This window comes from Bufo gargarizans, chromosome 4, assembly GCF_014858855.1.
Source record: "Bufo gargarizans isolate SCDJY-AF-19 chromosome 4, ASM1485885v1, whole genome shotgun sequence".
Classification (NCBI taxonomy): Eukaryota; Metazoa; Chordata; class Amphibia; order Anura; family Bufonidae; genus Bufo; species Bufo gargarizans.
This window is the reverse complement of record NC_058083.1, coordinates 2,041,506-2,329,863: the sequence shown is the minus strand read 5'-3', so window position 1 is coordinate 2,329,863 and position 288,358 is coordinate 2,041,506. Positions and strand designations below refer to the sequence as shown.

Below are 288,358 nucleotides of genomic sequence, written 5' to 3'. Positions count from 1 at the left end.
CTCAAAAACTAAAGATGCGTGCCTATCATACTAGCACCTCTTGAGCAAAGATTTCACACTGGAGATATCCTCGCAGCTACCACCAGTCGAGACCAGATGCTCGAGTTTCCTCCTCAGACCCTGATACAGGCGGTACCTGTCCAGGGACCTGAGGCTCGAGAGCCGGCGGAAGAACTTTGCAGCCCGATCTTTGAATATCTCCCACCACTCTGACTTAGTATCACAGAGATCCAGTAAAGGTACCTGACTCTGAAGGAAGTCCTCAAAGGATTGTCTCACCTCTGCTTCCTCCAAGACACCCGAATTCAGCTTCCAATAACCTCTTCCCATTTGGGGGGATTCTGAAATATTCAGAGAAAACATAATCAAACAGTGATCGGAGAATTCCACCTCCACAACCCTTAAGGGCGAAAAGGTAGCCTCCTCCTTCAAATAAAACCTATCTATTCTAGACCTGATCTGACTACCTCTATAGAAAGTGAAACCCCCGTGGCCTGGGGTATGCCTAATGTGGACATCCTCCAGACGAGCCTCACTAGCTACTCTATTCAGAAAAATACTATCATAAGTCAGCCGGTTTCTGGTGCCTCCCCTGTCTTGGGGCCTTGTGACAGTATTAAAGTCCCCACCAAAAACCACCTGCCGGCTTGTAAAAAGGAAAGGCTTAATCCTCATAAAGAGACATTTCCTGTCCCACCTGGACTGGGGCCCGTAGATATTAATCAGGCGCAGTTCCTGTCCCTTCATGAGGATATCCAAGATCAAACACCTCCCCATTTCTAATTCAATTACTCGTCGGCATTCTACCGATGCGGTAAAAAGGACCGCCACTCCGCTATACGGCTCAGCCGCAAGAGACCAGTAGGAGGGCCCTGGTCTCCACTCCCTCTTGGCTTTATAAATCGCTGCCAAATCTGGCAGCCTGGTCTCTTGCAAAAACAAAATGTCAGCTTCAACACGGCTGAGAAAATCGAAGGCTGTGAAACGAGCCGCATCCAACTTAATGCTGGCGACATTAATGGTCGCCAGAGTCAGCAGAGCGGGTACCGCCATAAAGAGTAGTTAAATTAGACGGCCTTCTTCCCATCCTTCTCCCCCCTCCCGGGGCTGCCTTCTAGAGCAGCACGACCTCTCTTGAGGGAGATAGTGGTATCCATCTCTGCCACCACCACCTCCCTCTGCGCACCACTCCTGGCTTTCTCAGTCTTAGGGCCCGGTTTTGCCACCCCTCCTGAGGACCTTGCATCCCCACCAGAGGGGGGCGTGGGGCCCCCTGAAGGCCCTCCCTCCTTCGCCCCCGGCCCCTCACCTTCAACCCCCTCCTCAGCAGAGGAGGCAGAGGTCTCATCCAAGATGAGGTACCGGTTGGAGAGCTCCAGAGGGGAGCCGGTTACACCTTCCTTGGCAACTTTGGTCGGGCTAGATCTTTTTTTAGTACGCAGTTTCCGTCTACTTTGGGACTCTGCCCCACTACCCTCTGCAGAACTTTCGTAGTGCGAGGACAGAGTCTCTTCGGCCCGATCCAGTCTCTCAATCTCCTCCTCCAGCTCGCTGCCCCCTAGGGTCTCGGATTCAGGAGGGGCAGTCGTTTGGTTCCTCCCCCTCCCTCTCCGCCTGACGCCTCTCTCTCCGCCTCTGCCGGGACGGGTTGTTCCGGTTCCTCACTGACCCCTTAACTCCACTGCCTTTGCCAGTACCCGCCTCAGCCGAAGGGACCTCCCGGCCCGCTCCTGCATGAGCTCGGGCCGCATTGGCCTCAGAGAGAGGACAGCGACTGAAGGGGTGCCCGAGCTCCCCACACAGGTTGCATCTAATCTCCTCACAAGATGCAGCAAGATGACCTGTCCCCCCACACAACGCACACTTCTGCACTTGGCAGCTGGCGCTGAAGTGTGTGGGGCTGCCGCACTTGTGACAGAGCTTAGGCTGCCCCCTGTAGAAAACCAAGATCCTGTCTCGGCCCGATAAAGGCAGATGATGGAATGTGGGAAACTGTACTACCCAGACGCTTAAGCTTGATATTAAACGTCCAGGCACCCGACCAAATGCCAAACTCGTCCAGGTTTTTAGCTGGTATTCCCTGGACCTCTCCGTACCTTCCCAGCCAGGTCATGATGTCAATACAAGAGAGCGACTCGTTACGGGTCAGCACGGTCACTCTCTTGACCTCACTCTGGCGGGTTATCGCTTTTGCAACGAAACCACGCCAGTCCGGCATGTTCTTCACCAGCTCATATCCGGACCAGAAGAGCTCAAGCCCCTCCGGCCGGACAAAGCTGATGTCAAACTCCTTGGAGCCAAAAGGATGGATCAAGGCAAAGATGTCAGTAGCCTTGAAACCCATCCCAAGCAGGAGCTCCACCACCCTCTTTCTAGTAGGGCAAGCTTCATCGCTACTCCACTTGAGACAGACCACATTCCGTCTGGCTCCAGGGCCGGTTGTGGGTGAAAACCAGGTGGTCTCGCCCCCGTTCCTGTTCTCGGAAGGTCCGAACGCCATGTCTGTTGAACCAGAATGAACATTCCACCTTCTTCCCTCTACGGAAAAGGAGCTCTCCCCCTTTTTGAGGGCCTCCAGCAGTCACCGCTGCAAGTCACCATTACCAGACCCTGAGAGCGAGGAAGCCAAAGAAGTCAGCCCCTCCCCACCCACAGCCGCAGCCACACTGGCATAACTTCTGCCAGGTGTTACGTCGCAGGAGGGGCAACCGAACCGCCCCCCCCCCCACTACACTAGTACCGGATGCCACGTCGGATCCCTCCGGAAGGTGAACACCAGGAGCCGCAGCCGCCACTTTTTCAGCGACAGCCCGCCGACTCCCAGCATCCACCCCACCTTTGGGACCCAACGCAGCACCCTCACCAACACCCCTACCAACACCCTGCTCACATACACCCTCTCCCCCTGCTGGGACAGCTGGTGCAGCATATGTCATCACATTTCCTTTATTATCTTTATTACCTTTGTATTTATTTCCCTTAACTTTATTATTAATTACTTTATTATTATACACAGACACTTTCATCGCCACCGGCCAAGCCCCCGCCCTCCCCTACTGCCCTTAAGACCTGGGCACTGATGACCATGCTCCTCCCCTCCCCAGCACTTAATTCAGCGCTGGAGGAGGAGGCAGAGACAGAGGGGGCGTGTCCAGTGGCGATGTACATCCCACATGTTCCGGCGCAATAACGCCTTTCTTAGTAGAGGACCGGAGCACCGCAGACTTGCCTTTTCCGGCAGCTCCGGCTCCTGGTTCTTCAACGTGCAGGCGCTTGTTTACTGCGCCTGCGAACTCTTTCTCCACTCCGGGAGTGCGTCCAGAGGCACGGCCGGGCACCCCCCCCAGCCACGCCAACATGCGCGCCGATAGGAGGATGCCCGGACACACCCCCAGACACACCCCCGGCCGCGCTCCCAACCCCGCCCACCTCCACCTCCCCTGATCCCCGCCGCACACTCATGGCTGCAGACAGAGACTCAGGTCCATCACCGCCTTTTGTGGTAGGGACGGCGACCCCACTACACCGCCCCAGCACCACCCTACACGCCGGAATGGCAGGCAGAGCAGCGGCCAGAGCGGTGGATGAAGCGGCAGGTGAAGTGGCAGGGAGGGGCCTCCCGATGCTCCTGCCCGCCCCCTCCACTTTCAATAGGTAATCGCTGGCTCCTTCTCCCTGCCGGCACCTCCTCCCCGCCTCCGCAAGCAGGGATGGCGTCCGGCGCCATATTGGATCCCTTCATCTCCCTGCTCCTCCGCTCAGACACCACCACAGATGCCGAGTCGGGGAGTTTAGCGGGATACACGCCTGGTGTGGACTTTTCAGCCCCCACCAAGCGTGTATTGGACACATAGACATAACAAATTTCCACTCTATCTGTGCTTTTCTCTTTTTTCTCTTTTTTCTTGCCGCAACTTTCGTCCAGCAGATCGTCTCCAAAAGCAAAGTTTTGAAAGTCCACTTTAGGTGATTCCAGCATCCTGATCTCCTTCAGTAGCCCACCGTCGTCCTCCTCACTGCCCTCCTCCTCTATGGCTGAGGCCTCATCTGGTAAAGGCAAGCACACCTGCTCTGATGGGATGTCACTGTATGCTTCCTGCACCGGGGTCACAGGTGGGGGGGGGGGCATTTCATGCTGTAAGGCTTGGGGACCTGCCAGGGGTGTTTGAGACTCGGAGCCCTCCAACTCCTCACTCTCACTCTCCACACCCCCGCATGGCTCCCCTCTCCTCACGGCCTCCATTTCCCTGAATCGGTCCCCATTTTCCAGTTTCTCCCTGAAGGGGCCACTGCCTTCCAGCAGCTGCTGATGCCGCCTCTGGGAGACCTCCAACTCCTCCTTCAACCCCCTAATTTTTTCATTTAGGGGGGGCCTCTTTTTCTTTGCAGAAATAGTAGCTTTAGCCCTTGTTTCTTTTAGCTCCTTCCTCAGGGCTCTGAGGTGCCGTCCCAGCTCATCATATTCACGCAGGTGGGCGGCCAAGCGAGAGCTGTAAGCGGAGGTATTTTCTCCCTCCCGCCGAGACCCCCAACCTACCTGGGACGACACCTCCCGGCCCTCCGCAGGCTGACTCCTTCCTCCTGGTGTCTTTGGGTCCTCAGGGGGGACTCGGCTGCCACTACTGCGTCCTGGTGTAGTTGCCCCCTCGCCGCCATCCTTCAGGGTCGGTCGCTGAGACCCCTTACTCCCCACCAACCCAAGCCGGGGAGCAGGGGTGTCCCTCCGTGAGGTCATGGCCACAGGACCCCACCAGCTCCCTAGGGAGAGGCAGGGCCTGGGCTGGGGGAAAAGGTGTCACACTCCCCCACAAGCCTGGAGCTCCTCCTGGGGAGCAGATGGCAGTAAACTCCCTGGAGAAGCCTGTGCTGTGGAGGTTCAGGAGCTGCTGCTGACACACCCTTCCACTTCAGCTGCAGACACCAGACACACCCAAGCCTCAATCTCTGCTATGGGACCTCTCTCCTCTGTCTGGGTGACGGGGCCTAAAAATATCTGATAGTGGCCTGTTCCAGTGTTGGGTGACATGAAGCCTGGTATGACATGAAGGCTGATTCTCTGCTATGGGACCTCTCTCATATGTCTGGGTGCCGGGGCCTAAATATCTGACAATGGCCTGTTCCAGTGGTGGGTGACGTGAAGCCTGATTCTCTGCTATGACATGAAGCCTGATTCTCTGCTATGACATAAAGCCTGAATCTCTGCTATGGGACCTCTCTCCTCTGTCTGTGTGCCGGGGCCTAAAAATATCTGACAGTGGCCTGTTCCAGTGGTGGGTGACGTGAAGCCTGATTCTCTGCTATGACATGAAGCCTGAATCTCTGCAATGGGACCTCTCTCCTCTGTCTGGGTGCCGGGGCTAAAATATCTGACAGTGGCCTGTTCCAGTGGTGGGTGACATGAAGCCTGATTCTCTGCCATGAGACCTCTCTCCAATTGATATTGGTTAATTTTAACTTATTTTATTTTTATTTTAATACATTTCCCTATCCACATTTGTTTGCAGGGGATTTACCTACATTTTGCAGCCCTCTAGCCCTTTCCTGGGCTATTTTACAGCCTTTTTAGTGCCGAAAAGTTTGGGTCCCCATTGACTTCAATGGGGTTCGGGTTCGTGGCGAAGTTCGGGTCGAGTTCGGATCCCGAACCCGAACATTTCCGGGAAGTTCGACCGAACTTCTCGAACCCGAACATCCAGGTGTTCGCTCAACTCTATTTATGACCTTTTAGTAATTTACAGTTAAGGTTTATTAGATAACTGGCAAAAGGATAGTGAAAGTAGGTTTCACACAGCTAGATAAAACTGTTAACCCTTTGTGAAAGAACGGCTCAATATTTTTATTAAATACTGATTGAAAAAAATATTTTAGCCCAAAATGAGTAACGTGCAATAAAAAATAAAAGATAAATCCTCCAGTCTACATAGGTCTACATAGCCTGTAAGTGGCCAGTAATGCTCTCATGGACCTGTAGTGACAGAATGAGCCTAAAGGGATTTTGTCACCAGGATTTACCCTACAGAAAAATTCATATGTGCCCATCAGTCTCCTTATTTTGTATTAAATGATCCCACTCTTACTGCTCTGTGTGTCTTTTATTCGTCAAAAAAAAACAATTTTATTGCTATGTAAATTACCTTGATAAGGAGCCCAAGGGGTTGTCCCACGATCCGTTGGAGCCTGGCCGCGCCCATCGATCCGGAGCCCAGCACTGCCTACCAGACTACTGTGTACACTGCACCTGTGCGAGATTACGGCACTTGGAAGGAATGATGTCAATGCAAGTGCAGTGAATAAATGAACTGGTAGGCGGTGCTGGGCTCCGGAACGATGGGCGCGGCCGGGCACCAACGGATTGTGGGACAACCCCTTGGGCTCTTTATCAAGGTCATTTACATAGCAATAAAATCAGTAAGAGTGGGATCATTTAATACAAATCAAGGAGACTGATGGGCACATAGGAATATCTCTGTAGGGTAAATCCTGGTGACAGAATCCCTTTAATATGTGATGGTCGAGCTCGCTGGAATTCCATTTTACCCATGCTAGAGAATCTGTATGAGCAGCATAAAGCCATGAATGAGTTTGTCATGCATCAGACCGTGTGTTGTTAGGCAGTGGCAGCTGACTCGAGACTCCTGTCTAGTCCTGAATCCCAATGAAGAGGCCGAAAAGTTTGTAGCAGTCACAACTGATTCATAAACAATCTTACCCCCCTCATATTTACATATATACTTGATTCTGGTCCTGTATTTATGTAATGATATTGGTTATGCTGCTTCATGTACTGTATGTGCTATAATTGGTCCTGTTCCTGCATGTTTATACTGTGCTTGTTTCTGGTCCTGTATTTGTGTAATTAGTTTGGTTGTGGTGCTGTACATATGTAGAATGCTTTGTTACCGAGTCATATTTTTGTATGACCTTGGTGTATACACATGACATGCCATTAGAGATGAGCGAATCAAAGTTCTCAAAGTGAAATTCAAACCGAATTTGCATATTCGCAATTATTTTCTTGATTGAGAAAATTAGTGCGTAATGCGCCTGCAATACAGGCGTGGGTCACTATAGCTACATTTTTCAAGCTACTAGAAGTTTCCTGAGACTGGAGAAAATGGTTGGCAGGGCAGAACATTACATTAGCTTCATATGCAGATAGAGTGCTCCAATATATTCACGATTGCGAAATCAGCACTAATGATGTGAATATTTTTGTGCAATACGGGCAACTTCACATTTTAACAGGTCTGACTACTAAGTATTGCTGTGAACTTGTGACATCACAGCACTATGTATGTATGTATGTATGGACAGTAGAACCTATCAGGTACACTATATAATATCACTATTTAACCTACACTGACTATCTCACACTAACTTTCTGTGAGATATATATATATATATATATATATATATATATAAACTAACTAACTATCTAATGTTATGACACAGGAACACAGGAAAGCAGAGATCACAACAATAACACTGCTGAGATCAACAGTGGATCTGCTCCCAGGTTGTCCAGCAAGCAACGTACAGTGATGTTCCTCGAACACCTTGTGACTTAATTCGGAGGGAACAAACTATTTTCCCCAGAGGACAAGAGTCCGGAGCATCCTCCTGGGCCTCTAACACCTTTGCCTCAAGATCAGGATTTACAGTAATCGCAGATATGACTACCCCTTCAGACAAAATAGGACTAGGATCTTTAGAATCAACCCCCCCAGGAAATCTGCTTGACAAAGCATCCTCATTGATGTTCTTAACCCCAGGGCGACAGGTAACAATGAAGTTAAATCTGGTGAAAAACGACGAGCATCTGCCCTGCATCTGTTCAGTCGTTTAGCCGACGCCAGATGTGATTAGTGTGATCAGTAATCAGCGTAATAGGATGACCAATGATGCCATTCCTCAAAATCCAACTTAATCGCCAGCAATTCTCTATTACCCACATCACAATTGCTTTCAGCAGTCAAGAGTTTTTGGGAGAAAAAAGCACATGGGCGCAATTTACTAGGTAAGGGACCCTGCGACAAAACTGCCCCCATCACTACCTCGGATGCGTCAATCTTTACATTGAATGGCTGTGACAAGTCCGGTTGAACCAGAATAGGGGCTGAAGCAAAACATTCCCTCACTGCAGAAAAAGCTTGTAATGCTTCATCAGACCAAACAGCGATATCTGCACCTTTCCTAGTCATGTATGTTAAAGGTTTAACCACATTCGAATAATTTAAGATGAATTTATGGTAATAGTTGATGAACCCCAAAAACTGCATATGTTCTTTCAGATTTTCGGGTTGATCCCAGTCCAACACAGCATGGACTTTCTCGAGATCCAAACGAAAACCTGAGGATGAAAGTAAATAACCCAGGAATTGCACCTCCTGAACAACAAATACACTTTTCCATCTTAGCATACAATTTATTCTATCTTAGGATCTGTAACACCTGTCCCACGTGATCCCGATGAGTCTCCATGTCAGGAGAAAAAAATTGTATGTCATCCAGATATACAACAACAAATCTGCTCACCAGATGATGAAAGATGTCATTGACAAAGTGTTGAAAAACCACTGGAGCAGTGGTTGGTTAATCCAAAAGGCATGACCAGAATCTCAAAATGACCCTTAGGGGTATTAAAAGCCATCTTCCATTTGTCCCCCTCCTTGATCATTACCAGATTATATGCCCCCCTCAGATCCAATTTAGAGAATACCTTGGCACCGACAATCTGATTAAACAAATCCGGAATTAAAGGAAGGGGGTAAGGATCATGGATGGCAATACGGTTATGCTCACGGATGTCCAGGTATGGCCTAAGTGTACCATCCTTTTTTTTTTTTTACAAAGTAAAACCCAGAAACCACTAGGGATTTGGATGGTCTGATATGTCCCTTCCGCAAACTCTCGATGATATACTCTCACATGGCCTTTTTTTCGGGTTCCGAAAGATTATACGACCCAGATTAGGGCAGTTTAGATCCAGGAATAAGATTGACGAAACAATCATACTCTTGATGCGGAGGTAACTCCTGGTTGCCACTCTCAGAAAATACATCAGAAAATTCAGAAATGAAAGAGGGTCCAGTTTTAATGGTAACCACAGAGAAGAATGTATTAAGACAGTTGTTTATGCAAAATTCACTTCAATCGAAAATCTGTCTCGCTTGCCAGTCAATGGTCGGGTTATGTTTGCTTAACCATGGCAAGCCCAAAACCAACAGAGCAGGCAGACCCTCCAACACAAAACATAAAATGGCTTTCTGATAAAAATCACCTTAAATGGATGTCATTCACCACCTGCAACAAGCATTTCTGGGTAAGAGGTGCTGAATCAATTGCAAAGACAGAAATACTTTTCTCTAATGCACTAGTAGTCAATCCATGAATACAAATGAACTGTCCATCAATAAGGTTAACCCCTCCCCACTGTCGATAAATACCTAGATTTCCACAGTTTTGGACTGTGCGCCACCTCGGCAGACAGAAGAAATAGGATACTACCAGTAAACGACAAAAGTAAGTTTTCTTACTCCCCATCCACACCACCAATAGTAATTTGGGGATTAAATGTTTTTTGTTTTCTTTGTTTTCACCTTGACGCTGAAAGTACAGACAAATATTCACAAAATGTCCCTTCTTTCCACAACAAAAACAGACTCTCTTCATAAGACCAAAGCTCTTGCCAGCAGTATCAGGAGTAGCTCCCCCCAACTGCATAGGCTCATCGCAAGGCTTAACCACAGGTGTCTCTCCACGATAAGAGTCAAAGGAAGCCGCCACATTATTAGACAGTATGTCCTAAGGGTTAGGGACCCTAGATCTCTCTCTCAGTTGTCTATTAAGATGTACAGCAAGGGACATAGCTACTTGCAATGACTCAGGATTTTCATGAAAGGCCAATGCGTCCTTCAGCCTCTCAGATAGACCCTGACAGAATTGGCTACGGAGAGCCGGATCATTCCACTCTGTGTCCTTAGACAATCTCCTAAATTTAGAACAATAGTTATCCGTGGAGCGCCTTTCCTGCCGTAAACCACGTAACTTGGTCTCGGCCTGAAAGATCCGATCCGGGTCATCGTAAATAAGACACAAGGCTGTAAAAAAATAATTTACCTACTGGAGGGACTGTGATCCGGTCGGCAGAGAAAAAGCCCAATAAAATGATCATACCCACACGTTGGCTCACGGTGCTACCCCCGGGATATCTGTCTGGGAGGTCAACCTTATGTTCAGGGCAGGCCTGGTACCCACCACCGGAACCAGCCGTCTGTGGTCTCTTGATCTGCAAGATGGTCGCGCGGTGGTCAGCTACATCCAGAGACAGACCCTGCAGCTGTCCGACTAGTGCAGACATAGGATCCATAGCTGCACTGACCCAAACAAAAATTGGCGGTTTTGGGCAGTAGATAATGTCACGGATAAGCTATACAAGGAAACACCACACTGAGGAGGGAAAGGGAACTCCACTAGGACTCAATGCTAGGGAAAGTAAAAGGTCACCTTCTAGAGAACCCTACTCCTGGCCCTGACTCCTAACCGTATGGGCACCCCCTTGAAGGTATGAATGCCCATACCCTGTAACCTGGGACCCTGGAGACCCTAAAGAACCCTATGGATATTGACAGGGCTGAGACAACATGTTCCTTCCCAGATGAAGAAACAAGCATCTCCCTGAGGCCTAGTAACAACCAACAAGAAAGGTAAAGCAAAACACAAACACGACACTTAACTTCTGTAGTTAGATGGATGAGCAAGAACTCCAGAGAGGACAACACACCAGCTCCTCCAAAACCAAATGAAACTATCTACCACACAGTCAGAAGGGTGGTGTAAGACTAAATAGGGTAGAAGTGATGACTACTAAGCTACACCTCAAACAAGGGATGTGGTCATTAACAATAACAACATTGAATCAAAAATAATCAAAGAGGCTGTTAGATTCCTCCACTCTCCGCCAGTCTCCTTGATCTCCTGTCACAGGAGGGACAGTGACACTTACATTGTGACACCGACATTTTTGTTGTCTATTTATAGTAAATACAAATGCGTATTATTAGCCGTTCTGCAGTGAACTTACATTGTTATACAGCTATTTTTGGACTTTATTTATAGGAAATATAAGTACGTCTTATTAGCCATTCTGCGGTGAATTTAGATTGTGACACAGTATTTTTGGTGAGTTTATTTATAGTAAACACAAGTACGTCTTATTTTTGGAATGTATTTATAGGAAATATAAATACATCTTATTAGCCTTTCTGCAGTGAACGTTCATTGTTATATAGCATTTTTTGAGGTTTATTTCTAATAAATACAAGTACGTTTTATTAGCCATTCTGCGGTGAACTTTCCTTGTGATACAGCCATTTTTGCGGTGTTTGATTTCAATTTAAATTAATGTAATTATTTTTTTTTTTACTGTATGTTAGACAGACAAGTGACAGGCCCTTCAAAGAGAAAGGTCAGTGGGTCATGGGCTTAGCGTGGGGGGGGGGGGGCCATTGTCCCGGGTGCCAAATTGTAGGGGGTGCCAGGCAGAAGGCAGTAAAATGAGGGTGATGGAAGCCTATGGCTCCCATCCCCTCCGTTCCGCCTGGCCTAAAGGTTAAACCACTTAAGGACCACAGGTTTATACCCCCTTAGTGACCAGGCCCTTTTTTACAAATTGGCACTTCACAACTTTAACGGTTTATTGCTCGGTCATGCAACTTGGCACCCAAATGAATTTTACCTCCTTTTCTTCTCACAAATACACAAATACAGATTTCTTTTGGTGGTATTTGATTGCTGCTGAGATTTTTCATTTTTCCGATATTAATCAAAATAGACCGCAATTTTCAAAAAAAAATTGCATTTTAAACTTTTTCTGGTAAAATTGTTCAAATATAATTACATTTCTATACAAGTTTGTGTCAGAATTTATTCTGCTACATGTATTTGATTTAATTTTTTTTCACAAGTTAGCGGAATATGACACTTTCTGAGGAAAAAAATAATAATAATAAAGTTTCCATTTCTGCTAACTTCTGGCAAAAAAAAAAAAAACTCCCACGGGCTCACTATGCCCCTCAGTGAATACCTTGGGGTCTACTTTCCGAAATGGGGTCATTTGTGGGGTGTGTTTACTGTTCTGGCATTTTGGGCGGGGCTAAATTGTAAGCAACCCTATAAAGCCTAAAGGTACTCGTTGGACATTCGGCCCCTTTACGCACCTAGGCTGCAAAAAAGTGTCGCACATGTGGTATCACTGTACTCAGAAGAAGTAGGGCAATGTGTTTTGGGGTGTATTTTTACATATACCCATGCTGGGTGAGAGAAATATCTCTGTAAATTGACAACTTTGTATAAAAAAAATTCTTAAGTTGTCATTTACAGAGATATTTCTCTCACCCAGCATAGGTATATGTATGAGTACGGCGATACCACATGTGTGACACTTTTTTGCAGCCTAGGTGAACAAAGGGGCCCAAATTCCAATGAGTACCTTTAGCATTTCACAGGGCATTTTTACGCAGTTGGATTCCAAACTACTTCTCACGCTTTAGGGCCCCTAAAATGCCAGGGCAGTATAAATACCCCACAAGTGACCCCATTTTGGAAAGAAGACACTCCAAGATATTCTATGAGGGGCATGGCGAGTTCATAGAAGATTTTTATTTTTGGCAAAAGTTAGCGGAAAATGATTTTTTTTTTCTTACAAAGTCTCACATTCCACTAACTTGTGAAAAAAAAAAAATGCTACATGAACTCGCCATGCCCCTCACGGAATACCTTGGGGTGTCTTCTTTCCAAAATGGGGTCACTTGTGGGGTATTTATACTGCCCTGGCATTTTAGGGGCCCTAAAGCGTGAGAAGAAGTTTGGAATCCAAATGCCTAAAAATGCCCTCCTAAAAGGTACGCATTGGCCCCATTGCGCATCTTGGCTCCTGAGTACGGCGATACCACATGAGTGACACATTTTTGCAGCCTAGGTGCGCAAAGGGGCCCAAATTCCAATGAGTACCTTTAGGATTTCAAAGGGCATTTTTACGCATTTGGACTCCAAACTACTTCTCACGCTTTAGGGCCCCTAAAATGCCATGGCAGTATAAATACCCCACAAGTGACCCCATTTTAGAAAGAAGACACTCCAATGTATTCCGTGAGTTCAAATGCGTAAAAATGCCCTGTGAAATCCTAAAGGTACTCATTGGAATTTGGGCCCCTTTGCGCACCTAGGCTGCAAAAATGTGTCACTCATGTGGTATCGCCGTACTCAGGAGCCAAGATGCGCAATGGGGCCAATGCGTACCTTTTAGGAGGGCATTTTTAGGCATTTGGATTCCAAACTTCTTCTCACGCTTTAGGGCCCCTAAAATGCCAGGGCAGTATAAATACCCCACATGTGACCCCATTTTGGAAAGAAGACACCCCAAGGTATTCCGTGAGGGGCATACGGACGTCTGAATGGAGCCTTACAGGGGGGTGATCAATGACAGGGGGGTGATCAGGGAATCTATATGGGATGATCAGGGGTTAATAAGGGGTTAATAAGTGACAGGGGTGTGTGTGTAGTGTAGTGTGGTGCTTGGTGCTACTTACAGAGCTGCCTGTGTCCTCTGGTGGTGGATGCAAGCAAAAGGGACCACCAGAGGACCAGGTAGCAGGTATATCATAATATATACACTCACCTAAAGAATTATTAGGAACACCTGTTCTATATCTCATTTATATAATTATCTAGTCAACCAATCACATGGCAGTTGCTTCAATGCATGTAGGGTTGTGGTCTTGGTCAAGACAATCTCCTGAACTCCAAACTGAATGTCAGAATGGGAAAGAAAGGTGATTTAAGCAATTTTGAGCGTGGCATGGTTGTTGGTGCCAGATGGGCCAGTCTGAGTATTTCACAATCTGCTCAGTTACTGGGATTTTCACGCACAACCATTTCTAGGGTTTACAAAAAATGGTGTGAAAAGGGAAAAACATCCAGTATGCGGCAGTCCTGTGGGCAAAAATGCCTTGTTGATGCTAGAGGACAGAGGAGAATGGGCCGACTGATTCAAGCTGATAGAAGACCAACGTTGACTGAAATAACCACTCGTTACAACCGAGGTATGCATCAAAGCATTTGTGAAGCCAGCACAACCTTGAGGCGGATGGGCTACAACAGCAGAAGACCCCACCGGGTACCACTCATCTCCACTACAAATAGGAAAAAGAGGCTACAATTTTGACGAGCTCACCAAAATTGGACTGTTGAAGACTGGAAAAATGTTGCCTGGTCTGATGAGTCTCGATTTTGGCGTAAACAGAATGAGAACATGTATCCATCATGCCTTGTTACCACTGTGCAGGCTGGTGGTGGTGGTGTAATGGTGTGGGGGATATTTTCTGGGCACACTTTAGGCCCCTTAGTGCCAATTGGCCATAGTTTAAATGCCATGGGCTACCTAAGCAGTTCTGAAGGCAAAAGGGGGTCCAACACCGTATTAGTATGGTGAACCTAATAATTCTTTAGGTGAGTGTATATAATTATACAGGGGGGCCATTATATATAATAATTATACAGGGGGCCATTATATATTAGAATTATACAGAGGGCCCATTATTAATAGCCTCTCTGTATAATTGTAATATATAATGGCCCCTATGTATAATATAGAATGGCCCCTTTGTATAATTATTATTTATTATGGCCCCTCTGTATAGCTATAATATATAATGGCCCCTCTGTATATTATACATAGTGACCCCTCTGTAATATTAGGATATATAATGGCCCCTCTGTATATGATACATAGTGACCCCTCTGTAAAATTACTATATATAATGACCCCACTGTATTATTATAATATATAATGGCCCATTATATATCCTAATATTACAGAGGGGCCATTATATATTATACAGAGGGGGCCATTATATATAATAATAACTAATAATAATAAAACTCTGCATAGATGAGACGCGCCTGAAAGAAGGTGTCATGGCGGTCTTATCTCCGGTATATTTTGTAGTGATGTATGTAATGTCCAAACACATATTTGTTTCACGATAGGGTTGGGGGGTGGATTGAGAATTTGCCCCACCCTGCAGCATCCTGGCCCCAGACTTCAGGTCACACTGTGCGTGATCTGAATTATGGGGCCTTATATCCATCTACTAAATCATCTGTACTTAGAGAGTTAACACCATGTTATCTGTGGTGTTTTATAGGACTGCTACATTATCTGTAAAAGGGGCGTTTCCACAGGTTGGGAGGGGGGGCGCAATACATGGCTCGCCCCGGGTGCTGGCAACCCACGCTACGCCACTGGGTAAAATGTGTCTGGCACAGGCAGAAATGGCAGCAGAAGAAGGGGAGGTGACAGCAGGAGTCACAGCGAGAGGCCTGAGCTCCCGGTGACATCTAGCAATCGTGTCTTGACCAGCAACCCAGCGGTGCTTGAATGGTTGACTCTGTCTTCTACTTTGTCGCAAGTGACATCGGACACCCCCGGCCAAGAGTCAGTGGGTTCCTCTGACACAACGCTTAGTTGGCATGGTCTGAAAGCAGGCCCTATGCCCACACCTGTCCTGAACCTCTGTCATTTTTGGTTCCCTCAGCTCAAGAAGTATTATACGCCGTAGGCACGGCTCCACTTTTCAGCAAAGACAAGCTTCTAGAGGACAGTTAGCAGTTACTGCCCAGCCAAGGTCTGGAGGAGACATCCGCCACTTTCTCCGGTAGGTAGGCAAGTAAAGATGATGAGAGTCGCATAAGAGCTTGTGTTGCGAGCTGTCAGACTCCTGACCCTGAGACCTTTGAGGGGGACATCAGTGACTTGCAGACAGTAGCGAATGATGATGTATCCGATTGCACTTGGGAGTCGGGTGAAGAAGGGGCTTCATCATCATCAAGAGAAGAGGGTGGGAGCGTGCGCTCCTGCTCTGAACAGGAATCCAGCCCGGCATACCACGGACCGCTCTTGGCCGCGGAACACAGACGTGTGCATTCGGCCTAATACTGATCAGGCTCTTGCTGGGAAGAAAGGAGCCTGACCAGGCTAAGTGTGATAGAAAATACCCTGCAGTACACTATACAGTCTATTATAGAGGCATCAGACCCACTGGATCTTCAAGAACCAAGTTGGTCTGAGTAAAAAAAAAATATGAAAAAAGTACTAAAGGGGTATTATCATCTGGGTAATCATGTTTCATCCCCCCCCCCCCCCGAGGTTTTTCCTAAATATAATCCATTTTCTAAATCCTATAGGTTTTGAATAAAATCCTATAGCATTGTTTATAGTCGCTGCCCATGGATACGGCCACCGCTCGACGAGAGACGAGTGCGGACAGCGTGGGAGAGACAGCGGGGTGAGTATTTGTTATATATGTGATTGGGGGCAGATGGAGTCACTTTTGAGGCAGATGGAGGCATATGGGCGGCTATATGAGGCTATATGGGGGGGTTTGGGGGCAGATGGGCGGCTATATAAAGCTAATGGGCAGCTATATGAGGCTAATGGGCGGCTATATGGGGCAGATGGAGGCACTTGGGGGCAGATGGAGGCACTTGGGGGCTGGTGAAAGAGAAACAGATGTAGCAGAGCTGAATATGCGGCTGTTCTGACACAGTGCTGGTTGAAGCTAAAAAATTGGTTTAGCAAAGCTGTATATGTGTCAGGTCAGCATCAATGCTGGTGAAAGAGAAACAGATGTAGCAGAGCTGAATATGCGGCTGTTCTGACACAGTGCTGGTTGAAGATAAAAAGAGATGTAGCAGAGCTGTATATGTGGCAGGTCAGCATTAATGCTGGTGAAAGAGAAACAGATATAGCATAGCTGAATATGCAGCTGTTCTGACAAGGTGCTGGTTGAAGATAAAAACAGATGTAGTAGAGCTGTACATGTGGGAGGTCAGCATTAATGCTGGTGAAAGAGAAACAGATGTAGCAGAGCTGAATATGCGGCTGTTCTGACACAGTGCTGCTTGAAGATAAAAACAGATGTAGCAGAGCTGTATATGTGGAAGGTCAGCATCAATGCTGGTGAAAGAGAAACAGATGTAGCAGAGCTGAATATGTGGAAGGTCAGCATCAATGCTGGTGAAAGAGAGAAACAGATGTAGTAGAGCTGAATATGTGGCTGTTCTGACACAGTACTGGTTGAAGAGATAAACAGACAGATGTAGCAGAGCTGTATATGAAGCTTTTCAGACACAGTGCTAGTGGGGCAGTAGAATAAAGATGTAGCAGGGCTGTATAGGAAGCCATTCAGCCAAAGTGATGTTAGGGGACTGGAGAAAACACATGTAGCTGAGCTGTATATCATCTATAAAGATACATAGTGTGAGGTTTATACACAACTGGAGTACAGCTGTAATGGAAACAAATCTGCATCAGTGGTGGTGGGTGGGGGATGGACAAACTTTTGGGCTAATGTATAATATGGAATTATGGTTTTTGATGCACAGAATGGGTTTGTAAAAGATCAGACAGAGATTTTGTGTGTAAAACTACAGAACAGCCACGTGTTCCTGTGCACTGAGCTCACTTCACGTGGCTCTCTGAGTGACCATTCCCCTCACACACACTGCAGGCTGCCAGGCTGATGAGTCATACTATTCACATGAACGAGCACGCAGGACTCAGCTCTCAGTGTGATGTCATAAGGAGGCGTGGCCGGCCTTCACTCTAGCTGCCTAAGCCCGCCCAGCCTTAGCTGCAGAAAAACCAGGTAGTGAACAGCTAGCTGGCAGCAATTGCGAATCAAGTAGCAAGATGAGAATACCCCTTTAAGTGTAGAGTCTCCGATAAGCAGTTTTATTCACCCACCTAGTGAAGAAACTACTCACCAGCAGCAGCAGCTAGACATGGAGCAGAACCTAAACCAGCAGGTGGTGGCATACTTGAGTGCACCCTGCCACCCCACATCGAAGATCCCCTCGACTACTGATCAGCCAAACTTGATTTGTGGCCGCAACTGGCCAAGTTTGCCATGGACAACCTTTCCTGCCTGGCCAGTAGTGTGGCATCAGAGCGGGTGTTTAGTGCGGTGGGGGCCATAGTTACCCAAAGGAGAACTCGCCATTCCACCCAAAATGTGGAGAAACTGACCTTTGTGAAGAAGAATCAGGTGTGCATCCGCCAGGATTTTCATACACTAGGATTTTCATACACTAGTGCCTGATGCAGCAGACTTGATCAGCCATTGTGCAACACCCAAACTTTATTAAAAGAGACCTATTTCTTCTGGCTACCTGTTTCAGCTACTATTCTGATGCTGCCACCCACCTGATGCCACACACCTGCTGCTAGGTTCTCTTACTGCCAGCCAATATCTTGTGCTGGTACTTCCTAGGCTTCCCCCCCCCCTCCCCACTCTGTCACTGGGCCACTCTGTGGTCTCCTCATGCTGCAGCCACCTTACCACTCTGTGGTCTCCTCATGCTGCTGCCACCTTACCACTCTATGATCTCCTAATGCTGCTGCCACCTCATTACTCTGGGCCACTCTGTGGTCTCCTCATGCTGATGCCACCTCACCAATCTGTGGTCTACTCATGCTGCTGCTACCTCACCACTCTGTGGTCTACCCATGCTGCTGCCAACTCACTATTCTGTCACTGGGCCACTGTGTTGACAACTCATGCTATTCCTCATGTGATTCCTCATGTGATTCCCACCCTAACCACTTTGTGACTAGGCCACTGTGGTGATGACTCATGTGATTCCTCATGTGATTCCTCATGCGACTCCCACCCTCACCACTCTGTGACTGGGCCACTGTGTTGCCATACTCGGAAGTGTGGGGATTTTTCATCAAGCCTCCGGAGGACAATTAGCATGGCCCGCTCTGTAACTGGGCACTGTGTTGACGACTTATGCGATTCTTCATCTGATTCCTTATACGATTTCTCATGCAATTCCTCATGCGATTCCTCTTGCGACTCCCACCCTCACCACTCTGTGACTGAGTCACTGTGTTTCCATACTCGCCGGTCTGGGAATTTTTCATCAAGCTGCCGGAGAACGATCAGCATGGCCCACTCTGTGACTGGGCCACTGTGTTGACGACTAATGCAATTCCTCATGGCATTCCTCATGAGATTCCCACACTCACCACTCTCTGACTGGGTCACTGTGTTGACGACTCATGCGATTCCTTATGCAATTCCCAACCTCACCACTCTGTGAGTGGTCCACTGTGTTGACTCCTCATGCTGTTGCCATCTCACCACTCGGTCAGGGAGGGCACTACTTGTTTCAGCGTGTAACAGAATAGGTACTGTGGCAATCTACGTGAAATCAGCTGACGACGGTGTAACAGGAGGAAACTCTTTTACACTATAGTAGGATCTTGGGCCTCTGCACAGTTCTTTATTCCTGGCGCTAACACTGACTTGTAAGGATAAGTTCACACTTTAGTTATTTGTTCAGTTTTGTCCCCGTAACTGACCAAATAAGTGAAGTGTGCAGTGATTCTAAGAGTGACGCCTGTCATCTGCATGTCATACTGACTCACAGTACTGTTTCACTACCAAAGAGGGCTCCCTATGGGTGTTACTGCAAGGCACAGTGTTCTACATCAATATACATGCTCTATGCAGTCAGAAAATTGCTTTTTTTTTAACGTGATTCGTCATAAATAAATTCTGATCAAATCAAATATTTTTGGAAAAAGTCGACAAACCGACCATATGGAATTTTTGAGACATTCGCTCATCTCTATATGCCATGCTTGGTTCTGGTGCTGTATATATGCACCCTGCCTCATTCTAGAATTACATTTATGTAATGGGCTTAATATGGAGCCATATCTATACTACTGCTGTATCTTAAATAGTAAATTAGTAAGGCCTTTTTATGTAAAAAAAAAGTCACTCCTGTTTTGATGCTCTGTGAATCATTTGGAACAGCCTCTTTAAAGGGGTATTATCATCTTGCTAAATCAGCCAGAGTTGCAGTTACAGCAGAACTCACTTCCTGGTTTGAGGCTTCTAAGGCTGGGCGGGCTTAGAAAGCTAGAATGAAGGCTGGCCACGCCTCCTTATGACATCACACTGAGAGCTAAGTCCTGCGTGCTTGTTCAGGTGGACAGTATGGGTCATCAGTCTGACTGGCACCAGGCAGTGTCTGTGAAGCTCATCTCTCCTGCTGTGGATTCCGATCACTCAGTGATCTTATAGACTACCATTTGGATGTCCTGAATACTAACTACACATAACACTTTTCATATCTATTCCAAACCCTATCTGTGCAGCAGAAACTGTAATTCACTGCAGCCCAAATGCATGTCTGCTAGTATCCATATGATTCGTTTTTTTGACTCCCATAAAACAACCACTGAACAGCACAGATGCAGATTTGAGTGATAACATGCATACCTAACTCTGCTACATATCAGTGTATTCCACTCCTCCACTTGTACTCTCGCCCCACTACTTTATATATAGACATTTCTAGCTAATCCCCACCATTTCCAAAAAACAGCCCCCAATATGCATCAAACAGCACCCCAACAGCCTCATTCAGCCCCCCAACATATATATATATATTTTTTTTCATACAAAGTAAATGCAAGAATTACTACAGCGAATGAAAGACAAAGCAAAGGCATTATATCCGGGATCGATCACTCTTTTCAAACAGACCCTGTTAGGGCCCCTGGTGAAGAGCGTCCTGGACCTGAACCAGACCCCAAAAAAAGGTTCAACAATGTTACTTGGTGTAAATGCCCTAATTGTAGCCCCATGACCTCTCTTATGCAATAAGAGAGTTCAAAGTCTTGGATCATCTTGTGACAGGATATGTCACGTGTGTATCAGAACACGAAAATTTACAATCAAGGTATCTAGATCAAGAAACTCTATGTTCAATAATCAAATCTTTCTGTTGACAAAAATAATACACTAGCGTTAAATAATTTTAATATTTTTATTTTATTTTTTATTTGTATTCGACTCACAGCTTATCGGGTATTTACCATCTGGATTTATGGATACCTAGGAAAACATGTACGTGTACCGATTCCTTACTGTGTTCCAAAAATAAATAAGGGAGAGATTTTCACACCATGAAGGGCGTTGCAATGGTTTTAGATATTATCAGGATGTTCCACTTGCTTCTGATGATTTTGATATAATTTTTTAACATTGAACTGTAGGAGTTTTTGTCTGCTCTGATTTGTTTACTTTTATTTTGCTGATAAAATATGATTTTTCCAATTCTCTTTATATAAAATGTATGTGATTATTTTAAATTTTAACTTTCAATAAATAAATTAAAATATATATATTTTTTTTAATTTTAAATTACTAAAACTTTTCTAATGTACATATAAATCTCTAAATACAGCTGAAACAAAAAGCACTTTTGGCCACTCCAGAACTTTATTAGGTTCAAATGGCTGATTGTTCACGTCTATGAGACCAATCCGCCATCATGGTGATTTATCCTACATATATGACACCAGTGTCATGTAGAGATGTCGCGAACATAAAATTTTCCGTTCGCAAGCGGCGAACGTGAATTTCTGCAAATGTTCGTGAACGGGTGAACCGGGCGAACCGCCATTGACTTCAATGGGCAGGTGAATTTTAAAACCCACAGGGACTCTTTCTAGCCACAGTAGTGATGGAAAAGTTGTTCCAAGGGGACTAACACCTGGACTGTGGCATGCCGGAGGGGGATCCATGGCAAAACTCCCATGGAAAATTATATAGTTGACGCAGAGTTGGATTTTAATCCATAAAGGGCATAAATCACCTAACAATCCAATTTTTTTTTGAACAATGTCGTTTAAAACATCCAGTGTGTGTATACGAACATGTATGATGTTATATCGATCAGGTAGTGGAAGGGTTACGCCCGCTTCATAGACATTGACAGACCAAACTCCCCTTTTATTGCACCGCAAACAACCGCAAACAGTCCATTTGCCCAACCGCAAACTTCCCATTTGCACAAGGTTGGATACCAAGCTAGCCATGTCCCGTTGATGTCATTGAAGGTTTCTTCCTCCACCCAGCCACGTACAACACCAAGGGTCCCCGAAAGGTGAATTGAATTGATTTTTCGAATGGGGAGATGGTTAAAAAAACGCTGGCTCCCTCCCCTATGTTTGAATCCACGCCACGGTCACTGCGTCTGCGCCGTGCAATTTACTGTCACACTCGATATGAGTGGTATTTTCATTTTTTTTTTTATTATTAACAATTTTTATTGTTTTTCAAATAATAATAAAATACAAATGACAATGGCGGGAAGTAGCGCCAATATGAAAGTACAAAAATATAAATATACGGTATTAAGTCATACCAGCACATCATTACACAGCAAGCCAGAAAGCAGTGCCATAGATTAACATAAAAGGGGAAGGGGAAGTGGAGAAAACATCAACAAAACACATGGTATAAATCAGGCAGGATATAAATATAAGTTATAGCTCACTCGGTATAGCAACAGAGTACGGTATTAAGTCAAGTATTTGCCCTATACATTAGAGAAAGGGTGAGATGGAAGCAATAAGAAAAGAAAGTTAGAAAAAATAAGTAAATAAATATCAAGGAAGGCCCCTAAACGTCTTCCAAGGAGCCCACATGTCCAGGAAGGAGCTTCTAGTGCGGGTTTCCCAATGAGAGAGTTCCTCTAATCTATACAGTTGGTCCACCTTTTGTGTCCATTTAGCCTCCTCTGGGGCTTCTGTAGAAAGCCAGGCGGCAGCAACTAAAATTCTAGACGCAGCTAATAGCATAAGTAATAAGGACCTGACCTTTTTGTGGATCTCACCCAGCCCCAGGCCAAGGAGAATCAGTTCAGGAGAACATACCAAAGAAGTGCCACAAATCTTATTACATTTAAGTATTATGGAATGCCACCATGTTTGAATAATTGGGCATTCCCACCAAATATGGTAAAAAGTGCCCTTGGAGGATTTGCATCTCCAACAGGAGTCTGAAACACTGGGAAAGTATTGCGCAATATTTTCTGGAGTTTTGTACCATCGCATCATGATCTTGTATCCATTTTCCTGAACTCGCACGCACCTTGAAATTTTATGTGGAACAGAAAACATATTCTTGATTTCAATGGGGGTTAGGGATCGGTTGAGATCTTTTTCCCAAACTCTCACTATGGCTGGTCTAACGTCAGTCACCTGTGACTTGATCCTTTTGTATATGATTGAAATTAATCTATTAGGCGCTTGTTTAGATCCAATTAGCCCTTCAAACCATGGGAACAAAGGTGTCACCTTAGGAAGGCTCTCCGCCGAAGCCATTTCAGATAGTATATATTTGTGTATAAATGAAAGAGACATAGATTCTTTCAAGCTGGTAAGAAGGAGAGGAAGGGGGGGGAAAGTGCCGTGCTCATTCAGGATATCTGATACGAGTAAGTTAGACTGCCTAATCACTGGGCTACAAGTCACTTTTAAATCTAAGGGTGCTAAATCGATGACATCCCCCAAAGTCAGAAGTGAGGAAGGAGTAGTAAGCATTGTACCTTTAGAGGAGAACCATTCCCAAACTGCCAGTGAGCATCTTATCATGGGATTTTGGATTTGAGTAAGTAGGGGAAAGGATTTCCCAGCAAGCAGAACAGCTCTGGGAGTGGAGAGGAGAAAGCTATTTTCCATCTGGACCCAACATTTATGGGGGGGAGCTCTAATCCAATCTACTACTCTGGCTAGATGTATGGCTTTCATGTATGTTTCAGGATCTGGGAGATTGATCCCACCTAGCTCCTTTGGCTTGGTGAGAGTGTCCAATGCAATTCTCGGTCTGCGCCCCCTCCAAATAAAATGACGTACTGCTTTATTAAATCTATTAAAGAAGGATTTTGGTATTTTAATAGGCAGAACTTGCATGACATATGTCAATTTGGGTAGAATCAATGCCGATACCATATTCTTTCTGCCAAACCAAGACAGGAAAGGAAGGTCCAACGAGTCCATCTGGTCAATAACCGACTTTAAAAGAGGGATAAAGTTTAGTTTGTATAAGTCTTTAGTATTAGGGGATATGTTCACTCCCAGGTACGTCAACATTTGTGTGGACCAGTTAAAGGGAGATTGGAGCTTAAGAATTCTAATTGTTGAGGGAGGGAACCCACTATGAATGAGATGAGATTTAGAAGGGTTTACCTTGAAATTAGAGAGTGACCCAAATAAATCCAACAACGATAAGATAGCAGGAAGAGATTTTTTCGGATTGGTTGAGCAAATCAAAAGGTCATCAGCAAACGCAGTCAATTTGATTTCTTGACTTCCCACTTTAAGTCCTACAATATCTTTTTGCTGTCTCAGGGATTGTAAAAGCGTCTCCATAACCAATACGAAAATGAGCGGGGACAGGGGACATCCCTGTCTTGTGCCATTCCTTATACTGAAGCAGGAGGACAGGGTATCATTAACTAATACCGATGCCGAGGAGGAGTGATACATAGCCCTGATTGCATTTGAGAATTGAGCAGGGATATTAAATTTGGCTAGTGTAAGACTAATATATAGCCAGTCAATTCTGTCAAACGCCTTCTCGGCATCGGTACCTAAGAGAACTATGGGTATTTTTTTAAAAGAGGAGAAGTACAATGCATTTAGAACTTTCATAACATTGTCCTTACCCTCTCTTCCCTTAACAAATCCGACCTGGTCCGGGTGGATCAAAGAGGGGAGTAGTTTTTGCAGTCTAGTAGCCAACATTTTAGCCAGTAGTTTAAGGTCAGTGTTAAGCAAAGATATAGGACGGTAATTTGAGCAAATGGAATGATCTTTACCTGGTTTGGGAATTATTGTTATCGTAGCTCTAGACATATCGGATGACACAGGGGAGTTATGCAAAGCATTATTGCATATTGGAAGTAGGTGGGGAAATAGGACTTCGGAATAAGCTTTATAATAGGACAGAGGTAAACCGTCTGGTCCGGGGCATTTTCCGGCTGGGGATGAATTAAGTGCTTCTTGGATGTCCGCTATAGTAAACGGAGCAGCCAGCTGGTCATGCTGGTCACCTGTAAGAATAGGGAGATGAAGCGAGCTAAGAAAGGAAGAAATATTTTGTTCCTTATCTAGTCCGGGATCAGGAAGATGGGAGGGGGGAAGATTATACAGGGACTCATAATACAACTTAAATTGTTCTGCTATTTCTTCTGTTTTGAGCACAACTGAACCAGTTGGAGAGGTAATTTTATGTATAAAGCCATTCAGTTTTCTACGTTTAATCCGTTGCATCTGAAACTTTGTTGCTTTATCGCCATGAGCAAAAAATTTTTGCTGAGAGCTTAAAAAATATTTCGCAGAGCGCTCATTTAGTAAGTTTTTAAGTTCAGTTTTGAGTAAAATAAGTTCAGATAAGTGAAGTTGCAATAAAGAAATTTTATGAGTCTTCTCTAAGTTATTAATTCTGGAAAGAAGGGAGTCTATTTTTTTGTCAGCCTCTTTCTTCAGATAAGAGCCTCTTTCTTCAGATAGGCTTATCAATTGTCCCCTTATATAGGCTTTATGGGCATCCCATAAGGTATTCAGGGAAGTGTCAGAAGTATGATTAATTTGGAAGTATTCTTTTAGGAGAGATAGTATTTTATTCTTATGTTTGGCATTTTCCAAGATGGACTCGTTGAACCTCCAACCAGATTTCTTACCCATACCTTGTGGAGGGCGGATGGAGCAGAAGACTGGTGAATGGTCTGATAGCGTCATGGACCCTATTTTCGCCGAAGAGCAAAGTTGCAAATGTTCTTTGGAGATGAATACATAATCAATTCTGCTATATGAGTTGTTGGCTGCAGAAAAAAAAGAGTAGTCAATATTATTAGGGTTAAGACATCTCCACACATCAACCAAACCAAGTTTGAACATTCTAGCCAGAGTAGCTTTGATTGCCTTAGAGGGGAGAGCTGATTTTTTTGAAGACGTATCCAAAAGGGGATTAAGAGGCATATTCAAATCTCCTGCTAATATTAATATACCTTCCCTATGTTCCTCAACTAAAGACAGAAGGTTGGCAATCCATCTAGTTTGGTCAGCATTAGGGGCATAGGCATTAACAAAAGTGTACAGGGTTTGACCGATTTTTCCTTTCAATATAATATAACGACCCTCTGGGTCTTGAATATGACTCAGATAGGTGAATGGGGTGTTACGCCTGAAACCAATGCTGACCCCTCTAGATGCCGCCCCATCTGCGCCACAATGATACCAAGTAGGGTATTTAGTGAATGTTAGGTTCGGAAAGTTATCTTGCTTAAAATGAGTTTCTTGTAGGAAAATCACTGCACTTTTTTCCTTCCAGAGGAGAGAAAAGATTTGACTGCGTTTAGAGGGGGATCTTAACCCTTTCACATTATAAGAGACAATTACTAGTTCAGACATTTCTTGACCACAATAACATACGGAGCATAGTTATGCTTAATGAGCACAATAGAATCTATAGGCCCTAAGTTATACCATATTAACATATAAACAGAAACTGAGGACCACACAAAGTGGTATAACAACAACATGTGAAGTCGCACGTACAGCAACTATCAAGTGGGGTAGGGGGAGAGTGAAACAAGTTCACAAGTAACCTGCATCAGGGAGGGAACCGGCCTAAAATAGAAAGCATAAAATCATAAGAGACAAAAATATAGATCAAATCTGTAAAAGGAAGGAGACATTAAAGCTGAATTAAAATAACAGTAAATGAGGACAGTATAGCGGACTACAAATAGAGAGGGACTGACAGGACAATAGGAGAATAAAAAAGAAATAAAAAGAAAAATCACAGACAAATGACACCAAGAGTTCAGGAGCTATCCTGTGAGAAGTGGGTCTTTTTCGGCGTTGAGACATCTCTGGACTTCTTGGACCTCATTTTCTTCGGTGTTGCAGTAGTCTCCCAAAGCTGGGGGACTGGTAAAGTTGGTAGGGCTGAAACATCTTGAACTTTGTCCCAATCTGGAATATTCAAAGGAGGAGAGTCCAAAGCTAAATAAGCTTCCGATAAGTCAGAGTAGGATGATATCATGATCCTTTTTCCATCCGCTAGGAAGGACAGCCCAAACGGAAAGGACCATCTGTAGAGGATCTTCTTTTCCTTAAGCAATGATGTAAGGGGCCTCAAAAATCGCCTTTTTTGCAGGGTAGATGGTGATAAGTCCTGGTATATCTGTATCTGTGACTCCTCCAGGAGAATCGATGGTGCAATTCTGGCAGCTTTCAATATTGCTTCCTTATCTTGGTAGTTCAGGAAACGACATATCACGTCCCTGGGGGGATCAGAGTCCTTAGGACGAGGGCGTAAAGCTCTGTGTGCCCGTTCAATTATCAGCATGGCTGGATCAAATTCTCCCAGCAAGGAAGTGACAATCTTTGTAATGGCGTTTGGAATGTCTGAGGAGGAGATCGTCTCAGGGATCCCTCTAAACCGGAGGTTATTACGCCTTCCTCTATTCTCCTGGTCTTCCAGGGAGGAATATAACTGATTAAAATGAAACTGACAGGCAGATAACGATTTAGTGACTGCAGCGTTGTGATCAAGCGTCGCTGCGTGCGCAGTTTCTAGCGCATCCACTCTGTGGCCTATCTGTTGAATGTCCTGAGCCACCTCCTGTAGTTTCGAAATCACCGGGTGCATTGCTTCCTCTAAAGCTTGCTTAATGAAGCGACGTGAAACCGGGAGGTTGCGGGACTCACCCTCTTCCTCCGCGTCCTCCTCACCTTCAGAGAGGCTTGAAGTGCGGCCTCGTGGAGCGCCGCCGGGAGCCGCGGCCATCTTGGGTTCTTTGGCCGGGCCGGCTGCCTGCTGCTTTTTTAGATACTTTGTCATGTCCGAGACCGCAGACGAAGATTTAGCTTGTGCAGCTTGGTCACACTGCTTCTGGTTACCATATTTGACCATTTTGAGCTCTCTGTGTTAAGGATAGCCGTTCCCTCAGCAGGTTGAAAGAAGGAGCTCTAACCGGATGCTTCCATTCAGTTCAGGCGCTAGCTCCGCCCCCCATGAGTGGTATTTTCTGTAGTACTATTCTCATCAGTTTAATCCCTGTTACGTCCCATATCAGGGATTGCCTTTTGTGAAAAAAAAAAATTTAGGCCGGGTACCTTCGACTGCCTTCACAGTGACAGACCAAACTCTGATACACAAAACTGAATTGATTTTGGGAACCGGGAGATGGAAAAAGAATCTTGGTCGGTCCTTTTACTCCCAAGTTGGGGCACTGCACGTGTACGGAGCAATGTGCTGTGACACCCTATATGAGTGGTGTCTTAACTAGTACTATTCCTATCAGCTTAATCCCTGTTACGTCCCCTATCCGGAGACGTGTGTCAAATTGATCAATCATTGTCGAATTAACGACATCCTGAAATAATTTAGTTCTGAGCTCTGTACTTGATTTGTATTGGAATTGATGGGGATTTTTTTAATTGTCTGCATTATTTCTAATAAACTATTAAGAGACTTTAGTATGATTTTTTTTATTTTATGTATTAAAAACCCATACAACTTAAAAAAAAAAAATAATAATGTTTTTTTCTATGAAAAATTATCCAGCCGATCGCTTTTAGTCTGATCATAATGAAGCAACGGCCTTATCTGGGGTGTGGCAACATTGCCAACACAATCATAGAGGAGATGATCGCTTCATTGTGATACGCAAGCCCCTTCACCACAACAAGGTACCGATCACGAAGGGGAATTGACACATGTATGTGCATTTTTTTTGTTTTGTTTTTGCAGCCACAGTGCAGCATTAGAGGCCAGAAAAATTAGGCATGTGCACATGCCTGAAAAATTTATGTTTTCCAGGCAGAAAGGTGACCAAAACATTGCGGTTTGAGCCCTAGTTGGTGGCGGAGAATTCACGAAAGTCATCCGGTATGCAGACATTAAATACAGCAGCGTGGGGACCATTTTGAGGCCAAGGCATGTCATCAGGCCTTTTGTTAGTCAAACGTATCCACCACTGTCAGACCCTTCGGGATCCATGCCTCATTCATCTTAATGAAGGTGAGGTAATCAACACTTTTTTGACCGAGGCGACTTCTCGTGTCAGTGACAATGCCTCCTGCTGCACTGAACGTCCTTTCTGACAGGACACTTGAAGCGGGGCAGGCCAGAAGTTCTATTGCAAACTGGAAAAGCTCAGGCCATAGGTCAAGCCTGCACACCCAACAGTCAAGGGGTTCATCGCTCCTCAGAGTGTCGATATCTGCAATTAAAGCGAGGTAGTCTGCTACCTGTCGGTCGAGTCGTTCTCTGAGGGTGGACCCCGAAGGGCTGTGGCAATGCGTAGGACTGAAAAAGCTCTGCATGTCCTCCATCAACAACACATCTGTAAAGCGTCCTGTCCTTGCCGCCGTGGTCGTGGTAGGAGGAGGATTACTTTCACCTCTTCCCTAGTTAGATTCTCATTGTGCTGTGACATCCCCCTTATAAGCTGTGTAAAGCATATTTTTTAGTTTGGTTTTGAACTGCTGCATCCTTTCCGACTGTCGGTAATTTGGTAACATTTCCGCGACTTTCTGCTTATACCGGGGGACTAGTAGCGTGGCCACCCAGTACAGTTCGCTCTCCTTCATCCACTTTATACAAGGGTCCCTAAAAAGACATGACAGCATGAAAGACCCCATTTGCACAAGGTTGGATGCCGAGCTACTCATTTCCCGTTCCTCGTCGTCACTGATGTAATTGACGGTCTGTTCTTCCCCCCAGCCACGTACAACACCACGGGTCCCAGATAGGTGACAACAACAAGCACCCTGGTGGGATGCCTGCTGTGGTTGGTCTTTGTCCTCCTCAAAGCCACATTCCTCCTCTGACTCCTCTTCCTCATACTCCTCTTGCAGCGTTGCCGCAGGTCCGACAAGCGAGGATGACAAGGCTGTTTCTGGTGGTGATGGTGATGTTTTCCAGGTCAGATGGACCCTTGCCCGAACACTGTATGCCAGAAATGCCATGACTTCCTTTTCAATCACTGAGTAGAGGTTTGGGATTGCCTTTTTTGAAAAAAAAATTCGTCCAGGTAGCGACAATTTTTTTGAAGGCCTCAGACTCCACCAGCTGGTATGGGAAAAGCTGGCAGGCTAAGAGTTCCGTCAAGCCAGCTGTCAGACGCCGGGCAAGGGGGTGACTCTGTGACATTGGCTTCTTACGCTCAAACATTTCCTTTACAGACACTTGACTGTGGGCAGATGAGATGGAACTGCTGAAGGTGAGAGGCGGAGTGGCGGGTGGTTGAGAGGGGGCAAGGAGGACAGCAGTGGTTGACATGGCTGAAGATGCTGGACCAAGAGGAGGATGGGGGCTTTGAGCTTGTGTGCTGCTTCTACTCGTCATGATGTGTTGATCCCATAGGCGTTTGTGATGTGCGCTCATGTGCCTTCGCAAAGCAGTTGTACCTAGGTGGGTGTTGGATTTCCCACGACTCTGTTTCTTTTGGCACAGGTTGCAAATGGCATTGCTGTTGTCAGAGGCAGACACACAAAAAAAATGCCACACTGCTGAGCTTTGCAATGATGGCATTCTGGTGGTGGCAACAGCATGCGTTGATTGGCATGCTGTCTGGCTGACCCAGGGTGCCGATACATGCTGTCTGACTGTGCCACTAGCTCCTTGCGATGACCTCCCCTTGCTTCCAACTCGTCTCCTCCTTCTCTCTGTCTCCCCTTCTGAACTTTCCCCCTCTTCTTCTTCTCTTCGAGCAGGCACCCACGTGGCATCCACGGACACATCGTCATCATCAACCACTTCACTTGTATCTGACACCTCAGCAAAGGAGGCAGCAGCGGGTACAACATCATCATCATCATCACACTGAACGTCCATGTGTGTAATGCTGCCTGACGGAGACATATCACTGTTATCTACATCCTCTGGCAATAATGGTTGTGCATCACTAATTTCATCCAACTGATGTGTAAATAACTCCTCTAAGGGATCAAGTGAAGTGGTTGTGGTGGCTGTGGTGGTAGTGGTGGTGGTGGCGGGCGGGAGAGTGGTGACTTGAGAGCAGTTGACCAAAGCTGAGCTGGAGGAGGATGGTGCGTCAAGGTTCTTAGCGGAAGCTGTTGAAGATTGGGTGTCCTGTGTAGGCCAGTCAACTATTTTCTCAGAATTTTGGGGGTTCAGGGTATGTGGCCTCTGAACACTGGGCATTATTCCAGGGCCAGTGGAAATCACAGCACCACGACCACGACGGCCCCTGAGGGGTGGCCTGCCTCTGCCTGTCATTTTTTTTTTAGATAAGTGGTACTATGCGTGCAAGGTACTGTGCCACCCTATATAAGTGGTGGGCAGTGGGCACAGTACAGTCTGTGTGGGCCTGACACACATGGGCTTGCAACTGTGATTATATCAGAGAAAAATATTAAATATAATTTTTTTTATTTGCAAGGTATTTGAGTGAATGACACCCTGTAACGGTATGAGTGGAGGCCTAGCCACTAGCCAGTGGCCACAATACAGTCTGTGTGGGCCTGACACACACAGGCTTGCAAATGTGATTATATCACAGAAAAATATTAAATATAATTTTTTTTATCTGCAAGATATTTTCTGTCACACCCTGTATGAATGGTGTGCACACAGAGCTGTCTGTGACTGAGCCTGCAGCCTCTCACACACGGGCAGCCAGGCAACTGCAACATATATATATATATATATATATATATATAGATATATATACATATATATATATATATATATATATATATAAAAAGGGACACTGATGTATGAGCCCTAAAAAGGCCTTTTTGGGGTGCTGTCAGGACGCTGTCCTTATAGCAGATGAGTCTGTGGACACAGAACACTGCCCTAGCTAACACTGTCCCTCCTCTCACTAAGAATGCAGCTTCCGAATGAATCTAAAATGGATGCTGTCCAGGAGGTGGGAGGGTCTGGGAGGGAGGGTCTGCTGCTGATTGGCTGGAATGTGTCTGCTGACTGTGAGGTACAGGGTCAAAGTTTACTCAATGATGATGTATAGGGGGCGGACCGAACATCGCATTTGTTCGCCCGCCGCGGCGAACGCGAACAAGCTATGTTCGCCATGAACTATTCGCTGGCGAATAGTTCGGGCCATCACTAGTGTAATGTAGTGTTAAATTCAGGTATATAAAGTTTGTAGGGTAAAGGGGCTTTCACACTTGCGGTAAATGAATCTGTCAAGCAGTTTTGTTGCCCAAAATGCCTGCCAGATCTACCAATATACAAACCGGATTCCCAAAAAGTTGGGACACTATACAAATCGTGAATAAAAACTGAATGCAATGATGTGGAGGTGCCAATTTCTAATATTTTATTCAGAATAGAACATAAATCACGGAACAAAAGTTTAAACTGAGAAAATGTACCATTTTAAGGGAAAAATATGTTGAATCAGAATTTCATGACGTCAACAAATTCCCAAAAAGTTGGGACAAGGCCATTTTCACCACTGTGTGGCATCTCCCCTTCTTCTTACAACACTCAACAGACGTCTGGGGACCGAGGAGACCAGTTTCTCAAGTTTAAAAATAGGAATGCTCTCCCATTCTTGTCTAATACAGGCCTCTAACTGTTCCATCGTCTTGGGCCTTCTTTGTTGCACCTTCCTCTTTATGATGCGCCAAATGTTCTCTATAGGTGAAAGATCTGGACTGCAGACTGGCCATTTCAGTACCCGGATCCTTCTCCTACGCAGCCATGATGTTGTGATTGATGCAGAATGTGGTCTGACATTATCTTGTTGAAAAATGCAGGGTCTTCCCTGAAAGAGATGACGTCTGGATGGGAGCATATGTTGTTCTAGAACCTGAATATATTATTCTGCATTGATGGTGCCTTTCCACACGCACTCATGCAACCCCATACCATCAGAGATGCAGGCTTCTGAACTGAGCATTGATAACAACTTGGGTTGTCCTTGTCCTCTTTAGTCCGGATGACATGGCGTCCCAGATTTCCAAAAAGAACTTTGAATCATGACTCCTCTGACCACAGAACAGTCTTCCATTTTGCCACACTCCATTTTAAATGATCCCTGGCCCAGTGAAAACGCCTGAGCTTGTGGATCTTGCTTAGAAATGGCTTCTTCTTTGCGCTGTAGAGTTTCAGCTGGCAACGGCGGATGGCACGGTGGCTTGTGTTCACTGACAATGGTTTCTGGAAGTATTCCTGAGCCCATTCTGTGATTTCCTCTACAGTAGCATTCCTGTTTGTGGTGCAGTGTTGTTCAAGGACCCGGAGATCACGGGCATCCAGTATGGTTTTACGGCCTTAACCCTTACGCACAGAGATTGTTCCAGATTCTCAGAATCTTCGGATGATGTTATGCACAGTAGATGCAAAGTCTTTGCAATTTTTCGCTGGGTAACACCTTTCTGATATTGCTCCACTATCTTTCTGCGCAACATTGTGGGAATTGGTGTTCCTCTACCCATCCAGGCTTCTGAGAGACACTGCCACTCTGAGAAGCTCTTTTTATACCCAATCATGTTGCCAATTGACCTAATTAGTGTTAATTGGTCTTCCAGCTCTTCGTTATGCTCACATTTACTTTTTCCAGCCTCTTATTGCTACTTGTCCCAACTTTTTGGGGATTTGTTGACACAGTGAAAATTTTAATCAACGTATTTTTCCTTTAAAATGATAAATTTACTCGGATTAAACGCTTGATCTGTCATCTACGTTCTATTGCAAATAAAATATTGACATTTGCCATCTTCACATCATTGCATTCAGTTTTTATTCACAATTTGTTTAGTGTCCCAACTTTTTTGGAATCCGGTTTGTATATATAGAAAAGGACAGCATTGATATACTAATGGATGTGGATCCATCCCATTATTACATTGCAATAACTGATCAGTCTCTATGTTTGTCAACTGTAAAAAAATATGAGTTATGTAAGTATTACTTTTCAAAGGTCTCAGCATGCCCAGTACTGATCTATCTAAGGCTACTTTCACACTTGCGGCAGAGTGATCTGGCAAGGAGTTTCGTCGCCTGAACTGCCTTCCGGATCCGGCAAAACGTATGCCAACTGATAGCATTTGTAATACTGATCAGGATCTAGATCAGTCTTAAAAATGATTGATCAGTCATAAAAATACATTGAATTGCCGGATCCGTCTTTCCTGTGTCATCTGAAAAAATGGATGTGTAATTTTTTTTACACTTGTTTTCTGTCTGCAGATTAGCAGACTGCAAGGACGTATCCACCGTTCTGTAATTTTTAACTCAGGTTCCGTCAATAAAATATTCCTATGGGAAAAAATGTTGGATCCGGCATTCAAGCAAGCTTTTTTTTTTTTAAATAAAACCACATCATGATACGTTATCTTTTGTCTGATCAGTCAAAATAATTGAACTGAAGACTAATTGAACGGATTTCTCTCCATTCAGACTGCAATAGAATAGAAATTTTATTTATATTTTTTTATGGTATTGATCACCGGCGAAGGAAATCAATGCCAGAAAAATCATACATCTACTTACCACCCAGGACATAGAAATAAATTTGATAAAAAAAACAATAGTTTTTTTAAAGAATTTTTTTATACTTTACAAAATTAACAATCACTTTCAACAATAAACTCAAATTTCACAATCATGGAAACATATTTATTACAATAATTCTATTTTGTAATTTATCTAATTATTTATTTTCTGAACAAATGCCTTCGAACCAAGTCCTCTTTTGGTGACCTTTCAATAGGAGCAATAGTTTTCTGTAAACCAGGCATGGCTGATTGCCAAGTTGAATCCGTTTACCCTTCAGCAAAGTCCAGAATTCTAGAGAGTATTGGCTTTAGGAATTCGTTAGATCGTGGTTCATAGAGGATTTTTTACCACTCAGGCTTTACGTGCCTTACTGTATTCAAGTCTATATCTCTTCTGTGGCTCACCCTACGTGTCAACAAATTATTTTCTAACAGCCTGAACTCTGCCCACATTAGAATTATGATCCAAAACTGCTAGCGTGGTTCTAGCTACCATGGCATCATAATAAAAATGTACCCTTTTTGGTCAATACTTTAGTACACTTGAATGGAAAACTTCCAATTCACCGGTGTGGCAAAAAAAACAAAGATGTTCTATGTCCTTAAGAAGTGACTGATTTATAACAATACTTTTTAATTTTTCATATGCTGCCGAATCGTTGGTGAGCCACTTTGTATCCTCAATACCGGTTGCATGATGGCACCTTAGTTATTGTCAGATTCCCATTCATGAATGTTTTGTACGTGCTGTAAAACTGACTTCCATCGGACTATCAGTTCTGCTGGGTCAGAATCACAATTTCTTGAGCACCACCAAATATGATTTTTAATTGATGGTATCCATGGTGACAGTGAGGAACAATGTTTGCTTTTTGAAGCAGCTAGCAGCTTCTGTCCAACCGACTTTGCAAGGTGCCATACATCGAATTGATGCCTGATCCTGGGATATTCTTCTCGTATTATTTTTTGTATGCCTACATGGTGATCTGTTGCTACTATTCGCACGTTGACATTGCTAGCAATAACACGGTCTATAGTTTCTTGAAATGCTTTCTTCTCAAGGCTTACAGAATTGGCTGGTGGAATAAGTTGTACATTGAAGTCCACAATTTTGCTAAGTTCTCTCTCCATCATTGTATAAATACAATATTTTGCTGAAAATCCGGGGCTGTCGGATTGACCATTCCCTGCCAAGCATACTGGTCTTCTTCCCAGTGTGGATATTATTTTTTCACGTTTGTTTTGCCATTCTTCGCTTATCATTGGAAATATATACTTTGGCTGATTCCTGTAATGTGTCACTTGTGATACTTGTGATGTTAATCAGCTGAAAGAAATTTTTAATTTTATTGAAATGGCTACCACTTAGCACAATTGCACTAGACAATAAAAGGTTGCCAGCCGCAATTCGATTGACTCTCGGCTGACTGGTCCACAGTTGTTGTATGTGTCCTCGTACACATTTCACATCAAGGTTTATCGCCGACCATATCTCTCTGATCTTCATATGGGTTATTTTAGAACCACAGGTTTTTCTATACTGGCATGGTATCATCGAGACCAAACCTTTAAGATAGCCTAGAAACACAATACATTTTTTTTTCCGAAACAGGATCTTTTCTATCACCACCTATAATTTCCATTTCATCAGGATCAGTAGTTATTTACTCCAGTGGTTCAACCTCATCATCCAAGTCATCAATATATGCTGATAAATCTTCATCCTCCTCTTCTTCTGACTCCAACTGTTCACTAGGATAAACTTCTTCTCTTTCAATGGTAACATAACGTGTTTGTGCCAGCTCTATTTTATTACAAACTCTGTTATTGATTTTTTTCAAAGGTGACAAATTAGTGATTTCTAATCTGTTTAAATATTTTGTGGCACTCAATGGGGTAGATGAAAAAATAGCTGGTGATTGGTCTATGGCTTCTATAGCTTCAGGGAGGGATTCATTATTGCTAGTGTCAGATTGGTTTGACTGTTCCACTTCTTCTAATATAGCGAGTTCACTTTAATCATTGTCAGAACTGTCAGTTTCCTCAAAGCATGCTTTATCAATTTCCATTGATTTCAGTTTTCTCTTACTCAATAAAGAAACTGGTGCCTTTCGAATTTTGATTGGGTTGACAAATAAATGGCACTGTGTTCCACGTTGCCTTCGAATAATTTTTTTAGTCTGAATACCGATATTAGTTTTTTTCACAAAACTTGTAATCAAAAACAAATGTGTTATGATCTTTGGACCAATACAAGTCTGTATTGGTCAATTTGTCCTCCTTTGGGGGATTACCGGGAGTAGCAAGCTGTACATCCATATCTGTTACATAAGCAGTCAATGGAAGGTGCAATTGTATTGTGCTTCCCAGCAAATTCATTTCACCCGCAAATATTACCACATCTGACATAACTTGTGTAGTAGGCATATTTGCAACCTTTCTTTTCTTAGGCCTCCTTTTTACAGATGGCATAGTCTGTAACGTGGGCACTGTTACAGCTGCAGCTTGAGTTTCTGCACTGACTGTCTATTCAGAAATGTTAACAGAAGGGGTAGAAGATCGTGAATCTGACCTAAGGAATGATTCCGATGTTGACTGGCTTTCTTCAGCTGTTCCTGCATTTGCATCTGAAGAATCTTGGGTACTGTCAGTTATTGCTGGAAAAATGGTTGAAATAGCGTCTCTATGTAATTTTTTGCACAAACCACCCGCTTCGTAAGCAAAAAAATCTAAGTGCTTAGAGCATAATCGATAATTGTCATTTTTTGGGGGAATCAAAAATTTTTTCTACCCATTCTTCAACATTTGGAAAATGATCCGGTGCCTGCTCGATCCATTTATGGACAATTTCACGATCTTGTGGAAAAACATGCATTATTATATTTTTCTCTTTGTACCTCCATGTGTTTGTACATCCCTTTATTATACACGAAGGCATGGTTTTGATTTTTTACCGAGTTATCTATAAATGAAAAATAGAAGAAAAAAATTGAAGGAAAATGTGACTCCATCTTGTCTTCTCTATGATGTACAGAATTGTTATAATATCTCACCTACGCACTTCACATCCTCCCGCTGTGAGTTAGGTTCACTTATCTGTCTCCGGACAGATTCTGGGAATCTCCCAGAACTAGAACAAATGTTCTATTTCACTCAGGGTCATTCGGCACAACTACGTACATTATTTTATGTGACGTATTGCATACCCATAAAATAATGTTCCGATAATATCTGTATGGGTGTCAATGTTTATCATTTTGTCATTGGTTTAAGGCTGTTGTTGTACAAACTTTTCTGCTGCCTATATGAGGCCAAGCAATAGCATAATAAAATTTGAGTGTTTCTCAGTGACTGCCTGTGTGTGTGTCTGTTACCCTGGTTTCACACCTAGGCGTTTCTCAAACGCGCGTTTCTATGCGCGTTTTTGTTGCGCGTTTCTATGCGCGTTTGTTTTAATAGTGAACGCGCGTTTGACGCGCGTTTGGGTGATTGACAGCAGTGTTGTCCAAAGAGTCTATGGCCCAAACGCGCGTCAAACGCGCCAAAAAAAGCTCCTGTACTTGTTTGAGCGTCGGGCGTTTTACAGCGCGATCGTACGCGCTGTAAAACGCCCAGGTGAGAACCATTCCCATAGGGAATCATTGGTTTCTCTGTGTTGAGCGTTTTACAGCGCGTAGGAACGCGCTGTAAAACGCTCAGGTCTGAACTTAGGGTTATTGCCAACTGAGAAACATCTCTCCTGACGTCAGTGTCTCAAACCAAGGTTGTCGTAGAGGTCCAGAAAGTTCCAAATCCTTTCAGTTTGGGGGCTCTGTCCGGGTTAGAGAAGGCCATCCTCGTGTCCGTGATAGACTTGAAAAATGCTTTCTTCTCTATTCCGGTTGAGAAGGAAACCAGACTCCCTTTTTGCTTTTTTCCTTTGAGGGTCGTCAACTCACCTTGTGCAGGATAATCAGCACAGAAAGAGTCCAGTCTGATTGCGGGCCTGGTCACCCCGCACACTGCAAGAAAGAAATGTTATCTTTCCTTGGTATGATAAACTACTGCAGACAATGGATTCCTGATTGCTCCTACTATGACAATGTAATGAGACAAGCCACTCTGGCAGACATGCCAGATCCCATCAGGTGGTCTGAGGAAATGTTTAATGCATTTGATTATTTGAAATGTTCTTTAATGACAAGTCCAGGTTTGGGCCCCCCTGACTACAAACTCACATTCCACGTATATGCTCGACAAAATTGTAAAACCATGGCGGGTGTGCTGACATAGTATCACGGAGGCAAGTTTTGTCCTTGTGCTTTTTTCTCAAAGGTGGTTCTGGCATCCATCCAAGGAATGCTGGCCTGTCTGAGATCTCTTGCAGCCTGTGCTATGATGGCTGAGCTTGCAACGCCACTCACAATGAGACATGAGACTATCCTGTACACCACACATGATGTAGTGGGCCTTCTCAAAGGCATAAACACACACAGCACATGTCTGCACAAAGACTATCTGGATGGGAGATTCTACTCCTCAGCAATCCCTCCCTCAAAATCAAATATGCAACACACACCATAGGTCCAGCACCTATCTTGAATGTCCTATTAGGACTTAAGGGACCTGAGGATCACTTGACAGAGGCACATGATTGTATACACGCCATACAACATGACACAGATATTGTCCTGGAAGCCAGACCCATCACATACCAATCTGCACAAGCAGCAGTATTAATTGCACTCACGAGAGCATGCATACTACATGAAGGCAAGCTAGTCACCATTTACACTGACAGCAGGTATGCACACAAAGTGGTCTGGGACCACGGGGTCATTTGGCAAAGGAGACGATTCGTTGCAGCTGATGGTAAGCACATCTAACATTCACAACTTGTCATACAACTTTTAGAAGCCATAAGATCTCCCTGACAGATTGCAATTGTCCACTGCAGGGCACATACTGGTGGTAAAAATCATGTGTCCCAAGGCAATGCCCTGGCAGATGTGGAGGCCAAGAAGGCTGCACTGATGGCCCCGGCCACATTGCAGATGGTGAATTAGTACCCCCTTCACTTGAGTTAACTCAGATGCTTGTGGATCTCCAGTCCTCAGCTACTGAAGTGGAAATGGCCGATTGGTGTTATCCAATCTTGCAGAAGAATCCTAGGACAGGAATATTCTGCAAAGAGGGGGAAACATGCATACCACAGCACAGCTCCCCTCTGTTCATTGCACATTTTCATGGAGTAGGACACAACAGCATTCAAACAACACACATGCTGCTAGCACAGAACTTTTATATTACAGGCATTAAACAGTTAGTGTCAGATTATGTGGGAAGGTGTATTACATGTTTGAGGAACAACCCAAACACCAAATGTAACCAGAATGATTAAAGCCCTAAGTGAAATTGAGGAAAAAGTTGCTTGTAAATCTCCTTGTCTTCCACAGGAACCAACTCACCCATTCCAAGTGGGAGATATCGTGCTGATAAAGAAATTAAAGAAAGGAAAATTCGCAGGAGACTTCCCCTACCGACCACCGACTACAGTGGTAGCCGCAACCCGCACAGCAGTACTCACGGAAGAAGCACCTACTTGGATCCACGCCACCAGAGTGAAACTGGTAAAGGAGGCACCACAAAAGGAGGTGATAACGGGGACAGACAGTCCTGACCTCGAAAAAGGACAAAGTAAGGTACTAACGGGAGCAAACAGCTCTGACCTCGAAAAAGGACAAAGTAAGGTACTAACGGGAGCAGACAGCTCTGACCTCAAAAAGGACAAAGTGAGGTACTAACGGGAGCAGACAGCTCTGACATCCACCAGGATGCACTCCCTCAATTCTGGAAGATGGCACAGATGGTCCACTCGGACTGTGGAATTACTGACGATCCTAATGACTCTGCCGGAGGATAACAAAGCTGAAGTTGCTATAACTCAGAAAGGTGGAATCACTACCATCTGGTACAATTCCTCCAGTACTCACGTTGCAACTTACTCCTTCTGTTTATGCAGCATAATGAAGTGCAGTCCTTCCACGAGATGCAGCAACCACTATAAGAATGGACATACCCTCAGAAACTAACAAACCCCCTCAAACCCTGTATCTTAACTTTTAACAATATGAGAACAATATCTGACCCAACATATGAGGAGGCTCTTGCAGCAGAAACTGGGTTCTCTGATGCCAACCTATGGTTAGAATGGATGAAGTACAGTGCAGCTTCAGTAAATAAAAGTAATTGTTATATATGTGGGAACGCTAAGCCTAACCTAGGTACTGTGCCCTTATTATTGCCCTCTAGTGTTGAGGAATGTTTTTTGCAATTATTCTCAAATTCATCTAGTAACCAGTCTGCATGTGAGGAATGGAAGCAAAAATACCCACTCCTCATAAAAACTCCCCGCCCTGGTGCAGGTATACATATCTATCCTGGTAACTATACCTGCCACAGAGGGGGAGATCAAGGAAGATCCCTGGGTCATTTCACTGAAGGATAGTGTGCAACTTACAGTGAAACAGATACCTCCCTCACACAGAATCAAGTATACTCAATTGGAGATGTATATTGGATCTGTGGGGATGGAAAGATAAGATCTAGACTAGAGGGTTCCTGGAAAGGTGAATGTGCCCTTGCTAAAGTCATCATGAACATACACATCTTCACTGAAAATGAAAAAGACTCCAACACACATATACACAACCGTCGTGCCCTCCCAAAAGGTAGCTTCGACCCACACATGTATATTGATGCAATCGGGGTCACAAGAGGGGTCCCCGATGAATTCAAGGCCAGAGGTCAGGTGGCAGCAGGATTTGAATCCATAATTCCCCACATAACAATCAACAAAAATGTAGACTGGATCAACTATATTTACTATAATCAACAAAGGTTTGTAAACTACACCAGGGAACAGTTACAGGCAGATTCCATTATGACATTTCAAAACCGCATGGCACTCGATATGATACTAGCAGAAAGAGGTGGTGTCTGTAAGGTATTGACAGACCCCTCATCCTGCTGCACGTTCATACCCAACAACACCGGCCCTAATGGTAAGCTCAAAAGAAACTCCGGTATCGATAACCCTTGGGATCAGTATTTTGGCTGGTTCACTACCTGGAAACAGGCACTTGTACAGTTGGGAATCATTATCCTGATAATTATTATAGGAATAGCAATAGTTGCAACATGTATCATACCATGTGTACGGAAACTGATAATGAAAGGAGTATCAAATATGTCATTTTATGAGACTCTGCTGCCTAATCCTGAAGACAACTCACATGAAGGATATAGAAAATATCTGGTGGTATACAGGGAAAAGGGCAAGAGTAAGAACCATATTATCTAAGAAATTTGGTTCTAAAGAGGGGATTGAAGGCAAATGTGACTCCATCTTGTCTTCTCTATGATGTACAGAATTGTTATAATATCTCACCTACGCACTTCACATCACCCCCCCCCCCCCCCCCCGCCCTTTTGGAAAAACATGCATTATTATATTTTTCTCTTTGTCCCTCCATGTGTTTGTACATCCCTTTATTATACACAAAGGCATGGTTTTGATTTATTACCAAGTTATCTATAAATGAAAAATAGAAGAAAAAAAATATTTTAAAAATAAGAAAAAAAATGTATACAATTGTTCAAAATATTATTATGTATATCAATTTCAAGTAATGAAGGCATATTGATTGCATATACACCTACTAGACTATGGATGGGAAAAGAGCGGCCATATAGATTTTGCAAAAGTACATATCCCATCATGCCCAACTGTCCGCATACCGTGCACCGTTCCATGTTATAAAATATGACTTATTATTGTCGGCTATGAGGTGGGTAGCTATATCATAATTGAAACGCAAACATACACTTTATTTTGCGTATACGCAATTTGCGCTATCCAAAACAAACCATAGACATTTGTATTTGGCCTAAGGCTACATGCACACGACCATTGTGCAATTTGTGTTCCGTAAAATCTGTATCTGCAAAACACGTCCATGTGTGTTCCTCAATTGGCAGAAAGGCACTGACAACCATAGATAAAACTGTCTATTCATGTCCTTTTTGCGGCCAATAATTGAACATTTTCATTTTTTGGGGGGAATAACACGAAATGGAGCAAAGGATGCGGACAGCATACACAGTGATGTCCACATCTTTTGCGGCCCCATTGAAGTGAATGGGTCCGCCTCCGACATGCTAACACTGGAGCTCGCATGTAGACCAAAGACAACTGTCATGTGCATGAAGCCTATTACCGATTGTCCATATTTATATCCAATATTTGAAAATCCAATAGTATCAATTATGGCTCCTGGACACGACAATATGCGTCCCGTGGCCTTGCTGCAGCTTGCAAATTACGGCCAGTAATGCACGAAAAACTTTGGCAGCTGCAGTAGATCATACACCCATTCACTCTGGGTCCGGTCCACAATCCGCCCGTTACCAAAAATTATTTCAAATGTTATATTTTGCTTTGTGTCCGGAACCGAAGTACGGGACAAAACCACACGGAATCACTCCTAAGTTCTTCCATACGGTTCTGTAAAAGCTTTGGTTCTGCATCTCTGTATTTCCCGAACCATTGAAGTGAATTGGTCCGCATCAATGAGGCTGAATGGCCACGCAAAGAAAACCGTGTATTATTTGAATCCACGATTGAGGCTCGCAATACAGCCACGGAGCGCAGAGGTTCATGTGCAATAAGAATTATAATACATTACCTTTGAAAACAAGCAACCGTAGTAATTATTTTGTCAACCGATGTGAGTTAGTTGATTGGTTTCACGTAACAACTTGATGACACTCGTGACACTAAGTAGGAATCGCTGGTATGTGGTACTGGATTAGAAAAATACAAGAAATAAAAGGGTCACTCTTTAGTTACCAAACAATGTTCATTAGCATACAATACATATAATTGTTTCAAGAGTCCCTCCATACAATTGAATACGCCACAGTATGCTAAATGTTGTCCCCACCCTGCAATTCCCGGCATATTGTTCTTCCCTAAACAACAACATATGGAGGTCGTCTACAACTGTCTATTCCCCTCCTCCACCAGCTCTAGGTTTGAACTGCAATATATATATAGCTCTGCCCCCTGAGTCCATACAATTCATATAGTTGCCCCCTGTGTCCATAGAATTCATAACGTTGCCCCCTGAGTCCATACAATTCATAAAGTTGCCCCCTGTGTCCAAATAATTCATATAGTTGCCCCCTGTGTCCATAGAATTCATACAGTTGCCCCCTGAGTCCATACAATTCATAAAGTTGCCCCCTGAGTCCATACAAGTCATAAAGTTGACCCCTGTGTCCCTACATTCTATATAGTTGCCCCCTGAGTCTATACAATTCATATAGTTGCCCCCTGTGTCCATACAATTCATATAGTTGCCCCCTGTGTCCATAGAATTCATAAAGTTGCCCCCTGAGTCCATACAATTCATAAAGTTTCCCCCTGTGTCCCTACATTCTATATAGTTGCCCCTTGAGTCTATACAATTCATATAGTTGCCCCCTGTGTCCATAGAATTCATAAAGTTGCCCCCTGTGTCCCTATATTCTATATAGTTGCCCCCTGAGTCTATACAATTTATATAGTTGCCCCCTGTGTAAATAGAATTCATAAAGTTGACCCCTGAGTCCATACAATTCATAAAGTTGCCCCCTGTGTCCCTACATTCTATATAGTTGCCCCCTGAGTCTATACTATTTATATAGTTGCCCCCTGTGTCCATAGAGTAATAAAGTTGCCCCCTGAGTCCATACAATTCATAAAGTTGACCCCTGAGTCCATACAATTCATAAAGTTGACCCCTGAGTCCATACAATTCAAACAGTTGCCCCCTGTGTCCCTACATTCTATATAGTTGCCCCCTGTGTCCATACAATTCATAAAGTTGCCCCCAGTGTCCCTACATTACATATAGTTGCCCCCAGTGTCCATACATTACATATAGTTGCCCACAGTGTCTATCTATTTCATAAAGTTGCCCCCTGAGTCAATACAATTCATAAAGTTGCCCCCAGTGTCCATCCATTTCATAAAGTTGCCCCCTGGGTCCCTACATTCTATATAGTTGCCCCCTGAGTCCATACAATTCATAAAAGTTGCCCCCTGAGTCCATACAATTTATAAAGTTGCCCCCTGAGTCCATATAATTCATAAAGTTGCCCCCCGAGTCCATACAATTCATAAAGTTGCCCCCCTGAGTCCATACAATTCATACAGTTGCCCCCTGTGTCCCTACATTCTATATAGTTGCCCCCTGAGTCCATACAATATATATAGTTGCCCCCTGAGTCTATACAATTCATATAGTTGCCCCCTGTGTCCCTACATTCTATATAGTTGCCCCCTGAGTCTATACAATTCATATAGTTGCCCCCTGTGTCCATAGAATTCATAAAGTTGCCCCCTTAGTCCATACAATTCATATAGTTGCCCCCTGAGTCCATACAATTCATACAGTTGCCCCCTGAGTCCATACAATACATAAAGTTGCCCCCTGTGTCCCTACATTCCATATAGTTGCCCCCTGAGTCTATACAATTTATATAGTTGCCCCCTGTGTCCATAGAATTCATAAAGTTGCCCCCTGAGTCCATACAATTTATAAAGTTGCCCCCTGTGTCCCTACATTCTATATAGTTGCCCCCTGTGTCCCTACATTCTATATAGTTGCCCCCTGAGTCCATACAATTCATAAAGTTGCCCCCTGAGTCCATACAATTCATACAGTTGCCCCCTGTGTCCCTACATTCCATATAGTTGCCCCCTGTGTCCATACAATTCATAAAGTTGCCCCCAGTATCCCTACATTACATATAGTTGCCCCCAGTGTCCCTACATTACATATAGTTGCCCGCAGTGTCCATCCATTTCATAACGTTGCCCCCAGTGTCCCTACATTACATATAGTTGCCCCCAGTGTCCCTACTTTACATATAGTTGCCCCCAGTGTCCATCCATTTCATAAAGTTGCCCCCAGTGCCCCTACATTACATATAGTTGCCCCCAGTGTCCCTAAATTACATATCGTTGCCCCCAGTGTCCATCCATTTCATAAAGTTGCCCCCAGTGTCAATCCATTTCATAAAGTTGCCCCCAGTGTCAATCCATTTCATAAAGTTGCCCCCAGTGTCCCTACATTACATATAGTTGCCCACAGTGTCCCTACATTACATATAGTTGCCCCCTGTGTCCCTACATTTCACAAAGTTGCCCCCAGTGCCACTCCTATTCAAATTGTCTGCCCCTCTGTTTCATTGCATTAGATAAATGTGTCCCCTTTGTTCAAAACAATAGTTTTCTGTCCCCTGAACCCCTTTATTGGCACATATACAATAATCGTTGGTGGATTAGTGGGGCAGTAGAAATTATGCTTACCTATTAGGTGATGGTATCCCAGTCCTCAGACATCCGTCCGCTCACTTCGCTGCCTCACCCAAACTGTTCGGAAGGCCGCACATGTGCGGATCTATCTCAGACGCAATGGATATTCTGCGCATGCGTGGCCGCCCAAAAGGGATAAAGACGTGCGCGCTCACGTCTAAATGAACAGGCCGGCCACAGGATCGGAGAGATGAAGTGCGCAGGCGCGGCCCATGGATGCGGCATGCGAGATGTGGCCGTATCCATGGGCAGCGCCAGTAAACAACCCAGATACAAAAATTAAATTTTAAAGAGATAAGTTGCTTATTTTTTATGCAATGTATATAAAAAAAAATTCAGTGGGGGCAAAAGAATCTAATTACAACAGATCAATAAGATGATAATACCCCTTTAAGTGAAACCAAATGGTACTGTTTCTTTAACAGCTCACAGTCAGAGGGAGAGTAAAGGAAGAGTAAAATATGTGTTACCGTAACTAAGCCTGTGCCCTCACTGAGAGACATTAACCAGTGATGGCCAGTTCGTAGTGTTCGCCAGCGAATACATGCGGGCTGCCATCTTGACATCTTGATAATTAGGGCGATGCACATCCGGTCTGAAATCAAATGCGGTCACCGGGAGCAGGCAGTTCGGAGAACAGCCGCCGGGGGGCCTTCATCGGGCTGTTCTCGGAACTGCCTGCTCCTGGTGACCGCATTTGTTTCAGACCGGCTCCTGGCACAGGCACAGTTAAAGGCTTACCTGTGCATCGCCGGACTTGTGAGTAAATATGGCAGCCCGCATGTGTTCACTGGCGAACACTGTGAACTGGCCATCACTGACACTAACCAGTAAGCCTGTTGCCTGTCAATGTCAATGGCTGTTGTAACCATACCCATGTTACTCCATGTGAATCAACTAAAAGCAACCTTACTTACATTACAACTGCATCATCCTGATTCCTTCCACCATTCTAGAATGAGGAGCCACGCATACCTCTCTGGGCAAGAAAGATCCTTATACTTTTCTGTAAGGAAACTCGGCTATGATGATGCACCCTGCACACGCGGCTCTTTCTTCCTTCACTTCTGGGTCAAAGAGGACATATCAATATGATGCAGTAAATCTTAAATAACGGGTGTACAGGGTGCTCAGTTGTCCTGCTATTTGTAATGGGTTATCTTGCAATGACCAATACAAATCGCCCCATATTCCAGTTACCGTATGATACATCGTGAAAATGAAAAATAAGTACCGGTAATGATTTTTTTTAGAGGCGATGTAAATAGCAGAAGCATTGTCCATGAAGATGAGAAATGAGCCGGCTACGTGTGGGTTGTTACTTTTTATTAAGGAAATAAAATTCTGGTTTAATGTTCTATCTCTACAGATCAGCTATGGAGCGATGGATCCTGTCTTCAGTAACAAGCTCCTGTTTCCTTATTTCTATCGCACAGTCCCTGATGGGTCCACTCAGTATGAAGCCATTGTCCTACTACTGAAGCATTTTGGCTGGAGCTGGGTGGGGATGGTGACAGTAGATGATGAGAGCAGCCAACAGGCCAGCGTGGAGCTCTCCAATGTAATAACATTGAGTGGAGTCTGCATAGCTTACAGAGAATCTGTCGGCAATTTATTTTATTTCACACGATCTATGGCCTACAGGAAGGTGTTATATCAAATGCAGAAGATGCCCTGTAACGTGATCATATTTGTTGGTAGCTCATATGGCTTAGACTCACTGAACTTACTACTGTCTGATGACCTCAATCCTAGAAGGGTTATAATCATAATGTCACTTATTTTTCACGAAAAGTTTATTGAATTCAGTACATTGCATACATCTTTTCAGCTCACTCTTCAAAAAGGAAGAATTCCAGGTTTACAAGAATATTTACTCACAGCCGGTCCTCTAAAATATCCAGAGGTTGAGCTGATGTTTGATTTATGGTATGATTATCTTTCCTGCAGCTATGGACAGAATTTCTATAAGAGACCATGTAATGAAAGAGATGTTCTAGGTAATGTGGATCGCTCCCTGTATGATGTAGACAATTTCCGTTACACATTCAGTGTGTACTCTGCAGTGTATATTGTGGCTTATGCCTTACATCATCTGATCTACTCACATAAAAGACAAGAACATCTCCAATTACTTACCATCCAACCTTCAAAGGACGCATGGAAGGTGAGATCTCCAGTGTGGAGACTTTTTCTGACTTATACCACCCAAAAAATGGCAGCTATATCTGCCAAATAATACAGATGACACCATTCAGATATTAGGTAGTGAGGATCAGGCCAGGGCTGTAACAGCAATAGATGCTACATGAGACATTCCCGGTCAACTGCTGCATAGCGGGTGCTGGCATCCTCCCTAGTTCATTTTTGTTAATAATGCTGTCATAGATCTGTTACTTTAAGACCTGGTATTACTAAGATCAAGACATGATGGATCACAGGGTCCTGATGTAAAGACAGGAATGTGCTGCTGGTCCACAGTATAGCAGAATAGGCAGAGAGGGCACGGACACCAGAGCTTGGTGGGAGTATAACAAGAACGTGGCCAGCCACTTGAATACAGTCAAAACAGTTTGGTGACCGAGGTTTACGATGCCTTATTTAGCTCAGCTTTGACCATATACAGCCATTTAAGTACAATAATTAGATGTATTAACAGCACTGGTACCACCTTCATCATCTTCTCATCATCGGCACCATCTGTATCCGCACCTTGGCACTAGCACCACCTACATCAGCTTCTCTCTGTTCTACTGTATATACCCAGCAAAAAAGCTCATTTAGTAGTGATGAGCGGCAGGGGCCATATTAGAATTTGTGATATTTCACAGATATTCGGGCGAATATTCATGATACATTCACAAATTTGCAGATTCTATATGATTTTCTTGATTGCGAAAAATCGGCATTGTAATATTTGCATAATGCGCGCAAAATACACTTTTGCTACATTTTCCAGGCTGCTAGAAGTTTCCTGAGACTGGAGAAAATGGTTGGCACGGCAGAACATTAAAAATGGCTTTATAAGCAGTTAAAGTGCTCCAATATACAGGGAGTGCAGAATTATTAGGCAAGTTGTATTTTTGAGGATTAATTTTATTATTGAACAACAACCATGTTCTCAATGAAGCCAAAAAACTCATTAATATCAAAGCTGAATATTTTTGGAAGTAGTTTTTAGTTTGTTTTTAGTTTTAGCTATTTTAGGGGGATATCTGTGTGTGCAGGTGACTATTACTGTGCATAATTATTAGGCAACTTAACAAAAAACTAATATATACCCATTTCAATTATTTATTTTTACCAGTGAAACCAATATAACATCTCAACATTCACAAATATACATTTCTGACATTCAAAAACAAAACAAAAACAAATCAGTGACCAATATAGCCACCTTTCTTTGCAAGGACACTCAAAAGCCTGCCATCCATGGATTCTGTCAGTGTTTTGATCTGTTCACCATCAACATTGCGTGCAGCAGCAACCACAGCCTCCCAGACACTGTTCAGAGAGGTGTACTGTTTTCCCTCCTTGTAAATCTCACATTTGATGATGGACCACAGGTTCTCAATGGGGTTCAGATCAGGTGAACAAGGAGGCCATGTCATTAGATTTTCTTCTTTTATACCCTTTCTTGCCAGCCACGCTGTGGAGTACTTGGACGCGTGTGATGGAGCATTGTCCTGCATGAAAATCATGTTTTTCTTGAAGGATGCAGACTTCTTCCTGTACCACTGCTTGAAGAAGGTGTCTTCCAGAAACTGGCAGTAGGACTGGGAGTTGAGCTTGACTCCATCCTCAACCCGAAAAGGCCCCACAAGCTCATCGTTGATGATACCAACCCAAACCAGTACTCCACCTCCACCTTGCTGGCGTCTGAGTCGGACTGGAGCTCTCTGCCCTTTACCAATCCAGCCACGGGCCCATCCATCTGGCCCATCAAGACTCACTCTCATTTTATCAGCCCATAAAACCTTAGAAAAATCAGTCTTGAGATATTTCTTGGCCCAGTCTTGACGTTTCAGCTTGTGTGTCTTGTTCAGTGGTGGTCGTCTTTCAGCCTTTCTTACCTTGGCCATGTCTCTGAGTATTGCACACCTTGTGCTTTTGGGCACTCCAGTGATGTTGCAGCTCTGAAATATGGCCAAACTGGTGGCAAGTGGCATCTTGGCAGCTGCACGCATGACTTTTCTCAGTTCATGGGCAGTTATTTTGCGCCTTGGTTTTTCCACACGCTTCTTGCGACCCTGTTGACTATTTTGAATGAAACGCTTGATTGTTCGATGATCACGCTTCAGAAGCTTTGCAATTTCAAGAGTGCTGCATCCCTCTGCAAGATATCTCACTATTTTTTTACTTTTCTGAGCCTGTCAAGTCCTTCTTTTGACCCATTTTGCCAAAGGAATGGAAGTTGCCTAATAATTATGCACACCTGATATAGGGTGTTGATGTCATTAGACCACACCCCTTCTCATAGTCTCCCACTATCTGTATTATATACATAAGCTATCTAACTATCTATCTAATGTAGTGTGGAAAGCACAGAGCACAGCAATGACTGCTGGGGAGGTTCTTATATAGTAAGGGGTAGGCAGCTTTCCTATTGGTTGCTAGGGATGTTGCTAAGCTCAGACAAAGACATTGCAGCCTTCTCATTGGCCCACAAGCAAGAAGGTAGGTCACTGATGAAAAAAAAATATCTACAATATTCGAAATTCCGAATACATATCACTATATTTTACATATTCAAAATTCTCGAAGTGCCGATATTCGCGATTAATATTTGCGCCCAACACTATCATTTAGTAGCTCTGCCTTTTTCTGTTTCTCAGTGACCACTGGGATTATTTCTGTTTCTCAGTGACCATTTAGGATTATTTTTGGGACATACCTTTTATGCATTTGAAGAATGTTGGGGCATTTATTTTGCTCTCTTTGGCCACCTGCAATCATATTCCATTTTAGCAGATTTTATTATTATTATTATTTACACATTTTATTAAGTTCTTTGCAATTTACAATGGCTGCAGATTTTTTTAATGGCCTTTTTACAGAAGCTATAAGCCATCTGGGGTTCATTTTTAGCTGTTCATAATTGTTACCTGTAAGAATACTGTACATTTTGCAGCATAATTACTAGTGATGAGAGAAGTTTGCCAAACTTCAACAAGAAATGTGATTTGTTATGAATTTGTCACGAATCGCAAAAAATTAGGTATACCCAGGCCACTCTGCCTAATCATATGCATCCCACTCGGTGGCCCAATCTCAGTGTGAAGGTTTGGAACTTAAACTACAGGGAGACTGCAGGGGGAGTGTATCGCGGTGTTCATTACGTTCTAGTGCACCCACATTCATAGTAAATCTGTTCTGTAGATACTGTGCCGTCAGTATTACAGGCAGCTGTAAGTTATCATCGTCGACATCACTGTGGAGGACACCAACATTCAAAGCAATCCTTTCTGTTAAAAAGAAAAGCATACAGTACCCTTCAGTAAAGCAAAAAAAATGTGTGCATCACTCCCTACAGTGCAATGGCTCCTTACTGGAACAAAATAAAGAAATGGAGGCAGCGCCAATAAAGTAGAGGAGGAAAAAAGAAATTCTTTTAATTTACTTTTTTTTTTTTTACATAGTTAATACGGTTGAAAAAAGACATCATAACTAAGTCCATCAAGTACAACCATGTGATAGGTGGGGACGCGAATCCCAGAAGGAAGTGGGACACATTTGTACACATTTTCAATGTTGTTTACATTTAAGAATTTGTCTAAACCCTTTCAAAAACCATCCACTGCTCCTGCTGTGACCACTTCCTGAGGAGTCTATTCCACAGATTCACCATTCTTACAGTAAAGAAGCTTTGACCCTTCTGGAGACTGAACTTTTTCTTCTTCAGTCGTAGGCAGTGCCCCCTTGTCTTTTGAGCACATTTTACATGAAACTGTTTTTCACCGCATTTTTTCTATGGCCCATTTATATATTTGTATAGGTTAATCATGTCCCCCCTTAGACGTCTCTTCTCAAGACTAAATAAATTAATTTTGTTTAATCTTTCTTCATAACTAAGACCCTCCAGGCCCCTTATCAGTTTAGTTGCTCTCGTCTGTACTTTTTCCAGCTGCAGTGCATCCTTTCTATGGACTGGTGCCCAGAACTGGACTGCATATTCCAGGTGAGGCCGCACCAACGCTTTGTAAAGTGGTAATATGACATCCCTGCCCTGCGAGTCCATGCCTCGTTTAATGTATGACAATATCATGGTGGTCTTAGAAGCAGCTGATTGACATTGTATGCTGTTACTTGATCTACCATCTACAAGGACACCCAAATCCTTCTCTACAAGTTACCCTCCCAGTGCTACATCACCTAGGACATATGAAGTACAGAGATTATTACTACCAAGATGCAGAACTTTACATTTGTCTACATTGAACCTCATTTGCCAAGTTGATGCCCAATCACTCAGTGTTCAAGTCAGCTTGTAGTTTATGGGCATCTTCCATAGACCGTACAGTTCTACACAGCTTAGTGTCATCTGCAAAAATAGAAATTGTGCTATTAATCTCGTCCTCAATATCATTAATAAATAAATTAAATAATAAAGGGCCCAGCACTGAACCTTGGGGTCACCACTTATAACCTGGGACCATTCTGAATAGGAATCATTGACCACAACTCTCTGGACACGGTCCTTCAGACAGTTTTCAATTCAATTGCAAACTATACTTTCCAAGCCTATAGGTAACCTGTGAAGGACCTAGATCCTATTTTGAATATGGTCACCACATTTGCTTTGCGCCAATCACTTGGCACTGTACCAGTACCCAGAGAATCTTTCAAAATTATAAACAGGTGCACAGCAATGACTGAACTGTGCTCTTTAAGCACTATTGGGTGTGATCCATCTGGACCCGGAGCCTTGTTCACATTTACCCTGTTTAACTTCTCTTGGACCATATCTACAGTTAGCCAATTGAGTATTTTACTGGATGTACTAACAGCCCCAGCACCACAGATATCAGCTCCTTTCTCTTCATTTGTATATACAGAGCTAAAAAAACTATTTTGTAACTCTGACTTTTCAGTGACTGCCCACCCCCCCCCCCCCCCCCCCCCGTTTACCATTATTTAGTGGACCTACCTGCTCAGACCTAGGTTTTTTAGCATTTATATATTTAAAGGGTTTCTGTTATGAGAAATAACGTTATGTAGTCAATGGAAAACATTCAAAACAAGGTCATGTTACCAGTGGGATTCCACAGGGATCTGTACTGGGACCAATTTTGTTTAATATCTTCATAAGTGATATTGCAGAAGGCCTCGATGTTAAGGTTTGTCTTTTTGCTGATGACACAAAGATATGTAACAGGGTTGATGTTCCTGGAGGGAAACGCCAAATGGAAAAGGATTTAGGAAAACTAGAAGAATGGTCAGAACTCTGGCAACTGAAATTTAATGTGGATAAGTGCAAGATAATGCACCTGGGGCGTAAAAACCCAAGGGCAGAATATAGAATATTTGACACAGTCCTGACCTCAGTATCTGAGGAAAGGGATTTAGGGGTAATTATTTCAGAAGACTTAAAGGTGGGAAGACAATGTAATAAAGCAGCAGGAAATGCCAGCAGAATGCTTGGATGTATAGGGAGAGGTATAAGCAGTAGAAAGAGTGAAGTGCTTATGCCGCTGTACAGATCACTAGTGAGACCTCACTTGGAGTATTGTGCGCAGTACTGGAGGCCATATCTCCAGAAGGATATAGATACTCTAGAGAGAGTTCAGAGAAGAGCTACTAAACTAGTACACGGATTGCAGGATAAAACTTACCAGGAAAGGTTAAAGGACCTTAAAATGTATAGCTTGGAAGAAAGACGAGGCAGAGGGGATATGATAGAAACTTTTAAATACATAAAGGGAATCAACTCGGTAAAGGAGGAGAGCATATTTAAAAGAAGAAAAACTACCACAAGAGGACACAGTTTTAAATTAGAGGGGCAAAGATTTAAAAGTAATATAAGGAAGTATTACTTTACTGAGAGAGTAGTGGATGCATGGAATAGCCTTCCTGCAGAAGTGGTAGCTGCAAATACAGTGGAGGAGTTTAAGCATGCATGGGATAGGCATAAGGCCATCCTTCATATAAGATAGGGCCAGGGGCTATCCATAGTATTCAGTATATTGGGCAGACTAGATGGGCCAAATGGTTCTTATCTGCCGACACATTCTATGTTTCTATGTTTCTATGTAGCTGACAGACATTTGTGATGTGCTAATGTCAGCAGTACATAACAGTATGCTTTCTAACTCCCGGCCTGCCGCAGTTCTCTTAAAAGAAAGACTTTTAAAATATGCTAATGAGCCTCTAGGTGCTATTAGGGCGTTGCTTCAGCACCTATAGACTCAGTCTACGCAGACCCGAACCCGAATATTTTCGTAAAAGTCCGGGTTCAGGTTCGATGTTCGGCGCTTTCTTGGCGCTTTTTGAAAGGCTGCAAAACAGCCTTTCAACAAGTGTCATACTACTTGCCCCAAGAGGCCATCACAGCGATGCCTACTATTGGCATGGCTGTGATTGGCCAGTGCAGCATGTGACCCAGCCTCTATTTAAGCTGGAGTCACGTAGCGCCGCACGTCACTCTGCTCTGATCAGTGTAGGGAGAGGATGCAGCTGCTGCTGTTAGGGCGAGATTAGGCACTAGACAGGGATTTACTCAGCAAAAAAACACTTAATGAAGTGATCGATCTACAGCTGTCAATCATTCATCTTTTGCTATTCAATTGCTCACTGTTTTTAGGCTGCCCAGAGCGTTTTTCAGTCACTTTTTTCTGGGGTGATCTGCGGCCATTTTGTGTCTTGTGGTGCGCCAGCAAAAGCTGCCACCAAGTGCACTTAACCATCAATAGTGTGTTGTTGTTTTTTGCTATATCCTACATCAGGGGCTTGGCTGTGCTTGCTATTTTATTGAGAGGTGAAATACAATTGCCAAAACAGCAGTACCCTAAATCTGGTTTTTCAGCTGTGGCTATCCAATTGTAATACTGTCTGCTGTCTGGCAAAGGATATATTTTTTTCTGGGTTGAAATACAATTCCCAACTTAGCAATTCCCTAAATCAGTGGTTTCTGCTGTATCAGGCCAAGTTTAAATCGATCCATAAAAGGGTATATTAGATTGAAGGTGCGGATAGTGTCATCCTCAATAACTTCACACGCTACCGTGCATTTCCAAGTTTAATTCTGTCCACAAGCGTATACCTGTCATCCAGCGCCTAAATACTAGGCCTACAATTTATATTCAGCTAAATCTGTCGTTATTGCTGTGCCTGTATTAGTGTAATACAGTACCTAAATAGATAGCCAGATAGTGTTAGGTGTCTGTAAAAAAAGGCCTGAATTTGAATTCAATACATTGGGCCAAATAATTTTTTTCTTATTGTGGTGAACGGTAACAATGAGGAAAACATCTAGTAAGGGACGCGGACATGGTCGTGGTGGTGTTAGTGGACCCTCTGGTGCTGGGAGAGGACGTGGCCGTTCTGCCACAGCCACACGTCCTAGTGTACCAACTACCTCAGGTCCCAGTAGCCGCCAGAATTTACTGCGATATTTGGTGGGGCCCAATGCCGTTCTAAGAATGGTAAGGCCTGAGCAGGTACAGGCATTAGTCAATTGGGTGGCCGACAGTGGATCCAGCACGTTCACATTATCTCCCACCCAGTCTTCTGCAGAAAGCGCACAGATGGCGCCTGAAAACCAAGCCCATCAGTCTGTCACATCACCCCCATGCATATCAGGGAAACTGTCTGAGCCTCAAGTTATGCAGCAGTCTATTATGCTGTTTGAAGACTCTGCTGGCAGGGTTTCCCAAGGGCATCCACCTAACCCTTCCCCAGCGGTGGAAGACATAGAATGCACTAACGCACAACCACTTATGTTTCCTGATGATGAGGACATGGGAATACCACCTCAGCATGTCTCTGATGATGACGAAACACAGGTGCCAACTGCTGCGTCTTTCTGCAGTGTGCAGACTGAACAGGAGGTTAGGGATCAAGACTGGGTGGAAGACGATGCAGGGGACGATGAGGTCCTAGACCCCACATGGAATGAAGGTCGTGCCACCAACTTTCAAAGTTCGGAGGTAGAGGCAGTGGTGAGACCGAGCCAACAGCGTAGCAAAAGAGGGAGCAGTGGGCAAAAGCAGAACACCCGCCGCCAAAAGACTCCGCCTGCTACTGACCGCCGCCATCTGGGACCGAGCACCCCACAGGCAGCTTCAAGGAGTTCCCTGGCATGGCACTTCTTCAGACAATGTGCTGACGACAAGACCCGAGTGGCTTGCACGCTGTGCCATCAGAGCCTGAAGCGAGGCATTAACGTTCTGAAACCGAGCACAATCTGCATGACCAGGCACCTGCATGCAAAGCATGAACTGCAGTGGAGTAAACACCTTAAAAACAAGGAACTTACTCAGGCTCCCCCTGCTACCTCTTCTTCTGTTGCCGCCTCGGCCTCTTCTGCTGCTGCCACCTTGGCCTCTTCTGCTGCTGCCGCCTTGGCCTCTTCTGCTGCTGCCGCCTCGGCCTCTTCTGCTGCTGCCGCCTCGGCCTCTTCCTCCGCCTCTGGAGGAACGTTGGCACCTGCCACCCAGCAAACAGGGGATGTACCACCAACACCACCACCTCCGTCACCAACCATCTCAGCCATGTCACACGCCAGCGTTCAGCTCTCCATCTCACAATCATTTGAGAGAAAGCGTAAATTCCCACCTAGCCACCCTCGATCCCTGGCCCTGAATGCCAGCATTTCTAAACTACTGGCCTAGGAAATGCTGTCATTCAGGCTGGTGGACACAGACAGCTTCAAACAGCTCATGTCGCTTGCTGTCCCACAGTATGTTGTTCCCAGCCGACACTACTTCTCCAAGAGAGCCGTGCCTTCCCTGCACAACCAAGTATCCGATAAAATCAAGTGTGCACTGCGCAACACCATCTGTGGCAAGGTCCACCTAACCACAGATACGTGGACCAGTAAGCATGGCCAGGGACGCTATATGTCCCTAACTGCACACTGGGTGAATGTAGTGGCGGCTGGGCCCCAGGCGGAGAGCTGTTTGGCGCACGTCCTTCCGCCGCCAAGGATCGCAGGGCAACATTCTTTGCCTCCTGTTGCCTCCTCCTCCTACTCGGCTTCCTCCTCCTCTTCTTTCACCTGCTCATCCAGTCAGCCACACACCTTCACCACCAACTTCAGCACAGCCCGTGTTAAACGTCAGCAGGCTATTCTGAAACTCATATGTTTGGGAGACAGGACCCACACCCTACAGGAGTTGTGGCGGGGTATAGAACAACAGACCGATAAGTGGTTGCTGCCGGTGAGCCTCAAGCCCGGCCTGGTGGTGTGCGATAATGGGCGAAATCTCGTTGCAGCTCTGGGACTAGCCGGTTTGACGCACATCCCTTGCCTGGCGCATGTGCTGAATTTGGTGGTGCAGAAGTTCATTCACAACTACCCCGACATGTCAGAGCTGCTGCATAAAGTGCGGGCCGTCTGTTCGCGCTTCCGGCGTTCACATCCTGCCGCTGCTCGCCTGTCTGCGCTACAGCGTAACTTCGGCCTTCCCACTCACCGCCTCATATGCGACGTGCTCACCAGGTGGAACTCCACCTTGCACATGCTGGACAGACTGTGCGAGCAGCAGCAGGCCATAGTGGAGTTTCAGCTGCAGCACGCACGGGTCAGTCGCACTGCGGAACAGCACCACTTCACCACCAATGACTGGGCCTCCATGCGAGACCTGTGTGCCCTGTTGCGCTGTTTCGAGTACTCCACCAACATGGCCAGTGGCGATGACGCTGTTATCAGCGTTACAATACCACTTCTATGTCTCCTTGAGAAAACACTTAGGGCGATGATGGAAGAGGAGTTGGCCTAGGAGGAGGAGGAGAAGAAGGAAGAGGGGTCATTTTTAGCACTTTCAGGCCAGTCTCTTCGAAGTGACTCAGAGGGAGGTTTTTTGCAACAGCAGAGGCCAGGTACAAATGTGGCCAGCCAGGGCCCACTATTGGAGGACGAGGAGGACGAGGATGAGGAGAAGGTGGAGGAGGATGAGCATGAAGCATGTTCACAGCGGGGTGGCACCCAACGCAGCTCGCGCCCATCACTGGTGCGTGGCTGGGGGGAAACGCAGGACGATGACGATACGCCTCCCACAGAGGACAGTTTGTCCTTACCTCTGGGCAGCCTGGCACACATGAGCGACTACATGCTGCAGTGCCTGCGCAACGACAGCAGAGTTGCCCACATTTTAACGTGTGCAGACTACTGGGTTGCCACCCTGCTGGAACCCCGGTACAAAGACAATGTGCCCACCTTACTTCCTGCACTGGAGCGTGATAGGAAGATGCGCGAGTACAAGCGCACGTTGGTAGACGCGCTACTGAGAGCATTCCCAAATGTCACACAGGGGAACAAGTGGAAGCCCAAGGCGAAGACAGAGGAGGAGCAAGAGGTCGCCAACGCAGCTGTGTCACAGCCAGCTCCTCTGAGGGCAGGGTTAGCATGGCAGAGATGTGGAAAAGTTTTGTCAACACGCCACATCTAACTGCACCACCACCTGATACGGAACGTGTTAGCAGGAGGCAACATTTCACTAACATGGTGTAACAGTACGTGTGCACACCCCTCCACGTACTGACTGATGGTTCGGCCCCATTCAACTTCTGGGTCTAAAATTTGTCCACGTGGCCAGAGCTAGCTTTTTATGCCTTGGAGGTGCTGGCCTGCCCGGCGGCCAGCATTTTGTCTGAACGTGTATTCAGCACGGCAGGGGGCGTCATTACAGACAAACGCAGCCACCTGTCTACAGCCAATGTGGACAAGCTGACGTTCATAAAAATGAACCAGGCATGGATCCCACAGGACCTGTCCATCCCTTGTGCAGATTAGACACTTATAACTACCTCCCCTTAACCATATATTATTGTACTCCAGGGCACTTCCTCATTCAATCCTATTTTTATTTTCATTTTACCATTATATTGCGGGGCAACACAAAGTTGAATGAACCTCTCATCTGTCTGTGTGCCAGGGCCTAAAAATATCTGACAGTGGCCTGTTCCAGTGTTGGGTGACATGAAGCCTGATTCTCTGCTATGACATGAAGCCTGATTCTCTGCTATGGGACCTCTCTCCTCTGTCTGGGTGCCGGGGCCTAAATATCTGACAAAGGCCTGTTCCAGTGGTGGGTGACGTGAAGCCTGATTCTCTGCTATGACGTGAAGCCTGATTCTCTGCTATGACATGAAGCCTGATTCTCTGCTATGGGACCTCTCTTCTCTATCTGGGTGCCAGGGCCTAAATATCTGACAATGGACTGTTCCAGTTTTGGCTGACGTGAAGCCTGATTTTCTGCTATGACATGAAGCCTGATTCTCTGCTATGGGACCTCTCTCCTCTGTCTGGGTGCCGGGGCCTAAAAATATCTGACAGTGGCCTGTTCCAGTGGTGGGTGACGTGAAGCCTGAGTCTCTGCTATGACATGAAGCCTGAATCTCTGCTATGGGACCTCTCTCCTCTGTCTGGGTGCCGGGGCCTAAAAATATCTGACAATGGCCTGTTCCAGTGGTGGGTGACGTGAAGCCTGATTCTCTGCTATAACATGAAGCCTGATTCTCTGCTATGGGACCTGTCACCTCTGTCTGGGTGCCGGGGCCTAAATATCTGACAATGGCCTGTTCCAGTGGTGGGTGACGTGAAGCCTGATTCTCTGCTATGACATGAAGCCTGAATCTCTGGTATGGGACCTCTCTCCTCTGTCTGGGTGCCGGGGCCTAAATATCTGACAATGACCTGTTCCAGTGGTGGGTGACGTGAAGCCCGATTCTCTGCTATGACATGAAGCCTGAATCTCTGCTATGGGACCTCTCTCCTCTGTCTGGGTGCCGGGGCCTAAATATCTGACAATGGCCTGTTCCAGTGGTGGGTGACGTGAAGCCTGATTCTCTGCTATGACATGAAGCCTGATTCTCTGCTATGACATGAAGCATAATTCTCTGCAATGGGACCTCTCTCCTCTGTCTGGGTGCCGGGGTCTGAATATCTGACAATGGACTGTTCCAGTGGTGGGTGACATGAAGCCTGATTCTCTGCTATGGGACCTCTCTCCAATTGATATTGGTTAATTTTTATTTTTTTTATTCTTATTTTTATTCATTTTCCTATCCACATTTGTTTGCAGGGGATTCAACTACATTTTGCTGCCTTTTGCATCCCTCTAGCCCTTTCCTGGGCTGTTTTACAGCCTTTTTAGTGCCGAAAAGTTTGGGTCCCCCTTGACTTCAATGGGGTTCGGGTTCGGGACGAAGTTCGGGTCGGGTTCGGATCCCGAACCCGAACATTTCCGGGAAGTTCGGCCGAACTTCTCGAACCCGAACATCCAGGTGTTCGCTCAACTCTAATAGCAACCCATTCTTTCATAATCACTTCTTGGAGTTTGTCAGAATTAGTGGGTTTTTGTTTGTCCACCCGCCTCTTGAGGATTGACCACAAGTTCTCAATGGGATTAAGATCTGGGGAGTTTCCAGGCCATGGACCCAAAATGACAACGTTTTGGTCCCCGAGCCACTTAGTTATCACTATTGCCTTATGGCACGGTGCTCCATCGTGCTGGAAAATGCATTGTTCTTCTCCAAACTGTTGTTGGATTGTTGGAAGAAGTTGCTGTCGGAGGGTGTCTTGGTACCATTATTTATTAATGGCTGTGTTTTGGGGCAAAATTGTGAGTGAGCCCACTCCCTTGGATGAGAAGCAACCCCACACATGAATGGTCTCAGGATGCTTTACTGTTGGCATGACACAGGACTGATACTAGCGCTCACCTTTTCTTTCTCCGGACAACCTGTTTTTTGCCTCAAACAATCGGAAAGAGGCTTCATCGGAGAATATGACTTTGCCCCAATACTCAGCAGTCCATTCACTATATTTTCTGCAGAAGAACAATCTGTCCCTGATGTTTTTTTGGGAAATAAGTGGCTTCTTTGCTGCCCTTCTTTACACCAGGCCATCTTCCAAAAGACTTCGCCTCACTGTGTGTGCAGATGCGCTCACACCTGCCTGCTGCCATTCCTGAGCAAGCTCTGCACTGGTGGCACTCTGATCCCGCAGCTGAATCCTCTTTAGGAGACGATCCTGGCGCTTGCTGGACTTTCTTGGATGCCCTGAAGCATTGTTTAACAAGAATTGAACCTCTTTCCTTGAAGTTCTTGATGATCCTATAAATTGTTGATTGAGGTGCAATCTTAGTAGCCACAATATCCTTTCCTGTGAAGCCATTTTTATGCAAAGCAATGATGGCTGCACGCGTTTCTTTGCAGGTCACCATGGTCAACAATGGAAGAACAGTGATTTCAAGCATCACCCTCTTTTTAACAGGTCAAGTCTGCCATTTTAACCCAATCAGCCTGACATAATGATCTCCAGGCTTGTACTCGTCAACATTCTCACCTGAGTTAACAAGACGATTACTGAAATGATCTCAGCAGCTCCTTTAATGACAACAATGAAATGCAGTGGAAAGGTATTTTTTGGGGATTAAGTTAATTTTCATGGCAAAGAAGGACTATGCAATTCATCTGATCATTCTTCTTAACATTCTGGAGTATATTCAAATTGCTATTATAAAAACTTTTGGCCACTACTGTACATATTCGAGAATTCTAGCAAGCCAACCCAATAGGAAAGTTGCCTATAACCCTCCCTTACTCGATTAACGCGTATATTACATTGTCGATTAAATAATTAAGAATATTCTAATTCACTACAAACTACAATATTACAGCCTTCTCACATTGGCCCACAAGTAAGAAGCAGGTGGGAAATGGGTAATTCAGATAAAAACAAAAAAACAAATATTTGTTTTTACTAGAGGTGGGACAATGAAACCGTCGAATCCACGAATCCCTCGAATCTTGTTGGAGTCAAGGGATTTATGGACTCGAATCGCGACCTCATTTACTAAATACGAATTTGACGAATCCATGACAGCGGGGATCGGTGCAGTCCCTGTATTCTAATGCACCGGGACTGCTAATGTTCACTGTAGTATAATCTTATGATCTAACCTGCATTGTTAAAATATTATAATCCATCTGGATTACTTACATTACAACATTAAGTACCGTAGGAGGCAGGCAGGGAGGACGGGCGGGCGGCACGTCACTTACTATGTCACGGGACTGGGCCGCCCACTTTATGAATAAAACAGGCGGCACGGGCGATTGACGCATTGAGTAACGCGCCTACTGCCCGTCCTCCCAGCCTGCCTCCTCCCTCCTCTCTGCTACAGAACTTAATGTTGTAATGTAAGTAATACAAATGGATTATTATATCTTAACAATGCAGGTTAGATCATAAGATTATACTACAGTGAGAGGGGCCAGTGCATTTAAATACAGGGACTGCACCAGTTCCCGCTGTCATTCCTAATCCAGATGCCGGCCCCCAGCCCCTGTATTGGGGGTCATTCACACTGCAGAGACACTGTTATGGGGGGGATCTGTGGATGGCACACAGCATAAGATGCTATATACAGTATGCGTCATCCACAGTTCCCCTATCACAGTACCATACAGAGATCCCCCATAACAGTGCCCTCCAGAGATCCCCCATAACAGTGCCATCCAGAGATCCTTCATAACAGTGCCATCCACAAATCCCCCATAACAGTGCCATCCACACATCCCCCATAACAGTGCCATCCACAGATCCCCCCCATAACAGTGCCATCCACAGATCCCCCCATAGCAGTGTCATCCACAGACCCCCCATAACAGTGCCATCTATAGATCCCCCATAACAGTGCCATCTACAGATCCTCCCATAACAGTGCCATCCACAGATCCCCCCATAACAGTGCCATCCACAGATCCCCCCATAACAGTGCCATCCACAGATTCCCCCCATAACAGTGCCATATACAGATCCCCCCATATCAGTGTCATCCACAGACCCCCCCATAAGTGTTTGGATCACTTTGTTTCTTACACCGTTCACACAATTCTTGTGAACAGGATTAATAGTATTCGAGATTCGAAAGATTCAATAGATTCGAGAACCTTTTCGGATTCGGATTTGAAAAAAATTGGATTCGTCCCACCTCTAGTTTTTACAAATATATCTCACTATATTTGAAATATTCGCAAATTCTCGAAGTGCCAATATTCGCGATAAAAATTAGTAATTTGAATATTCGCGCTCAACACTATACAGCTAGATTGTTGTTCAAAACACGCCCACTGGATGACAGTGGCAGCTCTGACCCATCGCTGTGGCTGCTGCTACCATTCCCCTTCTTCTGCTGCTACTTGTGCCAGCTACAGCAACAATTTTTTTGCCACTGCCCTATCCTTTGGAGGGCCCGGGTAACTGTCAGTTGGCCATAGTGTACAGTAACTGTATCGGTAATGTAACACATTTATTATTGTCACGGTGCTGCTCACGGTGACACTTGTGGTGCTGTGTAGGCTGGCTGCATGCTCTCTCATGTACTGGCTGCAGGCTGACCACTGTGTATGCTGGTTGCTTGGGGCTGCTTGCTGGCTGTGGTTTTGTGTGTGAACTGTTGCCTGTGTTTGTGTCTCCCCACGTCAATATCTCTGTGGTTCCTGTCACTGGTGCCATGCAGGCTGGCTGCATACACATTGTGTACTGGCTGTGGGTGTTCCCATGGATGCTGGTTCTGTGATGCGCGCTGGCTGCGGCCTTGTGTGTGAACTGGGTTTGAGTATGGATGCTTTTGTGTTTGTATCATGCGTGTGATTCTGTCACTTCTTGTTGCTGTGTAGGCAATAGTTTATCCTGTGTTTGCTGGTTGTCGTTTGGGGTGGGCTGCAGCATTCTGTGACTGGTGTGAACTGACACTTGTGATTCTGTATCTGTACTTCTGGTTACTCCTGGTTCTGATGGGGTTAACATTCCCTGGTCTGTCCCTGGGTGTGGCTTATCAGGTGCCCTCATTATGTAGTTTCATCTATCTGTAAGCTGTGGGGCTTGTGGTCAGTCTGTCCTTTGCCTTGCTGGGTGTAGCCCCTTGCTGCTGACCCAGGGGTTTTTGCTATCTGCCCTTTTTTGTGGTGTCGCCAGGTAAAGCATTGGTGTTGTCACAGATGTTGTATCGTGTCTGTTCCATGTATAGCCTGGCAGTGCCTACTGCTTCTGATCCTTGTCTGTTCCATATATAGCTTGACATTGCTCCACTGCTTCTGATCCCATCTGTTCCATGTCTAGCCTGGCAGTGCCTACTGCTTCTGATCCTTGTCTGTTCCATGTTTTGCCTGGAAGCATTACTGCTTCTGCTCTTGTATATCCCCTGCCTTCCGGAGGGAGGATACCAGGTCTGTTTTCAGCTCTGACTGTGACTGCCATGCTTCCATTCCGCATGGGGTCCAGGCATCTGCTTGTGTGCTGGTTCACATTTGTCGTCTGATCCAAGTCCTGTGTTTGTATTGGTTCCAGTCCTGTTGTTGTCTGTGGCCAAGTGTACTGGGACCTTCCTGGATGTGCGACCAGTGAGCCCTCGGTCAAGTTTATCCTCACCACCAGGGGCTCTTTGACGAACAGGGCTCACTAGCTCTTCGCCCACTGGGGTTTGCCTCTGGTCTACCGGTGCACTTGGTTCAGGGGTAGTGCTACCACTATTACCTAGCCTGCTTTTCCTTACTGTCATTTCTGTTTATTACAGGTGTAAGAAAGTACTCTGTTGGTCCCTGGTCTGTTTTCTGTCTGTGTCCTGTTTGCATGGCATCCCGGAGGTCTGCCTTGGTCGTCCGGAACGTGACAATTATGAATGTCAAAGCAGTTGGACAAGATAACCGCAGCAATATATTAGACCGTCCTTTAATTCTGAGGCACAGTAATTCTATATATAAATTTACAGATTAAAAAGGATTGTGCCAGCTTTTGAACAAGATGCAGACGGCTATATATTAGACCACCCTTTAATACTGAGGCACAGTAATTCTATATATAAACTAAGAGATTAACTGTGAATGTGACAGCAGTTCAACAAGATGCAGATGGCTATATATATGACCACCTTGTAATACTGAGGCACAGTAATTCTATATCTAAACTTGGAGATTAACTATGAACGTGCCAGCAGATCAAGATGCAGACGGCAATATATTAGAACACCTTTTAATACTGAGGCATAGGTACAGATTAAATGGAATTGTGGCAGCAGTTCACTAAGATTCAAATGGTGCTTACACTTAACCTATACTGTCCCTGCAGTCTCCCTATGCTCTTCCTATGCTCTCCCTACAGTGTCTAAAAACTCTACCTCTCCCTGCACAGTCGTTGCACTGTCCCTGCACTCTTCCTATCCAATATTCTTCTATCAATAGCTAGAGCAAGGGCTTGTCACATCTTTCCCTAAGCTGAGACCACAGTGATATGGCAGAGACTGTGCAGGATGAGGCTTTTTACAGGGGATGGCAGATTGTCTGGATGCACTTCATTATGGGTCATATTGCATTCCCAAGCTTCTTAATTTTAATTTCTAACATGTGCAGCAGCCGTTTTAGAAAATAAATCTGATTTATTACCACGAAGGGCAAGTGTAACACCCCAGAGTTGTGTTACCACTTCTGCCCCTTGCTACTATTTTTTATGGTCTAACCTGTATGTCGCCTATATATTTATTTCTAGGTCCCTCAACACTGTGCGTTTATAATGTTATGTAACTGTTCATATAATGTGTCTGGTTCACCAGCAGGTGGCAGCAAACATGTCAGAGCTATAGTTAGATAGAAAGAAAATTCACCATTTTATTCTCCACTCCGTTGGTCAGAAGTGGACCAGTACTGCTTGCTACCAAAAGGAAGTGGGGCAGTTCTGGTATGTGCTAGTTGAGACTCCATGTTGGAGCTGCCAGGATTCTAACCTATTCCTTGGCTGAAGATAAGTATGACTAAAAAGTGAAGTGCAGCATAAAGAAGAAGCCAAGTTATCCAGTCAGAGTTGAGATTGCCTGCCAGTTTAAAGCTAAATCCTGCTGGAACCAAGACAAAGCCTGTAAGTTGTTTGAAGAAATGTTTATTCAAAGTAAATCTGCCATTGAACTTCATCTCAAGGTCTGGGCTTAAGTTATTCTTTCCAATACCTCAATTATTCCCCCTATTATTTGCTTCAGAGTCAAAGCCTGGGGTCCAGCAGTATCGAAGTAGGAGCACCGTGACACATAAAGAGACATTTGGGCCGCACTACACCACTCGGCATTCCTATTACAGCTGGGACACGTTATAGAGAGGGCCCTGGGCAGAGGCGTCCTATGCAATTTTGGCATCACAAACAGGATCTACTTTTGCGCCTGGAAGGCCCCACTCTATCTGTAAAACCCCCTACAAGAGACTTTATAGCATTTACTTACTTCTGGAGAGTGTGGATCTGCATAAGTTGCAGCAATGTGGCAAAACAGGGGTTAATTGGTCATCTTGGATTTGGACATCCTGGGTTGAGTGGAAGACATCCACCCAGCAGAGGGGAGGGAACCAAACAGCCCTCCTCCACAAAGGAACCATTCTTGCAGCAGAAGGAACTAAAGTGCTCAGTACAAGTTCTCAGGAGGACAAAGAAATTATTTTCCCCCCACGGGAAGTGGAAGCGCCGGCCATCTTGGAAAAGGGAAAATAAAGTTCCTTCTTACCTGGTCCCTGAGAAGTAATGTCCTTTAGAGTTCTGAGTGAGAACTGCTGGAAAAATAACCTTGCTAGAGACTGTTAGGGGCCATAATCTGCCTGCCAGAGTATCATATTGCCCAAAATTGAGCAGTTTCAATGACTCTTAAAGGATCCATGCACCAATTCTGCTGCCGTTGCCCATAGCAACATGTACTTAAATTGCATTTTAGCTTACGCTGACCCCTCTGGTCTGGTACAGGGTATCAAAAGCCATGTCTGATAGCAAAGATAGCACCCACTTAGACTACAGGGATCAATTAGCAGCAGCTGCAGCCACCTGCATCATGCCTCTTGCCATACTATGGGGCACCTTGGCTCCCACTTTATTTAGGAATTCCTCATTCACTCAGGGAATTCTGTGATAAAGTATTGGCCAACTTTAGGCTATATCCAGTATTGCAGGACTAGAAAGTGTAAATCATGATTGACCAGAGACAGTGAGCTGCGCTTCGGGAGGTCAAGTCCTGGCCTCAGTCAGAGTGAAAAACAGCTGAGCAGATCTTAGACCGACTCAGTACCACCTTTGAAACTAGGACCGCCTCCGAGCTTAAAGGTATTCTGTCACCACATTTTACCCCCTACAGTAAAACATACTGTAGCTAATTGTAGGTCTCCCCGAGCTGTATTAAATGATGCACACTTCGCTCGACGATGAAATTATCTGTAGTCCGCACGGGCGCAGACTACAGTGTGTAGTGCGCACGCGCGGGATTTCAAACAGGCTTAGGGATTACGTCAGCGCGCCGGCTCTTGAATATATTATATTAGAGGAGGCACTGGACTCAGGAAGGCGTTGCTGGGCACCGGACCGAGGGGTGCGGCTGGGCACCAAGTTAGGAAAGGACATTCTCTTGGGCACCTTATGTAAGTCATTAGCATATCACTAAAATCGATTTTATAAAGAAATAAATCAAGACAATTAGTTAATTAGGGCATCATTTAATACAGCTCAGGGAGACCTACAAGTAGCTATGTTTGACTGTAAGTGGTAAAATGTGGTGACAGAATCCCTTTAAGATGCGCTTCTTTGGGAAGTGACAGCAGTCAAAGGAGACTTTGAGAGACTTTTCCCTGTCCCTGCATGAAGTTCTGAGGGCTGTTATCCACATAAATCCCTGTGAAGCTGAGGGACAAGATCAAACCCTCAGAGAGCAGTTTATTGAAGGTGTCCTTGACAAACTCCTCAAACATCAGCTGTAGATGTTGTTATCTCAGCATCCAGATACCCCTTTCTTGGATTTTAAGGAACTTGCTATTGGCATCCTAGGGGAAGGTCACCAGTCTGAACCTCCTGAAGACAAGATGGCATGGAACGTCCTATGACCTGCTGCCCACAGCCAGATAGCTGAGCATGGAGCTCAGGCGCCCATCCCAGATGCTGTCGCAGCCCTGACTGCTCAAGTTTCCCTCCTAGTAGAGAATATAGAGAGGATGAGGAAGCAGCTAGAGCAACTGGAAGAGCAGTGTAGTGTGGTCTCTTGGTACAGATCAGCACCTTCCGACCGGTATTTTGTTAGATCCTGGGTATCGAGACACCAGGAAGCACAAGGGACTGCTGGCATTTAAACGGGTATCCCCTGAGGCCAAGGACCACCCCTCAGGAGGAAGAATACTAGGTCCCAATAATCCAGCCTTTATGCCTAGATATGTGAATGCCCGCCCCATGGTTGACGTTAGCATCAATGGAGTAATGTTTTCTGCTTTGATTGATACTGGGTCTCAAGTGACTACCATCTGTCAATTTGCATTCGAAAGATGCTGAAACAGAGCCCATCTGACACAATTCCTGGAATCCAGGCTCCACATCATAGCTTCCAATGGCCAACCAGTGCCTATATTAGGCTATTGGGACCTACCTTCCAGATTGAAGATACCAAACTCCCACACCAAGGGGTAGTCATGATCCAGGTCCCGTAAGATGACAATTGCCCTGAGGTCCTGGGTATGAATGTACTCAGCAACTGTTACACTGAAGTGCTGGAAGCCTTGAAGAAAACCCTACTGACCGCACCCTGTATAACTCAACGTGTCATAAACCAGACCATCCAGGTGCGAGCTACCCAACAAAAATTCAGCAACTGACAGGGTGAAATCTGCCGTGTTCACATCAAGGATGCTCAGCCTATTAGACTCCAGCATGGAGCAGAGACCCTGATATGGTGCAAGGCTTGTATCGGTGTCCGAGGTCAGAATGACCCGTCCCTCGTGGAACCCCTGCAACTACAAGATCATCCTGTTGTCTTAGCTGCTAGGAGCTTGGTCACTGTGTTGCACGGAAATGTACCGAAACGCTTGGTCAATCTAAGTTAGAATCTATAGAATTAAAAAAGTACTATACAGTGGCGAGTCTATATCACGTTCGTCAGCAGGATATCCAGGTTCCCCCAAATGCTACGGCCCAACTTATGCTCCAAACAGCGGATGCAGCCAAAGACCCGCCTCAGCAGCCCTGGTTGGCTGAACTACATATTGGAGGTGCCACAACCTCTGCCAAACAGATCAAAGGCATGCTGTACTTACCCCTTGGACTATGGTCAAACTAGCCTAATACAGCACACTATTCCAACTGGCACTCCTCCTCCAATCAAAGAGAGATACAGGCCAGTGCCTCCCACCCTGTACCAGCAGATGAAGAAGATGGTTTAGGATATGAAGACAGCTAACGTCATCCAGGATAGTCACAGTCCCTGGGCTGCCCCTTTGGTCCTAGTAAAAAAAAAAAAAAAAAGGATGGAACCATCCATTACTGTGTGGATTACCGCAAGATCAACAATGTTAAACACAAGGATGCATACCCCCTGCCACGATTTGAGGAGTCTCTAGCAGCTCTGGGATCTTCTGCTTATTTCTCCACCCTGCATCTAACCAGTGGCTATTGGCAAGTCCCCATGGCACCAGAAGATGAAGAAAAAACAGCTTTCACTACCCCAATGGGTCTGTTCAAGTTCAACTACATGCTATTTGGGCTGTGCAACGCCCCTGGGACATTTCAGAGACTCATGGAGAGACACAAAAACTTTGAAATCGCATTTATGTACTTGGATGATGTGATCGTCTACTTCAAGACCTACGAAGAGCATTTACAGCACTTGGCGGAGGTGCTCCAGACCCTGGCCCAATATGTATTGAAAGTAAAGCCTTTAAAGTGCCACTTACTGGAGCCCCAAGTTAAATATCTGGGACATGTTGTGAGTTAGGAGGGCGTGAAAACGGACCCTGATAAGATAGTTGCAGTACAAAGCTGGCCAGCTACTAAAATAGTCAAAGAAATCAAGAGCTTTCTAGATTTTGCAAGTTACTTCTGGAGATTTATCCCGCACTTCACTCAAATTGCGGAGCCTATCCAGGAGCTTTAAAAAAGGTCATCCTAAAGGCTGTCAGAATGCTAAGATACCAGTAGAGTGGAAATAAGAGAGAGAAGCTGCTTTCCAACTGTTAAAAAAAAAGCTTACAGAGCCACTAGTCTTGGGCTACCCTGACTATAGCCTGCCATTCTGGCTCTATACTGATGCCAGTAAGAAAGATTTAGAAGCCATACTATCTCAGACACAAATAGGAACTGAGAGAGTCATCGCCTATGCCAACAGGTCTTTACGAGAGCTAGAGCGGAATGACCAGAATTATAGCTCTTTCAAACTGGAATTCCTAGCCTTGGTATGGACTGTAACTTAAAAATTTAAGGATTATCTAGCGCCACGTCTTTCACTGTCAACACTGATAATAATCCGCTGGCTCACTTGAACACTGCACGTCTGGGAACTCTGAAGCAAAGATGGGCCTCTAGACTGGCGAACTTCGACTTCACCATTAAGTACCAGACTGGCAAAATGAATGACAATGCTGAAGTCTTGTCCAGGCTACCTGTCCAGAAGGAACTAATTTCTAATGATGATCAGTGGGAAGATGTGGAAATGCCAATGTTATACTCCCGATTTGCCCGGCAGGAAGCTCTACACACTAGACATCAGGTCTCCAAAGATCTGTGGTCCCTTACCTCCAATCAAATTGAGAAAAAGCTCTGGCTCAAACTACAAGCAGAGAGTAGAGTCATCGGAGAACTGTTGGATTATTTTTCCAGTGGGCGTGTACCAGAGAGAATCAGGCAGTGGAGAGCTGATTCGGAGCTGGGTCACCTCTGGCAACACCAGAAACTACTCTTCCTACAAAGAGATCTGCTCCTCAGGAGAACACTTGATCCAGTCACCTGTGAGCACCTCCATTAGATAGTGGTGCCCCGAAGAGATGCTAAGATGGTAGTGGGCTTGTACCATAACAGGTCTGGTCATTTTGGAACCCAAAAAATGGAAGCCACCATCAGGCGGTGTTTCTACTGGATTGGCATGAGAAGTGATATTGAAACCTGGTGCCGGGAGTGTCCCACCTGTGCTGTGGCTAGAGGAGAAGGCCATGACCGCCTTTATCCAACAGTGAGTAGGAGTTATCTGGAAATCATGGCAATCGACCATCTCTGGAACCCAGCAGATCTGGATACACCTATGCTATGACAATCATAGACCACTACACCAAGTTCGTCATGGCTTTACCTGTAAAGGACTTAACTCCTAAAACTACAGCAGCTGCTATGTGGAAGAGCTTCATTCTGCCATATGGGTGTCCTGACAAGATACTCACTGATCAAGGATCCACATTCGAACCACTGCATATCACCCTCAGGGGAATGGGCAGTGCGAGAAGACAAACCAGACACTTATTGATATGCTCAAGGCTGTGCCACCTCAGAAGAGGGCTGAGTGGCCTTTGCTTCTCCCTGAATTAGTGTACCTGTACAATAACACCACTCATTGCTCCACCGGGTACACCCCATACTACCTTATGTTCGGAAGACAGGACAGTTTACGGGCAGACCTTGCCATTGATGTCCCTGTGCCAGACTCTGAAACACTCCTTCCCCAATGTGAGTAGGTCAAAGAGCATCAGAGGTGCCTAAAGGATGCCAGAGAAATAGTGGATTCCAAAATAGAGAAGGCCCAGCAAAAACAAAAACAGGACTTTGATCTAAATGCACATGCTGAGCCCTTACAACCAGGAGACCAGTTCTGGCTCAGAAACCATCACCCAGTGAGCAAGCTGGATAGTCACTGCGACAGCAAGCCACATGCATTAGTGGCTGTCCCCTCATCGGAGGTCTATGAAATCCAGAGAGAAGATAAAGGTACTCAGGGAGTACACCGCAACAGGCTCAAGAAATGCCTGAATGAACCTGTTCAGGAGCAGCCAGAAGCGGATAAGTCACCCAAGCTACCATTGTCTCCAGAAACCGAGACTCCAACAGAGTAGTGATGTCCCAAACTATTCGCCGTCGAACAGTTCACGACGAACATAGCTTGTTTGCGTTCGCCACGGCGGGCGAACATATGCAATGTTCGGTCCACCCCCTATACATCATCATTGAGCAAACTTTGACCCTGTACCTCACAGTCAGCAGACACATTCCAGCCAATCAGCAGCAGACCATCCCTCCCAGACCCTCCCACCTCCTGGACAGCATCCATTTTAGATTCATTCTGAAGCTGCATTCTTAGTGAGAGGAGGGAGAGAGTAGCTGCTGCTGATTCAATAGGGAAAGTGTTATCTAGGGCAGTGTTCTGTGTCCACAGACTCATCTGCTGTAAGGACAGCATCCTGACAGCACCCCAAAAAGCCCTTTTTTGGGCTGGTACATCATTCTGCTTTTTTTTTTATATATATAAATATATATATACAGTGCGGTTGCCTGCCCGTGTGAGAGGCTGCAGGCTCAGTCACAGACAGTACTGTGTGCACACCATCCATACAGGGTGTCACAGACAATACCTTGCAGATAAAAATAATTCAATTTATATTATTTATCTGTGATATAATCACAGTTACAAGCCAGTGAGTGACTGTGTGGCCCACAGACAGTACTGTGTGCGCACCATCCATACAGGGTGTCACAGACAATACCTTGCAGATAAAAAAAATAAAAAATTATATTATTTCTCTGTGATATAATCGCAGTTACAAGCCAGTGAGTGACTGTGTGGCCCACAGACAGTACTACGTGCGCACCATCCATACAGGGTGTCACAGACAATACCTTGCAGATAAAAATAATTCAATTTATATTATTTCTCTGTGATATAATCACATTTGCAAGCCAGTGAGTGGCTGTGTGGCCCACAGACAGTACTGTGTGCAGGCCATCCATACAGGGTGTCACAGACAATACCTTGCAGATAAAAATAATTCAATTTATATTATTTCTCTGTGATATAATCACAGTTACTAGCCAGTGTGTGACTGTGTGGCCCACAGACAGTACTGTGTGCACACCATCCATACAGGGTGTCACAGACAATACCTTGCAGATAAAAATAATTCAATTTATATTATTTCTCTGTGATATAATCACATTTGCAAGCCAGTGAGTGACTGTGTGGACCACAGACAGTACTGTGTGCACCTCATTCATACAGGGTGTCACAGACAATACCTTGCAGATAAAAAAAAAACAATTTATATTATTTATCTGTGATATAATCGCATTTGCAAGCCAGTGAGTGACTGTGTGGCCCACAGAAAGTACTGTGTGCACATCATCCATACAGGGTGTCAAAGACAATACCTTGCAGATAAAAATAATTGAATTTATATTATCTCTCTGTGATATAATCACATTTGCAAGCCAGTGAGTGACTATGTGGCCCACAGACAGTACTGTGTGCACACCATCCATACAGGGTGTCACAGACAATACCTTGTAGATACAAATAATTCAATGTATTTTATTTCTCTATGATACAATTGCATTTGCAAGCCAGTGTGTGTCAGGCCCACACAGACTGTACTGGGCGCACTGCCCACCACTTACATAGGGTGGCACAGTACCTTGCACGCATAGTACCACTAATGTTAAAAAAATGACAGGCATAGGCAGGCCACCCCGCAGGGGCCGTCATGGTCGTGGTGCTGTGAGTTCCACTGGCCCTGGAATAATATCCAGTGTTCAGAGGCCACGTACCCTGAACCCCAAAAATTTGGAGAAAATAGTTGACTAGCTTACACAGGACGCCCAATCTTCAACAGCTTCCGCTACGAACCTTGACGCACCATCCTCCTCCAGCTCAGCTTTGGTCACCTGCTCTCAAGTTACCACTCTCCCGCCCGCCGCCACCAACACCACTACCACCACAGCCACCACAGCTGCTTAACTTGATCACTCACATCAGTTGGATGAAATTAGTGATGTGCAACCATTATTGCCAGAGGATGTAGATAACAGGGATATGTCTCAGTCAGGCAGCATTACACACATGGACGTACAGTGTGATGATGATGATGATGATGTTGTACCCGCTGCTGCTTCCTTTGCTGAGGTGTCAGATACAAGTGAAGCGGTTAATAATGACGATGTGTCTGTGGATGCCACGTGGTTGCCTGCTCGAAGAGAAGAAGAATAGGGGGAAAGTTCTGAAGGGGAGACAGAGAGAAGGAGGAGAGGAGTTGGAAGCAGGGGGAGCTCAGCGCAAGGAGCTAGTGGCACAGTTAGACAGCATGTATCGGCACCCAGGGTCAGCCAGACAGCACGCCAATAAATGCATGCTGTTGCCACCAACAGAATGCCGTCATTGCAAAGCTCAGCAGTGTGGCATTTATTTTGTGTGTCTGCCTCTGATAACAGCAATGCCATTTGCAACCTGTGTCAAAGAAACTGAGTTGTGGGAAATCCAACACCCACATCGGTACAACTGCTTTGCGAAGGCACATGATCTCACATCACAAACGCCAATGGGATCAACACACGAGTACAAGCAGCACACAAACGCAAAGCCACCAACCTCCTCCTGGTCCAGCATCTTCAGCCACGTCAACTACTGCTATTCTCCTTGCCCCCTCTCAACTATCCGCCACTCCGCCTCTCACCTTCAGCAGTTCCATCTCATTTGCCCACAGTCAGGTGTCTGTAAAGGAAATGTTTGAGTGTAAGAAGCCAATGTCACAGAGTCACCCCCTTGCCCAGCATCTGACAGGTGGCTTGACGGAACTCTTAGCTTGCCAGCTTTTACCATACCAGCTGGTGGAGTCTGAGGCCTTCAAAAAATTTGTCGCTATTGGGACACCACAGTGGAAGGTACCCGGACAATTCTTTTTTTCAAAAATGGCAATCCCAAACCTCTACTCAGTGATTGAAAAGGAAGTCATGGCATCTCTGGCATACAATATTGGTCTGATACCTGGTCTGCAAAGCACGGTCAGGGCAGGTATATCACCTACACTGCGTATTGGGTCAACCTGCTGACGGCTGCCAAGCATGGAATGCGTGGCTCTGCAGCGGAGTTGGTGACACCGCCATGACTTGCAGGTAGGCCTACTGCCACCTCATCTACTCCTCGTACTCCATCCTATTCCATAACATCCTCGGCTGAGTCCTCTTCAGCTGTGGCGTCTGGCTGCACATCAACTGAATCCCCCCAGCTCCCCAGGGGTTATTCCACATCTCGGATACGACAGTGTCACGCTGTCTTGGGGTTGACTTGCCTGAAAGCAGAGAGCCACACCGGACCAGCACTCCTGTCCTCCCTGAACGCACAGGTGGTCCTTACCCCGCACTAACTGGAGACCGGCAAAGTGGTGTGTGACAATGGAAGCAATTTGTTGGCGGCATTGAACAACGCTTTGTGTCTAGGTACCCAGGCTTACAGGACGTCCTCAAGCAGGCCAGGAAGGTGTGTGGCCATTTCAGGCGTTCCTACACGGCCATGGCGCACTTTTCAGACATTCAGAGCCGAAACAACATGAGGTGCTTGATTTGCGACAGCCCGCCACGTTGGAATTCAACACTCCTAATGTTCGACCGCCTGCTCCAACAAGAAAAAGCTGTTAATGAGTATTTGTATGACCGGGGTGCTAGGACAGCCTCTGCAGAGCTGGGAATTTTTTTGCCACGTTACTGGACACTCATGCGCAATGCCTCATGCGTCCTTTTGAGGAGGTGACAAACCTAGTCAGTCGCACCGAAGGCACCATCAGCGACATCACCCCATTTGTTTTCTTCCTGGAGCATGCCCTGCGAAGAGTGCTGGATCAGGCTGTAGATGAGCGTGAAGAGGAAGAGTTGTGGTCACCATTACCACCAGAAACAACCTTGTCATCATCGCTTGCCGGACCTGCGGCAACGCTGCAAAAGGAGTATGAGGAAGAGGAGTCAGAGGAGGAATGTGGCTTTGAGGCGGAGGAAGACCAACCAAACAGGCATCCCGGGGTGCTCGTTGTTGTCACCTATCTGGGACCCGTGGTGTTGTACGTGGCTGGGGGGAAGAACAGACCGTCAATGACATCAGTGAGGACGAGGAACGGGAAATGAGTAGCTCGGCATCCAACCTTGTGCAAATTGGGTCTTTCATGCTGTCATGTCTGTTGAGGGACCCTCGTATAAAAAGGATGAAGGAGAACGACCTGTACTGGGTGGCCACGTTACTAGACCCCCGGTATAAGCAGAAAGTGGCGGAAATGTTACCAAATTACCAAAAGTCAGAAAGGATGCAGCAGTTCAAAACCAAACTAAAAAATATGCTTTACACAGCTTATAAGGGGGATGTCACAGCACAATGAGAATCTAACTAGGGAAGAGGTGAAAGTAATCCTCCTCCTACTACGACCACGGCGGCAAGGACAGGATGCTTTACAGATGTGTTGTTAATGGAGGACATGCAGAGCTTTTTCAGTCCTACGCATCGCCGCAGCCCTTCGGGATCCAGCCTTAGAGAATGACTCGACCGACAGATAGCAGACTACCTCGCCTTAACTGCAGATATCGACACTCTGAGGAGCGATGAACCCCTTTACTACTGGGTGTGCAGGCTTGACCTGTGGCCTGAGCTATCCCAGTTTGCGATAGAACTTCTGGCCTGCCCCGCTTCAAGTGTCCTGTCAGAAAGGACCTTCAGTGCAGCAGGAGGCATTGTCACTGACAAAAGAACATGCCTAATTTTTCTGTCCTCTGGTGCTGCACTGTGGCTGCAAAAACAAAACAAAAAAAAGGCACATACATGTGTCCATTCCCCTTCGTGATCGGTATCTTGTTTCATAGAAAAAAACATTTTTTTTTTTTTTTTTTTTTTTAGTTGTATGGGTTTTTAATACATAAAATAAAAAAAATCATAATAAAGTCTCTTAATAGTTTATTAGAAATAATGCAGACAATTTAAAAAATCCCCATCAATTCCAATACAAATCAAGTACAGAGCTCAGAACTAAATTATTTCAGGATGTCGTTAATTAGACAATGGTTAATCAATTTGACACACGTTCCCGGATAGGGGACGTAACTGATAGGAATAGTACTAATTAAGACACCACTCATATAGGGTCAGGGTGTCACAGCACATTGCTCCATGCACGCGCAGTGCCCCAACTTGGGAGTAAGAGGACCGACCAAGCTGCTTTTTACATCTCCCGATTCCTAAAATCAATTCAGTTTGGTGTATCAGAGTTTGGTCTGTCACTGTGAAGACAGTCGAAGGTACCCGGCCTAAATTTTTTTTCACAAAAGGCAATCCCTGATATGGGACGTAACAGGGATTAAACTGATGAGAAGAGAACTACAGAAAATACCACTCATATCGGGTGTGACAGTAAATTGCACGGCGCAGACGCAGTGACCGTGGATTCAAACAAAGGGGAGGGAGCCAGCGTTTTTTTAACCATCTCCCCGTTCGAAAAATCAATTCAATAAATGGACCCCAGATTGGGGACGTAACAGGGATTAAACTGATGAGAATAGTACTACAGAAAATAACACTCATATCGAGTGTGAGAGTAAATTGCACGGCACAGATGCAGTGACCGTGGATTCAAACAAAGGGGAGGGAGCCAGCGTTTTTTTAACCATCTCCCCGTTCGAAAAATCTATTCAATTCACCTTTCAGGGACCCTTGGTGTTGTACGTGGCTGGGTGGAGGAAGAAACCTTCAATGACATCAACGGGACATGGCTAGCTTGGTATCCAACCTTGTGCAAATGGGGAGTTTGCGGATGGGCAAATGGACTGTTTGCGGTTGTTTGCGGTGCATTAAAAGGGGAGTTTGGTCTGTCAATGTCTGTGAAGCGGGCGTCACCTTTACACGACCTGATCGATACAACTTCATAAAGTGTATCACCAATAGATATGAACAATATCATAAAGCAAATCGCTAGTAAAAGTATATATATATATATATATATATATATATATATATATCTGTAAGTATCCACACTTGTATTCAATATAAAATCAACATACTAATAAAATGGTGGTTTAAATGTCAATTCATAAAAATCCTGTTGGAAAAAAAAATTCTGTTGGAAAAAAATCCTAATGAGAAAAGGGGAAGTATTTTACACCTGTTGAAAAAGAGTCTGTGGAAGGAAAGTCCGATCTTATGATGCAATATCCAATGGAAGGAATGAATATACAAATCCTGTTAATAAAAACTAATGGACAATGTCCTAAAATGTCAATTGTATTCAAGTCCTGTTGGAGGAAAAAACATCTGGTGGACCAATAAGATGAGTGTCTCCTTGTGACAAGAATATCACATTAGATTTGGTATAAAATTCCTTTACAGGTCCGATGACATGAGCTGTATATTTGAAAAAACTACTGCTGTATAAGCAGGTACGTTACCCTCCTGTTAGTCGCTGGTGGAATGGTAAGCGGCTCCTGCCTGCAGAGCGGCGTGCACGTGTGCGTTGCCCGCCCGCTGAGTATTCCTCCGAGTCTTGATGCCAGTTGCTGAGATTACTCCGTCTACAGAACCAAGTCTGATTGCTCATTCTCCTTCACAAGTCCCAGACTCTACCTCCGCCCGCGTAGACTCTGAAGCACAAAACATTATAAGGCCTTGGTGCTTGGAAGGGAATACAGGATGACGTCACCTTTCTACACTGAACAAAAATATAAACGCAACACTTTCGGTTTTGCTCCCATTTTGCATGAGCTGAACTCAAAGATCTGAAACATTTCCTACCAACACAAAACACCCTTTACTCTCAAATATTGTTCACAAATCTTTCTAAATCTGTGTTAGTGAGCACTTCTCCTTTGCCGAGATAATCCATCCCACCTCACAGGTGTGGCATACCAAGGTGCTGATTAGACAGCATGAATATTGCACAGGTGTGCCTTAGACTGCCCACAATAAAAGACCACTCTGAAATGTGCACAGGTTTGCCTTACTGGTGCAACACATCTCCATCGCTTAGAATTGATCAGGGTGTTGATCTGTGGAATGTTGGTCCACTCTTCTTCAATAGATGTGCGAAGTTGCAGAATATTGGCAGGAACTGGAACACACTGTGGTATACGCCGATCCAGAGCATCCCAAACATGCTCAATGGGTGACATGTCCGGTGAGTATGCTAGCCATGCAAGAACTGGGATGTTTTCAGCTTCCAGGAATTGTGTACAGATCCTTGCAATATGGGGCTGTGAATTTGCATGCTGCAACATGAGATGGATGAATGACACAACAATGGGCCTCAGGATTTCATCACGGTATCTTTGTGCATTCAAAATGCCATCAATGAAATGCACCTGTGTTTGTTGTCCATAACATATGCCTGACCATACCATAACCCCACCCCACCATGGGCCACTCAATCCTAAACGTTGACGTCAGAAAACCACTCACTCTTACAACGCCACACATGCTGTCTACCATCTGCCCTGAACAGTGAAAAACAGGACTCATCCATGAACAGAACACCTCTCCAATGTGCCAGATGCCATCGAATGTGAGCATTTGCCCACTCAAGTCGATTACAACGACGAACTGGAGTCAGGTCCAGACCCCGATCAGGATGACGAGCATGCAGATGAGCTTCCCTGAGACGGTTTCTGACAGTTTGTGCAGAAATTCTTTGGTTATGCAAACCGATTGTTGCAAACCGATTGTTGCTGCAGCTGTCCGGGTGGCTGGTCTCAGACGATCATGGAGGTGAACATGCTGGATGTGGAGGTCCTGGGCTAGTGTGGTTGCACATGGTCTGCGTTTGTGAGGCATGTTGGATATACTGCCAAATTCGCAGAAACGTCTTTGGAGACAGCTTATGGTAGAGAAATAAACATTAATTGCACAGGCAACAGCTCTGGTAGACATTCCTGCCGTCAGCATGCCAATTGCACGCTCCCTCAAACTTTGCAACATCTGTGACATTGTTCTGTGTGATCAAACTGCACATTTCAGAGTGGCCTTTTATTGTGGGCAGTCTAAAGCACACCTGTGCAATATTCATGCTGTCTAATCAGAACCTTAAAATGCCAAACCTGTGAGGTGGGATGGATTATCTCAGCAAAGGAAAAGTGCTCACTAACACAGATTTAGGCCTCATGCACACGACCGTTTTTTTTTAAGGTCCGCAAAAACGGGGTCCGTAGGTCCGTGATCCGTGACCGTTTTTTCGTCCGTAGGTCTTCCTTGTTTTTTGGAGGATCCACGGACATGAAAAATGAAAAAAAAATCTAAGTCAAGTTTGCCATTGAAATGATAGGAAAAAACGGACACGGATCACGGACACGGATCACGGACACGTATGCCAATCTTGTGTGCATCCGTGATTTTTCACGGACCCATTGACTTGAATGGGTCCGTGAACCGTTGGCCGTGAAAAAAATAGAACAGGTCCTATTTTTTTCATGGCCAGGAAACACGGATTACGGATGCGGCTGCCAAACGGTGCATTTTCAGATTTTTCCACGGACCCATTGAAAGTCAATGGGTCCGTGAAAAAAAACGGAAAACGGCACAACGGCCACGGATGCACACAACGGTCGTGTGCATGAGGCCTTAGACAGATTTGTTAACAATATTTGAGAGTAATGGGTCTTTTGTGTATGTAGAAAATGTTTCAGATCTTTGAGTTCAGCTCATGCAAAATGGGAGCAAAACCAAAAGTGTTGTGTTTATATTTTTGTTCAGTGTGTTTGCGGGCTTTCATTGCATAGTGGTGGTAATACAGAGTGAAAAGCCAAATGCTATCTAATTTCTGTTTCAGGTCATTTTTATAAAATTTAACATTTAATAAACATATACCTATTGAAATTGTCTATTGCCCAAGATACTAACACTAATACAATTTGTAAGTGACCATCTGAGTGTATTTTTTGTCTTTTTCAGGTGTAAGGGATCCACTGGGGTATTAACTTCGTATCCCTTATATTCACTATGTTATGATTATATTCACTTTGTATTGCTTTGTAACCGATAGTATCAAATAGTGTCAATATTAGCTGTTATTATTGCCACCCAATTAGCAGCCTACTATCTAGTAGCCTCTAGCCCTTATGTAGGAGTTGTTAGCACTATACCATCCTGTTAACTAATCTTATAATTGTGACTAACTGTCCCTCATCATTTTGTCCACTTTCTCATTTATTCATTCCTGTAGGTAGTCAGGGTGTCTGCATTACACCCTACCACATATATTCATTCATTTTGTTGCTTAAATTAAAAAGCTAAATACGCAGTTCCCCCAACATGTTTTGCTGCACCAGCGGCATCTTCAGGGGAAAATGAAGCTACAGTCAACAGAAAATGGAGCTACAGTGATGGATGTCTGAACCATAGTCCCTCACCTTACAACAGTGTCTATATACCGTATTGCTGTATGTCACTGATCGCTCTGCTGTCTGGTCACTCTGATGCTTTCTGGAGGCACAATTTGCTGATTTCCCTTGAGTGTTGGTCTCACATGAGAAGAATCTCCTTTCCAGGAGTAGAAGCTCTGGCATGTGCTTTATCTTCTCTCTGTAGCTAGACAGGAACTCCCCCTCCTGGCAGGAAGCAGGACCAGCCCACTGCTTCCTGGTAGCCATGTGCCTACCAACCAATGCCAACCATGCCTCTTCTTACTGGTACACATGGCGACTACAAAGAAAAGACTTTACATTACAAACCATTACAATTATTTACGGCACATTCATTTTGCTCCTCTTCTTTGTAGCTCTAGAATAAAACCTTCTCTTGCATCATCTCTGTCTTCTCTGACCCCTCCTATTGGGCTGCCAAATTTATTTCTATAAAGAAGCAATGTAGCAGAGAACATGGGCCTCTCCTTGTAGTTGTCTCTTTCTAGCAAGGTAAACACTACTATCGACAACTGGAGAAGCTAGACAGTACATGTATTTCACTGTCCACTGGGTCAGTGTTCTTTTCTGCAGCAGCACTGACGCAGCTACTTTGCAACAAGGCCAGGTCCTGTTGACACCTCCATGTTTGTGTCAGTCTGGTACCCACACCAGGTGCGTATCTACCCCCTCCACATCCTTCTTAATGGAAATATCTCCAATAGAAGCAGGGCAGAGTGTTACTTTCACCCCCCTCTATCTATCTTAAACGTAAAGCTGATGAGCCAATTCAAAAGTAGCCACACAGCCAATCAATTTCTAATGTGCATCAAGCAGCAAATCAGCAAGCCCCTGAGGAACAGGAGCAAAGAATAGTCCCTCAGGCCATTGCTCCATGGGGTCATTAAAGTGAAGAAGAGGCACCCTATATTCCCTTGAAGCACTCCCTATAGCTAGGTGCTTCTGCATGAGGGTAGTTTGGGGCTATCCATGGTGTTAATGACCATGTGAGTGATAGCAAGGGCAGGAGCTGGAGATGTAATGGCCAGTATGTGGAGTTAAGAGAGTCCGGGACCAGGCCAGATTGAATATACTGTATCCAACAAATCTTTTTGCACAGTACAAAGTCCTCCCAGATGTCTCAATAAGAGAAAAGCAGATGAGTATGGCATTAGCCCTCAGATCTCTCTGACTAAAATATCTGCTTCAGTGATTTCTGAGTAATAACTGGGTTCTAGCAACTGTGGCTTGTAGTGTCCATTATTCTGGAGTGCATAGGGCAACTTTACTCTTTTCTCCTTTGAAGTAGCAGGGTCTGGAATGCATTAGCTGACTTACATCTCCATGTCTCTCTCTCTCTCTCTCACCATGTGTAATGCCCCCAAGTGGCATTACCACTCCTACACCCTGATTATATCTGTGAATGCTAATATAATGTTATCTTATGCATTTATTTCCCCTAGACACTGTGCATTTATAATAATGTTATGTAATTGTTCATGTAATGTGCCAGCAGGTGGCAGCAACTATGGCAGAGCTACACTTAGGAGAATGGAACTCACCATTCCATTCTCCCCTCCTTTCTTTCTCAGAAGTGTCCTGTTTGTTACCAGTAGGAGGTAGGGAGTTCTGGTATGTTCTGGTTGAGACTCCATGTTGGAGCTGCCAGGATTCTAACCTATTCCTGTCACTACCAGAGCTTTGAGACGTTCTCACAGCTCTGTGTCTCCACCCCTGTGATTATGTCACTTAGAGTTTGGAGGTGTTCTCACTGTTCTGTTTCTCCGCCCCTGTGATGAGGTCATTACTCCCAGCTGTTCCTCCTGCGTTTGATTTCCCTGCCTTTAAATCACCCCTCCTCCTATTCCAGGGCGTGGATTATATTTCTCTTTTCAGTTGTAGCTCTGCCTTGAGTATCTTCACTTGTTAAGCTATTAGTTCTCTGGACCTGTGTTCCGTTGCTGCAAGCTCTCCGGATATTGCCAGCGGCCCTTAGGATCCGTCTTCTCTGCGGTTGCAGCTCCATCAGCTAAGTGTGCAGACATTGTTGTGTACCTGGTGATTTTCTGACTGGATCTGAGGTGGCCACGGTTCCCTCCATATTCTGAGCAGGGCATCGGTGGCCGTGCCCCTTCCACTATTGTAGGGGTTACAGGGCTCATCAGTCTTAGGTACGCGGGCATGCCTCGTTCCACCACTTGGATCCGGGCATGTGCTTTAGCAGCATAGGGAGAGTGTTGAGGGTCTGACAGGGGTCACCCTTTCTCTTCCCTAGTTTGGGTCCAGTCAGTAGCTCTTTTTCTGTGTATGCTCTTGTTACCCTTAAACAGACGTGACATTATAATCCACCAAAACCGTCTTTGTTGACATGGATCCGCTTTCTGGCTTGGTTGACCGCATGCAGGGTCTTTCTTTGGAAGTAGCGGATCTCCGTCAATCTGTGACTCAGCTACAAGCATTGGGCTCTGCTCCGGCTCATGGAGTCTGTTGCGAGCCAAAGGTCTCACTTCCGGAAACGTTCTCCGGGGGCAGTGAGAATTTTGTTCGCTTCAGAGAGGCATGTAAACTCCATTTTTGTTTGTGTCCCCACTCCTCTGGTAATGAGGAACAGAGGGTGAGGATTGTCATCTCCCTGCTCAGGGGTAATGCTCAGACTTGGGCTTTTTCGCTGCCATCAGGGGATCCCTCCCTTCGATCCGTGGAAAGATTTTTTGTGGCCCTGGGACAGATATATGATGACCCGGATTGTGTTGCTCTGGCAGAATCGAACTTACGTGTTTTATGCCAGAACAAACAGTCTGCGGAGCGTTATTGTTCTGAATTTCGGAGATGGGCAGCTGATTCAGGCTTGAATGATGCTGCACTCCGAAGTCAGTTCTGTCATGGTCTCTCAGAGGGTTTGAAAGATGCCTTTGCTTTCCATGAGAGACCAACGTCCTTAGAGTCTGCCATGTCATTGGCGGTACGCCTTGACAGGCGTCTAAGGGAAAGAAACAAGACCTCTCCGTCCAGCCATTGTCAGTCTAGGGGCAATGGTGCGGACTCATTCAGTATGCAGGGGTCTCATCCTGTCTCGCTCCCCTCTGAGGAGGAGCTCATGCAGCTAGGCCGACTTGCCCTGATAAAAGAGGATTTAGTCCTCAGAATATGGTGTGTTTTTGTTGTGGGGGCATAGGTCATTTGGCAAATGTTTGTCCGTCTAGGAGATTCCTGAACTGTACTAAGAGCGATAATAAGAGAAAAACCTCAAGAGGTAGATCATCAAGTTCTGCTTCATCTGCTACTTTGGGCAAAGTTGATGTGGGAATTGATGCTATTCCTCTGACCTGCAGTTCCCGTTTTCTCCTGTCTGCCAGGGTGGCGCTAGAGAGCAAAGTCATTCCTTGTGAGATTTTTGTCGATAGTGGAGCGGCCGTCAATCTTATTGACACTCAATTTGTAGCCTTGCATGGTTTTCAAGTTTGTACATTAGAAAAGGATATACCTGTTTTTGCTATTGACTCAGCCCTACTCTCGCAGAGATCTCTGAAAGGCATTGTTCACAATATCCGGCTAGCTGTAGGTGACACTCATGTGGAGGAGATATCTTGTTTTGTCCTTAACGGATTGCCTTCTCCTCTAGTTTTGGGGCTACCCTGGCTCACTAGACATAACCTCACTATTGATTGGCAAGGAAGGCAAATAAATGAGTGGAGTGACTTTTGTAGAGAGAATTGTCTCACAGCGACTTTTGCAGAGGTGTCTACTAGAGTTGAGCGAACACCTGGATGTTCGGGTTCGAGAAGTTCGGCCGAACATCCCGGAAATGTTCGGGTTCGGGATCCGAACCCGATCCGAACTTCGTCCCGAACCCGAACCCCATTGAAGTCAATGGGGACCCGAACTTTTCGGCACTAAAAAGGCTGTAAAACAGCCCAGGAAAGAGCTAGAGGGCTGCAAAAGGCAGCAACATGTAGGTAAATCCCCTGCAAACAAATGTGGATAGGGAAATGAATTAAAATAAAAATTAAATAAATAAAAATTAACCAAAATCAATTGGAGAGAGGTTCCATAGCAGAGAATCTGGCTTCCCGTCACCCACCACTGGAACAGTCCATTCTCAGATATTTAGGCCCCGGCACCCAGGCAGAGGAGAGAGGTCCCGTAACAGACAATCTGGCTTCATGTCAGCAGAGAATTAGTCTGCATGTCATAGCAGAGAATGAGGCTTCACGTCAGCCACCACTGCAACAGTCCATTGGCATATATTTAGGCCCAGCACACACACAGGCAGAGGAGAGAGGTCCCGTAACAGAGAATCTGGCTTCATGTCAGCAGAGAATCAGTCTGCATGTCATAGCAGAGAATGAGGCTTCACGTCAGCCACCACTGCAACAGTCCATTGGCATATATTTAGGCCCAGCACCCAGGCAGAGGAGGGAGGTCCCGTAACAGAGAATCTGTCTTCATGTCAGCAGAGAATTAGTCTGCATGTCATAGCAGAGAATGAGGCTTCACGTCAGCCACCACTGCAACAGTCCATTGGCATATATTTAGGCCCAGCACACACACAGGCAGAGGAGAGAGGTCCCGTAACAGAGGATCTGGCTTCATGTCAGCAGAGAATCAGTCTGCATGTCATAGCAGAGAATCAGGCTTCACGTCAGCCACCACTGCAACAGTCCATTGTCATAAATTTAGGCCCAGCACCCAGGCAGAGGAGAGAGGTCCCGTAACAGAGAATCTGGCTTCATGTCAGCAGAGAATCAGTCTTCATATCATAGCAGAGAATCAGGCTTCACGTCACCCACCACTGTAAGAGTCAATTTTCATAAATTTAGGCCCAGAACCCAGGCAGAGGAGAAAGGTCCCGTAACAGACAATCTGGCTTCATGTCAGCAGAGAATCAGTCTTCATATCATAGCAGAGAATCAGGCTTCACGTCACCCACCACTGTAAGAGTCAATTTTCATAAATTTAGGCCCAGAACCCAGGCAGAGGAGAAAGGTCCCGTAACAGACAATCTGGCTTCATGTCAGCAGAGAATCAGTCTTCATATCATAGCAGAGAATCAGGCTTCACGTCACCCACCACTGCAACAGTCCATTGGCATATATTTAGGCCTAGCACACAGGCAGAGCAGAGAGGTCCCGTAACAGACAATCTGGCTTCATGACAGCAGAGAATCAGTCTGCATGTCATAGCAGAGAATCAGGCTTCACGTCAGCCACCACTGCAACAGTCCATTGTCATAAATTTAGGCCCAGCACCCAGGCAGAGGAGAGAGGTCCCGTAACAGAGAATCTGGCTTCATGTCAGCAGAGAATCAGTCTTCATATCATAGCAGAGAATCAGGCTTCACGTCACCCACCACTGTAAGAGTCAATTTTCATAAATTTAGGCCCAGAACCCAGGCAGAGGAGAAAGGTCCCGTAACAGACAATCTGGCTTCATGTCAGCAGAGAATCAGTCTTCATATCATAGCAGAGAATCAGGCTTCACGTCACCCACCACTGCAACAGTCCATTGGCATATATTTAGGCCTAGCACACAGGCAGAGCAGAGAGGTCCCGTAACAGACAATCTGGCTTCATGACAGCAGAGAATCAGTCTGCATGTCATAGCAGAGAATCAGGCTTCACGTCAGCCACCACTGCAACAGTCCATTGTCATAAATTTAGGCCCAGCACCCAGGCAGAGGAGAGAGGTCCCGTAAAAGAGGATCTGGCTTCATGTCAGCAGAGAATCAGTCTGCATGTCATAGCAGAGAATGAGGCTTCACGTCACCCACCACTGCAACAGTCCATTGGCATATATTTAGGCCTAGCACACAGGCAGAGCAGAGAGGTCCCGTAACAGACAATCTGGCTTCATGTCAGCAGAGAATCAGTCTGCATGTCATAGCAGAGAATGAGGCTTCACGTCACCCACCACTGCAACAGTCCATTGGCATATATTTAGGCCTAGCACACAGGCAGAGCAGAGAGGTCCCGTAACAGACAATCTGGCTTCATGACAGCAGAGAATCAGTCTGCATGTCATAGCAGAGAATGAGGCTTCACGTCAGCCACCACTGCAACAGTCCATTGGCATATATTTAGGCCTAGCACACAGGCAGAGGAGAGGTTCATTCAACTTTGGGTAGCCTCGCAATATAATGGTAAAATGAAAATAAAAATAGGATTGAATGAGGAAGTGCCCTGGAGTCCAATAATATATGGTTATGGGGAGGTAGTTAATGTCTAATCTGGACAAGGGACGGACAGGTCCTGTGGGATCCATGCCTGGTTCATTTTTATGAACGTCAGCTTGTCCACATTGGCTGTAGACAGGCGGCTGCGTTTGTCTGTAATGACGCCCCCTGCCGTGCTGAATACACGTTCAGACAAAACGCTGGCTGCCGGGCAGGCCAGCACCTCCAAGGCATAAAAGGCTAGCTCTGGCCACGTGGACAATTTAGAGACCCAGAAGTTGAATGGGGCCGAACCATCAGTCAGTACGTGGAGGGGTGTGCACACGTACTGTTCCACCATGTTAGTGAAATGTTGCCTCCTGCTAACACGTTGCGTATCAGGTGGTGGTGCAGTTAGCTGTGGCGTGTTGACAAAAGTTTTCCACATCTCTGCCATGCTAACCCTGCCCTCAGAGGAGCTGGCCGTGACACAGCTGCCTTGGCGACCTCTTGCTCCTCCTCTGCCTTGGCCTTGGGCTTCCACTTGTTCCCCTGTGACATTTGGGAATGCTCTCAGTAGCGCGTCTACCAACGTGCGCTTGTACTCGCGCATCTTCCTATCACGCTCCAGTGCAGGAAGTAAGGTGGGCACATTGTCTTTGTAGCGTGGATCCAGCAGGGTGGCAACCCAGTAGTCCGCACAGGTTAAAATGTGGGCAACTCTGCTGTCGTTGCGCAGGCACTGCAGCATGTAGTCGCTCATGTGTGCCAGGCTGCCCAGGGATAAGGACAAGCTGTCCTCTGTGGGAGGCGTATCGTCATCGTCCTGCCTTTCCCCCCAGCCACGCACCAGTGATGGACCCGAGCTGCGTTGGGTGCCACCCCGCTGTGACCATGCTTCATCCTCATCCTCCTCCACCTCCTCCTCATCCTCGTCCTCCTCGTCCTCCAGTAGTGGGCCCTGGCTGGCCACATTTGTACCTGGCCTCTGCTGTTGCCAAAAACCTCCCTCTGAGTCACTTCGAAGAGACTGGCCTGAAAGTGCTAAAAATGACCCCTCTTCCTCCTCCTCCTCCTCCTCCTCCTGGGCCACCTCCTCTTCCATCATCGCCCTAAGTGTTTTCTCAAGGAGACATAGAAGTGGTATTGTAACGCTGATAACGGTGTCATCGCCACTGGCCATGTTGGTGGAGTACTCGAAACAGCGCAACAGGGCACACAGGTCTCGCATGGAGGCCCAGTCATTGGTGGTGAAGTGGTGCTGTTCTGTAGTGCGACTGACCCGTGCGTGCTGCAGCTGAAACTCCACTATGGCCTGCTGCTGCTCGCACAGTCTGTCCAGCATGTGCAAGGTGGAGTTCCACCTGGTGGGCACGTCGCATATGAGGCGGTGAGCGGGAAGGCCGAAGTTACGCTGTAGCGCAGACAGGCGAGCAGCAGCAGGATGTGAACGCCGGAAGCGCGAACAGACGGCCCGCACTTTATGCAGCAGCTCTGACATGTCGGGGTAGTTGTGAATGAACTTCTGCACCACCAAATTCAGCACATGCGCCAAGCAAGGGATGTGCGTCAAATTGGCTAGTCCCAGAGCTGCAACGAGATTTCGCCCATTATCACACACCACCAGGCCGGGCTTGAGGCTCACCGGCAGCAACCACTCGTCGGTCTGTTGTTCTATACCCCGCCACAACTCCTGTGCGGTGTGGGGCCTGTCCCCCAAACATATGAGTTTCAGAATGGCCTGCTGACGTTTACCCCGGGCTGTGCTGAAGTTGGTGGTGAAGGTGTGTGGCTGACTGGATGAGCAGGTGGAAGAAGAGGAGGAGGAAGCCGAGAAGGAGGAGGTGGCAACAGGAGGCAAAGAATGTTGCCCTGCGATCCTTGGCGGCGGAAGGACGTGCGCCAAACAGCTCTCCGCCTGGGGCCCAGCTGCCACTACATTTACCCAGTGTGCAGTTAGGGAGATATAGCGTCCCTGGCCGTGCTTACTGGTCCACGTATCTGTGGTTAGGTGGACCTTGCCACAGATGGCGTTGCGCAGTGCACACTTGATTTTATCGGATACTTGGTTGTGCAGGGAAGGCACGGCTCTCTTGGAGAAGTAGTGCCGGCTGGGAACAACATACTGTGGGACAGCAAGCGACATGAGCTGTTTGAAGCTGTCTGTGTCCACCAGCCTGAATGACAGCATTTCATAGGCCAGTAGTTTAGAAATGCTGGCATTCAGGGCCAGGGATCGAGGGTGGCTAGGTGGGAATTTACGCTTTCTCTCAAATGTTTGTGAGATGGAGAGCTGAACGCTGGCGTGTGACATGGTTGAGACGCTTGGTGACGGAGGTGGTGGTGGTGGTGTTGGTGGTACATCCCCTGTTTGCTGGGCGGCAGGTGCCAACGTTCCTCCAGAGGCGGAGGAAGAGGCCGAGGCGGCAGCAGCAGAATAGGCCGAGGCGGCAGCAGCAGAAGAGGTAGCAGGGGGAGCCTGAGTGACTTCCTTGGTTTTAAGGTGTTTACTCCACTGCAGTTCATGCTTTGCATGCAGGTGCCTGGTCATGCAGGTTGTGCTCAGGTTCAGAACGTTAATGCCTCGCTTCAGGCTCTGATGGCACAGCGTGCAAACCACTCGGGTCTTGTCGTCAGCACATTGTTTGAAGAAGTGCCATGCCAGGGAACTCCTTGAAGCTGCCTTTGGGGTGCTCGGTCCCAGATGGCGGCGGTCAGTAGCAGGCGGAGTCTCTTGGCGGCGGGTGTTCTGCTTTTGCCCACTGCTCCCTCTTTTGCTACGCTGTTGGCTCGGTCTCACCACTGCCTCTTCCTCCGAACTGTGAAAGTCAGTGGCACGACCTTCATTCCATGTGGGGTCTAGGACCTCATCGTCCCCTGCATCGTCTTCCACCCAGTCTTGATCCCTGACCTCCTGTTCAGTCTGCACACTGCAGAAAGACGCAGCAGTTGGCACCTGTGTTTCGTCATCATCAGAGACATGCTGAGGTGGTATTCCCATGTCCTCATCATCAGGAAACATAAGTGGTTGTGCGTCAGTGCATTCTATGTCTTTCACCGCTGGGGAAGGGCTAGGTGGATGCCCTTGGGAAACCCTGCCAGCGGAGTCTTCAAACAGCATAAGAGACTGCTGCATAACTTGAGGCTGAGACAGTTTCCCTGGTATGCATGGGGGTGATGTGACAGACTGATGGGGTTGGTTTTCAGGCGCCATCTGTGCGCTTTCTGCAGAAGACTGGGTGGGAGATAATGTGAACGTGCTGGATCCACTGTCGGCCACCCAATTGACTAATGCCTGTACCTGCTCAGGCCTTACCATCCTTAGAACGGCATTGGGCCCCACCATATATCGCTGTAAATTCTGGCGGCTACTGGGACCTGAGGTAGTTGGTACACTAGGACGTGTGGATGTGGCAGAACGGCCACGTCCTCTCCCAGCACCAGAGGGTCCACTAACACCACCACGACCATGTCCACGTCCGCGTCCCTTACTAGATGTTTTTCTCATTGTTATGGTTCACCACAACAACAAATATATTATTTGGCCCAATGTATTGTATTCAAATTCAGCGGGATATAAATTTGAGGCCTAGTATTTAGGCGCTGGGTGACAGGTATGGGTTTAGTGACAGAATTAGACTTGGAAATACACAGTAGCGGGTGTGTGTGAAGTTATTCTGAATGACCCAATGTGCACCTTCAATATTATATACCCTTTTTGGGATAGATTTCAAATAGCTCTGATATAGCAGAAACCACTAAATTATGAAATTGCTAAATTGGGAATTGTACTTCAACCCAGAACAAAAAATGTGCTTTGACGGACACTAAATATCTTGCCCAGCAACAACAGTACAGCGGTGGGTAACGAGAGATTTAGAGGGATTTAAATTTGAGGCCTAGTATTTAGGCGCTGGGTCACCGGTATGGATTTAGTGACAGAATTAGACTTGGAAATGCACAGAAGCGTGTGTGTGAAGTTATTCTGAATGACCCTATGTGCACCTTCAATATTATATACCCTTTTAGGGATAGATTTCAAATAGCTCTGATATAGCAGAAACCACTAAATTATGAAATTGCTAAATTGGGAATTGTACTTCAACCCAGAACAAAAAATGTGCTTTGACGGACACTAAATATCTTGCCCAGCAACAACAGTACAGCGGTGGGTAACGAGAGATTTAGAGGGATTTAAATTTGAGGCCTAGTATTTAGGCGCTGGGTCACCGGTATGGATTTAGTGACAGAATTAGACTTGGAAATGCACAGAAGCGTGTGTGTGAAGTTATTCTGAATGACCCTATGTGCACCTTCAATATTATATACCCTTTTAGGGATAGATTTCAAATAGCTCTGATATAGCAGAAACCACTAAATTATGAAATTGCTAAATTGGGAATTGTACTTCAACCCAGAACAAAAAATGTGCTTTGACGGACACTAAATATCTTGCCCAGCAACAACAGTACAGCGGTGGGTAACGAGAGATTTAGAGGGATTTAAATTTGAGGCCTAGTATTTAGGCGCTGGGTCACCGGTATGGATTTAGTGACAGAATTAGACTTGGAAATGCACAGAAGCGTGTGTGTGAAGTTATTCTGAATGACCCTATGTGCACCTTCAATATTATATACCCTTTTAGGGATAGATTTCAAATAGCTCTGATATAGCAGAAACCACTAAATTATGAAATTGCTAAATTGGGAATTGTACTTCAACCCAGAACAAAAAATGTGCTTTGACGGACACTAAATATCTTGCCCAGCAACAACAGTACAGCGGTGGGTAACGAGAGATTTAGAGGGATTTAAATTTGAGGCCTAGTATTTAGGCGCTGGGTCACCGGTATGGATTTAGTGACAGAATTAGACTTGGAAATGCACAGAAGCGTGTGTGTGAAGTTATTCTGAATGACCCTATGTGCACCTTCAATATTATATACCCTTTTAGGGATAGATTTCAAATAGCTCTGATATAGCAGAAACCACTAAATTATGAAATTGCTAAATTGGGAATTGTACTTCAACCCAGAACAAAAAATGTGCTTTGACGGACACTAAATATCTTGCCCAGCAACAACAGTACAGCGGTGGGTAACGAGAGATTTAGAGGGATTTAAATTTGAGGCCTAGTATTTAGGCGCTGGGTCACCGGTATGGGTTTAGTGACAGAATTAGACTTGGAAATGCACAGAAGCGTGTGTGTGAAGTTATTCTGAATGACCCTATGTGCACCTTGAATATTATATACCCTTTTAGGGATAGATTTCAAATAGCTCTGATATAGCAGAAACCACTAAATTATGAAATTGCTAAATTGGGAATTGTACTTCAACCCAGAACAAAAAATGTGCTTTGACGGACACTAAATATCTTGCCCAGCAACAACAGTACAGCGGTAACGAGAGATTTAGAGGGATTTAAATTTGAGGCCTAGTATTTAGGCGCTGGGTGACAGGTATGGGTTTAGTGACAGAATTAGACTTGGAAATACACAGTAGCGGGTGTGTGTGAAGTTATTCTGAATGACCCAATGTGCACCTTCAATATTATATACCCTTTTTGGGATAGATTTCAAATAGCTCTGATATAGCAGGAACCACTAAATTATGAAATTGCTAAATTGGGAATTGTATTTCAACCCAGAACAAGAAATGTGCTTGAACGGACACTAAATAACTCGCCCAGCTACAGCACTAGGGACAGATTTAGCTGGATATAAATTTGAGGCCTAGTATTTAGGCGCTGGGTGACCGGTATGGATTTAGTGACAGAATTAGACTGGGATATGGCCAAAAAATAAACAGACTATTGCTGGTTAAATGCACTTGGTGTGACAGCTTCACCCTGATGTAGGCTTTAGCCAAAAAACAACCACACCATTGAGGGTTAAATGCACTTGGTGACAGGCGCAGCTTGCCCCTGATTTTGTATATGGCCAAAAAATGAACAGACTATTGCTGGTTAAATGCACTTGGTGTGACAGCTTCACCCTGATGTAGGCTTTAGCCAAAAAACAACCACACCATTGAGGGTTAAATGCACTTGGTGACAGGCGCAGCTTGCCCCTGATTTTGTATATGGCCAAAAAATGAACAGACTATTGCTGGTTAAATGCACTTGGTGTGACAGCTTCACCCTGATGTAGGCTTTAGCCAAAAAACAACCACACCATTGAGGGTTAAATGCACTTGGTCGCAGCTTGTGCTGGCGCACCACAAGACACAAAATGGCCGCCGATCACCCCAGAAAAATGAGACTGACAAACGGTCTGTGCAGCCTAAAAACAGTGAGCAATTGAGGATCAGCAGCTCAATGATCCACAGCTGCAGATCGATCAGTTAATCAAGTCCTTTGGAGGAGTTAATCTGCCTAATCTCGCCCTACTGTCGCAGCCGCAACCTCTCCCTACGCTAATCAGAGCAGAGTGACGGGCGGCGCTATGTGACTCCAGCTTAAATAGAGGCTGGGTCACATGGTGCTCTGGCCAATCACAGCCATGCCAATAGTAGGCATGGCTGTGATGGCCTCTTGGGGCAAGTAGTATGACGCTTGTTGATTGGCTGCTTTGCAGCCTTTCAAAAAGCGCCAAGAAAGCGTCACAAAAGCGCGAAGAAAGCGACGAACACCGAACCCGAACCCGGACTTTTACGAAAATGTCCGGGTTCGGGTCCGTGTCACGGACACCCCAAAATTCGGTACGAACCCGAACTATACAGTTCGAGTTCGCTCATCCCTAAATATATGTTTTTTTTTTTTTTTTTACAATGGTAATCTGTCGACAAGAATTTTTATATTGAAAGGTACAATAAAATAAGTTTTTTCGTGCAGTAGTTCATGCTATGATAATTTTTTATTATGTCACGTTGTCGAATTTATAGTTATGCAAAGGAATCTCGAAGGAGGTAAGACTGGCGTTTTCGTCCACCTTTGCAGCCCAATAACTCCCCCCTGCAGTGCCCAGCCGTTCAACCGTGATGTTCACGGATATTTTAAGAAGTGGTCGGGTGCTTTAGCTCGAAATTAATGTGTGCTGGGCACTGCAGGGGCCATAATTTTGATGCAAAGAGGAAAGGTAACACTCCTTTGGCACTTCGGAGGTTCATTTGTATCGCGAAACCAACCTCGCCACTGTGTTTTGGAGGGTGCTGTTTAAAAGCCTCTTGCCTCAGGATTATGGCCCATTCTAACTTTTAAACACCTGAACCTATTGCAGGTAATTTTGGATAGGTTTGTTCACCAAGTTATACTGTTTAAATTGATGTAAGTTTTATGTATGTACAATGTAACCTCGCAAAGTTGTAATAATTTATAATAAGTGTAACTTGTCAGCTTTGGAGGAATATGCTGGGTGTGGTTCTATTGTCCCATTGTGTGTTTAAATGGTGATTTCTGTCCTGTTGTCTCCACATGTGCATTGGCGATCTCCCCTTTGTCCTGAGAGATAATTGGATTGCCCTGTGTTGTCTCTGGGACAGAGAGGAGGAAACTATGATGCATTGTGGGGATGTGTTGTACCTGTCCTGTGTTGCAGTCTGCCTTCTGCTCCTCTGGGAACGTGAACGTTTGGTTGCTGTATTTACATTTTATGTGTTGTAATTAACTGATTGGTTGTATTTCAAAACACTGTGGGCGGACCTGTATTTGCAACAACTGTAATAAAAACCAGGATGGGTGTGCCAGCACATCAGACGACTGCTTGACCCTCAAGACGGAGCCTTGTCTCGTTATTGGGGGGATTCCCTATATGCTGTTAGAGACTGTTTTCCATGAGTGTAAGCGAATTGTATGCTTTTCCTGTTCGTCTGCCGGCATCTATTAGCAAGGTTCCATTTTGGAGCGCTAATTTGTATCCAGTTGGGAGTTTGGTGTTATGCAGTAGCTGGGCCTGTCTCGCAGAAAGGGGCATATCGCCTAAACGGATTTTAACCCCTTGTCTGCTGAAACGGTCCGTTACAGTTTGGATTACTTAAAAAAGGAAATTTTATTATAAAATTCCACCGTGACATAAAAAAAATAATATCACAGCAGGAAAGAAGGTAGTTTATTGTATCTGGCAATGGTGGAAGATTAAGGTAACATTGTAATTACTGACATTGTGGGCATATCGCAAAGATATGCCCCCATTCTCTGATCATTGCGGGTCCCACCGCCAGGACCAGCAATTATATTGAGAACGGGGCCCAAGAAGTGAAGGAGGGTGTACCGCCCATGTGCGACCGCCATCCATTCATTTCTATGGTGCCGCTGACAATAGCCGAGCTGGCTCCGCCATATCAGTGGCCTCTATAGCAGTGAATGGGAGCGCAATGCGCATGCCGGGCCCATGCTCCCATTCACCTCTATGGGGGAGTCTGGGAGAAGTGATGGGTGGTTGAAGGACCACATGAAATATGTGGTCCCCCTAGCCAGAACTCTCCCTGCTCCATTTTCAATATATCTGCTGGTTGCACCTATAAGACAATAGGGACATATCCTAGCGCTATGCACCCATTGTCTGAAATGAGAAAACACCTTTTTTATGTTTAAATCGGATGACAATTTCACTTTCAAATAACTAATTTAATCTAAATAATTCTAATAAATTGAAAACTATATTTGTGAATTATGATATAAATTTATTTTAAATTATTTAACCTTATGAACATGATATTTTTTTACAAATATATTTTATACTTTTTAAAACAGAGTCTATTTGAAGGAGAAGGACAGCTATTAGATCAAATAATCGAAGAATCAAGCGAGGTGGCTATAATTATAAAATCAGAAGAGTCCTCCACATTAAATTCAAGAGACAGTGTGAATACCCCTAACAATGTTGGTAATGCAAAGGGAAACACAGAGGTATATAAATAATAAACATTTTGATAACTTAATTATTTATAATTGAAGACTCAGATATGATGTCACCATGTTTTAGCATATTAAGCTGTCACCGTTGCAGTGTAGATTAAACAACCTTTTTTCCTTTTGCGGTCTTATTTTTTCATGACATGATGTAATTTTTATAAAGCAGCGATTTTAGTGCTGTGCAAATCAACCTGCAAGGTGCACAGAGGGCCGTTACCTTTCTTCTCTGGAACAAGTAACGCCCATCTGCTGTGTTCAGTCGTTCAACTTGGCTATAGGAGGATCTTCCTTGAGAAGAGGTGGGTTGGGAACTGACGGGTGCGTTACTGGTCTCCATAGAAGAAAGGTAACTACCCTCTGGACACCTTACAGGTTGATTAGCATAGCATTAAATGCACTGTTTTATAAAAATTACTTCATGACATGAAAAAATAAGAGCACAGCAGAAAAGAACGTTGTTTAATATACACCGCATTGGTGACTGCTTAACATGCTGAAAGGGGGTGACATATTCCGTATAAAATATTATATACATTGGTAGTTTATATCAATGTTTCTGATATTATATTCATTACTGTATTTTCCTGCGTATAACACGACTGGGCGCATAAGACAACCCACAACTTTTCGATTTGAAATATATGGTTTGGGCTATACTCGCCGTATAAGACTACCACTCTTCCAACGCGCACTAAATAAAAAATTTTAATCACCCAATTTGAATTAAATATGGTAATTTTAATTGAAATGCCCAGCCATCCCTGTCTCAAAAACAATCTTCTCCAGTGTAGGGAATTGACCGTGGCAGCCAGTGTTTTACTAGCATCCTGGCTGCCATGGTAACAGATCGGAGCCCAGCAATTACACTTGGTTAAAAAAGAGTTACCCGGAATCTCGTTGTTGTAAGAAAAAACATACTGTTCTTTTGTTAACCCCACCTGCGGTTTACAGTATTTATTTCCAAAAATCAATTTTATATATATGCAAATTTCCAGTACCGTTGTGCCAAGGGGCGTTTCCTCCGCCGTTTTGTGCCCAGCCGCGCTCCGAATCTTGGATGCCAGCGCTGCCACTATGTTAATTTATTCACTCACTGCACTTTTTTTTCTTTTCTTTGAAAGCTGCTCGTATTGTAGCGCATGTGCAGTTAGTTGGCGCGGTCTCCTCTATTCCCTCTGACCTCACAGCAAGAATGAGCGAGTGATCCAACTAACTTCGCATGCGCGAGATTACGAGCGGCTTCAAAAGATAAAAAACGGAACTGCAGTGAATAAATTAAGAGAGGTGCGGCACTGGGATCCAGTATTCGGTGCGCGGCTGGGCACAAAACGGCAACAGCCCCTTGGGCACATAGGTACCAGTCCTGGTAATTTGTATTTATAGAAAAAAAAAAATTTTTGAAAAAAAAAAAAAAAAAAAAACACATGTCCCTCCTCCGCCCCTCTCTCATCATTGGTGTCAACGGGCAGCACAGGGGGGAGGGAGGTACTGCTTCCTTCTCCCCTGTGCTGCCTAATACCCGGCGTATAAGACAATCCCCGACTTTAAACAATGATTTCCGGTGTTAGAAACTCGTCTTATATCCCTGAAAAGACGGCATTTTAAACTGCCATCTAAACTTAAGTAAACTTTTTAATTAATAACAATGATATATTTATATTTTTATTTAACAGATTACTGCACTTCTTTCGGAATTACGACTAAAATACACTCAACATTCAAACATGGAATGCTTCCCTCACAATCCAACTAGAAGAGGAAACGAACAATTTATAGAGTTTGATGAAGAGCCGGAGGATACCCGAGTTGGAAACACCAATTGGTGTACATGTTCAAAATGTCATATAATGCCAACTTATGTTGAGTCCATCTGTTGCCAAGAAATCCAAAATGCTGAACCGTTCATTTTGGACTGTTCATGTATAACACTTCATGAGTATTTTAATTTATACTGCCAACGAGAAGAGCTTTTGAATATAAATTTACGTGCCCTTGGACAAGTTCGGACACCACCTGCGGATAGAGATCTCAACCGGTAATTTGTTCATCAAATAGAATTATTCTAGTTGTAAATAGTTTGCATTTTTTATCTCTCGGACGCCAGTGCCATTTGAATAAAAACTCTGGGCCACAGGGCGTGGACACAGAGTTTCGAAGCCGCAAGGGAATCTAAGCCCCATTCCGTGATCCCTCCATTTCCCCCCCCCCCCTCCCAATAAAAAATAAGACTGTTTTTTCGTTGAGCAAGTGTGGAACTGAACCTCTGAAAGCAATCTGTATTGACCCCCGCAGAACAGCTGTTTGAAAAGGCAGCGGCGCTGGCAGTAGCACCACAGCCTTCTCTCTGTTTACCGCAGGCCCAGTGACGTCATGACTTGTATCACTGGCCTGTGTGGAGCAAAACTTCATTTCTAGTCAACCGAACTTTACTCCGCCAAGGCCAGTGATACTAGTTGTGACGTCACTGCCCCGGTTGTAAACAGCGAGAGGGCCTCGGCACTACTGCCATTGCGGCTGCCCTATCAAACAGTTGATTGGCGGGGTTCCCTGGTGTCAGACCCCTGCCGATCAGATGCTGATGATCTATCTAGAGGATAGATCATCAGTTTAAATAAGCTGCAGGAGTCCTTTAACTAACGCAAGTTCTCTTTATCCCCCTCTTGTCATTTCCCCCCCCCCTTTTAATTCACTTCACCCAACTTTGTTATTCTCTTTACCTTTTGTGTCACTCTCCCACCCTCCATCCTTGTTATTCTTTTTACTCCCCTTCTTATTTTCTATCCATCTTGTGTCATTCCCCCCTCCCCCGTCATTCTCTTTATCACCCCTGTCATTCTTGTCGACCTTGTCATTCTCAATCCCCACCCCCCACCCCGCTACCTCAATTGTAGCGTGCCCGAGCACTGTATGCTCCACGGGTACTGGAGCTTTAGTTTCCTGTACCCGCGTAGACTGACAGGAAGTGCATACTGTGTGCACACTTGATGTTGGTCCGGCAGGGTACAGGAGACAGATCCTCCCTGTACCCTTGCACCATAAAGGGCTTGGCCACGCTACAATGAGGGACTGACAGGACGGAGCGCCGAGCGCTTTCCTCCTGTCAGTCACTTTCTTCATGCTGTGCCGGGGCGGGGCCCACTCATGGACGCGCCAGACGGGGCAGTGCAGCAGCCGCCGAAGGCTCTATATAGAGCGCTTGGGCGGCTGCAGCATGAGGGGTGCCCAAAGCTCCCAAGGGGCACTCTACGCGGCTGCCTAGTCAGCCTATAGGACGCACTATCCCTGCTTTCAGGGTACTGTAGTCTCCCCATTCCAGTTATTACTGTAGTTGCCCTCCTCTGGACCCTCTCCAGCTCTGCTATGTCTGCCTTGTTCACAGGAGCCCAGAACTGTACACAGTACTCCATGTGTGGTCTGACTATTGATTTGTAAAGTTCTAAGATTATGTTCACATCATTTTATGCTATTAAATATCACTAATAATAATTTTTTGCTAATTTTTTAATAGGATACGGCGTAAGACGGCATATCGTTTTTTCACAACTTGGGTACATGGATACCTTGGTGTTGGAAACCGCAAACCTATACCCTCTTGTGCAGTCTATCTTATCCGAAATACCTTTCCAGATCCAGAGGACCACTACATGGGTTTCAAAGAAAGTTCTAATTACCCTGCTGAGTTTTTAGCTTTGGAATAAATACATTTTTATAGATAGAAATGTGATTTTTCAAAGTCTATTGTGACGGCTTTTATACTTTTTCTGTTTATAAACAGTAAACCTTACTCATAGAATGTTTTATAAGAGTGTTATTTTGTTTTTGCTGTGGCATGCATCACAAATAAATAAAAAAAATCGTTGTTATTGGTGTTAGAGATAATGGGGGTATATTACTAGAATATGCTCCGATTGTCTGTTATGTTAGGGTCCCACCAGTGGTACGCACACCTATATCAAGAACATGGCCACTTTAAGTGAATGAGACCACACTCCGCATGTGCGATCCAGGCTCCAATTCACCTATATGTAGCCAACGGCAGTTGGCCAGTAAACGCACTTGGCTATTGTCTGTTGTCTCCTAGGAAAGTGAAGTAGGGTGTCCGTGCATAAGCAGTACGCCCTCCTTCACTTACGGGGCCATTTTCTCGATATAGGTGTCCGTACAAGCGGTGGTACCTGAAACTAACAGACAATGGGGGCATATCCTAGCAATATGACCCCATTGTCATTAATCGGAATAAACTTGTAATATTTAAATTTTATACACATTTGTTATTCAAAAACTTGTAATTTTTTAATCTTGAATTCTATATTATTAAACAGATGTGTGAACAAACAACAGATAATATTTGTCAAAAGTAAATTGTATTTTATTTTCATATTTTTCAAAAATAAAAATTATTTAACAATGTATTTTTTTGGTAAACAAAATTTAAGACAATAGCGGTAACTTAACAAATAATCACTATACACATTTTATTAAGAATACTTTATATAGAATAGTAAAAGTAATACTAAATAATCAAATTATACTATATTAAAAAATTCCTCTCCTCGAAATACACAGAGAAATCTATAATGAAATTGGAAGATGATGGAATTCTTTTTAAAATTTTTGTACTTGATTATAATTTCTTAAGATTATTTTTTAATTTTTAAACAAACATATATAACATTTGAACTAAACAGTGGTAGAAATTTTCAAAATCTTTTATTTCTTCTTCTTGTAGTCTTTTTTTTTTTTTACTTTTATAATCTGGGATGCGTTGAAATTAGGATTTAAAAATTCCTCTTGTCCAAATGAGTCTTTGTTTTTTTATATCCTCCTTGCTGGGTCTCTCCATGTTACTAATATTAGGAGGAAGTGAAGGAGCTCTTGAAGTCCAGTCTGAATCCAATTCTCCATTAGCAATTTTGAGAACATCATTGCACAATTTCTCCAGATAATTTACGGACATTTTCTCATAAATGTTCCTTGCTATCCAACGGCTATTGCCTTTTGGTAACACAATGTTGGTTCTTCGTGTGCCTAAAGGCTCTGTTTTTTTCTTTTCAACAGTTACAACTGCCTGAGTTCTGCCGACATTGTTATTATGTGTTAAGACGGCCAATTTAGTCCGCGCTTCCATACCGTCAATGGAGAAGTGTATCCTCTTTGTGCGATACTTTAATGCAAGGTTATGGAAATTCTCTAAAGCCCCTGTATGGCAGTTGTGTACCAGATGTTGAAGATCATTCTCTAGTTGCCGGCTATTTACAATCTTTTGAATGTGGAGATAAGGTGGTTTATCTTTTTGTAGCCAAAAAATTTTATCATCATTTTCAACAACAATTTCGCCATGTGAACATTCGGAATACAACTCTCCATCCCACTGGTGTTGATCAATTAGATGGTGTAATAGCGATAGCCATTTTTCTTTCAAAAGGTCATTGTTGTCATCGCAAGTTTGTATGCTCCACCAAAAATGCCGGATTATTTTTGGAATCCAAGGTGTTATCTCCTTACATAATTTTAATCTGCTTGCAGAAGTAAGCTTCTTTTTGAGTGACTTGGCATAATGCCATACATCAAACTGGTGTTTGATATTGCTATATTCCTGTCTCATTTTCTTTCTGATTCCGACATGCCGATCAGATGCAAATATTTTTATGTTGTATTTTTCATTTAGTATTCGATCGAGAACAATCCCGAAGCCATGCTTCTCCATAGCAACAGAAGAAGAACATTGAGTTCTTTGCACGACTTCAAAGTCTAATATTTTCATTGTGACGGTGTCCATCATTGTGTACACGCAATATTTTGCATTATGTCCAGGGCTATCACACTGCCCGTCGCCTGCAATGCACAAATCTTTATGCAGAATTTCTTCTTTGGTAGATTTTTTATCTAGTTGCCAGGCCAAATCAATAGCAGGGAAAAGAAACTTACTTTGGTAACGGTAAAAACTTTTTTCAGAAAAACTCAACAGGCCAAATATATTAAAAAGTTCTTTGACCTTATGAAAATTCAGTCCACTAAACAAGATTGCTGCAGCGAGAAGTAAATTGCCCGCGCCATAATTTTTAATTTTTGGTTGGTTTTCAAAAACTTTAAATTTGTGACCTATACCACATGTTGCATTCACTGACATATAGGTTCCTTCAATATTCTTTTTAAAACTTTTAATAAGAAATGGACAGTCAACATCAAATTGACATTTCACCTTATACAAGAGATTGTCCAGGCATGATTCAAAAACTAGAAGTTTATTTTCCAAAACCAAGTCTTTTTCTTCTGTAAAGTTGACCAATGGTGTTTGTTGTTTTTGGATATTAGAAAATGTATTGAATGAATTTAAGGTTTCGTTATCGTTAGATGTCAAGCTTTGATCATGTGGAATGTAAGTTTCATCCTTTTTCGAATTGTCTAACTCTTCTTCCGTAACACTAATGGATAAATTCATTAAATCGTCTTCTATTGTTTTTTCTTGTGTCTCTTGGAGAAGTATTTCTAAGTCTTCAGTAACTGGATCGATCTCATTAGGAAAAAATTCTTTTTCCAAATTTCGCCTTTTTCTTAAAGGAGATGCAACTTCTTCTGTATGGTATTTTCTTGTTGAATTTATTATGGAATGTGGAGTCGAAGAGGTTATTGGTAACCCGAAAACCCTATTAGTAAAGTTTGGATTGGAGACAGTAGTGCATTCATACTCCTCCTTGAATGTGATGACACAATTACTGAAAGTGTAGTTGGTCTGTGTACTAGCATCTTTAAATTTACTGGACACTTGTGTCTCTTCATTAATTAACTCTTCCACTATTGTACTCGATTCCGAAGGTTCATTCAAAGCTAACATTTGTTTGCAGTCTCTCCTTCTTTTATACTGTTTTTTTTGAAAGGATTCCGATATTATGCTTCCACCATCTTCAATTATTGGAAAAATTGTTGGTAACGCATCTTTTTAAAGATATTTTTGGTGGTTAATCACTTCGTAGCAATCGTGTGTAAAATGACAAGAGCAGATTCTAAATTTGTCCTTTTTCCTACCCTCCAGTATTTTGGTAAACATGCTGTTAATATCGTCGAACTTTTGTCCAGTCTGCTCCAGCCATGTTTTAATTCTTTGAAAATCTGGAGGAAAACGATGAAGGATAATGTTTTCACTTTGTCCTTTGCGACCTGTTTTGCTGAAACATTCATTTACAATGCAGGACGGCATTTTCTTGACTAAACAATTCACACAATCCTAGGATAAAACAAAAATTTTGAATAAAAAATTATTTTATTTTATAGGCTATTGTATAATAACAAAACATAAGTCACATCAATTAGAAGGCATCATTTTACTCATACCTGTTAGTCAATACGCCTCCAATGTTGACCAGGTTTACTATGTTGATTTTTATGAAATGAAAGATCACAGATGTTCAATGAAATCACCAGAATGAGGTACTTTTTTGACGTTGGATAAAAGTTTTTCTGAATATGGATGACCTATACAGAATAAAAAAGATATATAATTGGTATAACTCCTTCATCAGACACTAACATTCACTTCTCTGAATAAACTTACCTGTTACTGTTTCAATTTCATCCACGAATAAAAATGGACTACTAAACTACTAGTAGTTGTTTTCTAAAAACATTATAAAGATAAAAAAAAATTAGTTCTATTTGGTACATACGTAATGTCAAACATATAAGAATGTAATATAATGTACTTTGCTGTAAATCAAAAATTTAATTTGCAGTCTGGAAATTGTATAATTGCTATATAGGTGCACAACTATAAATAATTAACGTTCTTGCCTAACATCTGTGAGTGTCAGCAGTGGTGGTGAAACATCTGACTGATAGCAGTGGTGGCGTAACATCTATGACTGACAGCAGTGGTGTAACATGTGAGTGCAGCAGTAGCTGTGTGTAACATCTGATGACAGCAGTGGTGGCGTAACATCTGACTGACAGCAGTGGTGGTAACATCTGACTGACAGCAGTGGTGGCGTAACATCTGACTGATAGCAGTGGTGGCGTAACATCTGGGTATGACAGCAGTGGTGGCGTAACATCTGACTGACAGCAGTGGTGGCGTAACATGTGACTGACAGCAGTGGTGGCGTAACATCTGACTGACAGCAGTGGTGGCGTAACATCTGACTGACAGCAGTGGTGGCGTAACATCTGACTGACAGCAGTGGTGCGTAACATCTGACTGATAGCAGTGGTGGCGTAACATCTGACTGATAGCAGTGGTGGCGTAACATCTGACTGACAGCAGTGGTGGCGTAACATCTGACTGACAGCAGTGGTGGGTAACATCTGACTGATAGCAGTGGTGGCGTAACATCTGACTGACAGCAGTGGTGGCGTAACATCTGACTGACAGCAGTGGTGGCGTAACATCTGACTGATAGCAGTGGTGGCGTAAACTATGACTGACAGCAGTGGTGGTAACATCTGACTGAAGCAGTGGTGGCGTAACATCTTGACTGACAGCAGTGGTGGTAAATCTGACTGATAGCAGTGGTGGCGTAACATCTGACTGACAGCAGTGGTGGCGTAACATCTGACTGACAGCAGGGTGGCGTAACATCTGACTGACAGCAGTGGTGGCATAACATCTGACTGATAGCAGGGTGGCGTAACATCTGACTGACAGCAGTGGTGGCGTAACATGACTGACAGCAGTGGTGGCGTAACATCTGACTGACAGCAGTGGTGGCGTAACATCTGACTGACAGCAGTGGTGGCGTAACATCTGACTGATAGCAGTGGTGGCGTAACATCTGACTGACAGCAGTGGTGGCGTAACATCTGACTGACAGCAGTGGTGGCGTAACATCTGACTGACAGCAGTGGTGGCGTAACATCTGACTGACAGCAGTGGTGGCGTAACATCTGACTGACAGCAGTGGTGGCGTAACATCTGACTGATAGCAGTGGTGGCGTAACATCTGACTGATAGCAGTGGTGGCGTAACATCTGACTGATAGCAGAGTGGTGGCGTAACATCTACTGACAGCAGTGGTGGCGTAACATCTGACTGATAGCAGTGGTGGCGTAACATCTGACTGATAGCAGTGGTGGCGTAACATCTGACTGACAGCAGTGGGCGTAACATCTGACTGATAGCAGTGGTGGCGTAACATCTGACTGACAGCAGTGGTGGCGTAACATCTGACTGACAGCAGTGGTGGCGTAACATCTGACTGACAGCAGTGGTGGCGTAACATCTGACTGACAGCAGTGGTGGCGTAACATCTGACTGACAGCAGTGGTGGCGTAACATCTGACTGACAGCAGTGGTGGCGTAACATATGACTGACAGCAGTGGTGGCGTAACATCTGACTGACAGCAGTGGTGGCGTAACATCTGACTGACAGCAGTGGTGGCGTAACATCTGACTGATAGCAGTGGTGGCGTAACATCTGACTGACAGCAGTGGTGGCGTAAAATCTGACTGACAGCAGTGGTGGTATAACATCTGACTGATAGCAGGGTGGCGTAACATCTGACTGACAGCAGTGGTGGCGTAACATTTATGACTGACAGCGGTGGTGGCGTAACTTGTATGACTGACAGCAGTGGTGGTATAACATCTGACTGACAGCAGTGGTGGCGTAACATCTATGACTGACAGCAGTGGTGGTATAACATCTGACTGATAGCAGGGGTGGCGTAACATCTGACTGATAGCAGTGGTTGGGCTAACATATGACTGACAGCAGTGGTGGCGTAAACATCTATGAATGACAGCAGTGGTGGTATAACATCTGACTGATAGCAGTGGTGGCGTAACATCTGACAGATGCAGTGGTGGCGTAACATCTGACTGACAGCAGTGGTGGCGTAACATCTGACTGACAGCAGTGGTGGCTTAACATCTGACTGATAGCAGGGGTGGCGTAACATCTGACTGACATGCGTGGTGGGTAACATCTATGACTGACAGCAGTGGTGGTATAACATCTGACTGATAGCAGGGGTGGCGTAACATCTGACTGACAGCAGTGGTGGCGTAACATCTGACTGACAGCAGTGGTGGCGTAACATCTATGACTGACAGCAGTGGTGGTATAACATCTGACTGATAGCAGTGGTGGCGTAACATCTGACTGATAGCAGTGGTGGCGTAACATCTGACTGACAGCAGTGGTGGCGTAACATCTGACTGACAGCAGTGGTGGTATAACATCTGACTGATAGCAGTGGTGGTATAACATCTGACTGATAGCAGGGGTGGCTTAACATCTATGACTGACAGCAGTGGTGGTATAACATCTGACTGATAGCAGGGGTGGCGTAACATCTGACTGACAGCAGTGGTGGTATAACATCTGACTGATAGCAGGGGTGGTGTAACATCTATGACTGACAGCAGTGGTGGTATAACTCTGACTGATAGCAGGGGGTACATCTGACTGATAGCAGTGGTGGCGTAACATCTGACTGATAGCAGTGGTGGCGTAACATCTGACTGATAGCAGTGGTGGCGTAACATCTATGACTGACAGCAGTGGTGGTATAACATCTGACTGATAGCAGGGGTGGCGTAACATCTGACTGATAGCAGTGGTGGCGTAACATCTGACTGATAGCAGTGGTGGTATAACATCTGACTGATAGCAGGGGTGGCGTAACATCTGACTGACAGCAGTGGTGGCGTAACATCTATGACTGACAGCAGTGGTGGTATAACATCTGACTGATAGCAGGGGTGGCGTAACATCTGACTGATAGCAGTGGTGGCGTAACATCTGACTGACAGCAGTGGTGGCGTAACATCTGACTGTTAGCAGTGGTGGCGTAACATCTATGACTGACAGCAGTGGTGGTATAACATCTGACTGACAGCAGTGGTGGCGTAACATTTATGACTGACAGCGGTGGTGGCGTAACTTGTATGACTGACAGCAGTGGTGGCGTAACATCTGACTGACAGCAGTGGTGGTATAACATCTGACTGACAGCAGTGGTGGCGTAACATCTGACTGATAGCAGTGGTGGCGTAACATCTGACTGACAGCAGTGGTGGCGTAACATCTGACTGATAGCAGTGGTGGCGTAATATCTGTGACTGACAGCAGTGGTGGTGACACATAAGGGAGGGGTTGCCTGCATTTGGGGGAGGGGGTGGTGGAGAGGCCAAATGAGGTATGCTGCCTTTGAAAGGGGACACATATGTTGGTTCCAGCATTTGGGGGGGGGGGGGGAATTGTGTGTGTGTTCCTGCCATGGAGGGGGTGACATATTGGGGCAGGAGGTCCTGACTATGATGGGTGTGCAGGCTTTGAGGAGGGCATAGATGGTGGAGGGGATACATACAGATATACTGAGGGTGGCAGACATAGTATTCCTGAGGCTGCAGACCTAGCTGCTCACATAACATTCATTTATCTTTATATCCTACATTTTGCTCAGTGAAAATATATAAATTCAGTAAACCTTAACTTAATATAATAATACCTAATTCGCCCCAACAAATACTTATTTCTTTCCTGAAGGGAGGGTGGGGAGAGAAATCGCTGGCCGTCTTCACTGTGGCAGGCAGACTGGAGAAAGCGCAGGGTGCAGCAGCCGATCGGCAATCCTCTGCGCTTCCCTGCTGACTGAGGGAAGAGCGAACATCGGACGTCACTGGGCTCGGCGCATGCCCAGTGACTAAGATGAAGCTGCCGCCCTCAGTCTCCTGCTGATCGCACAGGCGCAGCCCTCAGTGGGTACTGCGCCTGTGCGAGACTTCGTTCGGCAAGAGGGAGGGGGAGGAGAGGAAGGGGAGGCTGTGGCAGGCTGGAGGCGGCAGTTAGGAAGTAAAAGGAAGGCGGGCTGGGCACTGAAAAAGGGGCGGGACTGGGCTCTCTCAGAAGAAAAAAACGCCCCTCTGGGCACCTTCAGAAAGCATTTCCTGATTGATCAAACTCGTTTTTTGAACTAACTGCTGGACGGATTTCAAGATTGAACAGCACAGCCTAATCCAGGTAAGCTGTGCTGCATGGCTGGTTTTAAATCGTTTTTTGCCTTAGGGGAGGTGACAGAATCCCTTTAAGTAATGTCATAGCCAGACCCTTATTTCTGATATTTGCAGACTCTATACTGACAGGGAATGTCCCACAGGATTGGCGCATGGCAAATGTGGTGCCAATATTCAAGAAGGGTCCAAAAACAGAGCCTGAAAACTATAGGCCGGTAAGTTTAACATCTGTTGTAGGTAAACTGTTTGAAGGTTTTCTGAAAGATGCTATCTTAGAGCATCTCAACGGAAATAAGCAAATAACGCTATATCAGCATGGCTTCATGAGGGATCGGTCATGCCAAACTAATTTAATCAGTTTCTATGAGGAGGTAAGTTCTAGACTTGACAGCAGCGAATCAATGGATGTCGTATATCTGGACTTCTCCAAAGCATTTGACACTGTACCACATAAAGGGTTAGTATATAAAATGAGAATGCTCGGACTGGGAGAAAACGTCTGTAAGTGGGTAAGTAACTGGCTCAATGATAGAAAACAGAGGGTGATTATTAACGGTACACACTCAGATTGGGTCACTGTCACTAGTGGGGTACCTCAGGGGTCAGTATTGGAGGGGTCACTGTCACTAATGGAGTACCTCAGGGGTCAGTATTAGGCCCTACTCTCTTCAATATATTTATTAATGATCTCGTAGAAGGCTTGCAAAGTAAAATATCAATTTTCGTAGATGACACTAAACTGTGTAAAGTAATTAACACTGAAGAGGACAGTATACTGCTACAAAGGGATCTGGATAGATTGGAGGCTTGGGCAGATAAGTGGCAGATAAGGTTTAACACTGACAAATGTAAAGTTATGCACATGGGAAGGAATAATGCAAGTCACCCGTACATACTAAATGGTAAAACTCGGTAACACTGACATGGAAAAGGATCTAGGAATGCAAACTAAGCTGCAAAAAACAGTGTCAGGCAGCTGCTGCCAAGGACAATAAGATAATGGGTTGCATCAAACGGGGCATAGATGCCGTGATAAAAACATAGTCCTACCACTTTACAAATCGCTAGTCAGACCACACATGGAGTACTGTGTACAGTTCTGGACTTCTGTGAATAAGGCAGACATAGCAGAGCTGGAGAGGGTCTGGAGGAGGGCAACTAAAGTAATAACTGGAATGGGGCAACTACAGTACCCTGAAAGATTATCAAAATTAGGGTTATTCACTTTAGAAAAAAGACGACTGAGGGGAGATCTAATTACTATGTATAAATATATCAGGGGTCAGTACAGAGATCTATCCCATCAGCTATTTATCCCCAGGACTGTGGCTGTGACGAGGGGACATCCTCTGTGTCTAAAGGAAAGAAGAGGATTCTTTACGGTAAGAGCAGTGAGACTATGGAACTCTCTGCCTGAGGAGGTGGTGATGGTAAGTACAATAAAGGAATTAAAGAGGGGCCTGAATATATTTTTGGAGTGTAATACTATTACAGGCTATAGCTACTAGAGAGGGGTCGTTGATCCAGGGAGTTATTCTGATTGCCTGATTGGAGTCTGGAAGGAATTTTTAATTCCCCTAAAGTGGGGAAAATTGACTTCTACCTCACAGAGTTTTTTTTTCATTCCTCTGGATCAACTTGCAGGATGACAGGCCGAACTGGATGGACAAATGTATTTTTTTGGCCTTATGTACTATGATAAATGATAAATGTCCGATTTGCTAAAAATAGCCTGGGCAGAAAGGTGAAAAATGGCCCGGTCATTAAGTGGTAAATTTGCATTTGTTATGAGTTCTGAGTTGTTTGTCTACATTCTGAACATAGTGTGATTACAGGGGTTTCACTTCCCTCTGTAGGGCGGAGGACATTTGCAGAGGAGATGGAGTTGGTTGTATTGTCAGCAGAGGAGAGGGACGAGGGAGAGCAGGCAGGACCCTGCCAGCATGTAGATGCTCCACCACCATCTGATGTGTGGGAAAATGTGGAGGTTGATGCCGAAGAGGCTTCTCCCTGTCAGAAGCAGCATTCCCCGTTTCAGCTCCTGATGAGGAAGAAAAGGAGGAGGAAGTTGTCTACTGCCCCCTCTAGGAGGGTAAATATGTGCACACAGAATTATAATTTTGTATCGATAACATGTACAGAAAAAAAAGGGCCAACAATGAAGGCAAAACCACACACTACAGTAATATAAAACAACAACAATAGACACTTACTCTGTAATCTACATAAAAACCATTAAATAACTAACTAAATCACATTATACTCTACATAACTTACAAACAACCAACTAAATATAATTATACTCTACTGAACTAATACTAACTAACCAACTAAGTAACATTATACTATACTGAACTATCATTATCTAACCAACTATATAATCCTCATAAATACCATTAACTAATGAATTGTAATGTAAATAATCAGTGCTTTAACAAATACTTCCCACAATGCACTATTTGGCTCTTAATTGAAAGTAATTTTGTATTTTTTTTTTTAAATCCTAACAGGTCTTGCTAAATAAAAACAATTATAAAAATTTGATCCAGCTGCAGTGGGATGAGCAAGTCGCAATACAGGATATCAAAAACCAGCAAAAAAATAATAATTATGGAGCAGCAAAGGAGGATTCAACAGCAGCATCGGTTTATGGAGAAGGTCAATCAGCTGGAGGAGCAGCACCAAAAGGGGCTCCAGTAGTTGCTGGACCTCCAGAAGCAGCTGAAACAGTTGCCTTAGATGCTTGTTTGTTCCTATACATTGTTGATAAATATTTATTTATGTTCTAACGTGTGCTTTCGTTTTTAGATAGTGTTATGTTTTTGATTAATTTTAACCTATAAGGTTGCAGGGAGGCCCCTTTAGTCCTGGTGTAAACTCAACAGGATCAGGGCAGACAGCAGCAGCAGATAAAGGTAACCTTGGAGTATAAGGCCTACACAGAAGTCAACATGATCAGGACAGACAGCAGCAGCAGTTACATGGTAATGGTCAAGTCTAAGGCCTACACATAGCTCGGCCTCATCAGGAACACACAGCAGCAGGTTCTTTGTTTGAAGCAGGAATGTGTTCCCAGGAATGGACACCCACCAGACCTCAGCAACACCAAAAATAAACTTAAACACCTCTGACTAGTGATGGACGAACATTGGCCCGGGATGATGCGCGAAAGCGATCAAATGTTCGCAAACCGCAAGTTTGCAGCGGGCCTCATTCACTTTAATGGCAAGTGAACCTGAAAAACCTTCAGGTCATATTTGCAGCCACCAAATACTTACAAGAAGTGCACAAATAGTCCCACAACATAGACAGTGACATACCAGAGGAGGATCAATGGCAAAAATTTCCCCCAAAAATATGTATTTTAATCAGGGGCCAGTTTTATGCGTCTTAAAGGGAAATTCTCAGAAATATGCCCAGCTGGAGCCTAGAAAACATTTATATTAGGCCACGGAGTAAAGTCCTTAAAAATTAGGCATTCACCTGACATAAAAGAAATTGTGGATAAAGTAGTAGGGCACACCACCACTTGATACCACAAGGAGAATTGATATAAAGTATTTATTCGTTGTAACATATATTATTATCAAACACACTAAATTATTTAAAATTTTAATAAAATAAATAATCTCTAATAAAATAATTAGAGCTGTTTCGATGTAACAATGATTATAATATCTTTCGTATTTTTTACATATTTATATTTTTATATATTTTTATGTTTTTTTATACTTTTTACATATATGTATGTATTATATAGAATTAACATATAACTATAAAGTCCAAATGAGAGTTGATATATGTCTAGCAGTATCGATATGGACAGAGAAGTGAATTGTAGCGAAAACGCAGCATGAATAAAAAAACGCAGATGCACCGCGCATAACATACATATTCTCAGTCTCTATCGTCTGCTTTACATTATCATCAAAGATGAAATCTATATATTGTATTCTTTGAACCAGTCTATATAGAGGTATTTGGAAACATAGTTAGATGCCGTTCCGACTGATACATTTATGATACGAACTTCAGTTTTATAGCATATAATTGTAATACTTGGTAACATATATATTTAAAGTGATTTAATATATTTTTACTATGAGAAATAAACGCTTTTAAATGAAAAAAAACACAGTTTATTATCCTGAAGTTTAAAAGGAAATTCACGTCACTTCCGACAAACGCCAATGGATAATTGATTTAAACCACACCTGTTCAGGTATATAAAGACAGATCATTCCCATGGGTAATTCAACCACTGAAGAAGGAGTTGTAGTCCACTCCGAAACGCGTCTGGTAATTATTCCCATGAGACCAAAGTACAGGACCTAAGGATATAAAGTGCTTCAAGAAAGGGATCGGTGTTTTTTCGCTCTGTTACGAGGAAAAGCTGGATAACTGCTGTCCTTTGTTGAGATCATTCTCCTGGTGTTAACTAACCTTGCGGAATTGAACCGCACTGAGGACATTTGTTACCAGGTGATCTCCAGGAAAACACAGCGACATACGACCACCGAAGATCCCATTACCGCAGCAAGATAAATCGCATCGCACCGAAGAAAGATAAATCGCATCGCACCGCAGCCTATAAAGATCTCTACTATACGTGGGACGCCACGAGTGAGAAATTAAAACCGGTATCATCTGAAACAGTGAGTAATATCATTCCGGTTCATGTCTACAAATAGGCAGCGGTATTACAGCGGTACTGGTGCGATTCTTTTGGTAAGTGGTAATTAAAACCACACATGACTTAAATGACTATCCTCAAAATAATCTCAATTGAATAATCTCTTTACCCCTGCCAGAGACATTGTTTGGGTCAATTAACCCTTAAGAGAGACTGCTTCTTATACATTTTCACTATTGGATGATATATGTTTTAAGGATGTTATATGTTTTAAGTATTTTATAGTAATAATTTTAAGTAATTTAGTCTGTTTGATAATAATATATGTTGCAACAAATAAATACTTTATATCAATTCTCCTTGTGGTATCAAGTGGTGGTGTGCCCTACTACTTTATCCTCTCATAAATAAAATTGTGATTACTTGGCTCGAGGTACATTATGTGGTTAATGGATAAAAATTTTAATGTAGGCCATTGGAGTGCAGGCCCCAAACATTAGGCATTCACCGGACAGAAAAGAACAAGTAATTATGTTGTGGCTGGAGGTATATTAGACGGTCACTGGATATAAATTTTACTGCAGGCAGTACAAATAGATGTCAAATACATATGTTTAGAAGAACAAAAAATATAAAATTGAATTAAAAACATGGCTAACGAAATCCCTCCTCTTGAAAAAAAAACAACACCAAATGATAATAGTTGAAATTTGATAACACGTGGTCGTCACAGGTGTTGAATTCCTCCGAGGTCCCAAACATTAGGCATTCACCAGACAGGAAAGGCCTTTTATGCCGCTGTATTTACCTAAGACAGGGACCATTATTTGTTCTGGGTGGTGGCTGATATTTGTGCTCTGTCATGAGGAAATTCAATTAAACATGGTCGTCACAGGTGTTGAATTCCTCCGAGATCCATGCCTCATTCATTTATAGAAATGTGAGGTAGTCCGCACTGTCGTGAGCTAGGCGAGTGCACTTATCGGTCACGATCCCCCCTGCTGCGCTGAACATTCTTTCAGACAGGACACTCGACAAGGGGCAAGTCAAAAATTCCATGGAAAATTGTGCCAGCTCTGGCCACAGGTCAAGTCTGCACACATAATAGTCAAGGGGTTCCTCGCTTCTCAGAGCGTCCACATCGGTCGTTAACCCGATGTAGTCAGACACCTGTCGGTCTAGGCGTTCCCGGAGGCTGGATCCGGAGGGCAGCTGTCGATGGGTTGGCTGCAACATTGATCTCATTATACACACAAACTGAAAAAAATGGTGTGATGTTAAACAGGCAGGAAGTGCTCAAACCCATAAGCAATTGCGCATATATATATACACAAGGGAGCAAATCCTGCACTGATGTTTAAATTGAGAGATTAGCCAACATATCATACTGTGCAGGACATGTCTGAGGTGTCTGTGAGTCAGACCCCACGCTCCTGTAATTCGCCCACTGGCCCCTCGTATTGCCCATACGGCTCAGGTAGGTGAGTGTTAGGACCCAAGCTACTTGAAAAACCTTGGCGCGGTGCTCGGGCTCAGACATGTCCTCCACAGTAGGATATGTTGGCTAATGTCTCAAGTTCAACATCAGTTTGAGGGTTTAGGAAGACCGCAGAGTGCACCTGTTTTTGCTACCATTATATTGTTAAGCATGATCTCATATCTGAAGCGACGAACACCTCTTAAAACCGCCCTCTTCTTGCATGCGCTGTAGGATTGGTACTCACAACTGTTTTTCTGTGGGAGGAAATTCCAGCAGAATGCAGCATCTCTCGTAGCAAGGCCTGGAACTGCTGCATTCTGACAGCACTCTGTGTTGCTGGTAACATGTCCATCATTTTGTGTTTGTACCGGGGGTCTAAGGCCTCTTTCACACTTGCGTTGTCCGGATCCGGCATGTACTCCACTTGCCGGAATTACACGCCGGATCCAAAAAAACGCAAGTGTACTGAAAGCATTTGAAGACGGATCCGTCTTCAAAATGCTTTCAGTGTTACTATGGCAGCCAGGACGCTATTAAAGTCCTGGTTGCCATAGTAGGAGCGGGGAGCGGGGTAGCGGTATACTTACAGTCAGCGCGGCTCCCCGGGGTGCTCCAGAGTGACGTCAGAGCGCCCCATGCGCATGGATGACGTGCCATGCGATCACGTCATCCATGCGAGTGGAGCGCCTTGACGTCACTCTGGAGCGCCCCGGGAGCCGCACGGACGGTAAGTATGCTGCTCCCCACTACACTTTACCATGGCTGCCGGGACTTTAGCGTCCCGGCAGCCATGGTAACCACTCTAAAATGGCCAGAGATTTTCCTGGCCTGCAGCAAGACATCCTGGACCACGGGGTATTTGGCAACGAATCGCTGCACGACTAAGTTCACGCGTGTCATTTTGCCCTGTTTCAGAACGCTCATCAGATTGGCACCGTTGTCGCACACCACTTTACCAACTGTCAAATTGAGCGGGGTTAGCCACTGATCGGCCTGTGACCGCAGAGCTGAATGGAGTGCAGGACGGGTGTGGTTCTTGGCACAACAGCCACAGCTCAGCATGGCAAAGTCTCACCTGGCACATCAAATAGGTTCAGGGGAGCTTGGCGGGTGAAGCGGAAGAGGCGGTTGCAGTGGAAAAGGAGGAGTCAGACAAGGAGGAGACAGAGGATGGAGTAGGAGAAGAAGAGGCAGGCCTGCATGCAATCCGTGGCAGTAACACCACATCCACATGAGTGCCATGGGTTACATGCTTGACAGCCATCAGAAGGTTCACCCAGTGGGCAGTAAAAGTTATGTACCTTTACTGCCCGTGTTTGCTAGACCACGTGTCTGTGGTTAGATGTATCTTGGCACCGACACTGTGCCAGAGAAATATTAACTTGCCGCTGAACGTGGCCATATAGTTCAGGGATGCCCTTTTGGGAGAAAAATTTTCTAAAGCCCGCCGAGTCCACAAATTTATATAGCAGTAGTTGGCGGACTAGCAGTTCCAAAAAGCCAGCGATCAGCCATTGGGCAAGAGGATTATCCAGCGTCATAATTTTTTTTACGCTCAAACATTTTGCTATGTGCCAGATGAACGCAACAACGGCACAGTGGAAGGTGGAGGACAAATGGGAGGAGAGAGGAGAAGAGACAGGACATAGAGCGCCGGGAGTGTGGCTTGGTGGGTTCTGACGGCGTTGCTCCCACTGGGCTCGGTGATGGGAGGCCAGGTGCCTTCTTAAGGCTGTCATCCCTAGGTGAGTGTTGGGCTTACTGCGACTTACACGTTGACAGCACAGGCTGCAGATGGCAACACTATTGTTAGCAGCTGGCACGTTATAAAAAGCCCACACTGCGGAGTCATGTGCCGGTGTCCTGGAAGCACAAGATGTAACCGTGCATGGTGGATGGCTCACTACAGATACATTTGCAGTCTGCTTTTTGCCACCTGTGCACTGAGTTCTGCCAGCTTCTCCTCCTTATCTGCTGCTCAGTCTCTCCCTCTGAACTCCCCTCCTCTTCCTCTCTTGTGGGCACCTGCAGTACGCCGCCCTGCAGGGTATTGCGATGTGAGGTCACGGTTAATGGGCAAACGAGGATTACTCACAGTTTGTAGGGAGACCCTGGGCGTACAGCAGTGATGGAGAGGCTGACAAAGGGGTCCTCTGGGGCCCTCTCTGTATTTAGGGACCAGGCCTGATGGTGGATGAGGTGCCCTGGATGTTGCAGGTGTTTAATGTGCATGGGGCAAGGTCCCTTTAAGGTTCGTGACGCCAGTGCCTGTAACGGTGGCACATCGATTTATAGTAATAAGTGAGGAACACGGTGTTGTGGTGAACCAAACTTTCTTTACTGGAAACAGTTCAACTTTATACAGTTTGAGTTCAGTTCCACTTTGCAGCAGCAATCAATAGCAGGCTTTCAAATCAATGGCAGGTAATGTTCTTTGCAAGATACTCAGAGGGTAAAACAACACTCACAGACCAGGCTGCACTATTCCTCAGATATCCTGGCTGTCTGTATCCCAAGGCCCGTATGCCCTAATGCTGGCTTTTATCCTTGGTAACAATCCTCCTCAGGTATACAGACGTGGACAAAATTGTTGGTACCCTTTGGTCAATGAAAGAAAAAGTCACAATGGTCACAGAAATAACTTTAATCTGACAAAAGTAATAATAAATTAAAATTCTATAAATGTTAACCAATGAAAGTCAGACATTGTTTTTCAACCATGCTTCAACAGAATTATGTAAAAAAATAAACTCATGAAACAGGCATGGACAAAAATGATGGTACCCCTAACTTAATATTTTGTTGCGCAACCTTTTGAGGCAATCACTGCAATCAAACGCTTCCTGTAACTGTCAATGAGACATCTGCACCTCTCAGCAGGTATTTTGGCCCACTCCTCAGGAGCAAACTGCTCCAGTTGTGTCCGGTTTGAAGGGTGCCTTTTCCAGACTGCATGTTTCAGCTCCTTCCAAAGATGCTCAATAGGATTGAGGTCAGGGCTCATAGAAGGCCACTTTAGAATAGTCCAATTTTTTCCTCTTAGCCATTCTTGGGTGTTTTTAGCGGTGTGTTTTGGGTCATTGTCCTGTTGCAAGACCCATGACCTGCGACTGAGACCAAGCTTTCTGACACTGGCTAGTACATTTCTCTCTAGAATTCCTTGATAGTCTTGAGATTTCATTGTACCCTGCACAGATTCAAGACACCCTGTGCCAGACGCAGCAAAGCAGCCCCAGAACATAACAGAGCCTCCTCCATGTTTCACAGTAGGGACAGTGTTCTTTTCTTGATATGCTTCATTTTTTCGTCTGTGAACATACAGCTGATGTGCCTTGGCAAAAACTTCGATTTTTGTCTCATCTGTCCACAGGACATTCTCCCAGAAGCTTTGTGGCTTGTCAACATGTAGTTTGGCATATTCCAGTCTTGCTTTTTTATGATTCGTTTTCAACAATGGTGTCCTCCTTGGTCGTCTCCCATGTAGTCCACTTTGGCTCAAACAACGACGGATGGTGCGATCTGACACTGATGTTCCTTGAGCATGAAGTTCACCTTGAATCTCTTTAGAAGTCTTTCTAGGCTCTTTTGTTACCATTCGGATTATCCGTCTCTTAGATTTGTCATCAATTTTCCTCCTGCGGCCACGTCCAGGGAGGTTGGCTACAGTCCCATGGATCTTAAACTTATGAATAATATGTGCAACTGTACTCACAGGAACATCTAGTTGCTTGGAGATGGTCTTATAGCCTTTACCTTTAACATGCTTGTCTATAATTTTCTTTCTGATCTCTTGAGACAGCTCTTTCCTTTGCTTCCTCTGGTCCATGTCGAGTGTGGTACACACCATATCACCAAACAACACAGTGATTACCTGGAGCCATATATATAGGCCCAATGGCTGATTACAAGGTTGTAGACACCTGTGATGCTAATTAGTGGACACACCTTGAATTAACATGTCCCTTTGGTCACATTATGTTCTGTGTTTTCTAGGGGTACCATCATTTTTGTCCATGCCTGTTTCATGAGTTTATTTTTTTACATAATTCTGTTGAAGCATGGTTGAAAAACAATGTCTGACTTTCATTGGTTAACATTTATAGAATTTTAATTTATTATTACTTTTGTCAGATTAAAGTTATTTCTGTGACCATTGTGACTTTTTCTTTCATTGACCAAAGGGTACCAACAATTTTGTCCACGTCTGTATATCCCTTGCTTTGAGTTAATAATGCTTCTGCCCTTCAGCTTACTTGTCTAGCTGGAATACTCTTCTGCTCTGCTCTTTGCTCTGTGGGAACTGCAGGTTTCTCCCAGGAGGTAAACTCTTCTCTTGGGGAGAATCTTCTAAGCCAACTGTGGCTCAAGAACTTCAGGCAGGCTAGACTGCACTTACTAGCCTCCTGGACTACACTGCCCTTCCCTGTCTGGGCCTACCTATATATACTAAGGGCTCTCTAGCTCCCTCTAGTTCCCTCTAGTGTCTAGGAGGCTGAACTACACCCTATTAGGCCTGCTACCCAGATAACTCAGGGAAATGAACATAAAAAACATCACATTAATACAATAGTCATATTAACCCTTGTGCAGTGCCCACATTTACCTAGTGGGACACTACATACACCGTTGCTATGACGTTGCCCGTCCTCGGCGCAACATAAGGGGCCCGCCCAGCTGGAAACTGCAACCTGAAAGACAAAACGGAAAACAGGCATATACAGTAATCACCATTTTAGCATTATAAACATATCAAGCAGCTCCACTGGAAAATGCAGTGAAAAGGGGCCTCGTTCTCTTCTCTCAGGATAGTATAAGGGGGCGCTGACCTGGTGCAGCGTGTCAAGGATAACCAGGATAGTCCATAATGATAGAAAATGTAAATATAACATAAGTTCCTAGAGGGTCAAAGAACAAAATGAGTCCAGTACCCGGGTCTTGTAAATAGTTAAACAGGGGTTTTTCCGGGGAGGGGCTACCTGGTCCCATAATGTAGTCTCCAAATCTCAAAGGTGGGTGCCCCTTAGTAGACCGTGTGGATCTCCTTACTAGCAGAGGTTCTTCCTGCCTTGGTTCCGGAGGGTCAGAGTAGTCCACAGGCTCTGGAGCTCTTTCAGGTACACTCTGGGACAGGTTATCCTGGGGTTGAGGACTAGCAGGAACCGGAGCTGGTATTACCAAGTTAAACCAGGGTGTGAGAAACCAATGAAGTGGCTCTTTGTCATGTATCATGTTCTCAACAGCCTGCATAGGATCAGCAGGTTGGGCTGGCAACTCGGGCTGCAGGAGACTCCGGCTCAATGTCCTCTGCTACAATTTCTCCTTCTATGCAGAGTTTTAATCGATTCCTATGTACAACTTGGGAGCCTTTACCTTCTCTGGAAATTTGATACATGTGGGCCTCAGCATTAGGATAGCAGAAATGACATAGGGAATCCTTTTCCACTTACTGTCCAATTTACTGGTTTGATGGTTATTCTTCAACCACACCATGGCTCCTAGAGCTAGGGGTTCCGCATGAGCAGCCAGGTCATAGTCTCTCTGCTGTTGTTCTCGGGCATTTTCCATGCGCTCCTGAACAATCTCCTTAGCATTGAGGAGACGTCTTTGATGCTCCACCACCCAATCAGTTTTTGGTAGTGGATTGATGACATCAGGCACTTGTACATCCAGAGAATGGTCAGCAGGTAGCCTCCCTTGGCGGCCAAACATCAGATAGAAGGACATGTATCCGGTGGAGCAATGAATTGTGTTTTTATAGGTGTACATGAGTTGTGGCAGCAGAGTAGGCCAATTACCCCTTGTCTCAGGGGGTACTGCTCTCAGCATTTCGATGAGAGTTTGATTCATCTTTTTCACAGAGCCCGTTCCCTTGCAGATGATAGGCGGTGGTCCGGACTTTCTGGCAATTATGCAGCAGGCACATCTCTTAGAACCACTGTGATTCAAACGCAGACCCTTGGTCGGTGAGGATCCTCTCTGGGCAGCCGTAGGGCACGAGTAAATGCTTCCAGAACGCCTCCGCCGCAGTCTTGACTGTCAGGTTCTTCACAGGCACTGCTACGACAAACTTAGTGAAGTGATCAATAATGTTAATGGAACAAGTATACCCTGAGAGACTTGGCTCCAACTTCACATGATCAATGGCAACAAGTTCTAAAGGAGTTTTACTCACGATAGGATGGAGAGGTGCTCTCTGGTCATGGCGTTCACTTCTCCCAACAGCACAGGACAGTACATTCCCGGCACCATTTCTCAATGTCTTCTCTCATCCCGATCCAATAGAATCTCCTGCGAATGGTGGCCTCAGTTTTCTGCACACCGAAGTGTCCGGATTGGTCATGATACATCTCTAACACCAGACTGGCATCTCGAACGTGGTATGAGGATCTGGTACACCCTATCGCAGGACACTGGATCCAGGCTCCTCCTAGCAACAGGCCCTTTTGGAGGAAGAGTTGGTGGCGATGTCTCCACAGTCTCATTAGTTCTGGGTCTGCACTCTTCCTGCGGACTCTCTCAGGAGTTCTCCCACTGGTAAGGAAGTCGAGCAGTTCACAGAGGACTCTACTTTCTGACTGGAGCTTGATCCACCTTTCTTGTTCGCCCCTGGACTCAGGAATATTTGATGAAGAGGGATCAGCAGCTGAGTGATTTTCAGTGCGAATATTATCTTGCTGAGCAAATTTGTTGTAGAACGCCGGCATCTCCACTTCTTCCCAGGCATCCTTTGGTTCATCTGGTGCTTCTGTAGTGGGGAGCCGAGGACAGGGCATCAGCATTATCATTGGAGCGGCCTGCCCGGTATTTCACAGTGAAGTCATAGTTGGCAAGGCGGGAGGCCCATCTTTGCTCCAGCGCCCCTAACTTGGCTGTATTCAGATGCGCCAGAGGGTTGTTGTCCGTGAAGGCGACAAACGGGGTGGCAGCAAGATAATCTTTGAATTTTTCGGTCACAGCCCACACTAAGGCAAGGAACTCCAGCTTGAAGGAACTATAATTCTGATAGTTTTTCTCAGCCCCTCTCAGGGATCTGCTGGCGTAGGCAATCACCCTCTCTTTGTTGTCTTGCACTTGGGCCAACACGGCTCCCAGGCCTCTTTTACTGGCATCCGTGTAGAGGTGGAACGGCTTCTGATAATCCGGGTAACCCAGGACAGGGGGTTTGGTCAGCTTCTTCTTCAGGAGCTGGAAGGCAATCTCCCATTCTTCATTCCATTCAACAGGGATAGGAGTCTTTGGACTCTTCTTGGGATGCCCCCTTAGGAGTTCCTGGATCGGATCGGCAATTTGTGCAAAATGCAGGATGAAGCGTCTATAATATCCTGCAAAGCTGAGGAAGCTTCTCACCTCTTTCACGGTGGTGGGAGTAGGCCAATTACGGAGAGCAGCAAGTTTATCTGGATCGAGCTGGACCCCTTTGGCACTAACAATGTGCCCTAGATACTTTACTGCTGGTTTCAGCTGATGGCACTTGGATGGTTTAATTTTAAGGCCATATTTAACAAGAACTTGAAACACTTCAGCCAGGTGTTTTAAATGGTCCTCATACGTCTTGGAGTATATAATGACGTCATCCAGGTATAGTAGTACAGTCTCAAAGTTTCTATGGCCTAAACAACGCTCCATCAACCGCTGGAACGTCCCTGGAGCATTACTCAGTCCGAAAGGCATATCATTGAATTCAAACAGGCCCATAGGCATAGTAAAAGCGGTCTTCTCCCGATCTTCTGGGGCCATAGGTACCTGCCAGTACCCGCTAGTTAAGTCCAGAGTGGAGAAGTAGGCTGATGACCCCAGGGCAGTCAAGGACTCCTCAATGCGTGGTAACGGAAAAGCATCTTTGTGGGTGGATTGATTTTTCTATAATCCACGCAGAACCTTATGCTGCCATCTTTTTTTCGGACAAGAACGAGGGGCGCAGCCCAGGGACTATGACTGTCCCGGATTATATTAGAGTCCTTCATCTCTTGTATCATCTCTTTCACAGACTGATAGGTAGTAGGTGGTATGGGTCTGTATCTCTCCTTGATAGGAGGATGAGAGCCAGTGGGTATGGTGTGTTTGATTACACTGACCTCTCCGTAGTCCGTGGAGTGTTTGCTAAAGGCCTTGTGGTGCTCTTTCACCAGACTCAGGACTCCCTCTATTTGCTCCTTCGGGGTGGATTCGTTCCCACATGAAGTTCTTCCCACCAGGATACTGAAGAGGCGCTGGCAGGGGCGCTGCTGCTCTGTGCTGGTCTGGAACGTCTCCGTGGCAGGCAGACGGATCACATCCTGGAAGGACACCTGGAAAAGCTGAGCAACGGGGCAGTGCTTAAAAGAGTAACGGGGTGATCACCAAAATTAATCAAACGGACAGGCACTTTACCTTGAGACACGGTCACCAGACTCTTGGCTGTTCGCACGAAGGGATGATTCTCAATTTGAATAGGTTCCACTAGGGCTTGATAGTCCTTGCCCTGGACCCCTAACACAGCACGGCACCACAGGATGATCTGGGAATTTGGAGGCAGAATTACTGGCCGGTTATCCCGGATCCGGACAGTACAGATTTCTCCTTTTCCATTTGCGAACCTTTGCTGAGCACACAGCACACTGATAGTCTTTTGAATGACCCTTTTGGAAGCAGGTGAGGCCGAAGGTATAGTTTGGTTTAAAGCTTCAAGCACTTCGGAGTAACAATTTTTAAAGACATTAGTCCCTAGGATCACAGGGTGTCCTCCTTTATCTCCGGCTTGTACCACAATCACACCTTGCTGTGGTAAGGTGGCTTCTCCCACCTGAAGGGTAGGTTCCCAATACCCATGGACTTTCACTGGCTTGCCGTTGCTGGCGATGATATCTAGCCAGGACTCTGGTGGCTGGGTGAGGAGACTTGAATCCCAGAACTTGTCAAAGGCGGGTCGTTGGATGGTGGTGACCTGAGACCCAGTATCCAGTAGGGCTTCGAAAGGTATCCCGTTGATACATATGTTAATTTTTGGACGGGACCCTACGTATCTGGGCATCCAGCTTGGATCCTTTGGACCTATTGTTCTACCTCCCGAGGGGTGGTCCTCGGCCTCGGGGGTGGCCCGTTTAACTGTCAACATGTTGATTCAGTATGTCCATATTTTTTACAATAATGACAGACAGGCTGCTTGCTATTTTTAGACCGGTAACTCGGTCGACCATCAGGTTCCTTAGGGTATACATCTCTATATGCAGGCGGGAGCCTTGGAGGAAGGGGGCTTTCATCTTCCAGTAGCAATGGTCTCTCCCATTCCTCTATTTTCCTGCACACCTTCTCCAGGCTCTTAGTGAGATGGTTTACCTGCTCCATTAGTGCCGCCACTACATCTGTTACTGGAGCCTGTGTGGCTCCAGACGGCCTCACATTGACAGTTTTTGACTGACAGGCCTGAGGTTCAAGGGAGGCTGCTGGCCCCGTGGGCGGGTTTTGGCCTAGGATACTGATGGCCAGCTTTTTAAAGTCCAAAAACGCACAATGGGGTGTTGGGCCGACAGCATCCTCAGCTGGCCCTTTAAGTGTTCAGTGTTTATACCCGCAATGAACTGCTCTCTCAGAGTCCGGACCTGATCCTCAGCTTCCTTGGGGTCCACCTGGACCACGGCCCTCAGGGTCTCTTGCAGGGACAGAGCAAAATCACGGAGTGACTCGCCCGGCTGTTGCTTCCTGCTGAAAAATCTCATCTTAACTTCGGACACCGTTCTGGCCTCAAACGTGGTGCCGAGGCGATAAAATATCTGTTCCAGGCTACCCTTTTCAAAATGGGGCCAGGACATGACTTCCCTGCAGGCGGCGCCTTCTAACTGGGCTAGGAGGATCTCCAGTTGTTCAGCAGAGATAGGGTATAGCCGGAATAGGGCCAGGATCTGGTCTCTAAAGTCCTTCGATTTATGGGCTTCTCCGGAATATCGTGGGAACCAGGGGGCCCCAAAATAATGATAAGACTTGATGCTGCCGCAGCGGCAGGCGCCCTATTATCAGCTGCGGGCACTTCAGAAGGCACATCTGGGGCCTCCTGCCCCGCTTCTTCAGGTGCGGACAAAACGTTGCTAAGGGGGCAATGGAGTGAGTATGGCCCTTTAAGAAACTGCGGAGCAGACCGGAGCTAAGGTGGATGTATTTTTTATTTATTTTTTTAAGATCAAGTCTCTTACTACTAGTGGGGGACCTTCCCCGGTCTCTTGGCAAGGATCAGGACCTCTCCGGTACAGATATATGATGGGGCCGGTGAATACGAAAGTTTGTACTTACTCCGGCGGTGCTCGTTGCAAATCTCGCGAGATGCGTGGTTACGTCAGACGGGAGTCCCACGCGCGGCGTCAGAAGGTAGGCGCGGCCTCTTGGAGCTCCGGAATTCAAGGTAGGCCGTATCCTCTTTACAGACAGGGCGGCGATTTTCCTTCCTGCAGGCTGGGCGGTACCTTCTCTTGGTCTTTTTTGCGCCAAACGGACACAACGAGGCGCACAAATAATCCAGTCAGGTTAAGCGGCCATCTTTGTGCACATCGCTGTCTATTCACTGACAGCAAGCGGCGACTTAAATAAACGGCAAACAGTCCATGCAATAAAATCTTCACACCACAATTATTACAGTTCTTTGGCCCAGCAATTTTTCCAATAAACAAGTAGGGCTTGGTCACTTTATGGGCAAATAACGGCACACAGTTTAATTCCATAATGGCGCAGGAATAATCCGTAAATCCCGTTTGTGACGCCAAAATATGCAGTACGCTGCCATGCAGGGTATTGCGATGTGAGGTCACGGTTAATGGGTAAATGAGGGTTACTCCGTTTCTAGGGAGACCCTGGGCAGGCGTACAGCAGTGATGGAGAGGCTGACATAGGGGTCCTCTGGGGCACTCTCGGTATTTAGGGACCAGGCCTGATGGTGGATGAGGTGCCCTGGATGTTGCAGGTGTTTAATGTGCCTGGGGCAAGGTCCCTTTAAGGTTTGTGATGCCAGTGCCTGTAACGGTGGCACACCGATTTAAAGTGAGGAACACGGTGTTGTGGTGAACCAAACTTTCTTTACTGGAAAAAGTTCAACTTTATACAGATTGAGTTCAGTTCCACTTTGCAGCAGCAATCAATAGCAGGCTTTTACATCAATGGCAGGTAATGTTCTTTGCAAGATACTCAGAGCGTAAAAACAACACTCACAGACCAGGCTGCACTATTCCTCAGATATCCTGGCTGTCTGTATCCCAAGGCCCATATGCCCTAATGCTGGCTTTTATCCTTGGTAACAATTCTCCTCAGGTATATATCCCTTGCTTTGAGTTAATAATCCTTCTGCCCTTCAGCTTACTTGTCTAGCTGGAATACTCTTCTGCTCTGCTCTTTGCTCTGTGGGAACTGCAGGTTTCTCCCAGGAGGTAAACTCTTCTCTTGGGGTGAATCTTCTGAGCTAACTGTGGCTCAAGAACTTTAGGCAGGCAAGACTGCACTTACTAGCCTCCTGGACTACACTACCCTTACCTGTCTGGGCCTAGCTATATATACTAAGGGTTCCCTAGTTCCCTCTAGTGTCTAGGAGGCTGAACTACACCCCAATAAGACTGCTACCCAGATAACACAGGGAAATGAACATAAACCATCATATCAATACAATAGTCATATTAACCCTTGTGTAGTGGCCACATTTACCTAGTGGGACACTACACACCCACGTGACGTCCATCGACAAGTCATCATCGTCAACTTCACCACTGTTGACATTAGAGATCTCGGAGTAGGAAGCAACAGCGGGGACCACCCTCCTTGGGCTGATCTGGACACGGTCATCAGACCGCTGGGTGCTGGCCGCTGTTACCTCCTCTTCCTCATCCGATGCCAAGAATGGCTGCGCATCGCTATGGTCTGGGAATAGATGGGAAAATAATTCCTTTGACTGAAGTGGAGGGGTTATGGTGGTGTCTTTGGGGGTGTACACAGCAGAGAGTAAGGAGGGTGCAGAAGCGGAAGGCTGAATGAGCCACTCAACCAACTGTGGTGTGTCCTTTGACATAATCGCACGCACCTTCTCCAACTTCCCACTTAAACTCCGGCCTGGTGCACCTGCCCGACCCTACCCCCCCCCCTTGCAGAACGGCCTGCCTCTTCCTCTGCCTGTCATTTTCAAAATGACCCTGTGCCAAAGAAGTAGAGAATAGAAGTATTTGTGGAAGCTGATATATGGCAGGCCTCAATCACTTGTTAGTTGAAGCAGGTATATCAAAACCTGCAATCTGTATTGTGTGGACACAGGTATATAGAAAACCTCTACCACTATTTTGTGAAAGCTGATATATTGAAGGCCTCAATTGGTTGTTAGCTGAAGCTGGTATATCATCCACAAGGAAACCTAAAAACGGACACAGAGCTACTTAGGCTACTTTCACACTAGCGTTCGATCGGATCCGTTCTGAACGGATCCGCTCATATTAATGCAGACGGTGGCTCCGTTCAGAACGGATCCGTTTGCATTACCATGAACAAAAAAAATATATATATTTTTGTTCATGATAGTGCAAACGGATCCGTTTTGACTTTACATTGAAAGTCAATGGGGGACGGATCCGTTTGAAAATTGAGCCATACTGTGTCAACTTCAAACGGATCCGTCCCCATTGACTTACATTGTAAGTCTGGACGGATCCGTTTGCCTCCGAACGGCCAGGCGGACACCCGAACGCTGCAAGCAGCGTTCAGGTGTCCGTCTGCTGAGCGGAGCGGAGGACAAACGGTGCCAGACTGATGCATTCTGTGCGGATCCGTATCCACTCAGAATGCATTAGGGCAGTACGGATCCGTTCGGGGACGCTTGTGAGAGCCTTCAAACGGAACTCACAAGCGGAGCCCCAAACGCAAGTGTGAAAGTAGCCTAAGCTATAAAAATATTATTTTATTGGATACATGATTCAAAACATACAAAAGAGATGACAGACAAATGCAAAAAGTGCAGTACAATACTGGGAGAATTTGTAGAGTACAACAATATAATGAGGCAAGTGACCTAAACATAAAAGCCTATGAGCGGGAAAGCTGCCATATAAGATATATATTAAAAAGGTATCCACTATCCATGAGAGTGCAAATCATATCATCAAGTATAAAGTGCAAGTGCAAACTGCAATATAAGCAGAAGACAGGATGGCAACTCTCAGGTGTGAGTCTTTAATTTTTTTTTATATATATATATATATATATATATATATATACACACATACATACACACATATATACACACACACACACACAGTTGCAAGAAAAAGTATGTGAACCCTTTGAAATTATATGGATTTCTGCACAAATTGGTTATACAATGTGATCTGATCTTCATCTAAGTCACAACAATAGACAATCACAGTCTGCATAAACTAATAACACACAAAGAATTAAATGTTACCATGTTTATTTGTAAACATTCACAGTGCAGGTGGAAAAAGTATGTGAAACCCTAGACTAATGACCTCTCCAAGAGCTAATTGGAGTGAGGTGTCACCCAACTGGAATTCAATCAATGAGATGAGATTGGAGGTGTTGGTTACAGCTGCCTTATAAAAAACACACACCAGTTCTGGGTTTGCTTTTCACAAGAAGCATTGCCTGATGTGAATGATGCCTCGCACAAAAGAGCTCTCAGAAAACTCATGATTAAGAATTGTTGACTTGCATAAAACTGGAAAGGGTTATAAAAGTATCTCCAAAACCCTCTCTGTTCATAAGTCCACAGTAAGACAAATTGTCTATAAATGGAGAAAGTTTAGCACTGCTGCAACTCTCCCTAGGAGTGGCCGTCCTGTAAAGATGACCGCAAGAGCACAGTGCAGACTGCTCAATGAGGAGAAGAAGAATACTAGAGTGTCAGCTAAAGACTTACAAAAGTCTCTGGCATATGCTAACATCTCTGTTAGCGAATCTACGATACGTAAAACACTAATCAAGAATGGATTTCATGGGAGGATACCACAGAGGAAGCCACTGCTGTCCAAAAAAAAAAACATTGCTACACGTTTACAGTTTGCACAAGAGCACCTGGATGTTCCACAGCAGTACTGGCAAAATAATCTGTGGACAGATGAAGCCAAAGTTGAGTTGTTTGGAAGAAACACACAACACTATGTGTGGAGAAAAAGAGGCACAGCACACCAACATCAAAACCTCATCCCAACTGTGAAATATGGTGGTGGGGGCATCATGGTTTGGGGCTGCTTTGCTGCGTCAGGGCCTGGACGGATTGCTATCATTGAACAAAAAATGAATTCCCAAGTTTATCAAGACATTTTGCAGGAGAACTTAAGGCCATCTGTCCACCAGCTGAAGCTCAACAGAAGATGGGTGTTGCAACAGGACAACGACCCAAAGCATAGAAGTAAATCAACAACAGAATGACTTAAACAGAAGAAAATTTGCCTTCTGGAGTGGCCCAGTCAGAGTCTTGACCTCAACCCGATGGAGATGCTGTGGATGACCTCAAGAAAGCGATTCACACCAGACATCCGAAGAATATTGCTGAACTGAAACAGTTCTGTAAAGAGGAATGGTCAAGAATCACTCCTGACCGTTGTGCACGTCTGATCTGCAACTACAGGAAACGTTTGGTTGAAGTTATTGCTGCCAAAGGAGGTTCAACCAGTTATTAAATCCAAGGGTTCACATACTTTTTCCACCTGCACTGTGAATGTTTACATGGTGTGTTCAATAAAAACATGGTAACATTTAATTCTGTGTGTGTTATTAGTTTAAGCAGACTGTGATTGTCTATTGTTGTGCCTTAGATGAGGATCAGATCACATTGTATGACCAATTTGTGCAGAAATCCATATCATTCCAAAGGGTTCACATACTTTTTCTTGCAACTGTATATATAGATATAGAAGAAAAAAAAGAAAAGAAGCAGCACACAAAACTGTAAGGGGGTGCAAAAATCCTCCTGGGGGACCGGAGACCAAGGTCCCAAGTGTAGACAAAAAGCAAAAAAAGAAGGCAGCACTCCAAATAGTGAAAAGAAGTGTTGTTATCATCCAGGAGTGTGGTCACCTTGGCATCGTAGTCAGACGTATTAAGTACAACTGTGCATCTTCCTTTATCCGCAGGCAGGATGGTGATGTTTGTGTCTTTCTTCAGGGATGTAACCGCCTTCCTTTCTTCTCCAGTCAAGTTTGAAGGAGGTGGTTTGGCACTGGCCAGAGCTGCAGACACTTTAAGGCGAAGTTGTTCAGCCTCACCCTGGGGTACTTTGTTGCTGTGGATTGAGGCTTCAGTGGCTGAAATAATATCAACTATTGGTATGGTTCTTGGTGTGATTGCGAAATTCAACCCTTTCACAAGGACATCCATCTCAGGCTGGGTGAGAACCCGGTCTGAAAGATTCTGCACCCATTTCTCTTTGCTTTGCACTGTCCTTGTTTCCTCCTTTCGCCTCCATGTCAGTTCCTCACTGGTATGGCTGTTTGCAGTTCGGGATATTGCAGAACTTGTTCTTCTGCCTCTCCTTGTTCTTAGTGTGCTGAGCTAGCTGTGCATGTACTGTGAAATCTGCTACTTTCCTCCACATTTCAGCGCAAAACCAGGTCCTCTTCCAGGTGACTAATAGTTTGTTTCAAAGCTTCAACTGTGAAATAGGTCTGTCGTACCCGTTCATTTAGTAGTTGCTTCTGTCCAAACTGATGCTGCACGGTACCAGCCCCTGTTTTCGTCATCTGAGGTTGAAGCACAGGTGGTTTCTATTGTCTGCCACATACAATGCTGTCTTGACACCTTTTTCTGGGAAGTCTTTATCACCTACTGACTCCAATTAGGATAATGGAATCAACACCTTTGACCCCATGCTGGGTATAATTACCAGATGTGGATTCAGTTACATATTTATTCCCAGAATTTTTGTACAGTCACTCAGAATTGAGAAAGCTCGTTGGAAGAACGAGTGAAACGTTTTCAAGAAATCTACAGTACGTCCAGTTGCCTTGAATTATTCTTTACAGATATAACCCTTTTAAAAAGACCTTTCTGGCCCTATTAGCTAGCGTTTGGTGTCCCTAAGTTACTAACAGCCTGTCCCTGCTCCAAAATGCAACCTCTCCCTACACTGGCAAAACACATAATGTAATATGGCTGCCAGATCAGGTTCTGTTAAAGGGTTGGGGGGGGGGTGTCCACGTGTTGAAACGTTTCAATTGGCTGTCCTGTCCCACCTGATAGATGCGTCATGGGTCGAAGTTCGGCACAATGCAAAAGAATATGGCGAATATGTTTGCATCTTCCGCAAATCACAAACGCGCAAAGTTTGCTGCGAGCCGCAAGGCCATCTCTAGTGTTGTGTATTTTACCACACTAAAATAATATTAACCCCTTCAGGACCCTGCCATTTTTCACCTTAAGGACCAGGCCATTTTTTGCAAATATGACATGTGTCACTTTATGTGGTGATAACTTTAAAACACTTTTACTTATCCACGCCAATCTGAGATTGTTTTCTCGTCACATATTGTACTTCATGACAGTGGTAAATTTGAGTCAAAATATTTCATTTTTATTTATTAAAAGCTACCAAATTTACCAAAAGTTTGAAGACATTAGCAATTTTCTAAATTTCTATTTCTCTGCTTTTAAAACAGATAGTGATACCTCCTAAAATAGCTATTACTTTACATTTCCCATATATCTACTTCATGTTTGGATCATTTTGCAAATAAAATTTTCTTTTTTGGGGATGTTAGAAGGCTTAGAAGTTTAGAAGCAAATGTTAAGATGTTTCAGAAAATTTCCAAAACCCACTTTTTAAAGGACCAGTTCAGGTCTGAAGTCACTTTGTGAGGCTTACATAATAGAAACCACCATTAATGGCCCCATTTTAGAAACTACACCCCTCAAGGTATCCAAAACTGATTTTACAAGCTTTCTTAACCCTTCAGGTGTTACACAAGAATTAAAGGAAAATGTAGATGAAATTTCAAAATGTCACTTTTTGGCAGATTTTCCATTTTAATAATTTTTTTCCAGTAACAAAGCAAGGGTTAACAGCCAAACAAAAGGTTGTTATGGACGTGGCAATACCCAATATGTATACTTTTTTTTTTTTTATTTATGTTTTACACAATATCATTTTTCAAACAAAAATAAAAATTTTGTGTCTCCATAGTCTGAGAGCCATATTTATTTTTATTTTTTTGGAGATGGTCTTAGGTAGGGTTTCATTTTTGAGGGATGAGATGACGGTTTGATTGGCACTATTTTGGGGTGCATATGACTTTTTGCTCGCTTGCGATTACACTTTTTGTGAAAAAATGGCTTTTTTTACACCGGTTTTATTTTATATTTTTTACGGTGTTCACCTGAGGGGTTAGGTCATGTGGTATTTTTATAGAGCAGGTTGTTATGGATGCGGCTATACATAATGTCTACTTAAAAAAAAAATTAAAAAAATTATTACACTTAACACAATAAAAGCATTTTTTAAACAAAAAAAAACAAAAAACAAACAAAAAAAAAAAAACACATGTTTTAGTGTCTCCATAGTCTGAGCCATAATTTTTTTTTTGGGGCAAAAATCTTAGGTAGGGGCTCATATTTTGCAGGATAAGGTGATGGTTAGATTGGTACTAGAGATGAGCGAATTGACTTCAGATGAAACATCCAAAGTCGATTGTCATAAAACTTTGTTTCAATACTGTACAGAGCGAGCGCTCCGTACAGTATTATAATGTATTGGTTCTGATGAGCCAAAGTTTTTACTTCAAAGTCTCGCGAGACTACGCATTACAACTTCAGAAATTGATTTATACTGTAAAAAAAAAACAACTTTCCAGAACCCGAGTTTTTTACAGTATAAATCAATTTCTAAAGTTGGTCAGGTGGGAGTTCAGTTTGCACACTAGAGGATTACTGGATGCCTATTGTTGTTTCCTGCCCACACCATCTGTTATGGATGACAGATGATAGAGCCAAGGAGTAGAAGTCGGAGTAGAGGCAGTAGCTGGCGATGTGGATAATGATAATGACAACAATGACACTGTACTGCTTGATAATTTGTCCTGGCTACTAGAATGATAACGGGGAGAAGAAGGATGGCCTTGCTCACATTGGTGGCCAGTTTGACTTTTCCACTTGAACAGGTCTTCTCATGTGCTGAAAGAAAACCTTAGTACATGACATTTGTGCCTAAACTGCTACAGCTGATTTGCTTGCACAGTGCAATGGTTTTCTTGGCTGGCACTGTGGAGAAAAATTATCCCATGTAAGATGTCCACCATTGGCACTGCTCACAATATTTTTGCCACCACCACTATCACCACTCGAGCTTCCCCTAGGACAGCTTTGGAGCCTACATCAACAGCAGCAGCATCACTTGCCCCCAAGCTGACCACAGTAGAAGCAGATCTGCCCTGCCTTTTTTTTTTTTTTTTTTTTTTTTTTTTTTAGGTTCTGGCCGTATGTCAGCTCTTCTCTTTTTTGCCACCAACACTCTCCTCTTCTGTTGTCACCACCTCCTCATCATTCAGATCCAGTTCCCCGGTCTTGTCCAACACACAATCACCATTGTAGTCATCATTGTCACCCCCACCACTTTTATCAGATTATGAGGTGTCCTTGCCCCCTTCATGATTCCCACTACTGTATTTGCTACCAGTACCTCTATTACCATCACTGCAAAGTGCCACTACTACCACCAACAATGCAGCTGTGTATTTCGACCATCATGTCCTCCTCCTCACTCTGAACCACCTCTTCAAAGAAGGCTAAATGCTGAATGTTCTCATAAAACTCATTGAACTTGAAATCTAGCTTTAGCGTCTTTCATAGAGGAAAATAATGTGCCCCACTAGAAAGAGCCAGTGAAGACAGAGATAATTAAAAGGCTTCTCTGGGGCCACAAGGAACAGGAGCAGGAGGTACTTGCTGAGCCTTGGATCAAATAAAAAGAAAAAATTTAGCAGCACTACAGAAAATATTGATGGTTCCTTACTGTGGTGGTGCTCACTGTGTCAGAAGCCAGCCCTATGCTTCCCCAAATCCAGATGCAATTGTAAAAGAAAACTGCAGCACTCTCCAGCCTTGATCCTTAATGCTTTATTTCACCAAAACAAATGCGACGTTTCGATCGGTGTGATCTTTCTCAAGATTGCTTGAGAAAGATCACACTGATCGAAACGTCACATTTGTTTTGGTGAAATAAAGCATTAAGGATCAAGGCTGGAGAGTGCTGCAGTTTTCTTTTACAATTGCAACGAGCCTTGGATCAAAGGCATGGTGTCAGACTCAGAGGTGACATTAACATTACCCTGATGTGACTGAGATGATGTGTGGACCATTCAGTCCCCAATGTCGTCCTCAAAAATAATCTGTTGCTTACTGGAAGAGAGAGCAAACTGTGGCCTGCCATAACTACTGGCCGGATGGATGGTGTTTGCACAGTACTACATCTACCCACATTCTAAACTTGTGGATGACATGGCGCGGGTCTTTCATTTTCCATAATCCTGTCTATTGCCATTCTATGATTTACCAGACATTTTATTTTTAGACTGATTTAAACAATCAGAGGTCAAACTGTATTTTTGGAGCCCAGTACAATATAACAGTGAATGATGCAGTACCGCACGCCAGGTACACCAGTTGTGCTAAATAGAAGTTTGGTGTCATTTTCAACGCAAAAAATAAATAAAAAAAATACACAGTTGAACAGAGTCCACCTCTACACTATCTATCTGCCATTGTGAGGTGAAATTTTCAACATGTTTTCAAATGTGCAATTGGACAGGGTCCACTATTATAAGAAGTAACTATGATTCAGGAAAATATGTCAGATCAAGTGCAACAGTTTCTGGCAAATGGAACTTTTGTAATCAAATTTTTAGCACTTTTTCAGAATGCAAAAATGCACAATGTAACTATGATGATGTCCGCCAGTACACCATCAGTACCAGGATTAATACTGTGGAAGAGTTCTGTCTGTGAGAGCGATTTGGCTTATGCAATTAGGCCGATAGCTGAGTACTGTAGCTTTACATATTGATATATAATGCAAACAGAGATTTATGCAATGTTATGTGACACCTGGCTGAGGAGAAAGGTTTAACATTATTGCTCTGTTACAATCTCTAGGCAGGCACGGTACACACTGTGTACTGAAAGCAGCATTATTGAAGATTAAAGGGGTTCTCCGGACAATTAATATTGATGACATATCCTCAGTAGAGACCACCAATATCAGATCAGCAGGGGTTCGACACCCGGCACCCCCGACGATCAGCTGTATGAAGGGAAGGCACGCGCAGTATTCACTTGCCGTTTCCCTTCTATCTTCCTGCTCGTTGCTGCTTTGCCATAGACCTACCTGTACGGGAAGTGCGAGAACGACAGTCTGTAGAGGTGACGCACACATTTTGTCTTATGGACTTTATAGCATATTGACTAGGTGTAAAGGTCCTAAGGCCCCTTGTCATACAAAAGAAAGAGAGACAGATTACAAGTCTGTTAAAGTTTTTTTGTTCAAGACTTAACTGATCATCTATCTTCTGGATAGCTCCTGCACAGCTCTGTCCTTCATGTAGAAGTCTGAGCTGGTTACTGCATGTAGTGACGTTCCCATTCACTTTAATGGGAGAAGCGCTGCAGTACTCCGCTCCATTCATTACACAGTGGACAAGGCTGTAGTTCCGGCACAGGAGCTACTGTGGAATAGCCGATTGTCAGCAAACTGGGGTGTTGGACCCCAGATTTGATAGTGGTGGCCTATCCTATGGATAGACTATCAATATAACTATCCGGGACAACCCCTTTAAACCCCCCTTCAATCTTGTAGCACTACAAATAGTCTATGTGTATTTTATGGTGAATAGTACAGTACAAGAATAAGAAAAACACAGCGACCAGTCATTTCACAAACTAAAATTATATGGTTTATTTCACTGAATACTATTAGATTAATCTGTCAGCAATGTAAGATGGGATAGAGCATTTTTTTTTGTTGATATTGTAGTTACTTTGGCTTAGAAGCCAGCACCATAACAAAGGTGAACCAGACATCGACTTCTGTTTCACTGGAGGACACTCCCATAATCTCAAGGAACCTTAAAAAGAAAGAAAGGCACAAGGTTTAAAGGGAACCTGTCGTCAACTTTATGCCGACCGTACTGAGGGCAGTATAAAGTAGTGACAGAAATGCCGATTTCAGCGGTGTGTCACACATCAGCTAAAAGTAAGTGGTTGCCGAGAACCAGCATCATAATCATTGCAGCCCAGGCCTTGAAAAGAGTCAAATCTACCTGAGAAGAGTCCTGGTTATTCATAATCTCCTGCTCTTCCGCCCTCCTGCTGATTGGCAGTTCTCTCCTAGAGAGGAAGGGAGAAAACTGGGTAGAAGACAGTCAGTCATCAGCAGGGAGAGCAGGAATTCATGAATAACCAGGACTCTTCTCAGGTGGTCGTGACTCTTTTCCAGGCCCAGTCTGTAATGTTTGTGATGTTGGTTCTCGGCAACCACTTACTTTTAACTTATAAATGACCGACCGCTGAAATCAACTTACTTGTCTCTACTTTATTCTGCAGTTAGTATGGGCAGCATAAAGGTGATGACAGGTTCCCTTTAAGAAAATATATTCTAAACATAATGATATTTTACATCCATGACTTTCCATAAAAAGTGGAAATCCTTTAATTCGTATAAGACAAGACTGGGAATGGGATGGGCAAATTGTACAGTATGTCATTGCTTCAGTTCTAGTGACTGTACCAGAGATTTACTTAAAGGGGTTGCCCCACGGAAAATATCATATACAGTTTTCAAACCAGCAACTGGATCTTAATACTTTTGTAATTGCACATAATTAAAAGTTTTGTATAGCCACTGAGCTGTTCAATAGAATGTATCTGTATAGCGCCACCTGCTGTTTTTTTTTCCCTCTCATTTCTTTGTCCTGCTCACTGAGATGTCCGCACATGCTCAATTTCATCCTTCAACTGCCTCCTGAGCTGTGACAGGGAGAGCATGGACACACCTCTTGAGCTGTGATAGGGAGAGCATGGACACGCCTCCTGAGCTGTGATAGGGAGAGAGCTCCAGCAGAATGGACACGCCCCCTTAGCGGCGGCCGAAGAGACACTCCCCTTGAGCTGTCAGCTTGATATTAATTTAGAGATCTCTGGATCCATGTGAGGTGCAGGGCTGGTTCTAGTTTGGCTAGAAAGAGATTGTCCTGTACTATATGATGTCTGATTTTCACTTTTTACATTAAATCATGGGATAACCCTTTTAACATAAAAAGTTGACTCAATTTGGGTGGTTTCACTCTGTGGGAGGAATTCTGTGGCTTTTTTGAGACTTTTTAAAAAGTCTCAGTGATAAACCCAGAGTAAAAACTCATTAAAAAGGGCATCTTTCAGCAGATCTGTACCAGGCTGACCTGTTACATGTGCGCTTGGCAGCTGAAGCCATCTGCGTTGGTCCCATGTTCATATGCATCAAAATGCAGAGGGAGCGGCATTTGCAGAGAAAGCAGAGCCTCTAGATGTAATGACCATGCGCCCGTTGCACCTAGAGGCTCATTTACATATAATTAAAAAAAAAATCTCAGCCATGTGGGCACATGGGAACATGGGACCAACACAAATGTCTTCAGCTGCCAAGCACACATGTAACAGGTCAGCCGGTATCATAAGGTACAAAACTGCTGACAGATGCCCTTTTATGTGGCTAACCAGATCCAATTTACTTTTCAAAACTGGAGTGAGTGGTGCAAGAATGTAAAAAGTCCCAAAATGTTTGAGCACGTGAACCTTAAAAGTTGCATAGCCCTTATTTTGTGTATTTTTGAAGCCAGAATTCTGACGCAAAGGCGTGGTAAATTCCATTTTGCCTTTTTGAAGAAACGTTGTACTTTATTTTTTTGCATTCTTCTTTTTGTAGATCCAAAACCCGAAGACCAGATGTTACATGCTGGCCAACAGGAAATAATAAAACACCCCATAAACACTCTTGCTGTGCCATTTTTAGACAGTTTCTTTGTGTTTTCTGCTCCTCTGGCATTTATTTTATTTATTTTTTTAATCAAAGCATTTTCTTGCCATTTTTCTATAGCATTCTCTACAGGAAGGAAAAAAAAATTGCAAAAGAAAGTACGAAAGAAAAGTATGAAAGAGCGAAAGAAAGACCTTTAAAAGTTTAATGCCATCTTGGTCACGGAAATACAGTATTTAACCCCTTCAGGACCCAGCCATTTTCTATTTCTGCATTTTAATTTTTTATTCCCCGCTTTCCCAGAGCCATAACTTCTTTATTTTTCTGTTCACCTAGCCGTATGAAGGCTTGTGTTTTGCAGGACAAGTTGTACTTTTAATGACACCATTTATTATTGCATACAATGTAGTGAGAAGCTGGAAACATTTCCAAATGGGGTGGAATTGGAAGAGGTGCAATTCTGCCACAGTTTTATGGGTTTTGTTTAAACAGCCTTCCCCATGCAATAAAACTAACCTGCCATATTTATGATGAAAAAAGTGGCAAGGTGGGAATGATAAATTCCCCCCGCTGAGTTTGCGAGGCTGCAGGCTAGTTATATCATTTCCCTACTTGGGCATGCTACACAAAATGGAAGTTGATGGAAGTAATGGGGTCTTCACATTCGAGTTTGAGGGGCCCGGATAATTCCAATTTTGATACTGCAGCTACCCAAAACCTTAGCTTCTCTAGGACAGCAGAACTTCAACTATAGCACTCGCTTTTCCCAAGTCCTAATTACTGCATCTATTAACTATCTTGGTTCTCAGATAACCCCAGGACTTGAGTAGAAAGAGCAGAATTACAACCAAACAGTCACAAGGGAAGATATTTGAAGCACATATCAGGCAACAAAAGCAGAATGATAAAGTGACTGAAAGATGATGGCAAACTGAATGAAGATGGCAAGGGGATCTGGTCACCGATGTGGCCAGTGAATGGCCCCATGTTTTCAGTGAAGGAGCCTAGTCTAGCACCGTAGGCCGGGAGAAGACAGAGTAGGGAGTCATCGTCCAAAAGTAGGCAAGTAATCTTTCCTTTACAGGTCCGGCATTAGGCAGGTTTCATTATAGTTGTCTGGTCTCCTGTGCCTTTGCTGATCTTCTCATGATAAGAATTTATATGTGATGAAACATTATGAAATATTATCTGCTGTACTGGATTATACTATAATCATGGAAAATAATATTTTATGATGTAATTAGCATAATCAGCTCTAAATTACAAATTTAGATTTCCATATTCCCTAGTTCTATAGGGATAGCTGTTTTTATGTAATTTCCCTCAAAATTACAGAAAATGTAAATTTGAGGGAAATTATATAAAGAAAAAAAATATAAAAAAAGCCATCATCACTCAGTGTATAAATCATGGCATCAATACTTGGACACTTAACCCTCAGTTATGACCGTACATATTTTATACGACCAGTTTAAAAAAAAAAAAAAAAAAAAACATAGATGAATACATATCAAAAGAAATAATCCGTCATACTTCTTACCTTTGCTCTGTCGTCTTTATGTACTCTTTCGCTTTCTCAGGTTCATGTTCCCGATATTTTTGGAACATGGAAAAAGACTGAACAAGACCAAGTAAATGTGAAAGAGGCATCGTCATCTTTGCCTTCACATTCTCCTTCCTGAAACACATAAAAGTTGTTTTCCAGTATCATCCAGTCATATGTTACAATCAAACATGCAACAAATCTGAGAAGGTTTACTAATCGTGCAGAACCTCTAATATAGAGCTGGGGTCTGACACCCAGGACCCCGTTGACTAGCTGTTTACGAAGGCAATGAGACTCACAGTAACGCAGCGGCCTTCTCACAGCTTAGGCTACTTTCACACCGGCAGGGTTCAGCAAAAATGCTCCATTACTGACAATACAACCGTCTGCATCCGTTATGAACAGATCCTGTTGTATTATCTGTAACATAGCCAAGACGGATCAGTCATGAACTCCACTGAAAGTCAATGGGGGACGGATCCGTTTTCTATTGTGTCTTGCTCCACTTCCCGGGATGAAAAGCAAACCGCAGCATGCTGCGTTTCGCTCTCCGGTATGGGAACAGAACGGAATGCATTTTGGTGCACTACGTTGTGTTCAGTTACGTTTTGTCCCCATTGACAATGAATAGGGACAAAACGGAAGCATTTTTTACCCCATGACGGATCTCAATACCAGAAAACATTAACAGTAGTGTGAAAGTAGCCTTCGGCCATGTGATGTCACGTTCATCGGTCACATGGTTAGGCGCAGCTTAGTCCCATTAGACACAACAACAAAACATAATAAAATCAGTAGATACCAATAAAACCCACTCAGAATATACACAATATGTGAAGTATAAATACACCGGACTCTTACGATCGGGATCAGATGCTGCTGAAGTATCCTGCCCGTCGTTACTAATGATTCAGCTGTCTGTATATCCGGTCAACAACTCCCGATTTGACTTGAGAAGTGGGATCATAACAGATTTGGGAATATCCTTCCCAGCTCCTTTAATGCCCCTGGAGTACACCTGCCTAAAAGCAGAGCTCGCACCCCGACATGGGCAATCCCACTTCTCGGTGGCCAAGCCCTGCTGATCCCTGCAATAAATATCAAGCTTCTTGTCCTGATGTGTTTCCCCAGTATTAGATACTCTGTTTTTTAGGGGACCCCAGAAAAGGGGTTGCTAAATAGATGAAAAGGTTTAAGGCACACCCTTAAACAGCTACCTCCTGACTCCATATATTCTTCAATACCTTTGATTTGTGCCTCAGCTTGAAGCACATTCCATTCCTCCTATCCTCATCCATCATACTTGTGCCTCCACAGTTTCCTGTTATGCGCAGTCATCCAATGCGTTCCACTATGGAACGCACATGGCTTCCAGTGATATGCGTTTCCTCACCGGGATTTTGTGTATAGAGCTGAGGACATGGGTTGCTAGATGGCCGGTAGCACATCCGCAATATCCAGTCCCCATAGCTCTGTGTGCTTTTATTGTGTAAATATGCAAATTAACCTGAGATGTGTCCTGTACGTGAGATGAGTCAGGGACAGGACTCATCTCAGGTTAATTTGCATATGTATGAAATATTTTTTTTACACAATAAAAGCACACAGAGCTATTGGGACTGGGTATTGCGGATGTGCTAGCGGCCATCTAGTAACCCATGTCCTCAGCTCTATACACAAAATCTCAGTGACAGGTTCCCTTTAAGTTCAGTATGTAACCTGTAAATCCATTGGGCCTCCTTTTGGAGGACTCGTTTATCCCACTAATAGAAGTGGTATGTTCATCTCTTCCACACCTAGGCCCCTCTTCAGCCTCTTTTGTGGATGTGGAATGCACAACAAATATCTGACTTACAAGGGTTTTACACTTGTACCTTCATCCCTCTTTTAGTTTATAGTTATTTTTAAGCACATAATCTAGGAGTAGAGGGGAAATATTACGGTCCAGGAGGTGGAATGCTTTCCACGCTGGAACGCAGGAACCAGAATGCATGACTGAAGCTATGATGGCTCCATGGAGGAAAACATTGGATTATTACACTTCATACTATAGCCCAGGAGGAAGAGAGCATCACCAGAAGCCATGTGCATTCCTCCTCTTTCAGGCAGGGGTAGTCCGGGGACATTAAAGGGGCAGAGAAGGATATTAATGAACCTGGATATACACTGTTATGATCCCACTTCTCAAGTCAAATCAGGAGTGTTAACCAGATACAGTTGAATCGCGAATAACGACGGTTGCTTCAGAGGCGTCTGAGCTCCATGTATTTAATGTATGCCCTGACTCCATAACTGCTGTAGGTATTGTAGACTAAAATACCTACAGCAGTTATTGAGTCAGGGTATACATTAAATACATGGAGCTCAGACGCCTCTGAAGCAACCAGCCCGTCGTTATTCGCGATTCAACCTTTAAATTCTGAGTGGCTTTTATTGGTATCTGGTGATTTATTCTTTTAAGGAATCAATTAAAGGTTACAATTTAATGGGGTTTACTTTTGGAGTTCTGCGAAAAATATTTCATTCCCTGTTATCTAACAGACAGTGAGAAACATAGAATGTGTCGGCAGATAAGAACCATTTGGCCCATCTAGTCTGCCCAATATATCTGAATCCTATGAATAGTCCCTGGCCCTATCTTATATGAAGGATGGCCTTATGCCTATCCCATGCATGCTTAAACTCCTTCACTGTATTTGCAGCTACCACTTCTGCAGGAAGGCTATTCCATGCATCCACTACTCTCTCAGTAAAGTAATACTTCCTTATATTACTTTTAAACCTTTGCCCCTCTAATTTAAAAATGTGTCCTCTTGTGGTAGTTTTTCTTCTTTTAAATATTCTCTCCTCCTTTACCGAGTTGATTCCCTTTATGTATTTAAAAGTTTCTATCATATCCCCTCTGTCTCTTCTTTCTTCCAAGCTATACATGTTAAGGTCTTTTAACCTTTCCTGGTAAGTTTTATCCTGCAATCCATGTACTAGTTTAGTAGCTCTTCTCTGAACTCTCTCTAGAGTATCTATATCCTTCTGGAGATATGGCCTCCAGTACTGCGCACAATACTCCAAGTGAGGTCTCACCAGTGTTCTGTACAGCGGCATAAGCACTTCACTCTTTCTACTGCTTATACCTCTCCCTATACATCCAAGCATTCTGCTGGCATTTCGTGCTGCTCTATTACATTGTCTTCCCACCTTTAAGTCTTCTGAAATAATTACTCCTAAATCCCTTTCCTCAGATACTGAGGTCAGGACTGTGTCAAGTATTCTATATTCTGCCCTTGGGTTTTTATCATTATCTTGCACTTATCCACATTAAATTTCAGTTGCCAGAGTTCTGACCATTCTTCTAGTTTTCCTAAATCCTTTTCCATTTGGCATTTCCCTCCAGGAACATCAACCCTGTTACATATCTTTGTGTCATCAGCAAAAAGACAAACCTTACCATCGAGGCCTTTTGCAATATCACTTATGAAGATATTAAACAAAATTGGTCCCAGTACAGATCCCTGTGGTATCCCACTGGTAACATGACCTTGTTTTGAATGTTCTCCATTGACTACAACCCTCTGTTGTCTGTCACTCAGCCACTGCCTAATCCACTCAACAATATGGGAGTCCATGCTCAATGACTGCAGTTTATTGATAAGTCTTCTATGTGGGACAGTGTCAAAAGCCTTACTAAAATCTAGATAAGCGATGTCTACTGCACCTCCACCGTCTATTATTTTAGTCACCCAGTCAAAAAAATCTATAAGATTTGTTTGACATGATCTCCCTGAAGTAAACCCATGTTGTTTTTCATCTTGCAATCCATGGGATTTTAGATGTTCCACAATCCTATCCTTTAATAGGGTTTCCATTAATTTGCCTACTATTGATGTCAGACTCACTGGTCTATAGTTGCTTGATTCCTCCCTACTACCTTTCTTGTGAATGGGCACGACATTTGCCAATTTCCAATCTTCCGGGACGACTCCTGTTACTAATGATTGGTTAAATAAATCTGTTAACGGTTTTGCCAGCTCACCACTAAGCTCTTTTAATAATTTTGGGTGTATCTCATCAGGCCCCTGTGACTTATTTGTCTTCACTTTAGACAGCAAACTTAGAACATCTTCCTCTGTAAAGACACATGCATCAAACGATTTAGTAGTCATCCTTTCTAGTGGAGGTCCTTCTCCTTCTTTTTCTTTTGTAAAAACTGAACTGAAGTATTTATTAAGGCAGTCGGCTAGCCCTTTATTCTCTTCTACATACCTTCCGTCCTTTGTTTTTAATTTAGTTATTCCTTGTTTTAATTTCCTTTTTTCATTTATATATCTGAAGAATGTCTTATCCCCTTTTTTCATAGACTGAGCTAGTTTTTCTTCTGCCTGAGCTTTAGAAGTTCTTATAACTTGCTTGGCCTCTTTCTGCCTAATCTTGTAGATTTCCTTATCTTCATTGCTCTGGGTTTTTTTATAATTACAAAATACTAGCTTTTTATTTTTAATGATTTGGGCCACTTCTGCTGAAGTGGTGGTTGATATCAAGCACGGCCGCAGTACAATGTACGTGAGCTGAGAGAAGGCGGTGGCGCTACTGCAAGCGCTGGTGCCTTCACGAATCCTGGGGGTCAGCCCCCACGATCAGTATAAAAGTTTTGAAAACTTCTTTAGCATCCTTTCCATAGTGAATCTAGCAGTCGCTCAGGACTTTGGAATGAAACAAAAACTTTATTCTCTAGTGGATTTCAGGGATTACAGTCCACATCATTCTGTATCACATAACAAACGTTCTACAGAAAAAACATGACAGTATCTGGGCAAAATCCGCATGTCTATAGGGGATGTCCAGGATTATTATTATTATTATTTTTTTTTAATACCCCTCCCTACCCCCCACACATAACCAGTGGGACCTGTGAAGGGAATTTACTTAACTGCTCCCCATGGCACGGCAATGACTGGCCACAGCAATGATGTGTCCCCTAGTGGCACGTGACCCAGCAGTGACGTTCAGCTTGGGACCTCTGAGGCCTGTCATTGGTTGCAGAGGAACAGGTGACCCTGTCTGTTCAGGATGTTTACAGGTGGGGACTGAAAGTCCAGTAAAAAGAGCCCGGGAGCCACAGAACAGCGAGAAGCCGTTAAGAACACTTCTCTTCACAGGTCCTGCTGGGTAGAGGTGGAGAATAAAAAATAAAAAAAAACACGTATTCCTTGATAACCCCTTTAATCTGCTAAATTCTTTCTGGATTTTATTTGCAACTTGTGATTCAGAGCAAATCAGTTCGAATTCAACAAATGGTCTTGGGACAAGACAAATGATAAATCATCTAAATGCAAGCAACAGCTTCTAAAAATACAAAAATAATAATGTACTAACCTTAGTTTGTCTGGATAAGGAACAGCCTCAAAAACGCCCTTGTAACCGGATTCAACAATATTCACTTTCTGATGCCGATATTTGGTCAGATGATCACTAACCTGAAAAAAACATAATGTAACCTCTCTCTCAACTGCAGGGAAAGGGAAAATGTACACCCCGATAACTAATATACACATGGGATGGCCCAATGACATTTGAGAAAAATGTCCAGCCTATCAATGGGGTCTATAATTCAGTGGCAAATCACTGGAGAAAAGTCTTGAATATCTTGATCTCCTACTAAACATCGACAAAAGGGCAATCATTACCAATTTTATTTTTATTTTTTTAAGTTGACTATGCTGTACTAGATTATAGAAGTTCACACTTTTGTAAATGGAAAAACAACATCCCTTATTGACAATTTAGGAGACTGAGACGTAACTGTACCAGGGATTCTGACTTCCTAGTCCAAAGCCTAATCGTGGAACATAGATTTTTCGTGAAGAAATACCCTAAAGCAGTGTTCCCCCAACTCCAGCCCTCGGGGCCTACCTTCCGGTCATGTTTTCAGGATTTCCTTAGTATTGATTAGGTGATAAAATTAGTGTTGATGCATCAGGACTTACCTCAGGTATTTATTCTGTGGGATATTCTCAAATCATGACCGGTAGGTGGGCCCTAAGGACTGGAGTTGGGGAACACTGCTCTAAAGGGATTATCAAAGCAGCTTTCAACAGAGCAAAGCCACTCTCTAAAAAGGAACGCATTCCACCCAAGCAATGGCCCACTGAGAGCTCCATTCATAGCAGCACACACCAGCTCTACAGAAATCATTGTATCACTAATTACAATCAGTCGAGAACAAAATAAGATCCATTATGTAGAAACACTGCCCTGTTTTACTAAACTATATTCTTTTGAGATACACCCTTCCAGATCACCCATGAATTACCTACAGACGAGTCAAGTCCAATGGAAAATTAAAAACCGTATCATTATTTCTTTCTTTCTCCTGTGAGGTTGCTATGAGCATGGCGATATTTTTATGTGCATTATTCCTGTTCTCTGTCATCACTATTCAAGCTGTTATTTTGTTGTGCAATATTCTTTTACTATATGCCAGTATATAGAAATTCTGGGATGCAGACTATTCTACCCTAAGGGTATGTTCACACACAGCTTTTTATAGGCTGAAAAAAATTGTTAATCTGCTTCAGGAGTCTGCATGAGCTTTAGATGCTTTTTTTTTTTCCAAAATGTGGGTGTTGACACATTGTTGATGCAGTTTTTCATCCTGGACAGGTCACCTCTTTTTTCCACATTGCGATTTTTAAAACCGGAAGTGAGAAGAAAAGCACGGTATGAAAGCACATGCAGATTCCCATTGATCTAAATCAGAAAAGATCTGCATTTGCTTTCGGTGTGGTTTTTTGGCATCACAAAAACTCCATGCAAACATAACCCTAAAGGCCTCCCGCACACCACCGTGCCGTTTCTTTGCGGTCCGCAAACCATGGATCAAAAAAAAAAGGAAGCTGCCAGTGTGCATTCTGCAATTTGCGGAACGGAAGGCCCATTGTAGACATGCCTTTTCTTGCCCGCAAAACAGATAAGAATAGGACATGCTATATTTTTTTTGCAGGGCCTCGGAACGAAGCAACGAATGCGGACAGCACTCGGAGTGCTGTCCGCATCTTTTGAGGCACCATTGAAGTGAAGGGTCGTGTGCACGAGGCCTAAAAACAAAGCTTCTGGGGAAAAAAAAGAAAGCTCCATTATTTTTTCTTGTCATATTTTCTGCATAAATCCATAAAGACAAAAAAAAATTAAAAAAAATTTCAAATGCATGGACACGGCATTACAAATACATAACGTGGCCGTGTGCATGAGGACTTATATTGGAAGAAAAGATATTGAAACGCATTGAACTTTCTTTAATACTGACCTCAGACATCACCTTACACATTTGCTCTGATCGGTCTTTGTAGTGAACTTCCACATGCGGTAGGTAAGTATAGAAAGCAAGGCATCCATGAGGCTTCAGAATCCGGTCCACCTAGATCATTAACATACAGTATGAGTTAGTAAATATGTGACCCAAATTAACACCATCATGGCTTCCTGCTAGTGTAAATCATGTCACAAAAGGAAAGATTTGCCTTTATATGTGGGTGGGCAGGTGGCACCTTCTGGATGTTGTGCCTTTTGGCAACTCATATACAACTCCAATTCCCAAAAAGTTGGGGTGCTGTGTAAAATATAAAAGTGAGGCCTTCTATTATTTTATGGTAAGAATAAACTCATTTAGAACATATTCATAGCAACTCATCTCAAAAACATTAGGAAAGGGCCATGTCTACCATTGTGTAGCATCTCCCAATGTAAACGTCTGAGAAGTGAGAAGACCCAATTGCTGGAGTTTAGGGAGAGGAACATTGTCCCATTCTTGTCTGAAGTAGGATTCTAGCTGCTCAACAGTTCTGGGTCTTTGCTGGATTTTTCATTTTAGGAGGCGTTTTCTATTGGTGAAGGGTCTGGACTGCAGGCGGCCAGTTCAACACTTGGACTCTTCTTTGGCGTAGCCATGCTGTTGTGATGGATACAGTATGTGGTTAAGCATTGTCTCGCTAAAATATGCAAGGCCTTCCCTGTAAGAGATGTTGTCCCTGTAAGCAGGGGCGTAGCTAAAGGCTCATGGGCCCAGGTGCAAGAGTTCAGCTTGGGCCTCCCTTTCCTCAGTGCTTTGTGGCTAGGGGCAGGGGAGCACATTCATGCTGGCTGAGGCAAAAATTTAAACGGCATCCCTCCCCCCATGCCAAATTCTTGACCTAACCCCTTCCGTAAAGCCAGAGAGGTGTAACTTAACCAACAAGTACTTTCTATAATACTGGTGTCTTCTTATGTGGCACAAGGGTCTTTGGGCCCCCTCAGGCTCCTGGGCCTAGTAGCAACTGCTACCTCTGCACCCTCTATAGCCATGTCCCTGCCTGTAAGATTTGTAGGAGTTTGACCTGTGTGCTGATTGCAAGCTGGACCGTCCCTCTCCACTTGAGTCTGCAGAACACTGCATCCAGTAATTTCAAACTTTGATTCATCTGACCACAGAAGCATTTTCCATTTTAAATGAGCTTTGGCACAGAGAAGACGGCAGCATTTCTAGATGGTGTTGACATATGGCTTCTTTGCATGATACAGCTTTAACTTGTAACATTTGTGGATTGCATGGCAAACTGTGTTCGCAGACAATGATTTCTGCAATGTCCATGCAGCGATTTCTGCGAGTGTTCCTGAGCCCACGTAGCGATTTCTGCGAGTGTTCCTGAGCCCACGTAGCGATTTCTGCGAGTGTTCCTGAGCCCACGTAGCGATTTCTGCGAGTGTTCCTGAGCCCACGTAGCGATTTCTGCGAGTGTTCCTGAGCCCACGTAGCGATTTCTGCGAGTGTTCCTGAGCCCACGTAGCGATTTCTGCGAGTGTTCCTGAGCCCACGTAGCGATTTCTGCGAGTGTTCCTGAGCCCACGTAGCGATTTCTGCGAGTGTTCCTGAGCCCACGAAGCGATTTCTGCGAGTGTTCCTGAGCCAACGTAGTGATTTTCAGTACAGAATCATGCCTTTTTTTATTGCAGTGGCACCTAAATCACGAGCATTTAATACTAACCGTGGGTCTTCTCCCTTGCCACGTGGATTTATCCAGATTCTCAGAATATTTTGATATTATGTACTGTAGATGGTGGGATATACAAAGTCTTCACGTTTTTATGTTGAAATTTTTTTCGGAAATTGCAAAAATGTCAACAGGGGAAGCTCACTGAGATAACTCAGCCTGCTATAACTCCTAGCTGCTCAATAAAATTAATAAGTGCCGTTTTTCAAAAACATATAATTACATTTATTATTACCTATTACAATTTACAGTACAGACCAAAAGTTTGGACACACCTTCTCATTTAAAGAGTTTTCTTTATTTTCATGACTATGAAAATTGTAGATTCACACTGAAGGCATCAAAACTATGAATTAACACATGTGGAATTATATACATAACAAAAAAGTGTGAAACAACTGAAAACATGTCATATTCTAGGTTCTTCAAAGTAGCCACCTTTTGCTTTGATTACTGCTTTGCACACTCTTGACATTCTCTTGATGAGCTTCAAGAGGTAGTCACCTGAAATGGTTTTCACTTCACAGGTGTGCCCCGTCAGGTTTAATAAGTGGGATTTCTTGCCTTATAAATGGGGTTGGGACCATCAGTTGCGTTGTGGAGAAGTCAGGTGGATACACAGCTGATAGTCCTACTGAATAGACTGTTAGAATTTGTATTATGGCAAGAAAAAAGCAGCTAAGTAAAGAAAAACGAGTGGCCATCATTACTTTAAGAAATGAAGGTCAGTCAGTCCGAAAAATTGGGAAAACTTTGAAAGTGTCCCCAAGTGCAGTCACAAAAACCATCAAGCGCTACAAAGAAACTGTCTCACATGCAGACCACCCCAGGAAAGAAAGACCAAGAGTCACCTCTGCTGCGGAGGATAAGTTCATCCGAGTCACCAGCCTCAGAAATCGCAGGTTAACAGCAGCTCAGATTAGAGACCAGGTCAATGCCACACAGAGTTCTAGCAGCAGACACATCTCTAGAACAACTGTTAAGAGGAGACTGTGTGAATCAGGCCTTCATGGTAGAATATCTGCTAGGAAACCACTGCTAAGGACAGGCAACAAGCAGAAGAGACTTGTTTGGGCTAAAGAACACATTTTGCCCATCTTTGCTTCTGAGGGACTCTGCCTCTCTAAGGCTACTTTCACACTCGCATTTGGTGCGGATCAGTCCTGGATCTGCACAGACGGATCCATTCAGATAATACAAACGTCTGCATCCGCTCAGAACGGATCCGTTTGTATTATCTTTCACATGTGCCAGATTGTGTCATAGAAAACGGATCCGTCCCCATTGACTTACATTGTGTGTCAGAACGAATCCGTTTGGCTCAGTTTCGTCAGACTGACACTAAAACGCTGCAAGCAGCGTTTTGATGTCCGCCTCCAAAGCGGAATTGAGACTGAACTGAGGCATTCTGAGCGGATCCTTTTCCATTCAGAATGCATTAGGGCAAAACTGATCAGTTTTGGACGCTTGTAAGAGCCCTGAACGGATCTCACAAACGGAAAGCCAAAACGCCAGTGTGAAAGTAGCCTTATGCGCGGTTTATACCCAGTCATGTGACTTAGTAGTTAATTGCTCCTCCAGCTGTTTCTTATTAGTACTACTTATCTTTCCAATCTTTTCTTGCCCCGTTCCAACTTTCCTTGAGATACATACATTGCTTCCACCAAGTTTTAAATGAGTTAAATGTTGTCTTCTAATGGTAAAATGTCTCGCTTTCAGCATTTGATATGTGTACCATCTATTCTGAATAAAATAGGGGTCTATGAAATTTTCTAATTATCGCATTCTGTTTTCATTTTACACAGCACCCTACTGTATTTATATTTTTTTAATCAGGGTGAAAAAAAGAAAGGTTCTTGATGTAGTCAGTTACAAAAGTATCAACAACTGACATGCAGATTGTACATGTCCATTGTTATTAGAGTACAATGGGTGCATTTCATAATCGTAAAAGGATAATCCAGACATTTAAATCAGTTTGAAACCAAGACAAAAAATAAATACAAAATAAATAAAATCACATTTCCACTGTATATCATAAATTAAACACTTCCTGGATGCAAATGTATACTACGATCAGAATTTAGGAGTTGTTCACACGGGAAAAAGAATTGCAGGTGGGGGGAGGGGGGAAATGTAATAAAAATAAATAAATACAAGAAGCATTGCTTACCCATTTATTCCCCCACCATTCCAGTTCCTCAGCTCTGTCCCTCCCCACCAGTTACTTGGTTGCAGCAGTGACATGCCCATATACCCAAATGACCACTGCACCCCCTGGCCTAGAGTAGAATATACAGATAAGTAATGCTTCTTTCATTGTCACATCACATCTGACCCAAAGAATGTTTGGCCAATGGCTTGTAGAGAACTGGGCTAATGGCTTGGATACAACTCATTTTGGCTGAGGATGCAGAGCCCTGAGGGAAAAGGGTCTTTACTGGTGACTGTCACAAACCAGCGGGTGTGAACCCACTGTGCCACTGACTGGCTATATTCTGGAGGGGCGTGTCTAAGCAACTACCTGGTTTTCACTACAGCTTCAGATGGTGAGGATAGACTTGAGCCATTAGGGTAGTTGCCAGTCGCTACTGCAGAGAAATCCCCGAGTCAGTGGCAGCTGGTCTAGGAGGTACCCAAGTAGGTACCAGAAGTACGAACGTAGTCGGGCAGGGTCATCACCAGGAGCAACAGTGCAGGACCAAAGGATGAGGCAGGGGCGTAGTCCGACAGGCAAAAGGTCAGGGCAGGCGGCACAAATACAGGTCAGGCAATCCAGATCATAAACAGGAGAGTTAAGGCAGGCAGGCAGGGATCAGATGGTTAGCAGAATCCAGGAACAAAGTACAAGTCAGGAACACACGTGAGTATCAAGAACTTTAGCAAACACAAGGACCATGACACTGAGGCATCAGGGAAGGGGGCTGAGCCATTTATATATGTGCATGAGGGCTGGGATTGGTCAGCAAGGTCACATGACCAAACCCATAAAACCAAGGAAGTGATGCGCGCCTGCCCTTAACCACTTCAGCCCCCCTAGCTGAAACACCCTTAATGACCAGGCCACTTTACACTTCGGCACTACACTCCTTTCACCGTTTATCGCTCGGTCATGCAACTTACCACCCAAATGAATTTTACCTCCTTTTCTTCTCACTAATAGAGCTTTCATTTGGTGGTATTTCATTGCTGCTGACATTTTTACTTTTTTTGTTATTAAATTGAAATTTAACGAAATTTTTGCAAACAAATGACATTTTTCACTTTCAGTTGTAACATTTTTCTAAAAAAAACGACATCTATATATAAATTTTTCTCTAAATTTATTGTTCTACATGTCTTTGATAAAAAAAAAATGGTTTGGGTAAAAGTTATAGCGTTTACAAACTATGGTACAAAAATTTGAATTTCCGCTTTTTGAAGCAGCTCTGACTTTCTGAGCACCTGTCATGTTTCCTGAGGTTCTACAATGCCCAGACAGTAGAAAAACCCCACAAATAACCCCATTTCGGAGAGTAGACACCCTAAGGTATTCGCTGATGGGCATAGTGAGTTCATAGAACTTTTTATTTTTTGTCCCAAGTTAACGGAAAATGATGAATTTCTTTATTTTTTTTTTCCTTACAAAGTCTCATATTCCACTAACTTGTGACAAAAAAATAAAAACTTCCATGAACTCACTATGCCCATCATGAAATACCTTGGGGTGTCTTCTTTCCAAAATGGGGTGACTTGTGGGGTAGTTATACTGCCCTGGCATTTTAGGGGCCAAAATGCATGCAAAGTAGTTTGAAGTCAAAATCTGTAAAAAATGGCTGGTGAAATCCGAAAGGTGCTCTTTGGAATGTGTGCCCCTTTGCCCATCTAGGCTGCAAAAAAGTATCACACATGCGGTATCGCTGTACTCAGGAGAAGTTGGGGAATGTGTTTTGGGGTGTCATTTTACATATACCCATGCTGGGTGAGATAAATATCTTGGTCAAATGCCAACTTTGTATAAAAAAATAAAATGGGAAAAGTTGTCTTTTGCCGAGATATTTCTCTCACCCAGCATGGGTATATGTAAAATGACACCCCAAAACATATTCCCCAACTTCTCCTGAGTACGGCGATACCACATGTGTGACACTTTTTTGCTGGCCTAGGTGGGCAAAGGGGCCCACATTCCAAAGAGCACCTTTTGGATTTCACCGGCCATTTTTTACAGATTTTGATTTCAAACTACTTCTCACGCATTTGGGCCCCTAAAACGCCAGGGCAGTATAACTACCCCACAAGTGACCCCATTTTGGAAAGAAGACACCCCAAGGTATTTCGTGATGGGCATAGTGAGTTCATGGAAGTTTTTATTTTTTGCCACAAGTTAGTGGAATATGAGACTTTGTAAGGGAAAAAAAATAAAAAGTTCTAGGAACTCGCCATGCCCCTCACGGGTGTCTTCTTTCCAAAATGGGGTCACTTGTGGGGTAGTTATACTGCCCTGGCATTTTAGAGGCCCAAATGCGTGAGAAGTAGTTTGAAATCAAAATCTGTATAAAATGCCCTGTGAAATCCGAAAGGTGCTCTTTGGAATGTGGGCCCATTTGCCCGCCTAGGCTGCAAAAAAGTGTCACACATGTGGTATCGCCGTACTCAGGAGAAGTTGGGGAATGTGTTTTGGGGTGTCTTTTTACATATACCCATGCTGGGTGAGAGAAATATCTTGGCAAAAGACAACTTTTTCAATTTTTTTATACAAAGTTGGCATTTGACCAAGATATTTCTCTCACCCAGCATGGGTATATGTAAAATATCACCCCAAAACACATTGCCCAACTTCTCCTGAGTACGGTGATACCACATGTGTGACACTTTTTTGCAGCCTAGATGCGCAAAGGGGCCCAAATTCCTTTTAGGAGGGCATTTTTAGACATTTGGATCCCAGACTTCTTCTCACGCTTTAGGCCCCCTAAAAAGCCAGGGCCGTATAAATACCCCACATGTGACCCCATTTTGGAAAGAAGACACCCCAAGGTATTCAATGAGGGGCATGGCGAGTTCATAGAATTTTTATTTTTTTTGGCACAAGTTAGCGGAAATTGATTTTTTTAGTTTTTTCTCACAAAGTCTCCCTTTCCGCTAACTTGGGACAAAATTTTTTATCTTTCATGGACTCAATATGCCCCTCACCGAATGCCTTGGGGTGTCTTCTTTCTGAAATGGGGTCACATGTGGGGTATTTATACTGCCCTGGCAGTAAAGCGTGAGAAGAAGTCTGGAATATAAATGTCTAAAAAAATTTATGCATTTGGATTCCGTAAGGGGTATGGTGAGCTCATGTGAGATTTAATTTTTTGACACAAGTTAGTGGAATATGAGACTTTCTAAGAAAAAACAAAAAACAAAAATAAAAAATCCATTTCCGCTAACTTGTGCCAAAAAAATGTCTGAATGGAGCCTTACAGGGGGGTGATCAATGACAGGGGGGTGATCAGGGAGTCTATATGGGGTGATCACCCCCCTGTAAGGCTCCATTCAGACGTCCGTATGTGTTTTGCGGATCCGATCCATGGATGCGTGGATCCGTAAAACACATACGGACGTCTGAATGGAGCCTTACAGGGGGGGTGATCAATGACAGGGGGGTGATCAGGGAGTCTATATGGGTGATCACCCCCCTGTCATTGATCACCCCCCTGTAAGGCTCCATTCAGACGTCCGTATGTGTTTTGCGGATCCGATCCATGGATGCGTGGATCCGTAAAACACATACGGACATCTGAAAGGAGCCTTACAGGGGGGTGATCAATGACAGGGGGGTCTATATGGGGTGATCAGGGGTTCATAAGGGGTTAATAAGTGACAGGGGGGGTGTAGTGTAATGGTGTTTGGTGCTACTTTACAGAGCTACCTGTGTCCTCTGGTGGTCGATCCAAGCAAAAGGGACCACCAGAGGACCAGGTAGCAGGTATATTAGACGCTGTTATCAAAACAGCGTCTAATATACCTGTTAGGGGTTTAAAAAAAAATAAAAAAATCGCATCTACAGCCTGCCAGCGAACGATCGCCGCTGGCAGGCTGTAGATCCACTCGCTTACTGGCCGATCCTGTGAACGCGCGCGCCTGTGTGCGCGCGTTCACAGGAAATCTCGCCTCTCGCGAGATGACGCACGGATGCGTCAAGGAGGAATGAATCGACCGCCTCCAGGACGCATCCGTGCGTTAGGCGGTCTTAAGGTGGTTAAAGGGGTATCCCATCACAATGATCACCGTTAAATCTGTTAATGATTTGACAGTGATCATTTTTGTAAATACATTTAATTACCCAATTCCCACCCTTTTTGAGAAAATAAGTCCCCTCTTACCCGATTGTGGTCTCTCGTCTCCCCTGGTTACGGCCACCTCTCCTGTCGAATCCCGGCCGGGCCGCTCTTGCACAGAAGACTGAAGATTTTCTCCCGGCCGGCGCAATGTCCTGAACGCACACGCCGCCGCGCATGTGCCATGATGACTTCATTCCTGGCCAGTATAGTACAGAGCCGCGAACGCGCACGCTGGCTCTGTACTACACAGGAATAAGTCAACATGGCGCATGCGCGGCGGCGTGCACGTTCAGGACATTGCGCGGCCCGGCTGGGAGAAAAAAGTCAGTCTTCTGCGCAAGAGCGGCCCGGCCGGGATAAGACGTCACTCAAGCCCAGTTGAATCCAGGAAGTGGACGTCGCGCACAACAAAAGGCATGTATGAAAAGTGAAGATGGGAATACCCCTTTAAAAGGAAGTGCTGCAAAAAGCCAGCAGCAAGCATGCTGTGGTCAGGAGTGAAATGAAACAGTGGAGCGGTTACTCAAAACCATAATATCTACACAAACAGAACCCAGAGATGCAGCGGTGAAGGGGAAGCTCTGGCCACAGATCACAGCTGAGCACGGCGCCCGGGACCGCGGGGATAAGCAGGGGGAACAGCTGCGCACAGCAGTCGCTGTTACAGTTCCCCCACCCTTACCCGCCCCCTCTTCTTGAGTCCAAGTCCGGAGCAAGAATGTTCTCCTCCGGCTCCCAAGACCTCTCCTCAGGACCAAAGCCCTTCCAGTCCACCAGATAGTAGGTCTTATTGCCACGCTTCTAGACATCCAGGATGTCTTTGACCTCAAATGTCTCGTCAGAATCTTCAGATACCAGAGTTGGAGTAGAAGGAGTCGTGGAGAAGCGATTAAGGACTACTGGAAGGCATTGGGAATACGCAGCCGTAACTTATATGTCACTTTGTTGATCCTCCTTAATACTTTAAAGGGTCCAAGGAACCTAGGAGCAAACTTTAAACTGGGAACCCTTAAGCGGATGTTTTTGGAGGAGAGCCATACCTCATCTCCATATGAGAACTGAGGGTTTTTTTTTTCTTCTCTTGTCTGCATTAGTTTTAATGCGGGTCACCGCTTTGTTGATGCAGACCTTGGCATCACGCCAAATCTTCAAAAATCTCTAAGAGGAATCTGTAGCCGGTACCCCAGAAGATGTAGGAAAAGGGAGAGGATTACAAGGGTGTTGACTAGAGAGGAGCAAATTTTTCAAAATCACACACATGACTTATTTGGGCAGTCGCGGGGCCAAAACTGACCAAATAAATTAAATTTTATTAAATGCTTATACAAGTATTTCTCCCCGACAGAGTGGAGAGGGTGTCAGCAGTAAGTTTGTGTTGACGTCACTGATTAATTTGCCCTTCCTCTGATCCGTCAGAACAATAACCCCCAAAAAACAGATCCTGTCTGTGGAGCATATTTGCATGTCTTCTGTGTTTTGTACCCACTCCTGCTTTTGGCTACCAAATCATAAGCCAATTCTGATGGGACCATACAGGCCTTACAGCTTCAACACAGAAAGAATCCGTTGTGAGTCTTATTTTTCCTTCCTTCTGACAGATCCAATTAAATACAATAAATTTACTGCAATTGTACAAACACAGAACTGGCATCTACTGCCCTTTGCACTCTGCAACATACTATTATGGCACAGAACACAGAGAGTTAATGTTCTCTGTCTTAACAGCATGTCAGAGTTATAGCACAGGCTCAGGAACGGGGTCCATGGCATCGCTTGTGGGTGCCAGCTGTACTATAAACTGGCTCTCACTGCTGGGATCAGAGATAACTCTGATCCCAACAGTTTTACTCCTCAGATGCCGCCTTAAATAGTGACCATTTTATCTGAGCATTTAGCCAGAAAGCACCGTCTGTCCTTAGACTGGCACAATGTTGCGGGTTGCCGAGTAATTGTCATGGCTGCCGGCAGACTTCTGAAGGCTTCTAGGCCTGTTGTGGTCTGGCCTCTGTTACATCCTGCCTGTGCTGTGCTGCTTGGTTCCAAAGAATATTTCAAATTTTTTTATCTGCATTTGTAGCTACTGAAGAGTTGGACATGAGCCCTGGGATATGTATAGTCTCCACAGCTGTAATTTTTTTTCACAAATCTGACGAATACCTACCCATACTATTACTGGACTTCCAACTCACATACTATTGGTGTTAGGAAATGCATAAATAGCTCCCTATCATCAAACTGGATGCCATTTTTATACCATCTAAGGTCTGGTTCAAGCACATATTGGGCATTCGATACGCAACACTTGTGGAACCAACCCAAAAAGCTGAATTTTATCTAATAGCGGGAGCTTTAAGGCCTTACATCCAATATGTTCATAGGCTAGGCCATGCATAGTAATGTTGAATGGAAATGGTCATTCCTCTAGCTCCATGTTGGGTCTTCTCTAAGCCCCTTCTTAGTCTCCAAGGAAAAAGTAACTAAGCCATACCTCGTGTGTATTTTGCTATGAGATCCCAGGCTAAGATGTAACTACAGCACACAGGAAAGTGGTTGATCACCTCCTCATAGGGATGATAGCGGAGCCCTTACTTCCCATAATAACGAGTGCTCGGCAGAGCAACCAATCATCACTGAGAAGGACTAGCCCCGTCTCTCCTCAGTGCAGCGTTTCTTTGATTTCAGCTCTGACAGACACTGAGGATGCATTCACAAGTTACTTTAGTATCGCCTTTTTTGCTATGATTTAGCCCAATCAGCAGCAAAAAATACTAGATTACCTTATGAAGGCATTGCACATGTCTAGCTTTTGTCAAAGGACAGAAATCCAACAGATGGTGAGTATTTTGTTAAGAAAACCACTGCGCCCTCACCCCAAGGAACTCCCAAATCCTACCCAGTAATGCCCACTTATGGGTGAGTATTTCATAAGCACCACCCACTTTAAAACCAGAACAGTCCAAATTTGCCAGGCTTGTCCTTCTGTGACAGACTTACCGCCGTACAGTACAATGCAGAAAAATATACAAGCTATAATTTCCTTATATACAAGCTATAGAGAAATCAACGACTCACTTATCTTCACCACATAAAATTTTCATTTACCTCTTTCATAAACTTTGCAATGTCGAACCAATGGACAGCGGCACATGCAGTAATTAGATCGACAGAGGCATCATCTACTGGCACCTCCTCAGCTGGCAAGGCTCTGTAGAGATGACAAGTCTATTTAAACAACAGAACAGTGGTAGTAGTAGTAGTAGAAGTGATAGTGATGAGATATTACAATATTCTGGATGTCTGGGATAGCAGTAGACTTTGACTGTCAGTGCTTTTATGTAGGCTGCCTGGGCGAGTAGAGCCAGAAGAAAATTGTAGTAAAAAATGTAAAGTTGGAAGCCATCTCCACGCTTCCCCTCTCCAATCAGATTATACGTGAACCAATATGTTTACAAGAAACCTGTCAGCTACTTTGGCTGCATATAACTAAAGCCAAGCATCATTCAAATTATACCTTTGTGCAGGTAATCCATGTAGCTAAATGCCTGAAAATAAAGTTTTTACTTTATACTAATGAGCCTCAAGGTGCCCAGTGGGGTTCGCTCAACTTTTCCATGAGCCCAAGACCGCCTCCTGTAAGAGCCCAAACCCACTTCTTCACTTGTGCCCAGTACCTTCCAGTCCACTCCTTTACTCTATGACATTTTGATCATCTTTAAACTCTACCCCCCTGGTCACCTTGTCCCTGCGCTTCTGCACTCCCTTCCCTCTGCTGGGCATCTCTCTCAGTGAAGCTACATCGCATGTGCTGAGCACTGTGAAGTCTATGCAGACCAGAGGCACTCGGGACATGTGCTGTAGCTTCATTGAGTCAAATGCCCAGTGCAGGAAAAGGAGTGCGTAGGTGCAGTGGCCGGGTTTGGGGTGACCCCAAAACTACGCTGGGTCCCCTGGACACCATCGAGCTGTTATCAAGTGTTGCTGCTCTCTGGAAGGGATGGTAAGGCGTGGTGCACCCATATGGGAAATACGTCCAGAGAGTCAGGGTCTGCAGTAAACCAGTGTGCATTATTACTGGGGGAATTCAGGTATAAACAATACAGGCGAGGCATTGGGCTGGCTTCTCCAGTTTCCTCCCTGGCAGAAGAAGGGTTTGATGCTGAGGTAAGGTCTGAGCTAGCTATCCCTTTATCAGAAGGCTGGTACCCTGGTCAAAGGCTGGAGGCCTACGATCTGTAGCTTAGTAGTACGGGTGGCTCCTTGGTCACAGGGCAGGTCTTGCCATCTCAGCGTCTTCATCTGGTCACTCAGTAGTCTGGCAGAGTCTTCTCCCTCCATGCACTGTTCCCTAACTACAGCACACTAGGGGGCTCTGACTCTCCTTATATACCATTTTTAACTAGACTGGAAACGTCTAGTGGGAGGAATGGAGTGGAGTAACTCAGCAGAAACAGATGCAAAGTTACAACTCCCGTCTCTCTTAGACTTACATTAGAGCTTTGTGAATACTCAATGACACAGCAGTTTTTCCAGACATAACAGAGCTAAACCAGACAGTCACAAGGTCAGTCCGTCTGGTTTTGGTGGTAAACAAAGTCTGGCTTTTTCCACCCAAAACATGCTCTTCTTTAGGCTCCTTTCACACCTGCGTTCAGGTGTCCGCTCGTGAGCTCCGTTTGAAGGGGCTCACGAGCGGCCCTGAACGCAGCCGTCTGGCCCTAATGCATTCTCAGTGGAGGCGGATCCACTGAGAATGCATCCGCCTGCCAGCGCTCAGCCTCCGCTCCGCTCAGTGAGTGGTCACCTGAACGCTGCAAGCAGCGTTCGGGTGTCCGCCTGGCCGTGCGGAGGCGAGCGGATCCGTTCCGACTTACAATATAAGTCAATGGGGACGGATCCGCTTGAAGATGACACCATATGACTCAATCTTCAAGCGGATCCGTCCCCCATTGACTTTCAATGTAAAGTCGGAAAGGATCCGCTCAGGCTACTTTCACACTTAGAAAAATTTTCTAAGTTCTAATGCAGACGGATCCGTTCTGAACGGAGCCACCGTCTGAATTAATATGAGCGGATCCGATCAAACGCTAGTGTGAAAGTAGCCTTAAACCTTATGGCATCTATGGAAAATTACCAACTTCTGATTATTAGCTAAAAAGTCCCACAAGTCTCTCAATGTTCATTAACCGTTTCCACAGTGCTGTGCAAATACAGTGCAAATAAACAGGAAATATATCACAACATACAGTACAGACCAAAAGTTTGGACACACCTTCTCATTCAAAGAGTTTTCTTTATTTTCATGACTATGAAAATTGTAGATTCACACTGAAGGCATCAAAACTATGAATTAACACATGTGGAATTATATACATAACAAAAAAGTGTGAAACAACTGAAAATATGTCATATTCTAGGTTCTTCAAAGTAGCCACCTTTTGCTTTGATTACTGCTTTGCACACTCTTGGCATTCTCTTGATGAGCTTCAAGAGGTAGTCACCTTAAATGGTTTTCACTTCACAGGTGTGCCCTGTCAGGTTTAATAAGTGGGATTTCTTGCCTTATAAATGGGGTTGGGACCATCAGTTGCGTTGTGGAGAAGTTAGGTGGATACACAGCTGATAGTCCTACTGAATAGACTGTTAGAATTTGTATTATGGCAAGAAAAAAGCAGCTAAGTAAAGAAAAACGAGTGGCCATCATTACTTTAAGAAATGAAGGTCAGTCAGTCCGAAAAATTGGGAAAACTTTGAAAGTGTCCCCAAGTGCAGTCACAAAAACCATCAAGCGCTACAAAGAAACTGGCTCACATGCGGACCGCCCCAGGAAAGGAAGACCAAGAGTCACCTCTGCTGCGGAGGATAAGTTCATCCGAGTCACCAGCCTCAGAAATTGCAGGTTAACAGCAGCTCAGATTAGAGACCAGGTCAATGCCACACAGAGTTCTAGCAGCAGACACATCTCTAGAACAACTGTTAAGAGGAGACTGTGTGAATCAGGCCTTCATGGTAGAATATCTGCTAGGAAACCACTGCTAAGGACAGGCAACAAGCAGAAGAGACTTGTTTGGGCTAAAGAACACAAGGAATGGACATTAGACCAGTGGAAATCTGTGCTTTGGTCTGATGAGTCCAAATTTGAAATCTTTGGTTCCAAGCAACGTGTCTTTGTGCGACGCAGAAAAGGTGAACGGATGGACTCTACATGCCTGGTTCCCACCGTGAAGCATGGAGGAGGAGGTGTGATGGTGTGGGGGTGCTTTGCTGGTGACACTGTTGGGGATTTATTCAAAATTGAAGGCATACTGAGCCAGCATGGCTATCGCAGCATCTTGCAGCGGCATGCTATTCCATCCGGTTTGCGTTTAGTTGGACCATCATTTATTTTTCAACAGGACAATGACCCCAAACACACCTCCAGGCTGTGTAAGGGCTATTTGACCATGAAGGGGAGTGATGGGGTGCTGCGCCAGATGACCTGGCCTCCACAGTCACCGGACCTGAACCCAATCGAGATGGTTTGGGGTGAGCTGGACCGCAGAGTGAAGGCAAAAGGGCCAACAAGTGCTAAGCATCTCTGGGAACTCCTTCAAGACTGTTGGAAGACCATTTCAGGTGACTACCTCTTGAAGCTCATCAAGAGAATGCCAAGAGTGTAATCAAAGCAAAAGGTGGCTACTTTGAAGAACCTAGAATATGACATATTTTCAGTTGTTTCACACTTTTTTGTTATGTATATAATTCCACATGTGTTAATTCATAGTTTTGATGCCTTCAGTGTGAATCTACAATTTTCGTAGTCATGAAAATAAAGAAAACTCTTTGAATGAGAAGGTGTGTCCAAACTTTTGGTCTGTACTGTACATATAAAATGCAGTTACACAGTATTAGACAGTAGACGTTAGTGCAAGTTAAGCCTTTCAAGTGAAATAAAAGTACGAGTTTTATAACTTTGCATAGGGAAAACGGGGGCTAATATCCACAAATGTCCAGACTTCAAAGTATCCCTGCTCCAGGCCACTGACTGCTCTGTTCTTGTGCAAGATTTCACAGAGGGACAGGATGACCAAGTGGGCAGAGTTTAAAGAAGACAATGTCATCACAGAGGAGAGGGGGTGGACTGGAAGGTGCAACAGGAGGTACTAGCCACAAGTGAAGGAGGTGGGCTTGGGCTCCTGGAACAGTTAATGATACCCCATTGGGAACTTTGAGACTGATTAGCATAACAAACAAACTTCATTTTCTAGCATTTAGCTAAATGGATTACCCACACAAAAGGTATTGTTGGAATGATGGTACACACTTCTATATTACATTGGCTTATGTTATAGACTGCCAAAGTAGCTGACAGATTCCCTTTAATTTCATAGTTTTATTTAAAGGATAACTGTCATTTTTATTTTTTATTTGCTAGTTTATTAGCGCTAGGCATGTATACCTGAGTTAGTCCGTCAATGATTGCCAAAAGAGCTGTAATTACCTTATAATAACCGCTTTCATTAATGTCCTCTGTCTCTTTCCAGGGCTCATCTGTCTCTGGCTAGGAAGACGGAGGGGCGGTCCTCCACACTGCATGCCTGCATTAGGCTTCAGAGTGAGGAGGCGTGTCTCTCAGTAATCCAATCTGATTGGCTGGCAGGGAGCTGCTGGCTACAGCAAGTGTGTATGTGAAGTGAGGGAAGGCAGTTTTGGCCTCAGAGAGCTGGCAAAGGAGCCATCTTGAGAAGATCCTCATAATGTAGGATTCAAAACAGCCGTAACTAAGGGGAAAACTCAAGGAAAACAGTGGTATGTGAAGAAACTAAAGATCGCTTTATGCATAATGCTGCTGCAGCAGTAACATATGCCAAAATAGATTTTTTTTGTAATGTAAATATGACAGTTATCCTTTAAATGCAACCTAGACCATGGTAATATTCCTTGAAATGTAAAGTATTTAGGCCTCATGCACACGGCCGTTGTGTGCCCGTATTGCGGTTCTGCAATATACAGGCACCGGCCCGTGTGCACTCAGTATCACGGATGTGGACCCATTCACTTGAAAGGGTCTTCAATCACGGAGATGCAGAACGGAAGCACAGATCGGAACCCCACGGATGAACTACGGAGTGCTTCATTGGTAAACACCGTGCCTGTGCCTCCGTACCGCAAAAAAAAATAAAAAAAAATAGACCTTGTTCTATTTTTTTTGTGGTACGGACGAATCACAGACCCATTCAAGTTGAATGGGTCTCAATCTGTCCCGGCCGCAGCACAGACGTTGCCAGTGCATTGGGGACTGCAAATTGTGGTCCCCAATGCACGGAACGTACACACAACGGCCATGTACATGAGGCCTTAGGTGGTGGCACCCTATAAGGTCCAACTTTTTAGCATGCCTTGGGACAGAACAATGGAAATAGCCAAGCCAAATATCCATCCGCTGACAGCCATTTCAGGGTGCTTGCCCCTCATCAGTGCGGAGTAGGATTCTGGCTGGCTAAGATGCTTTAAATGCATCTTAGGATGGTACTGGCTCTCCTTAAGAGGATCACCTGTGTATAGAGACTTAGTGGATTGTCTCCATAGATCAAGTACCCTGACTAACCTGCATCCAAGGCATCTCACTCTGAAAACAGAATCATACACTGCACTGATGAGGGGCATAAACCACAAAACAGCTGTCTACAGATGGATATTTAACTTGGTGATTTCTCTTGCCGTGCCCAAGACTTGTTAAAAAGTCAGACTTTGACTCATAGGGAGCCTTCTCTTCCCTTTCCATGGGCGATACCTCTTTGCATATTGTTTTCCCATGGAGAATTGCCAGTACATCTCCATGCACAGCTGGTCTTTTTAAGGAGAGCCAATGCCCCTTAAGCTTCAATTATCGAAAATACCCACCTGAATGTTCCATTTGGAAGTTTATGTGTTTTGTTAGCCTCCTCGATTTGGGCTTCGCTAATATCAGTTCCCAAAACCTTTTTAAAGAGTGAAGCCAGCATTATGGTGCTCTGTCCTGTTCCACAGCCAACATCCACCGCAAGTTCATAAGGTTTGCTCAACTGGGAATGCAGAAGACATACATCTTAGAACATTGAAAAAAAAACTGGTCAGATGACACTATTCTACAAAAATTTGACATAATTAAGAAATTTTACATAAAATGCTGTGGTGCTGAACACAAAAATTACATGGAAAACGTGAGATTTGTTCTTGCTTGGAAGTTAGAGGTCAGAAGACAAAAAATACTGAAAATATATGAGAGCTGGTTAAAGAAGCAGATGCCACTTAATAAATTTGGCACACCTCTGGCACTTCGTGCACCAGAAAGTCAGATCGAGCTGTAAATTAGGCCAGTTTGTGGGGTGTTATAGTAAATCTGGAAGGCCACGGTAGGCTGAGCCCCTCCTGCTAAGCCCCACTCTTTTACAAAAAAAGTGTTGAGAAGCTCAAAAAGTTGCAAATTATGGCACTCGCCACAATACTAGGTAAATAGCTTGATAAATGCCCCTCAGTGTTCTTTCCTTTTTCCCTCTGTAAATTCCGTACAATTACCAATCTCACATTTGTAACGTCATTTTTGTGTTTAGCAATTAAAAATGATAGAAGATCAGTTAATCATATCTGGTACAAAACCTGCATTGAACAGGGTCATTGCTTGCATTACTTTAAGAATTCGGCCTTACACCAATTTTATGATAGACTGAAATAAAGGGATTTTCTTAAAGAAGCAGTTCTAGAGGAGGTTGTGGATGCCATTTTTTTATGCCAATATTTATTAAACCATCATAAAGTAACCAAAAAAATATAGGCCTGGAAGTTTCACCCTGATGGTTGTTTAAATATTCAAATGTTGTTAAGAGAGGACGTTTGTGGCGAAACCAACCTCGCCACTGGGTTTTGGAGGGGCCTGTTTACCAGCCTCTTGCCCCAGGATTATGGGCCCTCTCATCAGCCAGGCCTCATTTGTTCACAAAGGACTTGGACTAACTTGAACCCCTGGTCTAATTCATATCATTGTGGGATGTTAAATGTCTATGTGTATTGAAAAGGGTGGGACATTGTATACGTTGAGTAGTGAGGTCTGTTCCATTGTCTCTCTGTGTGTATTGGCGATGTCCTTTGTCCTGAGAGATAATGGAATTACTTCTCGGTTGTCTCCAGGACAGAGGATATTGTGTATTCGCCTGTCTGTGATGATTGCATCAACCCAGTGTGAGGTAATTGTATCACAGGCAGAGGGGAGGATTTTGTGTGGGAGTGTCTGAGTGTATTGTACGTGGTTATTGGCTGTTTTTACAAAACCCTGTGGGTGTTAACCTTGTTGGAAGATGTGTATAAAATGCTTGGGTGTTAAAATAAAGAGTGACTGCTTTTATACCTTCATGAAGTTTTGGCTCATGTTTGGGGAATGCGATAACTACACTCTTGGGGATTGCTATATCACAATACTCCCCTGATTATAAGCTCTTGTAAGAGCTTGTTCCTGGTTCCTGTCTCTGCATTTAGGAGAGGTTCACCCACTGGAGCCTGGAGCCGGGTCGTAGGTCCAGGGTGGGTAGGAGACGGCGAGACCTCCACCAAGCTTCGGCGGTTCATGGGGTCTGCAGTGCTGACGGTGTCAGGTGGACTGCTTGGAGTCCTCGGAAAGCACTAGGAGCATTTATCGACGGAGGGACCCGGTCGGGGTGCCGGGCGTTCCGTTACAACGTCCATCACAAAAATAAACTTAGGCCCCTTTCACACGGGCGTTGCGGGAAAATGTGCGGGTGCGTTACGGGAACACCAACAATTTTTCTGCGCGAGTGCAAAACATTGTATTGCGTTTTGCACTCGCGTGAAAAAAATTGCGCATGTTTGGTACCCAAACCCGAACTTCTTCACAGAAGTTTGGGTTGGGGATCAGTGTTCTGTAGATTGTATTATTTTCCCTTATAACATGGTTATAAGGGAAAATAATAGCATTCTGAATACAGAATGCATAGTAAAACAGCGCTGGAGGCGTTAATTTTTTTTTTTTAACTCACCTTAGTCCACTTGATCACGGCCCGGCATCTCCTTCTGTCTCCTTTGTTGAATAGGACCTGCGGTGAGCATTAAATACAGGTAAAGGACCTTTGATGACGTCACTCCGGTCATCACATGGTACGTCACATGATCTTTTACCATGGTGAATCACCATGGTAAAAGATCATGTGACGTACCATGTGATGACCGGAAGTGACGTCATCAAAGGTCCTTGACCTGTATTTAATGCTCACCACAGGTCCTATTCAACAAAGGAGACAGAAGGCGATGCCGGGCCGTGATCAAGTGGACTAAGGTGAGTTAAAAAAATATATAATTAACCCCTCCAGCGCTGTTTTACTATGCATTCTGTATTCAGAATGCTATTATTTTCCCTTATAGCCATGTTATAAGGGAAAATAATAATGATCGGGTCTCCATCCCGATCGTCTCTTAGCAACCGTGCATGAAAATCGCACCGCATCCGCACTTGCTTGCGGATGCTTGCGATTTTCACGCAACCCCATTCATTTCTATGGGGCCTGCGTTACGTGAAAAACGCAGAATATAGAACATGCTGCGATTTTCACGCAACGCATAAGTGATGCGTGAAAATCACCGCTCATGTGAACAGCCCCATAGAAATGAATGGGTCGGTATTCAGTGCAGGTGCAATGCGTTCAACTCAGGCATTGCATCCGCGCGGAATACTCGCCCGTGTGAAAGGAGCCTTAGAATTCAGTATTGGTATGGGTTTATGAGAGAATTACTGTACCTCAGCATAAGCTAGTGAAAGATCCTCTTAGAAAAATAATGAGTCACTGTCTTTAACCACAAGGCAGACCACTCATTCACTATACACATTCGGGAAAAATAAGTAATTTGATACACTGGCGATTTTACACAGTTTTCCCACCTACAAAGAAGGGAAAGGTCTGTAATTTGTATTGTAGGTATAATTCAACTGTGAGAGACAGTCTGTTAAGGGGCAGGTTAAGGAGACAGGGTACTGTGGAGGTCACTAATAAAGTGGCGGCCACTTTGGAGGTCACTGTTAAAGGAGAGGGCACTGTGGATGTTACTTTTAAGGGGGCAGGCACTGTGGAGGTCACTGTTAAGGAAGGAGGGGACTGTGGAGGCCACTATAAAAAGGAGCAGAGGGGTACTGTGAGGTCACTGTTAAGGGAGCGGGGTACTGTGGCAGTTACTGTTAAAGGGGCAGTCGCTGTGGAGGTCTCTGTTAAGGGGGCTGGGAATGGTGGAGGTCACAGTTAAGGGGACTGTAACCTATGGTCAGTGTTAAGGGGCGGGTGCGGCAGAGGTCACTGTTAATGGAGCGTGCCCCTGTGGAGGTCACTGTCAAGAGGGTGGTATGCTGTGGAACTCACTGTTAATGGGGCAGGCTGCAGTGAAGGTCAAAGTTAAGGGGGTGGGCTGCTGTGGACGTCCCATTTTAAGGAGACACTGCACTGGGGGGGGGGGGGGGTCAGTGTTAAGGAGTGGGGGGGCTGTGGAGGTCACTGTTAGTGGATATTGTCAAAATCTTTTAACGACACATACAAACATTAAATAGATGAAATATACCCGTGCAAAGACGGGTCCTTCAGCTAGTAGATTTAATACATCTCAACTGGAATACCAACCTCTCCGGGATCTTTCTAATTTGTAATACCCCTCTAAAGTCAATGGAGCCTCCATTCTGGTATAACCATTAGCTGCTTACTAGCGATTCCATTAGCTTCTTACTAGGGATAAGCGAACCCGGACCGCTCTGTTCCAGTTCGTACCAAACATTACGGCATCTGGGTACCCATTTGCGCGAAAGTCCATATACTTTTTTACAAATAAAACTTGTTGAAAGGCAAGCAACAAGCGTTTAAGCTGTGGTCACTTGGAAGCCATCACAGTTATTCCTAGTATTGGCATGGCTGTGATCGTCCGGCGGTGATTGGCCATGTATGCATAAATGTCGGCTCACGTGGTACCATTCTCTCTGACTAGTGTATGTACAGGACGCTGCTGCAATGAGGGACAGTGTTAATCTTTCTGTTATTTTTGTGGTGACCTATAGCCCGTTTTTGGGGTGCACAACACTTAATTTACACCCGTGACACAGAAATACAATTGTTTGTCAGCCAATTTGGTGGGTGACCGTAAAAAAATGAGGAGAGCATCAAATAAGGCACATGGCCGTGGATGTGGTGCTGCTAGTGTTAAGCTACTTTCACACTTGCGCTAGCTTGCCGGATCTGTACTAACGATAGCCCATGTGTGCCGCCAGAAGTCCGCTCAGACTACATTCTCTATAAATGGGGACGGGCCGGAGGTCCGGCCGCAGCACGGCAAGCATCCCGTTGTCACTGCCTGCCCTGTGAGTGATCTAAGAAAATCAGATAGACTGCAAGTCTATCTGACAGGTTCTAGGTGTTTCCTTCTGTTTGTTGTTGTTCCTGCTGGTTGTTTGTTGATCCCTGGTTCCTCACTCTTCCCAAGCTAAGTTCTGCTTTTGCTCTGTGTTGTTAGTGTCAGACTAGGTCTCAGGGAGATGCTGGCCCCTTCACTATGGAAGGTACCAGTAGTCTCATTCCCCGTTCCCTAATCTAGGGTTTTCTACAGTATTAGCAGGGTCCAGGTTCGTGTGTGTGTGTGGTGTGTGTGTGTGTGTGTTTGTCCACCATCAGGGCTTGGACATCCTTTCAGGAGTCAGGGAGAGACTCAGGGAATGCTAGGAGGTAACCATCTCTCCCTCACTAGCTTTCAGGCCTAGACTGTTATCCTATGCTGTCTGTTTGTCTGGTGTACCTGTTATCCACATTACCCTGTGACAATATCAACCGCCCCCACCGTCATTTTCCTTGCTGTGTGCAGATATGGATACTGTTGATGCACTGGTGGTTCGCATGCAGGGATTATCTTTGGAGGTAGATGACCTCCGTGATTCTGTTGCTCAGTTTCAGAATTCTCTGGCGTCTGGTTCGGTCAGTGGCAACCAGGTCAGCCTTGAACCTAAAGTCGCCCTCCCAGATAGATTTTCTAGAGGGAGTGATAATTTTGTTCGGTTCAGAGAATCTTGCAAACTGTATTTTCGTCTGCGTCCGTTCTCTACGGGGGACGAAAATCAAAGAGTGGGGATTATTATGTCTCTGCTAAAAGGTGATGCTCAGTCATGGGCCTTTTCTCTACAGATCGGTTCTCAGTCCCTCCGATCGGTGGATTAATTTTTCAGAGCCCTGGGCCTGATTTATGATCAGTTGGCTGAATCTAAGCTGCGTAGCTTGAGCTAGGGAGTACGTTCTGCAGAGTCATATTGATCTGAATTTAGGAGAGGAGCGACTGATTCGGAGTGGAATGACCCAGCACTCCGCAGTCAATTCTGTCAAGGGTTGTCTGAGAGACTAAACGACGCCCTGACATTCCACGAAAACCCTGATTCGTTGGAGGCGGCTATGTCCCTGGCCGTTTTGGATTGGAGAGAGGTGCAAGGTTCCCCTCACTCGGGTTGCATTACCATATGAAGAAACTGCCTCTTCCGTCCCTCGGGGTTCAGAGACATCAGAGTTTGTGTCAGGTGATGAGCCTATGCAATTGGGACAGATCTCTTCTTATCCTGATAATAGGAAACTCAGGGTCCAGAGAAGACTTTGTTTATTTTGTGGTAAAAAGGACATTTTGTTAATGTATGTCCTTATATTAAACCTCAGGGTGAAAAAGAGAAAAAAGGGGTTGTAACTAAGGGGTTTAGTCCTCTTACTCTTGGCAGTGTGGGTGGAGAACCAGAAAAGGTATTTTTGTCTTTGGCCTGTAGTATCCGATTTCTCCTGCCTGCCATGGTGGCACTAGACTCTGAAAATATTGATTTGGAGGTATTTATTGATAGTGTGGCAGGGGTTAACCTTGTGGACCATCAGTTCGTTTAGAATCATGGTTTTAAAACAAGCGCATTAAAACAAGGTGATATCTGTGTTTGCTATTGATTCTGCCCCCCCCTATCACAAAAGTGTCTGACTAATATGGTGCACGATATTCATTTGAGTGTGGGCGATTCCCATGTTGAGTCAATTTCTTGTTTTGTTTGACTGTTCCTCTAGTGCTGGGTTTACCATAGTTGACCAGACATAATCCTACCATTGACTGGCAAACAAGACAGATCAGTAATTGTAGCGATTTCTGTATTGACAACTGTCTTGGTGCATAACTTTCTGTGGTATCCACTAAGGTGTTACCCCCCCCCCCCTTTCTTTCCGATTTTGCTGACATATTCTCTGAGGGTGGAGATCAGGTGTTACCCCCTCACCGAGTGTATGATTGGCAATTTAGCTCCGGGAATAAGGTCGACCGGATAAAGTCTCGTTTGTATAATCTTTCTCAACCCGAAAGAGTAGCTATGTGAGAGTACCATATTTTCCGGCGTATAAGACGACATTCTAACACTAGAAATTATTTTCAAAAGTTGGGGGTCGTCTTGTACGCCGGGTATAAGGTAAAAACTCAGATCCGATGGTATATTCTAACCCCCAGGCGTTCCCATGGTGACGGGGATGCTTGCCTGGGGGTTAGAATATACCATCGGATCTGAGTTTTCACAGGAAAGCTTGCCTGTCTCTCGCTCCCCCCTGTGCTGCCGCGCCCCAAATCCTGGATACCAGCACCGCCCCTCTCAATTTATTCACTGTAGGGCTTCTACAGCGCAGTGAGGTATCAGCCACTCAGAGCAGTATAATATCTAAAGACTATTCCTTAGCCGGCAGTAACTTGAACTTTAAATTAGCGCTGTGATCTTTATTACCTTACAATGAAGCTCCGGTAACAGGCAAAGCGGGCGGCAGCGTAACGTCACTCATTCATGTGACGCGCCTGCTCCGCCCACTTTATGAATGGAGCAGGCGCGTCACGTGAGTGACGATATGCCGCCGCCCGCTCTGCCTGTTACCGGAGATTCATTGTAAGGTAATAAAGATCATAGCACCGATTTAAAGTTCAAGTTACTGCTGGTTAAGGAATAGTCTTTGGATATTATACTGCTGTGAGAGGCGGGGCCACCTGTGGATCACACATAGCATAAGATGCTATATAGTGCCATCCACAGATCCCCCTCCCCATAACAGTGCCATCCACAGATCCCCCTCCCCATAACAGTGCCATCCACAGATCCCCCATGGCAATGGACCCACCATCTTTACCCAGCCCCTAGTAGTTCCTATGTGGGAAACTGGGAATGTGAAAAAAAAAAAAAAGATAGGTTACCATGGCAGCCAGGATGCTACTGAAGCCCTGGCTGCCATGGTCAGTTCCCTGGACTGGAGAGGATAGTCTTGGAGACAGGGAGGGCTGGGAAGGCAGGGGTAGTCTTATACAGGGAGTATAGCCCAAACCCTAGATTTTAAATGAAAAAATTGGGGGTCGTCTTATACGCCGGAAAATACGGTATATTACCAAGAGGTATGGGACCCTTAGACTAGACCATGTTTAGACTTCCGTGAGCTCAATCTCATCACTGATCACTGTCCGTGATCCGTACCCCCTTCCCTTAATTCCGGACTTATTTGATTAAAGATTGTCGGAGCCAAGGTGTTCTCCAAGTTGGATTTAAGGGGGGGGGGCATATAATCTGATAAGAATCAGGGAAGGGGACGAATGGAAGACTGCCTTCAATACCCCTGAGGGTCACTTTGAGAACTTGGTAATGCCTTTTGGGTTGACTAATGCTCCGGCGGTCTTTCAGCACTTTATCAATTACATTTTTCATCACTTGGTGGGTAGGTTTGTTGTTCTATACATCGATGACATACTAATTTACTCACCCGATATGGTGAGTCATCAGGATCGTTTAAGACAAGTATTACTGATCCTCCGGGAGAATAAGTTGTATGCGAAGTTGGAAAAATGTGTGTTTGCGTTCCGGGAGCTGCAGTTCCTGGGTTACCTGCTTTCGGCCTCAGGTTTTCATATAGATCCAGATAGGTCTGTGCGGTATTGGACTGGGATCGACCTGAGAATCAAAAAGCGCTGATGTGGTTTTTGGGGGTTTACCAAATACTAAAATGTATCCTGAATTATTCTACTGTTGTTAAGCCTTTGACCGATATGACCAAGAAAGGTGTTGACTTCTGAGTCTGGTCTGAGTCTGGTATGATGAGGCATTGCATGCCTTTTCTACTATAAAGAAGTGTTTTGCTGCTTTTTCCATTCTGGTGCAACCCGATGTGTCACAACCGTGGAGGTGGATGGGTCAGAAGTGGGAGTCGGAGCAGTTTTGTCACAGGGCACCCTTGTGCCTTCTTTTCTAAAAAAATCAAAATTGGCTTTTGAAGAATGCCGTCATTGGTTAGAAGGAGCGATCCATCCCATTACTGTAATTACTGATCATAAGAATCTGGCTTACTTACAATCGGTGAAGCGTCTGAATCCAAGGCAGGCCAGATGGTCATTGATTTTTTACTAGGTTTAATTTTGTGGTCACTTATCGCCCTGGGGTCAAAAACGTCAAGGTGGATGCTTTGTTGCGTAGCTTCCCTGAAGGGGGAGATTCGGAGCACCCTGCTCCAATTTTGGCTGATGGGGTGGTGGTATCTGCTCCGTATCCTGAACTTGAGGCGGAGGTGTTGGATGAGGCACCCGATTCCTGTCCCCCAGGGAGGTTATTTGTTCCTTCTGGCCTTCGACGCAAAGTGTTCAAGGAACATCATGATACCGTACTTTTTGGGCACCCTGGGAGTAGATCCACGGTGGGTCTCATTTCCCGGAGTCTGGTGGTCAGGTTTACGTAAAAGTGAGGGTTATGTGACAGCTTGAGACCTGCGCACGTGCCAAGGTGCCGCATACTCGGCCTTCAGGATCTCTTCATCCTTTGTCCATCCCATCCCTGGATGCATTTCTCCATGGACTTCATCACTGATATGCCTAGTTCTTCTGGGAAGACTGATTTTAGTGGTGGTGGATAGCTTCAGTAAGATGGCGCATTTTATATCAGGTTTGCCTAATGCCAAAACTCTCGCACAAGTGTTTGTTGATAACATCGTTAAATTACACGGCATTCCCTCTGATGTGGTGTCGGATAGGGGGACGCAATTTGTTTCCAGGTTCTGGAGGGCATTCTGTTCTCATCTGGGAGTTCAGTTGTTCTTCTCTTCAGCTTTCCATCCCCAGTGAAACCGACAAATGGAACGCACTAACCAGAATCTGGAGACTTATTTGAGGTGTTTTGTCTGAGAATCAGGAGGAATGGTCTTTTTGGGGTTTGCTTTAAATAACCGTAGACAGGAGTCCACTGATAAGTCACCATTTTTTGGTGCATATGGGTTTCATGCTCAGTTTGGTACATTTTCAGGTACTGAATTCTCGGGTATAACTGAAGAGGAAAGATTATCTTCCTCATTGTCATCTATCTGGCGGAAGATTCAAACCAATTTGAAAAAAATGGTTCAAAGAAAGATATAAACGGATGGCTGACAAGAGACGCATGACTGGTTCGGACATGTGTGTGGGTGATTTGGTGTGGTTGTCCACTAAGAACATTAAGTTGAAGGTACCCTCCTGGAAGTTGGGCCAAAGATTAATTGGTCCTTACAAGATCTCTGCCATTGTTAACCCTGTTGTGTTTCGTTTCGAACTTCCGCAGACTTGGAAGATCCATAATGTGTTCCACAGGTCGTTGTTGAAAAAAAAATGTGGAATCTGCTGAACCATCTCCCTTGCCACCTCCCCCTGTCTTGGTAGATAGTAATCTGGAGTTTCAGATCTCCAGAATATTTAACTCACGTGTTCTTCGTGGGTCCCTTCAGTACCTCGTACATTGGAAGGGTTACGGTCCAGAGGAAAGAACGTGGGTTCCAGCGACTGATATCAGTACTAGTCACCTTCTTAAGGCCTTTCACAGGGCGCACTTAGATAAGGTCGATCCTGGGTGCCCGGAGGTCACCCGTAGAAGGGGGGGGGGGTACTGTCACTGCCTGCCCTGTAAAAGATCTAAGAAGATCAGAAACTTGCAGCATGCGAGTCTGACAGGTTCTAGGTGTTAACTTCTGTTTATTGTTGTGGGCGGGATCCCACCTCTTCACAGTTTCTGCTCGTTTGCTGGTTAGAGGCTCTATTTTAGTCTGCCTCTGACTTCTCACCGTGCGGTTGATATTTCCTTTTGGAGTTCCCGCTGGTTGTTTGTGGATCCCTTGTTCCTCACTCTTCCCAAGCTAAGTTCTGCTTTTGCTCTATGTTGTTTGTGTCAGTCTAGGTCTCAAGGAGACGCTGGCCGCTTCACTGTGGACAGGTGCTGGCAGTCTCCTAGGGTTTGCTACAGTATTAGCAGGGTCCAGGTTCGTGTGTATGTGTTCGTCCACCATTAAGGCCTGCACATATTGTTAGGAGTCAGGGAGAGACTCAGGGATTGCTAGGAGGTAACCATCTCTCCCTCACTAGTTTTCAGGCCTAGACTGTTATCCTATGCTGTCTGTTGTACCCATTATCCACATTACCCCTTAACAGCCGTGCATGTTGTAGTTTTTGTCCGGCTGCCTCTCGGACCCTGCTAGTGCAAGTGTTAAAGTAGCCTTAGTGGTGTTGGAGCTCCTGCCCAGAGAAGTTTGTCGATCTGTGCCAGCTAAGCGTCCAAATGAAACACCTTCTTCTGGTGCACAGAGGCGACAGGACGTTCTGCGTCATTTTGTAGTCCTGAATACCGCTCTAAGAATAGTGATACCAGAACAAGTAGAGGCGGTAGTAAATTGGATGGCCTCCACATTGTCTTCCACCCAGGCCACTGGTCAAAAGTGCAGAGTTGGCACCGGCGGCCCACAGGCATCTGTCTTCCATCTTAACTCCTTGCAACATCAGCCAAGCAATCTGAGCCCCAAGTCAGTCAGCAGTCACTTCTGCTTTTTGATGGCTCTGCTGGCGGGAGTTCCGTCAGCCATCCACATAGCGCTGCCCCAGAAGTGGAAGGGATTGAGTGCACTGATGTCCAACCACTTATGTTTGAGGATGAGGACGTGAGAGAACCACCGCAGCACGTCCTCATGATGATGATGAAGAAACACAGGCATCAACAGCTGCAGCTTTCTGCAGTGTGCAGGAGTGGGTGGAAGAGGACAAGGACCTCACATGGCATCCAGGTCATGCCAGTGATGTGTGCAGTTCAGAGGAAGAGGTGGGGGGGTCAGGCAGCGCCTGCTACTGCCCACCGCACCGAAAGAACAGAGCACACCAAAGCTAGCTCCAAAGGAGTTCCCTGGCGTGGCAGTTCAGGCAATGTGCCATTTCCCAATGTTTTGGGTCTTCCACAAAAAAAAAAAAAAAAAAAAAAAAAAAAAAAAGCAGAAAAGGAAGAAAAAAAAAAATATATATTAGCTACCTCCTCTGCCTCTTCCACCTACACAAATAACATAAAAATTAAAAAATTATAATTTTGAACCAGGAGTCAGAGGTCCAAGTGGAGTAGAAAGTTGAGGAGACTGTGGACGTGGCGTCCACAGTCTCCTCAACTTTCTACTCCACTTGGACCTCTGACTCCTGGTTCAAAATTATAATTTTTTAATTGTTATGTATTTTATGTTATTTTAAGTAATTTCCCAATCCACATTTGTTTGTAGGGCAATTGTACTGCTCTTACCACCATGTTGCATTCTTTTGCAGCCCTCTAGCCCTTTCTATGACTTTTTCAGCCCCAGAGTTCGGGTCCCTATTGACTTCGATGGGGTTGGTTATTTGGGGTCAAGTTCGGGACCTGAACCGAACTTTGAAATACAAGTTTTGCCAAATCCGAACATCCACTGTCTGCTCATCACTACTTCTTACATTTCACATTTGCAATACCCCTTTAAAGACAATGGAGCCTCCAGGTCCTCTCTGTCCTCCAAGCTTAACATCACCCAAGACATCCCATCCTGATCACCTGTAAACTGTTGATTAGTATATTCTGCTCTAGAACTATACAGCCGGAGATTAAAAAAAAAAAAAAACAAGAAGAAAAACCAGCAAGATATCCAGATTATTAACAGTGAATCGTACCCCCTACATCTTTAAGCTGATAAATATATGCTGAATCCTTTTGTGGCTGAGCACCCCAGGTAAAAAACGCATACATGCCCTTAAAGGGTTTCTCCAGGAATTAAATACTTAAATATTACTTTATTATAAATATATTCCAAATATCTATCATTAGTTATAATGGTTCGTTTTGTCTAGGAAGCAATCATCAGGGGAAATAAAATGGCCGCCATCCTATTAGTACACTCAAAACCTGTCCTAATCACATAGGAGGAAGTTACTTCAAAACACTGAGCCAAAGAGCTGCCTCATCCTCCTCTCTGCTCTACTTGTCAGGGATTATAGCCCTGAAGCAAGTAAGATTTTTATTACCGATATTGTTCCTTACCTTTTCCTGAACATAGCTGAAGATCATGTCTTGTATCTCTTGTGGTGGAGAAAACCTGTACTTTTGATAATAGGATGCATGCTCTTTATTCTCAAACATTCGTGTAGCCATTTTGAAATTGGTTGAACCACGATCTGGGGTGCTAAAAAGAAAAATGCAAAAATAAGGTTTTTGAGAAACATGTGAAGATACAATCAAGACCTTCATTGCATTTATGAGACACAATTGTTTGATCTAGAGGTTACAACTGTAATAAAATGAAATATATACAGTATATTTTTCGGTATGAATAGTGCTTCATGGTGACCCTTTAGGAAAAGATCATTACAGGTTTTCTATTTGGCGTCTGCTTTACCTGTTGAGGTTTATAAGCAAACATTGAAAGAATACACGAGGGCTAGAGGCTAGAGCTTACTTCTGCTGTTTAAAACCACAATAAGGCATAACTATTGTTACATGTCTTCCAAAAATGACTAGTGCATACAAGGATAATAAAGATTGTAAAAACATTCCCTTTCTCCACATATCAGACGCTTTTTTTTGTCTTGTACATGGCCATTGCACTCTCTGTAACTGTTGTAATCGGATTAATGTGATTGTCGTGTTCTAGTGTAGAAGGGCACACAGCCGAAGGCACATGTAGAAGTTCATGCCAAGTTTTCTTTGTTTTTTTTTAAGAACTGGCTATGACCAGCTTTTTGGCTCTCTTACAAAAAAGATATCACAGAACAATAAAAAAGAAATTGTACACCACTAAATACAGAAAAGTAGCTTTCCTCCCTACCACAGTGAAATTTCATACGAGTCCTCATGACTCCCTCAGGCAAGAATCAACCCATTTTTCCCCAGGCAGGGAGCCGTGTGAATAAATGAGTAATTACAGTACACTTACATTGAAGTCTCTATGAGATCACATCTGAATTCACCCTACCCTGATGAGACAGGAAAAATACATGCTGAGGGGTTAAAAGGCCCCAATCTGGCCTCCACCTTCAGTGATTTACCAAGAACCTCCAAGGCAGAAGATATTCAAATAATAATACTCAAACCCAAAAAGAGAGACATAGGGTGAGAAACTATGGGTTCTGTCATGGAGACTTCCAGGAAACCCAATCCCCGGTAAGTGTAATTGAACATTTCCCTAGTCATCTCCATGAAAGCAGACCCGAGATATATCAAAAAGCTAAATTTAGTGAGAGACTTAAACTAAAGGGCGTGTTAACGCCTAAAGTCAACAACCTGAAGTATCAAAACTCCAGTACTGCATACTTATCTTAGAACACAAGACTCTTTCTGCCACTATGATGTAGTGTAGATTGACATTTTTCACAGTTGCTTTACGCTTCCAGCCAGCCACATGAAAATGTCTTCCATCCAGTAAGCCCAGGGGCTATAGGCCAAAACTTAGAGACACGAAGCACGAGCATCAGAGGTGCGAAGCTCAAACGTGACGCAGACAGCGCAAGCCAGAAAAGTCTGTTCATAACTAAAAACGAATCCCACTACCTCTAACATGATACCATATTAAACAAAAATTATACCATGTCAAATGAAGAACCCTTGGGGGGTAAAAAAAAAAAAGATAGAAAGTTCTGAGGAGGTTCTTAGAGCGGAATCATATGGCTGTGCAGGAAACCTAGCCAGTTAATCTCCTGAACCGACCGTGGCTCTGAGATTTATGATGCAGTCAGTTCCTATTTTATGGCGAGTCTAATGTACAGTACCAACATGATGAGTGATTCCAGGGCCAATCACTGCCATACGAATCAGCCCTTAGCAAGTACTCAATCTACTTGTTGAACGCAGGCTATAGCATTTTTTTTTATTATTGCAATGTACTTATTTTGAGCTAAAAATCTTTTTTTTTTTCAATTGGCCTTTATTAAAAATATAGAATCCTTTTTTGTGTACAGAGCTGAGATGCTCTAGCAGCAGCCTGTGGATTTTTTGTCTTTTCCGTCATCTGGGGAGCAGACAGACTCTTTATCTCTGCTCTCACATTATAAACACTCATTATAGCTCAGTTCTTATCTTACTGATAAGAATGTGGCTTAAATTAGTGTTTATGACCTCTCAGTAGTTTAGAGAAGGATTATTAGAAGACCGGCACAAAGTGAGAGTGAAAGTACCAGTCACAGAGAGGCTCAATATTTTTAATAAAGGCCAATTGAAAAAAAAAATGTTTTGCCAAAAATGAGTAAAATGCAATCATAAACAAAAATTTACTACAAAAAGGTGTACATAGCCTTTAATTACATCCAGCTGTATAGTCCTATATTCAGGTTTAATCTGACTTGCATGGGTATAGGATAACCACTCCTAGATCAAAACATGAGCAGGAGAAGAATGATAACTATAGTAGAATTACGTGCTAATCTCAAGCAATACACAGGCCTGGATTAGATACTGAAGGGGCTTCAAAGCTCCATTCCACAGAACTTACTACACCAAACACCTGCTGGTTGGGATCAAGGCCCAGAAACATACAAGGTCTTGAGACTGAGTGCCTAAACTCCTCCTGGAGCGCTGCAGCCATACCAGTGGGATAAGGATAGCATCCTAATAGTACAGCAATCCTAAGCAGAGTTCCATGGAGAGGGTGGACAGCTGTTACATTTGCTGCCTTCATCTACTTTCCCCTTGAATCTCCATATGGACCAATTGTCATAAAAAGCCCTGATCTGTCTGCAGGCTCTGTCCTGTACAGCATACCTCCCAACCACCCTGGATTCGGGGGTACAGTTCTGCATTTCGGTGGCTGTCCTGGAATGGCTGAGGTATGTCCTGCTCTCAGCTGTCTCTGCATCCATAGTGCACAGAGACAGTTGTTTGTAATGGAGCCATCTGCTCCCCGCTTCACTGTTCAGCTCAGGTTCCAACGCTCCACAGCAGGATGCGGGCGGACATCCCTCTGCTGGACGGTATAGGAGGAGTGGTGCAGGCCTGGGAATCAGCCTCTGCTCCCCCTACACAGTACAATGTGTGACAGTATTCTGCTTGCTGCTGGGGAGTGCAGGTTGAGCCGTGATGATCATCAGAGGAACTAGGTGAGTATTTACTGTTTTTTTTACTCCTGTGAGGGGGCACATATCTGGCCATGGCTACTGGGAAGGGGGGAATATATGTGGACATAACTGCTGTGAAGGGGACACATATCTGGACATAACTACTTTGAAGGGGGCACATCTGGATAAAACTTGTGTAAGTGAAAACTGGCTTAGTTGCCCATAGTAGCCAATCAGATTCCACTTTTTATTTTCCAAAGGAGCTCCGAAATATGAAAGGTAAAATTTGATTGCTTGCTAGGGGCAACTAAGCCAGTTTTGATAAATCTACCCCAGTGTGTTTTGCATGCAGACCACATACTTCCTCAGGTCTACGCATCAGATGAATAGACCTGACAAAGCACAGAGTCCATGTGATATTGAGGATTCACACATACCATTTGTATGTCACATGCTAAGACATTCATCTGCCTTTTAGTGGCTCCATTATACACTGTTCAGAAACTCTGCACTCACTGAAAAGAAATCTAAGAGCCATAGAGTTAGACTATTAAGCCTGAGGCATTCTGTGCGGGCATGTGTAGGAGGCTGTATGGTGGCAGTCATGTACCATGAAGCTGTAGGGACATTGCATGCCATGTTACCATTCATAAGGAGCTTTTGTCCTCTAGAAAAATGTTCTTCTTTAAAAAGGATTGTCCGGAATTTAATAACTGACGACCTATGCTTTGGATAAGTCCTCAGTATCTGATCACTAGGGGTCCAACACCTGGGACCCCCACCGATCAGCTGTTTGAGAAGGGACCGGCTCTCCTGTGAGCTCCGCTGCCTCCTACACGCTTATCCAAGCACAGCGCAGTACATTGTATGGCGGTTGCGCTTGGTATCACGCTCAACCCCATTAACTTCTATGGGACTGAGCTGCTCCTAGGCCACGTGACTGATGAACGTGTCAGGAAAAGCTGCGAAAGGGCCTTCTCGAATAGCTGATTGGCAGGGGTCCCGGGTGTCAGACCCCCACCACTTATATACTGATTACCCATCCAGAGGACATCAGTTATAAAGTCTCGGAAAACCCCTTTAACTCTGAACATATGACATCCAATGGAACGTGCCACGTATAGAATCCTACAGAAAAACCTCCATATGGCTCATGCATCTCTGATCGACACAGCGTTCCCTTTTTTTACATTTTAGGGTGTAGCTTATGTACTTTGAGCTGCTAATATAAAAATAAAAAAATCACCTCAAAACTTTCCTCTCATGTACCTTTTTTTAATTAAATCTTCAGTTTTAACGTCATATTTTCGTTCAGTCCGTATATATGAGGTCTTTCATTTGTCCAGGCACGCAGTCCTTGTAATGGATTGAATTTGCACGACATCAGTCAAATTGCTAATGGACATGTCTAGGCAGTCCCGGCAGCTGTTTGCAGAGGCTATAGAAGCAGCTGGCACACATGTGCCATCATCAGACTGGTACCAGTTTGCTTGTATATGTTGATACTCTGGTTCTAAGGCATAGCCAGAGCTGTACATGCAGGTTACCTAAAATCTAAGCACTTCTAAACCGCTACAGGACGATGCGATATACCGGTAGCTATAATGTGCTGCCAGCGTCGCATCAGCCACGATGCATTAGGTTACATTTGTGGCGAGTACAAACCTCAAGGACGCACCATGGTAGCTCCGATTATGGAAGCCGATGAGATGTACTTTGGATGTGAGATCAGCGATGAAGCCTGGGCTCCTCACATCTGCAGTGAAAATTCTGCTGTAGATCTTATGGTGGATTTACACTGCCCGATATTGGGGCAGATTGTCCGGAATAAACGTTCCCGACAATCTGCCTGTCTAAATGTGCCGATCGCCTGATGAACTAGCAAAACGTTTGTTCACTTAGTGATCCAGCCATTCGTACTGCCACACCAATTATCGTTTCTTCACAGTATGAGGACAAGGGATCGCTTGTTCCCATACAGAATCCTCGTTTCTCGGCAGCAGATCACTATTTAGACCGCACGTTCTGCTGCCCAGAAACAGTGATTCCGTAGAGGGATGAGCGATAGCGATCCCTCATCCTCATACTGTGAAGGAGATCGCTGCATGTATGTGTCTCCATCACTGAACGAGCAGCCGACTGTCAGGAAGGAACGCTTCCTTCCCGCCAATTGGCTGTTACATCGGGATGTGTAAACCCAACTTTAGAGCTTGGCTGAGGGATGCTTGCACGTCAATGCCAATCGCTGGCCCAATAACAAGAATTACATGACTGATGGCTACTTCTGTCTTACCAATGTCTCTGGTTTTTCTTCTAAAAAGAAATCCACTGAATATCCCAATCTCCCATCAGCTAAATGACCAGTGCCACATGATGACACTCTTCCAGTACAATAGCCACAGAGCCACGATGTAGCAGCCGATGAGGTCCATGGGAATGGGTGGTGACATGGGGTGGTGACACATACGTCTGGTAAATCACATCACAGTAAGTTATTCTTATTGGTTCCTTCCCCTTTAATTATTACTCTTATTATCTTTAATTATTAGCCTTTTAATGAAGTGAATGCAGTGACTTAGCTAGTCAGCATATAGAGGACCTCCACTGAGCTGTGAAGGCCACTTGTCTAATGCTAGTGCACTTTTATGTCGTTAATCATTTAAGTGTTCTGTTGGTTTCATATAATCCTGAATGTATTCCTGGGAAGGTAAATACAGTTGGTCATTCAGCACATTCCACCAGGCAGATAACATATTCTACCTGGTTAAAATTTACTTAGGTCATTTGGTCACCTGGCCAGTGGTCATGGATGATCTGGCCTTAATAAACTTAAATATTAAAGGCTTTCTGTCACCTGAAAAATGGGTATTAAGCTGGCAGACATTAACACATCACTAATGTCAGCTGAACATGACTATATTAGTGCCATCTCACTAGGGCTGCAGCTAACGATTATTTGAATAATCGATTAGTTGCCGATTAATTTCTACGATTAATCGGGAAAAACAACAAAATTACAAAACAGAGAGGTTTATATGATCTTACTTGAAAAATGATGTTCAAAGGCCATATTAAAACAAATTGTGGACGACACTATTATGGGGGATCTGTGGACGACACTATTATGGGGGATCTGTGGACGACACTATTATGGGGGATCTGTGGACGGCGCAGTTATGGGGGATCTGTGGACGGCGCAGTTATGGGGGATCTGTGGACGGCGCAGTTATGGGGGATCTGTGGACGGCGTAGTTATGGAGAGGGGGATCTGTGGACGGCGTAGTTATGGAGAGGGGGATCTGTGGACGGCGTAGTTATGGAGAGGGGGATCTGTGGACGGCGCAGTTATGGAGAGGGGGATCTGTGGACGGCGTAGTTATGGAGAGGGGGATCTGTGGACGGCGTAGTTATGGAGAGGGGGATCTGTGGACGGCGCAGTTATGGAGAGGGGGATCTGTGGACGGCGCAGTTATGGAGAGGGGGATCTGTGGACGGCGCAGTTATGTAGAGGGGGATCTGTGGACGGCGTAGTTATGGAGAGGGGGATCTGTGGACGGCGTAGTTATGGAGAGGGGGATCTGTGGACGGCGCAGTTATGGAGAGGGGGATCTGTGGGCGGCGCAGTTATGGAGAGGGGGATCTGTGGGCGGCGCAGTTATGGAGAGGGGGATCTGTGGGCGGCGCAGTTATGGAGAGGGGGATCTGTGGGTGGTGCTGTTATGGAGAGGGGGATCTGTGGGCGGCGCAGTTATGGAGAGGGGGATCTGTGGGCGGCGCAGTTATGGAGAGGGGGATCTGTGGGCGGCGCAGTTATGGAGAGGGGGATCCGTGGGTGGCGCTGTTATGAGAGGGGGATCTGTGGGCGGCGCAGTTATGGAGAGGGGATCTGTGGGTGGCGCAGTTATGGAGAGGGGGATCTGTGGGTGGTGCTGTTATGGAGAGGGGGATCTGTGGGTGGCGCCAGGGGCGTAGCTATAGGGGGTGCCCAGGGGCGTAGCTATAGGGGGTGCAGAGGTAGCAGTCGCTACCGGGCCCAGGAGCCTGAGGGGGCCCAAAGACCCTTGTGCCACATAAGACACTGGCATTATAGAAAGTGCATACTGGTCAATTTACACCTCTGGCTGGAGGGAAGGGGTTAGGTTAAGAATTTGGCATGATAGGGGTGCCCTTTCAATGTTTGCCTCAGGCAGCAGGAAGGATATGTGCTCCCCTGCCAACAAGCACTGAGGCCCAAGCTGAACTCTTGCACCAGGGCCCATGAGCTTTTCGCTACGCCCCTGGGTGGCGCTGTTATGGAGAGGGGGATATGTGCACTGTTATGGGCATAACAGTGCACAGATCCCTTTCCTCATAACAGTGCACAGACCCCCCCTCCTCCCCATAGCAGTGCTATACACAGACCCCCCTCCCCATAGCAGTGCCATAGACAGATCCTCCCCATAGCAGTGCTATACACAGACCCCCCTCCCCATAGCAGTGCCATAGACAGATCCTCCCCATAGCAGTGCTATACACAGACCCCCCTCCCCATAGCAGTGCCATAGACAGATCCTCCCCCCTCCCCATAACAGCCCCGATGCTTATAAGTCGGACTAATCACTGCATCTTTATTTTACCTTTTTACAATGACGCTCCTGTAACAGCCAGGCAGAGCGGACGGTGGCGTAACGTCACTCACTCACGTGACGCACCTGCTCCGCCCACTTCATGAATGAAGGAGGCGGAGCAGGCGTGTCACGTGAGTGAGTGACGTTACGCCGCCATCCGCTCTGCCTGGCTGTTACAGGAGCGTCATTATAAAAAGGTAAAATAAAGATGCAGCGACCGCCCGCCCGCATAGCAACGAATCGGCGATTATTCGATAACTGGATTCGTCGACAACGAATCCAGTTATCGAATATAATCGATTACATCGATTAATCGTTGCAGCCCTACATCTCACTGCCTGCCGTCATTATTGAGAAAAACTAACTTTTATAATATGCCAATTAGCCTCTAGGAGCGCGGGAAGGGGGGGGGGGGCATTGTTCCTGCTCCTAGAGGCTTCGTTCTCCCACCTCTGGGCTCGCCCTGCTACACTAGATTGACAGGGCCAGGCAGCGTTTGTCTCCTACCTCCGGCCCTGTCTGCAGTGTAAATCTCACGCCGTTTAGTATTCTGCGCAGGTGCAGCGAGTGAAGGGCGCTCACCGGCTACCAGCTTCCTCACTGCGCCTGCACCGAATACTGAACGGCATGAGATTTACACTGTAGACAGGGCCGGAGGTAGGAGACCAACGCTGCCTGGCCCTGTCAATCTAGTGTAGCAGGGCGAGGCCAGAGGTGGGAGAACGGAGCCTCTAGGAAAAGGGGCAATGCCCCCCCCCCCGCTCATAGAGGCTAATTAGCATATTATAAAGGTTTGTTTTTCTCAATAACGGCGGCAGGCAGTGAGATGGCACTAATATAGTTATGTTCAGCTGACATTACAACATCGCTAATGTCAGCCAGCTTAATACCCATTTTTCAGGTGACAGCAACCCTTTAAAGGGATTCCGTCACCTCCCCTAAGCCAAAAAACGATTTTAAAGCAGCCATGAAGCACAGCTTACCTGGATTAGGCTGTGCTCTTTTATCTTGCAATCCGTCCAGCAGTTACTGCAAAAAACGACTTTTATTCATATGCAAATGTGTCCTGAAGGTGCCCAGAGGGGCGTTTTGTTCTTCTTAGTGAGCCCAGTACCGCCCCTCTTACAGTGCCCAGCCCGCCTTCCTTGCACTGTCTAACCGCCCCCAGCCTGCCACAGCCTCTCCTCCCCCTCCCTCACGCCGAACGAACTCTCGCACAGGCGCAGTACCCACTGAGGGCTGCGCCTGTGCGATCAGCAGGAGACTGAGGGCAGGAGCTTCATCCTCGTCACTGGGCATGCGCCGAGCCCAGTGACATCCGATGCTCGCTCTTCCCTGCTGACTGAGGGAAGAGCGAGCTGCTGATCCTCGTCACTGGGCTCGGCGCATGCCCAGTGACGAGGATGAAGCTCCTGCCCTCAGTCTCCTGCTGATCGCACAGGCGCAGCCCTCAGTGGGTACTGCGCCTGTGCGAGAGTTCGTTCGGCGTGAGGGAGGGGGAGGAGAGGCTGTGGCAGGCTGGGGGCGGTTAGACAGTGCAAGGAAGGCGGGCTGGGCACTGTAAGAGGGGCGGTACTGGGCTCACTAAGAAGAACAAAACGCCCCTCTGGGCACCTTCAGGACACATTTGCATATCAATAAAAGTCGTTTTTTGCAGTAACTGCTGGACGGATTGCAAGATAAAAGAGCACAGCCTAATCCAGGTAAGCTGTGCTGCATGGCTGCTTTAAAATAGTTTTTGGGCTTAGGGGAGGTGACAGAATCCCTTTAAGCTGAAAATAGGCTTCCCAGGCGAGGTGTTGGCCGGGATGTTGTGTTTTGTTTTACTTCATTTACTAAGTACTACATTCTGGATGCAGTTAGGACTCCATCTGAAGTGTTGGTATTATGTGTCCTGTTGTATGTAATCTTTATTCAACTCCTACAATAAAGGAACCCTTTTTACCATCATCATCATCATCATCTATTGCAGGGATGGCCAACCTGCGGCTCTCCATCTGTTGTAAAACTACAATTCTCACCATGCCCTAAGTGGATAGCTGTAGGCAGTCTGGTAGTTATAGTTTTGCAACAGCTGGAGAGCCGCAGGTTGGCCATCCCTGATCTATTGTGTCCTTTTCTTCTGGTCAGAAATAAATGACTGTCAGGGACAAAAAAAAAAAAAAAAAAAGTTACTGGGCTCAAGACTTCAAGGATGGCATTTGTCGTCAACTGGTACGAAAGTTTGTCTTTCGAACCCGTAGAGATGACTTGACAACGTTTTTTACACAGGTGGACAACCACAATGATGGGTTGTTCGCAGCTTTGGGTTGTGAGCATGAGCCAACACTGTGGCATCTCTTCATTCACAGGCAGATTGGCCATAGACCCTACAGGGAAATTTGCAGGTGGGCCAATGCCCAGGAGTCAACCGTGCCCTCTTCAAAAGTAATTAATGCTAGGAGTATCAGGTACTCATGCACCTGGCCATTAACTGCAGGACAGTGATGCCGTTGAACACTGCGGCAAGGGGGGCAGCATTTTGTTTACAAAGCATTAAAAAAAAAATAGCTTTATGGCAGCCCCATGGTCTATAGACACAATGGTCAGGAGGGGAACTCATTGACTTCTATGGGAGAGTTTTCTAGGCATGCTCTGTGACCTGTGCAGAGGACATTGTAGAAGGAAAGACTAGATAAGCTCTGACAATCAACTATTGTGAATGGTGGATCTATACACGGAGGCGATATCTCCATCTCATTACAAGCAGGATTACAAGAATATATAACTGCAGGAAAGTGATCGGTACAGACCAAGAAGTGGCACCAATTTTCTGGCTTAGTGGCCAGTGCAAAAACAACAGGATTTTATTATGTTTTTTGTTTAAATGTGTTATATGGAAAATAAAAAAATAAAAGTAATCAGAAATTCTAAAAAAAAAAAAAAAAAAAAAAAAAAAAAACATTTCCTGAACTGGGGATTGGTTCCAAGTGGTATCTTGGAACCGAACCAGAGTTCAGGAAATGTTTTTTTACAGTAGAAATGAATTTATTATGCAAAGTCTACATAACTTTGTCTCATCTGAGCCAATACATTCTAATACTGTACAAGCAGTATCGAAACTACGTATTATGTGAATCAGCTTCAGATGTTTCATCCGAAGTCGATTCGCTCATCCCGTCATTTTCGGTTTCCCTTTAAGTTTCCAGTTCACCCCTATCTTTATTGCCAAGGCTCAAGACTGTCTTGTTACACAATGGTGAGGTCTATCCTCCAGTACCTATTGGTTATGCTGCACACATGAAGAAAACAAAAGAGAACATGGAACTATTGTGGAAACACATCAAGTATAGCAACTACAACATCTGTGGAGATTTCAAAGTAGTGGCGATGCGGCTTGGAATGCAGCTCGGATATAACAAATACTGTTTCATTTGCAGATGGGACAACTGTGATAAAGAGACTAATTTTACACTCAGAAGAACTGGGGATCCATCAGCAGTTGACTCCAGGACATGAAAATGTGGCACAAGTTGTGGACGAGCACCAAACTACATCAAACTGGTGGCCAACCTTCTGAAAGCTTACAAAGAGATGCAGTAAAACATGTAATTGAATCTATTTTCTTTGGTGCAGTAAGTGATGAACATGGCGAGTGGTTTCTCCAAGACATTGCCACGATGGAAAAGCGTTAAAGGCTACTGGAATCTGTCCATGCTGGCTGACTATTTCCGGACACTAATACGAGATGCCCCACACATCGAGTACAAACATTCTCTTTACCTCCAGGTTTCTGTTAACTGCTAATTACATTTCAAACTGAGGAAATGGTAACCTGAAACTAACTCAAAAGGCATAAAAAGAAGTTTTTACCATGCATGGTCCTCAGTACCCTGCTCTGAACATCATTGAAAATCTGTGGATAGACCTCAAAAGAGCAGAGCATGCAAGGCAGCCCAGGAATCTCAGAACTGGAAGACTTCTGCAAGGGATAAAGGATGGAAATCCCTCAAAAGAAGAATTGAAAGACTCGTGGCTCACTACAAAAAGTGTTTAAAAAAAAACACACACACACACGTCGCCAACCATTGGAAGTGACTCCTATCAGTCAAGATGCAAATTTTCAACAAGCCTTGGGATTTGACAATGGCCTTGAATTTTCAACAAGCCTTGGGTTTTGCTAGTTCATCGGGTGATCTGTGGCACCTTTAGATGGCCAGATAATCGGGAACGAGTTCCAGATAATCAGTCTAAATATTGGGCTGTGTAAATCCACCTTTGAGTCCACCACTGTGTGTATGAAATTGGAAACATTGACTAGAGAGATCTATTACATCAGGTCATTTCCCGATTCTGAATCATCACACTTTGGAAACTGAAGGAAGCAAAATAAATCTGTGCCAAAGAGCATAACAATGAAATCTATCCCGCCCACACACCGCGCTCTATTTCCATCAGGTTCTTAACGGTTTAAATATCAATCAGCCATTCTAATGAAGGCATTAATTACCCCATATCTTATCCATGCAGAGCACATTAAGGGTGAAGGTGTCAGCTAAGTCATAGAACTGGGCGTCCTGCCGTATAGTGAAAATCAATGACAGATGGGAGCAGTGAAGGGTGAAGAAATCGATTGATCGACTGCATTTGTTACCAAGTACCCTCTAGGACATGGTATCTTTTGAATAACGGAACTAATAAAATCCAAAATAATAAATGAGGACCTTGTATATGGGGATCGACCAATCAGTGTTAATCCCATCCCTGTACATCAGCAACGCTTATCCTTTATCTTCCGAATAGTCCTAATCTGGTGGTTACCTGATCATTTTTAGAGCATTGGATGGGGTCTAATTATTTTAAAAGTTAAAGTAAATGTTATGTTTTCATAAGGGTATTGGTGGGTCTAAAGTGGGAATCTATGGCCTTTGGTTTTGTGTAAATGGTCATTGACCTCATGCTACTGCTATAAAATGATGACCGCAATGAAGGCTGGAAAGGAGGTCAGAAATGAGTGCTGCTTTTGCCTCGAATGCACTGAGAGCAGGAGATTGGTCTGGAGACCACATGGCCATCACCAAAAAAAGAGATTTTCACAGGGGAATGTCACATCGGTCTTGATCCCAGGATTATGGTGTGGAGTGGCATAATATACGGTAGCCTTATCCTTCTAGTCTTCCTTTCAAGCACATTAAAAGCTCTGTGTTACATTAATTTGGTTGTGGAATCCCTGCTATGGCCATTTCGCCAAAGTGTTCCAGAAAAAGGGTCAAGAGAACTCTTGACATGCATCTATGTCCTTTTGATGCAACCCATCTTATTGGCCTTGGCAGCAGTTCGACACTGCTTGCTACAGATGAAAGAGCTTTCCAGGATTGGTGGGGGTCCTACACCCAGGACCCCCGCTGATCAGCTGTTTTGAGAAGACATCGGTGCTCCTGTGAGTGCAGCTGTCTTCTCACAGCTCACCAAGCAAAATACCTTACCAAAGTATAGACACTGTACTTGGTATCGTACTGCTCCTAGGCCACAAGAACATGTCATCACAGCCTAAGAAAGGCAGAGAAAAGGCTGCAGCGCTCACAGGAGCACCAGTGCCTTCTCAAACAGCTGATTGCTGGGGGTCCTGGGTGTCGGACCCCACAGATCAGATACTGATTCTCTCCAGAGGAGAAGTCATCAGTATAAAAATCTTGGAATACCCTTTAAGTTTACTGCAAACTAGATTTCCTAAGTCCTTTTCCATGTCAGTGCCCCCTGTTTTACCATTAGATATGTACTGGTGACTTGCATTATTCCTTCCCATGTGCATATCCTTACATGTCAGTGTTAAACCTTATCTGCCCAAGCCTCCAATCTATCCAGATCCATCTGTAGCAGTATACTGTCCTCTATAGTAGTGGTATATATTTATTTATGGTGAAGTGCACAGTAGATGTGTGGAGGGGATGTACAGTATATCTCACTCAGTTTTCCAGTTTAGTTGGGTGAGGTAACATAAATCCAGAGATGTTTTGCTTCAGCAAGATATAGCTTGCTTGACATGGTTTGTTTAGGTTATATGGGCTGGATTTCTGTGGACTGGGAGACAGGTTGGTAGTGGGAGTTTCTCAGTCCACACCCCTAGTCCACTACAGGTTTTAACCGGGCCTGAGGTAAGACCAGCTGTGATTAATCACCGAGGAATAAAGCAACCCTCAGTGTTTGCGTTTTTGGGTGGGAGAGGAATTGAGACCGGAGAGAAGAAAGCCTGGAGAGAGGCATCACTTGGTCAGTCAGGTGGACTGTTGGACTGTGATCCACCAAGGTGTTATGTTGGTCACAGCCAGGAAGCTGCTGGACTGTATGGCTGTATGAAGTTGGATCTCTCCCCTGGTGTGAACAGTGATCTCTAGGTGAGTCAGGAACAACCTGTTGTATCAGTTAGAGCCTGGACAGGAAGGTTTTGTTTTTGTGTTTTGCTGGTGTTGTAGCTTCACCTCACCAAGTAAGGACATAACTTTGGTGCTTTTATTATGCAGCAGTTACCAAATAAAGCATGGTTTGGACTTTAACAATCCCTACAAAACATTATATAATCTGTATAGTATACTGCCCTCTATACTGTGTGTGTGTGTGTGTGTGTGTGTGTGTGTGTGTGTGTGTGTATATATATATATATATATATACACACACACACAGTAGATTCTCCTCTATAGTGTGTGTATATACAGTACTGTCCTCTGTAGTGTGTGTGTGTGTGTGTGTGTATATATATGTGACACAGTGAAGGGTATTGTCTGAGAAAACGGGTATTTTCCTCCTATATAACCACATAGTCCACTGGAACTTCTACATTTTTGGAGAATAACATTATATATGATGTATGCTTTTAAAAATATATGTATGTGTCCAAATTTTGAAAATATTTAATGTATGCTTTTTAAATATATTTTATATGTCAACATTTGGATGCAGCATAGGGTTAATACAACCTATACTGTAGGAACAATTGAATATCCCTATATAGAGAAATGAAACAGATAATCCTGGATTGGATTCTGGTGTTTCCAATGGACTTGAACTAGATATAAGGATGACAGAGTGTGGAGTATGCTTGACCACTGAGGAAGGAGCGAGTCTACGCTCCGAAACATGTTTGGGTGAACAAGCATACAAACCGAGGATCACAGCACTGGAGCACTCCAAAGAGACACTGACGGTAAACTGACCTACTTCCATATACACGGAACACCGGCAGCTGATCATAAAAGCGAACCGAATACTGGAGGGGCAAACCTGAACCAAGCAGAGAGGCCGCCATACCACGAGGGACGCTGACTTTTCATTACAGCTGCGATCTGATTTTTTCTAAAGGAACCATACAAAGGTCGGCCTGTGCTTAATACCTATGCGGGACGCCGCATTAGGGGACAACCGTGAGTAAAATCATCTTTCTATATAACGGAGGAACCACTGGCCACATAAAAAAACTTGACTGTACTTAAAGGTGCGATCATCTGCACAGTTCAACAAAGGAGACATTGAGTTATTATCTCTAAACAGCCACAATTATTAAATATCGGTGCCATGACATGCTGAGACTTTATTGCACGTTCTAAGGATGAACTAACAGCAATCAACCATAGAGACTTAACTGCTGCAAAAACCATTATTGTAACAAGCTGCTGCTACAAAATTATCTTTGTTAGGCCTCATGCACACGACCGTTGTGTGCATCCGTGTCCGTTGTTCCGTTTTCCTGCGGACCCATTGACTTTCAATGGGTCCGTTAAAAACTTGGAAAATGCACCGTTTATCATCCGCGTCCGTGATCAGTGTTTCCTGTCTGTAAAAAAAATATGACCTGTCCTATTTTTTTGACGGACAACGGTTCGCGGACCCATTCAAGTCAATGGGTCTGTGAAAAAACACGGAGACACACAAGAGATTGTCATCCGTGTCTTTTTCAAGGCAAACTTGACTTAGATTTTTATTTTATTTTTTCACTTTTCTGGTCTGGTGATCCTCCAAAAATCAAGGAAGACACACGAAAGAAAACAGACACGGATCACGGAACCCCGTTTTTCGGACCGTGAAAAAATACTGTCGTGTGTTTAATTGCTGCTACAAAATTACCTAGGTGCTGCTATAAAATTAATAGTTATTTCGATCAACTTTTGAAAAATCATTGTCAGTGTTATATTACTGTTTTATGAATGTTTAGCATTTTAAATTGTTCTCTAAATAAAATCTCACTTTCTCATCAACCCATAAGTTGAGAGCCTGCCCTCCATTACTAGATTTTCTAAATTTCACATAATTGACAAGTGTGAGTCATATTGGGCAAGAGCACCTATTTCCAGAAAACCAGTGGAGATCCGCCTTCTTGCTATATAACTCCTAAGATTTTCCTCCCAGTGTGTGCTGCTGGACTGATTGGTGGGGACAGACACTGGACTGGATCTCGGTGCCAGTCTGCGGTTTTGGAAACACCTATCTGCCTGTAACGACAGCTGGGATCCGCAGAGGTGATCCGTGTTGGGATCTGAGGATTGTGCTGAGACCCGGGTGTATGGGAAACAGGCCTGCTTATGGACTTGGAGGCAGAACTGCCCGCAGGGTGTGAACTAACACCCAGGAGATAGGGTGACTTTCTTGATTTATTAACTTTTTCGGGTGTGTGAACAAACACCAAGACTGCAAAGACTTGTATTGTGCTTTACCTTATGTGTGAATAAACACTAAAGTTTTGCTTTACAAACTTGTTTTTGCCTCTGTACTGCGTCCGCTTACCCCGTCTACTAGAGCGGATCCCTACAATATATACACTGTCCTCTATAGTGCATATATACAGAACTGTCCTCTGCAGTGTGTGTGTGTATATATATATATATATATATATATATATATGGCACTGTCCTCTATAGTGTGTGTGTGTGTGTGTATACATACTAGCAGAAGGACCCGGCTTCGCACGGGTACATTTAATCTATTTAATTAAAGGTTTGTGTGTGGTTAAAAGATAGTGATCTCTACAGCACCCCGCCCCTTTAACTGACCTCCACAGTAGCCCATCCCCTTAACTTTGACCTTCACAGCAGCCTGCCCCTTTAACAGTGAGTTTAACAGCACCCCACTCCCTTGACAGTGACCTCACAGTACCCTGCCCCCTTAGCAGTGACCCCCACAGTGAACACCTTTTTAACCGCCTCCGGACCGCCTAACGCAGATGTGCGGTCCGGAGGCGGCAGCGCTGCGCACAACGACGCATATATGAGTCATCTCGCGAGATGACGCGCTATGCGGCCCGCGCATGCGCAGTTCGGGCCGGCATTTAGTCAGGGACCATTTCGTCATCAGCTTGCCAGCCAATGATCGTGGCTGGCAAGCTGATGATTTTCAAAAAAACCAATCACAGCGCCAGATAACAGATCATATTTGTAAATATGATCTGTTATATGGCTTCCCTGCTCCTCTGCTGGTTCTTTTCGTCGGTTGGATCCAGCAGAGGAGCAGGCTACACAGTGAGTAGCACCAACACCACACTTTAGCCCCAGATCACCCCCCTGAACCCCAATTAACCCTTTGATCACCCCTTTGTCAATCACTAGTGAAAGGAAAAAAGTGATCAGTGTAAACGGTCACTTTTTTTTTTTCACTGGTATTGACCGTTAGGTTTTAGGTATAGTTTAGGCCCCTTGGTTAGGTAGTTAGCGATCAGTTAGCGCCCAGCCCACCGCACCGCAGTCCGTTATTCGCTGATTAGCGTATCGCTAATCAGCATTTGTACTTTTATAGTATCTGGAAGTGATCAAAACTGATCAGTCAGATCTATAATAGTATTAGTGTCACTTTAGTTCGCCCTCCACCCAAAACGCAGTGTTTGCCCGATCAGGCCTGATTGCTCGCCCACACGTGCGTTCGCCCACGCCCGCCCCACCGCAGTAACAAAAAAAAATTTTTTTTTGATCACTGCACAATCTCTTTACACGCACTGCGGCGATAAAAAAATCAGTTTTGATATTTTTTAATCAACCGCAGCGGCCTCCGGTACTTCGCTAGCCTCCCCTTTGTAAGACAGGTTTGCTTTTTTTTTTCTTGGGTAGTCTCAGGGAATACCCCTAAATTTAATTGCCCAAAATGTCAAACAGGGGGTATTCTTCTGAAGAGGCCTACAGGCTTCTGACCCAGTCGGATGAGGAGTGGGAACCCTCATCTGATGAATCCAGCGGGTCAGAATACGAACCTGTAGAAAGCAGTGGCTCTCTGACCCAAAGTTCGGACGAGGAGGCTGAGGTCCCTGATACCACCAGGCGTACCCGGCCCCGTGTCGCTAGACCACAGGTTGCGCAGGATCCGCTTCAAGAGCAGCAGAGTGGGGCTGGTGCTGTCGGATTACGTGGTGAGGCATACACCAGCAGCCCAGCCCTCCCTGGACCTAGTACCAGCACTGCCGTACAACCTGGTGAAGTAGCGAGCACCAGAAGGGCAGTTGAAGCTGGTACGGTGGCACGTGCAGTAGTGACCCCGTCGCAGCCACCGCAAAGACGTGCCCGTAGAGCCCCTAGAATCCCAGAGGTGCTGGCAAACCCTGATTGGCAGTCCCCAACTTCAGCCGCACCTGTAGTTCCCCCTTTCACCGCCCAGTCTGGAGTTCGGGTTGACACAGCTCAGATCGGTTCGGCCCTGGGATTTTTTGAGCTGTTCTTGACTGGCCGAAACAAACAGGTATGCCACACAATTTATCACCGCTAACCCGGGAAGCTTTTATGCCCAGCCTTTCCGGTGGAAACCAGTCCAAGTTTCCGAAATTAAAACTTTTCTGGGCCTCCTCCTCAACATGGGCCTGACAAAAAAGCATGAATTGCGGTCATATTGGTCCACGAACCCGATTCATCACATGCCCATGTTCTCTGCTGCCATGTCCAGGGCACGTTTTGAGGCCATCCTGCGTTTCCTGCACTTTAGTGACAACACCGCCTCCCGTCCCAGAGGCCACCCTGCTTTTGACCGGCTCCACAAAATTCGGCCCCTCATAGACCATTTCAACCAGAAATTTGCAGATTTGTATACCACAGAGCAAAACATCTGCGTAGACGAGTCCCTGATACATTTTACCGGGCGCCTTGGCTTCAAACAATACATCCCAAGCAAGCGCGCCCGGTATGGGGTCAAATTGTATAAGCTCTGTTAAAAGGGCCAAGGCTATACCCACAAATTTCGTGTCTATGAGGGAAAAGATCAGACCCTGGAGCCGGTCGGTTGCCCTGACTACCTGGGGAGCAGTGGGAAGACAGTTTGGGACTTGGTGTCACCCTTATTCGGCAAGGGGTACCATCTTTATGTGGACAATTTTTACACAAGTGTGGCCCTCTTTAGGCATTTGTTTCTAGAACGGATTGGCGCCTGTGGTGTCGCGCGGGCTTCCCCCAACGGCTCGTTAGCACCCGTCTTGCAAGGGGGCAGAGGGCCGCACTGTGTAACGAAGAACTGCTCGCGGTGAAATGGAGAGACAAGCGTGACGTTTACATGCTCTCCTCCATTCACGCAGACACGACAATACAAATTGAGCGAGCAACCCGTGTCATTGAAAAGCCCCTCTCAGTCGACGACTATAACCTTCACATGGGAGGGGTGGACTTCAATGACCAGATGTTGTCTCCGTATTTAGTTTCCCGCAGAACCAGACGCTGGTATAAGAAGGTGCCTGTATATTTAATTCAATTGGCTCTGTACAATAGTTTTGTTCTCTACAGTAAGGGTGGGAGAACTGGATCCTTCTTCAAATTTCAGGAAGAGATCATCGAGAACCTCCTGTACCCAGGAGGTTCCGTGGCCCCATCCACCAGTGTAGTTAGCCGTCTACACGAGCGACATTTCCCCAATGTCGTTCCTGGTACCTCAACCCAACCGTCACCCCGAAAAAGATGTCGTGTCTGTAGCAGGAGTGGAATAAGGCGTGACACCCGCTATTTCTGTCCTGACTGTCCTGACCACCCTGCCCTATGCTTAGGAGAGTGTTTCCGGAAGTACCACTCACAGGTACACTATTAGCATAGGGATCATCTCACCAGGACAGGCACACAGGGCTATTAGGGCCCATTCACTCACTGCTGCTGCAAACGTCTCCTTTCACATGGGACAAAGTGCATAACGCACTTCGCCACATCTCTGGGCGATTTGCGCTTTGCACATTGACCAATGGGGAAGGAGAGGTTTGTTCTATAAAAGGTTAATAAAAAAAAAACAAAAAACAAAAAAAACACCAGTAAGCAAAAAGGTTAATGTTCAGTTAAAAAAGTTAAAGTTTATATGTTCTGTTGCAAAGTTAATAAAATTATTGCGTTGCGGCCTGGTTTTTTCTTTTTTTTACCTTCCAGGTGGACCAACCGATCGACCAGCTGCAGCACTGATGTGCATTCTGACAGAAGCATTGCGCTGCTGTCAGATTACACGCAAGTCGGTGTATGCGGTGCTGCAAGACGGGATTTTCTCCTCTGCAGTAACAGATATGTTTGCCGAGGCATATGAGCTGAGGAGGAGGCGGCGTTCCTATGCTTTGGCAAACACTTTGTGTATATATATATTTATATATATATATATAAAAAAATCCCGGCAATGATTTATTCATCCACATCGATTGATGCGAATGGAGAAATCTGGTTTGCCAGGGCATACGAGCTAAGTGGGTATGGATGTTGGGCGGAGCTCCTATGTCCTGGCAGACGCCTTTCCCCTCCATTTTTTTTTTTGCAGAGATTTTTTCATCCACATTGATCGATGCGAATGAAGAAATCTGTGCCGTTCATTTTTTTCTTTCAGCCCAGAGGCTGAATGGAAAAAAAAATCTCATTACCTGTATGCTCAATATAAGGAGAATAGCAGAAACTCCTAATGCTGGCCATACATGTAATAATTGCAGAGACCCTCAAATGTCAGGGCAGTACAAACACCCCACAACTGACCCCATTTTGGAAAGAAGACACCCCAAGGTATTTGCTGAGGGGCATATTGAGTCCATGAAAGATTTAAATTTTTGTCCTAAGTTAGCGGAAAGTGAGACTTTGGAGAAAAAAACAAAAAAAAATAAAAATCAATTTCCGCTAACTTATGCGAAAAAAAAAAAATTCTATGAACTCGCCAGGCCCCTCATTGGATACCTTGGGGTGTCTTCTTTCCAAAGTGGGGTCACATGTGGGGTATTTATACTGCCCTGGCTTTTTAGGGGCCCTAAAGTGTGAGAAGAAGCCTGGGATCCAAATGTCTAAAAATGCCCTCCTAAAAGGAATTTGGGCCCCTTTGCGCATCTAGGCTGCAAAAAAGTGTCACACATCTGGTATCGCCGTACTCAGGAGAAGTTGGGGAATGTGTTTTGGGGTGTCATTTTACATATACCCATGCTGGGTGAGATAAATATCTTGGTCAAATGCCAACTTTGTATAAAAAAAAATTGGAAAAGTTGTCTTTTGCCAGGATATTTCTCTCACCCAGCATGGGTATATGTAAAATGACACCCCAAAACACATTCCCCAACTTCTTCTGAGTACGGCGATACCAGATGTGTGACACTTTTTTGCAGCCAAGGTGGGCAAAGGGGCACATATTCCAAAGTGCACCTTTCGGATTTTGCAGGCCATTTTTTTACACATTTTGATTGCAAAGTACTTCTCACACATTTGGGCCCCTAAATTGCCAGGGCAGTATAACTACCCCACAAGTGACCCCATTTTGGAAAGAATACACCCCAAGGTATTCTGTGAGGGGCATGGCGAGTTCCTAGAATTTTTTATTTTTTGTCGCAAGTTAGTGGAATATGAGACTTTGTAAGGAAAAAAGAGAAAAAAATAAATAAATCATTTTCAGCTAACTTGTGACAAAAAAAAAAAAAATTCTAGGAACTCGCAGTGTCCCTCACGGAATACCTTGGGGTGTCTTCTTTCCAAAATGGGGTCACTTGTGGCGTAGTTATACTGCCCTGGCATTTTAGGGGCCCATATGTGTGAGAAGTACTTTGCAATCAAAATCTGTAAAAAATGACCGGTGAAATCCGAAAGGTGCACTTTGGAATATGCGCCCCTTTGCCCACCTAGGCTGCAAAAAAGTGTCACACATCTGGTATCGCCGTACTCAGGAGAAGTTGGGGAATGTGTTTTGGGGTATCATTTTACATATAACCATGCTGGGTGAGAAAAATATCTGGGCAAAAGACAACTTTTCCCATTTTTATATACAAAGTTGGCATTTGACCAAGATATTTCTCTCACCCAGCATGGGTATATGTAAAATGACACCCCAAAACACATTCCCCAACTTCTCCTGAGTACGGCGATACCAGATGTGTGACACTTTTTTTGCTGCCAAGGTGGGCAAAGGGGCACATATTCCAAAGTGCACCTTTCGGATTTCACCGGTCATTTTTTACACATTTTGATTGCAAACTACTTCGCACGCATTTGGGCCCCTAAATTGCCAGGGCAGTATAACTACCCCACAAGTGACCCCATTTTGGAAAGAAGACACCCCAAGGTATTCTGTGAGGGGCATGGTGAGTTCCTAGAATTTTTTATTTTTTGTCGCAAGTTAGTGGAATATGAGACTTTGTAAGAAAAAAATAAAAATAAAAAAATCATCATCATTTTCCGCTAACTTGTGACAAAAAATAAAAAGTTCTATGAACTCACTATGCCCATCAGCGAATACCTTAGCGTGTCTACTTTCCGAAATGGGGTCATTTGTGGGGTTTTCTACTGTCTGGGCATTGTAGAACCTCAGGAAACATGACAGGTGCTCAGAAAGTCAGAGCTGCTTCAAAAAGCGGAAATTCACATTTTTGTACCATAGTGTGTAAACGCTATAACTTTTACCCAAATCATTTTTTTTTTTGCCCAAACATTTTTTTTTTTATCAAAGACATGTAGAACAATAAATTTGGCGAAAAATTTATATATGGATGTCGTTTTTTTTGCAAAATTTTACAGCTGAAAGTGAAAAATGTCATTTTTTTGCAAAAAAATCGTTACATTTTGATTAATAACAAAAAAAGTAAAAATGTCAGTAGCAATAAAATACCACCAAATGAAAGCTCTATTAGGCCCTTTTCACACGGGCGAGTTTTCCGTGCGGGTGCGATCCGTGCGGCGAACGTATGGCACCCGCACTAAATCCTGACCCATTCATTTCTATGGGGCTGTGCACATGAGCGATGTTTTTAACGCATCACTTGTGCGTTCAGTTGAAATCGCAGCATGCTCTATATTGTCCAATTTCGACGTGACGCAGGCCCCATAGAAATGAATAGGGTGTGTGAAAATCGGATGGCATCCGCAAGCAAGTACGGATGCCGTGCGATTTGCACGCATGGTTGCTAGGAGACCATCGGGATGGAGACCCGATCATTATTATTTTCCCTTATAACATGGTTATAAGGGAAAATAATAGCATTCTGAATACAGAATGCATAGTAAACCAGCGCTAGAGGGGTTAAAAAAAAAAAAAATTTTAACTCACCTTAGTCCACTTGCTCGCGAAGCTGGCATCTCCTTGTGTCTCCGCTGCTGATGAACAGGACCTGGGGTGAGCTGCTCCATTAAATAGAGCTTAAGGACCTTCGATGACGTCACTCCGGTCATCACATGGTCTTTTACCATGGTGAATCACCATGGTAAAAGATCATGTGACGTACCATGTGATGACCGGAGTGACGTCATCGAAGGTCCTTAACCTGTATTTAATGGAGCAGCTCACCCCAGGTCCTGTTCATCAGCAGCGGAGACACAAGGAGATGCCAGCTTCGCGAGCAAGTGGACTAAGGTGAGTTAAAATTTTTATTTTTATTTTTTAACCCCTCTAGCGCTGGTTTACTATGCATTCTGTATTCAGAATGCTATTATTTTCCCTTATAACCATGTTATAAGGGAAAATAATACAATCTTCAGAACATCAATCCCAAGCCCGAACTTCTATGAAGAAGTTCGGGTTTGGGTACCAAACATGCGCGATTTTTCTCACGCGATTGCAACGCATGACAATGTTTTGCACTTGCGCAGAAAAAAAAAAATCGCGCATTTTCCCGTAACGCACCCGGCTCTTATCCGGGCAAAAAAAACTCACGCCCGTGTGAAAGAGGCCTTAGTGAGAAGAAAAGGAGGTAAAATTCATTTGGGTGGTAAGTTGCATGACCGAGCGATAAACGGTGAAAGGAGTGTAGTGCCGAAGTGTAAAAAGTGCTCTGGTCATGAAGGGGGTTTCAGCTAGCGGGGCTGAAGTGGTTAAAAGGGTGGTCCGGGATTAAACTTTTTTTTTTTTTTAAACCGCTTATTCACCGTTACTAGCCGAGTCTATGTTCCCCAGATGTTTTTAGGTAGCTTTTATACTGCAGCATGGCTCCTACCGTCCAACAGATTTACATATCTGTGCGGGTCCCAGCGCAGCGCGGCATCTCCCAGATTCTACATTCTAACATTGCGTCCCTGCACCCACCCCCCTCATACATATTCATGCTTAATGCACATTACATGGGAGGAGTTTTCTATGCTAACTAGCATAGCGATATGCCTCAATTCATTTTAAAGCTCCATGCCCGTTGATGTCACCGGAGGGGTGGGTCTTAGTGCGATGTCATCCGGCCTAGTTACCGCCCCTCCATCCACTCTGCATAATTACTTAGGCTGCCAGTGACGTCACCGGGCTCCCTGAACAGAGGAAGAGGAGGCTTTGCTCGCCTGCCAGGGACCCGGGACGTCACTGAGAACAAGAAAAGTCACTTCCGGCCAAGAATTTACTGGATGAAAACGGGGCTTGAGAAATATGTGCAAAAGGCAGTACATGTATGTTTGTAATGTGTAAGGCAGTCTAGTACTATCAGACCAATGTCCCCAATCCCGGACAAACCCTTTAAACAGTGAGCTCCACAGTGCCCGCCCCTTTAATGCTAGGGCTACACGATGACGTGTCGCGCTACATTTTGTCTCAATTTTTTATAATGATAGTCTATGGTAACATGTGACATGTTGCAACGGTCGCGTCACAGTCCAACACTACAGACTATCATTATAAAAATTGTCATGCGACATTGGTGCAACATCAATGTCGCGCGACACATGTCGTTGTGTAGCCCTAGCCTAAAGCTGACCTACAGCAGTGAAGAAAAATGGCTGGGTTGTTATGGAAACCTGGAGTAAAACTGCGTGTATGTAGAGACTAAGGGCCTGCAAGCTTCTATTGGCTGATGAGGGACATGTGACCGTGTGTATGGCAGTTGGGCTATGAAGAGAGAGACTTGTATTGGCTTGGCTAAGGCTACTTTCACACTCCTGTTTGGTGCGGATCCGTTCAGATAATACAACAGTCTGCATCCGTTCAGAGCGGATCCGTTTGTATTATCTGTAACATAGCCAAGACGGATCTGTCTTGAACACCATTGAAAGTCAATGGAGGACGGATCAGTTTTCTATTGTGCCAGAGAAAATTGATCCGTCCCCATTGACTTACATTGTGTGTCAGAACGGATCCGGCTCAGTTTTGTCAGACGGACACCAAAACGCTGTTGGTGTCCGTCTCCAAAGCGGAATGGAGGCGGAACAAAGGCAAACTGATGCATTCTGAGCGGATCCTTTTCCATTCAGAATGCATTAGGGAAAAAGTGATCCATTTTGGATCGCTTGCGAGAGCCCTGAACGGATCTGACAAACGGAAAGCCAAAACGCCAGTGTGAAAGTAGCCTAATGCAGGTCACTTTAGGAGTATCTCAGGAATGGTAAGTCCTAGAGAGCAGAGACAACCCCCCCCCCCACCCAAGATTTCTTTCCAGGTAGCAAGGGATGTGTATACTAAGTTTCGTTGAAATCGATGGTTGAGTTTTTAAGTGATCTTGGAACATATATTATACACACACAGTATACTATACTGTCCTCTGTAGTATATACAGTATACTGTCCTCTGTAGTATATATACACAGTATACTGTCCTCTTCCATGTTATTTTACAGTTTAGTGTCATCTGCAAAAATTGATATTTTACTATGCAAGCCTTCTACAAGATCATTAATAAATATATTGGAGAATAGGGCCCAATACTGACCCCTGAGGTACCCCACTAGAGACAGTGACCCAATCTGAGTGTGTACCACTAATAACCACCCTCTGTTTTCTATCATTGAGCCAGTTACTTACCCACATACAGACGTTTTCTCCCAGTCCGAGCATTCTCATTTTATATACTAACCTTTTATGTGGTACAGTGTCAAATGCTTTGGAGAAGTCCAGATACACGGCCTCCATTGATTCGCCGCTGTCAAGTCTAGAACTTACCTCCTCATAGAAACTGATAAAATTAGTCTGACATGACCGATCCCTCACGAAGCCATGCTGATATGGTGTTATTTGCTTATTTCCATTGAGATGCTCTAATATAGCATCTCTCAGAAAACCTTCAAACAGTTTACGCACAACAGATGTTAGACTTACCGGCCTATAGTTTCAGGCTCTGTTTTTTTTTTTTTTTAAATTGAAAATTTTTATTGTTTTCAAATTTTTCATTGCATAGATATTTCCAGAGAGTAAAATATACAACAATCCATGTGACAAAAACATAGGCGAAAATCACATATTCCGAAACGTCACAATTACAATAACACAAGGGCAGTGAGGCCCAACAAGACAGGCATTGGCAAGAGAATAATAAGTCATGTAAACCTTACTAAGGTGTCAAGAGAGATCCAGTCTCATGAGTTGGAGCAATGGTTGTCTATAATGAGAGCTAGCATTTGGGAGGAGGGAGGGGGGGGGGGGGGGAGGGATAGGTTAAAATGGGTAAATAGGCCTCCCTCCGAGGTGGGACGGGAGAGACGCGTCCATGGAAGAATGCTGTTAAGCTCAGAGTCTAAGGGAAGTTTCTGTATTGCTTCCATGGCAGCCATGTGTTAATGAAAGAGGGTCGAGAATGTGACTCCCAATGTGAAATCTCCTCTAGCCTGTATATCTGATCCACTTTATTGGACCATTGTTCAATACTGGGGATATCTGATGATAACCAGAGGGTTGGTAGCAGCAATCTGGCCGCTGCTAATAGAAGGGAAAAAAAAAAGAGTCCTCTTATTGAAAGGCCGAATAATAAGATATGGGGAGACCGTCCGGGCCAGGACATTTACCTCTAGGGGTGGATTTAATCGCGGCAGCTAGTTCCGGGGTAGTGAACGGTGTGGTCAGGGATTTTTGTTGTGCCAAGCTTAATGTGGGAAGGTTAAGGGTCGCTAGAAAGGAAGTGATATTACTTTCTCTATCTAAAGAGGGATTGGGAAGGTCAGGGGCACGGAGATTATACAGAGATTGGTAAAATAGTCTAAATTGTTCAGCAATTTCTTCAGCTTTAACCAGAAGGACCCCCTGGGAGGACTTAATGGACTGAACATAGCGGGAGTTTCTTCTCTGTTTGATTCGACTCATGACATATTTGGAAGCTTTGTTTCCATGGGCATAAATCTTCTGCTGAGCGGACAGAAAGAATTTAGCTGAGCGCTCATTTAGAAGATTCTTCAGTTGAGTTCTAAGAGAAGAAAGTTCCGATAGTTTCTGTGCCAATAAAGATTGCTTATGTGCTTTTTCTATTTGATGAATTTGTGAGAGCAAGGTGTTAAGTTTTTTCTCAGACTCTTTCTTTAAGAAAGAGCAGAGACTGATCAGCCTGCCTCGAATATACGCTTTGTGCGCATCCCAGATAACTTGGGGGGTCACTTCTGGGGTGTTATTGGTTAAGAAATATTCCTCTAAATAAGAGGTAATTTGGGATGTATGCTTGGTGTTATTCAGTAAAGACTCATTGAATCTCCAATTTGGTTGTCTGGTATTTTTGTTCCCGGGGGATATAGTACAAAAAATTGGGGAGTGGTCTGATAGAGTGATATCTCCTATTTTGGGTAGGGAGCAGGATTGCAGTTTCTCCTTCGGGATTAAAATGTAGTCAATTCTGCTATAGGAGTTATTTGCAGAGGAGTAAAAAGAATAGTCAATTACGTCTGGGTTGAGATACCGCCACACGTCTATAATTCCCAGGTTTTGTAGTTTAGTGTGTAGCCGTCTGAGGGTCTTAGCAGAGAAGGGGGATTTTTTAGATGACGTGTCTATTAAGGGGTTGAAAGCAACATTAAAGTCTCCTGCGACAATTAGGAAACCCTCCCTATATTGCTCAATTAAGGAAAAAATATCAATGAGCCAGCTAAGCTGGTCTGTATTTGGGGCATATATGTTTACAAATGTGTACATGGATAGTCCCACCTGACCCTTAAGGATCAAATATCGGCCCTCTGGATCTTGGACATGGGACCTATATTGAAAAGGTAAGCCTCTGCGGAAGCCTATACTAACTCCCCTCGAAGCCGCACCCCCAGCCCCACAATGGTACCAGCAGGGGTATCTGGAATGGGAGAGATTGGGGTAGTTGTTGTGTTTAAAGTGCGTCTCCTGAAGAAAGATCACCGAACAGTTTTCTCTGTGCAGGAGAGATAAGATCTGACATCTCTTAGAAGGGGATCTCAGCCCCTTGACATTATATGAGGCTAATTTAAAATCTGCCATACTATTTTGAGAAAGAGAGAAGCCCAAAAGCTATAAGGAATTTGACAGACCAGACACGTCATGAGGGGGAGAGTGCGGCCACGAGAGGATCCAGAGGGGGCATCACTATCTCAGAATAGAACAGATGTTGGAGTTTCTCTTGAGTACCTGTCAAAACATGAACAAATAGAACAGAAACCAACAGAAAAGAAAAGAAAAGGTAAATAAAGGCAAAATATGAATGAATATCATTTTGACACAGCATGATGTCATATCCCTGCATATCCGGGATACTAGAGCGCCGGCTACATACAGAGTGTGGTCCTCAGAGTGCCTGATACTAGGAGGTAGGGGGGTAAAAGGGTATTACACCCAGAAGCACTGCCCTCTATGAGAGCAAAAGTACTGCAGCCTGGTGGTTGCTATAATCCTAACGGTAGAAGATAAGGTGGGGAACCTCCTGGTAGATAAGATAACATATATATATGGACATTTATCGCATTGTAGTTAAGGGCAGAGTGATGGGGGTACGGTACCCCCATCATCAGACCTCAGGGGGAGCGTACAACACTGCCCCAGAATGCTGTTAGCAAGTAATAATACTACACCTAACCCTGTCAGTGCAGTGGGGACGAAAAGATATGAAAAAAATCAGCTTAACAGCAGAGCGGTCACTTAAACAGATCATGACTAGACTAGCTTTAAAAACAAAAGGGAAGTCTCATGAGAGAAGTCCCTACTGTCTCTGCGTCTAGTGCTAGGAGAGGAGCAAGGCCCGAATATAAGGCGAGCCCAGCCGCCCCCCCCGGCACATAGCCGGTAGTCAAAAAATTTTAAGTACTTATCAAAGGTATAGCTTCAGTATCGTCCATCAGACATTTTTCTAGGTCATCCAGAGCCGTGGATGAGAAGGCAAAGTCAGCTACTTGTCGGCCAATGCAAGGCGTTTTGGGGTAGAAAAGGAGTCCCTCCTTCTGCCGCTTCTTTGAGGCTTTGGTGTGCGTTGGGGCTCCCAGGGGATTGGCCTGGGTAAATCAGGGAGAGAGTTGAGGTTTTGGACCATGTCCCAGTTTGCAATAGGCAGTGGAGGTAGCTGAAGTAGGTCATAAACTTTCTCCAGGTCTGCAAACGAAGAAACGTGGATGCGGCGGCCCTCATGGAGGAAGGATAATCCGAAGGGAAATGTCCATCTATAGAGGATTCTCTGTTGCCGTAGCCAGTCGGTAAGGGGTTTCAAAGCTTTGCGCTTCTTGAGAGTCGATTGCGACAGGTCTTGATATATGGCGATGCTATTGTTATCCCATTCCACAGAGTTGGAGTTCCTAGCCCCAGCCAAAATGGCCTCTTTCACAGGGAAGTGTAAAAATTTACATATGACATCCCTAGGCGGCTCGTTCGCCTGCGGTTTGGGCCTGAGGGCTCTGTGTGCACGTTCAAGCAGAACCTCGTGCGCCGAGTCAGAGCCTAAAATCTTGAGGCATATCTGGGTAACTGTTTCTGGAATGTCCACAGCTGTAATAGTCTCCGGGATTCCTCTAAAACGCAGGTTATTTCGCCTGCTCCTGTTTTCTTGGTCCTCCATAGCAGTATACAAGGCATTAATGTGGCACTGCGCTAGGGACATGCTAGAGGACACTTCACTCTGGTGCTGGAGGATCGCGGCCTGCGTCTCCTCTAAGCTCTCCACTCTCCTTCCCACGTGTCTCAGATCCTCTTTTATGGAGGAAATGTCCACACTGATTGGGCCCAGAGCCTCTGCCAGAGCCCCTTTTAAAAATGCTCTAGAGATAGGCAGGTTCTCCGCTACAGTGAGATCGTCTCCTACCTCCTCACTGCTGCATGCCGCAGGCTGTTTGTGTCCGGAGCGCGGGGTGCCGGGCGCCATCTTGGTCTCACGGCTCACTTGTGCAGCGGTGGTTTTCTTCATAAATTTTTCTATATCCCCAGCTTGACTTTGGGAGCGATTGCCTCCAGGGTGGTCTGTGGGCTTTTGGCCCCCGATCTTCACCATTTCAGCCGGCAGTAAGCTAATTAAACGGTGCTAAGAGGGATATGCAGACGGGAGAGCAGCGCTTCACACGTCCATCCGGATCAAGCGCTGGCTCCGCCCCCCCCCTTCAGGCTCTGTTTTTGGACCCTTTTTGAATATTGGCACCACGTTTGCCATGCACCAATCTTGTGGCACGTTCCCTGTCAGTATAGAGATGAGCGAATTGAAGCTGACAAAGTGGAATTCGATCTGAATTTCAGGAAAAATTTGATTTGTAACTAATGCGAATTTCCTCACGCTTCGTGGTAACAAATCGCAGTTTTCCTAAATGGCAGCTACACGTGTGAGGACTGAGGACATGGGGCAAGGAACTCTGGAAAGGTAGATTGATATGCCTGCATGCAGCCAATCAGCAGCCAGCCAGCCCTGTGATGTCACAGCCCTATAAATACGTCTGCCATCTCACAGTCAGACATTTTCCAGCGTTCAGAGTGCAGGGAAAGCAAGTGGAAAAAAAGACAGAAAAAACTATTTATAAAGTGCATGAATAGGATAAGGAGGAATCATTTCACAGCATCTTCGTGCAGGGAGAGACGTCAGAAGGCGCCAGGGACATTGATGGGAAAGTGATTTACAAGTGCAGGGAACGATTATTTGAGGATCCAGTTCTGTCATTCCGTTTTGTTATTGGGCTGCAAGTGTTATGTTGAAAAGCCTTTAGTGGCTTATATCTTAGTATCTTATATCAGTACTATAAGAAAAATATGTACGCATTTCACTTTTGCAGTTTTCTGTTGAAAGCGTATAGGGGCGTATTTCAGTACAACAAGAAAAACATTCTCAGTGCATTCCTACAGTGAATTGTGGTGAATGCGTTTAGTGGACTATTTTAGTACAAAAAGAAACATTCGTCGCTTTTAGGGTTGTTCTAATTTCCGTTTAATTTGTGTAGTTCAACTACAAGTATGTTAGGCAGAGAAGTGCCAGGCCATGCACCGAGGAATGGCAGAGGCCTGAATGTTACTGTCGCAAGCAGATGTCACAGCAGAGAAAGGGGTCGTGGCAGCAGGAGTAGCAGCGAGAGGCCCGAGCTCCCGGTGTCATCTAGCGGTTGTGTCTTGATCAGCAACCCATCAGTTCTTGATTGGTTAACTCCGTCATCCCAAGTGACATCAGACACCCCAAGCCAACAGTAGGTGGGTTCGTCAGACACAACCCTTAGCAGGCCCTGAGCCCTCACCTGTCCTCAACATGCCTCTGTCCTTTGCTGTTCCCTCACCGCGAGAAGTACTATATGCTGTGGGCTCAGCTCCACTTTTCAGCGAGGAAGAGCTACTAGAGGACAGTCAGCAGCTACTTCCCAGCCAATCACGTACTCGCCGGTGTGGCATTTTTTTTTATTAAGCTGCCAGAGGAGGTTAACGTGGCCACATGTAGAATGTGGGCAGAAGATTAAGTGAGACCAGGGTGCCAATGTTGGCACTATGGCCCTGCATCAACATATGCAGTATCGCCATGCAGTGGCCTGGGAGAACCAAAGTGGTGGTTCAGCCTGCTGCAGCTACCGCTGCATCACCCAGTGGCACGCACCCAGTCAAGGCTCCACCGCCTCAGCCAAAGGGACTTGTCTGTCATTCCCATCTTCTGTTGGTCCAGATGCTCCTGCCCCCCCCCCCCCCCTCAGTCATTCCGGTTGCAGTCGATCATCGAAGCGATTGCCAAGAGACAGCAGTATGCGTGCACTCATCCAACGGCGCACAAGCCGAATGTGCTCCTGGCCAAGTTGCTGGTGCTGCAGTCCCTCACTTTCAAAGTGGTGGACTCTGCAGCTTTCAGAGAACTGATGGATTGTGCCGAGCAGAGGTGGAGAGTCCCAAGCAGTCATTTCTTTGCGAAAAAGGCAGTACCAGCCCTGCACAAATATGTAGAACAGAAGGTGGGCCACTCTTTGAGCATATCAGTGTCTGCCAAAGTGCACGGCAGCGCCGACGTGTGGAACCGTAACTACGGTCAGGGACAGTACATGTCCTTTACGGCCTACTGGGTAAATGTGGTTCCTGCACAGCCACACCAGCAACTTGGCCAGGTCACGCCGCTTCCGCCTCCACATTGTCACGCCGTTCGTACTGCGACAATGTCCGCCTGCTCAACCTCCGCCATGTCCTCAGCCTCCACTACAGGGACAAGTCACAGTGCCCCTTCAGCATACCACATGTGCAAAAAAAAATTAAAAATTTGAATCCTGGCTTTCTCCACAACTGAAAATCAGAACCTGCTGCTCAACAATGGGAAGAACATGATGTTGGCGCTGCTTCAAGGAGGACTTGTGTGTTGTCAATCGGTTCCTGAAGTCTTCCACCCATCTGCAAGACATCCTAAAAATGGACAGGAAACTTTGCATGCACTTCAGCCACTCGTACACAGCATAGTGAAGAAACTACATACCAGCAGCAGGAGCAGGAAGACCTGGAGCAGGACCTGAACCAGCAGGTAGTGGTATACTGTACTTCGTCAATGTGCCTTGCAGGGTGCTGTCAAGCTGCTGGACTACTATGCAGCCAAACTGGATTTGTGGCTTCAACTAGCAGAGTTTGCCAGGGAAAAGCTGTCCTGTCCGGCCAGTAGTGTGGGTGTTTAGTGCGGCAGGAGGCCATAGTTACCCCAAGGAGAACTCGCCTGTCCACCCAAAATGTGGAGAGACTGACCTTTGTCATGATGAATCAGGCGTGGATCAGCCAGGATTTCCAACCACCAATTCCTGATGCATCAGACTAGATAATCTACGGTGCCACACCAACACTTTGACTAGAGACTGGTTTCTTCTGACTACCTGCCTCAGCTACTACTCTGATGCTGCAACCCACCTGATGCCACACATCTGATGCCAAGTGCTCCTTCTTGCACCCACTTTAGTCAGCAGGTAATGGTATTGCCACCCACCACCCCACTCTGTTAACGGGTCACTTTGTGGTCTCCTGATGCTGCAGCTGCAATCGCCAAACTGTCACCTTGCCACTCTGTGGTCTCCTCCTGATGCTGTTACTCTTGCCGCCTCCAGACTGTCATTGTGCCACTCTGTGGCCTCCTCATGCGGATTCCACCTCACCACTATGTCATAGGGCCACTCTGTGGACTTCTTATGCTGTTCCCACCATCCCCACTTCATGAATGGGCCACTATTTTGCCTTTCGGCCTGGCTGACAATGATTTATTTGCGAAAAAGGCCATTTTGGAAAGAAGACACCCCAAGGTATTCCGTGAGGGGCATGGCGAGTTCATGTAAAATTTTATTTTTTGTCACAAATTAGTGGAATGAGACTTTTTTTATTTTAATCCTTACAAAGTCTCATATTCCACTAACTTGTGACAAAAAATAAAATTTTACATGAACTCCCTATACCCCTCACGGAATACCTTGGGGTGTCTTCTTTCCAAAAATGGGGTCACATGTGGGGTATTTATACTGCCCTGGCATTTTAGGGGCCCTGAAGCGTGAGAAGAAGTCTGGAATCCAAATGTCTAAAAATGCCCTCCTAAAAGGTACTCATTGGAATTTGGGCCCCTTTGCGCACCTAGGCTGCAAAAAAGTGTCACATGTGGTATCGCCGTACTCAGGAGAAGTAGGGCAATGTGCAGGGCCGTCTTTAATATTGATTGGACCCTGAGCAAAAATTTACTTGGGCCCCCTGGATCCCGCCTTCCCACACCTTAGCAGGCAATCACGCCCTCCACCACAACACACACACAAAAAATCCACACATCTGGTAGAGTACAGTGAATGACTGTAAATACTTCCAGTTCTGAAGACTCCAGCGGCTCAGGATCAGTGCTCTGGGCAGCTGGGCTCAGGCTGGAAGTGGGCACCACTCTGCAGGAAGGAGACCAGGGCTCGGCTCACCCTAGTGTTACAGTGCACCCCAGCACCCCACAGTATGCAGTATAGCACCCTATAGTTTACAGCACCCCACACTATACAGTACCCCACAGTATATAGTAGAGCAGTATAGCACCCCACAGTATACAACACCTCACAGTATACAACACCTCAAACTATACACGATACAGCCCCCCACACTATACAGTACAGCAGTATAGCACTCCACACTATACAGACCCCCACAGTATACAGTACAGCAGTATACCACTCCACAGTATACAGGCGCCCCCACTATACAGTAGTTTACAGTATATTAACATAACAGCCCCTGTCACCTTTTTCTGATGTAATCTTCACACAAAAAAGCTCCACAGTTAATTTCTGCAACACTCCTGCTAGGACCTGTGATGACCTCATAGCCATGTGACCAGTAATTGCTAGGTTACTGGTCACATGGTGATGATGTCATCTAAGGTCCTAGATCACAACGTTAAAGTACACAGACAGCTTGACACCCGGGGCAGTAGCTAGCAGGGCTCAAGAGGCAGCTGCCTTGGGCCCCCCGGAGCAACTGGGCCCAGGGCAGCTGCCCCTTTTGCCCCTTGGTAAAGACGGCCCTGGCAATGTGTTTTGGGGTGTCTTTTACATATACCCAAACTTTGTGTGAGAAATATCTGTCAAATGACAACTTTGTATAAAAAAAAAAAAAAAAAAAAAAAAGGAAAAGTTGTCTTTTAGAGATATTTCTCAATGGGTATATGTAAAAAAAAAAAACAAAAAAAAAAACACCCCACAACACATTGCCCTACTTCTCCCGAGTACGGCGATACCACGTGTGACACTTTTTTGCAGCCTAGGTGGGCAAAGGGGTCCACATTCCAATGAGTACCCGAGATAGGATTTCACAGGGCATTTTTACGCATTTGGATTCCGTGAGGGGTATGGTGAGTTCATGTGAGATTTTATTTTTTGTCACAAGTTAGTGGAATATAAGACTTTGTAAGGAAAAATAAATAAAAAATTTCCGCTAATTTGTGCCCAAAAAAAAAAAAAAAAAAAAAAAAACCTATGAACTCGCCATGCCCCTCAAAAGCGATCTTTATAGCGCCGTAGCGATTTTACGGTGTTTTTGCAGTGATCAAAAAAAATAAAAAAAATATTCTGTCACTGCGGTGGGGCGGACTGAACGCAAGTGTGCGCAAAAGATCAGGCCTGATTGGGCGAACACTGCGTTTTTTGTAGAGCCTATAGAACATGTCCTATTCTTGTCCGCAATTGCCGGGGGGGGGGGGGGGGAGTGTAGTGTAGTGTGGTGTTTGGTGCTACTTTACTGAGCGACCTGGTGGTCGATCCAAGCAAAAGGGACCACCAGAGGACCAGGTAGCAGGTATATTAGACGCTGTTATCAAAACAGCGTCTAATATACCTTTTTGGGGTTAAAAAAAAAAAAAAAAAAAAAAAAAATCGCATCTACAGCCTGCCAGCGAATGATCGCCGCTGGCAGGCTGTAGATCCACTCATTTACCTCCCGATCTGTGAACGCGCGGTCACAGGAAATCTCACGTCTCGCGAGATGATGCGCCAAGGAGGAATAACCCAGCCGCCCACATGACGCATCCCTGCGTTAGGCGGTCGGGAGGCGGTTAATAAACACACAGTATTCCTGGAATCCTGTTTGAAGCTTGTCCCCATGTAGCATCAGGCCTCTTGGGGAGGATTTCTCATATTCACCATCTGTTTTTTGCCCTGTATGAGGAAAAGCTGAACACTTACCACCGACTGGCAGAGAGAACCTGTCACCACATCTAGCATATAGGCTACATGCACACGATCGGTGTGTGTTTTGCGGTCCGCAAATTGCGGATTGGCAAAAACACTGATGGTGTCCGTGTGAGTTCCGCAATTTTGCGGAACGACACAGACAGCCATTGACATAACTGCCTATTCTTGTCTGCAAAACGGACAAGAATAGGACATGTTATATTTTTTTGCGGGGCCGCGGAACGGAGCAACCGATGCGGACAGCACATGGAGTGCTGTCCACATCTTTTGGGGCCCCCATTGAAGTGGAGGGGACAAAGACTGCGGCTCAGATGCGGACCAAAACAACGGCCGTGTGCATGAGGCCATATACTGGGAAAAGCGTCATCAGGCCCTCATCCTCCTGCCCTTTTGTCCCCCATCAGACCATTATGTGTCGGCATACCGTTTTTTTTCCCCATTTGTAAGTGAGAAATCTACTGTAGCTTCTTTAATACACAGAGAACCAAAGCTAAATATCTGTATTTCATGCAGTAAACAGAGGTGGCCGCACTAACATGGTCAGGTGTGCAACACAGAATTCCAACTGAACATCTCAAAATGTGCCTGCAATGCAAGGCCTCAGACAGCAGGTGGAGCCTGTTACCAGCGGTCATAAGGTCAAGACACAGAGGATTTCAGGAGAGGAGTGCGCTGATCGTGTGGGAAGTCATCACAGGATGAGAGTTATACAGTAGGAAGAGGAGTAGGGTCCCAGCAGCACAGAGGATTTCAGGAGATGAGTGCGCTGATCGTGTGGGAAGTCACAGGATGAGAGTTACATAGTGGAAGGAGCAGGGTCCCAGCAGTGTAGAGTATGGCCTCTTGCTCACGACCGCATGTCCGGTACGCAAAATATACAGATGACGTCCGTGTGCATTCCGTTTTTTTTTTTTTTTGCTGAACAGCTGGCCCCTGACAGAACAGTCCTTTCCTTGTCTGTTATGCGGACAGTAATAGGACATGTTCTATCTTTGAACGGAAATGGAAGGCATGCGGAGTACCTTCCTTTATTTTCCTTTTTTTTTTTTGCTGATCCATTGAAATGAATGGTTCCGTATACTGAACCTAAACAAAAAAAAAAAAAAAGTGTGTGCAAGAGGCCTATTTCAGGAGAAAAGTGTGCTCATGTGTTGTGTGTGATACTGTCTGCGGTGTATCTAATCCTGTGATACTGTCTGCGGTGTATCTAATCCTGTGATACTGTCTGCGGTGTATCTAATCCTGTGATACTGTCTGCGGTGTATCTAATCCTGTGATACTGTCTGCGGTGTATCTAATCCTGTGATACTGTCTGCGGTGTATCTAATCCTGTGATACTGTCTGCGGTGTATCTAATCCTAGAATCACAGCCCCTCCCTCTGGTCTGCATGGGATCACTCCTCCTCCACTTGCTGTGTCTAATGGGATACTGCGTATCTAATCTTTTCATGTGTGATACGGTCATATTAGCCATATATCTAATCCCATCATGTGTTCGGCTACTTTCACACCTGCGTTCGGTGCGGATCAGTCTTGTAGCTGCACAGACGGATCCACACCGATAATGTAAACGCTTGTATCCGTTCAGAACGGATCAGTTTGCATTATTCTTTCCAAAAAAAAGTCTAAGCCAAAACATATCCGTCCTGACTTACATTGAAAGTCAATGGGAGGCGGATCAGTTTTCAATTGCACCATATTGTCCCAGTGAAAACGGATCCGTCCCCATTGACTTGCATTGTAAGTCAGGACAGATCCGTTTGGCTCCACAGCGTTTTGGTGTCCGCTTCAAAAGCGGAACGGAGCCCAACTGATGCATTAGGAACAGATCCTTAACCATTCAAAATGCATTGGGGCTGAACGGATCCGTTTTGGGCCACTTGCGAGAGCCCTGAAACGGACCCAGCAGTATGAAAGTAGCCCTATCCTGTCTGCGGAGCTGTGTATCTAATCCTGCCGTGTGATACTGCCTCAGTCCAGCATCCTCCAAAGGGTCCGCACATCCCAGGCTCTGTCTGCATAATAAGCCCCAGCAAAACACAAAGGTTCACTCCCCCCCCCCCCCCCCCGAATTCAGTCAGGAGTCAGTGAATATTTCCACCTCACTTGTAGTCCATGTGGATCCACTTGCTTTAGTCCTTTGTTTGACAGTTCAATGTCCTCAGGCACAGTCCACGGCTGGGTCATATCACAGGGATGTCTGAAAACATCATGATGTAACAGGAATCTCCATATAGCTTCCAGACAACCACCAATAGTCCTCAGTGAGGAACTCGTAAGGCCTGGTCAGGTTGCTTCCAGGACACTACAGCCTGTGAAATGGAGTCTCCTCAGCCTGAAATGGCTGATAACAGGGGGCAATGGATTGTGATCTCCTGTCCTACAGCCATCCTCTCCTCAGCCTGAAATGGCTGATAACAGGGGGCAATAGAGTGTGATCTCCTGTCCTACAGCCATCCTCTCCTCAGCCTGAAATGTCTGATAACAGGGGGCAATGGAGTGTGATCTCCTGTCCTACAATGGAGTGTGATCTCCTGTCCTACAGCCACCCTCTCCTCAGCCTGAAATGGCTGATAACAGGGGGCAATGGATTGTGATCTCCTGTCCTACAGCCATCCTCTCCTCAGCCTGAAATGTCTGATAACAGGGGGCAATGGATTGTGATCTCCTGTCCTACAGTCGTCCTCTCCTCAGCCTGAAATGGCTGATAACAGGGGGCAATGGGTTGTGATCTCCTGTCCTAGTCGTCCTCTCCCCTGAAATGGCTGATAACAGGGTCAATGGATTGTGTTCTCCTGTCCTACAGTCATCCTCTCCCCTGAAATGGCTGATAGACTGTATTCATCAGTCCTACAATGGCTGATAACAACAGATGATAATAGTGGTTTCCAGACCTACAGTCAGACTTTTTCAGATAATGGTTTGTAGGGACGGTCAGTGAGAGAATAGATAGCCATGTACAGTACTTGGCGCATGTGTAAGAAGGAAAACTGTGAAGACCCCGACACCTAACTGTTCTGCAAACAGCCATGCAGCTGGATGAGTGACGGATAAATGTGGTACACTCGACACCCAGTGGTTGTGATGTGAATTGCAGCCTCTCCAGGTTTGATATGGCTTGTGATATTGTACTGCGGTGTTTTCACGACAAATTGCATTCCTAAGGCCTCATGCACACAACCGTTGTTTGGGTCCGCATCCAAGCCGCCGTTTTGGCAGCTCCGATGCGGACCCATTCATTTCAATGGGGCCGCAAAAGATGCGGACAGCACCCCGTGTGCTGTCCGCATCCGTGGCTCCATTCCGCGGCCCCGCTTTGCGGACAAGAAAAGGCATTTATATTGCTGGGCACCTTCCGTTTTTTGCGGATCGCAAAAAACGGCACGGTCGTTTGCATGAGGCCTTACCCGAACTTTAGGTCAGTTTAGAGTGGACACCACAATACAATGGAACCCCAAGGCCAACAGGTGCCACTGTATTCTAAAAAATGAATTTGTGAAGGTGGCCTCCAAAAGTTAAGCAAAATCAAGGGTCTTGATTCCAGATGCAACATTTTGCCCGACATACACTAGGCTTTCTCAAGTTATGTCACAGCTCATATAAAGACGCCCAGTTCTGCATAACTTGGGGTGCTGCCATCACCAATTCATTTATTAGACGATGGTATTTTCAGTCAGTTTGACCAAACCTTATGTGTATTGAGTACCCTTGAAAAAGCCCACAGTGAAATGCACAGTGGTGTCCTGGGGTGGTGGAGGATCTCTTTTTGGAGTATCTCAGCCCAATCAGGTTGGTATTGTAAGGTCTGAACCCCACTTGGGTCTTGGGCTTGTTGCAGATGTTAATCCTTTTGATCTGTAATGCTACACTGTCTGTGATTGGACTTTGTGTGGACAGTCATGACTAGGGATGAGCGAATTTCATATTTTGAACTTCGAGAGGACTCCTGCATAACGGAAACCAGACTGATGCGTTATGCAGGCCATAGACTTCTATTATAACGGAATGCCTCTAAAGGCGTTCCGTTATGTGTTCCATCGTACAATTGGTCCGTGGTAACTGAATCCATAACGCATTTCAGCTTCTACCAAAACACAAACTCAAAGTTCAAAATATGAAATTCGCTCATCCCCTAGTCACGACCAAAAACATTCTGACTTTCACAGTTTGCTGCTTAAGCATTTTTAGGTCTTTTTGTCAGATGTCTCTATATTATATTGAAGTACAGTTATTTCATTTTTTTCAGTACATTATTATAATTTTTTTAAACTTTGACAAAGCTCTCAGGTTTATGCCAAGACTCAATCTTTCCAGTGTTGATCCTTCTTTTTCAAGACTTTGGCAGTTCGCCCAGGCTGGATATCAGCTTCTGGAACAAATTCTGACTGATCTCGGCTCGGAGTTTGTCACAATTTCGGTGTTTTTGTTTGTCCATCCCCTCTTTGAGGCTCGACCACAGGTTCTCAATGGGGAGTTTTAGGCACTTATTGAAGATCAGGTGCAATAAGTCAGCAGCGAGCGCTACGCTGGAAGGAGAGAATCCATGCTGTGTGAAGCCGCTGGCGCCTCTTCTTCCAATTTTGTCCCCTTTTTTGGTGCATGGAGGCGGATTTAGGCCACGCCTCTTTTACTGTCAATTCATACCTCTATATCGTGATGCCACCATCGCTTGTCGGGGCAAGTTTTGTAAAACTGTTGGTAAATGTGGTGCAAAGTGTGTGCGCCAGTATTTCGGTAAAAAAAAATAAAAAATTGTACTTTAAATATAAACAATGGGTCTTTGCAGAAATTGAATGGAATTGTCAAAAAAAAAAAGCTAAAAAGCATGAAAAGCTTCTAACTGCACCATAGAAACATCTTTCAAAAAGATCCTAAAAACACAAACTTTGTGAAAACCAATGTTTGTGTCCATCTGAAATCGTTTGGACAGGTTCCCATACTGGTTTAAAGGGAACCTGTCGGCATGAAAATGCAAAGCAAGCCACAAGCAGCAGGTTATAGAGCAGGAGGAGCTGAGCAGATTGATGTATAGTTTTACGGGAAAAGATTCAATGTAATATGTCATTTATTGATTTATATCCCAGCTGATTCTGGACTCCGGACCACCCCCGGGACTCCTATCAGTGATGGACAACCTTCCCGCTAAGGCCTCCTGCACACGAACGTGTGCGCCCCGTGATTGAATTTGCGGATCTGCAATACACGGGCGCAGTTCCGTGGGCATTCCGCATCACGGATGAGGACCCATTAACTTCAATGGGTCTGCAAATCCGGATGGAAACCCACGGAAGCACTACAGAGTGCTTCCGTGGGGTTCCGTTCCGCAAAAAGATAGGACATGTCCTATCTTTCTGCGGATCTCGAACAGGGCGGACACGTTCATGTGCAGGAGGCATAAGACTTTGTATACAGAGATGGCCGTCACCGATAGGACGACCTCCTGGACGTCAAAGCCCAGAATGAGCAGGAATTTCAAAGTATAAATGACACGTTAGGGTCCATTCACACGTCGGTTGTTTCTTTCCTGATCTGTTCCGTTTTCTGTGGAACAGATCTGGACCAGTTCTGTACCCATTCATTTTCAATGGGTCCTGAAAAAAATTGGACAGCACAATGTCCGATTTATTTTTATTTTTTCAGGACCCATTGAAAATGAATGGGTACAGAACTGGTCCAGATCTGTTCCACAGAAAACGGAACAGATCAGGAAAGAAACAACGGACGTGTGAATGGACCCTTACACTGAGTTTTTTTTTTCCATAAAACTACTGTATATACCAATCTGCTCAGCTCCTCCTGCTCTATAACCTGCAGCTCAGACACCACGGTCAACGCAACAGGATTCCTTTAATTGCTTTTAACTATTGTGATGGCAATTTACTACTTCAGTGATGTCATAAACATTACGTCTGTGTGATTCTTATATGGTTGTATATTGTGGTTTTAGCGTCATGCCTATGAATGGTGTGTGTTATCTTTACATAGGACTGCATGACCCTCGGACATAGATGCCGCGAGTGTCTACAGTCTCACAACCATTAGTGAGCGGGATCCCAGGCTAGTAAACCATTTCCGCCCTGTAAATAATTAGGTGAAATGGTTATCACAAGGCCAAATTCCTCCTGCAGTTTAAACTTCATCTCCTATTTCTCACAATGTGGAGCACAGGGAAGGGCAGTGCTGTAACACCGTATATTATACACTCACCTAAAGAATTATTAGGAACACCTGTTCTATTTCTCATTAATGCGATTATCTAGTCAACCAATCACATGGCAGTTGCTCCGATGCATGTCGGGTTGTGGTCCTGGTCAAGACAATCCCCTGAACTCCAAACTGAATGTCAGAATGGGAAAGAAAGGTGATTTAAGTAATTTTGAGCGTGGCATGGTTGTTGGTGCCAGACGGGCCGGTCTGAGTATTTCACAATCTGCTCAGTTACTGGGAATTTCACGCACAACCATTTCTAGGGTTTACAAAGAATGGTGTGAAAAGGGAAAAACATCCAGTATGCGGCAGTCCTGTGGGCGAAAATGCCTTGTTGATGCTAGAGGTCAGAGGAGAATGGGCCGACTGATTCAAGCTGATAGAAGAGCAACGTTGACTGAAATAACCACTCGTTACAGCCGAGGTATGCAGCAAAGCATTTGTGAAGCCACAACACGCACAACCTTGAGGCGGATGGGCTACAACAGCAGAAGACCCCACCGGGTACCACTTATCTCCACTACAAATAGGAAAAAGAGGCTACAATTTGCACAAGCTCACCAAAATTGGACTGTTGAAGACTGGAAAAATGTTGCCTGGTCTGATGGGTCTCGATTTCTGTTGAGACATTCAAATGGTAGAGTCCGAATTTGGCGTAAACAGAATGAGAACATGTATCCATCATGCCTTGTTACCACTGTGCAGGCTGGTGGTGGAGGTGTAATGGTGTGGGGGATGTTTTCTGGGCACACTTTAGGCCCCTTAATGCCAATTGGCCATCGTTTAAATGCCACGGGCTACCTGAGCATTGTTTCTGACCATGTCCGTCCCTTCATGACCACCATGTACCCATCCTCTGATGGCTACTTCCAGCAGGATAATGCACCATGTCACAAAGCTCGAATCATTTCAAATTGGTTTCTTGAACATGACAATGAGTTCACTGTACTAAAATGGCCGCCAAAGTCACCAGATCTCAACCCAATAGAGCATCTTTGGGATGTGGTGGAACGGGAGCTTCGTGCCCTGGATGTGCATCCCTCAAATCTCTATCAACTGCAAGATGCTATCCTATCAATATGGGCCAACATTTCTAAAGAATGCTATCAGCACCTTGTTGAATCAATGCCACATAGAATTAAGGCAGTTCTGAAGGCAAAAGGGGGTCCAACACCGTATTAGTATGGTGTTCCTAATAATTCTTTAGGTGAGTGTACGTCTATTACAAGTGCTCTAATACGCGCTTGGCTTTATGGCGTTCTTCGGTCAAGATGGCAACAGGCGGGTGTACGAGAAGAGGAGGCAGAGGATCCAAGGAGGGCAGCTCACACAGGCTAGCGATAGGGTGGAAAGCACACACAAAGTGGTTTGCAGAAGGGAAGACAGCATCATCCTGGACTCACACGCCGCTGAATGGGTCCGCAATCCGAGAGATGCGGTGCCGAACGGAGGCACGGGTCGGAAGCCCACAGAAGCACTACTGAGTGCTTCCACGTGTTTTCTGTCTTTTTTGTGGTGCAGACAGTCGGATGTGGATCGCGAACTCTATTCCAGTGACTGGGTCAGCGATCCGCATGCGGCGGCCCCACGGTCGGTGCAAATGCATTGCGGACCGCAACTTGCTGTCAGCAGCACGAGCCCGGCCGGCCCAGTGGGTGCTCTTTTAGATGGCTATGCTGTGGCTGCATTATAACATGCCGGTTACTATTACCAGTTCTGGTCCAACATGTAGCATCAAATTTTCACCATTTCAGGACTATCAAAAATTCATCAATTTTGTATGTTTTTTGCCATCACAGAAATCCAGGCTCTCTTTCTATGAATGCTTTGTAAAAGGTAATTTTGCACCCCTATCCTCCAAGTTCATGCTGCTTTTTTTAATACCCAGTAGTACCCTGCTGGCCTTATACACACGTCAGTGTTTAGTCAGTACTTGATCAGTATTTTCCATCAGTGACTCTGAGCCAAAACCAAGGGCGGGTCAAAAACCACAGAACAGGAGCAATTCTTTCCCTGGTCCCAGATCTCTGCAGCCTCCACGCCTTCCTCTGGCCAACAATCTCTGATGGAAATCACTAATTACACACTGACTGGTGACCGCGGCCTCCCTCCCGCGCTGGTGAGTCATGGTAGTCTCCTGCCAGGCTCTGCACAGACGCGCACACAGCCTCGGATTTTAGTGGGTTCATCCAGTCACCTTTATTTGTCTAATAACCTTGTGTCCTCCCATAGAAGTCTGTGAAAACCAAAAGCCTTATATTAAAGGGTTTCTACTAGAGTTGAGCGAACACCTGGATGTTCGGGTTCGAGAAGTTCGGCCGAACATCCCGGAAATGTTCGGGTTCGGGATCCGAACCCGATCCGAACTTCGTCCCGAACCCGAACCCCATTGAAGTCAATGGGGACCCGAACTTTTCGGCACTAAAAAGGCTGTAAAACAGCCCAGGAAAGAGCTAGAGGGCTGCAAAAGGCAGCAACATGTAGGTAAATCCCCTGCAAACAAATGTGGATAGGGAAATGAATTAAAATAAAAATTAAATAAATAAAATTAACCAAAATCAATTGGAGAGAGGTTCCATAGCAGAGAATCTGGCTTCCCGTCACCCACCACTGGAACAGTCCATTCTCAGATATTTAGGCCCCGGCACCCAGGCAGAGGAGAGAGGTCCCGTAACAGAGAATCTGTCTTCATGTCAGCAGAGAATTAGTCTGCATGTCATAGCAGAGAATGAGGCTTCACGTCAGCCACCACTGCAACAGTCCATTGGCATATATTTAGGCCCAGCACCCAGGCAGAGGAGGGAGGTCCCGTAACAGAGAATCTGTCTTCATGTCAGCAGAGAATTAGTCTGCATGTCATAGCAGAGAATGAGGCTTCACGTCACCCACCACTGCAACAGTCCATTGGCATATATTTAGGCCCAGCACACACACAGGCAGAGGAGAGAGGTCCCGTAACAGACAATCTGGCTTCATGTCAGCAGAGAATTAGTCTGCATGTCATAGCAGAGAATGAGGCTTCACGTCAGCCACCACTGCAACAGTCCATTGGCATATATTTAGGCCCAGCACACACACAGGCAGAGGAGAGAGGTCCCGTAACAGAGAATCTGGCTTCATGTCAGCAGAGAATCAGTCTGCATGTCATAGCAGAGAATGAGGCTTCACGTCAGCCACCACTGCAACAGTCCATTGGCATATATTTAGGCCCAGCACCCAGGCAGAGGAGAGAGGTCCCGTAACAGAGAATCTGTCTTCATGTCAGCAGAGAATTAGTCTGCATGTCATAGCAGAGAATGAGGCTTCACGTCAGCCACCACTGCAACAGTCCATTGGCATATATTTAGGCCCAGCACACACACAGGCAGAGGAGAGAGGTCCCGTAACAGAGAATCTGGCTTCATGTCAGCAGAGAATCAGTCTGCATGTCATAGCAGAGAATGAGGCTTCACGTCAGCCACCACTGCAACAGTCCATTGGCATATATTTAGGCCCAGCACACACACAGGCAGAGGAGAGAGGTCCCGTAACAGAGGATCTGGCTTCATGTCAGCAGAGAATCAGTCTGCATGTCATAGCAGAGAATCAGGCTTCACGTCAGCCACCACTGCAACAGTCCATTGTCATAAATTTAGGCCCAGCACCCAGGCAGAGGAGAGAGGTCCCGTAACAGAGAATCTGTCTTCATGTCAGCAGAGAATTAGTCTGCATGTCATAGCAGAGAATGAGGCTTCACGTCAGCCACCACTGCAACAGTCCATTGGCATATATTTAGGCCCAGCACACACACAGGCAGAGGAGAGAGGTCCCGTAACAGAGAATCTGGCTTCATGTCAGCAGAGAATCAGTCTGCATGTCATAGCAGAGAATGAGGCTTCACGTCAGCCACCACTGCAACAGTCCATTGGCATATATTTAGGCCCAGCACACACACAGGCAGAGGAGAGAGGTCCCGTAACAGAGGATCTGGCTTCATGTCAGCAGAGAATCAGTCTGCATGTCATAGCAGAGAATCAGGCTTCACGTCAGCCACCACTGCAACAGTCCATTGTCATAAATTTAGGCCCAGCACCCAGGCAGAGGAGAGAGGTCCCGTAACAGAGAATCTGGCTTCATGTCAGCAGAGAATCAGTCTTCATATCATAGCAGAGAATCAGGCTTCACGTCACCCACCACTGTAAGAGTCAATTTTCATAAATTTAGGCCCAGAACCCAGGCAGAGGAGAAAGGTCCCGTAACAGACAATCTGGCTTCATGTCAGCAGAGAATCAGTCTTCATATCATAGCAGAGAATCAGGCTTCACGTCACCCACCACTGCAACAGTCCATTGGCATATATTTAGGCCTAGCACACAGGCAGAGCAGAGAGGTCCCGTAACAGAGGATCTGGCTTCATGTCAGCAGAGAATCAGTCTGCATGTCATAGCAGAGAATCAGGCTTCACGTCAGCCACCACTGCAACAGTCCATTGTCATAAATTTAGGCCCAGCACCCAGGCAGAGGAGAGAGGTCCCGTAACAGAGGATCTGGCTTCATGTCAGCAGAGAATCAGTCTGCATGTCATAGCAGAGAATGAGGCTTCACGTCAGCCACCACTGCAACAGTCCATTGTCATAAATTTAGGCCCAGCACCCAGGCAGAGGAGAGAGGTCCCGTAAAAGAGGATCTGGCTTCATGTCAGCAGAGAATCAGTCTGCATGTCATAGCAGAGAATGAGGCTTCACGTCACCCACCACTGCAACAGTCCATTGGCATATATTTAGGCCTAGCACACAGGCAGAGCAGAGAGGTCCCGTAACAGACAATCTGGCTTCATGACAGCAGAGAATCAGTCTGCATGTCATAGCAGAGAATCAGGCTTCACTGTCAGCCACCACTGCAACAGTCCATTGGCATATATTTAGGCCTAGCACACAGGCAGAGGAGAGGTTCATTCAACTTTGGGTAGCATCGCAATATAATGGTAAAATGAAAATAAAAATAGGATTGAATGAGGAAGTGCCCTGGAGTCCAATAATATATGGTTATGGGGAGGTAGTTAATGTCTAATCTGGACAAGGGACGGACAGGTCCTGTGGGATCCATGCCTGGTTCATTTTTATGAACGTCAGCTTGTCCACATTGGCTGTAGACAGGCGGCTGCGTTTGTCTGTAATGACGCCCCCTGCCGTGCTGAATACACGTTCAGACAAAACGCTGGCTGCCGGGCAGGCCAGCACCTCCAAGGCATAAAAGGCTAGCTCTGGCCACGTGGACAATTTAGAGACCCAGAAGTTGAATGGGGCCGAACCATCAGTCAGTACGTGGAGGGGTGTGCACACGTACTGTTCCACCATGTTAGTGAAATGTTGCCTCCTGCTAACACGTTGCGTATCAGGTGGTGGTGCAGTTAGCTGTGGCGTGTTGACAAAAGTTTTCCACATCTCTGCCATGCTAACCCTGCCCTCAGAGGAGCTGGCCGTGACACAGCTGCCTTGGCGACCTCTTGCTCCTCCTCTGCCTTGGCCTTGGGCTTCCACTTGTTCCCCTGTGACATTTGGGAATGCTCTCAGTAGCGCGTCTACCAACGTGCGCTTGTACTCGCGCATCTTCCTATCACGCTCCAGTGCAGGAAGTAAGGTGGGCACATTGTCTTTGTAGCGTGGATCCAGCAGGGTGGCAACCCAGTAGTCCGCACAGGTTAAAATGTGGGCAACTCTGCTGTCGTTGCGCAGGCACTGCAGCATGTAGTCGCTCATGTGTGCCAGGCTGCCCAGGGATAAGGACAAGCTGTCCTCTGTGGGAGGCGTATCGTCATCGTCCTGCCTTTCCCCCCAGCCACGCACCAGTGATGGACCCGAGCTGCGTTGGGTGCCACCCCGCTGTGACCATGCTTCATCCTCATCCTCCTCCACCTCCTCCTCATCCTCGTCCTCCTCGTCCTCCAGTAGTGGGCCCTGGCTGGCCACATTTGTACCTGGCCTCTGCTGTTGCCAAAAACCTCCCTCTGAGTCACTTCGAAGAGACTGGCCTGAAAGTGCTAAAAATGACCCCTCTTCCTCCTCCTCCTCCTCCTCCTCCTGGGCCACCTCCTCTTCCATCATCGCCCTAAGTGTTTTCTCAAGGAGACATAGAAGTGGTATTGTAACGCTGATAACGGTGTCATCGCCACTGGCCATGTTGGTGGAGTACTCGAAACAGCGCAACAGGGCACACAGGTCTCGCATGGAGGCCCAGTCATTGGTGGTGAAGTGGTGCTGTTCTGTAGTGCGACTGACCCGTGCGTGCTGCAGCTGAAACTCCACTATGGCCTGCTGCTGCTCGCACAGTCTGTCCAGCATGTGCAAGGTGGAGTTCCACCTGGTGGGCACGTCGCATATGAGGCGGTGAGCGGGAAGGCCGAAGTTACGCTGTAGCGCAGACAGGCGAGCAGCAGCAGGATGTGAACGCCGGAAGCGCGAACAGACGGCCCGCACTTTATGCAGCAGCTCTGACATGTCGGGGTAGTTGTGAATGAACTTCTGCACCACCAAATTCAGCACATGCGCCAAGCAAGGGATGTGCGTCAAATTGGCTAGTCCCAGAGCTGCAACGAGATTTCGCCCATTATCACACACCACCAGGCCGGGCTTGAGGCTCACCGGCAGCAACCACTCGTCGGTCTGTTGTTCTATACCCCGCCACAACTCCTGTGCGGTGTGGGGCCTGTCCCCCAAACATATGAGTTTCAGAATGGCCTGCTGACGTTTACCCCGGGCTGTGCTGAAGTTGGTGGTGAAGGTGTGTGGCTGACTGGATGAGCAGGTGGAAGAAGAGGAGGAGGAAGCCGAGAAGGAGGAGGTGGCAACAGGAGGCAAAGAATGTTGCCCTGCGATCCTTGGCGGCGGAAGGACGTGCGCCAAACAGCTCTCCGCCTGGGGCCCAGCTGCCACTACATTTACCCAGTGTGCAGTTAGGGAGATATAGCGTCCCTGGCCGTGCTTACTGGTCCACGTATCTGTGGTTAGGTGGACCTTGCCACAGATGGCGTTGCGCAGTGCACACTTGATTTTATCGGATACTTGGTTGTGCAGGGAAGGCACGGCTCTCTTGGAGAAGTAGTGCCGGCTGGGAACAACATACTGTGGGACAGCAAGCGACATGAGCTGTTTGAAGCTGTCTGTGTCCACCAGCCTAAATGACAGCATTTCATAGGCCAGTAGTTTAGAAATGCTGGCATTCAGGGCCAGGGATCGAGGGTGGCTAGGTGGGAATTTACGCTTTCTATCAAATGTTTGTGAGATGGAGAGCTGAACGCTGGCGTGTGACATGGTTGAGACGCTTGGTGACGGAGGTGGTGGTGGTGGTGTTGGTGGTACATCCCCTGTTTGCTGGGCGGCAGGTGCCAACGTTCCTCCAGAGGCGGAGGAAGAGGCCGAGGCGGCAGCAGCAGAATAGGCCGAGGCGGCAGCAGCAGAAGAGGTAGCAGGGGGAGCCTGAGTGACTTCCTTGGTTTTAAGGTGTTTACTCCACTGCAGTTCATGCTTTGCATGCAGGTGCCTGGTCATGCAGGTTGTGCTCAGGTTCAGAACGTTAATGCCTCGCTTCAGGCTCTGATGGCACAGCGTGCAAACCACTCGGGTCTTGTCGTCAGCACATTGTTTGAAGAAGTGCCATGCCAGGGAACTCCTTGAAGCTGCCTTTGGGGTGCTCGGTCCCAGATGGCGGCGGTCAGTAGCAGGCGGAGTCTCTTGGCGGCGGGTGTTCTGCTTTTGCCCACTGCTCCCTCTTTTGCTACGCTGTTGGCTCGGTCTCACCACTGCCTCTTCCTCCGAACTGTGAAAGTCAGTGGCACGACCTTCATTCCATGTGGGGTCTAGGACCTCATCGTCCCCTGCATCGTCTTCCACCCAGTCTTGATCCCTGACCTCCTGTTCAGTCTGCACACTGCAGAAAGACGCAGCAGTTGGCACCTGTGTTTCGTCATCATCAGAGACATGCTGAGGTGGTATTCCCATGTCCTCATCATCAGGAAACATAAGTGGTTGTGCGTCAGTGCATTCTATGTCTTTCACCGCTGGGGAAGGGCTAGGTGGATGCCCTTGGGAAACCCTGCCAGCGGAGTCTTCAAACAGCATAAGAGACTGCTGCATAACTTGAGGCTGAGACAGTTTCCCTGGTATGCATGGGGGTGATGTGACAGACTGATGGGGTTGGTTTTCAGGCGCCATCTGTGCGCTTTCTGCAGAAGACTGGGTGGGAGATAATGTGAACGTGCTGGATCCACTGTCGGCCACCCAATTGACTAATGCCTGTACCTGCTCAGGCCTTACCATCCTTAGAACGGCATTGGGCCCCACCATATATCGCTGTAAATTCTGGCGGCTACTGGGACCTGAGGTAGTTGGTACACTAGGACGTGTGGATGTGGCAGAACGGCCACGTCCTCTCCCAGCACCAGAGGGTCCACTAACACCACCACGACCATGTCCACGTCCGCGTCCCTTACTAGATGTTTTTCTCATTGTTATGGTTCACCACAACAACAAATATATTATTTGGCCCAATGTATTGTATTCAAATTCAGCGGGATATAAATTTGAGGCCTAGTATTTAGGCGCTGGGTGACCGGTATGGATTTAGTGACAGAATTAGACTTGGAAATGCACAGAAGCGTGTGTGTGAAGTTATTCTGAATGACCCTATGTGCACCTTCAATATGATCTACCCTTTTAGGGATAGATTTCAAATAGCTCTGATATAGCAGAAACGACTAAATTATGAAATTGCTAAATTGGGAATTGTATTTCAACCCAGAACAAAAAATGTGCTTTGACGGACACTAAATAACTTTCCCAGCCACAACAGGACAGCGGTAACGAGAGATTTAGCGGGATATAAATTTGAGGCCTAGTATTTAGGCGCTGGGTGACAGGTATGGGTTTAGTGCCAGAATTAGACTTGGAAATACACAGTAGCGGGTGTGTGTGAAGTTATTCTGAATGACCCAATGTGCACCTTGAATATTATATACCCTTTTAGGGATAGATTTCAAATAGCTCTGATATAGCAGAAACCACTAAATTATGAAATTGCTAAATTGGGAATTGTATTTCAACCCAGAACAAGAAATGTGCTTGAACGGACACTAAATAACTCGCCCAGCTACAGCACTAAGGACAGATTTAGCGGGATATAAATTTGAGACCTAGTATTTAGGCGCTGGGTGACAGGTATGGGTTTAGTGCCAGAATTAGACTTGGAAATACACAGTAGCGGGTGTGTGTGAAGTTATTCTGAATGACCCAATGTGCACCTTGAATATTATATACCCTTTTAGGGATAGATTTCAAATAGCTCTGATATAGCAGAAACCACTAAATTATGAAATTGCTAAATTGGGAATTGTATTTCAACCCAGAACAAGAAATGTGCTTGAACGGACACTAAATAACTCGCCCAGCTACAGCACTAGGGACAGATTTAGCTGGATATAAATTTGAGGCCTAGTATTTAGGCGCTGGGTGACCGGTATGGATTTAGTGACAGAATTAGACTTGGAAATGCACAGAAGCGTGTGTGTGAAGTTATTCTGAATGACCCTATGTGCACCTTGAATATTATATACCCTTTTAGGGATAGATTTCAAATAGCTCTGATATAGCAGAAACCACTAAATTATGAAATTGCTAAATTGGGAATTGTATTTCAACCCAGAACAAGAAATGTGCTTGAACGGACACTAAATAACTCGCCCAGCTACAGCACTAAGGACAGATTTAGCGGGATATAAATTTGAGGCCTAGTATTTAGGCGCTGGGTGACAGGTATGGGTTTAGTGCCAGAATTAGACTTGGAAATACACAGTAGCGGGTGTGTGTGAAGTTATTCTGAATGACCCAATGTGCACCTTCAATATGATCTACCCTTTTAGGGATAGATTTCAAATAGCTCTGATATAGCAGAAACCACTAAATTATGAAATTGCTAAATTGGGAATTGTATTTCAACCCAGAACAAAAAATGTGCTTTGACGGACACTAAATATCTTGCCCAGCAACAACAGTACAGCGGTAACGAGAGATTTAGCAGGATATAAATTTGAGGCCTAGTATTTAGGCGCTGGGTGACAGGTATGGGTTTAGTGACAGAATTAGACTTGAAAATACACAGTAGCGGGTGTGTGTGAAGTTATTCTGAATGACCCAATGTGCACCTTGAATATTATATACCCTTTTAGGGATAGATTTCAAATAGCTCTGATATAGCAGAAACCACTAAATTATGAAATTGCTAAATTGGGAATTGTACTTCAACCCAGAACAAAAAATGTGCTTTGACGGACACTAAATAACTTTCCCAGCTACAACAGGACAGCGGTAACGAGAGATTTAGCAGGATATAAATTTGAGGCCTAGTATTTAGGCGCTGGGTGACAGGTATGGGTTTAGTGACAGAATTAGACTTGAAAATACACAGTAGCGGGTGTGTGTGAAGTTATTCTGAATGACCCAATGTGCACCTTGAATATTATATACCCTTTTAGGGATAGATTTCAAATAGCTCTGATATAGCAGAAACCACTAAATTATGAAATTGCTAAATTGGGAATTGTACTTCAACCCAGAACAAAAAATGTGCTTTGACGGACACTAAATAACTTTCCCAGCTACAACAGGACAGCGGTAACGAGAGATTTAGCGGGATATAAATTTGAGGCCTAGTATTTAGGCGCTGGGTGACCGGTATGGATTTAGTGACAGAATTAGACTGGGATATGGCCAAAAAATAACCACACTATTGCTGGTTAAATGCACTTGGTGACGGGCGCAGCTTGCCCCTGATGTAGTATATGGCCAAAAAATGAACAGACTATTGCTGGTTAAATGCACTTGGTGTCACAGCTTGACCAACCACACTACTGAGGGTTAAATGCACTTGGTGACGGGCGCAGCTTGCCCCTGATGTAGTATATGGCCAAAAAATAAACAGACTATTGCTGGTTAAATGCACTTGGTGTGACAGCTTCACCCTGATGTAGGCTTTAGCCAGAAAACAACCACACCATTGAGGGTTAAATGCACTTGGTGACAGGCGCAGCTTGCCCCTGATTTTGTATATGGCCAAAAAATGAACAGACTATTGCTGGTTAAATGCACTTGGTGTGACAGCTTCACCCTGATGTAGGCTTTAGCCAAAAAACAACCACACCATTGAGGGTTAAATGCACTTGGTGACAGGCGCAGCTTGCCCCTGATTTTGTATATGGCCAAAAAATGAACAGACTATTGCTGGTTAAATGCACTTGGTGTGACAGCTTCACCCTGATGTAGGCTTTAGCCAAAAAACAACCACACCATTGAGGGTTAAATGCACTTGGTGACAGGCGCAGCTTGCCCCTGATTTTGTATATGGCCAAAAAATGAACAGACTATTGCTGGTTAAATGCACTTGGTGTGACAGCTTCACCCTGATGTAGGCTTTAGCCAAAAAACAACCACACCATTGAGGGTTAAATGCACTTGGTCGCAGCTTGTGCTGGCGCACCACAAGACACAAAATGGCCGCCGATCACCCCAGAAAAATGTGACTGACAAACGGTCTGGGCAGCCTAAAAACAGTGAGCAATTGAGGATCAGCAGCTCAATGATCCACAGCTGCAGATCGATCAGTTAATCAAGTCCTTTGGAGGAGTTAATCTGCCTAATCTCGCCCTACTGTCGCAGCCGCAACCTCTCCCTACGCTAATCAGAGCAGAGTGACGGGCGGCGCTATGTGACTCCAGCTTAAATAGAGGCTGGGTCACATGGTGCTCTGGCCAATCACAGCCATGCCAATAGTAGGCATGGCTGTGATGGCCTCTTGGGGCAAGTAGTATGACGCTTGTTGATTGGCTGCTTTGCAGCCTTTCAAAAAGCGCCAAGAAAGCGTCACAAAAGCGCGAAGAAAGCGACGAACACCGAACCCGAACCCGGACTTTTACGAAAATGTCCGGGTTCGGGTCCGTGTCACGGACACCCCAAAATTCGGTACGAACCCGAACTATACAGTTCGAGTTCGCTCATCCCTAGTTTCTACCACCAGATTTGGTCCTATTTAGCTGACTGACACTAGTGATGCGCTAGTGTCAGCCGTCCATAACAGTGTTCTTACTTATCATCTGTCTGCTGCCGTTCACCTTAAAAACATACTTTTATAGATATGCTAATGAGCCCCTAGGTGCTATGTGGGCGTCATTAGCACCTAGAGGGCTCCGTCCACTAACCATTTCAGCCGCCCATCGCGTCCCTCCAGCCCACCCCGCTCCTGTTGATTGATTTGAAACTTCTCAGTATCTCATACCAATTCCCGCACCGTGCGCTTCTGTATTCGGCGCAGTGAGTGAATGCCGCGCTCCTAGTGCCGGCTTCCTCACTGTAATGTAGTTGGCGCAGGCGCATTGAGCACGGAGCGGCCGAGCGAGCGTCTGCCAATCAGTGCGCCTGCACCGACTGAATACCGTTACGGCGCAGGCGCGAGATCCTGATAGCTGACAGGGCCAGCCAGAGGACAATCGCGTTCGCTGGCCCTGTCAATCAACATTTAGTGGGGTGACAGAAGCCCTTTAACAGGGTGAGGCACTGTGAAGGTCACCGTTATGGGGAGGAGCGCTGTAGGGGGGTCACCGTTATGAGGAGGAGTGCTGTAGAGGGGTCGCCGTTATGGGGAGGAGTGCTGTAGAGGGGTCACCGTTATGGGGAGGAGTGCTGTAGAGGGGTCACCGTTATGGGGAGGAGTGCTGTAGAGGGGGTCACCGTTATGGGGAGGAGTGCTGTAGAGGGGGTCACCGTTATGGGGAGGAGTGCTGTAGAGGGGTCACCGTTATGGGGAGGAGTGCTGTAGAGGGGGTCGCCGTTATGGGGAGGAGTGCTGTAGAGGGGTCACCGTTATGGGGAGGAGTGCTGTAGAGGGGTCACCGTTATGGGGAGGAGTGCTGTAGAGGGGGTCACCGTTATGGGGAGGAGCGCTGTAGAGGGGGTCACCGTTATGGGGAGGAGTGCTGTAGAGGGTCACCGTTATGGGGAACATAAGTTCTGTCCTAGGGGCTCAATACCAGAAAAGAACTGATCCATTTTATCCCCATGCTTTCTGAATGGAGAGTAATCCATTCAGGATGTCTTCAGTTCAGACTTTTTGACTTTTCAGGACGGAGGTAATACCGCAGCAGGCTACGGTTTTATCTCCGGCCAAAAATCCGGAACACTAGCCTGAATGCAGGATCCAGCATTTTTTCCATTTAAATGCATTAATACTGGATCCGGCCCAGAGTATTCCGGCAAAACAGATCAGTTTTTGCAACAAAAAAAAAAGTGAAAAAAATAATTAAACGCTGGATCCGTTTTTCCGGATGACACCGGAGAGACGGATCAGTCTGACAAATGCCATCAGTTTGCATACGTCTTAACGGATCCGGCTGGCAGTTCCGACGACGAATCCTCTGCCGCGAGTGTGAAAGTAGCCTTAGCCAATAGAAGATTGAAGGTCTTTCACTCATATCTTAAGGCCTCATGCACACGACAGTATTTTTTCACGGTCCCCCCCCTCCCCAGTTTGAATATCGTTGGTGGCACAGTGTGCGCCCCCCATCGGGCCCCCCCTTCCTCCCTCTAATGTTAGAAATCGTTGGTGGCACAGTGTGCGCCCACCATCGGCCCCCCCCCTCCCTCTATAGCAGTAACAACATTGGTGGCAGTGTGCGGCCTCCCATTCCCCCCCCCCCCCCCCATCATTGGTGGCAGCGGAGTTCCGATCGGAGTCCCAGTTTAATCGCTGGGGCTCCGATCGGTAACCATGGCAACCAGGACGCTACTGCAGTCCTGGTTGCCATGGTTACTTAGCAATAGTAAAATAGTAGAAGACTCATAGTTACCTGCTTGCTGCTGCGATGTCTGTGTCCGGCCGGGAGCTCCACAGCCTTCCCTCTATGAGGGGGGGGGGTCCCACAGCCTTCCCTCTATGAGGTGGGGGGGGTCCCACAGCCTTCCCTCTATGAGGTGGGGGGGGGTCCCACAGCCTTCCCTCTATGAGGGGGGGGGGTCCCACAGCCTTCCCTCTATGAGGGGGGGGGTCCCACAGCCTTCCCTCTATGAGGGGGGGGGGGGTCCCACAGCCTTCCCTCTATGAGGGGGGGGGGAGAGGTCCCACAGCCTTCCCTCTATGAGGGGGGGGGAGAGGTCCCACAGCCTTCCCTCTATGAGGGGGGGGGGAGAGGTCCCACAACCTTCCCTCTATGAGGGGGGGGGGGGAGAGGTCCCACAACCTTCCCTCTATGAGGGGGGGGGGGGAGAGGTCCCACAACCTTCCCTCTATGAGGGGGGGGGGGGGAGAGGTCCCACAGCCTTCCCTCTATGAGGGGGGGGGAGAGGTCCCACAGCCTTCCCTCTATGAGGGGGGGGGGGGAGAGGTCCCACAGCCTTCCCTCTATGAGGGGGGGGGGGGAGAGGTCCCACAGCCTTCCCTCTATGAGGGGGGGGGGGAGAGGTCCCACAGCCTTCCCTTTATGAGGGGGGGGGAAGAGGTCCCACAGCCTTCCCTCTATGAGGGGGGGAGGAGGTCCCACAGCCTTCCCTCTATGAGGGGGGAGAGGTCCCACAGCCTTCCCTCTATGAGGGGGGAGAGGTCCCACAGCCTTCCCTCTATGAGGGGGGAGAGGTCCCACAGCCTTCCCTCTATGAGGGGGGGGAGGAGGTCCCACAGCCTTCCCTCTATGAGGGGGGGAGGAGGTCCCACAGCCTTCCCTCTATGAGGGGGGGGGAGGTCCCACAGCCTTCCCTCTATGAGGGGGGGGGGAGGTCCCACAGCCTTCCCTCTATGAGGGGGGGGGGAGGTCCCACAGCCTTCCCTCTATGGGGGGGGGGGGGAGGTCCCACAGCCTTCCCTCTATGGGGGGGGGGGGAGGTCCCACAGCCTTCCCTCTATGGGGGGGGGGGAGGTCCCACAGCCTTCCCTCTATGGGGGGGGGGGAGGTCCCACAGCCTTCCCTCTATGGGGGGGGGGGGAGGTCCCACAGCCTTCCCTCTATGGGGGGGGGGGGGGAGGTCCCACAGCCTTCCCTCTATGGGGGGGGGGGGAAGTCACATTTTTATGGGGACAGGTTCCCTTTAAATGCCAGTTGGACAATATTTTGTTGCATGGGTGGGTGTTTTTTTTTTTTTATTCTGTCCTTGCGAAATGAGAATGGAAACAGCATGGCAGGGGCGCACGTTTCGTCATATATTAGGCGAATCCTCTGGCAGTGCAGGGGGTAAACAAAGACCGGCGTAAAAAGCCTACGATTTTAGGCCACGGCCACGGTCAGGTTTCCTGGTGCAGTTTTGGAAGCCAAAATCAGGAGAGACTCCTAAAAGGACGGATGTATATGAAGGATGGACACCGCTCAGGAAACCTGACTGCGGCCGTGCCCTTAGGTGTCGGGTGAAAGACACGATCGTCAGACGAACAGAAGTCTGCAGCTTTTACACAGGTCAATTATTGGGAACGAGGGTTCCTACAAACGTTCATCCCTAATATTCGCGCCAATTATCAGTCCCTGTAAAGGACCTTTAGGGGGTAATGTAGGACATGCACGGCGCCACAAGGGCTGAGCGGGTGTGTCCATTTTTGTGGCATTTGCGACAAATTGATAAAGTGTTTGTGCCATTTTACGTGTGGTTCGCATCAGTTTACATTCTGGGGCGGCCAAAGGTTTTAAGTCCGATTCATCATTGTGACCGTTTGTAGAAAACCGCGCAATAATCACAAATGTCTCCAGTCCCTGAGCGCAAACTGACGAAACCAGAATACTTTAGACAGAGCATTCGCCACGAAACCCGTGCCTTCAAGTTCAAACCAAGCAAAAACAAGCGCCACCTCATGACACAGAGCCCCCCCCCATGCGCCACCTCATGACACAGAGCCCCCCCAATGCACCACCTCATGACACAGAGCCCCCCCAATGAGCCACCTCATGACACAGAGCCCCCCCCAAGCGCCACCTCATGACACAGAGCCCCCCCCCCAAGCGCCACCTCATGACACAGAGCCCCCCCCCAATGCGCCACCTCATGACACAGAGCCCCCCCCCCCATGCGCCATCTCATGACACAGAGCCCCCCCCCCCATGCGCCACCTCATGACACAGAGCCCCCCCCATGCGCCGCCTCATGACACAGAGCCCCCCCCATGCGCCACCTCATGACACAGAGCCCCCCCATGACACAGAGCCCTTAGACAGACAGGTTGTCTAGAAATGCAGCAAACCCGTCACGGGCTCAGGCGGACGATGAATGTTGCGCAGGGCCGGTACACGTTTTTAACGTTATACTAAGACTACTCTGCAAAGCCTCTCAGCTCCGGAAATCCGTGTGCAAACAGACAGCATTTGTTTCCGGATCCGTCTGACAAATGCATTGAAACATCGGATCCGTCTCTCCGGTGTCATGTAGAAAAACGGATACAGTATTTTATTTTTCACATTTTTAAAGGTCTGTGCATGCGCAGATTGGGAACCTAGATCTGGTTTTCCGGAACACTTGGTACCGGATCTGGCATTAATACATTTCAATGGAAATTAATCCCGGATCCGGCATTTAAGAGTGACTGAACGGATGCATACGGAACGGATTGCTCTCCATTCAAAATGCATTAGGATAAAACGGAAGCATTTTTTTTTTCCGGCATTGAGCCCCTAGGATGGAACTATAACGTTAGTGTGGTAGTACTTTTATCTGCTCCTTCTCTACTGGCTTTCCTCCTGCCGGATATCGGCGCCAGGGCTACACTGGGACTTTTTTGGCGGCATGGTTTGATTTTACCAGCGGGAGTCCACAATACTGCGCACAACTCATGGGGGGGTCACTTATCACTGGCCAGCGCTTTATGCCGGTCTTGCGAGGCTCGTCATAAATTAGGGGCATCCTCGGCAGTCTGTGCACCTAGACTGACAGTTACTCCGGCCCCCGAGGAGATTTCCATCGTCGCTTACACCTGAAAACGGGCAGAAATGACTTCGCCTGGGCTGACGGCCCCGACTCTCCGCAGTAAAAACACGGCACTGTCTAAATTTAGGAATACGGGCGTTTAAAGAGTCACACGATGGGGGCGTGCAACTTTTTTTTTTTTTTACAACACCAGCCATAAGGCGCCACGAAAAATGAGCCCCAATGTATTCTGGTGGACTGCAGCTGCGACTCGAGGGTTAAAATCAATCAGTAGCGCCACAAAGAGTCCCAGTAAGGGCTCGTTCACGCGAACGCACACCGCCTCTTGCCGTATTGCGGACCGCCTCCGTAGTGTTCCGTATCTCTGGATTTGCGGACCCATTGAAGTGAACGGGTCCTCATCCGTGATGCGGAATGCACACGGAACGGCGCCCATGTATTGCGAATACGGCAACGGGCAGCACGCCATTGTGTGAATGAGCCCTAACTCCGTACATTCACATGGAGCAGACGGAAAGGCTTCTTCAGTCATCTCCCGGGTGTGAGCGCCCCCTACAGCTCACCTGACGTACAGTTACTGCGTTCAGCCCGCTGCTCTTCTGCGCAGGTGCGACCGGCCGGCTCGTCTGTGGTTAATGTGAACGAGTCAGTGCTTCTTATACAGGCGAGGGTTGTGTCTGAGCTCCATGCACCGTAAGGACCTTGTGATGTCACCGGGTCACATGACATATGGAAGTTGGGTAATAATATCTACATCCTATGCGCTGTGTGAGCAGCCCTCAGTCACGGGGCTCAGGGTGAGGAGCACTTGGGATGTCACATGACTCTGTGACATCACCAGGTCCTTGTGGTGCATGGAGATCAGACAACGAGGACGGTTCCTCTTCTGAACACGTCCAAATCACGGAAGCGAGCGGCAGATGAGAGGTTTAGGCAGAATGAGATAGGACGCAGGTTTCCTGTCACAACAGCACCGTGAGCAGCCGGAAAGTGTGAGGTGCTCTGTGGAGCTGCAGTGGGACGTGCTATCCCTGCACCCCCGCCCTGTGCCTGCAGTTGGTATGATCCGGCTGTGGAGGAAATGACAGGGTGTGAGGCCTGTCCTGAGGTGACCTGTCTGGGAGGTGGTTACATGGCCTGTAAGTCCCCCCCCCCCCCTCCCCCCCCACTCCCTTAGCAGTGTCATTATACAGCTGGGACTTGTAGTCCTACACATACAACATGCTGCAGAGTCTCCCAGCAGGCAGACATGTCACTCAGGGCAGCACTTGTAGCCACTCTCTTAGCAGTGTCATTATACAGCTGAAACTTGTAGTCCTACACATACAACAGGCTGCTGAGTCTCCCAGCAGGCAGACATGTCACTCAGGGCAGCTCTTGTATCCACTCCCTTAGCAGTGTCAGTATACAGCTGGGACTTGTAGTCCTACACATACAACATGCTGCAGAGTCTCCCAGCAGGCAGACATGTCACTCAGGCGCAGCTCTTGTAGCCACTCCCTTAGCAGTGTCATTATACAGCTGGGACTTATAGTCCTACACATACAACAGGCTGCAGAGTCTCCCAGCAGGCAGACATGTCACTCGGGGCAGCTCTTGTAGCCACTCCCTTAGCAGTGTCAGTATACAGCTGGGACTTGTAGTCCTACACATACAACAGGCTGCAGAGTCTCCCAGCAGGCAGACATGTCACTCGGCGCAGCTCTTGTATCCACTCCATTAGCAGTGTCAGTATACAGCTGGGACTTGTAGTCCTACACATACAACATGCTGCAGAGTCTCCCAGCAAGCAGACATGGCAGTCCTCCACATACAACATGCTGCGGAGTCTCCCAGCAGGCAACATGCTGCAGAGTCTCCCAGCAGGCAGACATGTCACTCAGGGCAGCTCTTGTATTCACTCCCTTAGCAGTGTCATTATACAGCTGGGACTTGTAGTCCTACACATACAACATGCTGCTGAGTCTCCCAGCAGGCAGACATGTCACTCAGGGCAGCTCTTGTATCCACTCCCTTAGCAGTGTCAATATACAGCTGGGACTTGTAGTCCTCCACATACAACATGCTGCGGAGTCTCCCAGCAGGCAGACATGTCACTCAGGGCAGCTCTTGTATCCACTCCCTTAGCAGTGTCAGTATACAGCTGGGACTTGTAGTCCTACACATACAACATGCTGCAGAGTCTCCCAGCAAGCAGACATGTCACTCAGGGCAGCTCTTGTATCCACTCCCTTAGCAGTGTCAGTATACAGCTGGGACTTGTAGTCCTACACATACAACATGCTGCTGAGTCTCCCAGCAGGCAGACATGTCACTCAGGGCAGCTCTTGTATCCACTCCCTTAGCAGTGTCAATATACAGCTGGGACTTGTAGTCCTCCACATACAACATGCTGCGGAGTCTCCCAGCAGGCAGACATGTCACTCAGGGCAGCTCTTGTATCCACTCCCTTAGCAGTGTCAGTATACAGCTGGGACTTGTAGTCCTACACATACAACATGCTGCTGAGTCTCCCAGCAGGCAGACATGTCACTCAGGGCAGCTCTTGTATCCACTCCCTTAGCAGTGTCATTATACAGCTGGGACTTGTAGTCCTACACATACAACATGCTGCAGAGTCTCCCAGCAGGCAGACATGTCACTCAGGGCAGCTCTTGTATCCACTCCCTTAGCAGTGTCATTATACAGCTGGGACTTGTAGTCCTCCACATACAACATGCTGCAGAGTCTCCCAGCAGGCAGACATGTCACTCAGGGCAGCTCTTGTATTCACTCCCTTAGCAGTGTCATTATACAGCTGGGACTTGTAGTCCTACACATACAACATGCTGCAGAGTCTCCCAGCAGGCAGACATGTCACTCAGGGCAGCTCTTGTAGCCACTCCCTTAGCAGTAGTCATTATACAGCTGGGACTTGTAGTCCTCCACATACAACATGCTGCAGAGTCTCCCAGCAGGCAGACATGTCACTCAGGGCAGCTCTTGTATCCACTCCCTTAGCAGTGTCATTATACAGCTGGGACTTGTAGTCCTCCACATACAACATGCTGCAGAGTCTCCCAGCAGGCAGACATGTCACTCAGGGCAGCTCTTGTATTCACTCCCTTAGCAGTGTCATTATACAGCTGGGACTTGTAGTCCTACACATACAACATGCTGCAGAGTCTCCCAGCAGGCAGGACATGTCACTCAGGGCAGCTCTTGTATCCACTCCCTTAGGTGTCATTATACAGCTGGGACTTGTAGTCCTACACATACAAGCATGCTGCCGAGTCTCCCAGCAGGCAGACATGTCACTCAGGGCAGCTCTTGTATTCACTCCCTTAGCAGTGTCATTATACAGCTGGGACTTGTAGTCCTACACATACAACATGCTGCAGAGTCTCCCAGCAGGCAGACATGTCACTCGGCGCAGCTCTTGTATCCACTCCCTTAGCAGTGTCATTATACAGCTGGGACTTGTAGTCCTACACATACAACAGGCTGCAGAGTCTCCCAGCAGGCAGACATGTCACTCGGCGCAGCTCTTGTATCCACTCCCTTAGCAGTGTCATTATACAGCTGGGACTTGTAGTCCTACACATACAACAGGCTGCAGAGTCTCCCAGCAGGCAGACATGTCACTCAGGGCAGCTCTTGTATCCACTCCCTTAGCAGTGTCATTATACAGCTGGGACTTGTAGTCCTACACATACAACATGCTGCAGAGTCTCCCAGCAGGCAGACATGTCACTCAGGGCAGCTCTTGTATCCACTCCCTTAGCAGTGTCATTATACAGCTGGGACTTGTAGTCCTACACATACAACAGGCTGCTGAGTCTCCCAGCAGGCAGACATGTCACTCAGGGCAGCATCTTGTAGCCACTCTCTTAGCAGTGTCATTATACAGCTGGGACTTGTAGTCCTACACATACAACATGCTGCAGAGTCTCCCAGCAGGCAGACATGTCACTCAGGGCAGCTCTTGTATCCACTCCCTTAGCAGTGTCATTATACAGCTGGGACTTGTAGTCCTACACATACAACATGCTGCAGAGTCTCCCAGCAGGCAGACATGTCACTCAGGGCAGCTCTTGTATCCACTCCCTTAGCAGTGTCAATATACAGCTGGGACTTGTAGTCCTCCACATACAACATGCTGCGGAGTCTCCCAGCAGGTAGACATGTCACTCAGGGCAGCTCTTGTATCCACTCCCTTAGCAGTGTCAGTATACAGCTGGGACTTGTAGTCCTACACATACAACATGCTGCAGAGTCTCCCAGCAAGCAGACATGTCACTCAGGGCAGCTCTTGTATTCACTCCCTTAGCAGTGTCATTATACAGCTGGGACTTGTAGTCCTCCACATACAACATGCTGCAGAGTCTCCCAGCAGGCAGACATGTCACTCAGGGCAGCTCTTGTATTCACTCCCTTAGCAGTGTCATTATACAGCTGGGACTTGTAGTCCTACACATACAACATGCTGCTGAGTCTCCCAGCAGGCAGACATGTCACTCAGGGCAGCTCTTGTATCCACTCCCTTAGCAGTGTCAATATACAGCTGGGACTTGTAGTCCTCCACATACAACATGCTGCGGAGTCTCCCAGCAGGCAGACATGTCACTCAGGGCAGCTCTTGTATCCACTCCCTTAGCAGTGTCAATATACAGCTGGGACTTGTAGTCCTCCACATACAACATGCTGCGGAGTCTCCCAGCAGGCAGACATGTCACTCAGGGCAGCTCTTGTATTCACTCCCTTAGCAGTGTCATTATACAGCTGGGACTTGTAGTCCTACACATACAACATGCTGCAGAGTCTCCCAGCAGGCAGACATGTCACTCAGGGCAGCTCCTGTATCCACTCCCTTAGCAGTATCATTATACAGCTGGGACTTGTAGTCCTCCACATACAACATGCTGCAGAGTCTCCCAGCAGGCAGACATGTCACTCAGCGCAGCTCTTGTATCCACTCCCTTAGCAGTGTCATTATACAGCTGGGACTTGTAGTCCTCCACATACAACATGCTGCAGGGTCTCCCAGCAGGCAGACATCTCACTCAGGGCAGCTCTTGTATTCACTCCCTTAGCAGTGTCATTATACAGCTGGGACTTGTAGTCCTACACATACATGCTGCAGAGTCTCCCAGCAGGCAGACATGTCACTCAGGGCAGCTCTTGTATTCACTCCCTTAGCAGTGTCATTATACAGCTGGGACTTGTAGTCCTACACATACAACATGCTGCAGAGTCTCCCAGCAGGCAGACATGTCACTCAGGGCAGCTCTTGTAGCCACTCCCTTAGCAGTATCATTATACAGCTGGGACTTGTAGTCCTCCACATACAACATGCTGCAGAGTCTCCCAGCAGGCGGACATGTCACTCAGGGAAGCTCTTGTATCCACTCCCTTAGTGTCATTATACAGCTGGGACTTGTAGTCCTCCACATACAACATGCTGCAGGGTCTCCCAGCAGGCAGACATGTCACTCAGGGCAGCTCTTGTATTCACTCCCTTAGCAGTGTCATTATACAGCTGGGACTTGTAGTCCTACACATACATGCTGCAGAGTCTCCCAGCAGGCAGACATGTCACTCAGGGCAGCTCTTGTATTCACTCCCTTAGCAGTGTCATTATACAGCTGGGACTTGTAGTCCTACACATACAACATGCTGCAGAGTCTCCCAGCAGGCAGACATGTCACTCAGGGCAGCTCTTGTAGCCACTCCCTTAGCAGTATCATTATACAGCTGGGACTTGTAGTCCTCCACATACAACATGCTGCAGAGTCTCCCAGCAGGCGGACATGTCACTCAGGGAAGCTCTTGTATCCACTCCCTTAGTGTCATTATACAGCTGGGACTTGTAGTCCTACACATACAGCATGCTGCTCATTCTCCCAGCAGGCAGACATGTCACTCAGGGCAGCTCTTGTATTCACTCCCTTAGAAGTGTCATTATACAGCTGGGACTTGTAGTCCTACACATACAACATGCTGCAGAGTCTCCCAGTAGGCAGACATGTCACTCAGAGCAGCTCTTGTAGTCACTCCCTTAGCAGTGTCATTATACAGCTGGGACTTGTAGTCCTACACATACAACATGCTGCTGAGTCTCCCAGCAGGCAGACATGTCACTCAGGGCAGCTCTTGTAGCCACTCCCTTAGCAGAGCAGGGGGAGGGGCAGAGATTGTTTTTATTGCATGTAAACAAAGGGCCAGAAAAAAAACAGGGAAATGAGGAAAGATATAGATATATACATTTTATATTTTTATTTTTACTTTTTTGCATAAAACTTGCTTAGCTCAGTTATATATTGCTGCCCATCAGATTTTCAGTGCTATATATATTTTGTTTTTCATAACTCGGACAACCCCTTTAACATGTGACAGTTCCTTTGTGATTTATTTGCTCCAGTGTCCTTGTGACTTACTGTATGCAGGAGAGAACACTCGATTTAAAGACACGTCTGAACCAGCATACAGTAGGTACACTATCCGACAAAAAAAGAAAGATTTACCTGTATCCAAACATTTTGCTGAAGCTGGTCATAGAGAGAGATGTTACATTTAGGATCATTGACCACATTCCCCTCTTATCAGAGGTGGGAATAGGAAGGAAACACTGAAACGCGGAGCACTGGTATGGATGTATCGCTTACATACTCTGAAACCATGTGGGTTATACACCGAGTTCAGATCGGGGCTATACGATAGTTGGGTGTTGCTCTCGCTCTGCTCCGGACTGATGTTTTTCTCTCCGTTCTGTTTATATGATTAAGCAATAGTGTCATTGTTTGCTCTGATTCACATATGGACATCTAATATGTGTTTTTTGTCTTTTATCTGATATCTAGATTGATGTCCTTAAATGACTCCGCTGATGCAGCCCGTTTACGTATTATTGTATTTATTTCTTGGATGGCATAAACTATGTAGTTACCTAGGTGACATACACGCCCCTTTTGTGGATTGGCCGAGGCTTGGTCACATGATCCGCCTTTTTCTTCCTGTGGTATGGGCAGTAGTGTCCTCGTCAGCGCGCCCTAGGTCACGTGGGCGTCGCTTGGGAGGAACACCGCTGACGTCCGTGGATGATGGGCGGTTTGTCTGAACGCCGATTACATGCGGACACACTGAACCACCAATGGTACGCTGTTTTTGATATTTACTTACACTTATGTGTAGGTCAGCTGTGAAAGATCAGCTTAGCATTACCTCTTTTTTAACCCGTCACTTGATCGATGCACTGGCACTTTATTTTTATATACAGTACAGACCAAAAGTTTGGACACACCTTCTCATTCAAAGAGTTTTCTTTATTTTCATGACTATGAAAATTGTAGATTCACACTGAAGGCATCAAAACTATGAATTAACACATGTGGAATTATATACATAACAAAAAAGTGTGAAACAACTGAAAATATCTCATATTCTAGGTTCTTCAAAGTAGCCACCTTTTGCTTTGATTACTGCTTTGCACACTCTTGGCATTCTCTTGATGAGCCTCAAGAGGTAGTCACCTGAAATGGTCTTCCAACAGTCTTGAAGGAGTTCCCAGAGATGCTTAGCACTTGTTGGCCCTTTTGCCTTCACTCTGCGGTCCAGCTCACCCCAAACCATCTCGATTGGGTTCAGGTCCGGTGACTGTGGAGGCCAGGTCATCTGGCGCAGCACCCCATCACTCTCCTTCATGGTCAAATAGCCCTTACACAGCCTGGAGGTGTGTTTGGGGTCATTGTCCTGAAAAATAAATGATGGTCCAACTTAACGCAAACCGGATAGAATAGCATGCCTCTGCAAGATGCTGTGGTAGCCATGCTGGTTCAGTATGCCTTCAATTTTGAATAAATCCCCAACAGTGTCACCAGCAAAGCACCCCCACACCATCACACCTCCTCCTCCATGCTTCACAGTGGGAACCAGGCATGTAGAGTCCATCCGTTCACCTTTTCTGCGTCGCACAAAGACACGGTGGTTGGAACCAAAGATCTCAAATTTGGACTCATCAGACCAAAGCACAGATTTCCACTGGTCTAATGTCTATTCCTTGTGTTCTTTAGCCCAAACAAGTCTCTTCTGCTTGTTGCCTGTCCTTAGCAGTGGTTTCCTAGCAGATATTCTACCATGAAGGCCTGATTCACACAGTCTCCTCTTAACAGTTGTTCTAGAGATGTGTCTGCTGCTAGAACTCTGTGTGGCATTGACCTGGTCTCTAATCTGAGCTGCTGTTAACCTGCGATTTCTGAGGCTGGTGACCCGGATGAACTTATCCTCCGCAGCAGAGGTGACTCTTGGTCTTCCTTTCCTGGGGCGGTCCGCATGTGAGCCAGTTTCTTTGTAGCGCTTGATGGTTTTTGTGACTGCACTTGGGGACACTTTCAAAGTTTTCCCAATTTTTCAGACTGACTGACCCTCATTTCTTAAAGTAATGATGGCCACTCGTTTTTCTTTACTTAGCTGCTTTTTTCTTCCCATAATACAAATTCTAACAGTCTATTCAGTAGGACTATCAGCTGTGTATCCACCTGACTTCTCCACAACGCAACTGATGGTCCCAACCCCATTTATAAGGCAAGAAATCCCACTTATTAAACCTGACAGGGCACACCTGTGAAGTGACCATTTCAGGTGACTACCTCTTGAAACTCATCAAGAGAATGCCAAGAGTGTGCAAAGCAGTAATCAAAGCACTAGTCAGTAAGGCTTGATTTAAATCAGTTTTCTACATAAATACTAATTCTTGCTGGTATAACTTAGAATATGCAAGTAGATGAAGATTTTTAGAATAACAACTTTTCATATTAGTTGGATTAGGTTGATTCTGCATTCATAGGTTTGTAGAAGTTTGCTGTGAAGAAGAGGCCTGTGATCTGAGTCATATTCAGTTTTGAGAACTGCAAAAGTAAACCAAGCATCTGTGATAATATCTTGGAGGCAGAGAAACTGCCCAATAATCTTACAAAAACCTCCTGGAAGAGCATGACATTGTGAATGGATTAATGGAATTTATTTACCCAAAAATTACACATATAGAAGCATAGAATGTGTCGGCAGATAAGAACCATTTGGCCCATCTAGTCTGCCCAATATACTGAATACTATGGATACCCCCTGGCCCTATCTTATATGAAGGATGGCCTTATGCCTATCCCATGCATGCTTAACTCCTTCACTGTATTTGCAGCTACCACTTCTGCAGGAAGGCTATTCCATGCATCCACTACTCTCTCAGTAAAGTAATACTTCCTGATATTACTTTTAAACCTTTCCCCCTCTAATTTAAAACTATGTCCTCTTGTAGCAGTTTTTCTTCTTTTAAATATTCTCTCCTCTTTTACCTTGTTGATTCCCTTTATGTATTTAGCAGTTTCTATCATATCCCCTCTGTCTCGTCTTTCTTCCAAGCTATACTGTACATGTTAAGGTCCTTAAATATTTCCTGGTAAGTTTTATCCTGCAATCCATGTACTAGTTTAGTAGCTCTTCTCTGAACTCTCTCCAAAGTATCAGTATCCTTCTGGAGATATGGTCTCCAGTACTGCGCACAATACTCAAATGAGGTCTCACTAGTGCTCTGTAGAGCGGCATGAGCACCTCCCTCTGTCTACTGGTAATGCCTCTCCCTATACACCCAAGCATTCTGCTAGCATCTTCTGCTGCTCTATGACATTGTCTGCCTACCTTTAAGTCTTCTGAAATAATGACCCCTAAATCCCTTTCCTCAGATACTGAGGTTAGGACTGTATCATTGATTTTATATTCTGCTCTTGGGTTTTTTACGTCCCAGGTGCATTATCTTGCACTTATCAACATTACATTTTAGTTGCCAGATTTTTGACCATTCCTCTAGTTTTCCTAAATCCTTTTCCATTTGGTGTATCCCTCCAGGAACATCAACCCTGTTACAAATCTTTGTGTCATCAGCAAAAAGACACACCTTACCACCGAGGCCTTCTGCAATTTCGCTGATAAAGATATTAAACAATATTGGTCCCAGAACAGATCCCTGAGGTACCCCACTGGTAACAAGACCATGGTGTGAATATACTCCATTGACTACAACCCTCTGTTGTCTGTCCCTCAGCCACTGCCTAATCCATTCAACAATATGGGAGTCCACGTACAGCCTTATTCTACATAATTAAAAAACTAATCTTTATTTCATGATGGAATAACCTTTGGATGGTAATATATTTTCCTCAAAAAGCATGTTATATAAAAAAAAATCTGATTTAAATAAAAAATCTGTTTTTTGGATTAAAAAAATAATAATAATTGAATTTTATCCACCCTGATCACGACTTTAATCATGGAGACATTTTGTCTATTTATATGTAATCATGTATTCACTGTATTATTCTGATAATTTTGATTCTATACCTATATGTTGTGACTACTTGATGCACTAATTGGTTAAATTCACTTTCATCACATGACTTGATTCGGGTATATATACCCATGTGTGACACTATTGTATTGCTTGACAAAGGCCCCATCGAGTAGGCTTTAATGTTGCCTGGGAATAAACGGTTGCTGCCTATTCTTTGGATATACTATATTGGAGGAAAGGTTGCCTACCTTTTCAGAGGATTTGCACCCTATCTTCCCTTTTTTTCACTGTGCTTTTTTGGTTTCTTTACAGTAATTAGATTAGAAAAATTGGGCTGGGCATTCAATTTTCAATGGCTGGTTCCGCAAAAACGGAACGGATATGGAAGACATATGGAGTACATTCTGTATGTGACTTTTTTTCTTTTTTTTTTTTTTTTGCGGACTCATTGACTTGAATGAAGCCACGGAGCGTGATTTGCGGGCAATAATAGGACATGTTCTATCTTTCAACGGAATGGAATTACGGAAACGGCATACATTGTACATTTTTTTTAATTTTATTTATTATTATTTTTTTGAACCATTGAAATGAATCGTTCCGTATACAGAATGCAAAAAACAGCCTGCAAACGTAAAAAAAAAAGTTTTTGTGAAAGAGGACTAAACCAGCTTCCTAGGTGTTCTTCTACGTAGAAAATGGGACATGAGACAGGCCTGCGACCCCCCCCCCCCCTCCCCATCCCTGCCACGCACACAATTTTAGACCAGGCGTGAGTGGGGTGAAGTCGCAGATAGCAGTGCAGCTCAGTATAATAAATGACCCCAATGTTGTTTTTTAAAGCTTTTTTTATTTAATAAAAACTTTTCAAAAACTTTTTAACCATTTAATAGTACCACAATATTTTGATTGCTTCTAAAATACATTACACTGTTCATGCAGTACAAGGTATTTTACTGTCAATGCTACAGTGACATCCTCCAGTAGGCTGAACCAGAGAGCTGCGGCCTGCTAGAACACACTAGAGGCAGGCCTGGGGCCTTCACTAGGCCACGTCCTGCTTGCACAGACATCGGCATCCCACAAGCTCATCTGTGAGTTGCAGATTGGAGGCAAGAGGGAGTCCTCTCCCTCTGTATACCACTGATATGCCACCACTCCTATTGACTCTGCATATAAGGGGTTAAACGGCCCCGATTGGTGCTTCTGCCAGTCCAGGCTGTTAGAGTTGGAGCCCAGCTCTAATGTGAGAGGTGTATTAGTGGTCACTAAAGGGTTAAAGATGTCCAACTTTTGAGGGGCCTGTCTGCCAGACTCCCTCCACCTCACTGGTTTACTGAACCTTTCCCATAATACCGTAGTATATCAATCTGTTCAGCTCCTCCTGCCCTATAACCTGCTGCCGGAAGAATACGCTACATTTTCATGCTGACTGGTTCCCTTAAATTTTTTAGGGACTTATGAAACCAATTTAATGAAGCCAACATTAGGTGATTAGTACACCAACGCACAATATTTTATGTGAGTGATAACGTGATATTAGGCGTCAGACCTCAATCATCTGTTTCCGTTTACTTCTATCTCCACAGGGTTCCAAATTTTTTTGAGGGTTGTTCAATTTAATGAAACTAATGAAATGTATGTGATCAGTACACCAATACACAGGATAGCATACAAAATATGTGCGATACCTAATTTAGGCATACAGTATCTCACAAAAGTGAGTACACCTTCACATTTTTGTAAATGTTATTATCTTTTCATGGGAGAACACTGAAGATCTAACACTTTGATACAAAGTAAAGTAGTCAGTGTACAGCTAAGGCTACTTTCACACTAGCGGCACGGACCTCCGGCGGGTGAACAGCCTTTCGGATCCGTCCTGCCGCTAGTGAACGCGTGCCCCCGGACTACCACTCCGGCCCCATTGACTATAATGGGGGATGGGCAGAGTTCCTATGGCAGAGCACGCCGAGAGGCTGCCGACATAAAAGTACGACATGTTATAGAAGCTGTACACTGACTACTTTACACTGTTATACAGGCCGTACACTGACTACTTTACACTGTTATACAGGCTGTACACTGACTACTTTACACTGTTATACAGGCCGTACACTGACTACTTTACACTGTTATACAGGCTGTACGCTGACTACTTTACACTGTTATACAGGCCGTACACTGACTACTTTACACTGTTATACAGGCCGTACACTGACTACTTTACACTGTGATACAGGCTGTACACTGACTACTTTACACTGTTATACAGGCTGTACACTGACTACTTTACACTGTTATACAGGCCGTACACTGACTACTTTACACTGTTATACAGGCTGTACACTGACTACTTTACACTGTTATACAGGCCGTACACTGACTACTTTACACTGTTATACAGGCCGTACACTGACTACTTTACACTGTTATACAGGCTGTACACTGACTACTTTACACTGTTATACAGGCCGTACACTGACTACTTTACACTGTTATACAGGCCGTACACTGACTACTTTACACTGTTATACAGGCTGTACACTGACTACTTTACACTGTTATACAAGCTGTACACTGACTACTTTACACTGTTATACAGGCTGTACACTGACTACTTTACACTGTTATACAAGCTGTACACTGACTGCTTTACACTGTTATACAGGCCGTACACTGACTACTTTACACTGTTATACAGGCTGTACACTGACTACTTTACACTGTTATACAGGCCGTACACTGACTACTTTACACTGTTATACAGGCTGTACACTGACTACTTTACACTGTTATACAGGCCGTACACTGACTACTTTACACTGTTATACAGGCTGTACACTGACTACTTTACACTGTTATACAGGCTGTACACTGACTACTTTACACTGTTATACAGGCTGTACACTGACTACTTTACACTGTTATACAGGCTGTACACTGACTACTTTACACTGTTATACAGGCCGTACACTGACTACTTTACACTGTTATACAGGCCGTACACTACTACTTTACACTGTTATACAGGCCGTACACTGACTACTTTACACTGTTATACAGGCTGTACACTGACTACTTTACACTGTTATACAGGCTGTACACTGACTACTTTACACTGTTATACAGGCTGTACACTGACTACTTTACACTGTTATACAGGCCGTACACTGACTACTTTACACTGTTATACAGGCTGTACACTGACTACTTTGCACTGTTATACAGGCTGTACACTGACTACTTTACACTGTTATACAGGCTGTACACTGACTACTTTACACTGTTATACAGGCTGTACACTGACTACTTTACACTGTTATACAGGCTGTACACTGACTACTTTACACTGTTATACAGGCCGTACACTGACTGCTTTACACTGTTATACAGGCCGTACACTGACTACTTTACACTGTTATACAGGCTGTACACTGACTACTTTACACTGTTATACAGGCCGTACACTGACTACTTTACACTGTTATACAAGCCGTACACTGACTACTTTACACTGTTATACAGGCCGTACACTGACTACACTGTTATACAGGCCGTACACTGACTACTTTACACTGTTATACAGGCCGTACACTGACTACTTTACACTGTTATACAGGCCGTACACTGACTACTTTACACTGTTATACAGGCCGTACACTGACTACTTTACACTGTTATACAGGCCGTACACTGACTACTTTACACTGTTATACAGGCTGTACACTGACTACACTGTTATACAGGCCGTACACTGACTACTTTACACTGTTATACAGGCTGTACACTGACTACTTTACACTGTTATACAGGCCGTACACTGACTACTTTACACTGTTATACAGGCCGTACACTGACTACTTTACACTGTTATACAGGCTGTACACTGACTACTTTACACTGTTATACAGGCCGTACACTGACTACTTTACACTGTTATACAGGCCGTACACTGACTACTTTACACTGTTATACAGGCCGTACACTGACTACTTTACACTGTTATACAGGCCGTACACTGACTACTTTACACTGTTATACAGGCTGTACACTGACTACTTTACACTGTTATACAGGCTGTACACTGACTGCTTTACACTGTTATACAGGCCGTACACTGACTACTTTACACTGTTATACAGGCCGTACACTGACTACTTTACACTGTTATACAGGCTGTACACTGACTGCTTTACACTGTTATACAGGCCGTACACTGACTACTTTACATTGTATCAAAGTGTCAGATCTTCAATGTTGTCCCGTGAAAAGATATAATAAAATATTAACAAAAATGTGAGGGGTGCGCTGACTTATGTGAGGGGTGCGCTGACTTATGTGAGGGGTGCGCTGACTTATGTGAGGGGTGTGCTGACTTATGTGAGATACTTGTATATCTGTTTATTTCTGTCTCCACATTTCCAATGAATGAAACCAGTATATATGTTATTACTAGGGATGAGCGAATCAACTTAGATGAAACATCCGAAGTTGATTCACATAAAACTTAGTTTCAGTACTGTACCACTTGAGCCCGAGTTCGGGAAATGGTTTTTAACAGTAGAAATCAATCTATGAAGTTATTAAGCAAAGTCTCACGAGATTTCATGAAGTAATAACTTCAGCTCATCGGAGCCAATACATTCTAATACTGTACGGAGGGCTTGCTCCGTACATTACTGAAACAAAGTTTTATGCGAACAGACTTCGGATGTTTCATCTGAAGTCTATTCGCTCATCCCTAGTTATTACTAAACCAATACACAGGATAGCGCACAAAATTATTTGTGAGGCCCAGAAATGTCAGGGCTATGGGAAGGGTTCCCAACAAATGACCTAGAGCCAGAATGTGGGTAATGGCAGCACCAGCTATCCTACCAGAAGTAGTAGTAGTAGTAGTAGTAGTAGGCTGCAGTTGTCCCTGGCTTTATAAAGGTGCAATATTATTGTTGAGGAGACAGAGGATGAGATTGTGGATTGGATGGCTCAGTCCTCCTCTCGGTCACAGCAGGATAAATTAGAGGTGACTTTGGAGCCAGGGGTCACAGCATTCCTCCTGCTCCTCCTTGCAGCCCCAGAGAGGGCTTTCAGTGGTTGTCTCAGTCTTCACTGCCCCTTCCTAGTGGCCCGCCTACCTTTCTCATAAGAAGTAGCAAGAAAACCCCACCATGCCTTATGGCATATAGTCAAGGAAGTTTCCATATTGACGACTTGTGTGAGAGCCACCACCATTTGGACTGCCCTGAGGAAGTTCAGGAGGAGACCGGGGACCCCATGCATAGCTGTGTCAATAGTGGTGGTAACAGTGGCACCTGTATCCACAGCATTGGAGGTGGGGACAGCGACAGTGGTAGTCAGGGAAAATGCAGAGCAAGGGTGGGGGGGCCCAGGAGTCCACCATAATATCTGTCTAATAAAAGCAGTAGGAAGGGGGAGGACTATAATGATGATCGTATGCTGGACAGGACCTGGGAGCAGGATCTGGGACTGAGGAGAAGGCAACATCAGCGGAGAAGGGGGTGGCAGCAGCAATAAAGATCAGAGATTTACCTCCCAAAGAATATCCAGGGCCATGTCTGCTTTGGGATCTGGTGATGCCGCTGAACCCCCAAGAAGTGACCTCATTTTAGAAACCACATCCCTCACAGTATTTACCAATCGGTGTAGTGATCAGTTTGGCCCCACAGGTGTTTTGAGAAATAAATTCACAGCTGATGCAGTAAAAGTGAAAATTAAATTTTTTCCACAGATGTGCCATTTCAGTGCCCAATATGGTGTGCCAGTCTGTCCTCTCATTATGCCATGCTTCCTGGTTTTATAAACACCGAACATATGGTCCTAATCTTTAGCCTGGACACACAGCAGGGCACAGGAATTATAGAGCACCATGCGCATTATTATGGTGATTTATACATCTTGTGCTGACAACTGTAAGGACTGTGAGGTGAAATAATACATAGGACCCCTGATGACGGACTGATGGAGGGATCCTGACGGATAACGGACTGATAGACGAATCCTGTCGGATAACGGATTGTTAGAGGAATCCTGTCGGATAACGGACTGATAGATGAATCCTGTCGGATAACTGATTGTTAGAGGAATGCAGTCGGATAACGGACTGATGGAGGAATCCTGTCGAATAACGGACTGATGGAGGAATCCTGTCGGATAACGGACTGATGGAGGAATCCTGTCGGATAACGGACTGATGGAGGAATCCTGTCGGATAACGGACTGATGGAGGAATCCTGTCGGATAACGGACTGATGGAGGAATCCTGTCGGATAACGGACTGATGGAGGAATCCTGTCGGATAACGGACTGATGGAGGAATCCTGTCGGATAACGGACTGATGGAGGAATCCTGTCGGATAACGGACTGATGGAGGAATCCTGTCGGATAACGGACTGATGGAGGAATCCTGTCGGATAACGGACTGATGGAGGAATCCTGTCGGATAACGGACTGATGGAGGAATCCTGTCGGATAACGGACTGATGGAGGAATGCAGTCGGATAACGGACTGATGGAGGAATGCAGTCGGATAACGGACTGATGGAGGAATCCTGTCGGATAACGGACTGATGGAGGAATCCTGTCGGATAACGGACTGATGGAGGAATCCTGTCGGATAACGGACTGATGGAGGAATCCTGTCGGATAACGGACTGTTAGAGGAATCCTGTCGGATAACGGACTGTTAGAGGAATCCTGTCGGATAACGGACTGATGGAGGAATGCAGTCGGATAACGGACTGATGGAGGAATCCTGTCACCAGAAAGAACAACACGCCCCAAACAATAACCAGAGCCATGAAGTATTAGTATTGTACTCAATGTAGCGGCCATATATAATGTTTCTATCCTGTTCAGCATAATCTCCCACTGAAGACCTCCCTCATACAAGCTGTGTGGGGGGAGCAGCTGCAAAGTGAAAGTTAAAATCCCAGCAAGCATCAGAGTAAGTATCTTCAGAGGAGCGGTCACATGACATCCCTGGCCAACTCCATGGAAACAGCAGCAGCTCAGGCACCAGTCTGTCCTTGTTTCAGTGATCATTCACTGTATCTATAAGAGAAACGATCTGAAGATCCAATGTTCAGGTCCCCTAGAGGAGTAAGTGTGAAAATAAGAAATGTTAAAAAATTTAAAAAATTTAAAAATTAAAATAATCCCCTTTTACCTATAAGAAAAATGAGCAATAAAATATTATTATCATTTGTCCTGGCGTTTCATAACACTCCCACACTATTAAAATATGAAAAACAGTATCCTCTGCAGTTACAGTTGCCACCTGTAACGGGGTGCCGAAGGCGCACTCGGTCTCCTATCAGCCGCAGACCTGCTGCTTAGCTTCGGGAGCGAGGATCTGTGTTTGGCCTCATTCCCAGGGCGGCTTTGCTAGCTGGGAGGTTCCCTGCTCCTAGGTCTGCCTTGAGCGCCGAGCTGATCACTCGGTGCTCGGCTGGTCGGTCTGTCGGTCATGTGACGCTGGCCACGTCACATGACCCTCACTCCCCACTATAAATACAGGCAGCCTGCTGGCCACAGGTTGCCTGTTAATTCTAGGCTCTTGGCATTTTGTTGGACTACTGAATACTACCGGCCCCACGCTTTAAATAGCAAACAGGCAGACACATACACAGCGCCTGCATCACATCCGTCTGCAGTCTGGCCATGGTAAGCTTATATTCTTCTGCTGAGCGCTTATATTCTTTTCATTTATGATACATCCATATTCATTCTACTGAGCGATTTACTGATTTATTTCTATACTTATTATACCAATGCGGTTTATCCACCACATTGATCCCTGACTTAAATTCATGAACATTGGATGGCAAACATAAATGGCTTATGCACCAGCTCTATTTTATTCTGATTGTGATACTCTCTTTCTATTATGAGTTATACTCTCCTTCTATCATGAATTGTACCAGCCTAACCAGTCTCATCCCTCTTACTTTACCCATCTTCTACTCTCCCTACACTAATGCTATAAATCTGAGACTTATATTTATGTTTGCGTATATATATATATATATATATATATATATATATATGTATATATAAGATTGTTTTCAGGTTTTTTTCTCTTTCTTTTTTTCACCATGCGTCAATAATATGCTACGTTTGCTTCATTTGACAAGTTAGTAAAATAAAACCTTTATATTTATACTTTTTCACAGATCCCTTGAGAATGGTCTCAAGAAGACCGAAACGTTGGGATATATTATGGCCTAACATATGATACATATGCTTGTACTATTATTATGGCGCAATTAGTCATATATTGACAATTTTTTCTGAATTTTCTGTAATAAACCTGCAAACCAAAAAGACATTGGTGTGCCATGGATTACCTATATATACTACGACTGAAGTCCTCTGCGAGCACCCACCATTATACAAAGGTGTGCGGACTCCACAATTTTGTTTAATTGAAGTTTCCCCTGTGGATCCAGCACCCAGACTATATGTCTCAGAATACTTTCTCATATGATCTTGAAGCTACTAACAATATCATCGCCCAGGTACAACTGGGGAATGACTTTCTACAAATTCCCTCACAGGAATGGAAAACCAGAGATTATACACGTGATCAACGAAGACTGGTTTCACTGCAATTACATTGCAGTACTCTCACTGACTACCACAAAAGTGGTCGCATACCGAGGGGACTACGGTCCCACTTGCGTCCTACACTTTTTCGTGATGACCCTGATTTTTGCAATCGCTTTGAAAGCATACCGCACAAATGCTCCTTTGATTTAATGCTTTTGACCATAGATAAGGCTCATCAAACTATTGGCGAATTAACAAAACAGATTGAATCCACAGAGAACCACTTGTCGACAGTATTACCACAAGAGGAGTGGACAAATCTAAAGGAGAGAACAACCAAACAAATTTCTGAGTTCCAGAAGCTGACAGAGAATAGGAAAAGAACAAAGTTTATCAGAGACGTGGAAGACTATCGCTCCAATCGAGTCTACCGGTGGAGGGATCCCAACTTTCGCCCACCACGGGACAACCGTCAACAACACTTCTCTGCAAGTTCCTCTGGATCCGAAAGCGATCGATCCTACAATCAATACAACTCCCAACCTTTTTTAGGACGAGGACGGACACGCCAACGTTACAACCGAAACGGACGCGGAGGGGCAAAAAACACAGATACCGACAACAGAATACAGACTCGCTCTCAGGTAAAGTTAAGAACTTAGTTGTCAATATTTCCTCCATGAACCTCCAGCACACATCTCAGTCTTACAAAAAGGATTAACCTTTTGTCCTACCACTCCTCTTGACACATTCCATTTAGAATTAGAATTACAGCGATTCTTTCGCAACATAAGGTTAAAGGCACATTTCAATCAGACAGACCTTGTCTCTATTCCATCACAAGATAGAACATTAGATCCTCTATCACTAAAAAACTTAGACCTGAGATTAAAAAGCACATTCATGCCTCCCAGAACTTATCACCCAGCCGAAACGTATATCTCCTTTACATATCGATCTATTCAACAGATTATTAAGGCTCAACAGACTGGTAAATTCAAACACACCAATAACCTCCCCATAGAAGAACAAAGGGCTATTACAGAATTACAAACCAATCAGGATATCATTATCAAACCTGCCAATAAAGGGGGTGCAATAGTAGTTATGAATAAATCCATGTACATTAATGAAGTGGAAAAACAATTGAGTGACCCCACCACCTATACGCCATTACCATCTAACCCAACATTAATGTTAGCTAAAAAAATCCAGTCTACCCTATTACACTATCAGGAACAAGGCATAATTGACAGTAATACCACAACCTATTTAACCAAACAACATCCAATAACACCAGTTTTTTATATTTTGCCTAAGATACATAAAAATTTAGAGAACCCCCCCGGTAGACCAATTGTTGCCTCTACGGAATCCATCTTGTCTCCTCTCTCCATCTACTTAGACCGTATACTTACTCCACTCATTAAGACGTCACGATCATTCCTACTAGACACCAATGATTTAATTTCCAAAATCAAACAAATACAACCAGAACCAGACACCATCCTCTTGACCATGGACGTTAACAGTTTATATACGTCCATTGAACATGATAAAGGTATCAAAGCCACAGCACATCTACTTTCCACTACCTCTACTCTAACCCCTCCACAACAGGAATTCTGCCTGTCTTTACTGACTCTAGTGTTACAGGAAAACTTTTTCCTCTTTGGCGATCAATTCTATGTTCAAAAACGGGGTACCGCAATGGGGGCTAACGTAGCCCCACCCTATGCAAATGCCTACATGATCTACTTTGAGGAACAGTTTGTCTATACACATCATCTCTTCCAACAACATGCAAAAATATGGCTTTGATTTATCGATGACATTTTCTGTTTGTGGAAAGGTCCTATATCAAGTGCCTTACTTTTTCATCACTACCTTAACAACATTTACCCAGAACTTGGCTTTACAGTCATAACTAACACTGAGAGAATCAGCTTTTTGGATACCTTAGTTCTCAAAGATCCATCAGGACATATTCAATTTGATCTTTATAATAAACCGACAGATAGGAACAGTTTGCTACATTACACTAGCAACCATTCTAGACCCACCAAAGCATCGCTTCCCAAATCTCAATTAACACGGTTAGAAAGAATAGTATCAGATCCATCAACTCTACACTAGAGACAACTAGACATGAAATCTAAATTCGAACAAAGAGGCTATCCTGACCAATTGATCACCAACAAATCAACAATACCCAAGAAGACAATCCTACAAAGTACCACTCCCTCACCACGGATACCATGCATACTAACATATCACCCCCTTGCTCCAAAAATCCAACAAACAATTAGAAAACAATGGTCTATACTGTCCCAAGCATACCCCGAGATTCCAGAATTCCAGTCTCCCCCTCTCACTTGCTACAAAAGATCACAAAATATTAGGGACCACCTCATCCGTGCTGATATCGGACCTCTAAATAAAATACCCAAACAACGCTTTTTACAGAATCCCAAATACGGCACCTTCCTGTGTTTACACTGTGCTCAATGCTCCAGCGTGATTAAGGGTAATTTTATCACACATCCACACACCGGCAAAAGATTCCCCATCAAAGGATACTACACTTGTGATTCTTCATTTGTAGTATATTTAATTAAATGCCCGTGTGGACTTTGTTATGTGGGTGAAACCACTGAACAAGTAAGGAACCGTATTTCTAAACATAAATCCACCATTAGGACCGAACAACTTTTGCTACCAATCCCAGCACATTTTAAAGAACACAACCACCAGACTTCATCTTTACGCTATCAGGTTTTGGAACAAGTAAATACCCCACGGAGAGGTGGAAATCGGATTAAAATATTGAAACAAAGAGAGAGTTTCTGGATACACCGATTGGACACCTTATCCCCGAGAGGCCTCAACCGTGAATGTGACTTTTACTGTGATCTTTAAATACTCATTCTTGTTTTTCAATATTGTGGATTGATATGGTGTCATAATGATAATTCATTGTTATTGACATGTATACACTTCTCCTTTATTTCAGGCTCCCTAGTTGGATTATAATCATAGTCAATATACAAGTTGGTGAGAAAAATAGCCTCCCCCCTTCCCTTCCCATGCACCTTCCTCCCTTCCTTTCCCTTTCCCCCTCCTTCCCCCTTTCCCCTCCTCCCCTTTCCCTCCTCCTTCTCCCTCCCCTCTCTTCCCCACCCCCATCCTTCCCTCTCATCATTTATTAGAATATAAAGTTTATATATAACCATATGCCTATATACTTTTTTTACTTCTTTTATTTCATACAATTTAGAGTTAAATAATGTGATCTTTGATTATGATTTTGTATACATATATATACATATATGTGTGACCACTCCTTACCATGTATATAATTCCCTTTATTTACTAAACACTAGTATGTACCATATCTTCCCTTTGTCCTAAAATATCCCTTGTACTCCTTTCTAAATCAACCATACCCCTTTTTTAGGCTATTATACAGTATACAATGCCCAGTACATCGCTACCCTTTCATCCTCCGTCTCAGCATTTAGCGCGCATGCGCATACTATGTCTTACGATCACAGGGTTCACATGACGTTACTTGCGATCATGTGACTCCCTGAACCCAGGAAAAGTTCAGCGCGCACACATGACTTCCGGCCCCACGCTTTAAATAGCAAACAGGCAGACACATACACAGCGCCTGCATCACATCCGTCTGCAGTCTGGCCATGGTAAGCTTATATTCTTCTGCTGAGCGCTTATATTCTTTTCATTTATGATACATCCATATTCATTCTACTGAGCGATTTTACTGATTTATTTCTATACTTATTATACCAATGCGGTTTATCCACCACATTGATCCCTGACTTAAATTTATGAACATTGGATGGCAAACATAAATGGCTTATGCACCAGCTCTATTTTATTCTGATTGTGATACTCTCTTTCTATTATGAGTTATACTCTCCTTCTATCATGAATTGTACCAGCCTAACCAGTCTCATCCCTCTTACTTTACCCATCTTCTACTCTCCCTACACTAATGCTATAAATCTGAGACTTATATTTATGTTTGCGTATATATATATATGTATATATAAGATTGTTTTCAGGTTTTTTTCTCTTTCTTTTTTTCACCATGCGTCAATAATATGCTACGTTTGCTTCATTTGACAAGTTAGTAAAATAAAACCTTTATATTTATACTTTTTCACAGATCCCTTGAGAAAGGTCTCAAGAAGACCGAAACGTTGGGATATATTATGGCCTAACATATGATACATATGCTTGTACTATTATTATGGCGCAATTAGTCATATATTGACAATTTTTTCTGAATTTTCTGTAATAAACCTGCAAACCAAAAAGACATTGGTGTGCCGTGGATTACCTATATATATACTGAATACTACCTGACCCTGTTCCCTGACGATCCTTTGCCTGCTCCTCCTGTACTGCGCATCTCTCCTGGTATCCTGACCTCGGCTTCCACCTGACGATTATTTGCGGACTCCTGTTGTACTTCGTTTCTATCCTGTATTTGACCTTGGCCTTTCCTGACTATTCTCTGCTCTTTCCTTAGTACTGTGTAGCTGTCTAGGTATTGACCCGGTCTGTTCACGTTCTGTTATTTGTCTTGTCTGTCTTCCCAGCACATATCCTAAGTTAGGGACTGCCGTCTAGTTGTCCCCTGTCATTGGGACTTGCGAGGCAAGTAGGCAGGGCCACGGGTGAGGGTGGAGCGCAGTGGTCACTATCCTCCCCCCTGTGTGTAGTGTACGTGACCGTCACACCACCCGGCTGGTATTGTAGCGGCACAGCCGGTAACAGGACACTACTGACGTCACTCACTACCTCAGCGCTCTGCAGTCTGTATACAAGTCCCCAGAGCTGAAGGACCTGTGATGATGTCAGTCATGTGACCCATTCAGGGGGCGGAGCTAAACAGTGCAGAGGAGTCCTGCTGAAGATCTGTCATGGCAGTATTTGAGGAGAAGGGAAGACACGTGCATTCAATGTAAGAGCAATGGAAATGCTGGGAGTTCTAGTTATCTCCTTATGCCTCCTCCTTGTGATGTCCTCTGATACTACATAAAAATGGCCTGGACATGCCGGGAGTTGTCGTGCTCTTCTCTTATACCTTCTCCTGTAATGTCCTCTGATATTACATAATAATGGCTTGGTGATGCTGGGAGTTGTAGTCCCATCTTCTTACACCTCCTTCTGTAATGTGCTCTATTATAATAATGGCCTAGACATGCTGAGTTGTAGTTCTCTTCAAGTTACTCCTCCTCCTGTAACTTGCACGGATATTAAATAATAATGGCCTAGATATGCTGGGAGTTGTAGTCTCATCTTATAACACCTCCTGTTATGTACTCTATTACATAATAATGGCCCAGATATGCTGGGATGTATAGTCCTCTTATACCGCCTCCCGTAACATGTTCTGATCTTAGATAATAGCCTAGACATGTTGGGAGTTGTAGTCCTCTCCTCTATCTCCTGTAATGTGCTGTGATATTACATAATAATGGCCTAGACATGCTAGGAGTAGGTTTGCCACCCAGCCGGTATCTCACCGGCCAAGTCAGTAATTAATGCCCCTGCCGGTGTCAGTATTTTCCTATAAGGACTGTTACTAATTATGTTTCCCTTGTGGAGCGCTCATAGTACAGCCTTTAACTTCCACCCCTCTTCCACTTGTGTTAAAGGGGTTGTCCCACAAAAAATATTCCAGTTTTTAAACCAGCACCTGGATCTGAATACTTTTGTAATTGCACGTACTTAAAAATTTTGTAGAACTACTGCGTTATTCAGTAAAACGTATCTTTATAGCGCCAATTCATTTCTTATTTCTTTGTCCTGCTCACTGAGAAGGCCGCACATGCTCAGTTTCATCTTTTAACTGCCTCCTGAGCTGTGATAGGGAGAGCATGGACACGCCTCCTGAGCTGTGATAGGGAGATCATGGACACGCCTCCTGAGCTGTGATAGGGAGAGCCTGGACACGCCCCATGAGCTGCAGTGGAACAGACACTCCCCTCCAGCTGCCAGCTTGATATAAATCTAGCAGAGCAATGAATGGGTAGATCTCTGGATCCATGTGAGGTGCAGGACTGGTTTTAGCTTTGTAAGAAAGGTATTGTCATGGACTATATGATGTCTGATTTTCATTTTTTACATTATCCATAGGATAACTAGTGTTGATCGAGCACCAAAGTGCTCTGGTGCTCGAGTAGAACACTTTGGGATGCTCTGGTGCTGTACAGAGCACCAGATCATAATGGAAGTCAATGGAAGAACCAGAGCATTAAACCACCCCCTGCTCTGAACAGGGGAGGGTGTCTGGTACACAGGAAAAGGTCAGAAATTGATGGAAACACCACTGAAATGGTTCGGGAACAGCATGGGGAGGATGTCTGGATGCATCTTGGACTCCCAGGTCGCTGCTGGGAACTATGTTGTCCGAGTAGTACGCCACTATTACAGACTGACAATAATACGCACCAAACCGAAGATAAAATCCATTTTAGAGGAAAAATTGTTGGGAAACATTCTTTCTTGTATATTTACTTGTATATAAAGTGCAAGTGCTGCCAAAAATTACAAGAAAACAGCCTGTATATCACATAAAAGAGGGCCTCATTCACATTGTGCTACAATTGTTCAGGTAGTGGGACTCCTACACTCATAAAGCCTATGCATTAAGTGAAAGGGCTGCCAAAAAGTACAAGTAACCGGCACTCCAATACACCCTTTATTACACATAAAAGAGGGCATCATATACACCCTTGAAAAATTATGATTAATTGCCTGCTGGGGACCCTCAAACATTAGGGGCGAGGGCCTGCTGCTGATCTGACAATTTAAAACATTAGGGGTGAGGGTCTGCTGCTGAGCTGACCCTCTAAAAAAGGCATGGCCAACCTGCGTCTCTCCAGCTGTTGTAAAACTACAACTCCCACCATGCCCTGCTGTAGGCTGATGGCTGTAGACTGTCCGGGCATGATGGGAGTTGTAGTTTTGCAACATCTGGAAAGCCTCAGGTTGGCCATCCCTGCTATAAAACATTAGGGGCGAGTGCCTGCTGGTGACCCTCTAAAACATTAGGGGTGAGGGTCTGATGCTGAGCTGACCTTCTAAAACATTAGGAGCGAGGGCAGCCTAATAAGCATGTTGATATGATGGAGGAGGAGGACGAGAAAAGGAAGATTAAACCATATACCCTTTTTTGTGGTGGAAGAAGTGCATGGGAATACAGTGTATTCAATACACCATAAAAGCCACATTTAAAGTACCTTTATGTTCAGTCGCTTTCCAATGGTGGAGTAAGGCACAATTGTAAGCCACTGAGGACGCTGACACTGTCTGCTACATGTACTCCTTCAACATCTTCCAAAACATTTCCCTCCTTGTGACACTAGGCCGCACATCAAGGTGAGGGTGATGGCTGGGTGTCATGAAACTGTCCCAGGCCTTGGAGAGTGATGCCCTGCCTCTGTTGGAACTGCTGTGTGTTCCCATCGCCTCCCCTCCTCGGTTGCACAAGGAACTACATTGTCACGGCTGAGGATGGGGGAAACCCTCAGCCGTGCGATGCCAGGTGGTGTAGTGGCTACTCGGCCATAAGAACAGGATAGGGAGCAGGTCACCTCCTCACGCATCCCTACCCTGACCCTAACTCCTAACCTGCATGGGCCGACCTTTAAGGTAGGAGGACCCATGCGCAGGAACCTCAGAGCCCTGTCTTACCCTCCGCAGATCCCTGAGCTAGGAGCTGGGTAAGACGACCTACTCCTCCTTGGCACAGAGGAGCAGGAGTCTCAATGGCCAAGCTGTTGGGAAAAGGGGGACATGAACAGCCTCACGGGAATGGCAGGCGAACACCCAGTTCCACCAACCTGCCACAGCCTTGCTGACTGGATCCCTGAGCAGACAGGAAACCAGAACCGTGAGCTGCACCAAACATAAGAAGGTCCCAACAGAACAACATACAACCACACACGCATAAAGACATCAAACATAACGACAATTATTTTTATGACCACAGGGGTGGCTCTCACTGGCAGGTCATAAGCACAGGAGGCTGCTCCAGCCATGGATGACTGAAGCAACCTACTGAGCCATGCCAGACACTCAGGCTATATAGGCCACGAAGCCACACCCCACAGTCGGACACACCCAGTGATATCACACACACACTGGGAAGGGAGTTAACCCTTCCAGCACCACAGAAGGGAAAACACCAACTTAAAGGGGAAGTGCACACAATACATAAACACAAGTGCACACATACACACAGACACCTAACAGAGGTTGCTAGGTGCAACCGCATGCACAGCAGGAAAGCTGCCACAAACATACGTTGTCAGCGGCAACCACAGGTGAGGCAAATACCACTGCCCTCACCTGTGATTGACAACAAAACCAAACCACTGACAATCGCATGCGGTTGAGAGTCACGGTCATAGCCATGGCCGTGACATACATACTCTGCCGCCAGCGTTGTCAGCTGGAAATTTTTGGAGCAATTTTTCCACAAGGACCTTCTGGAATTGCATCATTTTGCTCATCCTCTCCACCACAGGAATGAGAGATGAGAAGTTCTCTTCGTAGCGGGGGTCGAGAAGGGTGAACAACCAGTAATCAGTGTTGTCCAAAATGCGTATGACGCGAGGTCATGGGAAAGGCAGCATAACATAAAGTCAGCCATGTGTGCCAGAGTCCCAACAGACAAGACTTCGCTGTCCTCATCAGGCCCATCCACACTGAACAGATGGAATAAACCTGCTATGGGTACTACCCTCTGTAACGGAGGCAACCGTCTCCTGCTCCTCCTCATAATCATCGTCCAATTTGCGCTGAGAAGACAAACTGAGGGTGGTCTGGCTATCACACTGTACTGTCTTCCCCCATTTCCACCTCTTCCACATGCAAAGTGTCAGCCTTAATTGTGAGCAGCGAGCGTTTGAGTAGACACAGAAGTGGGATGGTTATGCTGATAATAGCGGCATCGCCGCTCACCATCTGTATTCATGCCTCAAAGTTGCGTAAAACCTCACAGCGGTAAGACATCCATGCCCACTCGTCTCTTGTGAAGAGCGGAAGCTGACTGGAAAGGTGACAACCATGTTGCAACTGATATTCCACTACTTGTGGCAGGCGCAGCACTATGAAGTGCCTTTTGCACTGTGGCATTAGAAGAATTTTGATATCTGACTTTTAGTCTAACCAGACTGTCTATTACTGGAAACAGTAGGTTTAAAGAGCACACCAAATGCTTCAAATAACTTCTTTATTAACTTTAACTTTTCTTTATATAAAACACTGCCTCCTCCGCAGTAGATAGTCCATGTACAAAACACTTTTTGAAAAGATATCACAAAATGGCGGTATGCCTAAGCTGGTGGTTCAACTGTTCAGTCTTGTCATTCAACATAAAATGGTGGATATATTTCTCTCTTCAGTACCTGTACTGTCACTTTAAGTTATTTAAGCAATTTATGATCTCTCTGAGAGGTATATCTGAGGTCTAACTAACAGTTCTACTTGCAGTATGCAGTTAGCAGTGACTATTTGCAGATTGGTTGAGTATGATGTGGTATGGTTGTATGCAATTTGGATTGCAATATGGAATCTGAATGCTTGCAATTTGTATTTGCAATTGTATAGTTGCAATTGGTGGAACTGTAAGTAAACACATATATATCTAGTTCAGTATACAGTTGTAAACACAATACTAACAATATGAACATTATATAACTGTTTAAAATACCTATTTTGACCTCTTTTTCCCATAAAACTCAACTCTCAGTGGAGCGAATGTCTCTTCAGCTCCTGTCTCTGGGGGATAATGATTCTAGCAGCAGGAGCTAGGGGAATTCCCAGACAGGCTGTGTGTGAGGCTGGCTATGATTGGTGAAAACTCTTTCTGTGTGAGAAGCTGGCTCTAATTGGTCTAGACTTCTGCCCAGCAACAACAGATTGACACTATACTTTCTGTTGCTTCTGCTGTGTCACTGAGCTTACCTTACATTACAAAATGAATCTTAAAGGCATATTATCTTTTTATGCTTCTGTGAGCACAAAGTATAACAGTTATATGACATCCAAAACATGATGTCACAGTAAATAGCTCTGCTTTTGTCTTTAACACAAACATAGGAACTGTATTAAGGCTATTAGCAGGTTTAGCTGTATACACATATAAGCTATACTAGCAACCTAGGACAGATCTTAACTGGCCAGCTACACTACTGCCCTCTGCTGCTCATAAAGCCTGGCCAACATGTGCAAAGTGGAGTTCCAGCGCGTGCTCACGTCGCACAACAGTCGGTGAGCTGGCATTTGCAATCGCTGCTGAAGCGTTGCCAGACCGGCGGCAGCTGTAGATGACTTTCAGAAATAGGTACACCCGCGGTGCACCTTCACCAGTAGCTCAGGCAAATTGGGGTAGGTTTTGAGAAACCGCTGAACCACACGTGGGCTACACATAGTATGTGTGTGTGAGCTTGCCGAGCTCCAAAGCCGCCACCAAGTTACGGCCATTATCAGACACAACCATGCCTGGTTATAGGTTGGCGAGAGCCACAGCTCAGTCTGGTCCCTTATACCATGCCATATCTCTGCGGCAGTGTGCTGTCACCTAAGTAAATTAGTTTCAGCACAGCCTGTTGCCGCTTCCCCACTGCAGTGCTACACTGCTTCCAGCTACTGACTGGTGCTGCAAGATGGGTTGCAGCCACTAAAGCAGGTGGGGGCGGAAATCTTGATGGAAGTAGGGCCCGCAATCCTTGGTGTCGGTAGCACCTGTGCCATCCCAGGGTACGACTCGCTCCCGGCTGCCACAACGTTCACCCAGTGTGTGTGGTCAGAGAAATGTAGCATCCCTGGCCAAAAGCACTTGTCCATGTGTCAGTCGTTAAGTGGACCTTCCCAATAACTGCGTTGGTCAGGGCACGGGTGATGTTACGGGACACACATGTTGGTGTAAGGCGGGGACGGCACACCAGCAAAAATAGTGGCAGCTGGGGACTGAGCAACTAGGGACGGCCGCCACCATAAGGCTGTGGAAAGCCTCAGTGTCCACAAGCCTAAATGGCAACATTTCCAGGGCCAGCAATTTGGAAAAGTGCATTTAGTGCTATGGCCTGTGGGTGGGTGGCTGGGTATTTGTGCTTTTGTTCAATGGCCTAGGGTATGGACATCTGTACACTTGCCTGGGACACAGAAGTGGATGTGCTAGCTGATAATGCTTGTGAAGGTCCAGGTGCAGAGCGGGAGGCATCTGGGCCTGCGTCTTGGACAGGGGATTGGCCAGCACATAACACAGGGGAAGAGGAAGCAGTGGTGTGACCCACAGACACGGATTGTGGACCCAGGTGTTTGGCCCACCAATTAGGGTGCTTTGATGCCATGTGGAGGATCATGCTGGTGGTGGTGAGATTGCTAATGTTCACACCCCCCTGCTCATTTTGGTATGGCACAGATTGCAAATGACAATTCTTTTATCGTCTGCACTTTCCTCAAAAAAGCTCCAGACTGCGGAACACCTACCCCTTGGCAAGCGAGATTGCCGCAAGGGGGTGCTCCGGGAAACAGTTGCGGGCCTGTTTGGTGTTGCCCGCCTTCTCCCTTTTGCCACCCCACTGCCTCTTCCAGCCTGTTGTGGTGCTGCGTATCCCTACCCCTCTGTACTGCTGTCCTCGCTCAGCTTGCCACCTTCCTAGGTTGGGTCAGTGATTTCATCATCCACCACCTCCTCTTCCACTTCCTCACTCTGGTAATCCTCCTGACTTGTTGACCTAACAAGAACCTCACTTATTGACAACTGTCTCATCCTCATCATCAACCTCTTGAGACACTAATGTGTCTCCATCATCATCATCCACCTCGTGAAACACTAATTGCTGTTCCCCAATGTCATCTTCTGACTGGGGATGCTCAAGAGTTTGGGAATCAGTGAACAAGATCTCCTCATGTCCCTCTTCAAGCAGGCTTGACGAGAGGCCCAAATCAAGGAATGGCGATGAAAAGAGCTCCTTGGAATATCCGAGTGTGGGATCACTTGTTTGCCAAGACTCTCCATGGTGGGAGGAAGGAGGATCAGGGTGAGGATTCTGTTGACCAGACTCTTGGCTACTGAGGTTGGATTTTGTGGAAGACAGGGCGGTGCTTAACTGACTGCAAGCATTATCTGCTGCAATCCAACCGACCACCTGGTTGCACTGGTCTGACTTCAAAAGTGGTCTCCTGCGCCACCCTGAAAACTGGAACATGAAGCTAGGTATCGTGGATGAGTGTTTCTTGTGCTCTGGCAGCAGGCACAGTTTCACCGCGCCCAGGGCCATGGCCTCTGGGTGCACCATCAGCAGCACAGCTACTTCCCCGTCCCTTACTGCTACCTTGAGCATATTAAATGGTATATATGCTTGCAAGTATGTCACACGTACAGTAGCGCAGGTTTTGTAAGTGTATGCGCAAATAAATTACACGGTCACAGATATTTAGGATGCGCAAATGTTATACAGGAGATGTAGGGCAGGTAATGTCACCAGTGGCTAAGAAATATATATTGCAGCCAGATAAAACAGTAGTCCTTAAAAGGATTTTTAAGTCTCTAACACCTTTCAACACTAAACCCTGCCTAAAATAAAAAAAAATCCTGTCCCTACACTATCTGTCCCTTCTGCTACAGCTCGCCCTGACTAATTAGGCTACTTTCACACTAGCGGCACGGAGCTCCAACAGGCTGTTCCGTCGGGTGAACAGCCTGTCGGATCCGTCCTGCTGCTAGTGAACGTGTCCCCGGACTGCCGCTCCTTCCACATTGACTATAATGGGGGCGGGGCGGAGGCACGGCGAGAGGCTGCCGGAATAAATGTCAGACATGTAGTTTTATTCCGGCAGCCTCTCGCCGTGCCTCTGCCGGAACTCTGCCCCCATTATAGTCAATGGGGATGAAGCGGCAGTCCGGGGACACACGTTCACTAGCGGGAGGACAGATCCAACAGGCTGTTTACCTGACGGAAAAGCCTGTCCGTGCAGCTAGTGTGAAAGTAGCCCAAGTCTGAGCCGAACCACGTGTCATCGGGTCCTATATAGCACCCGATGATGCGTTCTGGCCAGCCAATCATTGTAATGCCAGTAACCAACATGGCTACGGCATTACAGTGAGGGCCTGTACTCACCCCCCCCCCCCCCCCCCACGTTTATTGGCTGCCGAGCATCGCGATGCTTGAGTCAAAATGGTGTTCGGGCGAGCGCTCACCCAACACTAGGGATAACCCCTTTAAGAAAAGAAAAAAAAGAACTCGCCTCTTCCGTTTGTTCGTGCCGCTGTGAACACGCGCTGCTCACTGGATTTGCAGGACAGGGGAGTATTATTATTACTGAGGGGCTCTAATGGGGACGCTATTAATTCTAATGGGGGCATTAATTCTGGGGGGTGCAAATGGGGGAATTAATTCTGGGGGACACTAGTTGGGGCATTAATATTACTGAGGGGAAACTAATGGGGGCATTATTCATTTTGGGGGCGTTAATGGGGTCACTATTTTGGGGGTGCTAATGGGGCATTAACATTACTGGGAAGCACTAATGGGGACATTATTAATTCTGAAGGCACTAAAGGGGGCATTAATATTACTGAGGAGCACTAATGAGGACATTATAAATTCTGGGGGGGCACTAATGGGCACATTATTAATTCTGGCGGCGCCAAGGGGGTTACTATTTCTGGGGGGCGCTAATGGTGGCATTATAAATTCTGGGGGTGCTAATAGGGGCATTATTAATTCTAGGGGGGTGCTTATGGGGTCACTATTATTTCTGGGGGGCGCTAATGGTGGCATTATTAATTCTGGGGGTACTAATAGGGGCATTATTAATTCTAGGTGGGTGCTAATGGGGTCACTATTTCTGGGGGTCGCTAATGGCATTATTAATTCTGGGGTGCTAATGGGGCATTAATAGTACTGGGAAGGCCTAATGGGGGCATTATTATTTATTCTGGCGGTTGCTAATGGGGAAATTATTAATTCTGGGGTTCTAATGGAGCATTAATATTACTGGGAAGCCCTAATGTGGGCATTATTAATTCTGGGGGGTGCTAATGGGGACATTATTATTTCTTGGGTGCTAATGGGGCATTAATATTACTGTGGGGTGCTAAGGGGAACATTATTAATTCTGGGGCACTAATGGAGGCATTAATATTACTGGAGGCATCATCCATTCTGGGGGCGCTAATGGAAGCATTAATATTACTGGGGGGCACTAATGGGGGCATTATTAATGTTGGGAGCCACATTATGACATAACACCCTGTGTTAACCCATGCACCCACAACCACACCCCATTTTGGGTGTGGCTTAACTTTGATGGTATTTTTTGTTGGGCAAGGTGGCAACCCTATACACAGTGAGTGGGGTAACATAAAAAAACATTGTTTCGTCTCTGAATAAAAATGTAATATGTGATCAAAAAATCATACACACTGCAAAATGGTATCAATAAAAGCTACAGATCATCCTGCAAAAAATGATTCCTCACTCAGATATATAGTAGGAAGGAGCAAGGGTCAGTCATTGACGGAAGATATGTGAATCAAGGTGAATAGAAGCAGCACACAACGGTATCCTAGAGCTTGTATGTGGAATGCAGCAGCTGTATCCAATACCACGGATCCCACGTGGACACAGAACAATTGTAAAAAATGATGTTACAGCAGCATCTCCAACGATCTCCTTTATTGTAGTATTTTAAAGCATATGTGCAAACAGATAATGCAACATTTCGGCTGTCCTCAGCCTTTGTCAAGCATACAATGTACAACCATTGATTCCACATATAAATAGTAAAACACTTATACCGCCACCAGCAATCCACTCCAATCAGCAGTGTGTGGGCAGATACCCATCCCCCAAACACAGACATCCCATTGGGCAGAAATCCCAATGCTTGTTTTGCATAGTAGATGATCGCACCTGAGTTCTTACTTCCAAAGTGTAATCATGTCACAATACATTCCGGCTGCATGTTGGCGTCCATCAAGCGCTAATGTGCATGTCTGACTGCAAGGCATCTTGCGTGTACATGGCAACCTCACGCGCACGTCTAGCATCACAGGAATCGGCAGGATTTCGTTCGCACTCACATGTTCATACCTCCGCATCACCAGACGTCGTCATGGTCACCTGACCTATGTGTTGTGAACAGCTCGTTCCTCCCACTCGCCTGACGTCACGCCGCATCATGTTGCCAAGGACACACACTCGCTGGTTACTAAGTGCAATCCAGTCCCTCAAATAGAGGGGAAAAAAGGAACGCACAATCCATATTATAATAATAATAGCAGCTGGAGCAACCCTTGTGGTACACTATGGTGCGATTAGCCACCATGGGCACAAAAATGTCAGAGTACAATAAGTAAAAACCAACACAATGTGAATCTCAGGGGGCAATTACAGTGATACACATTAAAATCATTTGTTGCATGTACATACAAAATCGTATAAAATCTATGCCTGTGTATAAAGGGGAGTACTCTAATCGATCCCTGCAACATTGAACTCCAAATTGAGTCCGTAAGGCTGCATTGATCTCAGAGTATATATCCATTTAAGTTCTTTTTTCCTCAATATTTTATCCTTATCACCCCCTCTTTTAAGTGTCCCCACTGCATCTATTACTCGTGTCCACGTTCAATGAAATGCCTCGCCACTGGTTTGTCCAGCATCTTCTTCCTAAGTGTACTCTTGTGTTTATTGATCCGTTCCCTGATCTCCATCGTGGTCTCGCCCACTTATATGAGACTACAGAGACGCTGGATCATATACACAACGTATTTTGATCTACAAGTGAAAAATCCATTAATTCTGAATTTTTTGCCACTATATGGATGCGAAAACGTATCACCTTTCATGATACTGCTGCAATTGCAACAGGACAGACATAGAAAATTTCCATTCTTTCTAGGGGCCAAATACATTTGTCCACTCTCACGTGGCTCTCCTACAGCCGTCTTTACCTATTTATCACGTAAATTTGTGTTTCTTTTATGTGCCATCATTGGAGGAACCTTTAATTCTTTAATCTCAGGTAATCCCTTCTGCAAAATATGTCACTCCTTCCTCAGAATTCTGGCAATATTTCCACTATCCTGTCCATATACAGATACAAATGGAATTCTCTCCCCTGTTTCCTTGTGAGACGATCGGTCAAGCGTGGACTCCCTATCAACCAACATAACCTTCTCCCGTGTTCTCTTCAGAAGCTTCCTAGGATAACCTCTTTCTATAAATTTGCTACACATCTCATCAGTTCTTTTAGAGAAGTCATTGTCATCTGAGACAATTCTTCTCACGCACAAAAGTTGGCTCCAGGGTAAGGAGTCCACCATGCGCTGAGGATGATAGCTGTCATGTGTAAGTTAGTTGTTTCTGTCCGTAGGCTTCTGATAGAGATCAGTCCTGATCTCCCCATAAACCACATGAACCAGTACATCAAGGAATTGGAGTTCCTTCTCTGACACTGTAACAGTGAACTGCAAACCAGGAACGCCCATATTTTAAATGGGTATGAAAACTGTCCAATTCATCTGTAGTACCATTCCAGACCATAAAAATGTCGTCTATGTAGCACCACCAGCACAGGACCCGCCCAAAAAAGGGGATTGATAGACCAACCTGTCCTCCACCTCGGCCATGAAGATGTTAGGGCCACATTGGACCCAATGGCCACACCCCGCTTCTGAGAATAGAAGGTGCCCCCAAAGAGGAAATAACTCCTGTTTAGGACCACCTTCAAAAAGGTGAAGGACAAATCGGCCAGCCCCTGGGGACAGTCCCATGCTGGCCAGGGCCACATCAACGACATTTAATCCATAGGTATGGTCTATAGATGTATAAAGAGAGACAAAATCAAAACTCGCGAGCAAAAACTGTGCAGGTAACTGTAACTGACGTAATTTTGTTAGAAAATGTCCCGTGTCTTTGACATAGGAAGGAGCCGTGGTCGCATGAGACTGAAGTAGCTTATCGAGGAACACCGAAAGGGGGTTGAACACTGATCCCCTGCCCGAAACAATGGGTCGGCCAGGTGGATCCTCCAACCATTTGTATATTTTTGGGAGTATGTATAGCATAGGAGTGACCGGACAACTCACTTTCAGATAATCATAAAGATCATCATCAATTATATCACCTTGCAAGGCTCTGTCCAAGATCACTTCTATGTCACGCATAATCCCCCATTTAGGATCACCCTTCAGTGTCTCGTATACCTCAACATCCTGTAATTGTCTCATGACTTATTTTATATACTTATCAGTATCCATAATGTCCACGGCCCCTCCCTTGTCAGCTGGTTTGATGGTAATGCACCTATTTTGCTCGAGAGTTTTGACGGCTTCTCTCTCCCGTGCAGAGAGATTGCCCTCACACTCTTGGCCTCCTTGTTTTTCAAGGTCTCTATTTGTTTGTGTACAATTTCAATGTATGATTCAACAATGTGACTGTTGTGCGGTGGGGAAAAATTACATTTTTTCAACAGTTAAAACCTACTCAAACTTAATTCAACCTCTTTTTTGGCTCTATTATGTGATGAAGTATCATCAGTGTTTCTCAACGAAAAATAACTTTTCAAGCGTAGCCTTCTAAAACACCTCTGCAGGTCTAATTCAAGGTTAAACCAATCACGTCCACCTGTAGGGGAGAAAGAAAGACCCCGGCTTAACACATGGATCTGATCAGCACTCAGTTCTACTGAGGATATGTTGACAACTAATTGTGTCATTTCTTTGGGTTGCCTCTCGTGGATCTCATCTGTACATTTCTGTTGGAGCCCGGATGTAGGGGTGGCATGTTCTTCCAGGGCCGGTGATGTAGGAGAGGCGGAAGGAAACCTCTTTGCAACCTAATCTTTTGACCCCTAAAAAAGCAGGTGTAGAGGATTCATCTGTAGATTCAGAATCACAGGTAGTGAAGCCAAATTGTCCTTGCTCAAATTTCCTACCCCTTCTGCATCTCTTTATTTTGTCCCTGTGAATTCTGCCAATTATAGACCTTGCCAAATTGGTAATCCTCTAGGTATCTGTGCCATTTATCCTGTTTTGTTCTTTCTGTGTCGGATCTATGGCGCTGGATATACTGTGTGACCTTTTCTTTATGTGCTGTAAAATCTTCCACACTGATTAAACTCTGGATCTGTGTATCAAGACCAATCAAGGTTTTCCTGATATTATCCACTTTTTTTTGTGCAGGAAATCGATATTCAACAGCATTAATTCAAAGGAGTACCTATTACTGGCCATTTTAAAAAATGTTCAGAATTTAACATCGTTGGGGAAAATATTGGGGCGGAGATGAGATCTTAATCCCTTCGGTATTCTCAGATTTTTATAATATTCTCTCAGTGTACTGATATGTAGCTCCATGGAAGTCAGTCTCTTAGATTCCTGTTCATTTTTGCATTTTAATAGATCAACAGGGGGCTCTCCCCAGGGGCTGGCCGATTTGTCCTTTAACTTTTTGGAGGTGGTCCTGAAGAGTTATTTCCTCTTTGGGGACACCTTCTATTCTCAGAAGCGAGGTGTGGCCATGGGGTCCAATGTGGCCCCAACCTACGCTAACATCTTCATGTACGAGGTGGAGGACAGGTTGGTCTATCAATCCCCTTGTTTTTGGGTTGGTCCTATGCTGGTGGTGCTACATTGACGACATTTTTATGGTCTGGAATTGTACTACAGATGAATTGGACAGTTTTCATACCCATTTAAATATGGGCGTTCCTGGTTTGCAGTTCACTGTTACAGTGTCAGAGAAGGAATTCCAATTCCTTGATGTACTGGTTCATGTGGTTGATGGGGAGATCAGGACTGATCTCTATCAGAAGCCAACGGACAAACAACTAACTTACACATGACAGCTATCATTCTCGGCGCATGGTGGACTTCTTACCATGGAGCCAACTTTTGCGCGTGAGAATTGTCTCAGATGAAAATGAATTCTCTAAAAGAACTGATGAGATGTATAGCAAATTTATAGAAGGTTATCCCAGGAAACTTCTGAAGAGAACACGGGAGAAGGTTATGTTGGTTGATAGGGAGTCCACGCTCGACCGATCGTCTCGCAAGGAAACAGAGGAGAGAATTCCATTTGTATCTGTACTGTATATGGACAGGATAGTGGAGATATTGCCAGAATTCTGAGGAAGGAGTGGCATATTTTACAGAATTAATTACCTGAGATTTAAGAATTTTAGGTTTCTCCAATGACTGCATATAAAAGCACAAATTTACGTGATAAATTGGTTAAGACGACTGTAGGAGAGCCATGTGAGAGTGGACAAATGTATTTGGCCCCTAGAAAGAATGGAAATTTTCCATGTCTGTCCTGTTGCAATTGCAGCAGTATCATGAAAGGTGATAGGTTTTCGCATCCATATAGTGGCAAAAAATTCTGAATTAATGGATTTTTCACTTGTAGATCAAAATATGTTGTGTATATGATCCAGTGTCTCTGTAGTCTCATATACATGGGCGAGACCACGATGGAGATCAGGGAACGGATCAATAAACACAAGAGTACAATTAGGAAGAAGATGCTGGACAAACCAGTAGCGAGGCATTTTGTCGAGCATGTACGCGAGTAAAAGACGCAGTGGGGACACTCACAAGAGGGGGTGATAAGGATAAAATATTGAGGAAAAAATAACTTAAATGGAAATATACTCTGAGATCAATGCAGCCTTATGGACTCAATTTGGAGTTCAATGTTGCAGGGATCGATTAGAATATTCCCCTTTTATACACAGGTATAGAGATGTCCCGAACTATTCGCCGGCGAACATATGCGATGTTCGATCCGCCCCCTATCTGTCATCATTGAGCAAACTTTGACCCTGTACCTCAGTCAGGAGACACATTCCAGCCAATCAGCAACATACCCTCCCTCCCAGACCCTCCCACCTATTATCAAAAAGCAAGGACAGCATCCATCTTAGATTTATTCTGAAGCTGCAGTGTTAGCGAGAGCAGGGAGAGTGCTGCTGCTGCTGAATTAATAGGGAAATTGTTAGCTAGGCCAGTGTTCTGTGTCCACTCCAGTACTCAGAAGACTCATCTGATCTGCTGTAAGGACAGCGTCCCAAAAGGCCCTTTTTAGGGCTAGTACATCAGTCTGCTTTATTTTTTTTTTTTTTCTGTAATATAATTGCAGTTGCCTGCCAGCGTGTGTCAGGCCAAGAGAGTGTACTGTGCCCACTGCCAGTGCCCACCACTCATATCTGGTGGCAAAGTAGCTTGCACACATAGTACCACTAATTAAAAAAAAAAATGACAGGCAGAGGCAGCCGTCGTGGTCGTGGTGCTGTGATTTCCTTTGTCCCTAGAATAATGGCCAGTGTTCAGAGGCCATGTACCCTGAACTGAACCCTTGACGCACCATCCTCCTCCAGCTCAGCTTCGGGCACCTCTCAAGTACCACTCGCCCGCCTGCCGCCACCACCAACACTAGCACCACAGCCGCTTCACTTGATCTGTCAGAGGAGTTATTTACACATCAGTTGGAAGAAATGAGTGATGCGCAACCATTATTGCCAGAGGATGTAGTTAACAGGGATATGTCTGTCAGGCAGCATTACACACATGGACGTACGGTGTGATGATGATGATGATGTTGTACCCGCTGCTGCTTCCTTTGCTGAGTTGTCAGATACAAGTGAAGCGGTTGATGATGACGATGTATCCGTGGATGTCACATGGGTGCCCGCTCGAAGAGAAGAATAACAGGGGGAAAGTTCAGATGGGGAGACAGAGAGGAGGAGGAGACGAGTTGGAAGCAGGGGGAGGTCGTTGCAAGGAGCTAGTGGCACAGTCAGACAACATGTATCGGCACCCGGGGTCAGCCAGACAGCATGCCAATCAACGCATGCTGTTGCCACCACCAGAATACCGTCATTGCAAAGCTCAGCAGTGTGGCTTTTTTGTGTCTGCCTCTAACAGTGATGCCATTTGCAACCTGTGCCAAAAGAAACTGAGTCGTGGGAAGTCCAACACCCACCTAGGTACAACTGCTTTGTGAAGGCACATGATCTCACATCACAAACGCCTATGGGATCAACACATGATGACGAGTACAAGTAGCACACAAACTCAAAGCCACCATCCTCCTCCTGGTCCAGCATCTTCAGCCACGTCAACCACTACTGTCCTCCTTGCCCCCTCTTAACCACCCGCCACTCCGCCTCTCACCTTGAGCAGTTCCTGCTCATCTGCCCACAGTCAGGTGTCTGTAAAGGAAATGTTTGAGCGTAAGAAGCCAATGTCACAGAGTCACCCCCTTGCCCGGCGTCTGACAGCTGGCTTGTAGGAACTCTTAACCAGCCAGCTTTTACCATATAAGCTGGTTGAGTCTGAGGCCTTCAAAAAATTTGTAGCTATTGGGACACCGCAGTGGAAGGTACCCGGCTGAAATTTATTTTCACAATCTCCAACCTGTACTCTATTGTGGAAAAGGAAGTCATGGCATGTCTGGCACACAGTGTTGGGGCAAGGGTCCATCTAACCACTGATACCTGGTCTGAAAAGCACGGTCAGGGCAGGTATATCACGTGCATTGGGTAAACCTGCTGACGACTGCCAAGCATGGAATGCGTGGCTCTGCAGAGGAGTTGGTGATACCGCCACGACTTGCAGGCAGGCCTGCTGCCACCTCCTCCTACTCCATCCTCTTCGCTAACCTCCTCGGCTGAGTCCTCTTCTGCTTCTGCGTCTTGCTCCACATCAACTGCACCCCCCAGCTCCCCAGGGGCTATTCCACATCCCAGATACGACAGTGTCACGCCTTCTTGGGGTTGACTTGCCTGAAAGCAGAGAGTCACACCGGACCAGCACTTCTGTCCGCCCTGAAAGCACAGGTGGATCAGTGGCTGAGTCCGCACCAACTGGAGATCGGCAAAGTGGTGTGTGACAACGGAAGCAATTTGTTGGCATTGAATTTGGGCAAGTTGACAATCTGATCGTACAACGCTTTGTGCATAAGTACCCAGGCTTACAGGACATCCTCAAGCAGGCCAGGAAGGTGTGTGGCCATTTCAGGCATTCCTACACAGCCGTGGCGCACTTTTCAGATATTCAGCGGCGAAACAACATGCCAGTGAGGCGCTTGATTTGCGACAGCCCGACACGTTGGAATTCAACACTCCTAATGTTCTACCGCCTGCTCCAACAAGAAAAAGCCGTCAACGAGTATTTGTATTACCGGGGTGCTAGGACAGCCTCTGCAGAGCTGGGTATTTTTTTGCCACGTTACTGGACGCTCATGCGCAATGCCTGTAGGCTCATGCGTCCTTTTGAGGAGGTGACAAACCTAGTCAGTCGCACCGAAGGCTCCATCAGCGACATCATCCCATTTGTTTTCTTCCTGGAGCGTGCCCTGCGAATAGTGCTGGACCAGGCCGTAGATGAGCGTGAAGAGGAAGAGTTGTGGTCACCATCACCACCAGAAACAGCCTTATCAGCATCACTTGCTGGACCTGCGGCAACGCTGGAAGAGGAGTCTGAGGAAGAGGAGTCAGAGGAGGAATGTGGCTTTGAGAAGGAGGAAGACCAACCACAGCAGGCATCCCAGGGTGCTCGTTGTCACCTATCTGGTACCCGTGGTGTTGTACAAGGCTGGGGGGGAAGAACAGACCTTCAGTGAGGATGAGGAACGGGACATGAGTAGCTCGGCATCCAACCTTGTGCAAATGGGGTCTTTCATTCTGTCATGCCTGTTGAGGGACCATAAAAAGGCTGAAGGAGAACGACCTGTACTGGGTGGCCACGCTACTAGACCCCCGGTATAAGCAGAAAGTGGCTGAAATGTTACCGAATTACCGGAAGTCGGAAAGGATGCAGCAGTTCCAAAACAAGTTAAAAAGTATGCTTTACACAGCATATAAGGGTGATGTCACAGCACAACGGGAATCTAACAGGGGAAGAAGTGAAAATAATCCTCCTCCTACCACGACCACGCCGGCAAGGACAGGACGCTTTACAGAAATGTTGATGGAGGACATGCGGAGCTTTTTAAGTCCTACATATCGCCACAGCCCTTCGGGGTCCACCCTCAGAGAACGACTCGACCGACAGGTAGCAGACTACTTCGCCTTAACTGCAGATATCGACACTCTGAGGAGCTATGAACCCCTTGACTACTGGGTGTGCAGGCGTGACCTGTGCCCTGAGCTATCCCAATTTGCGATAGAACTTCTGGCCTGCCCTGCTTCAAGTGTCCTGTCAGAAAGGACCTTTAGCGCAGCAGGAGGTATTGTCACTGAGAAGAGAAGTCGCCTAGGTCAAAAAAGTCTAGATTACCTCACCTTTATTAAGATGAATGAGGTATGGATCCCGAAGGGACTGACAGTGGGCGATACATTTGACTAAAAATGCCTGATGAGATGCCTTGGGCTAAAATTGTCCACACGCTGCTGTATTTAATCTCTGCATGCCGGGTGACTTGCATGACTTCTCCGCCACCAACTAGGGTTCAAGCCGCAATGTTTTAGTGCACTTTCTGCCTGGCTGCAACAATACCTAATTTTTTAGGCATGTGAACATGCCTAATTTTTCTGGCCTCTGGTGCTGCACTGTGGCTGCAAAATGTTGGTACACCCCAGATGATAAGGTCGTTGCTTCATTGTGAACAGACCAAAAGCGATCGGCTGGATAATTTTGCATAGAAAAAACATGAATTTTCTTTGTGATCATCTAAGGTGATCATTAAAGCCTACTAGGCCAACAATGGGCCCACAATGCAGAATCATTGTTTTCTGGGTCACTTAACTGTCACTGAACTACCTCAGCACGACCATAGGCTTTGAAAAAAAACCATCGCCGGCAATCTCCCAAACGTGCGCACGAGCACAGTCATCACTACACCAAGATTGATGCATTGAGGAATAAAATTTGTCATGAGTGTGTCAGCTATTGACAACTCTTTGCGGTTGTCTAAACTCTATTCCATACACGTCCCCTAATCGGGGACGTAACAGGGATTAAACTGATAAGAATAGTACTACTTAACACACCACTCATATAGGCACAGTACATTGCACGGCGCACGCGCAGTGCCCCAAATTGGAAGTAGGAGGACCAACCAAGCATCTTTTTCCATCTCCCGGTTCCTAAAATCTATTCCATAGACCGGCCCCTGATAGGGGACGTAACAGGGATTAAATTGATAGGAATAGTACTACTTAACATACCACTCAGATCGGGTAGCACGGTACATTGCACGGTGCACGCGCCGTGCCCCAAATTGGAAGTAGGAGGACCCATCAAGCATCTTTTTCCATCTCCCAGTTCCTAAAATCTATTCCATACACCGGCCCCTGATCGGGGACAAAACAGAGATTAAATTGGTAAGAACAGATTTTTTTAATTTAAAAAAGAGGACAGCCTCTACAGAGCCGGGTATTTTTTGGCCGTGTTACTGAACGCTCATGCACAATGGCTGTAGGCTCATGCGTCCTTTTGCGGAGGTGACAAACCTGGTCAGTCAAACCCAAGGCAACATCATCGACCTCATCCCATATGCGTTTTTTCTGGAGCGTGCTCTGCGAAGAGTGCTGTATCAGGCCGTAGATGAGCATGAAGAGGAAGAGTTGTGGTCACCATCACCACCAGAAGCAGTCTTGTTGTCGTTGATTGCTAGTCCTGCGGCAACGCAGAGAGAGGAGTCTGAAGAAGAGGAGTCAGAGGAGGAAGGTGGCTTTGAGGAGGTGGAAGACCAACCACAGCAGGCGTCCCAGGGGGCTTGTTGTCACCTTTCGAGGACCCTTGGTGTTGTACGTGGCTGGGTGGAGGAAGAGACCTTCAATGACGTCAGTGAGGACAAGGAACGGGACATGGCTAGCTTGGTATCCAACCTTGTGCAAATGGGAAGTTTTCGGTTGTGCAAATGGATTGTTTGCGGTGCATTAAACAGGTTTTTGGTCTGTCATAGTTTGGTCTGTCACTGTGAAGCAGGCGTAACCCTTACACTACCTGATCGATACAACATCATACCTGATGTTTTAAAGCACGTTATTCCAAACAATTTTGGAATGTTAGGTGATTTATGCCCTTTATGGATTAAAACCCGACTCTGCGTCAACTACATAATTTTCTATGGCAGTTTTGCCATGGACCCCCCTCCGGCATGCCACAGTCCAGGTGTTAGTCCCCTTGAAACAACTTTTCCCCTCACCCATGACGGCACCCTGTGCGACTCAGGACCTCCCATTAGGACAGGAAACCTGAGAAGATAAAAAGGACACACCTCCACCTAACACCAGTTCAGGTTTCCTGTCCTCCGGATGGGAGATCCTGAGAAGCAGCGCAGCTCGCTGCAGAAGACATACCTCAAAATGAGCACCAGAGCTGGGGAAGGTCTGTGGCTAGTGCCGTGGGAAGTCCTATCTCTGGGGAGCGGTAGTTCTGTGGCCGTGCCGGAAGCCGCTCCCCACAAGTCTGCCTGCGCCTGCACTCTCTCCGGTCCTGCGGGGAGCCGCTGTGGCCGTGTTCAGGCGGCTCCCCACGCTCTTCCCAATTCCCAGATGGCGCCCTCGCGTCCGTGCGCAAATGCGCATGCGCGGGGCGTCTTTCAAAGATGACGTCGGGGGGGGGGGGGGGCTTCTCCCGACGCGCAGGACCCGGAAGTAGAGTGACGGGGCGCGTCCTTTAAACTATAAATGTGGCGGCAGGTTCAGGCAGCCAGCGGGGGCACATTTTTGGATGTGCTGGTGTAATGATCCTGTTTACAAGCATGTCGGAGCCTACAGATGGACGCGCTGAACCCCAGGAACCCTTGAGGCCTGCAAGTCCGGTACTGGTCTGAGGACGAGGAAAAGGAAAAACTTTCAATGGGTGAGAGCGTTCCTTTTATTTACTAATGTGGTGTTTCATATGATTGATTTTAGATCCCTAAGCCACCTAAAAAGTCGTCTTCCAAGACAAAACACAGAGTGTGCGGAATGTAAAACGTCCCTATCTGCATCTTATCAGAAATCGTTATGCTCAGCGTGTATAGATAAACTGGTAGTGGAGCAATCCCAGACCCTTACTAGATCCATGAAGTCTATAATCAAGGCATCCTTCAAGGCATTCAGTAAAAGCTGTGCCAGGTCCCCAGGTAAGCCAGGGAGAGACACAGAGTACGACAGCATAGAGATGGACTCCTCCGACGATGACAGAGAATCCGGACAGTTATTCGCTAGTAATTCGGACTCCTCGGACGAAGATTATTCAGGGAGATCCTTCTTTTCCCCTGAGGATACGCAGCTGTTACTAAAATCGGTCAGAGCAACTATGCAGTTGTAAGACATTAAGCAGACCAGATCAGTTGCGGACCAGGCCTTCCAGGCATTAGGCCCTAAAAAGCATAGGGTTTTTCCTATTCATGAAAACATGCAGGCGATTATTAAAAGAGAATGGAAAAATCCTGACAGGAAATTCTTCTTACCCTCCTCGGTGAAAAGGAAATATCCTTATGAGGAAAAAGTCTCCTCCAGCTGGGATAGGGCCCCTACGGTAGATGCTCCAGTCGCTAAGATAGCAAAGAGATCTGCCCTCCCCTTTGATTATCTGGGATGTCTTTCGGACCCGTTGGATAAGAAAGCAGACATATATCTAAAACGGGCGTGGAAAACTTCTGCTACTTGTCTTAGACCCGCAGTTGCAGCCACTTGGGTATCCCGGTCCCTGAGACTATGGATTGAACAGCTAGAGGCACATCTTAAAGAGAAAAAGCCTAGAGAAGAAATCTTAGCTTCTCTTCCCACCTTCACCAAAGCGGCAGATTTTTTTAACTGATGCATCTACGGATGTTATGCGTTTTGCCACCAAATCCTCAGCTATGACAAATGCGGCAAGAAGAGCCATTTGGCTTAGATCATGGAAGGGTGACCAGGGGTCTAAGGCCAGACTCTGCCCTTCCGTGTGAGGGCGATAGGTTGTTTGGGTCCTCTCTAGATGACATCTTGGAGAAGGCATCCGACAAGAAACAAGGATTTCCTGTCCTTTTTTTCGTAAACCCTAGCAGGGTTTTAGAAGACAGAGGGGCAAGCCATACGATAGGAAAGAGAGGGATAGGTTTCAAAGAAAAACTAGCGGCTTCCTTTTTAAATCCCAGGATAACAAACCAAAAGACAAGCAATGACGCCAATTTTCAGGTTGGGGGAAGACTCTCTGCTTTTCTCCCGGCTTGGTCGAACGTCACCCAAAACAAGTGGGTTTTGGGAGGGATAGCAGAGGGATTCAGGTTGGAGTTCCGCTCCTATCCCCAAGTTTTATTCATCCACACTCCAACTCCGAAGGATCCTCTAAAGTCCACAGTTTTAGAGGCAGAGGCTCAGTTATTATTGGACAAAGGAGTTGTTTGCCAAGTTCCAAAGAAGGAGGAGGGCAGGGGGTTTTCCTCTCCACTCTTTTTAATAAAAAAAAACCAATTGGTCCTTTCGGATGATTCTGAACCTGAAGCGTCTGAACAAATTCCTGAGATACAAGAAGTTCCGGATGGAAACTATAAAGACAACTATAGACCTGTTATACAAAGATTGCTGGATGGCAAGTATAGACCTAGAGGATGCCTATTATCACATCCCAATTCACTCTTCCTCCCAAAAGTATTTAAGAATGGCGGTTCAAGTAAGGGGCCAACTTCTGCACCTGCAATACAGGGCCCTCCCGTTTGGGGTCTCAAGCCCCGAGAATTTTCACCAAGGTTGTGGCGGAGATGGTGGCATTCCTTTGATTGTCTGGGGTAGTAGTAGTACCCTATCTGGACGATTTTTTGTTCGTAGCCCAGACAAGGGAGCAGTTACAGACAGAGCTTGTCCTGGTGTGCTCTCTGTTGAAGGATCTGTTGTGGAAGATGAATCAGGAGAATTTTTGTCTAACCCCTTCTCAAATTTGCACCTTTTTAGGAATGCAGCTAGATTCCACGGCTCAGAAGACGGCTCAGAAGAAAGTGTCCTCAACAATAGAACATGTTTGGTTCCTTTTCCGGTCCTTCCGATGTTCCATCAGAGAGGCAATGGCAGTACTGGGGCACCTGACGGCTACAATTTCCGCCGTACCATTTGCGCAGATCCACACAAGACCGTTACAGTCAGATATCTTAAATAATTGGAATGGTCTCCCACAAACACTAGAGGAACAATTTCATCTCTCCTCCAGAGCAAGGTATTCTCTTCTGTGGTGGACGTCCGAGAAGAACCTTTCAGCAGGAATGCCTTGGTCCTTTATAGAGCCCATACTGATAACGACAGACGCCAGTCCGTGGGGTTGGGGAGCTCACTCAGCTGGAAAATACTGGCAGGGAAGATGGGATTTAAGAACCCGGGACTGCACGTCAAATTACAAGGAGCTCAAAGCAGTAGAAAGAGTCCTAAAGGTGACAGTTCCAGATGTCTCAAACAGAAAGTTGGTCTTTTACTTGGACAATTCAACGACAGTGGCCTATATAAATCATCAGGGCGGAACAAAGGTACCATCCCTAATCTTCCTCTGCCAGGATTTTCAAAATAGCAGAAGACAGAAACCTGGCCTTGTCCGCAATACATCTGAAGGGGAAAGAACACTGTGGCTGACTTTCTAAGCCGAGTAGAACTCAGTCAGGCAGAGTGGAGTCTGAACGAGGAGATCTTTTCCCAGATTGTGACAAAGTTTGGGACCCCAACTATAGACCTCTTTGCCACTCGAAAAAACAGGAAGACAGAGAGATTCTTCTCCCTAAACTGCACAGAGAATCCTACAGCAGTAGACAGTCTGGCTCAGGATTGGAGCCAGGAACTCGGCTATGCCTTCCCACCTATTTCCCTAATTCCACAGGTTCTGAAGAAAGTACGGAGGGAAGGAGCCACCATAATCATGGTAGCCCCAAAGTGGCCCAAGAGAGTCTGGTACTCCACACTCTAAGTCTAGCCAGAAGCCCCCCTGGGTGATCCCTCCAAGGGAGGATCTACTTTCCCAGGGGCCCGTATGGCATCCCAATCCGGGGATTCTTCAATTGGCAGTATGGAGATTGACATGGCATGTCTGGCACACAGTGTTGGGGCAAGGGTCCAATAGGCAGTAAAAAAACTACAACAGCCAGGAAGTATAATAGGGTTTGGAATGTCTTTTCTTCCTTTCTAGGTTCTAGCCCTGATCCATTTAGTCCTCCAGAAATCCCTAAGATTTTAGACTTTATACAAGCAGGTTTAGACAAGGGACTCAAGGCCTCCACCCTAAAAGTACAGGTGTCGGCTTTGAGCTACTTTTTTGACTTCCAATTAGCAATTCACCCGTGGGTCAAATGTTTCCTTTCTGCCGCTGCCAGAATCCGTCCTTCTGTAAGACCTCTTTCCCCTCCTTGGGACCTGAACAAGGTCTTGACGGCCCTAACCGATAAACCCTTTGAGCCCTTATTGGAGATCCCAATTGACATCTTGTCCATTAAAATGGCTTTCCTCCTGGCTATTACCTCTGCTAGGAGGATCTCGGAGATCCAGGCCTTCTCTGCATATCCACCTTATACTGTCATCCAGGATAACCAAATAGTTATCAGGCCCCTGCCTTCTTTCCTTCCCAAGGTTGTCTCTGATTTTCACAGGAGCCAGGACATTGTGTTACCTTCCTTTTTTCCTAACCCCTCCAATAGCACGGAAGAAAGGTTTCATTGCCTGGATGTTAAGAGATGCTTGTTGGTCTACCTAGATGTTACGGCTCCTTGGAGAAAAGACGAGCACCTCCTGGTCCAGTATTTAGGAGGGAATAGGGGGGAAAAAAGCATCCTGCGGGGTAATTGCTAGATGGGTGAAGAAGGCCTTAGCTGGGACTTATATTTCCTTGGGTCTCCCCCCTCCTTCAGGTTTCGTGGCCCATTCTACTAGGGCAGTGTCTACTTCGTGGGCTGAAAGAGCTGATGTGTCTTTAGCTCAGATTTGTAGGGCGGCTACCTGGAGCTCCCCCCATACCTCTCTCAAACATTACAGACTGCAGGTTCTACTTATAGTTTATCTCGTACAGGGTGCCGTCATGGGTGAGGGGAAAACAACGTTGCTTACCGGTAATCGTTTTTCTCGATACCCATGACGGCACCTGATATTTCCCTCCCCATGTAGATATATATATAATCTCTACATGGAGAGGGAAATATCGGGTGCCGTCATGGGTATCGAGAAAAACGATTACCGGTAAGCAATGTTGTTTTCTTTCACTATTGTGGCCAGAAAGAGTTCCTGTGGGTTTAAAAATTTGCCTGCCTATTGAAGTCTATGGCGGTTCACCCGTTCGTGAACATTTGCGGAAGTTCGCCGTTCGCGAACGGAAAATGTTATGTTCGCGACATCTCTACACAGGTATAGATTTTATACTATTTTGTATGTACATGCAACAAATTATTTTAATGTGTATCACTATAATTGCCCCCTGAGATTCACATTGGTTTTTACTTATTGTACTCTATGACATTTTTGTGTCCATGGTGGCTGATCGCACCATAGTGTACCACAAGGGTTGCTCCAGCTGCTATTATTATATGGATTGTGCATTCCTTTTTTTCCTTTTCATTTTTTTCCCCTCTATTTGAGGGACTGGATTGCACTTGGTAACCAGTGTGTGTCCTTGGCAACATGATGCGGCGTGACGTCAGGCGAGTGGAAGAAATGAGCTGTTCACAACACATAGGTCAGGTGACCATGATGACGTCTGGTGATGTGGAGGTATGAACATGTGAGTGAGAATGAGATCCCGCGATGATTCCCGCGATGCTAGACGTGCGCGCGATGTTGCCATGTACACGCAAGATGCCTTGCAGTCAGACATGCACATTAGCGCTTGATGGATGCCAACATGCAGCCGGAATGTATTGTGACATGATTACTCCTTGGAAGTAAGAACTCAGGTGCGATCATCTACTATGCAAAACAAGCATTGGGATTTCTGCCCAATGGGATGTCTGTGTTTGGGGGATGGGTATCTGCCCACACACTGCTGATTGGAGTGGATTGCTGGTGGCGGTATAAGTGTTTTACTATTTATATGTGGAATCAATGGTTGTACATTGTATGCTTGACAAAGGCTGAGGACAGCCGAAACGTTGCATTATCTGTTTGCACATATGCTTTGAAATACTACAATAAAGGAGATCGTTGGAGATGCTGCTGTAACATCATTTTTTACAATGACGGAAGATATGTGTCACCAAGGTTCTTGGCCTCGGTGAGGTAAGAGGCGGTAATTTTAAGTGTCAGCGGCAGCTAGTGCTGACTGAAACTATTGGTTATTTAGTGTGGCTGTAAAGCCGATCCGGGCCGGCTATTACTGGGAGCAGCCAAAGTGCAGGGTGGGTGGCTGTTCCCCATGTCCCAGGCCGGGTTTTGGTCTGGGATATAAAAACCAGCCAGCAGTCTCAGCTGGGTGTGGATTATCCTCCATTTCACAGTGAATATCTGTGGAGTCTCTGTGGTTTGAGAGCTGCATGATGTGTGCGGTACTAAAGGGCTGAGAGCCGCATTGCTGGGATTTAGGCCCTAAAGCCTGTTGTGGACTGCTGCTGAGAAAACCTCTGACAAGGTGACTGTTTTTTGTTATGTGGACTTGCCATGGTGTGAATGAACACCAAGACTTATTTTTTGAATTTTTTTTTTGTGTGTGTGAATAAACACTGCACTGTTTAAGTCAAAGACTTTGTTTTTGCCTCTTTATTGCATCCGCTAATCTGCCTACCGGAGAGAATTCCCACAATATATATAAGTTTTGGGGGTCAAAATATGGTCATGCAATGAAAAAATTAAATAAATTTCTAAATTATATACAGTACAGACCAAAAGTTTGGACACACCTTCTCATTCAAAGAGTTTTCTTTATTTTCATGACTATGAAAATTGTAGATTCACACTGAAGGCATCAAAACTATGAATTAACACATGTGGAATTATATACTTATCAAAAAAGTATGAAACAACTGAAAATATGTCATATTCTAGGTTCTTCAAAGTAGCCACCATTTGCTTTGATTACTGCTTTGCACACTCTTGGCATTCTCTTGATGAGCTTCAAGAGGTAGTCACCTGAAATGGTTTTCACTTCACAGGTGTGCCCTGTCAGGTTTAATAAGTGGGATTTCTTGCTTTATAAATGGGGTTGGGACCATCAGTTGCGTTGTGGAGAAGTCAGGTGGATACACAGCTGATAGTCCTACTGAATAGACTGTTAGAATTTGTATTATGGCAAGAAAAAAGCAGCTAAGTAAAGAAAAACCAGTGGCCATCATTACTTTAAGAAATGAAGGTCAGTCAGTCCGAAAAATTGGAAAAAAGTTGAAAGTGTCCCCAAGTGCAGTCACAAAAACCATCAAGCGCTACAAAGAAACTGGCTCACATGCGGACCGCCCCAGGAAAGGAAGACCAAGAGTCACCTCTGCTGCGGAGGATAAGTTCATCCGAGTCACCAGCCTCAGAAATCACAGGTTAACAGCAGCTCAGATTAGAGACCAGGTCAATGCCACACAGAGTTCTAGCAGCAGACATATCTCTAGAACAACTGTTAGGAGGAGACTGTGTGAATCAGGCCTTCATGGTAGAATATCTGCTAGGAAACCACTGCTAAGGACAGGCAACAAGCAGAAGAGACTTGTTTGGGCTAAAGAACACAAGGAATGGACATTAGACCAGTGGACATCTGTGCTTTGGTCTGATGAGTCCAAATTTGAGATCTTTGGTTCCAACCACCGTGTCTTTGTGCGACGCAGAAAAGGTGAACGGATGGACTCTACATGCCTGGTTCCCACCGTGAAGCATGGAGGAGGAGGTGTGATGGTGTGGGGGTGCTTTGCTGGTGACACTGTTGGGGATTTATTCAAAATTGAAGGCATACTGAACCAGCATGGCTACCACAGCATCTTGCAGCGGCATGCTATTCCATCCGGTTTGCGTTTAGTTGGACCATCATTTATTTTTCAACAGGACAATGACCCCAAACACACCTCCAGGCTGTGTAAGGGCTATTTGACCATGAAGGAGAATGATGGGGTGCTGCGCAAGATGACCTGGCCTCCACAGTCACCGGACCTGAACCCAATCGAGATGGTTTGGGGTGAGCTGGACCGCAGAGTGAAGGCAAAAGGGCCAACAAGTGCTAAGCATCTCTGGGAACTTATTCAAGACTGTTGGAAGACCATTTCAGGTGACTTCCTCTTGAAGAAGCTCATCAAGAGAATGCCAAGAGTGTGCAAAGCAGTAATCAAAGCAAAAGGTGGCTACTTTGAAGAACCTAGAATCTGACATTTTCAGTTGTTTCATACTTTTTTGATAAGTATATAATTTCACATGTGTTAATTCATAGTTTTGATGCCTTCAGTGTGAATCTACAATTTCCATAGTCATGAAAATAAAGAAAACTCTTTGAATGAGAAGGTGTGTCCAAACTTTTGGTCTGTACTGTGTGTATGTATATGTGTGTGTGTGTGTGTGTGTGTATATATATATATATATATATATATATATATGTGATATACATATTTTTTTTTTATTTATATTTTTTTATCAAAACAAAATGAAAAATGTACATATATAATATTGCTTTAATCGTGCTGACCCAGCAAATTAAGGGAAAAGGTCAATGTTACCACACAGAATACATATATATTTTTTATTTTTTTATAATTTCTTCCCCTTTTGGAATTTCTTCCCACCTTCACACTACATTGCTTTATTAACTGTTCTGTCTTCATACACGTTCACACAGTGTGCAGTCTGACATTCAGTATAAACCATTCCTGTCTTCCAAATAAGAGGACTGTTTTTTGTAGTCTACGGGTACTTTCACACTTGTTCATGTATTTTGAATGGAGAGTAATCTGTTCAGGATGTCTTCTTTTCTTTTTTGACTGATCAGGCAAAAGATAAAACCGCAGCATGCTACGATTTTATCTCCGGCCAAAAAACCTGAAGACTTGCCTGAATGCCGGATCTGGCATTTTTATTCTTAGTAATGCTATAGAAAAAAATTAATGCCGGATCCGTTTTGACAGATGACACCAGAAAGACGGATCCGGCACTTCAATGCATTTTTCTGACCAGGCATTTTTCAGACTGATCAGGATCCTGATCAGTCTTACAAATGCCATCAGTTGGCGTACATTTTCATCATCGGCGACGGAACTGCTTGCCGGATCACTCTGCCGCAAGTGATCCGGCAATAACTTGTTTATTGTTCAACAGGATTGTGAATTGGTAAAACTACAAGACTACAAATGGCTTGTGTAAGTATAAGGCATGACATGAATAGCATGTACAGCAATTCTTTGACAGAAAAAGCAGATGTCCAAAATGGCTGCCTATACATAGATTGCATGGCTAGCTAACAGACATAACTCCCTGAGTGACACTTATACCTAGCTAAACAGCTCTGCATAACGTACAAAGGTGGATGTCACTCACCAGATATACTTGCACAAAGATGGTGGAGTTTAAATATGATAACTGCATTGAACAGCTCTGCTGATGTCCTGTAGACTGAAGATTAGGGCTTCTCCTTCCCAGGATGCCTTGCACTACCCACAATTAGTGATGTCCGGATAATGAACGAATCGTTCTTTTGAACCGATTCAGTTCAGTGAACCGGAAGAGTCGATTCCTCTGACTGAGCCGATCCGAGTGAAACGGCTCAGTCAGATCAGCATAGAGGCAGCAGCAGGCAGTGTAATAGGAGCCGACAGTGGAAGCTAGCCCCGCCCCTCCCCGCCCTCCAACCAATCAGAGGCAGCCAGCAGCACTGACTCACAGCACAGGGAGAGTCGCAGGGACTCAGAGAATCGTCTGAGTTTATTAGTTAAAAGAATCGAATGAGTCAGAGACTCATTTGATTCTTTGAGTTAAAAGAATCGTGTCACCGTCCGAGTCCCTGCCAGGCTTCCTGCTCTGCGGCTCCCTGTCTCCTGACAAGTCCGTGGGTGGGGGGTGGTTGTATAGTATTGCATGTAGCAGAGCTGTGTGTGTATAGGGTGCTATAGGGGGGGTATAGTATTGCATGTAGCAGAGCTGTGTGTGTATTGGGTGCTATGGGGGTATAGTATTGCATGTAGCAGAGCTGTGTGTGTATAGGGTGCTATGGGGGGTATAGTATTGCATGTAGCAGAGCTGTGTGTGTATAGGGGGTATAGTATTGCATGTAGCAGAGC

General features: G+C 45.3%; 1 protein-coding gene and 2 long non-coding RNA genes across 4 annotated transcripts; 2 read left to right on the top strand and 1 right to left on the bottom strand.

The window, feature by feature from the left end:
- Positions 1-96,131: 96,131 nt before the first annotated feature.
- LOC122933740 lies at positions 96,132-99,815 on the top strand. Its single transcript, XR_006388547.1, has 3 exons — positions 96,132-96,165; positions 97,845-98,206; positions 99,680-99,815. It is a non-coding gene; the product is annotated as an uncharacterized LOC122933740 (long non-coding RNA).
- Positions 99,816-135,106: 35,291 nt separating this feature from the next.
- On the bottom strand, positions 135,107-235,020 carry LOC122934562 (putative methyltransferase DDB_G0268948). Of its 2 annotated transcripts, none has more exons than XM_044290132.1 (8): positions 234,873-235,020; positions 175,407-175,548; positions 162,935-163,095; positions 157,157-157,259; positions 146,033-146,143; positions 144,103-144,203; positions 138,727-138,864; positions 135,107-135,300 (listed from the first exon to the last, which is right to left on the bottom strand). In XM_044290132.1, exons 2-8 carry the CDS (start codon positions 175,515-175,517, stop codon positions 135,210-135,212), a joined length of 816 nt encoding a protein of 271 aa, XP_044146067.1. In that variant the 5' UTR covers positions 175,518-175,548; positions 234,873-235,020; the 3' UTR covers positions 135,107-135,209. The 2 variants fall into 2 exon arrangements, with proteins under 2 accessions (XP_044146067.1, XP_044146066.1); XM_044290131.1 differs by having other exon boundaries at positions 234,864-235,015.
- Positions 235,021-235,195: 175 nt separating this feature from the next.
- On the top strand, positions 235,196-257,519 carry LOC122935122. Its single transcript, XR_006388781.1, has 5 exons — positions 235,196-235,439; positions 241,140-241,432; positions 252,815-253,834; positions 256,204-256,244; positions 257,383-257,519. It is a non-coding gene; the product is annotated as an uncharacterized LOC122935122 (long non-coding RNA).
- Positions 257,520-288,358: the final 30,839 nt, after the last annotated feature.

Coding starts and splice junctions, on each gene's coding strand:
- LOC122934562 (XM_044290132.1), bottom strand. CDS start 175,517: ATGGCTACACGAATGTTTGAGAATAAAGAGCATGCATCCTATTATCAA. Junction 163,096..175,406: donor TCAGCTATGTTCAGGAAAAG/GTAAGGAACAAT, acceptor CTGCATTCCCAG/TTGAGCAAACCTTATGAACT. Junction 157,260..162,934: donor CTTCCAAATGGAACATTCAG/GTGGGTATTTTC, acceptor TCATCTCTACAG/AGCCTTGCCAGCTGAGGAGG.